General features: G+C 45.2%; 2 protein-coding genes and 1 pseudogene across 6 annotated transcripts; all 3 read right to left on the bottom strand.

Annotated features, from left to right (window-relative positions):
- Positions 1 to 45172: 45172 nt before the first annotated feature.
- LOC122932310 lies at positions 45173 to 61959 on the bottom strand (annotated as a pseudogene).
- Positions 61960 to 104958: 42999 nt separating this feature from the next.
- LOC122931898 (retinol dehydrogenase 7-like) lies at positions 104959 to 254239 on the bottom strand. 5 transcript variants are annotated; one of them, XM_044285964.1, is made up of 5 exons: positions 254139 to 254239; positions 115173 to 115511; positions 111685 to 111943; positions 107928 to 108091; positions 104959 to 105273 (listed from the first exon to the last, which is right to left on the bottom strand). In XM_044285964.1, exons 2-5 carry the CDS (start codon positions 115483 to 115485, stop codon positions 105038 to 105040), a joined length of 972 nt encoding a protein of 323 aa, XP_044141899.1. In that variant the 5' UTR covers positions 115486 to 115511; positions 254139 to 254239; the 3' UTR covers positions 104959 to 105037. The 5 variants fall into 5 exon arrangements, with proteins under 5 accessions (XP_044141899.1, XP_044141900.1, XP_044141897.1 ...); XM_044285965.1 differs by lacking the exon at positions 254139 to 254239 and adding an exon at positions 154817 to 154893; XM_044285962.1 differs by lacking the exon at positions 254139 to 254239 and adding an exon at positions 133730 to 133894.
- On the bottom strand, positions 234807 to 258439 carry LOC122931899 (retinol dehydrogenase 7-like). Its single transcript, XM_044285966.1, has 5 exons — positions 258372 to 258439; positions 254139 to 254472; positions 247668 to 247926; positions 236220 to 236383; positions 234807 to 235193 (listed from the first exon to the last, which is right to left on the bottom strand). Exons 2-5 carry the CDS (start codon positions 254449 to 254451, stop codon positions 234979 to 234981), a joined length of 951 nt encoding a protein of 316 aa, XP_044141901.1. The 5' UTR covers positions 254452 to 254472; positions 258372 to 258439; the 3' UTR covers positions 234807 to 234978.
- Between the last annotated feature and the right edge of the window lie 8629 nt (positions 258440 to 267068).

The raw sequence follows: 267068 nt of genomic DNA, 5'->3' as shown, positions 1-267068 counted from the left end.
CATTTGAAGCCACACATACAGAGTGCCAGTCCACAATTTACAAGTAATTTCAATATCAAGAGTCTTGTAGGCTGAAGCTGAGTTTGGAAGGAGAAGTGGAAGATTTAAAAGTGGAAATTCTTAAATTGAGATCTCTTGTCCAGCGGGAAGCTGAAGCTAGCGCTAATTATGAATCTACTGTGAGGTGTAATACTGAGCTGTGCAAGGAAAATGAAAGTTTATCTGAAAGCTTGACGAAACAACCGTTGGAGAGTAATGTGTCTGGGTTTAGAGGCAATGTATGGGCTGAAAGCATGGATACGTCTGAGGACTGTGGGTCACATGGTGGATCTGAATCAGGGATGGAGATGGACAATGTGTCTGACCCTGGAGTTGGAAGTGTTAACACAAGGCCAGAAGATTCCTCAGATGAGTCTGTGGTAAGTGGACTCAATACAGATAGTAGTGTGGGATCTACTCATGCTAGGATGGTTAATGTTGTGCGCCCATTCAAATCGCCATGTGCAAGTTATTGTGGGGGGAGGCGAGCTGTTCTTTGTTTCGCATGCAGGGAATACGGGCACATTGCACGATTTTGTAACGTTGCTAATGGCAACAGACACAGGTTTGTTAAGTACCCCAGAACCACACCTAGAAGTGAAGTGGTTTATTCAGCAAGGTGGGGTAATGGTCCCAGACATGCTTCTTTGCAAAGGCAGAGAACCCAGGGACAGCCAAGGTCTTGGATCAATGAAGCGGATTTTAAATCACAATATGAACGGTTAAAATGTGAAAGAAACCGGTTTTGGGACCTTGTGATGTTAAATCCTGCTTCTCTGGTCAAATGAAATCAGAAGCTGTTTGGGGCTGGGCAAATTAACATTTCAATTACTAGGTGGGTAGGACTTTCTCCTGTACAGTTTCAGGGGAACCCTCCAGGACATTGATTTGTTAATTCAGTCCTATACAATTGTATGTGTTCCTAAGGTTTTAGTTTTTGTATGCATTTTGGGTTAAGGTAAAATTAACTTTTTACTGAAGCTCAATGTATGTAATCAAGTGTTTTTTTACTTTTTTATTTTTCATTTATTTTTGTCTATTTTGTTTGGGTATTTCTTTGATTAATTTACATTTACATTTTTCTTCTTTTACTAATTCATTTTTATTTTTTAGGTTTTTATTGAAGTTTCTTTCAGTTTTTCCTTATTTACCAACCCATTTTTATTTTTAGGCTATTATTAATTTTTTCCTTTCTCATATATTGGCGCTTTTCTCATTTTCCTTCTTTTTCTCTCTCGCTCCCTCTCTTTTCTCTGTAGATTTGGTTAGGAGTACTGGGGGTCTCATGATATTGTGTGGGAACTACTGTCTGAATTCAAGGGTTGCTGCTGAGCGAGAGGTTTTTGATCAGTCACTGCAAAAAGGGCTTTGTGTGCTGTTCAGCTTGACTATGTAGAATCATATCAGCAAAGGAAAGTGAGTTGATGAGCATTTTTTTAAGGAGACAAGGTGATATATATCACCTGGGCATACCAATAGCTGTGTGAGTAACCCCATTCCCCACAGGAGTACTGTGTGTTCTCTGTGCACCCCTTTTTCCACTCCAGGTCAATTGGAAGCCCTATCCTGTGGTCAGATCACTATTCAGAGCCAAAACCGAGGCTGGTATATCTCATTAGGAGACTCAGAGGGCCGCCGTGTGTCGGCGAGAGCCCTTTTCCTCATACTGATTAATCCTTTTCCTGAGGTCTAACTAGGGTGAACGGAGTCAGTGTGTCGGTGCCAGAAACCCTAGGGCAACTCAGAGGCGAACGAAGGGGATTAACAGCCGTCCGGCGTAGGTCGCGGGACAATTCCTTGCGTAGGTCACGGGAAAATTCCTTGCGTAGGTCGCGGGAAACTGTATGCTCGAGCATGGGTTTAGGGAAAATTAGGGATCAGAAGGGTACCACTTCTGACTACTATAGGACAGCCAAGCAGTACATGAAATCCATCTATGGAGGAGGAGTTGTTAAGCCCCTCAAAGATTGGCACCAAGGGACTGTAGGTTCAGAGTGGACCATCCCCAAAGAAGGGACCTTTGAGGTCTGGATTGGGAAAATGTTTGTCCGTAAATTCCCCAATTAGACTCCAAAGCCATGGTTCCCTCCAGAAAGCAGAACTGTGGCTGCACGAATCCATCGATCTCCAGCAACAGGACATTCAAAAGTCCCAGACAGTGCGAACTAACACTGTCATGTACTCCCATCTCGCTAAGACTGCAGAGTCCAAGAGAAGCGCTTTTCTTTTTCTCTTTCTCTATCTCTCTCTCTCTCATCCCTCCGTCATCTCTCCATCTAACCTTAAGACGATGCACCATGTTTAATCCAGCTTCTCTTCGTCCTGGTTTTAAGGACGACGAGAAGGGGGGAAAGTGGTGCAGAAAACAACGATCTTCAAACTTTCTAACCTCTCATGTATCAATCAGTTTCTAAACCATCACAACTGCCTTTTCTTTGCTGGTATTTGGGTCAGATTTTTGCAAAGAAGGTAAAAATCACGGCCGATCCATGGCCTGAATGTTCCGCTGTAACCCTTATATTCCATCAGGTATACCTCCAGGCAGCCCCACGGGTTATCACCCGATGTCCACAACCGGGTTCGGGAGTTGCTCCCGGACCCAGACTCAATAACGAGTGTTCATTCTAGTCAACCAGGTGATTGGGTCGTGCTAAAGAAACATCCGAGGACGGGACTAGAGCCGAGATATCTTGGGCCATTCCAGGTACTGCTGAAGACGCCAACCTCTCTGAAGTTCGAGGGACGAGACAACTGGATCCACACCGGTCACTGCAAGAAGCTGCTAAACTAAGTCAAAGAATGCAGAGTATCACTTTTGTTTATTTGTTACAAGGAGGCATTTGTTGATAGACGATATTAATATTAGCTCTGGCTCCTGCTCCTCGCTTGTTAATCCTGTATGGGTGTCCGGGCAGCTAGGCGACCCGTAGATGTGGGATCCTCCAGTTGTGAGGAAGGTATATGGTTATGCCAGGCTAGCAGACACCATTGACAAGGGTCAATCCCATACTGACAGGAGCTGGGAAGGGGCGGAGCTATGACTAGTGAGAGTCAGAATCCTTTTTAAAGCTTTGGGAGGTCTTGGGGCTCACTGGTTTTCCATTGGATCCGGGCGAAAGGAAATAGGACATGTGCTTATGTTTTTTTGTTTACATTCCTTCTGTACGTCGGAGTGGGATGTTCCTGATGTCTAATCGACTGATATACCGAAGCCCGAACAGACAAGACGCCCTGAAGACCAAACCATGGACCAGATGCAGAGGATCCCAAACCAGCCGGCGACCAACACGAAACGCCACCTCCTAAGGCTACTTTCACACTAGCGTTCGAGCGGATCCGTTCTGAACGGATCCGCTCATATTAATGCAGACGGTGGCTCCGTTCAGAACGGATCCGTCTGCATTATAACTTAGAAAAATTTCTAAGTGTGAAAGTAGCCTGAGCGGATCCGTTCAGACTTTACATTGAAAGTCAATGGGGACGGATCCGCTTGAAGATTGAGCCATATGGTGTCATCTTCAAGCGGATCCGTCCCCATTGACTTCCATTATAAGTCGAAACGGATCCGCTCGCCTCCGCACGGCCAGGCGGACACCCGAACGCTGCAAGCAGCGTTCAGGTGTCCGCTCACTGAGCGGAGCGGAGGCTGAGCGCTGGCAGGCGGATGCATTCTCAGTGGATCCGCCTCCACTGAGAATGCATTAGGGCCAGACGGCTGCGTTCAGGGCCGCTTGTGAGCCCCTTCTAACGGAGCTCACGAGCGGACACCTGAACACACGTGTGAAAGTAGCCTAAGTCACATCCCGAAAAAAAGAAGCTACGTGTCAAGATTGACGTTCTGTTTTCCATCATCTGTTTTGTTTTATGGATTCAGGACTTTTCGTAGACAAGACAGTTTTTTTTCAAAGAAGAAGATCGAGATTCGTCAAGGGACACTGGGGAGCATATGACAAAGAGGAGGGACTGTCATCATGTCTCTCAGTGTCAGGGTAAACCATTGGACTGGATATCTTCCTGTGTATGTCCTGTAAAGGAACGTGCGTTTGTTGTCTCTAGTGCGCCTGATCAGCCGCTGGAGATAATGACGCTGTACTGTAAATAAACATGCATGAGGATCATAGTAACTTTATCTGGCATTGATCTCTGAGCAAGGCTGGATAAAGTTCGCTCCAGTGGTAATGTTAGATTATTGTATACATGTGTTTGTTAGCTGGCTATGTTATTCTAAATGATGGTGTCTTGTCTTCCTATGTCTTATTATTTACATTTGGCCACTGGGACCATCAGTGTCCCTAGGTTGACACGTGTTAATAATTCTAAAATGTAACATTTATTACTTGACCTTAAAATAACTTAATTAGAACTCTATATTAACACTATAGTTAAAATTGTCAGCATTACTTGCCTGCCTTTTATTTGTTATAACAGTATGGTCTATAGTTATCGAGTACATCCACTAGATGGCTCTATGCACCTGCAGCTACTTGTCTCATTATATCCTTTATTGTTCAGGCGTCTCTCTACTTGTGTACTGCACGCTGTTATTCCCACAGTGTGCTAGCTAATGTGCCACCTTCCTGGACTATGCTCTTATACTCTGTATATCTCTCAGACGTGAATGCAGGCCAGGCTACCGCTGGCTAAAACACTAAATCACTAGCTGTCCCCCAACATGTTTCGCCGAACAGGCGTCTTCAGGGGTTTGGGCAGAGGACAAATGTCTTCCTATGTCATCACTTCCTGTATGTCATCACTTACTGTATCCTTGTCTCGGGCCAGCCCCTTTTACACCTTTTGTTAGTCAATAAAGGAGGGAGACTGGGCAAGGAGGGAAAGCAGTGCTCAGCAAGAATTCAATCAAGATGGTAGCACCTGGGTCTTTCTCTAACTGCGGCTGATGGAGAATGGATTTGCCTTTTTCCTTGCACAAACTTTGATGCGAGCTGATTACAACTATTAATTTTTCTACAACAATCCATTAATCCCCAATTGTATAAATGGGGTGAAATCGCAGTCTGATACTAAAAGTGTTTTTTTTTAAATAATATATATATATATATATATATATATATGTACATCCATTCATCCTTGATTCTGGGGTGAAATTTACTGCCTCATACTACACATCTTTAGGTTGCTCAAGTTCTCCTATATAAATACATCCATCCATCCTTGTTTTGGGGATGAAATTGCGACCTGACACTACTGCTCTTTTACCTGTACAGTTACTGTTACAGTACAGTATGTCCAACAGACAGGTGACGGGCCCGTCTAAGGGAACGGGCAATGGACAAAATGTTTCTGGATCTGGCAAAAGTAGCAGCAGAAGAAGGGGGGAGGTAGCAGCAGTCGCAGCGATAGGCCAGAGCTGCCAGTGTATTCCAGCGGTCGTGTTTTGACCAGCAACCCAGCTGTCCTTGAATGGTTGACTCGGTCTTCAACTTAATCTCAAATAACATTAGACACCCCAGCCAGGAGTTGGTGGGTTCCTCTGACGTCACGCTTAATTGGCATGGCCCATGAATAAACTATGTGCCCCCACCTGTACCGAACCTGCATCTTTCATTTTCTATTCCTTCTGCTCGAGCAGAATTGTATGCCGTTGGCTTGGCTCCACTTTTCAATGAGGATGAGCTTCTAGAGGTTTGTCAGTCCTCAGCTATTGACCATCCAAGATGTGGAGGAAAGATCCTCTGCTTCCTCCAGTAGGCAGGCAAGTAGCAACGATGAGAGTTGCGTGGGAGCTGGTGTTGCGAGCGGTCAGGAACGTGGCCATGAGGCTGGCGAGTGTGACATGAAGACAGTAGCCGAACATGATGTGGCCAATCGCAAGTGGGAGCCGGGTGAAGAGGGAGCTTCATCATCATCAGCAGTGGCTGAGCCAGCAGGGTGAGGTCTGGAGCCAAAACGTCTGCTACGCAGGAGCCTACCTTTCCAGAAAGAACTAGCGGTTCACGGGTTCGCAGAGGCATCTGCAGCAGGCAAGCAGCATGGAGCGGTGGGGGGGGGGGGGGGGAAATGCCATACTTGGGGGTGTGGGAATTTTTCATCAAGCCGCTGGAGGATGTCTGTATAGCCATTTGTAGAATCTGTGGGCAGAAGGTGAAGTGTGGCCAGGGTGCCAACACATGCAGGGTGCCAACACATGCAGCATCACCATGAAGTGGTCTGGGAAAACCATGGCGCTAATGTAGTGGTACAGCCTGACGCAGCAACCGCTGCATCACCCAATGGCCCGCACCGCTTCTCCTGCAGCCAAAGCTCCACCACCTCAGCAGAAGGGAGCTGTGTTTCCTTCCCATCATCTACTGGTCCATTTCACTAGCAATCGATGCGATTACAAAGGACAACAATAGGCGTGCACTCATCCAACAGCACAGAAGATAAACAAGCTCCTGTTTGAGTTACTGGTACTACAGTCCCTTCCCTTCCATGTGCTGGAACTCTGCACCTTTCAGAGAACCAATTGCTTGTGCCAAGCCAAGTCGAAAGCCATCATTACTTCTCCAAAAAGGCTGTACCAGCCCTGCACATATATGTTGAACACAAGGTGGGCAAGTCCTTATGCCTGTCGTTGTCTGCTAAAGTTCACAGCAGCACCGATGTGTGGAACTGTAACTACGGTCAATGACAATATAGGTCCTTTATTGCCCACTGGGTAAATGTGGTTCCCATCCACATCAGCAACTTGGCCAGGTGACAGCACTGCTACCTCAACGTTCAAGCTGTGAGTCCTGCGGAAATGTCCTCTTCTGCCTCCTCATTCTCCTCCTTGTCCTCAGCCTCCACTGCAGGCATAATTTGTAGTGCTACTCCAGCATACTACCTCTGCAGAGCACAGTAGTGTCACGCTGTTGTGCACCTGGTTTGCCTAGGTGAACAGAGTCACACCAGGGAGGAACTGCTTCGCATCCTTTAAGAGGAAATCGTGTCGGTGCTGCGTCAGGGAGGGCTGACCCATGCGCCTTGCATTACACATGTCTTTAATCTGGTTGTAAAGCAGTTCTTGAAGTCTTCCACCCAACTGCAAGACATCCTGAAAATGGCTAGGAAACTGTGCATGCACTTCAGCCACTCTTACACTGCAAAGCACACCCTCCTTGAGCTGCAAAGACAGAATAGTGGTCCCCATCATCGCCTGATATGCGAAGTTTCCACCCGTTGGAACTCCACCTTTCACATGTTGGACCAACTATGTGAGCAGAGGAAGGTTGTAAACAATATTTTGATGATTCAGGTGGACAGGAGCACTCCCTTGTGCAACCTTGATGTTAACCAGTGTCACTTCATGCATGACATCTGCCGTTTGCTTGAGGAGGCCATTTTATTTGTCAGTCACCAGGACTACAGGATGAAGATGAGCATTCCACTCCTTCATGTCCTGGAGCAGATTCTAATAAATCTGTCTCGCCAGTGGATAGGAGACATGGCACCTACATCTCACAGCAACCTGAGCTCTGTGGGGACTGAATTGGAGGAGGAGAAGGAAGAGAAGGACATTCACAACAAGCAATGTATAAAGAAATGGGTGTTTTTTCTGCACAAGTGACAGGAGAGGAGCAGGAGGAGCTAGAGGGTGATGAGGAAGACCAGGGAGATGACCCTGACACAACATGGCAGTATGCAGTGGAGATGGAGGTAGGAAGTATATCCGAGTCCCTTGTGCAAATGGCCAGATGTACAGTACAGACCAAAAGTTTGGACACACCTTCTCATTCAAAGAGTTTTCTTTATTTTCGTGACTATGAAAATTGTAGATTCACACTGAATGCATCAAAACTATTAATTAACACATGTGGAATTATATACATAACTAAAAAGTGTGAAACAACTGAAAATATGTCATATTCTAGGTTTTTCAAAGTAGCCACCTTTTGCTTTGATTACTGCTTTGCACACTCTTGGCATTCTCTTGATGAGCTTCAAGAGGTAGTCACCTGAAATGGTTTTGCCCTGTCAGGTTTGATAAGTGGGATTTCTTGCTTTATAAATGGGGTTGGGACCATCAGTTGCGTTGTGGAGAAGTCAGGTGGATACACAGCTGAAAGTCCTACTGAATAGACTGTTAGAATTTGTATTATGGCAAGAAAAAAGCAGCTAAGTAAAGAAAAACAAGTGGCCATCATTACTTTAAGAAATGAAGGTCAGTAAGTCAGAAAAATTGGGAAAACTAAAGTGTCCCCAAGTGCAGTCACAAAAACCATCAAGCACTACAAAGAAACTGGCTCACATGCAGACCGCCCCAGGAAAGGATGACCAAGAGTCACCTCTGCTTCGGAGGATAAGTTCATCCGAGTCACCAGCCTCAGAAATCACAGGTTAACAGCAGCTCAGATTAGAGACCAGGTCAATGCCACACAGAGTTCTAGCAGCATACACATCTTTAGAACAACTGTTAAGAGGAGACTGTGGGAATCAGGCCTTCATGGTAGAATATCTGCCAGGAAACCACTGCTAAGGACAGGCAACAAGCAGAAGAGACGTGGTTGGGCTAAAGAACACAAGGAAGGGACATTAGACCAGTGGAAATCTGTGCTTTGGTCTGATGAGTCCAAATTTGAGATCTTTGGTTCCAACCACCGTGTCTTTGTGCGACGCAGAAAAGGTGAACAGATGGACTCTACATGCCTGGTTCCCACCGTGAAGCATGGAGGAGGAGGTGTGATGGTGTGGGGGTGCTTTGCTGGTGACACTGTTGGGGATTTATTCAAAATTGAAGGTATACTGAACCAGCATGACTACCACAGCATCTTGCAGCGGCATGCTATTCCATCCGGTTTGCGTTTAGTTGGACCATCATTTATTTTTCAACAGGACAATGACCCCAAACACACCTCCAGGCTGTGTAAGGGCTATTTGACCATGAAGGAGAGTGATGGGGTGCTGCGCCAGATGACCTGGCCTTCACAGTCACCGGACCTGAACCCAATCGAGATGGTTTGGGGTGAGCTAGACCGCAGAATGAAGGCAAAAGGGCCAACAAGTGCTAAGCATCTCTGGGAACTCCTTCAAGACTGTTGGAAGACCATTTCAGATGACTACCTCTTGAAGCTCATCAAGAGAATGACAAGAGTGTGCAAAGCAGTAATCAAAGCAAAAGGTGGCTACTTTGAAGAACCTATAATATATATTCTGTTGTTTCACACTTTTTTGTTATGTATATAATTCCACATGTGTTAATTCATAGTTTTGATGCCTTCAGTGTGAATCTACAATTTTCATAGTCATGAAAATAAAGACAACTCTTTGAATGAGAAGGTCTGTACTGTATGTTCAGTTGCTTGCGTAGTGACAACTGTATTATCACCATTCGGCAGAGGGATGACTACTGGCTCTCCAAAATGGATGTCTTTTTTCCACCCACTGAGAGGGAGGATAAACTGAACTACCATTGAGAAATCCTATGTAGTAAGTTGACCGTTGCCTATGTGCGCCATCGCCCGTCCTCGTGAATGTCTGATCGGGGGGGGGGGGGGGGGTCTCTGTGCTCAAGTTCCACTGCCATGGCTGCTGTGGGGCAGGAGCAGCACCAGCTCCATTAAGAGCAACTTAAGTCTAGAGTCTCTAATGAGCACTTTTCTTCACCTGCCTACTGAAGAAACTACCCACCAGCAGCAGCAAGACATAGAGCAGAACCTGAACCAGTAGGTGGTGGAATACTTGGACCCTGCCACCCTATATCCAAGATTTCCTGGACTACTGGGCAGCCAAACTTGATTTGTGGCCACAACTGGGCGAGTTTGCCATCCCCAGCCAGTAGTATCGCATTAGAGCGGGTGTATAGTGCAGTGGGGGCATAGTTACATAGTTACCCCAAGGAAAACTCACCTTCCACCAAAAATGTGTAGAGGCTGACCTTTGTGAAGATGAATCAGGCGTGGATCAGCAAGGATTTCCACACGCCAGTGACCATTCTGAGTGCCACACCCAAACTTTGGCCATTTCTTCTGGCCATCTGCTTCAGCCACTATTCTGATGCTGCCACCCGCTTGATGGCACACACCTGCTGCCTCTGCTGCAATGTTCTACTACTGCCACCCACCATTTTGTGCTGCTAATGCCATTGCTGTTGCCCCCCACCCTCACAACTCTGAGACTGACCACTATGTTGACTCCTCATGTGGTTGCCATCCTTACCACTCTGTGACTGAATCACTATGTTGACTCCTCATGCATTTGCCACCCTCACCACTCTGTGACTTGGCCATTGTGTTGACTGGAAAAATGATAAACACAATGGATCCTGTCTTTGGAGCATCCATAAGGCCTGTATCACGAGGTCCCTATTTAGCATCAAGATATACTTGTGATTTGGAAGCCAAAAGCAGGAGTGGGTACAAAACAAAGAAGACATGCAAACTTTCCAATCACGTGTCAACTCTGTTTTGGATCCACTCCTGTTTTTTGGGTTTTTTTTGGCTTTAACAATACTAATGGATTACTGACCAAATGCTGACCATGTGAAGGCAGATGCTGAAAAGACAGGATCCGTTTTTTGGGGGCTGTTCGTACAACTGATCAAAAGAAGGGAAAAATAAACAGTGACGTTAACACAAACTTACTGCGGACACCCTCTCCACTGTCAGGGGGACACTACTTGCATCAGTGTGTAATAGAACAGGTGCTGTAGAAATCTATGCGGAATCAGCTGACGGTGTAAAATGAGCTCTTTCACACTATAGTACAATTCTGGCAAGAAAAAAACAAAAGAACATTTTTTGCACAGCTCACCCTAAATTTTCATAGCTCAGACACTCTTGTAATATGAAGAAAAAGGCAGCACAGATGAATCCCCTGGATCTGAGGTAATGAGAGACTTGAAAATTAAAATAAAATGAAAATTTTATTTACAGGAATAAAAAAACTCCATGGTGTCCTCAGTTCTTCTTCCTTCTCCATCATCAAATGTAATACTCATAAGACTGCTATATGCCTTAAATAGCTGTGTCCAAGATTGATCATCTCTACCATATGCATCTCAGGGTACTTCTGTCTGGATGTATGTTGTTGCTATTCTTTGTCCATCGTTTTCAATGAGGACCTTGACATCTGATAGATAGATCTTCGGCCGTTAGCGATGTATCCTTAGATGGCTAATAAGGCCTATGTTAGCATTAAATGTTTTGTTACATACTGAACAGACAAATATGGATGTTTTTGGGTCGAGATGTCAAGACTTGCATGTGAATTGGATTTAAATGAGGGAGAGGTGCGCAGAGTCAGCCTCACTCTCTCTTCCCAGATTACATCTTGCTCCAAAGGCAGGACAGAAGTCGAGACGGTTGGAGATGGGCTGGGCGCAGTGGTTGACCAGGGCATCTTTCGTGTCTTGCCATGCTCTTAGCATACCACATCGCTTGCAGATACTGCCTTCATGATCGTTGGTCCTATTTAGTAGCACTCACTATCACTCCGCTAGACTCTGTCTTCACATGCTCGGGATAGACAAAGCCCTCTGTTACCGAAGGTCAATGACCCAACGGCTACTCTCAACCTGGTATAGCCAGCCTGTCGAAGCTGTTGGCCGGGGTGTGGCCGCTGCGCATGTTACAGCTGCTAGGAGCCACAGGCGAGAGCTGAGTGTCAGGTGGGGACCAAAGCTGTACAAGCTGCCCTGAAAAGAGCACGACATGCCCTCCACCAGAGGTACTATCCCTCCCTAGACACACTGGATGTATATAGATATATACTATACATATACATCAGCATGTACTGTATATACACCATTATACCTAGAATACATGTATACATCAGTGCAGTGTTCCCTGTCAAACCTGTGAGAAAAAAAATGTCTAAAACACAAGGCGCAACAAAATGCATTTAATTTGTAGCAAAATTGAGGCACAAAGTCAACAGTGAATCTGGGCCACAATATAAAGTGCACATTCTTGTCGAAAGCATAGTTAGATTAAAGGCATTGTCCCAGTTATTTCCAAATTTGCCCCATGCCAATAAATGCTATAATATTGATGAGCAGCAGGGGCAATATTCAAATTCGTGATATTTCGCAAATATTTTGTAGAATATTCGTCGAATATTCGCAAATTCGAATATTCGGTATATTCTACATTCTTCTTTTTTTTATTTACTGGAAAATCGGCATGGTAATGATTGCGTAATATTTGCATATTGCACGATCAATACAGGCGTGGGTCCAAAAATAATATATAGCACTATAGAATATTTAAGGGCTCTTTCACACTTCCGGCATAGAGTTCCGTCGTCGGGGCTCTATGCCGGAAGAATCCTGATCAGTTTTATCCTAATGCATTCTGAATGGAGTGAAATCCGTTCAGGATGCATCAGGATGTCTTCAGTTCCGGAACGGAATGTTTTTTGGCCGGAGAAAATACTGCAGCATGCTGCGCTTTTTGCTCCGGCCAAAAATCCTGAAGACTTGCCGCAAGGCCGGATCCGGAATTAATGCCCATTGAAGGCATTGATCCTTAAGCTAAACGTCGTTTTGGCGCAATGCCGGATGCGACGTTTAGCTTTTTCTCAATGGTTACCATGGCTGCCGGGACGCTAAAGTCCTGGCAGCCATGGTAAAATGTAGCAGGGAGCGGGGGAGCAGTATACTTACCATCCATGCGGCTCCCAGGGCGCTCCAGAGTCAAGTCAGGGCGCCCCAAGCGCATGGATCACGTGATCGCATGGCACGTCATCCATGCGCATGGGGCGCCCTGACGTCACTCTGGAGCGCCCCGGGAGCCACGCGGACTGTAAGTATACCGCTCCCCCGCTCCCCGCTTCTACAATGGCAACCAGGACTTTAATAGCGTCCTGGGTGCCATAGTAACACTGAAAGCATTTTGAAGACGGATCCATCTTCAAATGCTTTCAGTACACTTGCGCTTTTCCGGATCCGGCAAGTTGAGTACACGCCAGATCCGGACAACGCAAGTGTGAAAGAGGCCTAAGCAGGGAGGAATCAAGACTTCAGATGGAAAAAAATTCAATATATTTTTATATTACATTTTTTTTCCATCTGAAGTCATGATTCCTCCCTGCTTAAGTTGCTTGTGGGCCAATGACTCATTGGCCCACAAGCAAGAAGCAGGTAGGAATCATGTGTTCAGATGGAAAAAATGATGAATATTCGAAAAACAAATATATAGCGCTATATTCTAAATATTCGCGATATTCGAGATAAAAATAAGCTTTTCGAATATTCGCACGCAACAGTATAAGATTATCATCCTATACTCACTTGTTTCTCGACTACCATTCACAGTACCACAGCTTTGGTCCTCTTCCCATTTTATGCATTAAAGGGTGCAGCAGTGAAATTGTGGTGCATTGATTGGCTGCAGCGGTCACATGCAAATACCTCTAGGTCACTGCTATAACCTTGTGTTCAAACCCTGAGAAAAGACTGGAAAATGGTGTTGGAGAAACAGGTGAGTATTGGACACCAGGATCTGAATAATTAAGTGTCCATGATCAGAGTTATCTCCCATTATTAACACTACTTTGTTTTGGCTCCAGCTCAGCTCCTGAGCCAGCAATATATTAAAACTCTCAATAACCGCATGTACAGCGGATGTAGCTAAGCGATTAAAGTTTGCAATTACAAATGGTCTCCATCTCTCCAATGCCTTAATTCATCCTTCATACTCTTGCCTTTGGACTCCCCAACATAGTCCATCTGCCAATTTACTAATAGTCCTTTTACATGGAATGACAACCATGAATTACTATTTGTGCATTTGTTTGTTCACTTTATTATACTAATTACAGATAAGCGGAGTTAAAAAAAATAATTGATTCAGACGTTTCACAGAATTTTTTCCAAAAATTTGCTTAGTCCAGATTTAATTAGTTACGAAGCGTGTTAAATCAGCTATATAGTGTGCATCACTGTGCATTGCAGAAGCATGTATAACTAGTCCAACAGCTAATATGCGTCAATATGACAGGCAGGTCTCATAGTATATGGATGTGCGCATCGTCGGGCTAATTGAATTGCTTATCTATTAAACAAGGTGGACACCCCAATAACAGTAAAATTACACAGCTTATCAACCCCAATTTGAGAATCAAGGCCTAATATAATTGCTTATCTATTAAACAAGGAGGTAACTGTTTATTTAGACAGCTTTGTGCCCTATACAGGGATTGATGCAAACTGCGCTGTCTCCTATGGATCTCCTCAGCTTCAGATTACAGTCCCTGCAGTCTCCCTATGCTCTCCCTACAGTGTATGAAAACTCTCCCTGCCCAATATTCCATAATTAACCACCCCAGCTCCCCTAGCTTAAACCCCCTTAATGACCAGACCACTTTTTACAATTCTGCACTACACTACTTCACGGTTTATTGCTCGGTCATACAACTTACCACCCAAATGAATTTTACCCCCTTTTCTTCTCACTAATAGAGCTTTCATTTGGTGGTATTTCATTGCTGCTGACATTTTTACTTTTTTGTTATTAATCGAAATGTACTGATTTTTTTGCCAAAAAAATGACATATTTCACTTTCTGTTGTAAAATTTTTCAAATAAAACTACATTTCTATATATTTTTTTCTCTAAATTTATTGTTCTACATGTCTTTGATAAAAAAAAATGCAATTAGTGTATATTTATTGGTTTGCGCAAAAGTTATAGAGTTTACAAACTATGGTACAAAAATGTGAATTTCCGCATTTTGAAGCAGCTCTGACTTTCTGAGCACCTGTCATATTTCCTGAGGTTCTACAATGCCCAGACAGTAGAAACACCCCACAAATGACCCCATTTCGGAAAGTAGACACCCTAAGGTATTCGCTGATGGGCATAGTGAGTTCATAGAACTTTTTATTTTTTGTCACAAGTTAGCGGAAAATTATGATTTTTTTTTCTTACAAAGTCTTATATTCCACTAACTTGTGACAAAAAATAAAAACTTCCATGAACTCACTATGCTCATCACAAAATACCTTGGGGTGTATTCTTTCCAAAATGGGGTCACTTGTGGGGTATTTATACTGCCCTGGCATTTTAGGTGCCCTAATGCGTGAGAAGTGTGTAAAAAATGCCCTGTGGTGCTCTTCAGAATTTGGGCCCGTTTGTGTCATGGAACCATGAACCAGACGTACAACAAGAGATGAGTGGAAATAAGAAGGCTTTATTGAAAATAAAGCTGTAAGGCAAAAGTCCAAACGGATGGCTAAACCGAAGCAGGGTCTTGCGAAACCAGGGATCAGGAACCAGAAGGGTAGTCAGACGAAGCCAGGATCAGGAATCAGCAGGGTAGTCAGACGAAGCCAGGATCAGGAATCAGCAGGGTAGTCAGACGAAGCCAAGATCAGGAACCAGAAGAAGCAGCAGTCTTAGAAGCATGTGAGCACAGGAGGACCAAGCAAGGAACTGAAGCCACAGACCTCCTATATATATGAGCTAGGCATCCAGCTCCTCCCAGTGGGAAGGAGGAGCCGCAGGGTGGGAGGCTACAAGAAACCCAGAAACCAAGATGGCCGCCAGCACATGTCAAACGAAGGAGGACAGCAAGGAGGTAAGACCATGACAGTACCTCCCCCTCAAGGGCCCCTCCTCCGCGGAGTAAGGAACGGTTTCTGAGGGAAGCGTGCGTGGAAGGCTCGGAGCAAGGCAGGAGCATGGACATCTGCGGAGGGAACCCAGGAACGCTCCTCTGGACCATAACCACGCCAATGGACCAAAAACTGCACCCGGCCGCGGACCAGGCGTGAGTCCAGGATATTGCTCACCTCATACTCCTTACGATTGCCCACTTGGACCGGACGAGGCCGAGGAATCGAGGAAGTGAAACGATTACACACCAGTGGCTTCAACAGGGAGACATGAAACACGTTGGAGATCCGCATGCCAGGAGGAAGCGCAAGGGCATAGGCTACCGGGTTTACCCTGCGAAGCACTCGGAAGGGACCAACAAAGCGAGGCGCCAGCTTGGGAGTGGGCACTCGAAGGTTGAGGTTGCGGGTGGACAACCATACGCGGTCTCTGACCTGGTAGGAAGGAGCGGGCGCTCGTCTGCGATCAGCCTGGAGTCTCTGGCGCTGCGCAGAGACCTCAAGGGACCTCTGGATCTGTACCCAAGAAGCACGTAGGACGGAAAGGTGATCCTCCACAGCCGGAATATCCTGGGGAGAGAATACCTCCGGTAACACGGCAGGTTGGAACCCATAATTGGCCATGAAGGGAGACGTCCCAGAGGAAGAGTTCACCGCCGTGTTCCTGGCAAACTCAGCCCAAGGCAGGAGGTCAACCCAATTGTCTTGGTGATCGGAGACATAGCAACGAAGGAATTGCTCCAAGGCCTGATTGGATCGTTCTGCGGCCCCATTGGACTGAGGGTGGTAGGCCGAGGAGAAAGAGAGATGAATCCCCAACTGGGAGCAAAAGGCGCGCCAGAACCTGGACACAAACTGACTCCCCCGATCCGACACAATCTCCTTGGGCAAACCGTGCAACCGGAAGACCTCCCTGGCAAAAATCGAGGCCAACTCTTGTGCAGAGGGTAACTTCTTAAGAGGAACACAGTGGCACATTTTGGAAAACCGATCCACTATCATGAGAATGACCGTATGGCCTCGGGATGCAGGGAGGTCCACAATGAAATCCATCCCCAGGTGTGACCATGGACGCTCCCCGGTGGCTATGGGTTGCAAAAGGCCCAACGGAAGGTGCCGAGGGGACTTACTCTGGGCACAAACGGAGCATGCCGCTACATATGCGGCGATGTCGGAACGTAGAGAAGGCCACCAGAACAGACGTGAAACAGCCCAGGACAGCTGATTCTTTCCAGGATGCCCCGCGGCCTTGGAGTTATGGTAGGTTCGCAACAACCGAGTGCGCAACTCCTCAGGCACAAAACACCTGCCGTTGGGTCTCCCAGAGGGAGCACCAGATTGAGCCGCCAAAATCTGCTCACCCAGGGGAGAGGTCAGGCTGGTTCGAATGGCGGCCAGGATCTGATTCGGAGGTATGACCGAAGTCGGAATCGACTCCTCCCCGGACAGCTCGGAGTACTGCCGTGATAAGGCATCCGCTCTGATGTTCTTGGAACCGGGTAGGTAGGAGACCACGTAATTAAAACGTGACAAGAACAGAGCCCATCTGGCCTGACGTGGTGTCAATCTCTTGGCCTCAGAGAGGTAGGTCAGATTCTTGTGGTCCGTCAGGATGAGAACCGGAACCACCGAGCCCTCGAGCAAGTGCCTCCATTCTTTAAGGGCCTGCACGATGGCCAATAACTCCCTGTCACCAATCTGGTAGTTGCACTCCGCGGAAGACAGTTTCCGGGAGTAAAACCCACAAGGAAGCAGAGGACCCTCTGGTGTTCTACGCTGAGACAGGAGGGCGCCTACTCCCGTCTCAGACGCGTCCACCTCGAGGACAAACGGCAACCCAGGGTTGGGATGCGACAGAATCGGAGCCGACACAAAGGCGGACTTTAGAGCCTCAAAAGCTCGGATGGCCTCGGGCGGCCAGACCTGGGGATTACTGCCCTTCTTGGTCAGATCCGTGAGAGGCTTGGCTAGCCTGGAAAAGTCCCTGATGAACTTCCGATAATAATTGGCGAAGCCCAAAAAGCGCTGCAGGGCACGAAGACCACTGGGCTGGGGCCACTGTAAGACAGCCGAAACCTTCTCAGGATCCATGGAGAACCCCTCAGCGGAAATGATGTAACCTAAGAAGGTTACCTGAGATCGGTGAAATTCGCATTTCTCAAGCTTACCGAACAGCTTGTTCTCTCGTAACCGTTGCAACACTCGTCTGACATCCAGAATGTGGGCCTCCATGGATTCAGAATATACCAAGATGTCATCCAAATAGACCACCACACACTGCTGCAACAGGTCACGGAAAACATCGTTGATGAATTCCTGGAAGACTGCGGGCGCATTGCACAACCCAAAGGGCATAACCAAGGATTCATAATGACCGGTCCTGGTGTTAAACGCGGTCTTCCACTCATTGCCCGCCTTGATCCTTACCAGGTTATATGCCGCCCTCAGGTCGAGTTTGGTAAAGACTGTGGCCCCTTTGAGGCGATCGAACAGCTCGTAAATCAAGGGTATCGGGTAAGCGTTCTTGATCGTGATGCGATTGAGACCCCTGTAATCGATGCAAGGCCTCAACTCACCGCCCTTCTTTTTCACAAAGAAAAATCCAGCCCCTGCCGGGGACGAGGATTTGCGGATGTGTCCGCGTGAAAGCGCCTCCCTCACGTACTCCTCCATGGCCTCATTCTCCGCTACCGACAGTGGATAGACTTTGCCACGAGGAGGAACGGCACCAGATTGTAACTCTATGGCACAATCGTATGGGCGGTGCGGAGGTAGGGCAACCGCACGCACCTTATCGAATACATCCCGGTACTCCTCGTATTCAGGAGGCAACAGAGAGTCCGAGGAAGTACACAGCAACTTGACAGGCCCATGGATGCAACTAGCCCCACATTGCGGTGACCACGAGAGGATCTCGGCCGATTTCCAATCGAAAGTCGGATTATGCTTCTGGAGCCAGGGGTACCCCAAGACCACCGAGTAGTGTGGAGACGAAATAACCTGGAGACAGACCGACTCTCTGTGAACGGCACCAATGGCCATCCCCACTGGAAGGGTCTCATGAGTCACGTGTGGCGGCAGAAGGGGTCTGCCGTCTATCGCCTCAAGAGCCAGTGGGGAACCTCGAGGCTGCAGAGGAATGGAATTGGCGGCAGCGAACACACTATCAATGAACAAACCACCAGCACCAGAGTCCACCAACACCTGGGTCGTCACCGAGCCCCCGACCCAGGAGAGGACAACAGTAATCAGTGGTTTGTCAACACGGGAAACCGGGGACGAGGAGACTCCACCCAAGATCTGCCCCCGACAGGATCTCAGGTGCGAGCGTTTCCCGGACGGTTCGGGCATGCCAACCGAAAATGCCCACCGAGACCACAGTACATGCATCGGCCCTCGCGTCTCCGGAGTACCCTCTCCCCCTCGGACAGGCGAGCAAACCCCAGCTGCATGGGTTCACCCCCAGACAAGTCATCCCCAGGAGGCGTGGGAGGAGAGGGAGGCACGGGTGGGACAGCAAACGTAGGCGCCAATCTGTTAGAAGGCCTCCGCAGGCTCTCCTTAAAGGAAGGTCTCTCCCTGAGTCTGGTGTCAATCAAAATCAGGAAAGAAATAAGAGACTCGAGCTCCACTGGTAGGTCCTTAGCTGCAACCTCATTCCTTCAAGGCATCCGAGAGACCATGAGAGAAAGCAGCGACCAGAGCCTCATTATTCCAGCCCACCTCTGCTGCCAGGGTACGAAACTCAATGGCGTATTCAGCTACGGATCGTGAACCCTGTCTGATGGACATAAGGAGCTTCGCAGCAGAGGCAGCACGAGCCGGCACATCGAATACCTTCCGAAGAGAAGCAACAAAACCAGAAAACTCGGCAACCACCGGATTGTTGTTCTCCCATAAAGGGCTGGCCCAGGCCAAGGCCTTGTCCGAGAGCAGCGAGATCAAGAAGCCCACCTTTGATCTCTCAGTAGGAAAGGCATGTGGCAGCAACTCGAAATAAATGCCCACCTGGTTAAGGAAACCTCGGCACTGAGTTGGCTCTCCCCCAAAGCGCTGTGGAAGGGGGGCAGAACCGGTCATACCCCGAAACACCGCAGGCGCAGCAACAGGTGTCGGGGTAGACTCTGGCGCAACAACCGGAGCGGCAGTAGGAGCGGGCCCAGGAGCGACAACCGACCCATCGGCAACGGAAGCTAAATGAGCCGTGCGTTCAAGCAGGGTTTGCAACGCCACAGCGAACCGACCCAACAGGTGATCCTGCTGATCAAGTCTGGCAACCAGCGTAGGTAGCGAGGATGGCCCTGTACCATCAGAATTCATGGCTTGGTCCTAATGTCATGGAACCATGAACCAGACGTACAACAAGAGATGAGTGGAAATAAGAAGGCTTTATTGAAAATAAAGCTGTAAGGCAAAAGTCCAAACGGATGGCTAAACCGAAGCAGGGTCTTGCGAAACCAGGGATCAGGAACCAGAAGGGTAGTCAGACGAAGCCAGGATCAGGAATCAGCAGGGTAGTCAGACGAAGCCAGGATCAGGAATCAGCAGGGTAGTCAGACGAAGCCAGGATCAGGAACCAGAAGAAGCAGCAGTCTTAGAAGCATGTGAGCACAGGAGGACCAAGCAAGGAACTGAAGCCACAGACCTCCTATATATATGAGCTAGGCATCCAGCTCCTCCCAGTGGGAAGGAGGAGCCGCAGGGTGGGAGGCTACAAGAAACCCAGAAACCAAGATGGCCGCCAGCACATGTCAAACGAAGGAGGACAGCAAGGAGGTAAGACCATGACAGTTTGGCCACCTAGGCTGCAAAAAAGTGTCACACATGTGGTATCGCCGTACTCAGAAGACGTAGGGCAATGTGTTTTGTGGTGTATTTTTACATATACCCATGCTGGGTGAGAGAAATATCTCTCTAGAAGTCAACTTCTCCCATTTTTTTATACAAAGTTGTCATTTTAGAGAGAGATTTCTTTCACCAAGCATGGGTATATGTAAAAAGACACCCCAAAACACATTGCCCAACTTCTCCTGAGTACGGCAATACCACATGTGTGACACTTTTTTGCAGCCTAGGTGCGCAAAGGGGCCCAAATTCCATTTAGGAGGGCATTTTTAGACATTTGGATTCCAGACTTCTTCTCACGCTTTAGGGCCCCTAAAATGCCAGGGCAGTATAAATACCCCACATGTGACCCCATTTTAGAAAGAAGACACCCCAAGGTATTCGATGAGGGGCATGGCGAGTTCATAGAAGATTTTTTTTTTTTGGCACAAGTTAGCGGAAATAGATTTTTTTTGTTTTTTTCTCACAAAGTCTCCCTTTCCGCTAACTTGGGGCAAAAAGTTAAATATTTCATGGACTCAATATGCCCCTCAGCGAATACCTTGGGGTGTCTTCTTTCCAAAATGACCAGCATTAGGAGTTTCTGCTATTCTCCTTATATTGAGCATACGGGTAATGAGATTTATTTATTTTTTCGTTCAGCCTCTGGGCTGAAAGAAAAAATGAACGGCACAGATTTCTTCATTCGCATCGATCAATGTGGATAAAAAAATCTCTGCCAAAAAAAAAGAATGGAGGGGAAAGGCATCTGCCAGGACATAGGAGCTCCGCCCAACATCCAAACCCACTCAGCTCGTATGCCCCGGCAAACTCGATTTCTCCATTCACATCAATCGATGTGGATGAATAAATCATTGCCGGGATTTTTATTTTTTATTTTTTATATACAAAGTGTTTGCCAAAGCATATGAACACCACCCCTCAGCTTATAAGCCTCGGCAAACATATCTTTTTTACTGCAGAGGAGAAATCTCGTCTTGCAGCGCCGCATACACTGACTTTTGTGTAATCTGAGAGCAGCGGAATGCTTCGGTCAGAATGCACATCAGTGCTGCAGCTGGTCAATCGATTAGTCCACCTAGAAGGTAAAAAAAAACAAAAAAACAGGCCGCAACGCAATAAATTTATTAACATTAAACTTTATATAACATTTGAACAGAACATTAACTTTTATAAACTTTATTGAACTTTTGGAACAGAACATTAACTTTTTTCCTTACCGGTGATTTTTTATTTATTTTTTGCTTTTTTTACCTTTATAGGACAAACATCTCCTTCCCTATTGGACAATATGCAAAGCGCAAATCGCCCAGAGATGTGGTGAAGTACATTATGCACTTTGTCCCAGGTGAAAGGAGAGGTTTGCAGCAGCTGTGAGTGAATGGGCCCTAAGAGCCCTGTGTGCCTGTCCTGTGTGACGCAATCTCTATGCTAATAGTGTACCTGTGTGTGGTACTTCCGGAAACACTCTCCTAAGCATAGGGCAGGATGGTCAGGACAGTCAGGACAGAAATAGTGGGTGTTACGCCTTATTCCACTTCTGCTACAGACACAACATTTTTTTCGGGGTGGCGGTTGGTTTGAGGTACCAGCAATGACATTGGGGAAATGTCGCTCGTGTAGACGGCTCACTACACTGGTGGTTGGGGGCCACAGAACCTCCTGGATACAGGAGGTTCTCGTTGATCTCTTCCTGAAATTTGAGGAAGGATCTTGTTCTCCCAGCCTTACTGTAGAGAACAAAACTATTATACAGAGCCAATTGAATTAGGTATACAGACACCTTCTTATACCAGCGTCTGGTTCTGCGGGAAAGTAAATAAGGAGCCAACATCTGGTCACTGAAGTCCACCCCTCCCATGAGCGAATTATAGTCGTGGACCGAGAGGGGCTTTTCAATGACACTGGTTGCTCGTTCAATTTGTATTGTCGTGTCTGCGTGAATGGAGGAGAGCATGTAAACGTCACGCTTGTCTCTCCATTTCACCACAAGCAGTTCTTCGTTACACAAGGCAGCCCTCTCCCCCCTTGCAAGACGGGTGGTAACGAGCCGTTGGGGGACGCCTCGGTGACTAGAATCCGCAGTGCCACAGCAGCCAATCTGTTCTAAAAACAAATGCCTGAAGAGGGGCACACTTGTGTAAAAATTGTCCACATAAAGATGGTACCCCTTGCCAAATAAGGGTGACACCAAGTCCCAGACTGTCTTCCCACTGCTTTCCAGGTAGTCAGGGCAACCGACCGGCTCCAGGGTCTGATCTTTACCCTCATAGACTCGAAATTTGTGCGTATAGCCTGTGGCCCTTTCACAGAGCTTATACAATTTGACCCCATACCGGGCGCGCTTGCTTGGGATGTATTGTTTGAAGCCAAGGCGCCCGGTAAAATGTATAAGGGACTCGTCTACGCAGATGTTTTGCTCAGGGGTATACAAATCTGCAAATTTGGTGTTAAAAGCTTTTAGAAACAATGTCCATAGCGCTTGTCACGTCTTTCCTTATGCTCAGCTCACAGTGAAATGGCGGAGACCGCACGGGATGAGGCTTTTAAATGGCTGGGACATCACATGGGCTGGCTAGCTGCTGATTGGCTGTCTGCACGGCATTATGGATTATCTTGTGTTCCTGGACTTCTTACTTTCACTTTGTAACACCTGTAGCTGCGATTTTAGGGAAAAAAAAATATTTGTTTCTACGAAGCACGAGGAAATTCAGATTAGGCTACATGCACACGAACGTATTTTGTTTCCGTGTCCGTTACGTTTTTTTTTGCGGATAGGATGCGGACCCATTCATTTCACACCGTGTGCTGTCCACATCGGTATGTCCATTCCGTAGCCCCGCAAAAAAAAATAGAACATGTCCCGTCCTATTCTTTTCGGTTTTAGGCATTGTTACAATGGATCCACCCCAAAAAAATGGATGGCATAAGCATGTCATCCATTTTAATTTTTTTGCGGATCTGCAATTTGCAGACCGCAAAACACATATGGTCATGTGCATGTAACCTTAGTTGCAAATACAATTTTTCCTAAACTTCAGAACGATTTGCACTTCAGACGCTTAAGGCCTCATGCACATGGCCGTTTTTTTTAAGGTCCGCAAAAACGGGGTCCGTAGGTCCATGATCCGTGACCGTTTTTTCGTCCGTGGGTCTTCCTTGATTTTTGGAGGATTCACTGACATGAAAAAAAAAAGTCGTTTTGGTGTCCACCTGGCCATGCGGAGCCAAACGAATTCGTCCTGAATTACAATGCAAATCAATGGGGACGGATGCGTTTGGTTGACACAATATGGTGCAATTGCAAACGGATCCGTCCCCCATTGACTTTCAATGTAAAGTCAGGTGTCCCTTTTATACTATCGGATCTGAGTTTTCTCCAATCCGATGGTATATTTTAACTTGAAGCGTCCCCATCACCATGGAAACGCCTCTATGTTAGAATATACCATAGGATTTGAGTTAGATCGTGAAACTCAGATCCGACAGTATATTCTAACATAGAGGCGTTTCCATGGTGATGGGGACGCTTCAGGTTAGAATATACTAAAAGAACTGTGTACATGACTGCCCCTGCTGCCTGGCAGGTGCTGCCAGGCAGCAGGGGGCAGACCCCCGCCTCCCCCCCCCTGTATTTAACTCATTGGTGGCCAGTGTGGCCGGCCCCCCTCTCTCCCCTGCAGTTAACACATTGGTGGCCAGTGCGGCTGGCCTCCCCTCCCTCCCCTGTAGTTAACACATTGGAGGCCAGTGCGGCCGGCCCCCCCTCTCTCCCCTGTAGTACTGTAGATTCATTGGTGGCCAGTGGGCCCCCCCTCACTCCCCCTCCTAATAAAAATCTCTCCCCCTATCATTGGTGGCAGCGGAGAGTACCGATCGGAGTCCCAGTTTAATTGCTGGGGCTCCGATCGGTAACCATGGCAACCAGGATGCTACTGCAGTCCTGGTTGCCATGGTTACTTAGCAATTTTTAGAAGCATTATACTTACCTGCGAGCTGTGATGTCTGTGACCGGCCGGGCGCTCCTCCTACTGGTAAGTGAGAGGTCTGTGCTGCGCATTGCTTATAGCACAGGCCTGTCACTTACCAGTAGGAGGAGCGCCCGGCCGGTCACAGACATCGCAGCTCGCAGGTAAGTATAATGCTTCTAAAAATTGCTAAGTAACCATGGCAACCAGGACTGCAGTAGCGTCCTGGTTGCCATAGTTACCGATCGGAGCCTGAGCGATTAAACTGGGACTCTGATCGGTACTCTCCGCTGCCACCAATGATAGGGGGGGAGATTTTAATTAGGAGGGGGAGGGAGGGGGGGCCGGCCGCACTGACCACCAATGTGTTAAATACAAGGGAGGGGGGCCCACTGGCCACCAATTAATTTAAAACTGGGGAGGAAGGGGGGGGTGCCCCCTCCTGCCTGGCAGCACATGATCTCTTACAGGGGGCTATGATACGCACAATTAACTATTAATTGTGCGGATCACAGCCCCCTGTAAGAGATCGGGTGCTGCCAGGCAGCAGGGGGCATTCATGTACACAGTTCAACGTATATTCTAACTAGAAGCGTCCCCATCACTATGGGAACACCTCTGTGTTAGAATATACTGTCGGATCTGAGTTTTCACTAAGTGAAAACTCAGCTCTGAAAAAGCTTTTATGCAGACGGATCTGCGGTTCCATCTGTGTGAAAGTAGCCTACGGCCACGAACCACGGACGTGGATGCCAATCTTGTGTGCATCCGTGTTTTTTTCACTGACCCATTGACTTGAATGGGTCCGTGAACCGTTGTCCGTCCAAAAAATAGGACAGGTCCTATTTTTATGACGGACAGGAAACACGGATCACGGATGCGGCTGCAAAACTGTGCATTTTCCGATTTTTCCACGAACCCATTGAAAGTCAATGGGTCCGTGAAAAAAAAACTGAAAACGGCACAACGGCCGCGGATGCACACAATGGTTGTGTGCATGAGGCCTTACACTAATAGCAATGACTAAACATTCTGCAAATAACCCAACAAACAAGCAAACAGGGGGTGCTGGTGGCATGTGAGGTAAACAGGGGAGGTGCTGAGAAATAAAATCTTCATAGGACTGGTGATTGCATTAACAATTGTTTTTCCCCATACTAATGACAATTGACAAATGCTGTTGAAGGATTCTCCAGTTCTTTAAATGAAGACATCTACCATAAATAGAGTTGAGCGGACACCTGGATGTTCGGGTTAACGAGTTAGGCCGAATGTAAAAAAAATAGTTCGGGTTCGGGACCCGAACTTGAACCCGAACCCCATTGAAGTCAATGGGGACCCGAACTTTTCGGCACTAAAATGGCTCTAAAATAGTCCTGGAAAGGGCTAAAGGGCTGCAAAAGGCATCAAAATGTGCTTAAGAGCATGGCAACTGTTCTGCAAACAAATGTGGATAGGGAAATAACTTAAAATGAAATAAAATAACTAAAAATTACAAATTATTAACCTGCAACTCAGAGAAGGAGGTGGATATGGAGTCAAAGGTTGAGGAGGCGGTGAATGTGGTGTTGTAGGTGGAGGCAGCAATGGAGAAGGAGGAGGTAGCCAACAATATATATATATATATATATTTTATTTTTTTTTTTATTGGGGTCTATAGCCCCCAAAATATTGGGACAAATAAAAAAAAATAATAAAACAAATAATCATTGCACTTGACTTGATTACAAGAATGTATGTTTGATGGTGGTATAAATGTCTATTCTGCACAAGGTACAGACAAGTCTCGTGGGATCCAAGCCTGGTTCATTTTAATGAACGTGAGCTTGTCCACGTTGGCTGTGGACAGGCGGCTGCGTCTGTCTGTAATGACGCCTCCTGCCGTGCTAAATACACGTCTGTAGTTGCGCATCCTCCAATCACGCTCCAGTGAGGGAATTAAGGACAGCACATTGTCTTTGTAACGGGGATCCAGCAGGGTGGCCACCCAGTAGTCAGCACACGTTAAAATGTGGGCAACTCTGCAGTCGTTGCGCAGGCACTGCAGCATGTAGTTGCTCATGTGTACCAGGCTGCCCAGAGGTAAGGACAAGCTGTCCTCTGTGGGAGGCGTATAGTCTGAGTCCTCCGTATCCCCCCAGCCACGCACCAGTGATGGGCCCGAGCTGCGATGGATGCCACCCCGCTGTAAACATGCTTCATCCCCATCCTCCTTCTCCTCCTTGTCCTCCAGTAGTGGGCCCTGGCTGGCCAAATTTGTACCTGGCTTCTGCTGTTGCAAAAATCCTCTTTCTGAGCCACTTCTAAAAGACTGGCCTGAAAGAGGACCCCTCTTCCTCCTCCTCCTCGTCCTGGGCCACATCCTCTTCCATCATCGCCCTAAGTGTTTTCTCAAGGAGACAACGGCGTCATCGCTACTGGCCATGTTGGTGGAGTACTCGAAACAGCGCAACAGGGCACACAGGTTTCGCATGGAGGCCCAGTCATTGGTGGTGAAGTGGTGTTGTTCCGCAGTGCGACTGACCCGTGCGTGCTGCAGCTGAAACACCACTATGGCCTGCTGCTGCTCGCACAGTCTCCACCTGGTGGGCACGTCACATATGAGGCGGTGAACGGGAAGGCCAAAAGTTACGCTGTAGAGCAGACAGCCGAGCGGCGGCAGGATGAGAACGCCGGAAGCGCACTCAGATGGCTCGTGGTTAGGTGGACCTTGCCACAGATGGTGTTGCTCAGTACACACTACAACCAGTGACCCTGCTGCTTCCATACCGCCATAACCAACTTCACCCACACCTACTGTGTCCTTCTCCCATACCATGTAGATTGTAAGCCTTCACTGGCAGGGCCCTCTCTCCTTCTGTACCACTTTGTAACTAGTCTTGTCTATGATTAGTGCAATTGTCTGTATTATGTATGTATTCCTCTTCTCATATGTACAGCGCTATGGAATGAATGGCGCTTTAATAATAAATAATAACAATTTTATCCGATACATGGTTGTGCAGGGAGGGCACGGCTCTCCTGGATAAGTAGTGGCGGCTGGGAACGACGTACTGTGGGACAGCAAGCGACATGAGCTGTTTGAAGCTGTCTGTCTCCACCAGCCTGAATTACAGCATTTCAAAGGCCAGCAGTTTAGAAATGCTGGCATTCAGGGCCAGGGATCGAGGGTGGCAAGGTGGGAATTTACGCTTTCTTTCAAAGGTTTGTGAGATGGAGAGCTGAACGCTTCCGTGTGACATGGTGGAGATGCTTGGTGACGGAGATGGTGTTGTTCCTGGCACATCCTCTGTTTGCTGGGCGGCAGGTGCCAACGTTCCTCCAGAGGCGGAGGAAGAGGCCGAGGCAGCAGAAGAGGGAGCAGGAGGGGCCTGAGCCCTTTCTTGGTTTTGAAGGTGCTTACTCCACTGCAGCCCGTGTCTCGCATGTAGATGCCTGGTCATGCAGGTTGTGCTAAGGTTCAGAATGTTAATGCCTCGCTTCAGGCTCTGATGGCACAGAGTGCAAACCACTCGGGTCTTGTCGTCAGCATATTGTGTGAAGAAGTGCCATGCCAGGGAACTCCTTGAAGCTGCCTTTGGTGTGCTCGGTCCCTGGTGACGGTGGCCAGTAGCAGGTGAACTGTTTTGGCGACGGCTGTTCTGCTTTTGCCCACTGCTCCCTCTTTTGGCTCGCTCTCACCACTGCCTCTTCCTCCGAACTCTGAAAGTCAGTAGCACGACCTTCATTCCATGTGGGGTCTAGGACCTCATCGTCCCCTGCATCGTCTTCCATCCTGACCTCCTTTTCGGTCTGCACACTGCAAAAAGACGCAGCAGTTGGCACCTGTGTTTCGTCATTATCAGAGACTTGCTGAGGTGGTATTCCCATGTCCTCATCAGGAAACATAAGTGGTTGTGAGTCAGTGCAGTCTATGTCTTTCACCCCTGGGGAAGGGCTAGGTGGATGCCCTTGGGAAACCCTGCCAGCGGAGTCTTCAAACCACATAAGAGACTGCTGCATGACTTGAGGCTCAGACAGGTTCCCCGATATGCATGGGGGTTAAGTGACAGACTGATGGGCATGGGTTTCAGGCGCCACCTGTGTGCTTTCTGCAGAAGACTGGGTGGGAGATAATGTGAACGTGCTGGATCCACTGTCGGCCACCCAATTGACTAGCGCCTGTACTTGCTCAGGCCTTACCATCCTTAGAAGGCATTAGGCTCGACCAAATATTGCTGTAGATTCAGGCAGCTACTGGGACCTGAAGTAGTAGGTTCAGTAGGACGTGTAGCTGTGGGAGAACGGCCACGTCCTCTCCCTGCACCAGAGGCTCCACCAACACCATGACCGCGTCCCTTATTAGATGTTTGCCTCATAGTTAGAGTTCACAAAGCAAAGTAAAAAGTGATTAAGTCTGTAAAAAATAATTAACCGCCAGAAAAACCCTGATGTAGGGTATTGCACTCAATTTTTTTTTGTTTAACTCTATATGACAGCGGTATTTGTGGCCTAAATTTCACAGTCGCTTATGCATGTCTAATCCCAGATGTACACTATATCAGAGTTTTTTTTAACCCCAGTAAGCAAAAGCCATATTCCAATAGTAGGCATGGCTGTGATGGCCTTTTGGGGCAAGTAGTATGACGCTTGTTGATTGGCTGCTTTGCAGCCTTTCAAAAAGCGCTATGAAAATCGCCGAACACCGAACCCGAACTTTTACGTAAATGTTTGGGTCCCGAAAACCCTAAAGTTCGGTACGAACCTGAACTTTACAGTTCGGGTTCGCTCAACTCTAATCATAAATCAATCTCTAATGACTATCTAATATGCATGTAGGCAATTCCAAGGCCCCACCCCATGTCTTTTGATAGAGGAAGCAAAGTTTGCCAAGTTGTATGATGGAGGCCCCTGGGCAATTGTTCATTGTATCCTCCATACAATTTTACCTTGCTTGCAAAACAAGACACACTAATGAATACAACCATACTGTATACTAAGCATGCCAGACCTTGTTATTCCTTTCTGCTTTCTCAGAAACGTGGGAGGTAGGTTTGATACACAGGTCCCTGCTCCTGAGAACAGTGCATTAATATAGACTCACAACAGGGGGGGGCACAGTACAAAGTTGCACCCAGTCCCAATTTTAACCTATAGCACCCATTGAGATACATAAAAATCATATGTGTACATGAAGGTTCTTTAACCACTTAAGGACCACAGGTTTATACCCCCCTAGTGACCAGGTCCTTTTTTACAAATCAGCACTTCACAACTTTAACGGTTTATCGTTTGGTCATGCAACTTGGCACCCAAATGAATTTTACCTCCTTTTCTTCTCACAAATACAGCTTTCCTTTGGTGGTATTTGATTGCTGCTTAGATTTTTATTTTTTCCGATATTAATCAAAATAGGCCGCAATTTTCTCAAAAAAAGTGTATTTTTAACTTTCTCTGGTTAAATTGTTCAAATATAATTACATTTCTATACAAGTTTGTGTCAGAATTTATTGTGCTACATGTCTTTGATAAAAAAATATCCAATAAGTGTATATTTATTGGTTTGCGCAAAAGTTATAGCGTTTACAAACTATGGTACAAAAATGTGAATTTCCGCATTTTAAAGCAGCTCTGACTTTCTGAGCACCTGTCATGTTTCTTGAGGTGCTAGAATGCCAGGATAGTATAAATGCCCCCCAAATGACCCCATTTTAGAAAGAAGACACCCAAAGTATTCTGTGAGGGGCATGGCGAGTTCATAGAAGATTTTTATTTTTTTTTGGCACAAGTTAGCAGAATTATTTATTTTTTTGTCACAAAGTCTCACATTCCGCTAACTTGGGACAAAAAGTTAAATCTTTCATGGACCCAATATGCCCCTCAGCGAATACCTTGGGGTGTCTTCTTTCCAAAATGGGGTCATTTGTGGGGTGTTTGTACTGCCCTGGCATTTGAGGGTCTCCGCAATCATTACATGTATGGCCAGTATTAGGAGTTTCTGCCATTCTCCTTATATTGAGCATATGTAGTGTCCCACTAGGTAGGGGTAGGCACTACACAAGGGTCAATGGGGTCAGGTGTTACTTCTGCTCACAAGGAACAGTGATGTTATATTCTTATATGCCTTTAATGTATTTTTACATGTGTTGTTTCCCCTGTTATATGCTCAGCAGGCCTATTTGGGTGTAGTTAGACATCATAGACACTAGAGGGAGATAGGGAACCCCTAGTATAAACGTCCAGGCCCAGACAGGGAGGGGTTATGTCATAGTCATGAGTCTGTGGAGACAGAAGTGAGAAGGCACAAGCCAGAGATATGCTGAGAGCCTCCTCCTGACATGCAGCTAGATAGTCCAGGCTTCTAGTTGCCACCAGGAGGGTAGTGAAGGAGTACAGCCTGCCTGGAGACCATTAATCCAACAACCACAGAAGAAGTAACCCCAGTAGTAGGGATGAACCTCCTGGGAGAAACCTGCAGCTTCCCTCACAACAGGGACAATGCAACCAGCTCAGATAAGTAAGCTGATGGGCAGAGGTACTGCAAAATAGAAGCAAGGGTCAATACGGGAGGAAGAATTAGTAGATGAACTTCTGAACTGCGCGCTCCTGTGAGCGCGCGTTCACAGGAAATCTCGGGTCTCACGAGATGACGCCTATTGGCGTAATCGAGACCTGAGAACACCACCTCCCTGACGGCGTTAGTGTGACGGGAGGTGGTTAAGACAGTGGTCCCCACTGGGCCCTGGATGATTGTTTGCCAGGCCGCAGCAATACAGACAAGGAGAAATGCAGGAGCTAGCAATCTCCATACCAAAATGACAATCCCTCAGGCAGCTGCTCCCAGCCAATCCCAGTGCTTTTTTCATGTACACCTGTGATGTGAGAGCAGCTATAACAAGCCCGCTGATTGGCCATAAATGGATTGGGGTGCGGGGCTTAGTGCAGTCAAAAGTGTAGTGTTTTCAGGTTAGTTTGGCCTACTGTATATTACTCAGGCTGGGCCTACCTGCAGTAGATGACCCTGTGTGCTGTGTGGGCCCTAGCTGCTGTCGTGCGGTTGTCGCTTTTACTGCCTGAGGTAGGTGATGCTTTGTGTTTGCATCATACAATAAGTTAGTTAAAGATTAAAGAAGCAACCTATGGCCTTAAGTGCACTACAAAGCCCAGCAAGCCCTCAGCTATTTTTGCCATGCAGACACTGAATACATATTGTATGGGGAGGGGGGGGGATTGTTGACCCATGCAGTATAATGTCACCATTTGGCCCACCCCATGCAGTATAATGTCACCTTGTCCCCAGCCACCTCGTACAGTATAATGTCTTTGTGGTCCCATGCAGTATAATGTCACCATGTGGCCCCGTATAGTATAATGTCACCTTTGCCCCAGCTGCCTCATACATAGTGTTATATATTTTAATAGGGGGTGTGGGAGTTAGCTTTACAAATGGTAGGCAGTCGGCAGAATTGGATGCAACATAAGGGCTTTATTGGAGAAACAACAGCAAAAATTGTTCCAATTTGGCTTGGCTTCAGCCCATCAAAGTTCAGTCCCATAAAGCACTTATCTTCAGCCCTCATGTGTCATATAACAGTTCATTTTTAAACAGGCAGAAATACAGGAGTCACCTTTGTGATAGTCTTGCCTCTTTCCTGCTCTTGAACACTGTGGAGAGGAATGCTCCCAAGTCCTCTGCAGACCAACACCAACCACACAGCTTCCAGCTGGGTGAGGGGGTAACACACGAGATGGAGTATGGGAGTGACCTTCCCACCCAAACTCTTCAGTCACTCCTAAATCCCGGACCCAAATTCCAGCTACCACAAACTCAGCGATCTAACATCACTGGTTGCCATTTACCTCCGGGATTTACATCACTGAGAGCAGCAGCCTCAGTGACACATACTTGCCATCAATAACCTCACCCCTTGGATGCTTACTGGGGGTACTATCTCTCCTTAGGGAGAGAGCGCCTTAATCTTGTTAAGATCTCATTTGCATCCCTTTCCTCCCATATATTTTAATATGCAGCTTGTGTTTTGTTATATGCATAAATCAGTCAGTGCCCAACAGATCCCTCCCCCCCTCCCTGGGAAAATTGTTTTGCATGAAACCGGTCCTTGGTGCAAAAAAAAAAAAAAAAAAAGGTTGGGGACCACTGCTTTAAGAGATCCTGTGTAACACATGCTTAATGCACACAGGGAGAGAAGGAGTGTTATTGAAAGGGCACTAGCAAGTTATCCTCTATCCACAGGATACAGGATAATAATTAGATTGGTTGGTTCGTACTGCTGGGACCCCCCACTGATCACGAGACCGGATACCCAAGTGGTTCCCCAAAATGCACAAAGCAGCAGGTCAAGCGTGCATACTGCTGTTCCATGCATCTGTATGGGAGTTCAACAGATAGCTAATTACAGAGAGAAATAGGAGATACAGTTAATTGCTGCTACTGGAATACCCCTTTAATAAAGGACACAACACAATGTTTGAGAATGAAAACTGATAGAGTCAGGGGTAGATTGGGGGGTATTGCTGGCCCTGACTTCCATCAATTTGGACTCGACTACAAAACGGGGCCACTTTTAGTATTTTTTCCAGGGCCACTTAAATTTCCAGTTCGCCCCTGGAAGCAGTGACGTATATATAGGGGTCGCAGGGGTCGCAGTTGCGACCGGGCCCGGCACCCCAGGGGGCCCGGCCGCCTGCGGACCCCTGGCCCCGCCCCCTGCTGCAGCTGCGGACACTCTGGCAGTGGCAATGACCGTCCGATTCATGACACATGAATCATGATGACAGTCTCCGGCTCCTCCCTCCGGCTCCTCCCTCCTGCCTCCTCCCTCCTCCTCCGGCGCCGGGCCCGTGAACTCCCGCGAGACCTGGCTGTGTGAACTCCTGTGCAGTGCAGGTCTCGCGGGAACATGCGCCTGAAGTGAACTCAGACGGGAGACGGAAGTGATTCAGAGAGGACCGGACGTCAGATAGAAGAGGACCGCCGAGGCGCCGACCGGAAGAACAGAAGAACTGAAGACAAGTTCCCCTGCCCTGCCAGCCGGTAACTCGACGGTAAGTACATAAAAGCTGGGGGGTGGGGAGCGGACCGGACCGGACCCTGGGCTCAGCTGGCAGTGCTGGCACTACTCGTCGTCCGTCGTCTGTCGTCTCTCACTCTGGCAGTGGCAGGAAAAGCCCGCACAGGGCACACTAGGCCCCCAGGCACCCCTGACCCCCCCCCCCCTGGGCCTGGCAGATGACCAGGGGGGAATGGTTGCGGGCCCAAAGGCAGGAAAAGCCCGCAGGGCCGCAGCAGCAGGGGACACTAGGCCCGCAGCCCCCCCCCCCCTGGCAGATGACCACCAGGGTGTGGGCAATGGCAATCTCTGGCAACAAAAGCCCGCAGCAGCGGGGCACACTAGGCACCCAGGCACCCCCCTGGACCTGGCAAATGACCGGGGGGGGGGAATGGTTGCGGGCCCAATGGCAGGAAAAGCCTGCAGGGCCGCAGCAACAGGGCACACTAGGCCGCCAGGCATCCCCCCTGGCAGATGACCGGGGGGGGGGGGTGTAGCGGCAATTTCTGGCAGGAAAAGCCCGCAGCAACAGGGCACACTAGGCCCCCAGGCATCCCCCCTGGCAGATGACGGGGGGGGGGGAGGGTATACAGTCACTGGCACTCATCTCTGGCAGGAAAAGCCCGCAACAGGGCACACTGAGTCTGACTGTAAACCCTCCCCCTGTCATCTGCCTGGGGGCCTCAGTGTGCCCTGTTGCGGGCTTTTCCTGCCAGAAACGAGTGCCAGTGACTGTAGTCTGTAAACCCCCCCCCCCCCCCCGGTTATCTGCCAGGGGGGATGCCTGGGAGGCTGGGGGCCTCAGTGTGCCCTGTTGCTGCGGGCTTTTCCTGCCAGAGACGAGTGCCAGTGACTGTAAACCCTTGCTTTCAAAGACCCCCTCAGATGATCAGATCAGCCCAGGCCCTAATCTGGCAATCCCATCAATAAATTCAGGCTGCCCCAGGGCCCCACTGCTGCAGGTCATTGTTCTCAGCAGCAGGCCAGGGCCCCCTACTCAAGTAGTCAGACTCTGTAAAGCAGCTGGCCTGCTGCTGAGAACAATGACCTGCAGCAGTGGGGTCCTGGGGCATGTTGGGTGAATGGTAGGGGGGGTGGGTGTGGCGGCGGGTTGGGGGGGCCCATTGATCAATTTCGCACCGGGGCCCCATGGAATGTGTGTACACCACTGCCTGGAAGAGTACATTTGCACTCAATATTCCTTTAACTGTAATAAGTGTTGGTAACAGGGCCGTTTCTATAGGCGGGCAAGGGGTGTGACCGCAAGGGGTGTCTGTGTCAATCAAGAAGAGGGGGGCGCCGTCGCTAAGGGAAAGCTAAGCCTAAACTAAGCTAAAAGTGCCAGTGCGCTCTGCCTCCGCTATGGCGGATCACGCTAATCTCTCTGGCAGCGGCAACTGCCCTGCTAAGGGGAAGTGCCTGGCAGCAGCATATCATAACGCCCAGTGCGCTGTGCGAGGTGACGTCACAGGCTGTGACTCACAGCGCTGCTGCATTTATCTGTTTACTTCAGGCGGGAGCAGAAGAGACTTAAAGCAGAAGAGTGTGGCAGCCGGCGCACTGGGTTTATTCACCCATAAGTGACGCAATGTTTTGGCTCCAACATGAAGCCTTTCTCAAGGCTTGAGAAAGGCTTTATGTTGGAGCTGAAACGTTGCGTCACTTATGGGCGAATAAACATATCCTTTTTTTATCACCATTTTGGAGTACTACATTTTGGGAAAGCCTTCCCTTTGGAGCCAGCACCCATGCCCAATACTAGTTGGTGCTGCCTTATATACAGATGTGGCCAAAAGTTTTGAGAATTACATAAATATTGAAAATAGGAAAAGTTGTTGCTTAAGTTTTTATAATAGCAAATTTGTATATACTCCAGAATGTTATGAAGAGTGATCAGATGAATTGCATAGTCCTTATTTGCCATGAAAATTAACTTAACCCCCAAAAAAACTTTCCACTGCATTTCATTGCTGTCATTAAAGGACCTGCTGAGATCATTTCAGTAATCGTCTTGTTAACTCAGGTGAGAATGTTGACGAGCACAAGGCTGGAGATCATTATGTCAGGCTGATTGGGTAAAATGGCAGACTTGACCTGTCAAAAGGAGGGTGATGCTTGAAATCATTGTTCTTCCATTGTTAACCATGGTGACCTGCAAAGAAACTCGTGCAGCCATCATTGCGTTGCATAAAAATGTCTTCACAGGCAAGGATATTGTGGCTACTAAGATTGCACCTCAATCAACAATTTATAGGATCATCAAGAACTTCAAGGAAAGAGGTTCAATTCTTGTTAAGAAGGCTTCAGGGCGTCCAAGAAAGTCCAGCAAGCGCCAGGATCGTCTCCTAAAGAGGATTCAGCTGCGGGATCGGAGTTCCACCAGTGCAGAGCTTGCTCAGGAATGGCAGCAGGCAGGTGTGAGTGCATCTGCACGCACAGTGAGGCGAAGACTTTTGGAAGATGGCCTGGTGTCAGGAAGGGCAGCAAAGAAGCCACTTCTCTCCAAAAAAAAACATCAGGGACAGATTGATCTTCTGCAGAAAATATGGTGAATCGACTGCTGAGGACTGTGGCAAAGTCGTATTCTCCGATGAAGCCTCTTTCCGATTGTTTGGGGCATCAGGAAAAAGGCTTGTCTGGAGAAGAAAAGGTGAGCGCTACCATCAGTCCTGTGTCATGCCAACAGTAAAGCATCCTGAGACCATTCATGTGTGGGGTTGCTGCTTCTCATCCAAGTGAGTGGGCTCACTCACAATTTTGCCCAAAAACACAGCCATGAATAAAGAATGGTACCAAAACACCCTCCAACAGCAACTTCTTCCAACAATCCAACAACAGTTTGGTGAAGAACAATGCATTTACCAGCACGATGGAGCACCGTGCCATAAGGCAAAAGTGATAACTAAGTGGCTCGGGGACCAAAAAGTTGAGAACTTGTGGTCAATCCTCAAGAGGCGGGTGGACAAACAAAAACCCACTAATTCTGACAAGCTCTAAGAAGTGATTATGAAAGAATGGGTTGCTATCAGTCAGGAATTGGCCCAGAAGTTGATTGAGAGCATGCCCAGTCGAATTGCAGAGGTCCTGAAAAAGAAGGGCCAACACTGCAAATACTAATGAAGTGCGTGTAATTATATTTCACTACATCACAGAAACAACTGAAACAAAGATCTAAAAGCAGTTTAGCAGCAAACTTTGTGAAAACTACTATTTGTGTCATTCTCAAAACTTTTGGCCACAACTGTATACACACACACTTTTCTAATGCTCAAGGGAACCTTCCAACTTTGTATGCATATTACAATGGCTGCCGTGTGTGTATATATATATATATATATATATATATATATAAAGAAGAATGTGGGCAGCACCACTGTCTATGTAGTATACTCGGAGTGCCAGCGGCTGAGTAGCTGAGTAGGCGATCCACCTCCAAAGATACAGAATGAAAGAATTCCGCAGCACATCCACGTAGTAAAAAAATGAAAAAACTTTATTCACCAAGCACGCGACATTTCAATCCTCTCAATGGGATTTTCCTCAAGCAGTTTTTTCATTTTTTTACTACGTGGATGTGCTGTGGAATTCTTTCATTCTATCTATATATATAATCAGCTATGCAGCAAGCATACTCATATTATATACAGACGTGGACAAAATTGTTGGTACCCTTTGGTCAATGAAAGAAAAAGTCACAATGGTCACAGAAATAACTTTAATCTGACAAAAGTAATAATAAATTAAAATTCTATAAATGTTAACCAATGAAAGTCAGACATTGTTTTTCAACCATGCTTCAACAGAATTATGTAAAAAAATAAACTCATGAAACAGGCATGGACAAAAATGATGGTACCCCTAACTTAATATTTTGTTGCGCAACCTTTTGAGGCAATCACTGCAATCAAACGCTTCCTGTAACTGTCAATGAGACATCTGCACCTCTCAGCAGGTATTTTGGCCCACTCCTCATGAGCAAACTGCTCCAGTTGTGTCCGGTTTGAAGGGTGCCTTTTCCAGACTGCATGTTTCAGCTCCTTCCAAAGATGCTCAATAGGATTGAGGTCAGGGCTCATAGAAGGCCACTTTAGAATAGTCCAATTTTTTCCTCTTAGCCATTCTTGGGTGTTTTTAGCGGTGTGTTTTGGGTCATTGTCCTGTTGCAAGACCCATGACCTGCGACTGAGACCAAGCTTTCTGACACTGGCTAGTACATTTCTCTCTAGAATTCCTTGATAGTCTTGAGATTTCATTGTACCCTGCACAGATTCAAGACACCCTGTGCCAGACGCAGCAAAGCAGCCCCAGAACATAACAGAGCCTCCTCCATGTTTCACAGTAGGGACAGTGTTCTTTTCTTGATATGCTTCATTTTTTCGTCTGTGAACATACAGCTGATGTGCCTTGGCAAAAACTTTGATTTTTGTCTCATCTGTCCACAGGACATTCTCCCAGAAGCTTTGTGGCTTGTCAACATGTAGTTTGGCATATTCCAGTCTTGCTTTTTTATGATTCGTTTTCAACAATGGTGTCCTCCTTGGTCGTCTCCCATGTAGTCCACTTTGGCTCAAACAACGACGGATGGTGCGATCTGACACTGATGTTCCTTGAGCATGAAGTTCACCTTGAATCTCTTTAGAAGTCTTTCTAGGCTCTTTTGTTACCATTCGGATTATCCGTCTCTTAGATTTGTCATCAATTTTCCTCCTGCGGCCACGTCCAGGGAGGTTGGCTACAGTCCCATGGATCTTAAACTTATGAATAATATGTGCAACTGTACTCACAGGAACATCTAGTTGCTTGGAGATGGTCTTATAGCCTTTACCTTTAACATGCTTGTCTATAATTTTCTTTCTGATCTCTTGAGACAGCTCTTTCCTTTGCTTCCTCTGGTCCATGTCGAGTGTGGTACACACCATATCACCAAACAACACAGTGATTACCTGGAGCCATATATATAGGCCCAATGGCTGATTACAAGGTTGTAGACACCTGTGATGCTAATTAGTGGACACACCTTGAATTAACATGTCCCTTTGGTCACATTATGTTCTGTGTTTTCTAGGGGTACCATCATTTTTGTCCATGCCTGTTTCATGAGTTTATTTTTTTACATAATTCTGTTGAAGCATGGTTGAAAAACAATGTCTGACTTTCATTGGTTAACATTTATAGAATTTTAATTTATTATTACTTTTGTCAGATTAAAGTTATTTCTGTGACCATTGTGACTTTTTCTTTCATTGACCAAAGGGTACCAACAATTTTGTCCACGTCTGTATGTATATTTATGCTGCATATAATATATACTGTATGTATATTACAGTGTAATGTAAATAACATCAGCCCCTCCATCATACAGTCCCAGAAGCAAAGTGTACATGAATTAGATTTATCTAATCTCATACACATTGCTTGTACTGTATTTGGGCTCCTGCATGAGGCTGTTGACCAGTCATTACATTTATTTGAACCGCAATTTGTGTGCGGTTTCCACTGAACCATCCACACCCCAAAGAAATAGAACATGTTCTATTTTTTTGTGGTGCGGAAGCATGATGAGAAACCACACGGAAGCACTCCATAGTGCTTCTGTGGGGTTCGGTGCCTCCGTTCTGCAGCACACCTTTCATTCGTGATGCAGTGCACAAACAGCTGGGGCCCGTATACTGTGGAAGTATACAATTATTACCACCGTATATAGTGGTAATAATGAGGTAGACAGTGGTAAGGTGCAACTCACAACTTTTACTGGTGTTGACTTTGGTTACAGCAGTACAAAATACAGTCTCTTGTTGGTATTAAGAGTTAATCTGCAAGTCCACTGTTCCTAGGCTTTCTTAGGCTTGATTTAGAGAGTACCTTATTCCTGTTGATGTGCTCAGTCCTATACCTTGTCCTTTCCCTCCAAGCTGAATATTGGGACAGGTAGCTACTCTGTTTCCCAGAATTATGTTGTGGCTGCCAGAAGCTATAAGTCCTCCACCATGCGCAAAGGTGTCTGTGGCCCTAAATAATGTCTGTTAACACCGATGAATCTTTCTGATGCTTGTTTCTATTCCAAGGAGGCAAACTCTCTCCTACTGGTCAGGGATGCAAGTGTATAGTCCAACCACAGAAGGAAAACACTCTTCTGCGCCTAACACCTTGGTACTACCGCATAGCGAAGTTGGCTCCACTCACTAATCTGTGGTGTGGAGTCTTCACTCTGCATTCTCTCCTACTAATCTCATCTGATCTACTCTGATCTGCTCTAATCTGTCTCACTAGGCCTGAACTAGGTATATATAGAACTTAAGTTTTATCCCCATCTAGTGGTGGGATGTATAAATTACACCTAATCTGCCTCGTAACAGGGATTTTGCAGATAAATTAGTACAAAGCCACACAATACAGCATAATACAATTTTTAGTGTAAAAAGTGCTTTTAAGCAGTGCCCACACACATGTAGTGCGACGCTGTAAACGCGCAAAAAATGCATTTTTAGGCTTCCCATTCATTTCAATGGTAGACTGGTAGACGCAGCATGGATTCCACACCAGGATAAGGCATGTTGCTTCTTTTTTCCACACAGGCTCAGACTGGCCCACAGGGGAGCAGGTGAATCCTCCTGTGGGCTCCTGAGTAAGATGGGCCCCTTGTCTTCCACCCCTGTACAAGTGGCACATAACACAGTACTGCACTACATATAGATAGGCAGTGTACAGCACCTCAACCAGTTCATATAAAAACTGGATAGAATGTTTAAAGGGAACCTGTCATTAACTTTATGCTGACCTCACTGAGGGCAGCATAAATTAGTGACAGAAATGCTGATGTCAGCGGTGTGTCACTCATGAGCTGAAAGTAAGTGGTTGCTGAGAACCAACATCATAATCATTGCAGCACAGGCCCTGAAAAGAGTCAAATCTACTTGAGAAGAGTCATGGTTATTCAAAATCTCTTGCTCTCCTCGCCCATCTGCTGATAATTGTCAGTTCTTTCCTAGAGAGAAAGGAAGAAAACTAGGTCGAAGCCTGTCAGTCATCAGCAGGTGGGCAGGAGAGCAGGAAATTCATGAATAACCATGAATCTTCTCAGGTGGCCATGACTCTTTTCCAAGCCCAGTCTGTAATGATTGTGATGTTACATTTAACTTATAAATGACAGACCGCTGAAATCAGCTCGCCTGTCTATACTTTATGCTGCCATTAGTATGGGCAGCATAAAGTTGATGACAGGTTCACTTTAAGAAACTACCCAGTTTTTTATTCTAGACACATTGATATGGCTGAGATGGCTTACAGGTACAGAGGCAGGACATCCAGTATCCAAATTTCCCAGAGACCTGCCTTCTCAAAGTTGCTGTAGGGCCCCCATAATCAATTATCTTGTAGGGTCTTGTTGCTGTGTGAGCAGGTAATATTTGGATGTATCCATATGGTGGGCGCCCAAAATACATTTTACTGGTGGGCCCTACACATCTCAGTCCGACACTGTTTCCACACTTATTTGTTCCATGTAGAAAATAAAACCAAGTGCTGCTTTCCATTGAAATGCATATAAAGTTATTTAGAAGTGTTTTTGGAGCTGATTTTGAGGCAGAAATGCTCCAAAATCAGTGCCAAAACACTCTTGGCCCTTAGACATAGCATCAATAAGTTGTACAAGGCAGATATGTGTGGAGACAGGGCAGATCACACACACTGTGGGTTAGGAAGGAAAGCACACATAAAGCAGTGTGCAGGGTGAAGGCAGCAGCATTCTGGACACACAGACACAGCATGTATTATAGGGAGAGACACATTCACATAAGTGAAAAATGATAAAACTAGCAGTAGGGTGACTTAAACATATTTATTTTATTGAATGTAACCACTAAATTAATCTTTTCCATGTCAAAGGTATCCGCGGCCTTTCAAGATTTTTTTTTCCCATGGTAAACTTTTATGACAATCATAAACTTCATAATGGTGACATCAGTGGGGTGAGAGAAACAGGAACTCCTCTAATGTTCAGAATAAACGCATCTTAAGGGCTCATGCACACAACTATTTTTGTTTTGCAGTCTGTTTTTCACTGATCCGTTGTTCTGTATCTGAGTTTTTTTCTCTCTAAATTTAACCTCTTGGGGACATAGGGCGTACAGGTACGCCCTGATGTCCCGGTACTTAAGGACACAGGGCGTACCTGTGTGTATTTTCTATCACTTCCACGCTGTGGGCGGTGATCGGAACTGGGTGCCTGCTGAAACCAATCAGCAGGCACCCTGGGACAATGCCGAGGGGGGTCCTGTGACCGCCCCCCCTGTATCGGCAATCGCTATGGATTAACCCCTTTTATGCCACTGACCACGGCATAGAAGGGGTTTGTTTTTGAGTGAGCCCATCGAGTCTCCGCGCTGCTGTGGCGGGGACTCGATGTCTCAGAAGGCAGCCCGATGCCTCTTAAGGGAGCCGAGGAGATCAAGCCTCAGGCTGGGTCTCCTAGGCAACCTGTTAGTGTATTACTCTGGGTAATACACTAACAGGCAATGCATTACAATACAGATGTATTGTAATGCATTGCAGAGGAGATCATACCCCCAAAAGTGAACATCAGAAATAAAGTAAAGAAAAAAAAGTGTTTTTAATACAATTTATAAAGTAATAAAATTAATAAAGTAAAAAAAGAAAAAAGCCCCTTTCCTCTTATTTTATAATAAAAAACAGAAAAAAAACCACACATATTAGGTCTCACCGTGTCCGTAATGACCGGATCTATAAATATATCACATGATCCACCCTGTCCGATAAATACCATAAAAATAAATAAAATAAAAACGGTGTAAAAAAAGCCATTTTTGTCACCTTACATCACAAAAAGTGCAACACCAAGTGATCAAAAAGGCATATGCCCCCCAAAATAGTACCAATCTAACCTTCACCTCATCCTGCAAAAAATGAGCCCCTACCTAAGGCAATCGCTCAAAAAAAAAACTAAAAACTATGGCTCAGAATATGGAGACACTAAAACATAATTTTTTTTGTTTAAAAAATGCTGGTATTGTGTAAAACTTAAGTAAATAAAAAAAGTATACATATTAGGTATCGCCACCTCCGTAAGAACCTGCTCTATAAAAATATCACATGACCTAACCCCTCAGGTGAATACCGTAAAAAAATAACGGTGTAAAAAAAGCTATTTTTTGTCACCTTACATCACAAAAAGTGTAATAGCAAGCGATCAAAAAGTCATACGCACCCCAAAATAGTGCCAATTTAACCGTCATCTCATCCCGCAAAAATCATACTCTACCTAAGATAATCGCCCAAAAACTAAAAAACTATGGCTCTCAGACTATGGAGACACTAAAACATGATTTATTTTGTGTTAAAAATGAAATCATTGTGTAAATCTTACATAAATAAAAAAAAGTAGACATATTAGGTATCGCCGCGTCCATAATAACCTGTTCTATAAAAATATCACATGACCTAACCCCTCAGGTGAATACCGTTAAAAAAATTAAATACAAACGGCGTAAAAAAAGCCATTTTTTGTCACCTTACATCACAAAAAGTGTAATAGCAAGCGATCAAAAAGTCATACGCACCCCAAAATAGTACCAATCAAACCGTCATCTCATCCTCAAAAAAAGAGCCCAAAAGACAGTCATCCAAAAAATAAATAAAACTACGGCTTTAAAAATACCACATAATCTAACCTGTCAGATGAAAGTTGTAAATAACGTAAAATAAAAACGGGGCCAAAACAGCTATTTCTTGTTACCTTGCTTCACAAAAAGTGTAATATAGAGCAACCAAAAATCATATGATCCCCTCAAATAGTACTAACAAAACTGCCACCTTATCCCGTAGTTTACAAAATGGGGTACATTTTTTAGAGTTTCTACTCTAGGGGTGTGTCAGGGGGGCTTCAAATGGGACATTGTGTGAAAAAGCCAGTCCAGCAAAATCTGCCTTTCAAAAACCGTATGGTATTCCTTTCCCGGGGCCATAAATATTGAGTTTTGTTTGGCTGTTAACCCTTGATTTGTAACTGGAAAAAATGGATTCAAATGGAAAATCTGCCCAAAAAGTGAAATTTTGAAATTTTAGCTCTATTTTCCATTAATTCTTGTGGAACACCTAAAAGGTTAATAAGGTTTATAAAATTAGTTTTGAATACCTTGAAGGTGTAGTTTGTACAATGGGGTCATTTTTGGGTGGTTTCCATTATGTAAGCCTCACAAAGTGACTTCAGACCTGAACTGGTCCTGAAAAAGTTGGTTTTAGAAATTTTCTGAAAAATTTCAAGATTTGCTTCTAAACTTCTAAGCCTTGTAACGTCCCCAAAAAATAAAATGGCATTCACAAAATGATCCAAACATGAAGTAGACATATGGGGAATGTAAAGTAATAACTCTTTTTGGAGGTATTACTATCTATTATAAAAGTAGAGAAATTGACATTTGGAAATTTGATAATTTTTCAATTTTTTTTTTTAATATTGAATTTTTTTGACTCAATTTTATCACTGTCATGAAGTACAATATGTGACGAGAAAAGAATCTCAGAATGGCCTGGATAAGTAAAAGCGTTTTAAAGTTATCACCACATAAAGTGACACATGTCAGATTTGCAAAAAATGGCCTGGTCCTTAAGGTGAAAAATGGCCCGGTTAAGTCCTCTTCTGTTCCGTTATTGCACAAAACATATTCGTATGGTTTCCATATTTGATCAGTTTTTTGCGGATTATATACAGAAACTGTAACTTTTTAATCACCAAACACATGAGCAATATGTGCTGGGCATAGCATTTCTACAGTATGGATCCGCAAAATACTGATGAAATACGGATGACATACGGATGTGTTCCGTGTGCATTCCGTTTTTTGTGCTACAATAACTGTACTTCCCCTTTGAGAGCAGGGATGTGGTGTGTTAATCAACACTTTTTACTACTAATGTCCTTTTGGGACTAATTACACCACTTTCACTGCACCTACCTACTTAACTAAGACTTAGCTTTTATTTCATATTATTAAATAATTATGGTGTAAATAACTAATGTTAAAATTCTCAGTGATCACTGGCCATTTATCTATCCCTTTAGATTACCCTGTCAGGACCGTCATCTGACTGGGTTTGACACACACTTTCACTACCAGGTTGCGCGCTTGCCTGTATTAGTTGTTTATTGAGTGCAATTCATTTTATTTCTCTATAATGGCCTAATGAACATCTGCCATAAAATTCAGAGCCTCACGCTGCCCCCCGACATGTTTCGCCGTATCACGGCGTCTTCAGGGGTTAGGGCAGTTCCGTTTTTTGTGGACCCATTGACTTGGATAGGGTCTCGGACCGTGATTTGCACCAATAATAGGCATGCACTTGTGGAACGGCCATGCGGACAAACGAAAACAGAATGCACACGGAGTAACTTCTGTATTTTCTACAGAGCCATTGAACGGAATGGAAGCGGAAAGAAAATACGTTTGTGTGCATGAGCCCTAAGGCCTCTTGCACACGACCGTATGGCTTTTTCAATATTTTGCAGTCCGCAATAAAACGGATCCACAAAAAATACATATGACGTCTGTGTGCATTCCGTTTTTTTGAGGAACAGAACAGCTGGCCCCTGATAGAACAATACTATCCTTGTCCGTTATGGAGCTGAAATACGGAAACGGAAGGTATACGGAGTACTTTCCTTTTTTTTTGCGGATCCATTGAAATGAATGGTTCCGTATACGCTCCGTATACGGAACGCAAAAAACTGAACGTAAACGTGTGCAAGAGGCCTAAGGCTGATTTTACACCTCCTCCAATGTGACCTTTATCTCATGCTTGATTGAGTCATCATAAAAGTTTAGAAAAATGATGGGAAGGTGATTATATAAGGCCATGTGCTGGTTTGGGAAACAATCGACAGATAACATAATCAGATAAGACAGTAGGTAGGTAAGACAGAGGTATGTAATAAAGCTTGCTGTCCAGGCCAGGGGAATATCTTGTCCAGGGATGTACAGCAGTTAAGGCATGCTCCATACAGTCTGTGACATTGGTAGAGTTTGTTGCTGGCCGTGCCAGTTAGATGAACTAAGGATTGGGCATCTGTGGGCAAAAGGAGGAGAAAAACACACATTACAGACAGGTGAAATATAGAAACATTGCAGAACTTCAGCACATTTGTAAGGTGGGTAATAGAGATGAGTGGAGTTTTGAAAAATTTGATTCGGCAACTTAGTGGAAGTTAGCCAAGAAATTTGATTTGTTTTAAATTAATTTGTCAGAATCGCTATAAATGAGGTATACCCAGGCCAATCTGCCTTAGGGTATGGCCACACGGAGTGGCCTCTCATTTAATAATGAAGACCACACCGCACAGTCTTTCTCTCACCCTATGCTCAGCTCATAGGACAATGGCAGAGACCGCAAGTGATGAGGGTTTTATAGGGCTGGCTATCTGCAGGTAGGAGGTGGCTATCTGCAGATTGGCTTGCTGCATGGCATTATGGGTGAGCTTGCGTTCCTGGGTTTCTTACTTTCATTTTGTAACACACTTTGCGAAAAACTAATTTGTGACCACAAAGTGTGAGGAAATTCGGATTTGTTGCAAATCGAAGTTTTCCTAAACTTCGGACCGAATTCCGCTTCAAATACTTTGGTTCGCTCAACACTAGTGGGTGATATTACTCTCTAATTCTATACAACTACAACTCTGGACACACATGGTTGATTATAACATTTTACCTATGCATCTAGTATTACATATTTCAAATTTAAGGAAAGTTCTCACATTATATGTGCAGTCCTTAGGCCCCTTTCACACGGGCGAGATATTGGCGCGGGTGCAATGCGTGAGGTGAGCGCATTGCACCCGCACTGAATCCGGACCCATTCATTTCTATGGGGCTGTGCAGATGAGCGGTGATTTTCGTGCATCACTTGTGCGTTGTGTGAGAATCGCAGCATGCTCCTCTTTGTGCGTTTTCCACGCAACGCAGTCCCCATAGAAGTGAATGGGGCTGCGTGAAAATCACAAGCATCCGCAATCAAGTGCGAATGCGGTGCGATTTTCAAGCATGGTTGCTAGGAGACGATCGGGATGGAGACCCGGTCATTATTATTTTCCCTTATAACATGGTTATAAGGGAAAATAATAGCATTCTTAATACAGAATGCTTAGTACAATAGCGCCGGAGGGATTAAAAAAAGAAATGAAAAATAAATTAACTCACCTTAATCCACTTGTTCGTGCAGCTGGCATCTCTTCTGCCTTCATCTTTGCTGTGCGCAGGAAAAGGACCTGTGGTGACATCACTACGCTTATCACATGGTCCATCATATGATCCATCACCATGGTAAAATATCATGTGATGGACCATGTGATGAGCGCAGTGATGTCATCAAAGTTCCTATTCCTCAAAGAAGAAGACAGAAGAGATGCCGGCTGCGTGAACAAGTGGATTAAGGTGACTTAAATAATTTTTATTTTGTTTTAACCCCTGCAGCCCTATTGTGCTATGCATTCTGTATTAAGAATGCTATTATTTTCCCTTATAACCATGTTATAAGGGAAAATAATATAATCTACACAACACCGATCCCAAACCTGAGCGATAAAAACTTAACAACGGTATGCAATCGCAGTCAAAACTGACTGCAATTGGGTACCTACTCGCGCGGGTTGGCCGCATTGCACGGGACGCCTCCGGAGCCAAAACGTGATGCCCGTGTGAAAGAGGCCTTACTGTGAGCAGCATGATATACAGTAGACCAGAAGGAGCAGAGTAGATTGATATATAGCTATGTAAGAAAATATTCAGTATACTATAACTTGTATTTTATTCATTTTGATCCCTGCTCTTTCTATGTATAGGAGTACAGTGGGTGATCTTATCAGTGATTTACAGACACCTCTGTATGAACAGCTGGCACAGCTGGGCATGGATGGGTGTCAGTCACTGAACAGGAAATACAAGTATTACAATTCCCCCCCCCCCACCCCCCAAAAAAAGAAAAGCTAAATAGCATCTAATAGACCACTGCTGACTGTTAAATTATCCGCGCCACATCTCCTGTGTAAAGTGTGCGCATCCCTAAAATATCAGTAACATCGAGTGTATTTTTTCCATAAACGGTGTCCGCTGCGGACAGTTAAATTATCCATGCCACATCTCCTGTGTAAAGTGTGTGCATCCAAAAAATATCTGTGACATCCAGTTTACTTTTTCCGTAGATGGTGTCTGCTGCGGACAGTGACATTAACTGCGCCACATCTCCGGTTTAAAGTGTGCGCATCCAAAAAATATCTGTGACATCCAGTGTACTTTTTCAATAGATGGTGTCCGCTGCGGAATGTGGCATTACCAGTGTCACATTCCAAATACCTGTGACATTCCCTGTAATTTTTTATTAGCCACTGGTGACAGCATTGACATTATCTGCGGGATATCTCCTGTGTGACGTTTCCACATCCCAAATACCTTTTTAATTTTTTTTGGCGCATACACTTCCAAATCCTACGCAACTGTATGTGTGATATGCTTTCAAGCATATATCACATTTAAAATGAAGAAGGCGAGCAGTAAGGGACAGGGAAGTGGCCGTGATGCTGATGGTGCACGCAGAGGCCGTGGACCTGGGCGCATTGAAACTGTGCCTGCTGTCAGAGCACAAGAAAAACATTCACAATACCTAGCTTTATGTTCCAGTTTGCAGGACATCACTATTGAAGTCAGACCAGTGCAACCAGGTGGTCGGTTGAATTGCAGCAGATAATGCTTCCAGTCAGTTAAGCACCCTGTCTTCCACAAAGTCCAGTCTTGATACTCCTTCCTCCCACCATGGAGAGTCTGGCCAAACAAGTGATCCCACACTCGGATATTCCGAGGAGCTATTTTCCTCGCCATTCTTTGATTTAACCCTCTCGCCAAGCATGATTGAAGAGGGACAGATCTTGTTCCCTAAATTCCCAAACTCTTGAGTATCCATAATCACAAGAAGATGATGGTGGGGAATGGCAATTACTGTTTGGATGATGATGAGACACAGTTGCCAATAACTCAACAGCAATTACTGTCTCAAGAGGTTGAGGAAGAGGATGAGACACAGTTGTCAATCACTGAGGTTTTGGTTAGGTCAACAAGTCAGGAGGATAAGCAGAGTGAGGAAGTGGAAGAGGAGGTCGAAGACGATGTAGTCACTGACCCAACCTGGGAAGGTGGAAAGCCGAGCAAAGACAGCAGTACAGAGGGGGAGGGATCTGCAGCACTGCAACAGGCTGGAAGAGGCAGTGGGGTGGCAAAAGGGAGAAGGCGGGCCACACCAAACAGGCCCGCAACTGTTCTGGAGCTTTTTTGAGGAAAGTGCAGACAACAAAAGAATTGTAATTTGCAACCTGTGCCATTCAAAAATGCGGAAGGGGCGTGAACACTGGCAACCTCACCACCACCAGCATGATCCGCCACATGGCTTTAAAGCACAGTAATAGGTGGGACGAACGCCTGGGTCCACAATCTGTGTCTGCGGGTCACACCACTGCCTCCTCTTCCCCGGTGTTACATGCTGGCCAATTCCCTGTCAAAGACGCAGGCCTGGATGCCTCTCGCCCTGTACCTGGACCTTTGCAAGCACCATCAGCGACCACATCCACTTCCGTGCCCCAGCACAGCATCCAAATGTCCTTACCCCAGGCATTTGAACGCAAGCACAAATACCCAGCCACCCACCCACAGGCCATAGCACTAAATGTGCAGCTTTCCAAATGACTGGCCCTGGAAATGTTGCCATTTAGGCTTGTGGACACTGAAGCCTTCCTCAGCCGCCACTATTTTTGAAGGTGTGCCGTGCCAGCCTTACACCAACATGTGTCCCGTAACATCACCCGTGCCCTGACCAAGGCAGTTACTGTGAAGGTCCACTTAACCACGGACACATGGATAATTGCATTTGGCCAGGGACGCTACATTTCCCTGACGGCACACTGGGTGAATGTTGTGGAGGCCAGGAGTGAGTCGTATCCTGGGATGGCACAGGTGCTACCGACGCCAAGGATTGGGGGCCCTACGTCGATCAGGGTTTCCGCCAGCACATACGTTGGTGGCTCCAACCCCCACTTCTCCTCCTCCACCTCCTCCTCCACTTCCACCTCTGAATTATCCGCGTGCAGCACCAGTCAGTCATCAGTTGGTAGCTGGAAGCAGTGTAGCACTGCAGTGGGGAAGCGGCAACAGGCCGTGCTGAAGCTGATAGGCTTAGGGGACAAACAGCACACCGCCGCAGAGCTGTGGCAGGGGATAAGAGACCAGACTGAGCTGTGGCTCTCGCCACTCAACCTACAACCAGGCATGGTTGTGTCTGATAATGGCCCTAACTTGGTGGCGGCTTTGGAGCTTGGCAAGCTCAGACACATCCCATGCCTAGCCCACGTGTTCAACCTTGTGGTTCAGCGGTTTCTCAAAACCTACCCCAATTTGCCTGAGCTACTGGTGAAGGTACGCCGCGTGTGTGCACATCTCCGCAAGTCATCGACAGCTTCAGCCGGTCTTTCAACGCTGCAGCAGCGCTTGAATATGCCAGTTCACTGTCTGTTGTGAGACGTGAGCACGTGCTGGAATTCAACGTTCCACATGTTGGCCAGGCTTTGTGAGCAGCAGAGGGCAGTAGTGGAATACCAGCTGCAACATGGTCATCACCTTTCCAGTCAGCTTCCGCTATTCACAAGCGAGGAGTGGGCATGGACGTCTGACCTCTGTGAGCTTTTAAGAAACTTTGAGTAATCAACACAGATGGTGAGCAGCGATAACGCTATTATCAGCGCAATCATCCCACTTCTGTGTCTACTCAAATGCTCGCTGCTCACAATTAAGGATGACGCTTTGCATGGGGAAGAGGTGGAAATGGGGGAAGACATTACACAGGGTGATAGCCAGACCACCCTCAGTTTGTCTTCTCAGCACGAATTGAATGATGAAGAGGAGGAGGAGGAGAAGCAGGAGACGCAAGGGGTGGCACCCATGGAAGTTTAATTCCATCTGTTCAGCGTGGGTGGCCAGAAGAGGAGGAAAAGGATGAGGAGATTGAGAGTGATCCTCCTGATAATGACAGCAAAGTCTTGCATGTTGGTATTCTGGCACACATGGCTGACTTCATGTTAGGCTGCCTTTCCAGTGACCCTCGCATTAAACGCATTTTAGACAACACGGATTACTGTTTTTTCACCCTTCTCAACCATCTTCTCATCTCTCATTCCTCTGGTGGAGAGGACGAGCAAAACGGTGCAATACCAGAAGATCCTTGTTAAAAAGTTGTTCCCAAAATTTCCATCTGACAAAGTTGGCGGCAGAGTCCATAGTTCCTTGGCCAACCGAGGAGGGGAGACAAGGGGAACACATAGCAGTTCCAACAGAGGCAGGGCAACACTTTCCAAAGCCTGGAACAGTTTCATGAAACCCCGCCCAGGGGCGGACTGACCATTCGGGCACTCGGGCATGGACCGAGGGCCCGCGGCCACTAGGGGGCTGGCTCACTCCTGCAGCCAGAGGTCGCAATAACTTACTAAGGATGGGGGGGTGTTGGGCGGTCCGCCCCAGATACCGTCTCACGGGGGTGCCAGAAGCAATCAACGCTTTCATCAATACAGATGGAAGCGCTCGTTGCTGGAGCGCAGAGAGCTGTGTCCTGTCACTCACCACTTAGCTCCCCGCGCTCCTCACCTCCGTCAGGCCAGCGGTGCACAGAATGGTGAAGCAGGAAGACTTCTCCCCACTCCACCATTCAGCCTGCAGGCACGGATCACGCTGCTGGCCTATGTGGGCAGAGCCTGCAGCCCGGGAGTCTGCATAAGCTCCTCCCTCACAGTGCTGCAGAGCGATCTGTGCCTGCAGGGAAGAGAGGACTGTGAGCTTCAGTAACGGGACAAGGTAAGTATTTATGTGTTTTTTTTGTGGGCATTTCTACTCTGGAGGGGGCACAATGGACATTGCTAATGTGAAGGTGGCACAATGGGCATTTCTACTCTGCAGGTGGACAATGGGCATTGTTAATGTGAAGGGGGCACAATGGGCATTTCTACTCTGGAGGGGCACAATGGGCATTTCTTCTCTGGAGGAGGCACAATGGCATTGCTAATGTGAAGGGGGCACAATGGGCATTTCTACTATGGAGGGGGCACAATGGGCATTTCTACTCTGGAGGGGGCAAGGAGGGCATTGCTAATGTGAAGGGAACACAATGGGAATTTCTACTATGGAGAGGGCACAGTGCACAGAGGGCATTACTACTCTGAAGGGTGCACAGAGGGCATTACTACTATAAGGGGGCACAGAGGGCATTATTACTGTGAAGGGGCATAATGGGCATTACTAGCACAGAGGGCATTACTACTATTAAGGGGGCACATTGGGGATTACTACTATGGAGGGGACACAGTGCACAGAGGGCATTACTACTCTGAAGGGTGCACAGAAGGCATTATTACTATGAAGGGTGCACAATGGGCATTTTTACTGTGAAGGGGAAACAATGGGCATTATTACTGTACAGGGAACACAATGGGCATTATTACGGTGAAGGGGAACTATCGCATTACTACTATTAAGGGGCATTATTACTGTGAAGGAGGCACAATGGGGATTATTACTGTGAGGGGGGCACAAAGAGGGCATTACAACTGTGAAGGGGTACAGATAGGGCATTACTACTGTAAAAGGGCCACAGGGAGGGCATAACTACTGTGAGAGGGGCACAATGAGGGCACAACTACTTAAAGGGGGCACAATGTGGGCATAACGACTGCTAGTGGGCACACATCTGTACAAAACTACTGTGAGGGTTGTACAATGAGGGCAATACTACTGTGAGGGGGTACGATTGGGGGGGGGGGAGGCCAGAGAAAGGACCCGCCCTGGATGCCAAACAACCTAGGCACGCCACTGCTTTTACTAAATAATATATTTTACTCCCTGGAAAAAGTCCCCCACATTCATCAGCTGTTGCTTGTGCCTGAAATAACCAATAGCAAAGCTCCTTATAGCAAGAGCTATGTTATTAGTTGAGTATTGGCGATACAGGTCGGGTCAGGTAGGGGAAGCTGGCGAGAGCTGGAAGGAGGAGGTGCGGTATTAAGGAGAGCGGGGCGCGCTGCCCAAGGACCCTGGGGAGCCGCGGACTCATGTGACTGGACTGGTCTGGAAGAAAAGCTGACCCTGGACCTGTGACTCCCCCCCCCCCCCCCCGGCCGTGTTGTTGTGGCAGTGAGAAGCCCGGCCTGTCAGTCTTCAAGTAAGTGATTCCCCCCTCCCCCAATCATGGTTCCGTCCAGTCTTACAGTTCTCTGCTCCCCCCTCCTCCTGTCACCTACTAGTAACCCTGCTCCCACCATCTCCTAACACCCCCATTAGTGACTCTGATGCTCCCTCCTCCTGTCACCCCACTAGTGACCCTGCTCCCCCTCCTCCTGTCACTCCACTAGTGACCCTGCTCCCCCCCTCCTCCTGCCCCCCCTTATTGACTCTGCTTCCCCCTCCTCCTGTCACTTCACTAGTGACCCTACTCCCCCTCCTCCTGTCACCTCACTAGGGACCCTGCTCCCCCCTCCTCCTGTCACCCCACTAATGACCCTGCTTCCCCCCTCCTCCTGTCACCTCACTAGTAACCCTGCTCCCCCCTCCTCCTGTCACCCCACTAGTGACCCTATTCCCCCTCTTCCTGTCACCCCACTAGTGACCCTGCTCACCTCCACTAGTCACCCTGTGAGTTCCTGTACGGAGAGGTGAGGCCTAGCTGTGTGTCTGCCCCTGTGTGTGTGTCCCTGTGTGTGTGTGTCTGTCTTTGTGTGTGTGTCTGTCTTTGTGTGTGTGTCTGTCTTTGTGTGTGTGTCTGTCTTTGTGTGTGTGTCTGTCCCTGTGTGTGTGTCTGTCCCTGTGTGTATGTGTATATGTCCCTGTGTGTGTCCCTGTGTGCGTGTCTGTCCCTGGGCCTGTGACCCCCCTCCCCCCCCCCCCTGGCCGTGTTGTTGTGGCAGTGATAAGCCCGGCCTGTCAGTCTTCAAGTAAGTGATTTCCCCCTCCACCAATCATGGTTCCGTCCAGTCTCACAGTTCTCTGCTCCCCCCTCCTCCTGTCACCCCACTAGTGACCCTGCTCCCACCTCCTCCTATCACCCCATTAGTGACTCTGCTCACCCTTCCTCCTGTTACCCCACTAGTGACCCTGCTCCCCCTTCTCCTGTCTCCCCACTAGTGACCCTGCTCCTCCCTCCTCCTGTCCCCCCCTAGTGACCCTGCTCCCCCCCTATTGACTTCCATTATACTCGGGTGCTCGGTAGAGCACCCGAGCATCCGAGCACTATGGTGCTCGATCAACACTAATCTGCATCCCTCAGCCCAGGAATTGCAGAGCTGATTGTGAGAATTTTTGCATGTTTGTAGTCTCTGACGCCTACCACACTTTCTTCATTTTTGAGAGTTTTGTACACCTGTGATCATCTTGGAAAGTTTTCAAAATGTTTAAAAGGAGATGAGGCACTTCTACTCCATATTGGGAAGAGACCATACTTTGACTTGCCATTGTTGTATAAACTATAACTCCCATTCTGTAGTCTAGTGCAGAAGGATTAGTTTATTTTCTACAATTGGCCTGGCTACTGACTCTAGTACCATATGCTGGCGACAGCACCTTCATCTCCTGCCTTGTACCTAAACCACACACTACTCCATCTTGTGTAGGATGCCTTTGTGGTACATGTGGTCCACTGCCGACATCCTCCATTGTATGCATTTTTTGCTGGGGATTGCCACGAGCAATGGATCACATGTAGAGGAATTGCTCCCCCGGTTATAAACACGTTAAAGTGTTTGGGGATTTTGAGCATTTCCACCAGACAGGAATCCCCAAATCAGGGTGTGCACCGAGGAAAGAAATTGTGTGCTGCCTAATCACTGCCATTGTATTGGTGTGAGGATGGCCACTGTGAATGATTATTGCAGCCAGAGCCACTACCATTCCCATCCTCCGTTCCCACTCCTTTTGGGCCCGTGGCACAGGTGCCTATATAATGCTGTCAGCAGGTTAGCATTGTCAAAACTGCTAACAGACTCCCTTAAAGGCTATGTACATCTTTGGGGCAATTTATATTATTATTACATTCGACTCATTTTGAACTAAAACACATTTTTTCAATAGGTCTGTATTAAAAATATGGAACCCTTTTTCCTGCACATGCTCTAGTAGCAGGATCTGAATTTTCTTTCTGCTCTGTCAGCCAGCTTACCTGATGGGCCCCTTATCTCTGATCTCTGACCTTATTAACACTCATTAAAGCTCAAATCTTATCATAGTGATAAGAATGTGGTTTATTAGATGACTGGCACAAATGTACAATTCTCACAGCTAGAAAAACAGTTAACCCTTTGTGACAGAACGTCTCAATATTTTTAATAAAGAGCAATTGAAAAAATGATTTGTAGCTCAAAATTAGTAAAATGCAGTCATTAAAAAAAATTCTGCTGAAGGTGTATATATAGCCTTTAAAGGGAATCTGTCACTAGTTTGTGTCACCGTGCAGTTCACCGTGTGTGTCCGTGTAGGCTGGCTGCAGTCTCCCTGGCATACTGGCTGCAGGTTGTCTTCCTTTGTATGCTGGTTGCTAGAGGCTGGGTGTTGGCTGCGGTGTCTGGTGTGTATCCTGCCCGTGTTGTGTGTACCCCTTTGACTGTTTCTGTATCTTTGTTTAACTGGTTGCCACGGGCAACGTCCAGTGCTTCTGTCAGGGTGGTTCCTGTGGATCTGCTTCTGTTTGGTTCTGTTGGGGTTAATTCCACTGTTCTATGCCTGTGATTCTGTGGCTGGGTGGGGCTTCTCAGGGGCCTCGTTAGGCAGCCTTATCTTCCTGTGTTCTGGGGTCAGTCTTGGTCAGTCAGTCTTGTTCTGTTTCTAGGTTTAGCTCCTTGCCGCTGACCCAAGGGGTCTTACGATCTTCCCGTTTGTATGGTTCCGCCTGATTCTACATTGTTGTATTCTGTTTCTTTTACCTGTCTTGTATGTTATAGCCTAGCAGTGCTCAACTGCATCTGTACCTGTTATCTTGTCCTGTCCTTGATTCTATGTCTGTTCCATGTTCGCCTAGCAGTGCGTAACTGCGTCATTGTCTGGCAGTACTTAACTGATTCTGTTTGTGTCAATGATTTATGTCCTGTCTGTGATCACCTAGCAGTGCGTAACTGTGTCCGAACGCCTAGTAGTGCATAACTGCGTCCGTTATGTATTCTGTCCTAGTCCTGTCTGGCAGTGTTTCACTGCTTCCATGTTACCTTCGGAAGAGGGTTCCTGTGTTCCCCAGAGGGGGAATGCCCACTCAATCTGTATCTGATTCTGTTTCTGCTGTCTCTGCTTGTACTTGTGGTACCATTGCTGGTATCTTCTATTATGTCAGACCAGCTGCCACTGATTTGGTCTTACTCTTGGAGTAGCCCCTGGCAACTACCGTGGCTCAAGTCTATCCTCACCACCAGAGGCGCTAGTGAAAACCAGGTTTTACTTAGTTATGACCCTCCAGTGAGTAGCCAGTCAGTGGCATTAGTGGGTTCACACCCGCTGGTCCATTACAGTTTTCTGCTGCCCTCACTTTTAAATCCTAACAGCTCCTGCACATGGCAAATGAGTCCCCATATTCTTGACCTCATGGGTGTCTCCGCCCACCTGCCTCTGATTGACAGGTGTTTTTCCAACTGAATCAGCAGCAGGTGGATGTGGAAAGCTAAGAGCTCATGAACTTTCAGAACTCATTAGCATGTGCTCAAGCTGTTCAATACAAGATTTTAGCAGAATGGCTAGGTCAATTAAAGAAATTGGCCTAGCAAAACTGGTGACAGATTCCCTTTAAAGAATTGTAAAATGGAAAGTGGAAAATGTATTCCTAATATTTACTTACATTGCTGGTAGTATTCTTCACCAAAGTAGCCTTTGACTTGGGAAGAGAGATTTGCCCACAGACGCTCTAGATTCTTCAAGTGAGGTTCTGCCATGCATATTTGTGTCTGGAAAGCACCTGGTTCAATCATTGACACCTTCACTCCAAAATCACGAAGCTCCCTTCTGCAAAAGAAAAAAATACAAAGCATGCTAGAACAATCTGAAATTATATCCTGAAGCTCACAAACAACAGCTTCTGAAGTATATAAAAAGGTTATTGTCAGGCTTTTTGGTAATCCTAGAATAAAGCTACTAATCAAATCTTTAAGGGGGTTGTCTGGGTTCAGAGCTGTACCCGGATATATCCCTTTTTTCACCCCGGCAGCCCTTCTGATATGAGCATCATAGCATTTCAGAGCAGGGCAAAGGTTTTTTTCGGGAGGTCCGATGACATACTGGGCTCTCCATAGGTAAGCTAGGCAGAGGCTGTAAAACCGGTAGGGTAGCACTAAAGCCTGCCCATCAGGGCAACACTGCTAGGTGGAAGCCTCTGCCCCACACAATGTCAGATTATAATGGCCGATTTTGGGCAGCCGTTCATGGACGGAAGACTACTACAAGAAACAGAATATAGGCCACCACAGCAGGCCACATTTATGGCTGGTTCTAGGGGCTGCAAAAATCTCTTGCTTTTATGCAGTGAATGCCATGATGGGAAAAAATTTACCTGATTTGCCATTTTTGGTCACCTTGCCCTTCCCCCAATTTTTTTTTATAAATAGTCATGTGTACCTCTAAATTGTGCCAATAAAAACTACAGCTCAAAAATGAATACTGAGAGACATTTGGGTCTTTCTAACTAATACTGAGAACCTGTTAATTTTCCATAACTACCATAAGGTTCAAAAACGAGCATGTTTTGGAGGGAAAAAGGTCTGAATTGTTTACCACCAATAAAAGACAGATCCGCTATGTTGTTATGTCTGAAAAACAGTTTTTGTCAGGAAAAAGTATCATTGTAGCTCTAATGTAAATCTATGAGAGATAGAAAGTGTAACATTGTATTTGTTTGGTTGGAGCTTCTCCACTCCATCCCTCAAACTAGAAATTGTATATGAAGAGAGCAGTCTGAGAAAACTGCTGAGTAGAGCCACTAGAGTTCTGCAGTTAGAGATCAGTGCTTAGAAGAGACTCTACGAGACTGCATGAGTAAACAGAAGAAGATGCTAAAATGGGTAGTCTGCCGCCGACCATGGATCACTAGCCTTTGGCCAGGGTACCAGCCTTCTGAGGGAGAAAACGGACAGCTAGCTCAGGCCTTTCCTCAGCATCAAACTCTTCTTCTGCCAGGGAGGAAGCTGCGGAAGCCATCCATATGAATTCCTCTATTAAATAAGCACATTGGTTTACTGCAGACCCTGACCCTCTGGACTTATTTAGTTAAACTCGCCGTTGTCTGGGGGACCCAGCATAGCATTGGGGCCACACAAAACCCGGCCACTGCACTGGCATCATAGGGGGCATGAACTCTCTCAGGGGTATGTCTGTTCTACCGCAGCAGGTGGCAGTTGAAGTATGGAACTGAGTAAGTGCTTCCATCTCAGTGAGTCGGACAGAGAATTTAGAAAAAGAGCAAACAGCAGGTGGCGCTATACATATTTCAGTGAATAACTCAGTGTTATACTATATTTTTAATTACATGGATGTAATTACATCATCATCATCCCTCATTCTTTTGAACTTTAAAAATTATACAATGTACCACACACATACTACACACTTACCTGAGACTATCCGATAAAGCTTCAACGCCAAACTTCGATGGACAATATGCTCCTCCAATTATCGACAGTCTCCCAGCACAACTAGAAACATTAACAATTCGTCCTCTTGCCTTTATAATGAGAGGCAACAAGTTCACTGTCACATCAAAGGCACCTACTAAATTGATATTTAGCACCTTAACAAAATCTGCTTTTGTTTGCCATGCATTGGGAGCTAGTGCAAATCCAAAACCAGCATTGTTCACAAGACCCCATAAACCTGGAAAATAAAAAGGCTATGGTAAGCGGCTACTTGATAAAATGTACATTCTGATATTTTTGTTAGTCGGATCCTGCAGTAATACTACATACAGTAAATTAAAGGACTATACTGATCAGCTGCTCGGTGCTTGTGCACAGCTTCCACCCCAATTTACCTGAATAGGATAAACTGCTGTAATTACCCTGCACCACCACCACAGTGTACACATTGTGCAGGTAATCATTGAAGAGGAACGCCCTGCTTGTACAACCTCCATGGCCTCTGCAAACAGCTGATTACGTTGGGTACTGAGAGTCAGACCCCCAAGGATCTAAAACGGAAGACTTATCCGTATAAGCAAGAACCAGGGGACAAATGGAAGGGAGTATGCTGGCAGGATCAGGCTACACAGGGTTTGTTCTGTTGTCTGTTGCCTTGGAGAAACATAAGTTTCCATAGGAGCTGAAGAAATAAAATGACAGCAAGCTTTTAACCCATATGGGTTGCTCCCAGCACTATACGTGTACAGCGCTGGGAGGGTCTTTAAATATGGCGCCCACTCATGCATGCAGCGGGCGCCATAGTCATTGGGTCTCTGTTGTTTCAAACAGCTGAGACCCACGGCTAATGCCTGCGACCGGGAATAATGCCTATTGCAGGCATTTAAGCCTTTAGATGCTGAGGTCAAGTGCAACCATGGCATCTAAATGGTAAAAAAAACAGAAGTGTGCGCTTCGAGGTTAAGACCGGCTCCCTCATGCAGTGATTGGGGAAGCCGCTCATTAATTGTAATACTCTGAGTCTCTCTGAAAAGACCCAGCGTATTAGAGCTGCAGTAACTATGTTGGACAGCGGGTGACAGGCCAACAAAGGATAACAGCAATTGGAGCATATACGGTAGTTCTATGGAAATACAATATATGCCATAAAAACAGCAAATTAGTGGATATTGCAGCCTCCCAGAGGGGCTACAAAAATGTTGAAAAATATAAAAATTTTAATCACCTCCCTTTCCCTAGAATAAAGATAAATACATAAACAATAAAAAAATATAAACATCATGGTTATCTTCGTATCCGAAAACACCCATACTATTAAAATATAAAAATATTTATCCCATACGGCGAATGGTGTAACAGATTTTTTTTTAAGATGGCTGATTTGGCATTTTTTGATTGTTTCTCTTACACCAATAAGCATTATAAAATGTGATCAAAAAGTCACACACACACACTCCAAAATAGTATAAATAAAAACTACAGATTATCCCACAAAAAATTAGCTCAGGAGACACAACTATAAAAAAGTGATGGGGGTAAGAATATGACAATGTAAAACATTTTTTTTACAGTATTAAAACACAAAAAGAGAATGAAGGGCACAGGTCAGTTTTTCTGCATAGAGAATGCCGTAGGGACAAAACCCATAAAACTGTGGCGGAATAGTATTTTTTCCTCAATTCCACCTCATTTGGATATTTTTCCCCGCATCCCACTACATTGTGTGCCATATTAAATGGTGGCATTAGAAAGTACAACTTGTCCTGCAAAAAAACAAGTCCTCATATGGCTATTTGAATGGGAAAAAACAAGTTATGGCTCTGGGAAGACAGGGAAGAAAAATGAACATGCAAAAACTAAAAAGCCTCTGGTATCCAAAGGGTTAATTGAGAACTATTGCAAAGTTGCTTTGTTTTTCATTTTAGATACACTAACATAATTCAGAAACTAGTAGTAATGCTGCAGGGATAGTTTTCAAACAGTGCGATTAAAGGTGAAAGCTGACCATATTTTTTTTACTGCCCTCAAGAACCTAATTGAAAAGTAAGGTGTCTTTTATATGTTACACTGTAGATGCAAAGGGATTCCTTCTAAGTAAATTGGCCAGTTTACATCAATTATGCTTCTTTTGGTATGCTTCATAAGATGTGCGTATTTATCTCTAGTTGCCATTATTTAAAGGGTTATTCCATCTGCATGTATATGGCATATTCATAGGCATATGGTAGGCAAGTGAAGTGAGCCTGGTATGCAAGTGGAGAGAATGGGCATAGTGGTGCAGAAGGGAGTTGTAGTAGTCACAGTGGTTGTCCTCCGCAGCGCTTCTTGAGACCATGCGGTGGAAATGATGGAGTAAGGGTCCATTCACACGTCCGTTGTTTCTTTCCTGATCTGTTCCGTGTTTTGCGGAACAGATCTGGACCAGATCTGTACCCATTCATTTTCAATGGGTCCTGAAAAAAAAATCAGACATTGTGCTGTCCGATTTTTTTCAGGACCCATTGAAAATGAATGGGTCCAGATCTGTTCCGCAAAAAACTGAACAGATCAGGAAAGAAACAACGGACGTGTGAATGGACCCTAAGCTGTAGAGCGGTACAATGACAAGACCGGGTTTTGGTGCAACAAACCAACAGTACTTTACTGGGGCCAGTCAATAGGTGATCAACACAAGCACTATTCACATGAAATGCTGTCTTTACAGTTGACTAAAGGTTGTACATGGAGACTAGTTTATCTCTTGCAATCAGACTGTTCAATCTCTCCCTTTTCCAGCCTGAAAGGATGTACTTTCTCTATCATCAGACTTTTGATATATACATATATAACATATAGACATATGATATCCACAGTATCCCCAAGTGAATATAGTCACTTTCGCTTTCCTATCCTTTGGTTATGGTGGGCAGCTTGTAGCTTATAGTGTTCCCACCACATGCAGAGGAGGATATAACCAGATTAGCCACAGATACCTTCTTTGCCAAAGTGTCTGCAATCCCTTTGTGATGGTTAAACCTTCGGTAGATCTTTTCCCTTCTAAGACCTCACACATGAACTAACTGCTTGTAGTCTGTAGGGGAGCTGAATCTCCCTACAGAATCTGCTCCTTGCCTCTCCGAGGTGTTCACTCCCGACACTTCCTCCTAGAGAGGAAGGGTGAAGCCAGCCCTGCCTAGTCACTTGGGACCTCCCACTCCCTACACAACCTTATGGGATAGTAGTTTTCATATAATACAAAAAAATACTGTGATATTAACACTTTCAGTGCCTGGCAGTGGATTTCAGGACACTGCACAGGTCTCTCTCTATTCTATTCAAATGGCAGAGTAAGCATGTCAGCACCTGGTGAATGTTTGGAGTATACTGTGGACATGCCATAAATGTCCAGATGGGAATAACCCTTTAAGGAACATGTTGGACCAACAGAATGTATTGTTCATAGCATTGTAGCTATTTATACTGTATATAGTAAGGTTTTGTGTTTTTTTTTTTTGTCTTACCTTCATCTCCAACAATATCAGTTGCCCACTTGGCAGCTGAGCTGACACTCTGACTGTCTGTAACATCTAGAATTACTGTTTGTAGTCGACTTGATGCCTCTTTCTTCAGGTTCTCAGCCCCGTTCTCTGTTAGACATGACGCCAGCACTTTCATCCCACGTTTGTCCAGTTGCTTGGCCAGCACATTTCCAAATCCAGTGTCACATCCAGTAATGAAGACATATTTATCTGTGAGATTTTCTAGGATCTGACTCTGTCTGTACCATCTGTACAGGAGAATTAGACCAACCAACACTAATAGGGGGAGCCACATCATACAATACGGTGCTGTAGCTCTGTGTTACCTAGGAAAATAATGCAATAGCTGCTATGAATTTTGATATCTAATGACCACATTCAGTGCTCTGCATCAGAAGAAAGCTGATTTGCATTGATAGGCATGTCTTTCTGAACCATTGGACACGCATGTCATGTCTGTGTCCTCATAGTTGGGGGGGGGGGCACACAAAACAGCATCACAGGCCACAGGTTGTGCATCCTTGCTTTAGCTATCCATATACCTATAGATTTGCACATACAAATATAATTTTTATTATTTGGGTCTCCAGTGGTTTGAACCCTTGATGGAAAACAGAAAGATTATAAATAGAGATGAGCGAATCGAAGTTGACAAAGTGGAATTCGATCAGAATTCGAGGAAAAATTTGATTTGCACTGAATCCGATTTTCCTCACGCTTCGTGGTAACAAATCGCATTTTTTCCTAAAATGGCTGCTGCATGTGTTAGGACATGGAGCAAAGAACTCTGGGAACGAGGGATCACCTACAATACCATGCATGTAGCCAATCAGCAGCCAGTCCCTGTGATGTCCCAGCCCTATAAATAGCCTCAGCCATTTTGGATTCAGCCATTTTCCAGTGTACTTAGTGCAGGGAGAGACGTCAGCAGGCGCTAGGGAAAGTGGTAGAAAAAACTTTTTTGGGCTGTATAGAAGTTCAGGGAAAGAGGATTAGAAGTGAAGGGAAAGAATAGGGAGGAATTATTCCACACTATAAAAGGACAACAGGGTCTAATAGGGGAGTGTACAGCCTGGGTAATAGGAGCAATCCTATTACACCTTGCTGCACTGACTGGGGATCCAAATTGCCATTATACTGCTGCTTTTAGGTTTACAATAGATGATACCTCTGTAATTCCAGCAAACCTTGCTTGTTATTGGGGTGCAAGTGCTGTGTGATACAGCCATTAACAGGGTGTATTTCTAGGCAATATTTGTACAGTACATCTTATTAGCCATTGTGCTGTGAATTTATATGTTCTAAAGCCTTTCTTGTGGTGTATTAGTGGAGGAAAAGGGCTTATTTGCCATTGTGCGGTTAAGTGACAAAATTACAGCCTTTTTTGTGGTGTATTAGTGGAAAAAAGTCTAATTAACCATTCAGCGTTGCAGTTATATGTTCTAAAGCATTTTTTTTGGTGTATTAGTGGGAAAAAAATGGCTTATTTGCCGTTCAGCGGTGCAGTTATATGTTCTAAAGCCTTTTTTGAGGTGTATTAGTGAAAAATAAAGGCTTGTTAGCCGTTGTGTGGTGAAGTGACAAAATGACTGCCTTTTTTGGGGTGTATTAGTGCAAAAAAACATTTTCAATAGCTGTTCAGTGGTGCAGTTATATGTTCTAAAGCCTGTTTTGGGGTGTATTAGTTGAACAAAAGGTTTCTTAGCCGTTGTGTGGTGAAGTGACAAAATTACAGCCTTTTTTGGGGTGTATAAATGCGGTGCAGTTATATGTTCTAAAGCCTTTTTTGAGGTGTATTAGTGTGGAAAAAAGGGCAAATTTGCCGTTGTGCGGTGAAGTGACAAAATTACAGCCTTTTTTGGGGTGTATTAGTGCAAAAAAAGGCTTATTTGCTGTTCAGCAGTGCAGTTACCATATTTTTCGCCCTATAAGACGCACCGGCCCATAAGACGCACCTAGGTTTTTGAGGAGGAAAATAAGAAGGTGTGCTTTTGGTGGGTTTTAAACTAATGGTGGTCTGTACATGACACTACTATGGGGGATCTGTGGATGGCACTGTTATGAGGGAGATCTGTGGGTGGCACTGTTATGGGGGGATCTGTGGATGGCACTGTTATGGGGGGATCTGTGGATGGCACTGTTATGGGGGGATCTGTGGATGGCACTGTTATGGGGGGATCTGAGGGGGGCACTGTTATGGGGGGATCTGAGGGGGCACTGTTATGGGGGTGATCTGAGGGGGCACTGTTAAGGAGGTGATCTGTGGATGGCACTGTTATGGGGTGATCTGTGGATAGCACTGTTATGGGGGGGGGTGATCTGTGGAGGAGGACATTGGAGCACAAGCAATGTGTAGCGAAATGGGTGGGTTTTTCTACACAGGTGACAGGCCGGAGGAGCAAGAGGGAAAAGAGGAAGAAGAGGCAGATGACCCAGGCACACCGTGGCAGTATGCAGTGGAGATGGAGGAAGGGAGTCCCTTCAAGTCACTTGCACAAATGGCCTGCTGCATGTTCGCTTGCTTGGGTAGTGATGGCCGAATTGTCACCATTCGGTAGAGGGATGACTTCTGGCTCTCCACCTTGTTGGACCCTCGCTACTGGTCCAAAATGGGGGGCCTTTTTTTACAACCACCGAGAGGGAGGACAAACTAAACTACTGTAGAGACATCCTATCTAGTCAGTTGGCCGCTGCCTATCTGTTCCATTGTCTATCCTCTTGCAGGTCTGACCGGGGGGCCCTCTACATTCCCGTTCCACTGCCATGGCTGCTGTGGCGGGGTGGGAGCAGTACCAGCTCCATCAGCAGCAGCTTGAGTCTAGATTCAATGATGAGCAGCTTTCTTAACCCCGACTAGTGAAGAAACTACTCAGCAGCAGCAGCTAGACCTGGAGCAGAACCTGAACCAGCAAGTGGTTGCATACTTGGACAGCACCCTGCCACTCCACATTAAAGATCCGCTGGACTACTGGGCAGCCAAACTGGATTTGTGGCCACTACTGGCCAAGTTTACCATGGAAATGCTGTCCTGCCCGGCCAGTAGTGTGGCATCAGAGCGGGTGTTTAGTGTGGCAGGGGCCATAGTTACCCCAAGGAGAACTCGCCTGTCCATCCAAAATGTGAAGCGACTGACCTTTGTCAAGATGAATCAGGTGTGGATCAGCCAGGATTTCCACCCACAATCATCCATTCTGCTTCACCGAAATCTTGACAAAAGAGACCGGTTTCTTCTGGCTAACTGTCTCAGCTACTATTCTGATGCTGCCACCCGCCTGATGCCACACATTTGATGCCAAGTGCTCCATCTTGCACACACCATCGTCAGCGAGTACTGTTATTGCCACCCATCTCCCCACTCTGTCAGCCGGTCACTCTGTGGTCTCCTGATGCTGCTGCCACTTCACCACTCAGGTCTCCTCATTCTGCTGCACCTCCACACTTTGTCATTGTGTCACTCTGTGGTGTCCTCATGCAGCTGCTGCCACTTCCACACTCTGTCATTGAGCCACTCTGTGATCTCCTTATGCTGCTGCTGTCACCTCCACACTGTCATTGTGCTACTCTGTGGCCACCTCATACTGCTGCCACCTCCACACTATATCACCTTGCCACTCTGTGGTCTCCTCAGGCTGCTACCAACTCACAACTCTGTCTCTTGGACACTTTGTGGTCTCATCATGCTGCTGCCACCTCCACACTATGTTACCTTGCTAGTCTGTGGCCTCCTTATGCATCTGCTGCCACCTCCACACTGTCTTTGTGCCACTCTGTGGTCTCCTCATGCTGATTCCACTTTACCACTCTGTGGTCTCCTCATGCTGCTGCAACATCACTACTATGTGGTCTCCTCATGCTGCTGCTACCTCAACACTATGTCACTGGGCCACTCTGTGGTCGTCTCATGCTGCTGACACCTCACCTTTATGTCACTAGGCCACTCTATGGTCTGCTCATGCGGCTGCTACCTCAACCTTAAGTCACTGGGCCACTCTGTGTTCTCCTCATGCTGCTGCCACCTCACCACTATGTCATTGGGCCACTCTGTTGACTTCTCATGCTGTTCCCACCCTCCCCACTCTGTGACTGGGCCACTAGTGTTCCTGTTTGGCCTTGTTGACATCATTTTTTTGACCCTTCTTATGAGCTGTCAGAAGGGAGGAAAAATGAGACGCAAAATGGATACTGTCTATGTAGCAGCTGAATGCCTGTATGGTCACATCAGAATTGCCTTATGATTTGGTATCCAAAAAGCAGGAGTGGGTACAAAACACAGAAGACATACAAATATTCCATTTACGTGTCATCTCTGTTTTGGATCCACTCCTGTTTTTGATTTGGCTTCAGTAATACTGATGGATTACCGACCAAATGCTGACCGAGTGAAGGCGGATGCTCAACAGATAGGATCTGGTTTTTAGGGGTTATTGTTCTGACGGATCAGAGGAAGGGCAAAATAATTAGTGATGTCAATGCAAACTTACTGCTGACACCCTCTCCACTCTGTTGGGGGGCTCTACTTGTATAAGCATTTAATAGAACAGGTTCTGTAGACATATATATGGCATCAGCTGATGACTAGTGTTGAGCGCGAATATTCAAATATCGATTTTTTTTTCCAAATATCGGCACTTCGCTAATTCGCGAATATTTCGAATATTCTTTTTTTTTTTTTTTATTGTTATATTTTTTTCTTTCCCACTTCCCTAAAGTAGTTCTTACCTGTCCTTTGGATTCGATTATTTCAAGTTATAATAATCGAATTGCGATTTCAACTCGGACCTGGTTTACTATGGTTGACTTGGTAGAATTAGCGAATATGACGAATATATTCGTTATATTCCACAAAACGAAGATAACAAAGTATTCTGCATCTTCGTTTTAGCTACCTATTCGTCAACTTCGCTAATTCTAGCAATCATATAGGAAAGTTGACTATAGAGACAGCTAAGTTTAATTCGCTATGCGATTATATTACTTAGCTTTTTTTTTTATAAATAGAATAATTATAATACCTGATAATTATTATAATTATTCTATTTATAAAAAAAAGCTAAATAATATAATCGCATAGCGAATTAAACTTAGCTGTCTCTATAGTCAACTTTCCTATATGATTGCTAGAATTAGCGAAGTTGATGAATAGGTAGCTAAAACGAAGATGCAGAATACTTTGTTATCTTCGTTTTGTGGAATATGACGAATACATTCGTTATCTTCGTTTTGTGGAATATGACGAATACTTTGTTATCTTCGTTTTGTGGAATATGCCGAATATATTCGTCATATTCGCAAATTCTACCAAGCCAACCATAGTAAACCAGGTCCAAGTTGAAATTGCAATTCGATTATTATAACTTGAGTTAATTAAATTTCGATTTCAGCTTAGCACTGCTATATTCCATATTAGGCTGGAATTAACAAATATGGAATATAGCAGTGCTAAGTTGAAATCAAAAGTCTATTTTTTTAACTGAAATTAATCGCATTGCTATTTCAATAGGAGAGTAGCCTTTAAGTAAAAATCGCAATACGCGATTACCGTATTTTTCGCCGTATAAAACGCACCGGCGTATAAGACGCACCTAGGTTTTTGGGGAGGAAAATAAGAAAAAAATATATTTTTAACCAAAAGGTGTGCTGTGTGTTTGGAACTAATGGTGGTCTGTGGATGGCACTATTACTGGGGATCTGTGGATGACGGACACTGTTATGGGGTGATCTGTGGATGACGGACACTGTTATGGGGGGATCTGTGGATGACGGACACTGTTATGGGGGGATCTGTGGATGACGGACACTGTTATGGGGGGATCTGTGGATGACGGACACTGTTATGGGGGGATCTGTGGATGACGGACACTGTTATTGGGGGAACTGTGGATGACGGACACTTATGGGGGGATCTGTGGCTTGCACTGTTACAGGGGGATCTGTGGCTGGCACTGTTACAGGGGGGGGATCTGTGGATGGCACTGTTATACATGTGTCATCCACAGACCCTCCCAGCCCATAACTGTGCCATCCACAGATCCCCCGCTGCTCCAGTATACTAATATAATATGTCTTATTCAATTAATAGTTATTAAATATGCCTCTTTATTCCTAATAGTACCTTAAATCCTAAGCGTTTCAGTACAATGCCGGCAGGCCGGGCGGCCGGCGCGGCGCATCACTCACTGACGTCACTTGCCTGCGCCGCCTGCTTCATTCATAAAGTAGGCGGCGCAGGCACGTGACATCAGGGAGTTACGCTGCCGCCCGCCCGGCCTGCATACTACTGAAGCGCTAAGGATTTAAGGTACTATTAGGCATAAAGGGGCATATTTAATAACCATTAATTGAATATGACGTATTATATTAGTATAGCGGTGGGGCGGGGCTATAGCCGGCCCCAGCTCCTCCTCCCAGTCCCTCCCCGAGTCCCTGCTCGCTTTACATCACAGCTTGCGATGTAAAACTGACAGCATTCGCCGTATAAGACGCAGGGGCATTTCCCCCCCATTTGGGGGGGAGAAAAAGTGCGTCTTATACGGCGAAAAATACGGTATTTAAATCGCATATTAATCGCGATAACTAGAATAATGACGAATATTCGATTTCGACGAATATAAAACGAATATTCTACCGAATATTCGCGAATTTCGTCGAAATCGAATATGGCACCTGCTGCTCATCACTACTGATGACAGTGTAAAAGCAGTTCGCTTCTTCTTGACGCTAACATTGACCTGTAAAGCTGAGTTCACACTTGAGTTATTTGGTCCGTTTTTGCCCTGTAACTGCCCAAATAAGTGAAGTGTGCAGTGATTCTAAGAGCGACGCCTGTCATCTGCGTATCATACAGACACACAGTATTGTTTCACTACCACAGCAGACTCTCTATGCGTGTTACTGCTAGGCACAGTGTTCTACACCACTATACAGGTGAAACTCGAAAACTTAGAATATCGTGCAAAAGTTCATTTATTTCAGTAATGCAACTTAAAAGGAGTTGCATTAATGCAACTTAAAATTAGAATATGGTGAAAAGGTTCAATATTCTAGGCTCAAAGTGTCACATTCTAGTCAGCTAAGTAATCCATACCCCCTGAGCAAAGGGTACCTGAGATTGTGACTTTGGGGTTTTTATAAATTCTAAGCCGTAATCATCCAAATTATAACAAATAAAGGCTTGAAATATCTCACTTTGCATAAAATGAGTCTATCTCATATATTAGTTTCACCTTTTAAGTTGCATTACTGAAATAAATTAACTTTGCACAATATTCAAATTTTTTCGAGTTTCACCTGTTCAGACTCTCGGCAGCTAGGAAAAAAATGTTTTTAATGCGATTTGACACATATTAATTTGTATCGAATCTAACCGGCCGAATAGAATTTTTGAGAAATTAGCTCATCTCGAATTATAAAGATGGTGTCATTTATATATCATTGTGGTAAGTCCCCTAGAGACTGCCCTTTTTCAGCACAGGTTTCACCAAAGTGTCAAATTTTTGGCAGTTCCACAACATACATTACACTGAATGTGTTAAATGGGGATTTAGCTGCTGTTTTAGCCACTGGTTTCAGTCTGTGAATTGAAAGGGGTGAAATACTCAAGATTAACACACAACAATGAGCATGCTGCAAACCTGAAATCTTCAGGTTCAGGATGCTCATATTCCAGCGCACTCACTGTTCTATCGCTGGGAACATATTCGGACAGCATGTAGTATGCTGTCCTGTACTATGCTGCTAGGAGACTGTAACCTATGCTGCTTGGAGACTGTAGGAACCCAGTGGCGTAGATGGAAATTACTGTCCCACAGCACGATTTGGAATGGGGTAGTGTTGATCGAGCACCAAAGTGCTCGTGTGCTCTACCAAGCACAATGGAAGTCAATGGGAGAACCCCAGGCACCCCCTGCTAGGAAGAGAAGAGAGTGTCTGGTTCACAAAAAAAAGTTAGAAATTGATGGAAAATTTGCGATCTACACTACTCATGAACGGCGCCAACTATTGGTTTCATAGTCTTATGACAAGAGTAATCGTCTTGTCATAAAACTTTGAAACCAATAGATGGCGCTGTTCATCTTGTAGGGGCGCTAGTAAGTGGGGCACACTGCTCAACAGAGTCCAGACACCATGTAGCCCTCATCCTATAAAAGCCTATGCTAACAATGAGGTGTATATCGGATTGCTGCTATTATTTACACATCCTCTAGCACTTTATCGGTGTTATATAAGCTTGCTAGGCTGTATCTGAGGACTATTGCCCTGCTTGTAATGGCTATGAATCCAATAGATGGCGCTGTTCATGAGTAGTGTAGATTGCGAATATTCTAATCACATATTTTTATTAATCGCGTATTTTCTATTTAAAAGGCTACACTAATAATCTTGTCATAAGACTATGAAACCAATAGATGGCGCTGTTCATGTGGTTGTCTATTGTATGTCGTAGATAATAGGAGTCCAAGATGCATCCAGCCATCCTCTTAATGCTGTTTCCAAACCATTTTGATGGGTTTCCATCAATTTCTAACCTTTTTTTGTGAACCAGAAATCCTCTTCTCTTCAGAGCAGGGGGTGCCTGGTTTGATGCTTGGGTCTCCCATTGACTTTCATTGTATTAAATTGTACTCAACCACCCGCAGTATTCGGCCGAGCACTCGGATGTGCCAAGCATAGCGATGTTCGAGCCGAACAGCAGTTTGGCTGAGCATGCTCGCTCAACACTAGATCAGAGCCCTTCCCCCCAGCAACTTTTTCACAACCGCCACTCTGGTGGTGTAACGGCCTTTGCTGTGTGCGCCGTGACACTTTTGCCATGCTTGCTGTTGTCAGTGGCAACGTGTTGCTGTTGAGGCATGTGGTGGCAGTGTCTTGGCTTTGGCTGTGTGCGCCGTGACATGGTTGTCACGCATGCTGTTGCCGGCGACAACGTGTGCGTGTTGGCTGGTGTGTGCACTTACCCTTTAAGTTGTAGCCTTCCCCTGTCTGGTGCTGTAAGGGTTAACTCCCTGACTGGGTGTGATCACTTGGGCTTTATTTCCTGTGGCTTCATGGCTGGAGTCAGTTGTACTCCAGCAGTTGTTGGTGCTGGAACTCTGCTCCAGTCTAGGGTATGCTATCTGCCCAGTCGTTGAGGGCCACCTTGTAGGACACTTGATGTCATCTGCAATGTAATTCTTTTTTCTCCCTTGTATCCTCTATGTACCCAACCTCACTTGTTGTATGTTTGGTATGGGTTTATGTTCAGGATTTGTTGTACGTCTTGTTTGTTGTTACATGTCTGGGCTGTTGTTGGTGTTTGTCCCTGCATGTGTGCAAGACGTTTTCCCTGTGTGTGTTGTACCTCTGTACAGCCTGGGGCTGCCATGCTCCTTGTGGCATGGGGTCCAGGCAGTATCGGGAGTGCTGGATACCTGTGTGTGTGTTGTCTGTACGGTGTCCTATTTGGTGTGTGGGCACCTGTACTTATGCATGGGTTCCAGTCATGGTGGCTGCGGCAGGTAAGTGTGTTTCTGGTGTTCTTACCTGCTGACTCTGTTGCTGCATATGGTATTTTCCTTTCACTGCTGCTAGGCCATTTGAAACTCCTGTTCATCCGTGTCTGGGAAGAACAGTTTGTATCTCCCCTGCTCCTATGTAAGGGATTATCAGGGCGACTCAGGGTCATAGGTATCCTGGTATGGGCCGTCCTACCATCCAGGTCCCCTCATGTGGTGAGGAGTTAGGGTGAGGATTAGGGATGCTTTAGGAGGTGACCTGCTCCCTGATACCGGCGTCCTGGCCTAGCAGCTACCCTTTATCTCTTTACATTGTACAGTGAGGGGTTTTCCCCCACTCCCCATCGTGACAGGTGGCTAGTTAGACGATGCACAGCATCTGCTCCATCTGTTTACTATTGCGTCACTGTATACGTCATTGTACAATACTGTTGAAGGGGCCCTAACAATAAAATTTCTTAGTCCTCCTCCTGTATGGGTCCCTTCTGAGTTTGGGTCCCAAAGCAGTCGCTTCCCCTGCTTTAACTATAGCTACGCCCCTGAAGAGACTATATAGAAAGATGTTACTGCAATATGGGAGGCTAAAACAAACAAAAAAACTTAATTTTTATTTTATTTTACTATAAAAGAAGGGGAGAAATTTAGCAATAAAACTCTACTTACTGAACATCAATCAATTGTGCTTAAGCAATGTAGCCATTTACTGTAAATATATCAGCCTTAGGCTCAAACTGTTGTTTGCAAAACATCTATCAGTTGTGCTCAAACAGTGTATACATTTTTTATGTATCAGCCCTAGGCTCACTAATTACTGCTGGCTACGCACCTCTCAATTGTACCAATTATGCTCAAATAATGTGAATACATCAATCAATTTGAATACATCAGCCCTAGGCTTTAGTTGCTGTTTGCAAAACACCTATCAGTTGTGCTCAAACAGTGTAACAGTTTGTAGTATATCGACCCTAGGCTCACTAATTGCTGCTAACTAAGCACATCTCAATTGTGCCAAAACAGTGTATACATTTGTGGTATCTCGGCCCTAGGCTCAACGCATTTCTATGCGGTGTGTCATCAGGTGCGGCCGTACAAGTGCCGGTAGCGTTGCCTCTGAGAGTGGGTCCGCGCTAGCTGCTAGAAATGTAATTTTGTGTAAGATCTCTTAGTTCTGCAGATGCTATCCTGTCCTATGCTGCTAGTAGACTGTAACACTGTCTGAGATTTGAGGTGTGGTTAGGGCTCCTGATTAGAGTTGAGCGGACACCTGGATCTTCGGGTTCGGCAGGTTCGGCCGAACTTAAAAGAAAAATTCGGGTTCGGGACCCGAACTTGACCTGGACTTGACCCCAAACCCGAACCCCATTGAAGTCACTGGGGACCCGAACTTTTGGGCACTAAAATGGCTCTAAAATAGTCCTGGAAAGGGCTAGAGGGCTGCAAAAGGCATCAAAATGTGCTTAAGAACATGGCAACTGTTCTGCAAACAAATATGGATAAGGAAATGACTTAAAATAACATAAAATACAGAAAACTTAAAAATAACAATCTGGATCTAGGAGTAGAAGGTTGAGGAGGTTGTGGATGTGGCGGTGTAGGTTGATGTGGCGGTGAAGGAGGAATCGGTAGCCAACACTGATTTGTGTTATTTTTTATTTTTAAATTGGGGTATCCCCCAAAATATTGGGAAATATAACAAAATAAAACTAAGAATAAGTGCACTTGAGTACAAGAATGGATGGTTGAGACTGGTATAAATGTATATTCTGCACAAGGTACGGACAAGTCCTGTGGGATCCATGCCTGGTTCATTTTAATAAACGTAAGCTTGTCCACATTGGCTGCGGCCTGTGATGATGCTCTCTGCGTACTAAACACACGTTCACACTATACACTGGCTGCAGGGCAGGTCAGCACCTCCAAGGCTGACAAAGCTTTTCCACATTTTGGCCATGCTAACCCTGCCTTCTCAGGTGCTGGCGGTGCCCCAGCTGTGTTGGCGACCTCTTCCTCCTCCTCTGCCTTCGCCTTGTGCTTCCACTGTGCCCCCGCTGTCAGGTGGAAATGCTATCATCAGCGTGCGCTTGTAGTCGCGCATCTTCCGATCAGTAACAGATGTTTTCACTAAATTTAGTTCCCTGTCAGCAATGCAGAGCAGGGGTTCATTCACGGCAAAAGAGGGTTTATGTCACCCAGCAATAGAACAGAGGATTTGGAGAGATTTAGGCCCCTGTCAGCAATGCAGAGCAGGAGTTCATTCACGGCAAAAGGGGGTTCATGTCACCCAGCAATACAACAGAGGATTTTGAGAGATTTAGGCCCCTGTCACCCAGGCACAGCAGGGGTTCATTCACGGCAAAAGGGGGTTCATGTCACCCAGCAATACAACAGAGGATTTTGAGAGATTTATGCCCCTGTCACCCAGGCACAGCAGGGGTTTGTATACGCCAAAAATGGTAAAATGTCACCCGACAATTGAAAATAAGAATTATTTCAATTTAGGGCACTAAATGGCTCTAAAATAGTCGTTGGAAAGGCTAGAGGGATGTAAAAGTCAGTAAAATGTGCTTAAGAGCATGGTAACTGCTCTGCAAACAAATGTCGATAGGGAAATAACTTTAAATGAAATAAAATAAAAAATTACAAATTATTAACCTGCAACTCGGAGAAGGAGGTGGATATGGAGTCGGAGGTTGAGGAGGCGGTGAATGTGGTGTTGTAGGCAGCAATGGAGGAGGAACAGGTAGCCAACAATGTTTATTTTAATTTTTTTTGGGGTAGGTACAGTAGCCCCCAAAATATTGGGACAAATAAAAAAAAAGAAAACAAAGAATCATTGCACTTGACTTGAGTACAAGAATGTATGTTTGATGGTGGTATAAATGTCTATTCTGCACAAGGTACAGACAAGTCTTGTGGGATCCAAGCCTGGTTCATTTTAATGAACGTGAGCTTGTCCACGTTGGCTGTGGACAGGCGGCTGCGTCTGTCTGTAATGACGCCTCCTGCCGTGCTAAATACACGTTCAGAGAGTACACTGGCTGCAGGGCAGGCCAGCACCTCCAAGGAATACAGGGCAAGCTCTGGCCATGTGGACAATTTGGAGACCCAGAAGTTGGATAGGGCAGAACCATCAGTCAGTACGTGTAGTTGTGTGCACAGGTACTGTTCCACCATGTTGTTCAAATGCTGCCTCCTGCTAACACGCTCCATATCAGCAGTTGTGGCCGGTTGTTGAGGCGAGGTGACAAAGCTTTTCCACATGTCGGCCATGCTAACCCTGCCTTCTGAGGTGCTGGTGCTGACACAGCTGCGTTTGCGACCTCTTCCTCCTCCCCTGCCTTCAACTTGTGCTTCCACTTGTCCCCCAGTGCCAGTCGGGAATGCTCTCAGGAGCGCGTCTACCAGCGTGCGCCTGTAGTGGCACATCTTCTGATCACGCTTCAGTGAGGGAATTAAGGATGGCACATTGTCTTTGTAACGGGGATCCAGCAGGGTGGCAACCCAGTAGTCCGCACACGTTAAAATGTGGGCAACTCTGCAGTTGTTGCGCAGGCACTGCAGCATGTAGTCGCTCATGTGTGCCAGGCTGCCCAGAGGTAAGGACAAGCTGTCCTCTGTGGGAGGCGTATCGTCTGCATCCTCCGTATCCCCCCAGCCACGCACCAGTGATGGTCCCGAGCTGCGTTGGATGCCACCCCTCTCTGAACATGCTTCATCCCTATCCTCCTCCTCCTCGTCCTCCAGTAGTGGGCCCTGGCTGTCCAAATTTGTACCTGGCCTCTGCTGTTGCAAAAATCCTCTTTCTGAGCCACTTCTAAAAGACTGGCCTGAAAGTGTTAGAGATGATGCCTCTTCCTCTTCCATCATTGCCCTAAGTGTTTTCTCAAGGAGACATAGAAGTAGTATTGTAACGCTGATAACAGCATCATCGCCACTGCCCATGTTGGTGAAGTACTCAAAACAGCACAACAGGGCAAACAGGTCTCGCATGGAGGCCCAGTCATTGGTGGTGAAGTGGTTCTGTTCTGCAGTGCGACTGACCCGTGCGTGCTGCAGCTGAAACTCCACTATGGCCTGCTGCTGCTCGCACAGTCTATCCAGCATGTGCAAGGTGGAGTTCCACCTGGTGGGCACGTCGCATATGAGGCGGTGGGCAGGAAGGCCGAAGTTACGCTGCAGCGCTGACAGGCGAGCAGCAGCAGGGTGAGAACCCCGAAAGCACACACAGAAAGCCCGCACTTTATACAGCAGCTCTGACATGTCGGGGTAGTTGTGAATGAATTTCTGCACCACCAAATTCACCACATGCGCCAGGCAAGGGATGTGCGTCAAACCGGCTAGTCCCAGAGCAGCAACGAGATTTCGCCCATTATTGCACACCACCAGGCCAGGCTTGAGGCCCACTGGCAGCAACCACTCGTCGGTCTGTTGTTCTATACCCCGCCACAACTCCTGCGCAGTGTGGGGCCTGTCCCCCAAACACATCAGTTTCAGAACGGCCTGCTGACGTTTACCCCTGGCTGTGCTGAAGTTGGTGGTGAAGGTCTGTCGCTGACCGGATGAGGAGGTGGAAGAAGAGGAGGAGGAAGCCGAGTAGGAAGAGGAGGCAACAGGAGTCAAAGAATGATGCCCTGTGATCCTTGGCGGTGGAAGGACGTGCGCCAAACAGCTCTCCGCCTGGGGACCAGTCGCCGCTACATTTACCCAGTGTGCAGTTAGGGAGATATAGCGTCCCTGGCCGTGCTTACTGGTCCTTGATCTGTGGTTAGGTGGACCTTGCCACAGATGGCGTTGCACAGTGCACACTTGCTTTTATCCGATACTTGGTTGTGCAGGGAGGGCACGGCTCTTCTGGAGAAGTAGTGGCGGCTGGGAACTAGGTACTGTGGGACAGCAAGCGACATGAGCTGTATGAAGCTGTCTGTCTCCATCAGCCTGAATGACAGCATTTCAAAGGCCAGCAGTTTAGAAATGCTGGCATTCAGGGCCAGGGAACGAGGGTGGCTAGGAGGGAATTTACGCTTTCTCTCAAAGGTTTGTGAGATGGAGAGCTGAACGCTTCCGTGTGACATGGTGGAAATGCTTGGTGACGGAGGTGGTGTTGTTGGTGGCACATCCTCTGTTTGCTGGGCGGCAGGTGCCAACATTTCTCCAGAGGCAGAGGAAGAGGCCGAGGCAGCCGCAGAAGAGGGAGCAGGAGGGGCCTGAGCCCTTTCTTGGTTTTGAAGGTGCTTACTCCACTGCAGCCCGTGTCTCGCATGTAGATGCCTGGTCATGCAGGTTGTGCTAAGGTTCAGAACGTTAAGGCCCCACTTCAGGCTCCGATGGCACAGCGTGCAAAACACTTGGGTCTTGTCGTCAGCACATTGTGTGAAGAAGTGCCATGCCAGGGAACTCCTTGAAGCTGCCTTTGGTGTGCTCGGTCCCTGGTGACGGTGGCCAGTAGCAAGCAAATTGTTTTGGCGACGGCTGCTCTGCTTTTGCACCCTACTCCCGCTTTTGCTACGCTGTTGGCTCACTCTCACCACTTCCTCTTCCTCCAAACTCTGAAAGTCAGTGGCACGACCTTCATTCCATGTTGGGTCTAGGACCTCATCGTCCCCTGCATCGTCTTCCACCCAGTCTTCCTCCCTGACCTCCTTTTCGGTCTGCACACTGCAGAAAGACGCAGCAGTTGGCACCTGTGTTTCGTCATCATCAGAGACGTGCTGAGGTGGCATTCCCATGTCCTCATCAGGAAACATAAGTGGTTGTGCGTCAGTGCATTCTATGTCTTCTACCCCTGGGGAAGGGCTAGGATGCCCTTGGGAAACCCTGCCAGCAGAGTCTTCAAACAGCATAAGAGACTGCTGCATGACTTGAGGCTCAGACAGGTTCCCCGATAGGCACGGGGGTGATGTGACAGACAGATGGGCATGGGTTTCAGGCGCCACCTGTGCGCTTTCTGCAGAAGACTGGGTGGGAGATAATGTGAACGTGCTGGATCCACCCAATTGACTAGCGCCTGTACTTGCTCAGGCCTTACCATCCTTAGAATGGCATTAGGCCCAACCAAATATCGCTGTAGATTCTGGCGGCTACTGGAATCTGAGGTAGTAGGTTCAGTAGAACGTGTAGCTGTGGCAGAATGGCCACGTCCTCTCCCTGCACCAGAGGCTCCACCAACACCACCACCGCGACCATGACCACATCCCTTATTAGATGTTTGCCTCATAGTTACCGTTCACAAAGCAAAGTAAAAAGTGGTTAAGTATGTTAAAAATAATTTACCGCCAATAAAAACCCTGATGTATTTTTTTACTCTATATGACAGCGGTATTTGTGGCCTAAATTTAACACTCACTTATGCACGTCTTATCCCAGATGTGCAGTATATCAGAGGGTTTTGTCACCCCAGTAACCAAAAAGCCGTATTTATGGCCTAAATGTGACAGTCACTTATGCATGTCTAATCCTAGATGTGCAGTATATCAGAGGCTTTTTTCCCCCCAGTAACCAAAAAGCCGTATTTATGGCCTAAATGTGACAGTCACTTATGCAAGTGTAATCCCAGATGTGCAATATATTAGAGGCTTTTTTCACCCCAGTAACCAAAAAGCCATATTTATGGCCTAAATGTGACAGTCACTTATGCTTGTCTAATCACAGATGTGCAGTATATTAGTTATTTTTTTCACCCTAACAAAAAAGCTGTATTTCTGTCCTAAATGTGATAGTGACTTATGCACGTGTAATCACAGATGTGCAGTATATTAGAGGTTTTTTTTCACCCTAACCAAAAAGCTGTACTTCTGTCCTAAATGTGACAGTCACTTATGCTTGTAATAGAAAGACCAGCACTCCGGAATTTCTTTGCTGAAAGAAAATTACTTTATTCGTCACCCATTTGTGACGCGCGTTTCGGCACAAGTATGTGCCTTTGTCAAATAACAGGTGATGGTAGCTCCAACACCTGTTATTTGACAAAGGCACATACTTGTGACGAAACGCGCGTCACAAATAGGTGACGAATAAAGAAATTTCCTTTCAGCAAAGAAATTACGGAGTGCTGGTCTTTCTATTACAAGTATATGGGGATTCGACCTGCTGACCGCGCACCTGGACCTTAAAGGAAGCACAGTGCTGTCCATTTGTTCTTAATCAGTCACTTATGCTTGTCTAATCCCAGATGTGCAGTGTATTAGAGAGTTTTTTCACCCTAACTTAAAAGCTGTATTTCTGTCCTAAATGTGACAGTCACTTATGCACGTGTAATCCCAGATGTGCAGTATATGAGAGGCTTTTTTCACCCCAGAGATGCCAAAGCCGTATTTATGGCCTAAATGTGACAGTCACTTATGCAGCTGTAATCCCAGATGTGCAGTATATGATAGGCTTTTTCCACCCCAGTATGCCAAAGCCGTATTTATGGCCTAAATGTGACAGTGATTTATGCTTGTCTAATCCCAGATGTGCAGTATATTAGAGGGTTTTTTCACCCTAACCAAAAAGCTGTATTTCTGTCTTAAATGTGACAGTCACTTATGCACGTGTAATCCCAGATGTGCAGTATATCAGAGGGTTTTTTCACCCCAGTATGCCAAAGCTGTATTTATGGCCTAACTGTGATAGTGATTTATGCACGTGTAATCACAGATGTGCAGTATATTAGAGCGTTTTTTCACCCTAACCAAAAGGCTGTACTTCTGTCCTAAATGTGACAGTCACTTATGCACGTGTAATCCTAGATGTGCAGTATATCAGAGGGTTTTTTCACCGCAGTATGCCAAAGCTGTATTTATGGCCTAAATGTGACAGTCACTTATGCACGTGTAATCCCAGATATGCAGTATATGAGAGGCTTTTTCCACCCCAGTATGCCAAAGATGTATTTATGGCCTAAATGTGACAGTCACTTATGCATGTGTAATCCCAGATGTGCAGTATATTAGAGGGTTTTTTCACCCTAACCAAAAAGCTGTATTTCTGTCCTAAATCACTTATGCACGTGTAATTTCAGATGTGCAGTATATGAGAGGCTTTTTTGACCCCAGTATGCCAAAGCTGTATTTCTGGACTTGCAGATAGTCTATGCTGGTGCACTATCGTTGCATAAAATGGCTGCCGGTCAGGTATTGATATTGATGACATGAAAAAAAAAAGTTCATTTTCAGCAGTAGTTGGCTCAGGGCAGGCTTAAAAAAAATTGTGCACTGCACCCACAAAACACTTTTTCTGTAGATCGCTGAGTACATAAACCAGTTCTTGATAAGATTGCTCCCTGATCTCTCCCTCACAGCAGCTGCAGCCTCTCCCTACACTAATCAGAGCAGAGTGACGTGTGGCACTAAGTGACTCCAGCTTAAATAGAGGCTGGGTCACATGCTGCAGTTGGCCAATCACAGCCATGCCAATAGTAGACATGGCTGTGATGGCCTTTTGGGGAAAGTAGTACAAAGCTTCTTTATTGGCTGCTTTGCAGCCTTTCAAAAAGCGCCATAAAAATCGCCGAACACCGACCCAAACCTTTTATGTAAATGTTCGGGTTCGGGTGCCGAAAATCTAAAGTTCGGTAGTGCGGTCCGCAAAACATGGCCCTTCGCCTTGTGAACCCATGTCCTATCTTTTGCCATATCTTGTGGATCGTGGCTCATTTCAAGTCAATGGGTCTGCATCTACAATGTGGAGTTCATGCGGCCAGTGCCCATGTTTTGAGGGCCGCTATTTGCAGTCTGCAACACAAGCACGGTGATCATATGAATGTGTGGGCCCTTAGGCTGATGTCAAAGGTGGGATTTGGTTGTTGGAGTTTTTACAGCATTTGTAATTAATAAATAACAGCTCCAGATTTTTCATGGAAGTCTATGGGAAATACTATATTAAACGCAGGACAAACTGTGATTATTTTTTGGGGGTATTTTTTTCACCCTTGAGGTACATTTTTGGCATTCATGGCATTTTTTTCAAAACACACCATGTTTTAAAGTATGATGTTTTCTTCAGACATTTTTCCATAGGGTTCTCTATAGGGAAAAAAAAATCTTAAATAAAATGTCATAATCCTCTATAAAAGGCCTTAGAAAAAGCATGTGCAGCGAGCCTCTGTGGGACCTTGTGTAGAGGATGGGAGTAGTAGTGGCCCTGATGTAATATTGTAGTTTTATGGTGTCCTACCTCAACCCATCGCTCCATGGGGTCCATTGCAGTAAAAGTTATAATACTGAAGAATGAGGCCAGAGTTGAACATAACAAAGTCCTTTTTACTAAATGCAACGTAGAACTTGAAAATACATGCAGTAGCAGCAGGCATTAATACTATTGTTCTTTGGCACAGGCTGAGGAGGTATGGTGGTAGATGGGATTATATGTTGCTGGCCTAATGGTTTTCTGGTGATGAGAGTGTCTTTACCTGTAATCCCTCACCTTACAGCAGTGTCTGTAGATGCGCTGCCACAGTTCACTCTGCTGTCTGAGATCCCAAGGCTTCACTTAAGTCCTTTCTTTCCATCTTAACAGAGGGTTCTCTATGAGCTACTTCCTCACCCTATGGCAAGAGAAGGATACTTTGGCTCCTCCACTTTCTCAGAGGAACTATACGATTGTTTGATCTCTATAAGCTGCTTTCCCACTCCTCCACTATTTGAACAGGACCTCTTCCGCCCCCTCTCTGCATAATTCTGACTATAGATTACTGAACTACACTAGACTTTTTCCTCCTGGCAGGGTGGTTAAACCCTGTTACAGCCAGCCATTGCCAACCAATACCTCCACCGGCTGGATAAGATTACATAGTGCATGTGACATACATAACAGTACATAGAATTGCATATAAAACATATAATAAGGCAGCAATTAAAGAACACACACTAGAAATATCCCCAGGTCTGGGGTACTACACATGACATTTCATGACATTGTTCAGAAGCCATATAAAAGCCACAAAAAAGTGTGTTTGGAGGAAGGCTTAGACATGATGACTTTGACTATAACAAGCCTCGGGTGGCCAAAAGCTTCCAACATAACCCTGTAAAGGGGTTGTTCAGTTTCATGATATTGATGACCTATCCTCAGGATAGATCATCAATATCAGATCAGTGAGGGCCCAACTGCCAAAGTCCACATCACTCAGCTGTCTGAAGAGGCTGTAGCACTTTTGTAAGTGCTGCGTCCTCTTCAACATTTCCCTGAATGCTTGATACTTCACTTTTTTTCTTCATCTCCCCTGCATCAAGTCTACAGTTCACCTACCTCAAGCTCTTCTTCATCAGACTTCCCACTCTGCTGGATAAGCATCACCTACTTGTTGGGCTCAAGACCTGTTTTTCTAGAAGAGCATCTTAGAGGATCCGCCTCACTATGTGAAAACCATGCTTTCTGTATATATCTAGGGCAGCAAGTAACCAATAAAAATAGGTGGGGAAAAAGGAAGCAGCTGCAGAGTGAGAAAGCCACAGAGAAATAAACAGAGAGATATTGGGGGTCATTTGTCAAAGACTATATTTTTACACCTGTCTTTGATAGACCCTGCACTGCTGGAGTATACGCATAATTTATGGTGAGATATGTGCTTGGAGTGAAATTCTACTCCACATCCTTTTGACAACTTTTATGCCTGGAAATAGCGTAAATGTTTGTGAATGTGCTGAGGCCAATTGGTTGGCCCTAGTCCAGCCCCACCACTCCTCAGTGGTGAGGATAGCTCAAAAATTGGGTTTTGTAACTTTTTTTACACCAAAAACTGGTGTAGAAATCTTAGCATGTAACCCCACTGTGTGCACTAACCTGATGTGTTTCTGCTCTAGCAATTTTTCTGTCCCACACTAAGGCCGCTATCACACATGGTCAGTGTTTGTCAGTCATTTTGTACTTAAAGGTGTTGTCTCATCTTAGACAATGGGGGACATATCACCCTCATTGTCAGATAGATTCGGGTGCAACCACTGGGACCTGCATCTATATCTCGAACTGAGCCCTGAAAGTGGTGGAGAGCGTACTGCGCATGTGCAGCCACTTTGCGTTGATTTCTGTGGAGCTGCCGAAGATAGTCGAGCGTTGTGTTTTGGATCCACTCCTGCCTTTGGCTTACAAATCATGATGAGATCTTGATGCTCTAAAGGAGGGATGTCAAACTCGTGGCCCTTCAGCTGTTGCAAAACTACAACTCCCATCATGCCTGGGCATACTACAGCTATCAGGGAATGATGGGAGTTGTAGTTTTGCAACATCTGGAGGGCCATGAGTTTGACATCCATGCTCTAAAGGAAGGATCCATTGTGTTTTTAATTTTTCGGTTCTTCTGACAGATCAGAAGAAATGTAAAATAAACAGTGATGTCAACAAGGCCAAACAGGGACACTAGTGTTCCCAGAACGGACTGGTGAAGGTGGCAACAGCATTAGGGGTCAACATAGTGCCCAGTCAGAGAGTAGGGGGGAAGGGACAACAGCAGTGGCAGCAACAGCACAAGATGGTGGCAGTAGGAGAATATGGCAGCAGAGGCAGCAGGTGTGTGGCATCAGGCGGGTGGCAGCATCAGAATAATGGCTGAAGCATGTGGCTAGAAGTAACGGGCCATATTTCACAATGTTCTGGTGTGGCAGTACACTGCAGTCAGAACATTACTGCCAGAATGATGTAATCTGTTGTCAGGCACCGGTGTGGAAATCCTGGCTGATCCACGACTGATTCATCTTTATAAAGGTTAATCTCTAGACATTTTGTGTTAAAAGGCAAATTCTCTTTGGGGTAACTATGCCCCCCCCCCCCCCCCCCCGCACTAAACACCCACTCTAATGTCACACTACTGACCGTGCAGGAAAGCTTGTCCAGAGCAAACTCGGCCAGTTGTGGCCACAATTCAAGTTTGGCTGCCCAGTAGTCCAAGGGATTTTGGATCTAGGGTGATAGGTTGCACTCCAAGTATGCTACCACCTGCTAGTTTAGGTTCTGCTCCATGTCCTGCTGTTGCTGCTGGCTGGTTTATTCAGCAGGTGGGTGAAAAAACGTGCTCATCAGAGACTCAAGTTGCTTTTGATGGAGGAAGTGCTGCTCCTGCCCCCTACCCCTCCACCATCAGTCATGACAGTGTAGTGTGAGCGCAGAGTGTCCCTCCAGTCAGACCTTCATGAAGATGGGCGATGGCACACATAGGCAGCAACCAACCAACTACATAGGATAGTAGTTCATCATGACTCTGAGAAGGTGGAGAAAAGGCCCCCATTTTGGCTCAGCAGCGAGTGTCTAACATCGTGGAGAGCAAGTAGTCATCCTTCTGCCGAATGGTGATAATGCGGCTGTCACTACACAAGCAACTCAGCTTGTATCTAGTCATTTGCGCAAGGGAATCGGAGGGACTTCCTGCCTCCATCTCCACTGCATACTGCCAAGGTCTGTCGGGGTCATCTGCCTGGTCTTCCTCATCGCCCTCCAACTCCTCATGCTCCTCCTGTTCTTCTCCTTTTGCTTGGGCAGATAAACCACCTATTTCTGTATACAATTCCTGGGCGTTAAAATCCTCATCCCCCTCCTCCTCCAGTTCAGCCCTCACGGGGCTCAGGTGGCTGTGAGATGTAGGAGCCACATCTCCTGTACCCTGGCCAGCCAGATTTATCAGCATCTGCTCCAGGACATGAAGGAGTGGAATTACATCAGGTGTGAGCAAACGGCAGGTGTCACCCATGAGCTGCCACTGGCTATCGTTGAAGTTGCACAGGGGAATACTCCTGTCTGCCTGCACTATCAAGAAATTGTTCATGGCCTTCCTCTGCTCATATAGTCAGTGGAAACCTCACATATGAGGTGATGTTGGGGAACACCATTCTGCCTTTGCGGCTCAAGAAGTGTGTGTTTTGTATGGTAAGAGGGGCTGAAGTGCATGCACAGTTTATTAGTCATTTTTAAAAAGATGTAAACTTTAAATAATGGGAATAGCTCACTCCTGTGTGATAGGGACCAGGTGCTCTAGTCCTTAAACTGTATCACCCATACAGGAGAAAATATTGGAAACAAAGAAATGTTGTGTACTGGCACTCTGTATGTGTGGATAAAATCAATGATTTGTACAATATAAAGTGATCACATTAGTTTAATTATTACTAAAACAGTAAAATTCCTATAAAAACACAATAATAGTACAACAAATTGTATATAACAAATCGCACAAGCTACTGTTATCAGAATGGATGGGGGTCTAAGGTATAAATCAACGCAGACGAATCATGTGTTGTCTATTCCCAATTGTGGAATTTTCTATGGGAATGAGGGGTCCTATTTAGTCTCAGGTTACTGGTAATTGTCCAGGCTCAATGTCCATGTAGCAGTGTAAGGCTTCCTGCACAAGACAGTATTTTTTAACGTCCCGCAAAACGTGGTTCCGTTGTACCGTGATCCGTGCCCGTTTTTTCTTCCGTGGGTCTTCCGTGATTTTTGGAGGATCCACGGACATGAAAAATGAAAAAAAAAAATCTAAGTCAAGTTTGCCATTGAAATAATAGGAAAAAACGGACACGGATCACGGACACGGATCACGGACACAGATCACGGACGCGGATGACAATCTTGTGTGCATCCGTGATTTTTCACGGACCCATTGACTTGAATGGGTCAGTGAACCGTTGGTCGTGAAAAAAATAGGACAGGTCTTATTTTTTTCACGGCCAGGAAACACGGATCACGGATGCGGCTGCCAAACGTTGCATTTTCCGATTTTTCCACGGACCCATTGAAAGTCAATGGGACCGCAAAAAAACACGTTAAACGGGACAATGGCCACGTGTGCACACAATGGTCGTGTGCAGGAGGCCTTAAAGTGCTGATTTGCACTATATGGAGCTCTATGCAGGCTCAAGAGTCCTGTTTGGTTTCGAATTACTGGTGAATGTCTAGACTCAATTTCAGTACAACAGTATAGAGTTCTTGTTTGCACTGTGTAGAACCCTGTGTGGGTCTTACCTCGAGGCAATAAAATTGTGACTGTGTTTGCCCAGGCTGGCCAGGTGCAGAACGGCGTCACACCTCTATGCTCTGCATGGGTTTTATACTAGAGCACCACTCTGAACTGTGCCTACAGTGCAGGCTGAGGACAAGGCGAAGGATGAGGAGGCAGAGGAGGATATTGGTGCCAGAAACACATCATGAGAATGCGGGGGACAGGAACCACATTTATCCAGTGGGCCATAAAGAACATATATTTTCCTTAACCATAGTTAAAGCTCCATGAACTGTACCAGACACTGACAGGCTCAAGGACTGGAAATTAAATATATGTAGAGTAGCACACAGTACCTTCAATTATGGAGTATTAGGAATGCATCAGCCAGTCCAATTACCCTGATCCATAGGGATTATAACGCCAATAACCACAAAAAATACGACGGCAGCATCTCCATGAAAACGTACACACGGTCCGGTTACAACAAGTTTTCGGCTACAGCTTGATAAAGGCTACTATGTAGCCGAAACATTGCTGTAACCAGACCGTGTGCAGTGTGCACTGTCTCATGCACCTTGTCTAAATAAAGCCTTATTGGATTGGAGATGCTGCCGTCGTATTTTTTGTGGTTGAGGCTCAAGGACTGGTCCACCTTCTGCTGTGCGTACATATGCAGGGCTGGTACAGCTTTTTTAGAGAAGCAGTGTTGGCTTGGGACACTCCACCTTGGGTGGGAACAAGTCATCAGTTCTCTAAAATGTGCAGAGTCAACCATCTGGAAAGAGAAGTTGTCACGGCTGAGGATGGGGGAAAATCCTCAGCCGTGCGATGCCAGATGATGTTATGGCTGCTCGGCCAGGACAACAGGATAGGGAGCAGGTCACCTCCTACAGCGTCCCTAACCTGACCCTAACTCCTATCTGCATGGGCCGACCTTAAAGGTAAGAGGACCCATGCGCAGGAACCTAGGAGCCCTGACTTACCCTCCGTCCGGTCCCTAGCTAGGAGTCAGGGTAAGACAACCTACTCCTCCTAGGCACGGAGGAGCAGGAGTCTCAATGGCCAAGCTGCTGGGAAAAGGGGAACACATACAGCCTTACGGGTATGGCAGGTGAACTAGTAGTTCCACCAACCTGCCACAGCCTTGCTGATTGGATCCCTGTGCAAACAGGAATCCAGAACCGTAAGCTGCACAAAATCACAAGGAAGGTCCCAACAGAACATCACATACAACATCACACACAAGAAGACATAAACATAATGACAATAATGGTTATGACCACAGGGGTGGCTCTCACTGGCAGGTAGAAAACAGAGGAGGCTGCTCCAGCAAAGCATGGCTGAAGCAACCTCCAGACCTGAGAAAACAGTGAGGCTTTATAGGCCAAGAAGCCACACCCCACAGTCGGACACACCCAGTGACACACACACACAACCACAGTGAAGGGAAGGGTCACAGTGCACACGTAACATAAAACACAGTGCACACCAGACATACATATACACACACACCTAACAGAAAGGTTGCTAGGTGTAACCGCATGAAGATGCTGCAAGCTGCCTAGCACCAGCTCAGGCTGCTATCTGCGACAAACTCCAAACACTTGTTGTCCGCGGCAACCACAAGTGAGGCAACACACAAGCAGCCCTCACCTGTGGTTGAACAACCAAAAACAAACCACAGGCAACCACATGCGGTTAAGGAGTCACGGTCATGGCAATGGCCGTGACAGAAGTACAGCAACTTGGTCAGGAGCATGTTCAGCTTCGGTGCCATTGGATGAGTGCACACATCCTGTTGTTTCTTTGCAATCACCATGGTAATCGATTGCTGACGAAACGCGTGATGAGGAGTAGTAGTAGGAGGAACATCAGGATCAGTAGACAATGAGAAGGAAACACAGCTCCCTTCTGCTGAGGAGGTGCAGCCTTGACTGTTGGAGAAAGGGGTGCGGGCTGCTGGGAGATGCATCACACTGTACCACTATATTAGCGCCACAGTTTTTCCAGGCCACTTTATGGTGACGCTCCATGTGTTGGCGCAGGGCCGTGGTTACCCTGGCCGCACTTCACCTTCTGCCCACAGATCTTACATACGGCCACGCTAGTTGTTTCCGGACAGGTAGGCTCATGAGTAGCAGACGTCTACCTTGGGCACGTTTGGTTCCAGATCTCACACTGCTGCCACCCTGCTGGCTCATGGCCATGCTTGCACCCTGATAGCTCAGCGGCATGCTGCCATCCTGCTCCTGTTTCATGGGCAAGCTGCCACCCACACCCCCTGATGATGATGATTAGGCCCTCTCTTTACACGGCTACCACATGCAATCGGCCACATCATCTTCCACTACTGTCTGGTCATCACTTATATCACCCTCACTAGTATCATGGCCATGTCTTTGACCGCTGGCTTCTTCTGCTCCCACGTCATTTTCATTGTCGCTACTTGCACGCCTAGAGGAGGAAGCAACAGAGCGCTCCTCCAAATCTGGGCTGGCCAGTAGCTGCTGACTGTCCTTAATAATATCTTCCTCGCTGAAAAGTGGAGCAGAGCCGGCGGCATACATTACTTGCCTGGCAGAAGGAGCAGCAAAGTAAAAAGGCAGGTTCAGGATAGATGATGGCACAGAGATTGTTCCTGGGTAGTGTTGAGCGAACCCAAACCGAAAGTTCGGGTCCACACAGAACTTTATGACTTTGGGTACCCGAACTTTGCCGGAAAAGTTTGGGTTTGAGTTCGCAGTTCGGGCATTTTATAAAGCTTGTTGAAAGGCTGCAGGGCAGCCAATCAACAAGCTTTTAAGCTGTAGGCACATAGAAGCCATCACAACCATGCCTACTAATGGCATGGCTGTGATTGGCCGATGCATCGTATGACCCAGTCTCTATAAAAGCTGGATCACGTGTAGCACCGCCCATCAGCTCTGAGTATTGCAGGGACAGGAAGCAGGCAGCTGAAGTGAGGGAGAATGTTAGGAATCTGGCTGTTTTGTGGGTGACCTACAGTATAATGATTTTTTGTGGGTGCAATACACCAGCTTTGCACCCCTGAACGTCTATTCAGAGATCACAGCTGCACGCTAATCGTGCAGCTGCAGATCGGGTTGCCTGCTGTCAGGTCTTTCAGAGACCTCGATCAGCCCTGCACTGAGGCTGTACAGCGCTGTATAGTGCTGTACAGCCTCTCTGGGGGGTGTATTTCCCCTTTAACTGGGGCTACTATGTCAGCCCCAGTTACAGGAGAAATCAATAGTGAAAAAAAATATAAAAATTTAAGTTAAATTTCCCCCAGAGGTCTTGTATGACCTTATGGGGGACGAAAAGTGTAAAATAAAAAAAATAAAAATAAAGTGTTAAGAAAAAAAAGAAAAAAACAAAAAACTTTCACATGTAAAAAAGAAAAATCCCCAAGTAAGGAATAAAATAAAAATGCAAAATAGAAAAAATTAAATAAAATAGACATATTTGGTATTGCCGCGTCCGTGACTGTCGGCACAATAAATATATCACATGATCTACCCAGTTTGATTAACACCATGATTTTTGTCACCTTACATCACAAAAAGTGCAACACCAAGTGATCAAAAAGGTGTATGTCCAACAAAATGGTACCAATACAAAATGTCACCTCATTCCGCAAAAAATGAGCCCCTACATAAGAAAATCATTCAAACAAAAAAAACGGGAGCTCTCAGAACATGGACACATTAAAACATCATTTTTTTTTCTTAAAAAATGCTACTATTGTGTAAAACTTAAATAAATAAGAAAAAGTATACATATTAGTAGAGTTGAGCGAACACCTGGATGTTCGGGTTTGAGAAGTTCGGCCGAACTTCCCGGAAATGTTCGGGTTCGGGATCCGAACCCGACCCGAACTTCGTCCCGAACCCGAACCCCATTGAAGTCAATGGGGACCCAAACTTTTCGGCACTAAAAAGGCTGTAAAACAGCCCAGGAAAGGGCTAGAGGGCTGCAAAAGGCAGCAACATGTAGGTAAATCCCCTGCAAACAAATGTGGATAGGAAAATGAATAAAAATTAAAATTAAAATTAACCAATATCAATTGGAGAGAGGTCCCATAGCAGAGAATCATGCTTCATGTCACCCACCACTGTAACAGTCCATTGTCATATATTTAGACCCAGGCAGAGGAGAGAGGTCCCGTAACAGAGAATCTGGCTTCATGTCAGCAGAGAATCAGTCTTCATGTCATAGCAGAGAATCAGGCTTCACGTCACCCAACACTGGAACAGTCCATTGTAAGATATTTAGGCCCAGGCACCCAGGCAGAGGAGAGAGGTCCCATAACAGAGATTCAGGCTTCATGTCAGCATGGAATCAGTCTTCATGTCATAGCAGAGAATCATGCTTCACGTCACCCACCACTGTAACAGTCCATTGTCAGATATTTAGGCCCCGGCACCCAGTGGTACATCCTCTGTTTGCTGGGCGGCAGGTGCCAACGTTCCTCCAGAGGCGGAGGAAGAGGCCAAGGCGGCAGCAGCAGAAGAGGCTGAGGCGGAAGCAGCAGAAGAGGTAGCAGGGGGAGCCTGAGTGACTTCCTTGTTTTTAAGGTGTTTACTCCACTGCAGTTCATGCTTTGCATGCAGGTGCCTGGTCATGCAGGTTGTGCTAAGGTTCAGAACGTTAATGCCTCGCTTCAGGCTCTGATGGCACAGCGTGCAAACCACTCGGGTCTTGTCGTCAGCACATTGTTTGAAGAAGTGCCATGCCAGGGAACTCCTTGAAGCTGCCTTTGGGGTGCTCGGTCCCAGATGGCGGCGGTCAGTAGCAGGCGGAGTCTCTTGGCGGCGGGTGTTCTGCTTTTGCCCACTGCTCCCTCTTTTGCTACGCTGTTGGCTCGGTCTCACCACTGCCTCTTCCTCCGAACTGTGAAAGTCAGTGGCACGACCTTCATTCCATGTGGGGTCTAGGACCTCATCGTCCCCTGCATCATCTTTCACCCAGTCTTGATCCCTGACCTCCTGTTCAGTCTGCACACTGCAGAAAGACGCAGAAGTTGGCACCTGTGTTTCGTCATCATCAGAGACGTGCTGAGGTGGTATTCCCATGTCCTCATCATCAGGAAACATAAGTGGTTGTGCGTCAGTGCATTCTATGTCTTCCACCGCTGGGGAAGGGCTAGGTGGATGCCCTTGGGAAACCCTGCCAGCGGAGTCTTCAAACAGCATAAGAGACTGCTGCATAACTTGAGGCTCAGACAGCTTCCCTGGTATGCATGGGGGTGATGTGACAGACTGATGGGCTTGGTTTTCAGGCGCCATCTGTGCGCTTTCTGCAGAAGACTGGGTGGGAGATAATGTGAACGTGCTGGATCCACTGTCGGCCACCCAATTGACTAATGCCTGTACCTGCTCAGGCCTTACCATCCTTAGAACGGCATTAGGCCCCACCAAATATCGCTGTAAATTATGGCGGCTACTGGGACCTGAGGTAGTTGGTACACTAGGACGTGTGGCTGTGGCAGAACGGCCACATCCTCTCCCAGCACCAGAGGGTCCACTAACACCACCACGACCATGTCCGCGTCCCTTACTAGATGTTTTCCTCATTGTTACCGTTCACCACAATAAGAAAAATATTATTTGGCCCAATGTATTGAATTCAAATTCAGGCCTTTTTTTACAGACACCTAACACTATCTGGCTATCTATTTAGGTACCGTATTACACTAATAAAGGCACAGCAGTAACGACAGATTTAGCTGAATATAAATTTGAGGCCTATTATTTAGGCGCTGGGTGACAGGTATACGTTTACGGACAGAATTAGACTTGGAAAAAAGAAAGAAAGGAGTGAGCACTCACACCATCTGGACCATAGGATACAGGGATATATTTATTAAATAGGACCTGTTGTGTCCAATAAATGCAACATTCACATATACACTCAAATACAATAAAACTCAGATACAATAAAACTAATAGTTGGTACCAACAAATAAAATTGATAAGGGGTACAATCCTTATAACATTAGTGTTCAAAATTGGCACCCTGAAACGCCTGGAAACTTGCAGTGGATAAACCACTAGTGGTATTAGTGAATAGACCACTAATGGTATTGATAGTACCGCAGACCGCAATTAAAGTCAATGTGTCCCGAAAGAAAATACCTTTAACTCCAAATAGTATTTAGTCTACTCGTGCATATAAATGTATATTCTGGCAAGAAGAAAGTCTCTCCAAAATTTGTTTGGTATAGCCGCCCAAGGCAGTGGATTTTGGGCTACTTTGTGCTGGATTAGCAATTTCCTACCTGGTTCCAAATGTTACCTCCCGCTCAGGCGTCCTTCCACGAGGAGGGAGTGATGCCGGCTGCTACGGCGTCTCACGTCTCAAAGCTAGGGTGGCTGACGTCACTGTATCGCAGGATCGCGGGATCAGGCAGGCAGGAATAGTACCTTGTACGTGTCACCCGTGATTGGATCCTAGGGCGGTATTTGTAATAACAGATTTCCTTATCGCATGGCCATGCAATACTTTTAATCAGAGTCCAGTGGATTAGGTAGGCGCTTTCCTTTCTGTCACCAGACGCGTTTCGGGGCGTCTACACCCCTTCCTCAGTGGTTAAAGCGCAGATCCTCCCTTGGAATTGCACAGTAGCGTGTGTGTGAAGTTATTGAGAATGACCCTATCAGCACCTTGAATCTAATATACCCTTTTAGGGATAGATGTATAGTAGGCCTGATACAGCAGAAACCACTAATTTAGAGAATTGCTAAGTTGGGAATTGTATTTCAACCCAGAACAAAAACTGCGCTTTGACAGACAAAATAACTTGACCAGCCTCAGCAATAATCACAGATTTAGATGAATATAAATTTGAGGCCTATTATTTAGGCGCTGGGTGACAGGTATACGTTTACAGACAGAATTAGACTTGGAATTGCACAGTAGCGTGTGTGTGTGAAGTTATTGAGAATGACCCTATCAGCACCTTGAATCTAATATACCCTTTTAATGAATAGATTTAAAGTAGGCCTGATTCATCAGAAACCACTAATTTAGAGAATTGCTAAATTGGGAATTGTATTTCAACCCTCAACAAAAATATATCCTTTGCAAGACAGCAGACAGTATTACAATTGGCTGGCCACAGCTGAAACACCAGATTTAGGGTACTGCTATTTTGGCAATTGTATTTCACCCCTCAATAAAATAGCAAGCACAGCCAAGCCCCTGATGTAGGATATAGCCAAAAAATAACCACACTATTGATGGTTAAATGCACTTGGTGACAGCTTGCCCCTGATGTAGGATATAGCCAAAAAATAACCATACTATTGATGGTTAAAAGCACTTGGTGACAGCTTGCCCCTGATGTAGGCTATAGCCAAAAAATAACCACACTATTGATGGTTAAATGCACTTGGTGACAGCTTGCCCCTGATGTTGGATATAGCCAAAAAAACAACACACTATTGATGGTTAAATGTACTTGGTGGCAGCTTGTGCTGGCGCACCACAAGACACAAAATGGCCGCCGATCACCCCAGAAAAAAGTGACTGAAAAACGCTCTGGGCAGCCTAAAAACTGTGAGCAATTGAATAGCAGCAGTTCAATGATCCACAGCTGTAGATCGATCACTGACTTAAGTGTTTTGGAGGAGTTAATCACTGCCTAATCTCGCCCTAACAGTCGCAGCTGCAACCTCTCCCTACACTGTTCAGAGCAGAGTGACGTGCGGTGCTACGTGACTCCAGCTTAAATAGAGGCTGAGTCACATGCTGCACTGGCCAATCACAGCCATGCCAATAGTAGGCATGGCTGTGATGGCCTCTTGGGGCAAGTAGTATGACGCTTGTTGATTGGCTGCTTTGCAGCCTTTCAAAAAGCGCCAAGAAAGCGACGAACACCGAACCTGAACCCGGACTTTTACGAAAATGTTCGGGTCCATGTCACAGACACCCCAAAATTCGGTACGAACCCGAACTATACAGTTCGGGTTCGCTCATCCCTAGTCCCAGGCCCCGAATGTCCTGCCTGCCAGACAGATCCAACTGTATTGCCATCCTCAGGACTGCAATACAATTGAATCTAATGCCCTGCAAGATCTGAAGGACCTGTGATGACATCACAGTCCATGTAATCATTTCTGAATGCAGTAGCTGAAAAGGACTTGCCATGATGTCACCATCATGTGACCAGTGCAGGAGAGGATGGCTCAGCAGTGAAGACAAGTCTAGGGAAAAAGCTGTGGTGAGGTCTGCTACATGAGGAGAGGTAAGTGAAGGGGTAGATTACTCAGCGTGAGAAGCAGAGCAATGTTGGGAGTTGTAGTTATTTAGCTGGGACTGTATGTTAGGGCTTAAGGGAGGGAAATAATTTACATAGGACAGTGGGGTGGAGTGATGTTATTTACATGGGAATGCATGTTGGAGGTGGCTGGAGCAGGGTGATGTTATTTACATGGAAGTATATGTTAAAGTAGACTGTGGGAGGGAGGGATATTTTACATGGGACTGAATGTTAAAGGGTAATGTTATTTAAATGGGACTGCATGTTGGAGGTGGCTGGGGAGGGGGTGATTTTATTTACATGGGACTGTATCTAGAAGGTGTCTGGGGGAGGGAGTGATGTTATTTACATGGGACTGAATATTGAGGGGGTGATGTTCTTTACATGGGATGGTATGTTGAAGGCGGCTGTGGAGTGGGTGATGTTATTTACGTGGAACTGTATATTGGAGGGGCTGAGGAATTATAATTTTTGAGGACAGTAAATGGAGGAATATAACTACAGGGGGCATTATAAATAATGGGGGTGCTTCAGGACGAGCATTATAACAGTAGGGGGCAATATAAATACTGGTGGCACTTCAGGGTGAGCATTATAACAGTATTAGGCAATATAAATACTGGGGGCACTGTGGGGCATTATAACAGTAGGGGGTGATATGAATACTGGGGCACTTCAGGGTGAGCATTATAACAGTAGAGGGCATTATAAATACTGGGGGCAATGTGGGGGCATTTTAAATCCATCGGACATTAGGCAATCTTATTATTACTGGGGGCTCATTAGGAGGGACTTATAGATCTGCATTATTTCTACTAAGAGCACTATGGGGGGCCTTATTACTACTGAGGGGTCTGTAGAGAGCTTTATTACCACTGGGGGAACAATAGGGGGCCTTATTTCTACTGGGGGCCCTATAAGGGCATTATTAATACTGGAAGGCTCTTCTACTAATGGGGGCATTCTTGTGGAGCACTATCACTGTTCGGGCGCTGTAGGGGGCAGTATTACTAATGAGGGCATTCTAGAAGGGAATTACTATTGGTGGGACTATGAGGAGTACTGTTACTATGGGTGACATGGGGTTACATAAAAGTGAGGAAGCCAAGATGTCTGTGTGTCACACTCTGCAGACACGAGGTGCGGCTGAGAGAAGTTATCCGAATGAAGAAGATGATGACAGAGAAGATCTACATCAGAGGAGACGTCACCTGGGAGGTACTGGATGTGACAGGTATGTGCTGTTGTATAGCTGTATAGCAAATACAGTAAAATGTCTTCAGTGCTAGTATTTGGGGCGGTCGGTCGACTTAGAGAATTGGACCATATGCATTGGGGCATGGGCTCCGGATCTTTTGAGACTCCAGCAACGCCCCTAAATATAGGGTTATGATCGATGTATAGTGGGGCACAGAAAGTCAGGGATTGAACACAGCAGGAGGGGCTGGCATGTTAGACTGTTATAATGGGCAGGAATTCTCTGACTGCCCCTGCATGCAGGACTACTCTGTGCCTCCGTTCAGTTATATCGAGGGCTTTGCAAGGCTCATTAGGGGAGAGTTATCAGAAGTGGTGTAAAGTAGAACTGGTTTAGTTGCCCATAGCAACCAATCAGATTCCAGCTCAGCTCTGAAAAAATGAAAGATGGTATCTGATGGTTGCTATGGGAAACTATGCCAGTTTTCAGTGTGGCTGTTGCCTACCTAGTGCTGCTGCATGTGAGATCCAGTCCTGTAGAAGTATCCCCAAAGGAACTGCAGTATGTCCAGGCCTGGTGCTTTGAGCAGGAGAATATCTTGTCAGCCCGGACAGGAACACTGGAGATGGAGGTCTTCTCTTCAGGCAAACTGTGGTGAGCTCCGCACAGAGTGTTCTGCTGCCACAAGGCATGGCTCAATTAAACAGTGAGCTGAATATAGCGGGTAATGAATGGCCTACTATGTGAGCTGCTCACTGGAATTCTGCCCGGTCAGGCAAATTGCCAGTCCAGGCCTATGCTGTATAATGTCCTCTAGGATGCTGCTGCCTCTATTAAAGGGGTTGTCTCACTTCAGTAAGTGGCATTTATCATGTAGAGAAAGTTAAGACAAGCCACTTACTGATATATTCTTATTATCCATATTGCTTCCTTTTCTGGCTGGATTCATTTTTCCATCACATTATACACTGCTTGTTTCCATGGTTACAGACCACCCTGCAATCCATCAGTGGTGGTCATGCTTGCACACTATAGGAAAAAGTGCTGGCCTCTCTGGTGGCCGGGCCTATGGGAGCACACATAGGCTAGTAATTTTTCCTATATTGTGCAAGAACGGCCACCACTAATGGATTGCAGGGTGGTCTGTAACCATGGAAACGAGTAGTGTATAATGTGATGGAAAAATGAATCCAGCCAGAAAAGGAGGCAATATGGATAATAAGAATATATTAGTAAGTAGCTTGTATTAACTTTCTCTACATGAAAAAATGTCACTTTCTGCTACTATTGATGGTATACTACAGAGCCATAGGGGAGCAGCATCTCCTCTTTTCCATTTGTGCTTTATATGGGAGACATACACTCACCTAAAGAATTATTAGGAACACCATACTAATACGGTGTTGGACCCCCTTTTGCCTTCAGAATGGCCTTAATTCTACGTGGCATTGATTTAACAAGGTGCTGATAGCATTCTTTAGAAATGTTGGCCCATATTGATAGGATAGCATCTTGCAGTTGATGGAGATTTGAGGGATGCACATCCAGGGCACGAAGCACCCGTTCCACCACATCCCAAAGATGCTCTATTGGGTTGAGATCTGGTGACTGTGGGGGCCATTTTAGGGCTCTTTCACACCTGCGTTATGGTCTTCCGGCATAGAGTTCCGTCGTCGGGGCTCTATGCCGGAAGAATCCTGATCAGGATTATCCTAATGCATTCTGAATGGAGTGAAATCCGTTCAGGATGCATCAGGATGTCTTCAGTTCCGGAACGGAAAGTTTTTTGGCCGGAGAAAATAGCGCAGCATGCTGCGCTTTTTGCTCCGGCCAAAAAAACTGAAGACTTGCCGCAAGGCCGGATCCGGAATGAATGCCCATTGAAAGGCATTGATCCGGATCCGGCCTTAAGCTAAACGTCGTTTCGGCGCATTGCCTGATACTACGTTTAGCTTTTTTAGAGTGGTTACCATGGCTGCTGGGACGCTAAAGTCCCGGCAGCCATGGTAAAGTGTAGCGGGGAGCGGGGGAGCAGCATACTTACCATCCGTGCGGCTCCCGGGGCGCTCCAGAGTGACGTCAGGGCGCCCCAGGCGCATGGATGACGTGATCGCATGGCACGTCATCCATGCACATGGGGCGCTCTGACGTCACTCTGGAGCGCCCCGGGAGCCGCACGGATGGTAAGTATACCGCTCCCCAGCTCCCCGCTCCTACTATGGCAACCAGGACTTTGATAGCGTCCTGGGTGCCATAGTAACACTGAAAGCATTTTGAAGACGGATCCGTCTTCAAATGCTTTCAGTACACTTGCGTTTTTCTGGATCCGGCGTGTAATTCCGGCAAGTGGAGTACACGCCGGATCCGGACAACGCAAGTGTGAAAGAGGCCTTAGTACAGTGAACTCATTGTCATGTTCAAGAAACCAATTTGAAATGATTCGAGCTTTGTGACATGGTGCATTATCCTCCTGGAAGTAGCCATCAGAGGATGGGTACACGGTGGTCATGAAGGGATGGACATGGTCAGAAACAATGCTCAGGTAGCCCGTGGCATTTAAACGATGGCCAATTGGCACTAAGGGGCCTAAAGTGTGCCCAGAAAACATCCCCCACACCATTACACCACCAGCCTGCACAGTGGTAACAAGGCATGATGGATACATGTTCTCATTCTGTTTACACCAAATTCGGACTCTACCATTTGAATGTCTCAACAGAAATTGAGACTCATCAGACCAGGCAACATTTTTCCAGTCTTCAACAGTCCAATTTTGGTGAGCTCGTGCAAATTGTAGCCTCTTTTTCCTATTTGTAGTGTAGATGAGTGGTACCCGATGGGGTCTTCTGCTGTTGTAGCCCATCCGCCTCAAGGTTGTGCGTGTTGTGGCTTCACAAATGCTTTGCTGCATACCTCGGTTGTAACGAGTGGTCATTTCAGTCGTTGCTCTTCTATCAGCTTGAATCAGTCGGCCCATTCTCCTCTGACCTCTAGCATCAACAAGGCATTTTCGCCCACAGGACTGCCGCATACTGGATATTTTTCCCTTTTCACACCATTCTTTGTAAACCCTAGAAATGGTTGTGCGTGAAAATCCCAGTAACTGATCAGATTGTGAAATACTCAGACCGGCCCGTCTGGCACCAACAACCATGCCACGCTCAAAATTGCTTAAATCGCCTTTCTTTCCCATTCTGACATTCAGTTTGGAGTTCAGGAGATTGTCTTGACCAGGACCACAACCCTACATGCATTGAAGCAACTGCCATGTGATTGGTTGACTAGATAATCGCATTAATGAGAAATAGAACAGGTGTTCCTAATAATTCTTTAGGTGAGTGTATAGTAGTAGTCTCCACCTTCTAAAGTGATTATTGACAAAGTCTATAGAGGTGAAAAAATGGTGACTAATACAGAATACAAGTAATAAGATTTATTGTTATTCCTCATTTACACAGATGACAGATTTTTCTGAAAAGTCACCTGAAACGACAGGTTCAATATAAGTCCTCATTCACACCTCCGTGTCCATGATGACATTAATGACAAGATGGTCAGTAGTTCATCCACAAAAATGTCTGTGAAGGATCCATGTTTGGTCCGAGTGTCCGCTTTTTGCCCTCCGTGTGTGATCCATATTCCACAGACAGTGCCGAGCAACAATCTGTGAAACGGGGAAAAAACACAGTTGTCCATGTTTTTCAAGGACCCATAGACTATAATAGGCGTGAAGAATCCGTGAACACAGACGAAAATAGGGCATGCTTCTGTAAAGTAACCCCGGCGCCACGGACCATGGAAATTCACAGTCATGAATAAATACATTAAACTCAATGGGGAATGCAGACGGCAGACGAGGAGAGGGGGTTAATAGTTTTGGTGAGTTCCTGTTAACTATTAAGTCATCTGCTGACCATTGAACCAAACAGCAGTGGCACATGTGGTCTCCTCATTAAGGCCTCTTGCACACGAACGGGCCGCAATGCATGAACACCGTCCGTGGGGCAGCCGCAGCGGATCGCAAAAAGATAGGACATGTCCTATCTTTTTGCCGAACGGAAGTACGGGGCGAAACCCCACGGAAGCACTCCGCAGTGCACCCATGTATTGCGGATCCGTAAATGCGGTCCGCAATACGGCAACATGGCGCACACGAGTTTTTGTGCAGATTTGCTGTGGAAAAGCACAGAAAACCACACGGAAATATGTGCAGATTTTCTGTTAGTAAACCATGGGTGCAGGTACTCTTATTGTACTTATCCAAGTAAATGCGTATCCTGCCATTGCTCTGCTCTGTTCGCCATTCTTGTTCTGGTAGAGTATTAATTTTTGAAAGTTTTTTTTCACTCTCCCTTTTCATGGAATTATATAAACACAGACACAGCTCTGCAGTACGAATATTATATATTGCGGTGTTGGTGGTAATTCACACCATGCAGCAATTTTGCCTCAAAGAGTCCCTGAGCATAGCAGCAACAACCTGTTTTCACGCCAAACAGGTAGCAAGCCTTCATCCAGACACAGGGCTCCCAGATCCCAACAAAGAGACCTCGCTTCTGAGCCCAGCTGCCTATTTAAGGACAGCCAGGTGCTGCCAAAACCCAGACCGGCACTTAAAATCCGGTCCGGTATTTGACCTCACCTGGCTGTAAATCAGCCCAGCAGCAGATGCTGGGAGGAAAATACCTGTTTTCCCAGACCAAACCTCTCACTGTATCTCATACCCCCCCCCCCCTCTTTGTTTAACCCTGATGGGGTGAACACACGCCAGACAGCGTACTCGAGACAGGGCATCCGCATTTCCCTGTAACCGGCCTGCCCTGTGTTCCACTGTAAATTTTAAGTTCTGTAGGGAAAGGAACCATCTGGTGACCTGGGCATTTCTGTCCTTGGCCTGGCTCATCCACTTGATAGGGGAGTGGTCAGTCACCAGGTGGAATTTTCTCCCCAATAAATAATAGCGGAGAGATTCTAGTGCCCACTTGATAGCCAGGCACTCTCTCTCTCCACTATACTATACCGGGTCTAAGGTGGGGTGAGCTAAACGGCTGAGGAAGACAACGGGATGCTCCTCCCCGTGGACTTCCTGACACAGTACTGCACCGAGGCCTACTTCGGAGGCATTGGTCTGTACTATAAACTCCCTTTTGAAGTCGGGCATTAACAAAACCGGGACCCGCACAGGGCCGACTTCAAAGCAGAGAAAGCCTCTTCCGCCCATTCATCCCAGCGAACCATTGTTGACTTGTGTCCCTTCAAGAGTCTTGTCAAGGGTGTGGCTAGAGTAGCAAAGTGGGGAACAAACCTCATGTAATAGCCCACCATTCCCAGGAATTACTTTATTTGCCTAGTAGTGACAGGTCTGGGCCAAATCTGTATCACCTCTATTTTGTTCACTTGGGGTTTAATGACTCCGCGCCCAATGACATACCCCAAGTACTTAGTCTCTTTTAACCCTATCGCACATTTTTTGGGATTAGCAGTTAGTCCAGTTTTCCGAAGGTAGTCCACTACAGCCTGCACTTTGGGTAGGTGACTTTCCCAGTTGGTACTGTGGAAGACAATATCGTCCAGGTAATACGAAGCGTACCGACGATGTGCACGAAGCACAATGTCCATTAGTCGCTGAAAAGTTTAGGGGACGCCATGCAGACCAAAGGGTAAGACCAGTGGCGTACATACCAGGGTCGCAGGGGTCGCAGTTGCGACTGGGCCCGGCACTCCAGGGGGCCCGGCCGCCTGTGGACCCCCCCAGGCCGCTGGCAGGGCTCCCGCTGTACTCACATGTAATGGAGCGCTCTGGTGGGGCCCGGCATGAAGTACAGTGGCAATTTCGGGCCCCATCAGAGCGCTCCATGCCACCATTACATGTATAATATGGAGGGTGGGGGGGCCGGAGGGTCAAGTAAGGGAGGGGGGGGGGGGGCACGCACTCACACACACACGGCCGGCAGTTCCGTTTCTATAGTGAAGCAGGGAAACCTCTCTGCTCCCTGCTTCACTGATCTTCAGAGCTCAGGAGCTCCCCCTGCTGGCCCCAGATCGCGCTGCTGCCTGTCACTGTGGGAGGAGACCTAAAAACCCGGCAAGCTGCCTACTCTCATCAGGGAAGAAGGTAAGTATGTAAGAATTTTTTTTTCTAATGCTGCAGACTGGGGGCAGGGGGGCAAAGGGGCAGAGGGGCAGAGGGGGGGGGGGGGGTTGATGGGAACAACTAGAGTGAGGGGGCACAAAAGTTGGCATCTCTACTGAGGGGCACCTAATCTGCCATAACTAATTTGAGGGGGCACCTAATGTGGCATAACTACTGTGAGGGGGCACATATAAAGGCATAACTATGAGGGGGCACATATGAAGGCATAACTACTGTGACGGGGCATGTAAGGCTACTTTCACACTAGCGTTCGATCGGATCCGTTCTGAACGGATCCGATCATATTAATGCAGACGGAGGCTCCGTTCAGTACGGATCCGTCTGCATTAATAACTTAGAAAAAATTCTAAGTGTGAAAGCAGCCTGAGCGGATCCGTTCAGACTTTCAATGTAAAGTCAATGGGGGACGGATCCGCTTGAAGATTGAGCCATATGGGCTCATCTTCAAGCGGATCCGTTCCCATTGACTTACATTGTAAGTCTGAACGGATCCGCTCGCCTCCGCACGGCCAGGCGGACAGCTGAACGCTGCAAGCAGCGTTCAGCTGTCCGCCTGTCCGTGCGGGGCGAGCGGAGCGGAGGCTGAACGCCGCCAGACTGATGCAGTCTGAGCGGATCCGCTCCATTCAGACTGCATCAGGGCTGGACGGAGGCGTTCGGGTCCGCTCGTGAGCTCCTTCAAACGGAGCTCACGAGCGGACCGACGAACGCTAGTGTGAAAGGAGCCTAATCTGGCATAACCAATGTGAGGGGCACATATGTGAGCATATCTAATGTGAGGGGCACATAATCTGGCATAACCACTCTGAGGGGACACATATCTGGGCAAATTTACTTTGAGGGGGCACATAACCGGGCATAAATACTGTGAAGGGGCACATAATCTGGCATTATTACTGTGAGAGGACACGTAATCTGGCATAACCACTCTGAGGGGGCACATATGTGGGCATATTTACTTTGAGGGGGCACATAACTGGGCATAAATACTGTGAGGGGCACATAATCTGGCATTACTACTGTAAGGGGCATATAATCTGGCGTTACTAGGTGAGGGGCACATAGTCTGGCATTAATACTGTGAGGGGGCACATAATCTGGCATTACTACTGTAAGGGGACACATATTTGGCATAACTACTATGAGGGGGCACATATCTGGGCATAATTACTGTGACGGGAACAAAGGTGGGCATAACTACTGTGAGGGGCCACAAGGTGGGCATTAGTACCGTGTGGTTGCACTTAGGGGAAATGTCCTAGATTACCCTGCTACACATTGGCATGGCTCAGTCTTACAGGCCAGCTGGTGATTTCACAGGGGCAGTCACCATCCCTTCCTTATGTGATTATTATTTTTTTCTCACCACAGGGACCTTGTTCTGGATCCAGCGGACATCACGCCGATACCAGCGACACCCTGGATGAGGTAGGACCAGATTTTATTAGGACTAGGTGAGTGTAGCCATGCATTGGGCTTAGGGCTCTTTAACACAAGCGGATCCCGTGCGAGGAATCCGCTGCGTAAATGAGAGCCAAGCCCCGTTCCGGACAGCAGAGACACAGAGCATTAACATGACTGATAATGCTCCGTGCCTCTCTGTGATCTCTTTACTACAAAATCACAGAGACATAAAGTTGTCACCGTGATTTTGTAGTAAAAAGATCACAGTCAATCATGTCACTGCTAAAAAAAATCTGCCGGTTCTTTGAAAAAATGTTTGCACTGTGGCCCATAACACTATAGTTACACCACTGGTAGGGGAGGTAGTGGGGGGGGGGGGGGCTAGGAGGCAGGTTGGGGGGGGCGACGGGGAGGGGGCCCCATAGATCAGTTTCGCACCGGGGCCCCATGGATTGTGTGTACGCCACTGGGTAAGACCTTACATTCATACAGCCCCTCAGGCGTGATGAAGGCAGTTTTCTCTTTGGCAGCCTCCGTTAAGGGCACCTGCCAGTACCCTTTCGTGAGGTCCAAAACATAAAAATACTGGGTTTGTCCTAACCTCTCAATGAGCTCATCCACCCGGGGCATGGGATACGCATCGAACTTGGAAACCTTGTTAAGTTTTCGAAAGTCGTTACAAAACCGCAACGTCCCGTCTGGCTTGGGTATCAATACTATTGGACTGGTCCACTCACTTTTTTGACTCCTCAATGATGTCTAGCTGCAACATTAGCTGCACCTCCTCCGATTTGGCTTGTCGCCGGGTACCCGGTATGGTTTTAATCAGACTTTTGCCTGAGGCTCAGTGACAATGTCATGCTGGATTATGAATGTGCGTCCAGGGAGGTCCGAGAACACATCCGTGTTCCGACTAACGAACTCCCTGGCCTCTTGAGTCTGTTTAGAGGCGAGGCTGTCAGCAATTTTTACTGTGGCAGCCGCCTCACTTGCATCAGGCAGAGGGGCCGGTACCTCTTCTCCTAGAAAACCCAGCCGCGGGCTGTTTTCTGTACAGATTTCCCTATCTTTCCACGGTTTGAGTACATTCACATGGTAAACCTGCTCCTGCTTTCACTGCCCTGGCTGGTGTACCTTGTAGTTTATATCTCCAATTTTCTCAAGTACCTCGTAGGGACCCTGCCTCCTAGCCAGGAATTTACTGTCCACAGTCGGCACCAGAACCAAAACCCGATCACACGGGTTAAAGATCCTGACCCAAGCCTGCCGATTATAGACCCGACTCTGGGCTCGCTAAGCTGCCTCCATATGCTCCCTAACAAGAGGCAATACTGTCTCTATCTGATCTTGAATCTGGGTAACGTACTAAATTACACTTTTATGTGGAGTGGGTTGTTGTTCCCACGCCTCTTTGGCCGCGTCTAAGAGACCGCAAGGGTGTCTGCATATAACAGTTCGAAGGGCTAGAACCCAGTAGAGGCCTGGGGTACATCTCGCACTGCGAACATGAGATAGGGTAGAAGGAGGTCCCAGTCCTTCCCATCTTTAGACACTACCTTTTTCAACATATTTTTTAATGTTTGGTTAAATCGTTCTACCAGACCGTCCGTTTGCGGATGGTAAACGGACATCCGTAGTTGTTTTATGTGCAGCAACTTACAGAGTTCCCTCATCAGCTTGGACATAAAAGGGGTCCCTTGGTCAGTCAGAACCTCTTTAGGTAGTCCCACAGTTTAGAATTTTAATTTAAATAAAACAATTTGTGTCTTTCATTTTTAATATAAAATGCAGACTAAAATGATACTCCAGCCACATTTGTGCTTAGGTGTAACGAATGAGCTGTTACGGAGAAGCAAATATCCATAAAGTAAGGAAAGTCTGTTCCCTCCACCTATTTCACTGCTGTCCCAGATCCATGTGGCACTATGCATAAGCCCATTTTCCCGGGTTTGTTCTTTAAAACTAATAGAAGACAATGGTCACTGCACTTAGGAGCCCCCTTCTGTATTTAAGGCAAAGACTCTAACTGTCGAGCCATAGAGCTTAATGCTAATAATAAGTGGAGTTTCCTTGACTAAAAACCTCAGTAGTATTTTTCCCATGTATAATGTATTCCCATGTTCAATGTACTGGTATCTATAGGTACATCTCTCCCTAGGGCCATACATTTTTTATTTATTCTTTCACATAGTCATATGAGGGCTTGGTTTTTACATAGTGCTAGGTATCTACTTTCAGAAAATAGAGAGGTAGCAAGTCAACGTTATTTTGCCTGGAGTCAAGATAACTCTGTTTGCATGTTAAACTAATGCTAGATAGGGGTAAATGCTAGATTGGTAGGGTCTGACTATTTAAAAATTCCTCCTCATATTAAAGACAATCATACATTTTTCAAAAATGTCACTGGGGAGAGACCAGTGAGATTTGTGTATATGCCCCAGTGCACATCATGGTGTAATCAGAAATTGAAATTGGTTTTAAGCAGAAACCAAGAGGCAGGCCCGCAAGTGACCGCAACTTACCGAACAGATTCTGTGCAATAGCTTCAGTTCTCTCTGTTACTCTGTAATACTCGAGGCCAGTGATCGGCTCCAGCTCTCATGTGCTGTCCACGTGACATCACTACTGCTGTTCGGTCAACAGAACCTGGCTGGGACAACCAGAGTGACGGCACATGATCTACCAAGCAAGTAATGGTTTAATTTTTATTTCAGGAATGTACCTTGTGTTGTCTGGTTTCTCTCTTTCTGCTGAGAGAGGGGCAGAGAGAGCTACTGTATTCACAGTTTGGGCACAGAGCTGATCACGTGACAGTTGAACACACTGAAAATACTAGTAACAATTAAAAAAAAATTAAGAATGCTATTTTTACATGGGAAAAATACAGGCAGTCAAAAACATTACAGTCAAAAAGTTTAATAATGATATTTCAATCTATTTTAATATTCTAGCCAAACATGAAGGACTGTATTAATCAAGTCATGTACTAGTATTTGAAGAGCAAAAACATGATGGCTTTGACACAGGATGAGCCAGTAGACAATCTGACATGAAAGTTGGAAGATAAGATACTGGGAGGTAGAAGAGTTTGGTTATCCATCCTGCAGAATACCGTGTCCAAGGATATACAGCAGTCAGGGCGTGTTCCATGCAGTCAGTCACCTGCGTTATGTGAGGGTTGCACCTAGATAGTTTATATTCGATGAACCTGCAATCTTGAATGGAAAAACCATATATCAAAATATATAGATTTATAGAGAAGGCTAAGTTCACATACAACAGACACTAGGTTCACACATGCATCTGAGGGAGCCTGACATCTCCAAAATGCCATCCCCCTCTCCCATCCCTTCCAACTGCCCATAGTACATTAAAGCCCAAATTATTTAGCCTCTAATGCTGTATTTTGTCAGGTGATGGCCAAATTTGCTAACAAAAAATCAACTTTACTCTACTGAAGTCAATGGGGCAGTGGCCTTTACACTTTGAGCCAAACTTGCTGCCTCCGTCACTCTTGTTGGACAGCTTTTTTTTGTCTTCAGGTGCAATGTGCCTGATATCTCGTGCTTGCATCATCTCTCTTGTTTTCGGCACATGCACAGTGTGCCCAACGGTATTGTACTGAGCTCCGGAGGCTCATTGTCCAGGTGCAGACTCCCAGGGGCAAAAGTGCAAGGTCTCAGGTGCATCACTCCTGAAAAAAAAAGAATATACAGTAGCTGTCCATCAAGAGTTAAGGAGGCAGGGAGGGGATGCAGCAAGCATGAAGGCCGCTGCCCCTTGACTTCAAGCTGCCTCATTTACATAATTCAAAACAGGTTGATGTTTTTACTACCTTGGCCATCAGATGACAGAACAAAATAAAGTATTGGAGACAAGACATACCGTATGCTTTTTAGTGCTTTCTACAGCTTAAGCATGGTACTAGAGAGCAGCTGTTTACGAAAACTCAATAGTCCATGGGGGAAAAAATATTCAAAGCAGTATCTCCCAGAGAAAGTAAACCATCTTGCTAGCATCACCTTCTGGAAGTGGCTTCCTGTAAGTCAAAGTCTGACAAGCCTTGGTACAAGGAAAAATAGCCAATTCGAATATCCATCGGTAGACAGCTGTTTTGGGGTGCTTGCCCTTCATCAGCACAGAGTAGGATTCTGGCTGTCTGAGTGTGATGCCTTAAATGAAGCTTAGGCAGGGTACAGAGCTGGTCCCTTTAAGGACAATGGCAAAACAGTGATGTTTTTCATATTGAGATTTTAATACAAACCGGATTCCAAAAAAGTTGGGACACTAAATAAATTGTGAATAAAAACTGAATGCAATGATGTGGAGATGGCAAATGTCAATATCTTATTTGTAATAGAACATAGATGACAGATCAAATGTTTAATCCGAGTAAATGTATCATTTTAAAGGAAAAATATGTTGATTCAAATTTTCACGGTGTCAACAAATCCCAAAAAGTTGGGACCAGTAGCAATAAGAGGCTGGAAAAAGTAAATTTGAGCATAACGAAGAGCTGGAAGACCAATTAACACTAATTAGGTCAATTGGCAACATGATTGGGTATAAAAAGAGCTTCTCAGAGTGGCAGTGTCTCTCAGAAGCCAAGATGGGTAGAGGATCACCAATTCCCACAATGTTGCGCAGAAAGATAGTGGAGGAATATCAGAAAGGTGTTACCCAGCGAAAAATTGCAAAGACTTTGCCTCTATCATCATCAACTGTGCATAACATCATCCAAAGATTCAGAGAATCTGGAACCATCTCTGTGCGTAAGGGTCAAGGCCATAAAACCATACTGGATGCCCGTGATCTCCGGGCCCTTAAACGACACTGCACCACAAACAGGAATGCTACTGTAAAGGAAATCACAGAATGGGCTCAGGAATACTTCCAGAAACCATTGTCAGTGAACACAATCCACCGTGCCATCCACCGTTGCCAGCTGAAACTCTACAGTGCAAAGAAGAAGCCATTTCTAAGCAAGATCCACAAGCTCAGGCGTTTTCACTGGGCCAGGGATCATTTAAAATGGAGTGTGGCAAAATGGAAGACTGTTCTGTGGTCAGACGAGTCACGATTCGAAGTTCTTTTTGGAAATCTGGGACGCCATGTCATCCGGACCAAAGAGGACAAGGACAACCCAAGTTGTTATCAACGCTCAGTTCAGAAGCCTGCATCTCTGATGGTATGGGGTTGCATGAGTGCGTTTGGCATGGGCATCTTGCATGTCTGGAAAGGCACCATCAATGCAGAAAAATATATTCAGGTTCTAGAACAACATATGCTCCCATCCAGACGTCATCTCTTTCAGGGAAGACCCTGCATTTTTCAACAAGATAATGCCAGACCACATTCTGCATCAGTCACAACATCATGGCTGCGTAGGAGAAGGATCCGGGTACTGAAATGGCCAGTCTGCAGTCCAGATCTTTCACCTATAGAGAACATTTGGCGCATCATAAAAAGGAAAGTGCAACAAAGAAGGCCCAAGACGATTGAACAGTTAGAGGCCTGTATTAGACAAGAATGGGAGAGCATTCCTATTTCTAAACTTGAGAAACTGGTCTCCTCGGTCCCCAGACATCTGTTGAGTGTTGTAAGAAGAAGGGGAGATGCCACACAGTGGTGAAAATGGCCTTGTCCCAACTTTTTGGGGATTTGTTGACACCATGAAATTCTGATTCAACATATTTTTCCCTTAAAATGGTACATTTTCTCAGTTTAAACTTTTGTTCCGTGATTTATGTTCTATTCTGAATAAAATATTAGAAGTTGGCACCTCCACATCATTGCATTCAGTTTTTATTCACGATTTGTATAGTGTCCCAACTTTTTGGGAATCCAGTTTGTAAATCATACTACTCACAAACTCCAAAATAATGTTGTCCATAGGTTTTCTTCGCCCACTGAGGAGCCTGGGACCAGACAGAATGTAGGCTTTGTATTGTAGTCTCCACATGTGTAGCTGGTGTTTTATATGAACTAGGTTCAATGACAGAAACGTTAACCCCAAAGGGGCGAAGTTCACGCCTGAAGAAAAGAGACATGGCAGTAGGTAACATATGCAGTAAATAAATTATAGAAAATGTACTAATATATATATTACACACATATATTCACACTGTGACCTGCAGGGGAAGATTCGGGAGGGGAATGGTAATTGTGGCATTTATGATAGGAGTGATGGTGTTTCACAGTGGCTGCCCTGAACCCAGCACTCCTTGGAGCTATGCAGTGAACGGAGGGCACGCTCTTTCCTCCCACGAGGCACACCCGGGACCATTGTGGCTCATGACTGCTGTTGGGAGGGGTGCCTTGATATTGGATGGGTGCAAAGCAAGAGGGCAGATGTAGGTAGGGGCTGGCGAATGGTGGTGAAGTGAATGACTAGGCCCTTTTGATTGTGATAAACAGAATCTCATTTTACTGAATAGATGATGGGAGTTGTAGAACATACAGAAGCAATAGGCAGAGTTCTAAATTATATTACAGTGTAAACTCTTCCCAATAGTTGTGTATAGACAGGATCACTTACAATCTTCCCAAATAACCACAGGTGTGTAATTCTGTACTCATTAACTCTTTCTGCTATTTCCAGGCTGCAAGGTGCAGATCTTAGATCTGGATGGCCAGTTGTCTTAAAGTGTGGTGGGTGCCGAAGTAATATACCCTTTCCACAGCAGTAAAGTGTTATTGCCGTAAACTTGTGAACACCTTACTCTCTTTCCAGGCATAGCCTTTGAAGTAGTTCTCAACCATCAGAAAAATGCCTGATATCTTTCTCTCAGGGGTAGTCTTCCAGTTAATTTGTTCTCTGGCAGTTTTCAGCCTCGGGCCTCATTCACATTTCAGTATCAGTTTGACATCCGAGGTTTGATCTGTGAAGAATCCGTGTTTGGTTCTTGTTTCCATGTTTTGCCCTCCATGTGTCAACCATATTCCACAGACAGTGCTCAGCTGAAAATAAATTTCCAGAGCATCTCCTATCAATGATCCATGAAACACTAACAGAACACAGATGCCATCCGTGTTGTGTTAATGGTTACTCGTAGACTTCAATGAGCATGTTTGGTCTGCATCACGGACCAATGTAGTGTATGTCTCCACTATTTTTCTACTTATGTGTGAACAAATACATTAAAAGCAATGGCTATATTTAGTGCCTATGGAAAATGTAGATAGCACACGTCCATGAAAAACTAAATGTAAACAAGCCCTCAGGGATGAAGGTTCTCTGGGCCAAGCTTCTCTCCAGGCCTGCTTCTCAGGAGTTACAAACTAGAGGACCAAAAGGCACCGTATGTGATGTTTATAACATTGTTAGTTTCATTTCAGAATGTCTAATTACACGTGCCCTAATGACTAATACATAACTTTTATTTTTAGATTGATTTTAAAACTAACTAAACACATAAAGTGAGACTAAAAATCTCAGCAGTTGGCAGATTTTTGCCCCATATTTCAACCAGTATCTGAAAGGTTAATTCAGCTGCTATTTGTTGCTCACTGGTAGCTTATTAAATGAGAAACAATGCAGCCAGTTAGTTGTGCACCTTCACTGGCTACATGCTATCTTGTTTCCTACTCTTTCCCTATATGATTAAATCATGATATGGGATGTCTGTACCTAACTACTGTGCTTAAAGGGAACCTGTCACCGGGATTTTGGGTATAGAGCTGAGGCCATGGGTTGCTAGATGGCCGCTAGCACATCCGCAATACCCAGTCCCCATAGTTCTGTGTGCTTTTATTGTGCAAAAAAAACCTACTATTTGATACATATGCAAATTAACCTGAAATGTGTCCTGTCCCTGACTCATCTCACATACAGGACTCATCTCAGGTTAATTTGCATATGTATCAAATCTTTTTTTTTTTTTACACAATAAAAGCACACAGAGCTATGGGGACTGGATATTGCGGATGTGCAACCCATGGCCTCAGCTCTATACACAAAATCCCTATGACAGGTTCCCTTTAAAACACACACACACACGTTTGCTGCCTCCCATGGGCAATGGGCTTTGTAAACACAGTAAGGCTACATGCACACGACAGTGAAAAAGAATGTACGTTAAAAACGGATCAACTGTCCATTTTTAACGGACAATTTTTTCACTGATGCTTTTCTGAGAAACGGACGTTTAAAATGGACCCATTCAATTGTATGGGGTGTAGGAGAGTCCCTGGGATAATAATGGGCAGACGATACGTGCCACCAGAGGTCCTGGCCTCGGTGGAGTAAGAACCGGATCATTGCGGTTCTTACTGGGAACAGGTAAAGAGCAGGGTGGGTGCCTGTTCCCCACGGCCAAGCCCAGGTTTTTGGTGGAGCTGGGCCTTTGAAGAACCCAGCCTGCTGAAGATAGGTGGTGGGGTGTGTCTTGCTGTGCTTGTGATGAAGAGACTGGGCACAGCATAAACTGAAGGATAGCTCTGGGACCTGTGGTGCTTCTAGCCGAAGGGGATCTGGCCTGAGGGAGACAAAGGCAGGTAGCCTAGAAGACTGCAGGACCGGTGTGGTCTGTCCAGAAACAAGGTGACTGAAACCTGCTGTTTATTTTCTATGAAAGGACTTTTGTTCTATGCACTATGTGGATATGCACCTGTGGTCTGCACATTGCCTGTTATGCCTTTGGTATGAATAAAGTCACGGTGTATCACAAAGACTGTCTGTGATTGCCTCAATACTGCCGCCTCTACCGTAGCCTACCACGAGCACATCCCCACAAGGGGTAGTCATCAGTGAAAAACGGACAAGATAGAACATGTTCTATTTTTTTACATCCGTTTTTCACTGACCATCAAAAAAACTGCCATGTGAATAACCCCATAGACTTACATTGGTCTTAAAACAGACGTGTGATGGCCGTTGTCTTGTGCATGTAGCCTAAGGCACCATTTACTGACGTGTCACTATTTTTAGAATACTTCTGGAAATATGAAACAGTATCTGTGTGTAGTTGGGGAAATGTATCCACAAACTTTGGCATACACCTGTAAGGTATCTTCTCAAGATTGTAGCTCTTTCGAGCAGGGCCCTTATTCATCTTGTTTTAATTGTTGACTTGTTTGTTGCTATGTAATGTGCCATTTTGTTTGTACATGAACCCTCTGATTATAAAGCGCTGCAGAATATGTTGGCTGTATGTAAATAAAGATTATAATTATTAAGTCATACATCAGAATACCCTTTAAGTGACCATGTACTCTGAAAACACTTTTCATATTTCATAGTTAGATATCAATGTTTTGATTGGTGGGGTCTGAGTATTGAGATCCTCACCAATCTCTAGAATAAGGAGAGAGAAATGCTTACATAGCGCTCTCTCACTTCACTGCAGGGGACTTATTAAATTGAAAGCCTTAGGTGCGTCTCAATTCTGTCGAAAGACGATGCTATGTGAGCTCTTCTTTCCCAAGCCTAATGGTGAAATGAGGGACTACATCAATATGCCTCCTGACAGCTATGACAGCCTTATAAACACAGTTTACGTAAAGATAAATTTTCTGCCTGAAGCAGTCTTATGCAATTAGTCTGACATAGTGCCAAAAACAAGATTTCCTCAAGAGACATATAATATAATAAAAAAAGGAATTTAAAATGCTGTCCAAACTTGTACCTCATAGAGTCGGAGAAGGCTTCTACTCCAAATCTGGAAATGGGATATCCTCCTCCCACAAATGCCAATCTGCCCATCACACTGGACACATTAATGATTCGTCCTCTGGCTCTCATGATAAGAGGAAGTAGATTTAGTGTCACATCAATCATGCCAAGTAAATTGACGTTGAGCACCTTGACAAAATCATCTTTATTCAGCCACCCATTGGGGGCTGTAGGTATAGAAATGCCAGCATTATTCACAAGACCCCATAATCCTATTAACAGAGAATGATGAAAAAGGTTAAATATATAGTTACCAACTTTAATACTTCACTACTGTAGCTAATCTTCTGTTCATTTTTCTTGTACGGTGTTAAAATATAAGTAGCATTGTATATGTTTAGGGTGACCATACATCCTCTTTTCCCCCAACATCTCTTTTCCCAGCAAGGATCTTTTGAATGTCTGGGATTCGCAAGGGGGGGTGAAGGGGGTGGCGTACTTAGAACTTTATTTGAATGTCTATGTGTGTTTTTTTCACTGTCAGTTTGTAAAGGGGGAGCGGTGAGTGCAGTGCTGCAAGGGTTATTATTACTCATCGCTCCCTGGTCTTCTGCTCTGGGTGCCATGCTGTTCTTTGTTCTGACAGCATTCAGCACGAGGATGTAGTGCGCACTATGACCTCTCGCTGAGCAATGTTAGGTCAGTACAGAGCTGCAAAATGAGTGCACTAGTTTTATTTCTTTGTTTGTCTTATGTCTTATTTATGAGATGAAGGGAGGATGGTGTCATTACTGTGAGGTCTGATTTAAGGTCTGATTGATAGAGGGGGTAGTGTTGTAGGGAGCCATTACTTTGGAGTCTGATCTGAGGTCTAATTGATGGAGGGGGTGTTATACTCGGGCTATCACTTTGGGGTCTGATCTGAGGTCTGCTTGATGGATGGGGGTGTTGAATAGGGCCAATGACCTCAGGGTCTGATTTAAAGGATGGAGGGGTGGAGTTTATAGGGGATATGGATTTGGGTCTGATCTAAGGGATGGAGGGGTGGGGTTTATAGGGAGTCATATGCTGACACAGGATGCCTAAGATGAAGTGGAGCGAAACCCAGGTCGGGCATTGTGTTTTATATTTTATGTGAGAAGCAAGATGACAATCTTGTGCGTAAATAAAAAGCTTTGGCGAAAAACTGTCCAGCAGGTCCATGCTATGTTAATGTTTTCTATGAAGATGTGAGAGACGTGACTACCTGTTGCCCATGGGTTGAGAAATATCGAAGGCAGCACATGTGGAGAAGGGGGGAGAGACACGGACGGACTGACAAATTTCAATCTGATGTTATATGTGTTGAACCATACAGTTTGTCTGGGGATCCAAGAGCATTTTTTGTTGTCTGAATTTTGGGATAATCTGAGGTCTGTATTAATTTTGGGGTCTCGTCTGGGGTTTGATGCCTAAGGTCTGCATTGGGTCCCATCATTATCTAGTTCTGTAGCTGTGTTTTTTAACACTTTTATTTTGGCAGTAACATATTTTTGGGGCAGCAGCAGGCACAGTATTGGCAGAAGGTAATGTCACAGTCCCTCAGGTGACTAATGTCAGGAGATCAAGGAAACTGGCTGAGCGTGGAGGAATCTAGGAGCATCCATGATTTCCTAACATCAGTCACCTGAGGGACCGTGGCAGTAGGCGGTAGATAATGATCAGTGTGGGGGAAAACCTCCACACTGAACATAGGAGGGAAGGGGAACAGTAACTGGGCCTGGAAACTAGGGAAGGAACAGGACACCTCCTCAACAACCCTGATCCGGGCCCTAACTACCTATCAATATGAATAGACCTTAAAGGTAGGAATATTCATATGCAGTATACCTAGGCCCTTTATTCCCTATAATACCCTGGAATAAGGTTAGGACCAGAGACAACCCATTCCTCCCCAGATGGACAAAAGTCTCTGTCTCAGGCCCACATATAAACAACAGGGAATATAACAAACACAAACAAACGCAACACTTAACTTATGTAGAGATGTACAAGCAGGAACACTAGAGACGACCTCACACCAGCTCAGCCAAACCCAAATGAAAGCTATCTACCACATAGTCAGAAGGATGGGGTCAGACTATAAAGTGTAGAAGTGATAATGACTGAGCAACAGCTGAGAAAAGGGAAGTGGTCATTAACCCTATCAACTGAATCAAGATAAATCAAGGAGGCTGCTAGATTCCTCCATGCTCAGCCAGTCTCCTTAATCTCCTGACATCAGTCACCTGAGAGACTGTGACAGGTAAAGGATGGAAGTGTTAAAATGGCAGCTGTATAGGAGGTTCTTTGCTATAGAGGGTGGGGATGGATTGTAGAAGCAATAAGTCAGAGGTAATCTCCTGGGCCCTAATGTAAAATATGTGTCAGGCCCCATCTACGATGTGGCATTTATTATTTCTGGTATTTTCTTATATAGGAGAGGAGGTTTTACATCAATGGCGAAAGACCTCTGCGCATGATGGTCTGAATCAAATGGAGAAGAAAAGGAAAGTGAACAATTGAAATCTGTGGAGACGCCACCTGTAAGTCACGTTTTTAGAAAGTAGAGTAACTTTAAATTGATTCCGGGGGAGAGACTCTATCCTCTTTTTTGAAAACCAAAATATGGTCACCCTATATATGTTGCCCATACTACCATCTACAAAATGTACAGTATTCTACACAGTATAAATTGTTTTGGTGAGATGTTCCTGCACTGAAAACCATTTAATTTACATTCATTGTACAGCATTTTCTCCTACACATGCTTGTATACTATATTCCATTTATGAAAGAGCCGTCCCCAGGAATCTTCTCCATGATCCTGGTGCATTTTTAAACTATGCTTTCGCTGAAATGTTGCAGCTTAGCTGTCTGTAATGAGGGAACTGTCAGGGTTTTGACCATTCTAAACTGTTGACAGCAATAGGTAGGGGCTGAGGGGAACAGGAAAAATGCACTTTTTGTACAGTGAGAATATGATTTTTTTTTCTGCCAAATTCTGCTTTCCCAATGGTGTCACTATGAGGTGCTCTCTGCCTTCTACATTGGGCTGCCTCACAGCCCAGCCCCTCTGCTCTGATTGACAGCTATAGCATAAAACCAGGAGATTACTACAATCAGGGAAGACATCATCTGTGAGTCACTGGATGTACTGTTATAAATGTATTATATGGTCTTTCTGGGCATCATGGTATGGAGTTATTATTTGGTATAAAAACGCCTAAATACTGTGAGTGCTGGGACCTGGTGCTACTCTGCACAGAGCCTTATACAAGCACCCCTTTGCTTTAAAGGGCCCTATAGTATAAGCAGAGGTGAGCCATATTGGGATGGAAGCTCTCTTACACAACTCAAACTGAATCAATCCTGATGCTTGCATTTGGGTCACATGAGATATAAATTGTTTCCATTGGTTTACTGTCAAATCCACTGTACAGCAGTCAATATGATTATATTAACAGTTTGTATTATTTTTACCTTCTTCTTTGACATGCTGTTCAATCCAGTCAGCAGCAGATCTCACACCCTGACTATCAGTGACATCAAGGACCATGGTTTGCACTCTACTTGATGTCTCCTTTTTTAGGTTCTCAGCTCCTGTATCTGTCAAACAAGCGGCCAGAACCTTCATTCCACGTTTATCCAATTGCTTTGCCAGCAGATTTCCAAATCCAGTGTCACATCCAGTGATGAAGACATATTTATCTGAGAGGTTCTCCAGTATCTGACTCTGCCTGTGCCATCTGTATAAAAGAATAATTCCCACTAAGACCAGCAGGAGGAGCCACATGATTGATAGAGTATGGAGCTATAAAGCTGTGTAACACAAAAAGATGCCATTAATATGTGTCATAACAGAGAAACATTATAGTAACATTGTAAAACTGAAAAAAGACATCCATCCAGTTCAGCCTGTTGATCCAGAGGAAGGAGAAACTCCCATCAGATAGAAGTCAATTTTACTCATCTTAGGAGACAAATCCTTTCCCTGTCTAAACCTGGCAATCAGAATAACACCCTGGATCAATGACCCTACTCCAGAATTTTTGTAACTATAATTTGTAATACTATTACACTTCAGAAATATAGCCAGAACCCTCTCAAACTATTTTAGTGAGTTCACCATTACACTGGCTGAGAGTTCTATAGTCTCACTGCTCTTACAGTAAAGAATCCTCTTCTATGTCCATACTAGAAAAACTTCTTTCCTCTATATGTAGAGGATGTCCTCTCATTACAGTCCTGGGAATAAATACATAATGGAAAAGATCTCTGTACTGACCGCTGATATATTTATACATCAATATTAGATCACCCCTCTTTTTCTACACTAATTAACCATAATTTTGATCATCCATCTAAGTTGAACCTGCAGTCTGACTAGTGATTTGTAAAGTTATAGAACTATGTCCTTGTCATGGTCATCTATACCCTTTTTGGTGCAGCCCATGATTAGTAGCCTTGGCTGCATCTGCCCGACACTGGTTGCTACAGATAAACTGTCAGCTAAAATTCCTGTCAGCTAAAAGCTCTTTTTTATGCCGTTTTTAACCAGTATTTTCCCATTCAGTAAAAAGCAACAGCAAAAACTAATGGTGCAATCCATGAGATCATCTACACAAGCAGACTGGCCATGGATCCTGCAGAAGGGTTGCCAACTAGAATTTTTCTTTTTCCTGGGCAACTTAACCCAAAATCATGGACAGCCATTTTTACAAATACATTGGAAAACCATAATGAAAGATAAAGATTATAATGAACACATGTCTATAGCTCAATATACTGATAAGAACTCATTACTGCGAGCTATAAACTGATAATTACCACCAAAGTAATCTAGTCAAGTGTCAGCAGCCTCAAAAAAGTCACAAACACATCATTCTTTTTTTTTTATGAACAGAGGAAAAAAGTTGTTTATTTTTATGGACTAAGAAAATGAATCAGCCAGCACGCACGCCGCACGGGATAGAAGCAATCTCCACTTGAAGTGTAGAAGAAATCCCAGCAGTCGTGTCTTGACAATACGTTATGATGTTTTATTGCATCAAATCAATGTGTCCTACAACCAGGACGCGTTTCGCCAAGCATGCCTTTATCAACAGGTAAGTATATACTCAAGAAATGCAGGTATATATAGGAATAATACAAGGTACCCCCTATCATGATGTCACACGCCCAAAAGGGTGGGAACTAACAAAAACATCACTAAATACAAAAAGACTAAGCAATATATGCAGAACGACAAAGAGAACAAGAGCATTGCAAAGTATAGTACAGCCATCAGCCCCACTGGATCTTCAAGATCCAAGAGGGACTTGATAAAAAAAAATTGAAAATACTAAAATTAAAAATAAAAAAATAAATAAAAATGTAAAATTAATAAAAATATATTGCCTTTTCCTATAAAAAATGAAAAAATAAAACTACACATATTAGGTATCACCGCGTCCGTAACGACAGTCTCTATAAATATATCACATGATAGACCCCGTGTAAAAAAAGCCATTTTGCCACCTTACATCACAAAAAGTGCAACAGAAAGCGATCAAATAGGCTTATGACCCCCAAAATTGTACCAATCAAAACAATAAAAAAGCTATGGCTCTCAGACTATGGAGACACTAAAACATAGCATTTCTGAAACAAAAAAAATGATTATTGTGTAAAACTTAAATAAATAAGAAAAAGTATACATATTAGGTATTGCCACGTCCGTAACGATCTGCTCTATAAAACTGTCACATGACCTAACCCCTCAGATAAACTCTGTAAAAATAAATAAATAAAAACTGTTCCAAAACAGCCAATTTTTGGTCACCTTGCCCCATAAAGTGTAATAATGAATGATCAAAAAATCCTATGTACCCAAAAATGGTACCAATAAAAACCGCCATTCTTTCTGCAAAAAACGAGCCCCTGTACAAGACGATCAGCAGAAAAATAAAAAAAACATATGGCATTCAGAAAATGGACACACAAAAACATAATTTCTTTTTCAAGATTGCTTTAAAATGTAAAACTGAAACAAACAAACAAAGAAAGTAGACATATTTGAAATCATTGTGTCCATAACAACCTGCTCTATAAAAATAGCACATGGTCTACCCTGTCAGATGAATCTTGTAAAAAAAAAAAAAAACTGTGCCAAAACAGCCATTTTTCAGTTACCTTGCCTCACAAAAAAACTTAATATAGAGCAATTAAAAATCATATGTACCCCAAAATAGTACCAATAAAACGGACACCTTTTTCCCTAGTTTCCAAAATAGGGTCACTTTTTGGGAGTTTCTACTGTATGGGTGCATCAGGGGGGCTTTAAATGGGACATGGCATCTAAAACCAGTTTAGCAAAATCTGCCTTCAAAAAACCATACGGCGTTCCTTTCCTTCTGCGCCCTGCCGTGCGCCCTTATATCAGTTTACGACCATATGTGGGGTGTTTCTGTAAACCGCAGAATCAGGGTAATAAATGTTGAGTTTTGTTTGGCTGTTAAGCCTCAATGTGTTAAAGAAAAAATGTAATAAAATGGAAAATCTGCCAAAAAAGTGAAATTTTGAAATTTCTTCTCCATTTCCTTTAATTCTTGTGGAAAATGACACCTAAAGGGTTAACAACGTTTGTAAAATCAGTTTTGAGTAACTTGGGGGGTGTAGTTTCTACAGTGGGGTCATTTATGGGGGTATCCACTATGTTAGGCCCACAAAATGACTTCAGACCTGAACTGGTCCTTAAAAAGTGGGTTTTGGAAATTTTCTTAAAAATTGTAAGAATTGCTTCTAAACTTCTAAGCCTTGTAACATCCTAAAAAAATAAAATGACATTTCCAAAATGATGCCAACATAAAGTAGACATATGGGGAATGTTAAGTAATAAATATTTTATTAGGTATGACTTTATGTTTTAGAAGCAGAGAAATAGAAATTTAGAAAATTTTGAATTTTTTTAAATTTATGATAAATTTGGGATTTTTTCATAAATAAAGGTGAAATATATTGACTCAAATTTATGACTATCATGAAGTACAATATGTCACGAGAAAACAATCTCAGAATGGCTTGGATAAATAAAATTGTTCCAAAGCAATTACCATATAAAGTGACGCATGTCAGATTTGTAAATTTTGACCTGGACATTGGGGCATCAATGACCCTTAGTCATGAAAGGGTTAAGGACCAGGCCATTTTTTGCAAATCTGACATGTCACTTTATGTAGTAATAACTTTAAAATGCTTTTACTTATCCAGGCCTTTCTGAGATTGTTTTCTCATCACATATTGTACTTCATGATAGTGGTAAAATTTATAAAATTTACCAAATATTTGGAAAAAGTTACAAATTTCCAAATTTCAATTTCTCTACTTTTATAATAGATAGTAATAACTCCAAAAATAATTATTACTTTACAATCCCCATATGTCTACTTCATGTTTGGATCATTTTGTGAATGCCATTTAATTTTTTGGGGACGTTAGAAAGCTTAGAAGTTTAGAAGAAAATCTTGAAATTTTTCTGAAAATTTCCATAACCCACTTTTTAAGGACCAGTTCAGGTCTGAAATCACTTTGTGAGGCTTACATAATAGAAGCCACCCAACCAAAAATGACCCCATTTTAGAAACTACACATCTCAAGGTATTCACAACTGATTTTACAAACTTTGTTAACCCTTTAGGTCAGTTGTAGGCAACCTTTGGTACTCCAACTCCCAGCATGCATACTTACTCTGCTCTTCTCCGAATTCCCAAAGAAATGAATGGAGCATGATGGTAATTGTAGTTTCACAGCAGCTGGAGTGCCGAAGGTTGCTGATCACTGCTTTAGGTGATCCAAAAGAATTAATGGAAAATGGAGATGAAATTTCAGAATTTCACTTTTTTGGCAGATTTTCCATTTTAATCCATTTTTTCCAGTAACAAAGCAAGGGTTAACAGCCAAAAACAACTTAATACTTATTACCCTGATTCTGTAGTTTACAGAAACACCACATATGTGGTCATAAACTGCTGTACGGGCACACGGCAGGGCGCAGAAGGAAAAGAACGCCATATAGTTTTTGGAAGGCAGATTTTACTGGAATAATTTTAAGCTGCCGTGTCACATTTGAAGACCCCCTAAAGCACCCCTAGAGTAGAAACTCCCAAAAAAATAAACATTTTGGAAACTATGAGATAAGGTGGCAGTTTTGTTGATACTATTTTAGGGTACATATGATTTTTGGTTGCACTATATTACACTTTTTGTGAGGCAAGGTAACAAAAAATAAATGTTTTGCCACAGATTATGTGGTATTTTTATAGAGCAGGTTGTTATGGACGCGACAATACCAAATATGATTTTTTTAGTGTCTCCATATTCTGAAAACCATAGTTTTTTTATTTTTTTAAATGTGCACCTTGCTTATGTAGGGGCTCATTTTTTTTCAGTATGAAATGATGGTTTGATTGGTACTATTTAGGGTGCATATGACTTTTTGATCGCTTGGTATTACACTTTTTGTGATGTAAGGTGACACACTTTAAATAAAAAAATGTTTACAGTGTCCACCTGATGGGCTAGGTCATGTGATATTTTTATACAGCAGGTTCTTATGGATGCGGCAATACCTAATATGTATACTTTTTATTTATTTATTTAAGTTTTACACAATAACAGCATTTTTTTAACAAAAAATATTTTTTTTTTGAGCCACTGTCTTAGGTAGGGTATAATTTTTTGTGGGATGAGATGACGGTTTTAAATTGCACTATTTTGGGATATATATGACTTTTTGATCGCTTACTATTACACTTTTTGTGATGTAAAGTAACACAAAAATTGCTTTTGACACCATTTTTTTTTTACAGTGTTCACCTGAGCGGTTAGGTCATGTGGTATTTTTATAGAGCAGGTTGTTACGGACACGATGATACCTTATATATCAACTTTTTTTTTTTTTTACATTTAACACAATAAAAGCATTTTTTTATAAAAAAATATTGTTTTAGTGTCTCCATAGTCTGAGAGCTATATTTTATTTTATTTTTTAGGCGATTGTCATAGTAGGGGCTTATTTTTTGCAGGATAAGGTGACGGTTAGATTGGTACTATTGTGGGGGCATACGCCTTCTTGATCGCTTGGTGTTGAACTTTTAGTGATGTACGGTCACAACAAAATGTTTTTTTAGCACAGTTTTTATTTTATTGTTTTGACTGTGTTCACCTGAGGTGTTAGGTCATGTAATATTTTTATAGAGCTGGTAGATACGGATGTGGCGATACCTAATATGTCTACTTTTCTTTTTTCCCTATTTATTTATTTTATTAAATTTAAAATAAAAAAAAACTTTTTTTTTGCAACTTTCTTTTTTTGCAACTTTTTTTTTCACTTTATTATTTCTCCCATTCTGGGACTTCAACATTACAGGGTCTGATCCCTGTTTCAATGCAGCACAATACATCTGTATTGTGCTGTATTGAACTGTTAGTGTCTTACACTGTAAGACGCTAACAGTTGCCTAGTAGACCCAGCCTGGGGTTTGGGCCTCTTAGGCCTCCGTAGATGCTGGGCCCCAAGCCTTTAAATGGCTTGGGGCTGCCATGGCAACCATCGTGTCCCCGCCACAGCAGCGCAGCATGGATGAGGTGAGGGAGTGCAAACCTCCCATATGTTGCAGTCAGCGCTGACCGCGGCATATGAGGGGTTAATCCACCAGCATCGGCGTTATCACCGATGCTGGTGGATGCAGCAAGGATCCGGCTGTCTATAACAGCCGGATCTCTGCCGCTAATCCGTTCTGATTTACATTGAAAGTCAATGGAGGACGGATCCATTTTCAATTGCACCATATTGTGTCAGTGAAAACTGATCCGTCCACATTGACTTACATTGTAAGTAAGGACGGATCCGTTTGGCTCTGCATCGTCAGGTAGACACCAAAACGCTGCAAGCTGAGTTTTGGTGTACGCCTCCAGAGCAGAATGGAGGCGGAACAGAGCCAAACTGATGCATTCTGAACGGATCCTTATCTATTCAGAATGCATTGGGGCCGAACTGATCCGTTTTGGGCCGCTTGTGAGAGCCCTGAAACGGATCTCACAAGCAGACCCAGAAATGCCAGTGTGAAAGTAGCCTTAATTGGTAAGTGTTTATATTAAATGTGACAATAACCCACCTCATCCTTAAGAATACACCCATGAACTGCCATACATGTATGCATTCCTATGCATACATGTATGCATATGAATAATAGCACAGTCCCTAGACAGTGTTCATATTAAATGTGACTATAAACCCCCTCATCCACAGGAATACATCCATGTACTTCATTATGTGGGTGTATTCTTAAAGGTAACAGTACGTCATCAGCAGATCCCCCATAACAGTGTGTCAGCAGCAGATCCCCCCATAACAGTGTGTCAGCAGAAGATCCCCCCATAACAGTGTGTCAGCAGCAGATCCCCCCATAACAGTGTGTGAGCAGCAGATCCCCCTATAACAGTGTGTCACCAGCAGATCCCCCTATAACAGTGTGTCATCAGTAGATTTCCCATAAAAGTGAGTCAGCAGCAGATACACGTAAAACAGTGTGTCAGCAGTAGATCTCCCATAACAGTGTGTCAACAGTAGATCTCCCATAACAGTGTGTCAGCAGCAGATCCCCCATAACAGTGTGTCAGCAGCAAATCCCCCCGTAACAATGTGTCAGCAGCAGATCCCCCTATAACAGGGTGTCATCAGTAGATCTCCCATAACAGTGTGTCAGCAGCAGATCCCCCTATAACAGTGTGTCAGCAGTAGAGCTCCCAATAACAGTGTGTCAGTGTCACGGTAGGTAAGGAAAGGAAACAGAACACGGCAAGGCAAACAAAACAACTAACTATGCCCCAATAGCTAGGGAAAAAAAGGGGTCACCTCCTACCAATCCCTAAAACACTTTCCCTAAGCTGCTAAGCCCATGCGCATATCTGGATGGTAGATATGCACATGCCCACGTACTTAGGACTATAACACACTGAACCAAACCCTCAGCTGTAGGTAAGAGGGAAAGAGACACCCAGCTCCTTCTACAACCAAAGGACCTAGCGTCACCCTAGAGGCCTAGACAAAACAGACATAAAAGGGAAAAGGATTTATCTAGAAATGTGTTGGAGCAGAAGATCCACCAAACTTCCAGAGCTCACACAAGACAGAACTATAACCCGCAAAGGCTTTAGGGAGAGAGAGGAATAAATAGCCTCACCAATAACCAAAATAACAATCACTTGGGAGAAGGTGGGATTCTGCTCAAACCCACAACAAAACAAACTATCAGATAGAGTCACGTGCAGCAATTCTGACAGATCTCCTCAGAACACCCACAGGGCAGGGCATGACAGTACCCCCCCCCCCCCCTCTACGAGTAACCTCCGGACACCCAGGACTAACTTTATTCGGGTGTGCCCTGTCAAAGGCCTTCACAAGGCGGCTATGCTTTCCTCGGGGCCGTATCCCCTTCAATGCATAAGGTACTGAAGGGAACCCCGAAGAACATGTTAGTTGAGAATTCTAGAGATATGAAACTCCAGATTACCATCAAGCAAAACAGGAGGCAAAGGAGATGGTTCCGCAGGTTCCACATAATTCTTCAACAGGACCTGTGAAACACATTATCAATCTTCCTGGCCTGTGGAAGTTCCAGACGAAACGCCACTGGATTGACAATGGCCTAGATTTTGTTAGGGACAATAAATCTTGGACCCATATTCTAAGAGGCTACCTTCAGCTTAATGTTTTTAGTGGACAACCACACCAAATCACCCACACACAGGTCCGGACCAGTCATACGTTTCTTGTCAGCCATCCGTTTATATCTTTCGCCCATTTTTTTCAAATTAGCTTGAATCTTCCGCCAGATAGATGACAAAGAGGAAGAGAATCTCCACTTCCGGTACCCCAGAAGATTCGGTCCCAGAAAAAGTACCGAACTGAGGGTGAAAACCATATGCGCCAAAAAATTGTTATTGAAGGCAAACTCAGCTAAAGACAAGAATGAGGACCACTTATCCTGATTCTCAGCGACAAAACACCTCAAATAGGTCTCCAGGTTTTGGTTAGTGCGCTCAGTTTCACCATTCAACCGAGGATGAAAAGCCAAAGAGAAAGACTACTGAATACCCAGACGAGAACAAAACGCCCACCAAATGATGAAAAATTCTATTGATAAAGCGCTGAAAGACTGCTGGAGCATTAGTTAAACCAAAAGGCATGACAAAGTTCTCGAAGTGCCCCTCTGGGGTATTGAAGGCCATTTTCCATTCATCTCCTTCCCTGATTCTGATCAAATTATAAGCTCCTCTTAAATCCAACTTAGAAAACACCTTGGCACCAACAATCTGATCAAATAGATCCGGAATCAAGGGAAGGGGATAAGGATCACGGACAGTAATGAGATTCAGTTCCCGGAAATCTAGGCACGGTCCTTCTTCTTTACGAAAAAGAAGCCCACGGCCATAGGAGACTTAGATGTCTAATATGTCCCTTTGCCAAACTCTCGGCAATATACTCCCGCATAGCTATTCTTTTGGGTTGAGAAAGATTATATAACCGAGATTTTGGCAATTTTGCTCTGGGGATAAGATTGACCGGACAATCATACTCTCGGTGTCACGACCTTTGGTCATGGTCGTGACTTCTTGTGACCGCATGCAGTTGCCTGCGGTCTAGGTGTGGTTGCCGCTGGCAACATTGGATATGTGGCAGCAGCGCTGCCTGAGCGGTGTTAGGCAGCTTGCTGCGGTAGGCATGCGGTTGCACCTGGCAACCTCTCCTTTAGGTGTGCCTTTTATTGGTGGGCACAGTGTGTTTGTTGTGTGTGGACACTGTTCCTTTTAGTTGCTGTCTTCCCTTCCCTTCTGTGGTGTTGGAAGGGTTAATTCCCTTCCCAGTGTGTCTGTGAGTCACTGGGTGTGTCTGACCGGTGGGTGGGGCCACCTGGCCTATAAAGCCTCAGTCCCTGGCTGGGTTCAGTAGGTTGCTCTCAGCCATGCTGGCGGGAGCAGCCTCCTGTCTCCTCCATCTGCCTGGTGGGGACCATCCTTCTGGTCATAAACCTCTGTCGGGAATTTCTATGTTTCACGGTGTTATTTAGGTGTGTGTGGGGTTTTATGTTAGTGCAGCTTGTGGTCCTGGGTTCCTGTGGGATGTCTGGTGTGTGCTGTGTTCGTTGGTGTCTGAACCGCAGCACCTGCACATGGGATCCAGGGTTTGTTGTCTGTGGCAGGTGAGTGATGTGTTGGTCCCATTTGCCTGTCACTGCCATAAGTCTGTTATTGTATTCCCCTGTGTTGCTTGGCCGTTGAGACTCCTGCTCCCCCGTTCCTAGGAGGAGCAGGTCGTCTCACTCTGTCCCCTAGTACAGGGCCGACTTGAGGGCTCGTAGGGACTTTAAGGTTCCGGCGTATGAGTCCTCCTACCACCAAGGTCGGCTCATACAGATAGGAGACAGGGTCAGCGTTAGGGACGCAATAGGAGGTGACCTGCTCCCTAACTCTGTGGTCCCGGCCAAGGGGTAACCCTACCATCTCCTGGCACCGCACGGCTGGGGGTTTCCCCCACGCCAGCCGTGACACTCGGTGAGGGGGCAACTCCTGAACCCCACCCTCCGAGAATACATCCTAAAAATCAGAAAGAAACTGAGGCAACACCTTAGTGGACACCCCCGAAATAGAGGCACTAAGACAGTTGTTCATACAAAATTCATTCCAATTAATGATTTGTCTTGTTTGCCAGTCAATGGTAGGGTTATGTTTTATCAACCATGGTAAACCAAGAACCATCGGAGCAGGCAAACCTTTCATAACAAAACAAGAAATGAACTCAACATGAGAATCACCCACCCTCAAATGAATATCCTGAACAATATGAGTTAGACATCTTTGCGAGAGGGGGGGGGGGCGGAATCTATAGCAAACACTGGTATATCTTTGCTTAATGCGCTAGTTTTAAAACCATGACTCTAAAGAAATAAAAAAACAATAAAGATTAACCCCTGCGCCACTGTCAACAAATACCTTTAACTCAAAATCTCCAGAGTCTAGCGTCACCATGGCAGGCAGGTGGAATCGGGTACTGCAGGTAGGATACGAATATGCCTGCTCTGACTCCCCATTCTCACTACCAAGAGTAAGGGAGCTTTTTTTTTCTTTGAAGGAATCCCTTATTTTTTTTCATTACCACTTCGAAGTTTAATAAAGGGGCACACATTAACAAAATTACCTTCTTTACCACAGAAGTAACACTGTCTATTCAGCTTCCTAAAATTCCTATTACCAGAGCAAGAAGTAACCTGACCCAATTGCATAGGCTCCTCTCCAGTCCCTGATTCAAGTGTCATAGTACCCCGAGGGACAGGAGAGACTGATTCCCCACCAGACAGCACCCCCTGCCCGAGGGGAACCTTGCACCTCTCCCTAAGACGTCTATCAATCCGTACGGCCAAAGACATGGTCCTTGTAACGGATCTCCTGGCACCTCGACCGGGTACCTCCGTTGATTAGATGATCCTAGTGCTTTCCGAGGACTCCAAGCACTCCACTTGACACCGTACGCACTGCAGACCCCACGAACCGCCGAAGCTTGGTTGAGGTCTCACCGCCTCCTACCCACCCTGGACCTACGACAAGGCTCCAGGCTCCAGTGGGTGAACCTCTCCTAAAACCAGAGAGCAGGAACAGCTCTTACAAGAGCTAGTAGTAAAGACAGGGGAGTATAGCAAATCTTCAGCGTATAGCAATCCCCCAGTGTTGATCAGTTACCCAAACACCAGCCTCAACATGATGAAGGATAAAACAAGCACTATTTATTGAGGGCTACCCGCCCGTATTTATGCAGGTCCCCATCTGGTGGACACGCCCCTAGGGGACCAGATGGACGACTGTGAAAGACTGGACAGATATGCAGCAATTCAGGATACACATACACAATACATCCCCACAATGCATCATGGTTTCCTCCTCTCTGCCCTGGAGACACCCGAGGAGTAATTAAATTATCTCTCAGGACAAAGGGAAATCGCGAATACACATGTGGGGACAACAGGACAGAAATCACCATTTAAACAGACAATGTCACAACCCTTACAGTAAACACAGACATTTAACATTTCCCCAGATAGCTCAAGTCTGAGTGCATATTATTAGGTGAATGGCACTCAGACTACACAAATACACTAAAATTAGCTATCTGGGTACCCTCACATAGCATAAAATACTATTCCAAAGACAGATTTAAGCTGTGCGGCCGGTCTGTCTTCTCCTTTAAAGTTAGTATGGGCCATAATCCTGAGGCAAGAGGCTAGTAGCCAGGCCCTTCCAAAACCCAGTGGCGAGGTTGGTTTCGCCACATCCGTCTCCAAAGAATAAGGATTTTCATGAAATGCAAGGGCATCTTTTAATCTCTCAGATAGCCCCTGACAGAACTGACTCCGGAGTGCAGGATCATTCCACTCCGAGTCAAACACCCATCTTCTAAATTCAGCACAATATGACTCAGCAGTACGTTCTCCCGGCACAAGCTGTGCAACTTAGATTCAGCCATAGAGACCCGCTCTGGGTCATCATAAATCAGGCCCAGGGCTCCGAGAAATTCATCCACCGACCAGAGGGACTCTGAACCGGTCGGCAGAGAAAAAGCCGAAGACTGAGCATCACCTTTTAGCAGAGAAATAATAATCCCTACTCTTTGATTTTCGTCTCCAGATGAAATCGGACGCAGACAAAAATACAATATGCAGGACTTCCTGAACCGAACAAAGTTATCACTTACCCCAGAAAACCTATCAGGGAGAGCAACCTTAGGTTCCAGGCAGACCTGGTTTACCCCGGCGGCGCCAGATGACAAAGTACTCTGACACCGTGCAACCGAATAGCAGAGGTCAGCTACCTCTAAAGACAATCCCTGCATGCGATCGACCAAAGCATCAATAGTTTCCATTTTGCAAACAGCAAGGGAAAAATGATGGTATGGCAGGTTATAATGTCATGGTAGTTAAGATAAGGGAGTGAAGCAGAACACAGCAAGGCAAACAAAACCACTAACTACCCCCCAATAGCTAGGGAACAAAGGGGTCACCTAATAGCAATCCCTAAAACACTTTCCCTAAGGTGCTAAGCCCATGTGCATATCTGGATGGTAGATATGCACATGCCCATGTACCTAGTACTATAACACGTCGAACCAAACCCTCAGCTGTAGGGAAGAGGGAAAGAGACACCAGCTCCTTCTACAACCGAAGGAGCTAGTGTCACCCTAGAGGCCTAGACAAAACAGACACAAATGGAAAACGGACTTATCGAGAGATGTGTTGGAGCAGAAGATCCACCAAACTTCCAGAGCTCACACAAGACAGAACTATAACCCGCAAAGGCTTTAGGGAGAGAGAGGAATAAATAGCCTCACCAATTACCAAAAGAACAATCACCTGGGAGGAGGTGGGATTCTGCTCAAACCCACAACAAAACAAACTATCAGATCGAGTCAAGTGCAGCAATTCTGACAGATCTCCTTAGAACACCCACAGGGCAGGGCGTGACAGTCAGCAGTAGATCTCCCATAACAGTGTGCCAGCAGAAGATCCTCCCCTAAAAACTAGGTAGATCTTATCAGGTGCATCCCATAAAGCAAAAAAATCATTATGTGTGAATATTCTATGTATTTTTCTATAAAAAGGTTGGTGGATTGTTTTTGGGATATCATTTTTTGAAGTCACTCCATATGTCCTGACTCTTTAACTTTGAACAAATAGCCTGGCTTAACATTTTCAGTCAGATCATTCACTCCAACCAGAGGGAGCCCCCCTGTAGTGACTCAATGAGAGTATCACACATGACGACAATATAATACATTGCCCTTCTTTGGACATCTTTATATTATCCAGATTCTACACCTAATATTATAATAAGAATGACTTTGCAGATAACATCTCCCCTCATAGCAGCAGTAAACTGACAATGGATTTCCTATGTATATATAAGGTCTTTTTATTTGTGTTGACTGCTACAGAACAACAATATTTTGTATTTAATTTTCACGGGAATAGTACTGCCAAAATTAAAAATAAAACATCTAGAATATTTTTTTTTAACTGCTTTCTATTAATATTGAGTTTAAATAATTCTGACGGAAGTGTCCCTCTATTGCATTGGTTGTAACCATGTTTGTCTTCAGCTATCAAGCCTGCTGGGAATTTGCTTTTCCAACAACTGGGGAGTCACATGTTAGAGATGCATGTAAAAATGTGAAAAATTAAAATTAAAGGGGCTGCCCCCATCTGGACATTTATGGTATATCCGATATGCCGTACATGTCTGGTGCAGGTTCTGCCTTAGAAACCCACTTTTATTAAAACAATGTGGCATGAGCAGCTCGCTTCATCTACAGCTATGGGATTCTGAAAATAGGTGAATGTTTTCCATTCTCGACAGCACGAAACAATACCTCATTTTTTAGATAGAAGTGGGTCTAAGAGATATGAATCATACCTATGAGATATTTAGAGCATATCTTGTAGATATGCCGTAAATGTTCAGTTCTGACAACCCATTTAATAATCTTACCATTGTGGCAATTTATAGATTTATTGGCTGCTGCTACAAAATTAAAGGCTATAGACCACTTTTGGAGCATTTTGTTGATTACTACATTTCACTTGTCTTGGGATAAAATAATTTTTCCAATTGGTCTGTATTAAAAATGTCAACACTTTATCTTTTACAGCATCTGCATCTCACTGCTTCTCCTTCTCAGAGAAAATGTCAGAGAGCTGCTCTGATGGCTCAATCTGTATCCGTTATCTTTACTCTCCTAACAGCTCATCATAATCACAATTGTTTTTATTAAACTAATTGATAAGAATATGACTTAAAAGAGTGTTTATGCCCCAAATGTGTCTGTGTCCTTTAAATGGGTTGGCCATGTTAATAAAAAATCTTGGACAAGCCCCTGCTTGACATAAAATTAAAAAGAGATTTTCAATTAACTATTAACATCTCATGAACCACTGATTATAATGTTACATGGTTTTAACACAATAGGAGAAAGCAGACTGTTTTGTGGATGTGTGAAAATAATATATTGCATGAAATCCTTAAAAAAAATTATGCAACTCTATTGCTCTCCAAGAAGACAGATGCATTCAAGAGCAGAGAAAAAGAACTATTGTTTCCAGATGATCCACTTGAGGATGAAAATCTAATGAATCCACTTCATTGTTATAAGTGTCAAAGTAGCAAGACTTCAAAAAAACAAACATTTCCTGTACATGCACATTTTGCTCCAGAGAAGCAGGGTGAAGTCCAACAGGCCATGTGACAAGCTTATTAGAGTAAATGAAATCAATAAGGGTAGTTTCACTCTAGCGTTAGACATCTCCGGGAGGGAGCAGCCTGCTACAAATGTCTGAACCCAGCATTGCCAGAAGCTACCGGCCACCCACCAGCTCCATTCACTATAACGGGGACTAGCGATGATCTGGCGGCAACCTGGCAAACATGCCAAGAAACGGTCGGACGATTCTAGGCATATTTGTTGGGTTGCGGCCAGATCTCTGCCGATCCCCGTTATAGTGAATGGGGATAGACAACGTTGCAGTAGCTTCTGGCAATTCTGGAATGCAGAGAGAATCCGACATCCTGCTGGATCGAAGATCATTAGTGTGAAACTGTCTGAAAGAGCAAAAAAACACAGCTTTAATTCTTGTTCTGATGTTGAAATATAAAAGCTACGGAAAATTATTGTCAGGGCTCAACCCAGATATAATCAACAAAGTCTAATAGGAAGGTCTTGAGGAAGCGCGCAATATGCCAAACGGGCGTTACCGTCTTCTTTGCATTCATCCCGCCTGTGCGGTGCTGATATTTTTTTAAATAAAGAAGTTGAATTTTATGGTAAGTGCCACACTTTGTCTTTTTCTTTTCTTTGGATATTGGATATCTATTCAGTGTAGAGCACCACCTAATTTCTGATGTCAATGCTGGCAGCCTCTATTCTAATGATTGGGGCCCACTGTGGTATCAGAGCCTGGGTCCGACAGAGGATCCTCAGGTGCTCTGGTGAGTCAGCCCTACGCTGTGAGTGTGCCTTCACACAGTGCAGATCAAGCACAATTTTTTCAGTATGGATTTTACGCAGAAAAAACACAGTGTAAGGCTACATTCAGCGTCCGTGTGAATGTAAGGGCCCACCAGAGCGTATAGCTTGGGGGACACATGGGGGCAATGACCCCATATTTGATGGCAAATTTATTAGGCAATCAGTGTTCTCTACCCCCCTTTTTTCCCCCCTTTTCTTTCCCTTCCCGCTTTATTTTTCAGGTAAAATCTTACCTCAGGATGCTGAATCTGGTTGGAGCTGGTTCTGTTTAAGTTGAAGATTCTGGATGGCAACTGGAGCGGATCGGCTGATTGGTTGCTGCCCTGTTGCTGGGAGAGATTTCCAGCTATTTGATTTGTTCCTGGCTGCAAGGCGGGAAACTTGTCCCCTTTATATTTTCAGGTTCGCCGCTACCTCAGGGCAGTCGTCGCGGATCTGGACAGCGCCCGCCCCCCCCCTTACTTTAATCTTGTGCTATCTGTCGCTGTGCTTTATTAGAGGGGCTGTATCGCTCAGCTGATGCTGAGTGGATCTTGGTCTATATGGATGGTTTGAAAGTGGTATTTATTGTTATGGTTTATGGTTTTAATTATTAATTAATTTATTAAATTATTTATTGGTTTTAATTTTGGTTACCCTTAATAAAGCACTTCGGCCATTTCTATTCCACTAAGAAATTGTTGTCATGGTTTTTATTTATCTAAATCACATATGGTTGAAGGGGAGTGGTGTCATTTGCCTCCATGTAAGCTACTACAGAAAAGTGTATGTGATCAGACAAATCTCATGTACATTTTGCTTTTTTTCTTAGGTGTGGAAATTGACCTGCTGTTGAAATTTTAAAATCTGCAGCATGTCAATTGTTTGATTGTGTGATTCCTCATCTTCTGTAGTGTGGGTTTCCCTATAGATATCAATTGGGTTGTTTACATAAACAGAAAATCCACATGAAATTTGACCCAAAAAATGGAATAAATAAGTACAAAACACGCACCAAAACTGTGATGAATAGTGCAGATTTATGTGTGTTTTTTGTGCGGTTTAGGTGAAGATTCTTGCATATTTTCTGCACACAAATCTGCACTATGTGCAGGCACCCTACAGGATTTTTCAGACTTTTGAACAGCTAACCTATTCGACCTTCTGGACCCCCACAATCAGCAAATGAAAGGAGTCATGGCACTCCAATGATCCTGACTGTTTATCCAGAGAAAGTCCATAACTGATACTGCAGTTCAGCCCATTGAGGTGAACAGAGCTCAATTGCAGGACCAGACACAGGCCAGACATGATTATACATATGACTGGGGGGTGGATGTAGGATTGGAGTTTCTTATGCCAGTTTTAATAACAAACCCTGCTGGCATATGATGCAGAATTATTAAGAGGTAATCATCTGGAGTTTACCTTGTTCCGGTGCACATATTGGTAAATGTGTTGATTTAGAGGGGACCCTTCCAAACACTCCCTCTCCACCATTTTTTGCAAAAGTGGTGGGGGAAGCAGAAAAGTGTAAAAAGTTGCAAATTTTTGCACAAAATAGCACTTACTCCAAAATTTGCGACTTCTGTATGCCATGAAATTAGCAAATAAGAAGATACATTCCCTTTGTATCTGGATAAACCTGCATGAGCATCACTGCCTATGTATGCAATATAATGAATTAACAAATTTACTATAGTAAGTAGGAAATTGTTTATATTTAACAAGTGGAAATAATATATCAAATGCAAAAGCTGACAATCATATTACCAGTTCACTAAAATAACAAAATCATGATATACCAACCATTAATCCTAAACCATAACGCCAATATCTAAGACATCAAAAGAGAGCTTTAGGGTTTGTTCACACAGGACATTTTTTCACACTTTTTGTAGTGCTTCTTTATTTAGTGTCTCTGAGACTTTCTTTCAATTTTTGTATTTGTTAAAACAGTATTTTACACTTTCACGCATAATTGGATATACCCCCAATAACACACAAAATAATATTTCAGTTTTTGTCCTTTTTTCCATTCACAACCCAAAAATTAACCATAAAGACCAACCCAATCCAAATCATCTGTCACTTCTTAAAATTATCTGTTATTACTCATATAGTTTCATCCTGGATTTCTATGTCCAGCTAGATAATTGATAATGGTTGATTTAATAATAGAAAGCCCAGTAATTAATGGTAAGATTCTAGATCAAAGGAATAACCCAAGTTCTACATCTACTATGATCAGGATAGGTCATCAATATCAAATCCGTGGAGGTCCAACACCCGACACAGAGCATTCTGCTGTGTTATTTCTGGGTATGGCTGTTACTGGGAACAGCTGCTTGGTGGGATGTGAGGTGTCAGAAGCTGGGGATAGGTCATTAGTATCTAGAATCTGAAAAACCCTTTTAAGTTTGGATGTATGGGACTATTTGGGCATATTCATACCAGTGAGACCTCAGGTTATACTATTGGGTAAAAGATATTAGGTGGACTGCAGCAAGAAATATAAATTTGTTCCAAAAGAGCATCCTGTCTAGAACGTTCATAGACGCCTGAAGCTGTAAGAATACTGCCAGCTTGAGTGCATCTGTGCGAGATGTGGAGACACAAGGGGACAATGTTGCCACTGCCCTGAAACGTCAAACACGGAGCAAGAGGCAGGATTTAGGCGAATGAAGAGGATGCAAGAGCCAGTCTCCTGGACTTGAAAGTGCTCATTAGCATATGACAGGAGCAGGGAGTAAAGTTGATTTTCTCTGCAAACATGAAACACAAAACCAGAACAATGACACCAACGGGGACAACATGCTTGAAATGATAAAGTAATGCACATAGTTAAATGTGAAATATTATGATAACAGGTGAAAGCCTTTTCTAGCTCTTTTTGTCTTCAATCCCATCATACATTCCCTGAATATCGATTAAAATAATAAAATTTTACCTGTAAATAGCAAGCAGCCGCACTGAGAGCTCCGACATCTGCCCAAGGACTAACACTTGGAATAAATGCATCAGGCCTCCCGTTTCTAAACTGGGATGTATTGTACTTGTTATTGAGTCAGTCTGGGCTTGGAGCTTCCAGATGTGTCTTGGATGTCAAGGATGAATAGGATTGTAATTCTGATCCCAGAGTGGTTGGCAAAGGTGAATAACTGCTTATAAGCAGACAATGATCTTTTGTGTAAGCAGGAAATGCCTTTGAATTGGAAACATGGAAACATTGGGCCAGCATGCCAACTTAATTACCAACTAGGGCAGAATCACAAAGAAGAGTTAGATTCCAGTCAATATGGTAGATTGTAAATTACATCCCTATTCCACCACGGAAGTGAAACAACCCATCCTCCTGTTATGTGTCCTACCAACGCTATGTTTATTATCTCAATGCTCGCATTTAGGCATTGTGTGATTTTGTAAGATGTTTTATATTTTCCAGGTTTGGAATATAAATAAATAAATAAAAAATCAGTCCATCTTTATTCTCTAAAACTTGAGGTGCTCCTAAAACCAGTAAAAGTCTAAGAAAGCAATATATTACCCTCTCACTGTATGCTTTTAAATCGCCGGTCTTAATAAATATGCCCCATAGATTTCCAAAATGTCCAATAGAGATGAGCGAAATTTTGAAATATTCGATTCGTTATTAATTAATTTGTCATGAATCACTATAAATCAGATATACTCGTACGTCACAGTGGCTGAAGGAATGTATGGAGCAGGCAGCTGCAGTGAGCCCGTATGATACAGCAGACACCTGACTGCAAGGACGGGGAATGGCAATCCCACTGAACCACATCATTTAACCCCTCAGATGCTGTGATCAACACTGATCGCAGCATCTGTGAGATAAGGCTGCGATCAGCTAAAGAAGGAAGACCCAAGCGAAACCATTATACGAGATCACACGCTGCAGCAAGGTAAGAACGCTTTTTTTCTTACAAATCTCCTCAAAATTTTTGCCTGAGTGCTTCCTCAGTGTCGCATTGGGTAGGATTTAGGCCCCTTTCACACGGGCGAGTTTTCCACACGGGTGCAATGCGTGAAGTGAACGCATTGCACCCGCACTGAATCCGGACCCATTCATTTATATGGGGCTGTGCACATGAGCGGTGATTATAACATGGTTATAAGGGAAAATAATAGCATTCTGAATACAGAATGCTAAGTAAAATTGGGCTGGAGGGGTTAAAAAAAATATATAATAATTTAACTCACCTTAATCCACTTGTTCGCGCAGCCGGCCTCTCTTCTGTCTTCATCTGTGAGGAAAAGGACATTTGATCATGTCACTGCGATCTTCATGTGGTCCGTCACATGATCCATCACCATGGTGATGGATCATGTGATGGACCATGTGATGAGCATAGTGACTTCAATTGGGTACCTACTCACGCGGGTTTGCCGCAACGCATCCGGACCTTATCTGGACACGCTCATGTGAAAGAGACCTTACTGTTAAGGGTTCAATTATAGCTGATCTAGTCGCATATCCTGTGATGTAAGATTGGAACCTAGCCAGACTCTGACAAGAGTCCTAAAGATTTGTTAGTGGGGCGGCAGGTCCTCACGAATGTGAGGTTAACACTAGAGATAAGCAAATCTTTCAAAAATTCGATTCACCGGTTCGCCGAATTTTTGGGGAAAAATTTGGTTCGATCCGAATATATTTGTGGCAAATTACATTAAAAAGCAGCTATTTCCTGGCTGCTGAGAGCCTTTATAGTGGTGTAGAACACTGTGCCTTGTAGTAACGCTCATAGGGAGTCTGCTTTGGTAGTGAAATAATACTGTGTATCAGTAAGACATGCAGATGACAGGCGTCACTCTTAGAATCACTGTACACTTCACTTATTAGGACAGTCACGGGGACAAAACTGACCAAATAACTCAAGTATGAACTCAGCCTTACAGGTCGATGTTAGTGCCAAGAAGAAGCGCACTGCTTTTACACCGTCGACATCTGATTCAACATAGATGTCTACAGAACTTGTTCTATTAAACGGTCATACAAGTAGAGCGCCCTGACAGAGTGGAGAGGGTGTCAGCAGTAAATTTGTGTTGACGTCACTGATTAATTTGCCCTTTCTCTGATATTTCAGGACAATAACCCACAAAAAAGGATCCTGTCTGTGGAGCATCTGCCTTCACTCGGTCAGCATTTGCTCAATAATCCATCAGTATTGCTAATGTGAGTGGATCTAAAACAGAGATGACACATGAACGGAATATTTTCATGTCTTCTGTGTTTTTCACCCACTCCTGCTTTTTGCCTACAAATCATAAGCCCATTCTGATGGGACCATACAGGCCTTACAGCTGCTACACAGACAGGATCCGTTTTGCGTCTCATTTTACTTTCATTCTGACAGATCAGAAGAAAGGTCAAATAAATGATGATGTCAGCCAGGCCGAAAGGCAAAATAGTGGACCAGTCATGAAGTGAATAGTGGCAATGAGGAGAGAAAGGCGCTCATAGGGTGAATATGTCAAATAAACACTATATCAACAATAGTGGGAAATGGTTTGCTCAAGCAAATAATGTGAGGATAGGCGCTAAAACAAAATAATAATGTCTTTATTAAATGTATGATTAAAAAAGAGGATATCACCCGTCAGTGTGGTGATCAACACTGACTATAACTAAGTGTGTGAGAAAATAATGATATCTGCCAAACAGCGCCACCATCTGGGATACCAGAACAGTCTCACAACTCACTAACACATAAAGGGCTCAATGCACCACAGGGTTCAAGATGTATGACCCAGGGTGAAGACTATATCTAGGGGATGTATGGTATGGGGGATACACCAAACACCACTCCAAACAGCGAGAGCCGGCGCGCAGACTCTCACTGCACTGATAATTGCAGGTGCAGGACTATGGCAGAGCAAACACCATCACTCCAAGTGAATTTACGGAGCAAGGATTGCCCTGACATACCCCTTAATGGTAACAGCTCAACGCGTTTCCATGCATTGAGGATGCATTTCATCAGGAGCTATGTGCACCAAACTTAGAATAAAGCCCAAAGCCTCAGTTATGTTTTCTTGACCGAGGTAGTGGACGGACAGACAGCAATAGAAATACCTGCCTAGCGCCGTATTCCTCTAGTGTGAGGTACGGAGCTGTAACAAACAGTTGCTATCCTGCCTGAGCTAGCAACCTCTAGGTTGAGGTGCTGCGTGCTAGTATGCATGTGAATCGGCACTGTGATGGCCACAAAGCGGCCCACAGAACGCCGAACTTTACAGGGTGAAACCCCGCCCTGCTAGACACGCCCCCGTCACACAGCCAATCCGGCCAGGAGGCACGGTACGAGGCGAACCAATGGCTGACAGAGGGAGGAACTCAGTGGGTCTCAGGGGAAGTGCAAAAAGCGCCGCATTAATAGAACAGGGAATTAACAAGGCGGCTTTAAATACAGTTACCGCAGCATGGACACCTTACTATAGGTATACAGTGGAGGAGGATCACCACAGAGAGATGTATGTGAACGAGCAGACGCATAAGCTCATATATACACAGGGACCCATATGAATCTATTTCTTACAATACATTGCACAATGTCACAAAAACCAGCCTTGTCATTATATAAAGGGGACAAATTAGATTGCATCATTGAGACCGGATCGTTTAATGGTGTTCAGAGAAAAAATCCATCTCGCCTCTTTTTGTAACAACATGCGATCACAGTCACCACCCCTAGGTGATAACTTCACAGAGTCGATCACTTGAAACTTGACCGATGATGTATCCCCTCTGTGATGGTCAAGAACATGGCGTGCAATTGGCGTATCTTTGAGATTCGTGATGTCCAGGATGTGCTCCCCAATCCGTCTTCTTAGCTCTCTGATGGTTTTGCCCATGTATTTGATGTTGCATACACATGTCATTAAGTACACAACACCAACCGACTTGCAATTATGGAAAGACTTAATGAAGAACGTTTTGTCCGCAGTACTGTTGGTAAAGCTTTTGGATTTTTTAATGAACCCACAAAATTTACAGGATCCACAAGGAAATGTGCCTGCAAGTGGGTTTCGTAGCCATGATTGCGGACGGGGGCTAGTGTATAGTACTGCGGACAAAACGTTCTTCATTAAGTCTTTCCATAATTGCAAGTCGGTTGGTGTTGTGTACTTAATGACATGTGTATGCAACATCAAATACATGGGCAAAACCATCAGAGAGCTAAGAAGACGGATTGGGGAGCACATCCTGGACATCACGAATCTCAAAGATACGCCAATTGCACGCCATGTTCTTGACCATCGCAGAGGGGATACATCATCGGTCAAGTTTCAAGTGATCGACTCTGTGAAGTTATCACCTAGGGGTGGTGACTGTGATCGCATGTTGTTACAAAAAGAGGCGAGATGGATTTTTTCTCTGAACACCATTAAACCATCCGGCCTCAATGATGCGATCTCATTTGTCCCCTTTATATAATGACAAGGCTGGTTTTTGTGACATTGTGCAATGTATTGTAAGAAATAGATTCATATGGGTCCCTGTGTATATATGAGCTTATGCGTCTGCTCGTTCACATACATCTCTCTGTGGTGATCCTCCTCCACTGTATACCTATAGTAAGGTGTCCATGCTGCGGTAACTGTATTTAAAGCCGCCTTGTTAATTCCCTGTTCTATTAATGCGGCGCTTTTTGCGCTTCCCCTGAGACCCACTGAGTTCCTCCCTCTGTCAGCCATTGGTTCGCCTCGTACCGTGCCTCCTGGCCGGATTGGCTGTGTGACGGAGGCGTGTCTAGCAGGGCGGGGTTTCACCCTGTAAAGTTCGGCGTTCTGTGGGCCGCTTTGCGGCCATCACAGTGCCGATTCACATGCATACTAGCACGCAGCACCTCAACCTAGAGGTTGCTAGCTCAGGCAGGATAGCAACTGTTTGTTACAGCTCCGTACCTCACACTAGAGGAATACGGCGCTAGGCAGGTATTTCTATTGCTGTCTGTCTGTCCACTACCTCGGTCAAGAAAACATAACTGAGGCTTTGGGCTTTATTCTAAGTTTGGTGCACATAGCTCCTGACGAAATGCATCCTCAATGCATGGAAACGCGTTGAGCTGTTACCATTAAGGGGTATGTCAGGGCAATCCTTGCTCCGTAAATTCACTTGGAGTGATGGTGTTTGCTCTGCCATAGTCCTGCACCTGCAATTATCAGTGCAGTGAGAGTCTGCGCGCCGGCTCTCGCTGTTTGGAGTGGTGTTTGGTGTATCCCCCATACCATACATCCCCTAGATATAGTCTTCACCCTGGGTCATACATCTTGAACCCTGTGGTGCATTGAGCCCTTTATGTGTTAGTGAGTTGTGAGACTGTTCTGGTATCCCAGATGGTGGCGCTGTTTGGCAGATATCATTATTTTCTCACACACTTAGTTATAGTCAGTGTTGATCACCACACTGACGGGTGATATCCTCTTTTTTTAATCATACATTTAATAAAGACATTATTATTTTGTTTTAGCGCCTATCCTCACATTATTTGCTTGATTGTATATATAGGCGTATATTTAATATACCACTCTAGTTTATTTTCTATTTAGGAAATGGTTTGCTCACCTATTTTGGTTGCACGAATAGCGGCCGTGCCAGCCATCCTGCTGACCTGCTTCCAGGTACCAACCTTTATTCCTCTTCTCTTTTCCACAGACCCGATCTATCATTAATAACTATGTACCCCAGCTCAATAACTCATTAGTATCAGCGGCTTATATCTACAGCTACAATTTCATTGGTTACTGCATCTTGGAATTACAATCTCTCAGTATATTTCCATCTCTCCTCTCCCTAAGTAAAACTTCTTCAAACACAGTAAGATATTGGTCTGATTTCTTGTGTATATGTCAATGTAAGCTTTGGGCCATTTTATCTGGTTTTATTTTTTATCATTATTACTTTTATTTATCATATAATCATTTCATAGGTATATAGCCATCTGATGACAATTATTATGAGTCTCTGTACCTTTGGAGCGTATATTTATGTTAATATTTATTTATATACGCAGTTGCAAGAAAAAGTATGTGAACCCTTTCGAATAATATGGATTTCTGCACAAATTGGTTATAAAATGTGATCTGATCTTTATCTAAGTCACAACAATAGACAATCACAGTCTGCTTAAACTATTAACACACAAATAATTAAATGTTACCATGTTTTTATTGAACACACCATGTAAACATTCACAGTGCAGGTGGAAAAAGTATGTGAACCCCTAGACTAATGACATCTCCAAGAGTTAATTGGAGTAAGGTGTCAGCCAACTGGAGTCCAATCAATGAGATGAGATTGGAGGTGTTGGTTACAGCTGCCCTGCCCTATAAAAAACACACACCAGTTTTGGGTTTGCTTTTCACAAGAAGCATTGCCTGATGTGAATGATGCCTCGCACAAAAGAGCTCTCAGAAAACCTATGGTTAAGAATTATTGACTTGCATAAAGCTGGAAAGGGTTATAAAAGTATCGCCTTGCTGTTCATCAGTCCATGGTAATACAAATTGTCTATAAATGGAGAAAGTTCAGCACTGCTGCTACTCTAACTAGGAGTGGCCATCCTGTAAAGATGACTGCAAGAGCACAGCGCAGACTGCTCAATGAGGTGAAGAAGAATCCTAGAGTGTCAGCTAAAGACTTACAAAAGTCTCTGGCATATGCTAACATCCCTGTTAGCGAATCTGCGATATGTAAAACACTAAACAAGAATAGATTTCATGGAAGGATACCACAGAGGAAGCCACTGCTGCCCCAAAAAAACATTGCTGCATGTTTACAGTTTGCACAAGAGCACCTGGATGTTCCACAGCAGTACTAGCAAAAAATTCTGTGGACAGATGAAACCAAAGTTGAGTTGTTTGGAAGAAACACACAACACTATGTGTGGAGAAAAAGAGGCACAGCACACCAACATCAAAACCTCATCCCAACTGTGAAGTATGGTGGTGGGGGGTTCATGGATTGGGGCTACTTTGCTGCATCAGGGCCTGGATGGATTGCTATCATCAAAGGAAAAATGAATTCCCAAGTTTATCAAGACATTTTGCAGGAGATTTTAAGGCCATCTGTCCATCAGCTGAAGCTCAACAGAAGATGGGTGTTGCAACAGGACAACGGCCTAAAGCACAGAAGTAAATCAACAACAGAATGGCTTAAACAGAAGAAAATACGCCTTTTGGAGTGGCCCAGTCATAGTCCTGACCTCAACCCGATTGAGATGCTGTGGCATGACCCCAAGAAAGGGATTCACACCAGACATCCCAAGAATATTGCTGAACTGAAACAGTTCTGTAAAGAGGAGTGGCCAAGAATTACTCCTGACAGTTTTACACGTCTGATCTGCAACTACAGGAAACAGTTGGTTGAAGTTATTGCTGCCAAAGGAGGTTCAACCAGTTATTAAATCCAAGGGTTCACATACTTTTTCCACCTGCACTGTGAATGTTAACATGGTGTGTTCAATAAAAATATGGTAACATTTAATTCTTTGTGTGTCATTAGTTTAAGCAGACTGTGATTGTCTATTGTTGTGACTTAGATAAAGATCAGATCACATTTTATGACCAATTTGTGCAGAAATCCATATCATTCCAGAGGGTTCACATATCTTTTATGTATGTATAAAATGCCCTTTTATGACAATTTATGATATATCTGTTTAGTTTTATCAAAATTATTATGTTTCCATACTCTATACTTTTTTTTATATATTTTTATACATATTTTTATATATATTTCTCTATATTATATTTACTTCCTTTCAGACTTGATAAGGGGGTCAGCGGTACCCCGAAACGCATTGTCGTTGAATATATTATTCATTTTTTAACAGCTGGTTGTGAAAGTGCTCCCCCTGTTGTCCACATGCTCGACTTCTATGGTCCGGCCTTATTTTCCATTTCCATTTCTACAGTCATGAAGTGGGGAGGGTGGGAACAGCATGAGAAGTCCACAAAGTAGGCCTATGACATATTAATGAGGAGGAAGCAGCATGAGGAGACCACAGAGTGACCTAATGACAGAGTGTGGAGGTGGTGGCAGCAGAATCAGGAGGAGGCCACAAAGTGGCACAATGACAGAGTCTGAAGGTGGTGACAGCAACAGCATCAGGAAGACACCACAGAGTGGCAAGGTGACATAGTGTGGCGATGGCATCATCAGTAGGATACCACAGAGTGGCAAGGTGACATAGTATGAAGATAGCAGCAGCATCAGGAGACCACAGAGTTGCAAGGTGACATAGTGTGGAGATGGTAGTGGCAGCAGCAGCTTTAGGATACCACAGAGTGGCAGGTTGACATAGTGTGGAGATAGCAGCAGCAGCAGTATAAGACAGAGTGGCAAGGTTACATCGTGTGGAGATGGCAGCAGCACCAGGATACCACAGAGTGGCAAGGTGACAAAGTGTGGAGATGGCAGTAGCAGCAGCAGCTTTAGGATACCACAGAGTGGCAGGGTGACATAATATGGAGATATGGAGATAGCAGCAGCATCAGGATACCACAGAGTGGCAAGGTGACATAGTGTACAGATGGCAGTAGCAGCAGCAGAATCAGGAGACCACAGAGTGCAAGGTGACATAGTGTGGAAATGGCAGCAGCAGCATCATGATACCACAGAGTGGCAAGTTGACATAGTCTAGAGATGGCAGCAGAAGTATTACACAGTGTGGCAAGGTGAGATAGTGTGGAGATAGCAGTAGCAGCAGCATCAGGATACCACAGAGTTGCAAGGTGACATAGTGTGGAGATGGCAGCAGCAGGAGGATACCACAGAGTGGCAAGGTGACATAGTGTGGAGATGGCAGCAGCATCAGGATACCACAGAGTGGCAAGGTGGCATAGTGTGGAGATGGTAGTAGCAACAGCAGCATCAGGAGACCACAGAGTGGCAAGGTGGCATAGTGTGGAGATGGCAGTAGCAGCAGCAGCATTAGGATACCACAGAGTGTCAGGGTGACATAATGTGGAGATAGCAGCAGCAGCATCAGGATACCACAGAGTGGCAATGTGACAAAGTATGGAGATGGCAGTAGCAGAAGAAGAATCAGGAGACCACAGAGTGGCAAGGTGACATAGTGTGGAAATGGCAGCAGCATCACAATACCACAGAGTGGCAAGGTGACATAGTCTGGAGATGGCAGCTGCAGCAGAAGTATACCACAGCATGGCAAGGTGACATAGTGTGGAGATATAAGTAGCAGCAGCATCAGGATACCACAGAGTTGCAAGGTGACATAGTGTCGAGATGGCAGCAGCAGCAGGAGGATACCACAAAGTGGCAAGGTGACATAGTCTGGAGATGGCAGCAGCATCAGGATAACACAGAGTGGTAAGGTGACATAGTGTGGACATGGCAGTAGCAGCAGCATTAGGGCACCACAGAGTGGCAGGGTGACATAATGTTGAGATAGCAGCATCAGGATACCACAGAGTGGCAAGGTGACATAGTGTGGAGATGGCAGTAGCAGCAGCAGAATCAGGAGACCACAGAGTGGCAAGGTGACATAATGTGGAAATGGCAGCAGCATCACGAAACCACAGAGTGGCAAGGTGACATAGTCTGGAGATGGCAGCAGCAACAGAAGTATACCACAGCGTGGCAAGGTGCCATAGTGTGGAGATAGTAGTAGCAGCAGCATCAGGATACCACAGAGTGGCAAGGTGACATAGTGTGGAGATGGCAGCAGCAGCATCAGGATACCACAGATTGGCAAGGTGACATAGTGTGGAGATGGCAGCAGGAGAATACCACAGAGTGGCAAGGTGACATAGTGTGGAGACAGCAGTAGCAGCAGCAGCATCAGGATACCCCAGAGTGGCAAGGTGACATAGTGTGGAGATGGCAATTTCAGCAGCAGCATCGGGAAACCACAGAATGGCAAGGTGACATAGTGTGGAGATGGCAGCAGCAGCAGGAGGATACCACAGAGTGGCAAGTTGAGATAGTGTGGAGATGGCAGCAGCGGAAGGAGGACAGAGTGGCAAGGTGACATAGTGTGAAAATGGCAGTAGCAGCAGCATCAGGATACCCCAGAGTGGCAAGGTGACATAATGTGGAGATGGCAGCAGCAGCAGGAGGATACCACAGAGTGTCAAGTTGAGATAGTGTGGAGATGGCAGCAGCGGAAGGAGGACAGAGTGGCAAAGTGACATGGTGTGGAGATGGCAGCAGCAGCAGGAGGATACCACAGAGTGGCAAGGTGACATAGTGTGCAGATGGCAGTAGCAGCAGCAGCATCAGGATACCACAGAGTGGCAAGGTGACATAGTGTGGAGATGGCAGTAGCAGCAGCAGCATCAGGATACCACAGAGTGCCAAAGTGACATAGTGTACTAGTGTAGAGATGGCAGCAGCAGCTGCTTCAGTGGACCACAAAGTGACCCGGTGACAGAGTGGGGCAGTGGCTGACCATACCAGTACCCGCTGACGAAGGTGGGTGAAAGAAGGAGCATTTGGCATCAGATGTGTGGCATTAGTCGGGTTGCAGCATCAGAGTAGTAGCTGAGGCAGGTAGTCAGAAGAAACCGGTCTCTTTTATCAAAGTGTTGGTGTGGCACCATGGATGATCTAATCTGATGAATCAGAAATTGGTGTTTGGAAACCTGGCTGATACACGCCTGATTCATCTTGACAAAGGTCAGTCTCTGCACATTTTGGGTGGACAGGCGAGTTCTCCTTGGGGTAACTATGGCCCCCGCCGTACTAAACACCCGCTCTGATGCCACGCTACTGGCCGGGCAGGACAGCATTTCCAGGGCAAACTCTGAAAGTTGCGGCCACAAATCCAGTTTGGCTACCCAGTAGTCCAGCGGATCTTCAATGTGGGTTGGCTGTCCAAGTATGCCACCACCTTCTGGTTCAGGTCTTGCTCCGGGTCTATCTTCTGCTGCTGCTGGTGAGTAGTTTTTTCACTATGCGGGTGAAGAAAGCTACTCATCAGCGACTGTAGACTCAGGCTGCTGCTGATGGAGCTGGTACTGCTCCTGCCACCCCACCCCTCCTCAGCAGCCATGCCAGTGGAACGTGAGCGCAGAGGGCCCCCCCCCCCCCCCCGTCACACCTGCGAGAGGTAGGACTATGGCACAGATAGGCAGCAGCTAACTGACTATATAGGATGTCTCTGTAGTAGTTCAGTTTGTCCTCCCTGTCAGTGGGTGTAAAAAAGGCCCCCATTCTGGACCGGTAGCAAGGGTCCAACAAGGTGGAGAGCCAGAAGTCATCCCTCTGCCGAATGGAGACAATTCGGCTGTCATTACGCAAGCAAGGGAGCATGCATCGGGCCATTTGTGCAAGTGACTCGGAGGGACTCCCTGCCTCCATCTCCACTGCATACTGCCATGGTGTCTGGGTCCTCTGTCTTGTCTTCCTCATCGCCTTGTAGCTCCTCTGGCTGCTACTGCTCATCCTCTCCTGTCACCTGAGTAGAAAAACCACCCATTTTGCTACACATTGCCTGTGCTCCAATGTCCTCCTCCCCCTCTTTCAGTTCAGCCCCCCACAGGGCTCATGTGCCCATGAGATCTAGGCACCACGTCTCCAGTCCCCTGACCAGCCATTTGTACCACCATCTGTTCTAGGACATGAAGCAGTGGAATGTCGTAATTCATCCCGTAGTCCTGGCGACTGACAAATAACGTGGCGTCCTCAAAGGGCCTGAGCAAACGGCAGGTGTCACGCATGAGCTGCCACTGGCTGACATCGAAGTTACACAGGGGAGTACTCCTATCCACTTGCATAATCAAGAAATCGTTAATGGTTTTTCTCTGCTTGTATAGTCGGTCCAACATATGGAGGGTGGAATTTCAATTGTTGGAAACGTCGCATATTAGCCTATGTTGGGGTATGCCGTTCCGCCGCTGCAGCTCAAGGAGGGTGGGTATGTGGTGTACGAGTTGCTGAAGTGCATGCAAAGTTTCCTGCCCATTTTTAGGATGTCCTGCAGATGGGTGGAAGACTTCAGGAACCGCTTGACAACCAGATTGAACACGTGTGCCATGCAGGGCGCATGGCTCAGCCTTCCTTGACGCAGCGCTAACACAATGTTCTTCCCGTTGTCGGTCACCATGGTTCCGATTTTGAGTTGTCGGGGAGAAAGCCGGGATTTGATTTATTGACGAAGGAAACGGAGCAGTTCCTCCCCTGGGTGACTCTGTTCGCCCAGGGAAACGAGGTGCAGAAGAGCGTGACACCGCCGTGCCCTGCACATGTGGTATGCTGGAGGGGCACTGTGACTTGTCCCTGCAGTGGAGGCTGAGGACATGGTGGAGGATGAGGAGGCACAGGTGGACATTGTCGCAGGAGCAACAGTGTGATAACGTGGAGGCGGAAGCGGAGTGACCTGGCCAAGTTGCTGGTTTGGCTCTGCAGGAACCACATTCACCCAGTGGGCCATAAAGGACATGTACTGTCGATGACCATAGTTATAGCTCCACACGTCGGCGCTGCCGTGCACTTTGGCAGACACCAGCAGGCTCAAGGACTGGCCCACCTTCTGTTCTACATATTTGTGCAGGACTGGTACTGCCTTTTTCACAAAGAAATGACGGCTTGGGACTCTCCACCTCGGCACAAGCCATCAGTCCTCTGAAAGGTGCAGAGTCCACCACTTGGAAATGGAGGGACTGCAGCAACAGCAACTTGGACAGGATCATGTTCAGCTTCTGTGCTGTTGGATGCCTACATGCAAACTGCTGTCTCTTGGCAATCGCTTCGGGGATCGATTGCTGACGGAATGACTGACAAGGAGGAGGAGGAGCATCTGGACTAGCAAAAAATAGGAATGACAGACAGCTCCCTTCGACTGAGGTGGTAGAGCCTTGCCTGCCTGAAACTGGGTGCGTGCCAATGGGTGATGCAGCAGTTGCTGCAGCAGGCTGGACCATCACATCGGAGCCACGGTTCTCCCAGGCCACTTTATGGGTGACGCTGCATATGTTGACGCAGGGCTGTGGTGCTGACATTGGCACCCTGGCCACGTTTCACCTTCTGCCCACATATTCTACATATGGTCATGTTATCCTCCTTCGGTGGCTTAACAAAAAACTGCCATACCGCTGAGTACTAGGTGATTCCCCCCCAACAGTCCGCACTGACTGACCGCTACCACTGCTGCCTCCGTGAACCCCTGCAGGTGGTCTACCCCAGGCACGTTTGGCTCCCGACCTGCAACTGCATGTGCTCACTACTCAGAAGACTAGGCTTTAGTCCCAAACAATCACTTTCTTGAAGATATTTATATCAAGAAACCAATATCTACTTTACTTCAGAGAGAGAAACGAAAGAACAAAAAATGCCAAAATCTGCAAGGCCGTGTGCTACATGTACAGCGCTGGTATCCTGCGGGTAAAAAAAATGTTTTGGCCCTTATTTATCATACCTTTACTCTGGAATTCTGACATAAAAAAGTTGCAACATAGGGCTTTTGCAACTTTTTTACACTCGCTTGTGCAAAATTTAAGCAATTGTGCAAAAATGTGCAACTTTTTACACTAACTTGCGCAAAATGTTGCGACTTTTTGCATTTTTGCACCACTCACTCCAGTTTTGTAATATGGGTGGGAATGTGGGTGTGGTTAGCTATGTTAATGAGTTTCACTCCAGATTTATCATGGCAAAAGTCGCAAATAGTCGCAGTCTCACTCCAGGAGGAGGGTGGAGTAGGAAAAAAGGAGTAACTTCTCTAAATAGAAGTGTTAGGCTCCTTGCAATCGAGTGTGACTGGATTAGGTCCGGATGCGTTGCGGATGCGTTCAGTGAAAAATGCGCAATTTTGCAAGCAAGTGCATTCAGTTTAGTATTCGATTGCGTTCAGTTGTTCAGTTTTTATTGAGCGGGTACAATGCGATTTAATGCGTTTTGCACGCGTGTGATAAAAAACTGAAGGTATACAAACAACATCTCTTAGCAACCATCCGTACTTGCTTGCGGCTGCTATGCGATTTTCACACAACCCCATTCACTTCTATAGGACTAGCATTGTGTGAAAAACACCGAATATAGAACATTTTCACGCAGCACGCAAGTGATTCGTGAAAAACAACATTCATGTACACAGACCCATTGAAATGAATGGGTCCGGATTCAGTGTGGGCGCAATGCGTTCGCATAACGCATTGCACCCAAGCGTAATACTGGCTTGTGTCAAAGGGGCCTTAGGTTTAAGGACAATACAAATTTATCAAACAACCTCTAACATTTGATAAATGTGGCATAAAGAACTCCAACACAGACTCAGGCAAAACTCATTTCAAATATTCTCCCCATGATAAATTCCCCCCTTTGTCTTTACAATACCTTTCTCTATCCAACAACTAAAATTATCTTCCGTAAGCCCTGGATCAAACATGATTCCCCAAAAATCCCATTACCATGGATCCTACTGTTTAAATTAATTCCTCTTATTTATTTCCTCTGTCACAGGAAGGGGGTGGGGAAAGGTGCAAAACTGACTCCACCCACACCTCTGTCCCTGTCTACTTGCATTTACCCATCTAGGTAACGGAGCGCAACTGGGCAGCGATCCCTAACCTGAGTAAGTGCGGGAGAGACAAACAAGACAGACAAAGAAAAGTCAAACAAGCAAGGTCAGAACCAAGAGGTCAATGTGGTACCAGGGGGCTAGCAAAAGCAAAGTCGGAGCACAAACCGAAGGTCAATACCAGGAGAAGCAATAAGACAAGGGAGCAGGCGAGTCAAAGTCTGAACAGGAGTCAAATACCAGGAGATGCAATTGGACAAAGGAGCAAGCGAGGAATGAGGTAAAAAAACGAGCTGAGATACAAATGCAGTGTCCAGGTATGTGGTACGCTGTCACCACTTATGCAGTGGGTCAGGATAGGGGTGGATAATAGTTTGTATTTTGTTCATTACGCCAATTGCAACGTGCGCAGAGTACTACCCCAGGGCCCTTCCAAGGTGTTATAATTCACGCCCCAGGTTAGGAATGCCAGAGTGGTGTGATGGTTTATAATGTCTCTGTATGGTGGTGATAATGGTGTCAACGGTGTCTCCTACCTGGGTACGGCTGGACTCCTGGCTCACTTGCAATAAATTGAGTGTAGTGATAGTAGGAGTAATAGAGGAATTTTGCAGCAGAAATTGATGTCCACACCTTTGGTGAAGTTCAAACTTGTCATTACTGAAGATAACTTTCATCCAAGCATTGTACAGCTTTAGTCTTAGGTCCAAGCAGGCTTTCAGCAATGGTTGGCAGGAATGAATCTTCTGCACTATAAATCTGGAGCTTGCAGGAAAGGACATCTGCTTAGTAGCTCTGAAACTGTGGCAGGAATTTGGCTTCTGCACTTCTCTATATCTTCTGCTTTGTGGGGACTGACTAGCTGAGTAGGAATATGGCTTTTCCTAGGTCTCTGGACTTTACTCACAGATCGGCTCACAGGGAATGCTTTCGTCCTAGAACTCTGGAGGTTGTCTGCTTTCTTGTCATCCAGCTGAGGCTGCAGGGCTCAGGCTGGGGTTGTGATCAATGTCTCAGCCGAAACAAGATCCTGGCTTTCTTCCCTATATTGGAGAGCTCCTAACACACACCCTACCCCTAGCTGGGGGTGGGCTACACTCCTTTCTAACTTCCTCCTCCACCCATTCTGTAGGATGTGGGAACAGTCCACACCTCCACAGAGGGGGAGCTAATCTGAAATGAACCATTCCAGCTTAGAAATACTAAACTGTAGCTAAGTCTTTACCAACCCATTGCTGCCACCTGCTGGTGAACCTGGAAAATTACAAAAATAATTTACATTTAACATGGTTTATGCATATTTGTGAGTGATATAATGTAAAATCATATCAGGTGACAAGGTAAAGGCTCTTAAAAGATAGAAGCGGGGTAGAGGCGTGTAGTAACACAACTCTAGGGTGTTACACAAACACCAGAACAGCAATGCCACAGATGAAGATACATAAGGTATAGACCTTAATCATAGGCAATCTGTGGCCAGCAGGCTGCCTGTTAAATAGAGGTGGAAAGGAGTCATGTGACGTGGCCAGCGTCACACGACTCGTCCCGCTGCATACAGCTGAGTGCCGAGTGCCCATCTCGGCGCTCAGACTCCTTACAGTAACCATGGGAGCAGAGGACGCCGGCCACGTTAAGGAGGCATGCGCGGCCGGGTCCTCCCCGCCCCCTGTTACTCTGGAGACTAGGACGTAGCGCATGTCCTAGCTCCAAACTTACCGCAGGGCGCCTGCGGTGCAGAGAGAAAGAAGTGCGAAGTCGGCGCCCTGTGACATCCTCCCATAGTTTTAAATAAAATTCCACCACAGAGGCCCTTCCAGCCAAGGAGGCAGCCTAGATTCCCACGCGTAAATAGATGCTATAGGAGTGCCCAGGGGGGTCCCAGATGAGTTCAAAGCTATAAGTCAAGTGGCCGCAGGGTTTGAATCTTTAATCCCTATAGTTACTATAAACAAAAATGTGTATTGGATCAACTACATCTATTACAATCAGCAGAGATTTGTGAATTACACCAGAGATGCATTAAATGGTAAAGTGGAGCAGCTGGGGCCCACTAGTGTTATGGCATTCAAAAATAGAATGGCCCTGGACATGCTACTGGCAGAAAAATGTGGTGTGTGCAAAATGATTGGTGAAACCTGCTGTACTGTAATTTCTGATAACTTAGGACCAAATGGACAGGTCATGAATGACCTGAAGGGACTTACTTCTCTTTCAGAAGAGTTAAAGAGAAATTCTGGAGCGGATAGTTCATGGGAAAATTGGTTCGAAAACTGGATTGAAAATTGGAAACGGACCTGGTTACAAATTGGAATGGTTATAATCATGGTATTATTGATCCTTTGGTATTATTGATCCTTGCAGTAATCGTTTGTTGTGTCATCCGCCGCATTAGGAGGCTTCTGCTCAAAGCCGTAGCTGAGGCTACCCCAGAGATGATCATGAGAGAAATACATGAGGATGGGAGACAAAGTCCACTTAGTTCTGTTGCCCCGCCCCGCTTACGATGCCACCTGGAGATCATCGACAATAGGGACTGACATCTGACTTTTCCATGCTAAGTTCAGTGTTATGGGATGCTATACACGAGGCTAGGTTGTCATGGAAGCTGGGTAAGAGGATTTGGAGCATGGGGACAGATGTGCTAGGCTTTCATTAGGGAAAAAATGAGGTCCAAGGGGGGATTGATAGACATATGGACTACATTCTTTGATTTAGCTAAGAAAGCTCCCACATACTCTAGCTATTAGACAACACCTTATCTTCTCCAGAGCACAAAGGTTCCATCCTACGGAAGAGAAAACGCCTCCTTGCTACGTCATATATGCTTTTTTGTTGTTAGTGAAAACTCCATTACAAGATGGCGCTTACAGCTAGATATTTACATAGTTCACATACCCCAGTTAGTAAAACAATGCACAATGGGCAGATGACAAGTGTTATCTCTTTTCATATTTTCATATTTTAGCCGATGTGATGATGCCACATGCCTCAGGGGGAATGCCCCTCTGATGACTTTATAAACTTCTGTACTTCCTGTAATAAATGAGAATTTGCTTTGACCCCAGTGTGTGTGTCACAGTTATCTTCTTCCGTGCACGTAAAACCCTCGGGTTACTATTAATTTGGAGCAGTAGAGCAAACGTGATCGACCCTGATTAGGGGCATCTTCCACACTGTCAATGATGAAACATAGAGGATAGCGCCCCTTAGTTTTACTATACTTTTCTTGATATGTAACCTGAGAAGCCAGGTAGCTGGCAAATTGATGTAATGTTACACCTGCTGACTCTTGCTCTTTAGTACTTTTATACATGTTATGGTGGGTTCATATCCGTGTTCTGGATTCCGTTATGGCTTTCCGTTAGAAAATGGCTAAAACGGAAAATAAAGGAATCCAGAAGACAGAAGGACGGATCCGTTATGCTGCCCATAGACTTGTATTATGGCGGAATGCAAAACGGAAGCCTTTTAAAGGCATTCCGTTTTGCTTTCCATCTTATTAGACGTCTATGGGGAAGTATAACGGATCCTTCTGGTTTTCGTTATGCAGAACGGAGAAAAAAGTCCTGTCGACAGGACTTTGTTTTCCGTCTTGCATAACAGCCTCTAAAGGCTTCCTTTTTGACTTCCATCTTATGGATTCCGTTATTTTCCGTTATAACCATTTTAAAACGGAAAGCCATAATGGAATCCAGAACGCATTCTTAATTAAGAAAGAAAAAAAAGTAATGCTGAGACAGCGGGCGTGCTGCCTAGGAGTGATCATGGTGCCACACACTAAGGGCTCCTGCACACGAAAGTATTTTCTTTCCGCGTCTGTTTTTTTTCCAGATAGTTTGAGGAACCATTCTTTTCAATGTGTACGCAAAAAAAATGGAAGTTTCTCTGTGTGCATTCCGTTTCCCTATGTCCATATTTCCGTTCCGCAAAAAAAAAAAAAAATAGAACATGTCCTACTATTGTCCGCATTATGGATAAGGATAGTACTATTCTATTAGGGGCCAGCTGTTCCGTTCTGCAAAATACGGAACGCACACAGACGTCATCTGTATATTTTGCAGATCTGTTTTTTGCGAACCGCAAAATACATACGGTCATGTGCATGAGCCCTAAGAGAGAGATATCATGTTTGGGTAGGTTAGTAGATGAAGGAAACACAATAAGTTCAGTTTTTGAAAGATATTAGATAAATATTATATTACAGATAAATATTAGATACATTTTAGAAAATGCACTGCTCAAATCAATAACACTTTCATGTAACACTTTATTTCTAATATTGCATCTTCTGTTCTGATTTGATCTGTTCTTCAGATCTTCTAATTTTTCTTTAAGACCATCCAACCTTTCCTCGTTAACTCTTGATTTATTTTTAATTACATAAAATGTTGCCCCTACTTTTACTTAGTTGTTTAGACATCTCTGCTACTGTCAAATTTAACTCCTTCTTAAACACTTTAGGATATTCAGGAGCAACTCATTAGCTGGTATATTAACATTCTGTGTGCCCACAAGATCTGTTTCAGAACATTTACTTTCTTCCATAGGGTTAGCAGAGGCCATATTCCCCACCATATTTTCACCCCTAGAATTCTGCATATTTAGGCTGCTGTTTTCCTTTTACCCCTAGGCACTGAAGTTCCTATAGTTACAGACCGAAATAAAACTTTTCCCTATGCTAACTACAGTACCTATATACAGTATATAAAGTAGCAACAATAGCAACATATTCTCACTGTACAGTCCTAGTGCTTTCAAAACCTTCGATACTACCTTCTGTAAAGGGGTATTCCCTACTTGAACATTGTGGATATATAGCTAGGATATGGCCCCAATGTCCAACAGGTTCAGTTCCCACCTCTGGGACCAGTACCTATACTTAGAACAGAGCCCACAAAGTGCATGCACAGCCGTCCTCCATTAATTTCTGTGGGAGTGGCGAAAATAGCTAAGCGGCTCGCTTGGCTATTTTTAGAAGTCCCATTTAAATTAATGGGAAGCACATCACAAAAGCACGGGCACTGCTCCATTTACTTTTATGGGGCTTCTGGAAATAGCGGAGCCAGTGCTCGGTTGTTTTTAGGCCCCTTTCTAAGCATAAGTGCGGGTCCCAAAAGTGGGAACCACACCCAGTGGCGTATTAAGGAGGGGGAGAGCGGTCCACCCCAGGTGCTGGCTCTCAGCGGGAGGCCAGAAGCAATGAGCTCTTCCATCAATACAAATGGAAGCACTCTTTGCTGGAGCACTGGGAGCTGATGTCCTGTCACTCACCGCTCAGCTCCCAGCGCCCCTGCCCTCCTTCAGGCCGGTGGCGCACAGAATGGTGAAGCAGGGAGACTTCTCCCAGCTACACCATTCAGCCTGCAGACACAGCTCAAGCTGCCAGCCTGTGTGAGTGGAGCCAGTGACCCGGAAATCTGCATAAGCTCCGCCCACACTGTGTTGCAGAGCGATCTGTGCCTGCAGGGAAGTGAGGTATGTGAGCTTCAGGAACGGGACAAGGTCAGTAGTTACTGTGTTTTTTTTTTTTTTTATTACAGAGGGGGCACAGATGGCTTTATTAATATGGAGGGGGCACAGAGGGCTTCATTACTATGGAGGGGGCACAGAGGGCATTACTAATGTTAAGGGGCACAATGGGCATTTTTACTATGGAGCGGGCACAGAGCCAGAAGGCATTACTACAATGAAGAGGGCACAGAGGGCATTATTCCTGTGAAGGGGCACAATGGGAATTTTTACTATGGAGGGGCACAGAGGGCATTACTAACACAGTGGGCATTACTACTATTAAAGGGGCACAATGGGCATTATTACTGTGAAGAGGGCACAATGGGGATTATTACTATGAAGGGGACACAGTGGGGATTATTACTATCAAGGGGGCACAATGGGGATTGTTACTGTGAAGGGGGCACGATGCAGATTATTACTGTGAAGGAGGCACAGAGAGGGCATTACAACTGTGAAAGGGGCACAGAGAGGGCATAACTACTGTGAGGGGGCACACATCTGTACAAACTACTGTAAAGGTTGTTCTATTAGGGCAATACTACTGTGAGGGGGTACAATTTTTTTAAAGTATTGGGGGGGGAGCTGACAGAGAAAGGACCCACCCCGGGTGCAAAACACCCTAAGCACGCCACTGCCCACACCTTTCAGACATTGGGGGGAATATTGTAGCGATATGCCCCCAATGTCCAAAATGAGAATACACCTTTAAGTTTACAATTGATCAGTCTACCTGTATGGATCACATGGAAGATAAACTACATATTAAATAGTATAATTGACAGTTGCTTTATTGCTTTTTTTCCATGTTCTATACATTTTCTGCAAGTTCTATATAGTACATGATAATTACAGGAAAAACAGGAAAAAAACAGCTAACAAAAGAAAAGGGCCATTCTACTCTTTATAGGATACATATAACCATACTTTTATTTTCTATATACTGGTTGCACACTCATTCAGAATCCGAATATGCTGCAAAATCCTAAAATAAAGAATTTTATATAAGCAGAGCATACCTCTGGGAAACTTGGTACTCTTCCGAAGTTCTCCTTAGTGTGTACGTTCAGTATGTTGTACAGAGATGGTCTTACCCACATAGTCAAGCCTTTGCTATGAATCCCTGCATATAGAGGTTAAAGAGGTAATGGAAAATCACATACATTGAATAGTAAAGCAATGAAAGGAAACATGTTTTAGAGGGGAAATGCTAAAACAGGAGGTCATGTTTTAAAATGTTAACTATACACAAGGGAAACACAAGGAAGTACTTCTTCCCGAAAAGGGTGTAGTGTTCACGGAATACTTTAAAAGCAGAGGTGGTAAATGAGAATACTGAGGGAGTTCAAAAGTTCTTATGTTCAGAACAATGATTGGATAAAACCAATGGTTTATATAGCATATGGTTATTCAATGGTCTTAATTAGAGTTGAGCGAACACCTGGATGTTCGGGTTCGAGAAGTTCGGCCGAACATCCCGGAAATGTTCGGGTTCGGGATCCGAACCCGATCCGAACTTCGTCCCGAACCCGAACCCCATTGAAGTCAATGGGGACCCGAACTTTTCGGCACTAAAAAGGCTGTAAAACAGCCCAGGAAAGAGCTAGAGGGCTGCAAAAGGCAGCAACATGTAGGTAAATCCCCTGCAAACAAATGTGGATAGGGAAATGAATTAAAATAAAAATTAAATAAATAAAAATTAACCAAAATCAATTGGAGAGAGGTTCCATAGCAGAGAATCTGGCTTCCCGTCACCCACCACTGGAACAGTCCATTCTCAGATATTTAGGCCCCGGCACCCAGGCAGAGGAGAGAGGTCCCGTAACAGAGAATCTGTCTTCATGTCAGCAGAGAATTAGTCTGCATGTCATAGCAGAGAATGAGGCTTCACGTCAGCCACCACTGCAACAGTCCATTGGCATATATTTAGGCCCAGCACACACACAGGCAGAGGAGAGAGGTCCCGTAACAGAGAATCTGGCTTCATGTCAGCAGAGAATCAGTCTGCATGTCATAGCAGAGAATGAGGCTTCACGTCACCCACCACTGCAACAGTCCATTGGCATATATTTAGGCCTAGCACACAGGCAGAGCAGAGAGGTCCCGTAACAGACAATCTGGCTTCATGTCAGCAGAGAATCAGTCTGCATGTCATAGCAGAGAATGAGGCTTCACGTCACCCACCACTGCAACAGTCCATTGGCATATATTTAGGCCCAGCACCCAGGCAGAGGAGGGAGGTCCCGTAACAGAGAATCTGTCTTCATGTCAGCAGAGAATTAGTCTGCATGTCATAGCAGAGAATGAGGCTTCACGTCAGCCACCACTGCAACAGTCCATTGGCATATATTTAGGCCCAGCACACACACAGGCAGAGGAGAGAGGTCCCGTAACAGAGAATCTGGCTTCATGTCAGCAGAGAATCAGTCTGCATGTCATAGCAGAGAATGAGGCTTCACGTCACCCACCACTGCAACAGTCCATTGGCATATATTTAGGCCTAGCACACAGGCAGAGCAGAGAGGTCCCGTAACAGACAATCTGGCTTCATGTCAGCAGAGAATCAGTCTGCATGTCATAGCAGAGAATGAGGCTTCACGTCACCCACCACTGCAACAGTCCATTGGCATATATTTAGGCCTAGCACACAGGCAGAGCAGAGAGGTCCCGTAACAGACAATCTGGCTTCATGACAGCAGAGAATTAGTCTGCATGTCATAGCAGAGAATGAGGCTTCACGTCAGCCACCACTGCAACAGTCCATTGGCATATATTTAGGCCCAGCACACACACAGGCAGAGGAGAGAGGTCCCGTAACAGAGAATCTGGCTTCATGTCAGCAGAGAATCAGTCTGCATGTCATAGCAGAGAATGAGGCTTCACGTCAGCCACCACTGCAACAGTCCATTGGCATATATTTAGGCCCAGCACACACACAGGCAGAGGAGAGAGGTCCCGTAACAGAGAATCTGGCTTCATGTCAGCAGAGAATCAGTCTGCATGTCATAGCAGAGAATGAGGCTTCACGTCAGCCACCACTGCAACAGTCCATTGGCATATATTTAGGCCCAGCACCCAGGCAGAGGAGGGAGGTCCCGTAACAGAGAATCTGTCTTCATGTCAGCAGAGAATTAGTCTGCATGTCATAGCAGAGAATGAGGCTTCACGTCAGCCACCACTGCAACAGTCCATTGGCATATATTTAGGCCCAGCACACACACAGGCAGAGGAGAGAGGTCCCGTAACAGAGAATCTGGCTTCATGTCAGCAGAGAATCAGTCTGCATGTCATAGCAGAGAATGAGGCTTCACGTCACCCACCACTGCAACAGTCCATTGGCATATATTTAGGCCTAGCACACAGGCAGAGCAGAGAGGTCCCGTAACAGACAATCTGGCTTCATGTCAGCAGAGAATCAGTCTGCATGTCATAGCAGAGAATGAGGCTTCACGTCACCCACCACTGCAACAGTCCATTGGCATATATTTAGGCCTAGCACACAGGCAGAGCAGAGAGGTCCCGTAACAGACAATCTGGCTTCATGACAGCAGAGAATCAGTCTGCATGTCATAGAAGAGAATGAGGCTTCACGTCACCCACCACTGCAACAGTCCATTGGCATATATTTAGGCCTAGCACACAGGCAGAGCAGAGAGGTCCCGTAACAGACAATCTGGCTTCATGTCAGCAGAGAATCAGTCTGCATGTCATAGCAGAGAATGAGGCTTCACGTCACCCACCACTGCAACAGTCCATTGGCATATATTTAGGCCTAGCACACAGGCAGAGCAGAGAGGTCCCGTAACAGACGATCTGGCTTCATGTCAGCAGAGAATCAGTCTGCATGTCATAGCAGAGAATCAGGCTTCACGTCAGCCACCACTGCAACAGTCCATGGTCATAAATTTAGGCCCAGCACCCAGGCAGAGGAGAGAGGTCCCGTAACAGACAATCTGGCTTCATGTCAGCAGAGAATTAGTCTGCATGTCATAGCAGAGAATCAGGCTTCATGTCAGCCACCACTGCAACAGTCCATTGGCATATATTTAGGCCTAGCACACAGGCAGAGGAGAGGTTCATTCAACTTTGGGTAGCATCGCAATATAATGGTAAAATGAAAATAAAAATAGGATTGAATGAGGAAGTGCCCTGGAGTCCAATAATATATGGTTATGGGGAGGTAGTTAATGTCTAATCTGGACAAGGGACGGACAGGTCCTGTGGGATCCATGCCTGGTTCATTTTTATGAACGTCAGCTTGTCCACATTGGCTGTAGACAGGCGGCTGCGTTTGTCTGTAATGACGCCCCCTGCCGTGCTGAATACACGTTCAGACAAAACGCTGGCTGCCGGGCAGGCCAGCACCTCCAAGGCATAAAAGGCTAGCTCTGGCCACGTGGACAATTTAGAGACCCAGAAGTTGAATGGGGCCGAACCATCAGTCAGTACGTGGAGGGGTGTGCACACGTACTGTTCCACCATGTTAGTGAAATGTTGCCTCCTGCTAACACGTTGCGTATCAGGTGGTGGTGCAGTTAGCTGTGGCGTGTTGACAAAAGTTTTCCACATCTCTGCCATGCTAACCCTGCCCTCAGAGGAGCTGGCCGTGACACAGCTGCCTTGGCGACCTCTTGCTCCTCCTCTGCCTTGGCCTTGGGCTTCCACTTGTTCCCCTGTGACATTTGGGAATGCTCTCAGTAGCGCGTCTACCAACGTGCGCTTGTACTCGCGCATCTTCCTATCACGCTCCAGTGCAGGAAGTAAGGTGGGCACATTGTCTTTGTAGCGTGGATCCAGCAGGGTGGCAACCCAGTAGTCCGCACAGGTTAAAATGTGGGCAACTCTGCTGTCGTTGCGCAGGCACTGCAGCATGTAGTCGCTCATGTGTGCCAGGCTGCCCAGGGGTAAGGACAAGCTGTCCTCTGTGGGAGGCGTATCGTCATCGTCCTGCCTTTCCCCCCAGCCACGCACCAGTGATGGACCCGAGCTGCGTTGGGTGCCACCCCGCTGTGACCATGCTTCATCCTCATCCTCCTCCACCTCCTCCTCATCCTCGTCCTCCTCGTCCTCCAGTAGTGGGCCCTGGCTGGCCACATTTGTACCTGGCCTCTGCTGTTGCAAAAAACCTCCCTCTGAGTCACTTCGAAGAGACTGGCCTGAAAGTGCTAAAAATGACCCCTCTTCCTCATCCTCCTCCTCCTCCTGGGCCACCTCCTGTTCCATCATCGCCCTAAGTGTTTTCTCAAGGAGACATAGAAGTGGTATTGTAACGCTGATAACGGTGTCATCGCCACTGGCCATGTTGGTGGAGTACTCGAAACAGCGCAACAGGGCACACAGGTCTCGCATGGAGGCCCAGTCATTGGTGGTGAAGTGGTGCTGTTCTGTAGTGCGACTGACCCGTGCGTGCTGCAGCTGAAACTCCACTATGGCCTGCTGCTGCTCGCACAGTCTGTCCAGCATGTGCAAGGTGGAGTTCCACCTGGTGGGCACGTCGCATATGAGGCGGTGAGCGGGAAGGCCGAAGTTACGCTGTAGCGCAGACAGGCGAGCAGCGGCAGGATGTGAACGCCGGAAGCGCGAACAGACGGCCCGCACTTTATGCAGCAGCTCTGACATGTCGGGGTAGTTGTGAATGAACTTCTGCACCACCAAATTCAGCACATGCGCCAAGCAAGGGATGTGCGTCAAATTGGCTAGTCCCAGAGCTGCAACGAGATTTCGCCCATTATCACACACCACCAGGCCGGGCTTGAGGCTCACCGGCAGCAACCACTCGTCGGTCTGTTGTTCAATACCCCGCCACAACTCCTGTGCGGTGTGGGGCCTGTCCCCCAAACATATGAGTTTCAGAATGGCCTGCTGACGTTTACCCCGGGCTGTGCTGAAGTTGGTGGTGAAGGTGTGTGGCTGACTGGATGAGCAGGTGGAAGAAGAGGAGGAGGAAGCCGAGAAGGAGGAGGTGGCAACAGGAGGCAAAGAATGTTGCCCTGCGATCCTTGGCGGCGGCAGGACGTGCGCCAAACAGCTCTCCGCCTGGGGCCCAGCTGCCACTACATTTACCCAGTGTGCAGTTAGGGAGATATAGCGTCCCTGGCCGTGCTTACTGGTCCACGTATCTGTGGTTAGGTGGACCTTGCTACAGATGGCGTTGCGCAGTGCACACTTGATTTTATCGGATACTTGGTTGTGCAGGGAAGGCACGGCTCTCTTGGAGAAGTAGTGCCGGCTGGGAACAACATACTGTGGGACAGCAAGCGACATGAGCTGTTTGAAGCTGTCTGTGTCCACCAGCCTAAATGACAGCATTTCATAGGCCAGTAGTTTAGAAATGCTGGCATTCAGGGCCAGGGATCGAGGGTGGCTAGGTGGGAATTTACGCTTTCTATCAAATGTTTGTGAGATGGAGAGCTGAACGCTGGCGTGTGACATGGTTGAGACGCTTGGTGACGGAGGTGGTGGTGGTGGTGTTGGTGGTACATCCCCTGTTTGCTGGGCGGCAGGTGCCAACGTTCCTCCAGAGGCGGAGGAAGAGGCCGAGGCGGCAGCAGCAGAATAGGCCGAGGCGGCAGCAGCAGAAGAGGTAGCAGGGGGAGCCTGAGTGACTTCCTTGGTTTTAAGGTGTTTACTCCACTGCAGTTCATGCTTTGCATGCAGGTGCCTGGTCATGCAGGTTGTGCTCAGGTTCAGAACGTTAATGCCTCGCTTCAGGCTCTGATGGCACAGCGTGCAAACCACTCGGGTCTTGTCGTCAGCACATTGTTTGAAGAAGTGCCATGCCAGGGAACTCCTTGAAGCTGCCTTTGGGGTGCTCGGTCCCAGATGGCGGCGGTCAGTAGCAGGCGGAGTCTCTTGGCGGCGGGTGTTCTGCTTTTGCCCACTGCTCCCTCTTTTGCTACGCTGTTGGCTCGGTCTCACTACTGCCTCTTCCTCCGAACTGTGAAAGTCAGTGGCACGACCTTCATTCCATGTGGGGTCTAGGACCTCATCGTCCCCTGCATCGTCTTCCACCCAGTCTTGATCCCTGACCTCCTGTTCAGTCTGCACACTGCAGAAAGACGCAGCAGTTGGCACCTGTGTTTCGTCATCATCAGAGACATGCTGAGGTGGTATTCCCATGTCCTCATCATCAGGAAACATAAGTGGTTGTGCGTCAGTGCATTCTATGTCTTTCACCGCTGGGGAAGGGCTAGGTGGATGCCCTTGGGAAACCCTGCCAGCGGAGTCTTCAAACAGCATAAGAGACTGCTGCATAACTTGAGGCTGAGACAGTTTCCCTGGTATGCATGGGGGTGATGTGACAGACTGATGGGGTTGGTTTTCAGGCGCCATCTGTGCGCTTTCTGCAGAAGACTGGGTGGGAGATAATGTGAACGTGCTGGATCCACTGTCGGCCACCCAATTGACTAATGCCTGTACCTGCTCAGGCCTTACCATCCTTAGAACGGCATTGGGCCCCACCATATATCGCTGTAAATTCTGGCGGCTACTGGGACCTGAGGTAGTTGGTACACTAGGACGTGTGGATGTGGCAGAACGGCCACGTCCTCTCCCAGCACCAGAGGGTCCACTAACACCACCACGACCATGTCCACGTCCGCGTCCCTTACTAGATGTTTTTCTCATTGTTATGGTTCACCACAACAACAAATATATTATTTGGCCCAATGTATTGTATTCAAATTCAGCGGTATATAAATTTGAGGCCTAGTATTTAGGCGCTGGGTGACCGGTATGGATTTAGTGACAGAATTAGACTTGGAAATGCACAGAAGCGTGTGTGTGAAGTTATTCTGAATGACCCTATGTGCACCTTCAATATTATATACCCTTTTAGGGATAGATTTCAAATAGCTCTGATATAGCAGAAACCACTAAATTATGAAATTGCTAAATTGGGAATTGTACTTCAACCCAGAACAAAAAATGTGCTTTGACGGACACTAAATATCTTGCCCAGCAACAACAGTACAGCGGTGGGTAACGAGAGATTTAGAGGGATTTAAATTTGAGGCCTAGTATTTAGGCGCTGGGTCACCGGTATGGATTTAGTGACAGAATTAGACTTGGAAATACACAGTAGCGGGTGTGTGTGAAGTTATTCTGAATGACCCTATGTGCACCTTCAATATTATATACCCTTTTTGGGATAGATTTCAAATAGCTCTGATATAGCAGGAACCACTAAATTATGAAATTGCTAAATTGGGAATTGTACTTCAACCCAGAACAAAAAATGTGCTTTGACGGGCACTAAATAACTTTCCCAGCTACAACAGGACAACGGTAACGAGAGATTTAGAGGGATTTAAATTTGAGGCCTAGTATTTAGGCGCTGGGTGACAGGTATGGGTTTAGTGACAGAATTAGACTTGGAAATACACAGTAGCGGGTGTGTGTGAAGTTATTCTGAATGACCCTATGTGCACCTTCAATATTATATACCCTTTTAGGGATAGATTTCAAATAGCTCTGATATAGCAGAAACCACTAAATTATGAAATTGCTAAATTGGGAATTGTACTTCAACCCAGAACAAAAAATGTGCTTTGACGGACACTAAATATCTTGCCCAGCAACAACAGTACAGCGGTGGGTAACGAGAGATTTAGAGGGAATTAAATTTGAGGCCTAGTATTTAGGCGCTGGGTCACCGGTATGGATTTAGTGACAGAATTAGACTTGGAAATACACAGTAGCGGGTGTGTGTGAAGTTACTCTGAATGACCCTATGTGCACCTTCAATATTATATACCCTTTTTGGGATAGATTTCAAATAGCTCTGATATAGCAGGAACCACTAAATTATGAAATTGCTAAATTGGGAATTGTACTTCAACCCAGAACAAAAAATGTGCTTTGACGGGCACTAAATAACTTTCCCAGCTACAACAGGACAACGGTAACGAGAGATTTAGAGGGATTTAAATTTGAGGCCTAGTATTTAGGCGCTGGGTGACAGGTATGGGTTTAGTGACAGAATTAGACTTGGAAATACACAGTAGCGGGTGTGTGTGAAGTTATTCTGAATGACCCTATGTGCACCTTCAATATTATATACCCTTTTTGGGATAGATTTCAAATAGCTCTGATATAGCAGAAACCACTAAATTATGAAATTGCTAAATTGGGAATTGTACTTCAACCCAGAACAAAAAATGTGCTTTGACGGACACTAAATATCTTGCCCAGCAACAACAGTACAGCGGTGGGTAACGAGAGATTTAGAGGGAATTAAATTTGAGGCCTAGTATTTAGGCGCTGGGTCACCGGTATGGATTTAGTGACAGAATTAGACTTGGAAATACACAGTAGCGGGTGTGTGTGAAGTTACTCTGAATGACCCTATGTGCACCTTCAATATTATATACCCTTTTTGGGATAGATTTCAAAGAGCTCTGATATAGCAGGAACCACTAAATTATGAAATTGCTAAATTGAGAATTGTATTTCAACCCAGAACAAGAAATGTGCTTGAACGGACACTAAATAACTCGCCCAGCTACAGCACTAGGGACAGATTTAGCTGGATATAAATTTGAGGCCTAGTATTTAGGCGCTGGGTGACAGGTATGGGTTTAGTGACAGAATTAGACTTGGAAATACACAGTAGCGGGTGTGTGTGAAGTTATTCTGAATGACCCTATGTGCACCTTCAATATTATATACCCTTTTAGGGATAGATTTCAAATAGCTCTGATATAGCAGAAACCACTAAATTATGAAATTGCTAAATTGGGAATTGTACTTCAACCCAGAACAAAAAATGTGCTTTGACGGACACTAAATATCTTGCCCAGCAACAACAGTACAGCGGTGGGTAACGAGAGATTTAGAGGGAATTAAATTTGAGGCCTAGTATTTAGGCGCTGGGTCACCGGTATGGATTTAGTGACAGAATTAGACTTGGAAATACACAGTAGCGGGTGTGTGTGAAGTTATTCTGAATGACCCTATGTGCACCTTCAATATTATATACCCTTTTTGGGATAGATTTCAAATAGCTCTGATATAGCAGGAACCACTAAATTATGAAATTGCTAAATTGGGAATTGTACTTCAACCCAGAACAAAAAATGTGCTTTGACGGGCACTAAATAACTTTCCCAGCTACAACAGGACAACGGTAACGAGAGATTTAGAGGGATTTAAATTTGAGGCCTAGTATTTAGGCGCTGGGTGACAGGTATGGGTTTAGTGACAGAATTAGACTTGGAAATACACAGTAGCGGGTGTGTGTGAAGTTATTCTGAATGACCCTATGTGCACCTTCAATATTATATACCCTTTTTGGGATAGATTTCAAATAGCTCTGATATAGCAGAAACCACTAAATTATGAAATTGCTAAATTGGGAATTGTACTTCAACCCAGAACAAAAAATGTGCTTTGACGGACACTAAATATCTTGCCCAGCAACAACAGTACAGCGGTGGGTAACGAGAGATTTAGAGGGAATTAAATTTGAGGCCTAGTATTTAGGCGCTGGGTCACCGGTATGGATTTAGTGACAGAATTAGACTTGGAAATACACAGTAGCGGGTGTGTGTGAAGTTACTCTGAATGACCCTATGTGCACCTTCAATATTATATACCCTTTTTGGGATAGATTTCAAAGAGCTCTGATATAGCAGGAACCACTAAATTATGAAATTGCTAAATTGGGAATTGTATTTCAACCCAGAACAAGAAATGTGCTTGAACGGACACTAAATAACTCGCCCAGCTACAGCACTAGGGACAGATTTAGCTGGATATAAATTTGAGGCCTAGTATTTAGGCGCTGGGTGACCGGTATGGATTTAGTGACAGAATTAGACTGGGATATGGCCAAAAAATGAACAGACTATTGCTGGTTAAATGCACTTGGTGTGACAGCTTCACCCTGATGTAGGCTTTAGCCAAAAAACAACCACACCATTGAGGGTTAAATGCACTTGGTGACAGGCGCAGCTTGCCCCTGATTTTGTATATGGCCAAAAAATGAACAGACTATTGCTGGTTAAATGCACTTGGTGTGACAGCTTCACCCTGATGTAGGCTTTAGCCAAAAAACAACCACACCATTGAGGGTTAAATGCACTTGGTGACAGGCGCAGCTTGCCCCTGATTTTGTATATGGCCAAAAAATGAACAGACTATTGCTGGTTAAATGCACTTGGTGTGACAGCTTCACCCTGATGTAGGCTTTAGCCAAAAAACAACCACACCATTGAGGGTTAAATGCACTTGGTGACAGGCGCAGCTTGCCCCTGATTTTGTATATGGCCAAAAAATGAACAGACTATTGCTGGTTAAATGCACTTGGTGTGACAGCTTCACCCTGATGTAGGCTTTAGCCAAAAAACAACCACACCATTGAGGGTTAAATGCACTTGGTCGCAGCTTGTGCTGGCGCACCACAAGACACAAAATGGCCGCCGATCACCCCAGAAAAATGAGACTGACAAACGGTCTGTGCAGCCTAAAAACAGTGAGCAATTGAGGATCAGCAGCTCAATGATCCACAGCTGCAGATCGATCAGTTAATCAAGTCCTTTGGAGGAGTTAATCTGCCTAATCTCGCCCTACTGTCGCAGCCGCAACCTCTCCCTACGCTAATCAGAGCAGAGTGACGGGCGGCGCTATGTGACTCCAGCTTAAATAGAGGCTGGGTCACATGGTGCTCTGGCCAATCACAGCCATGCCAATAGTAGGCATGGCTGTGATGGCCTCTTGGGGCAAGTAGTATGACGCTTGTTGATTGGCTGCTTTGCAGCCTTTCAAAAAGCGCCAAGAAAGCGTCACAAAAGCGCGAAGAAAGCGACGAACACCGAACCCGAACCCGGACTTTTACGAAAATGTCCGGGTTCGGGTCCGTGTCACGGACACCCCAAAATTCGGTACGAACCCGAACTATACAGTTCGAGTTCGCTCATCCCTAGTCTTAATCTGTTAGATTTTTTTCTGATTTAGTATCTTTCTTAAAGCCTATAAAGTCCAGAACATTTGTGTTAAGCGAATCAAAGCATCCAAAGTGGAATTCAATCTGAAGTTTAGGAAAAATTCCATAAGAATTCCATTCCATTTCCTAAAATGGTGGCTACAGGTATTACAAAGTGAAAGTAAGAAGCCCAGGAACGCAAGATCACCCATAATACCGTGCAGCCAGCCAATCCGCAGATAGCCATCTCCTATGATGTCATAGCCCTATAAAAGCCTCGCCCCTCGCGGTCTCCACCATTTCAGCATTGAGCTTAGGGAGAGATGTGACAAGCACAAATGTGCTTGCAACTGTGTTGCTGCAAACAGTTTAAAAAAAGAACATTGGAGTGGGAGAATGCATGGACAGTGAAGGGAGAGTTTTTGAGACTGTAGGTAGAGCATAGGGAGACTGCAGGCTGAGTGTAATCACCCTGTGCATCTTGCACCATTCATACTTAATCTGTTCTGTTATACGTAGACTTACTGTGCGTCAAAATCTGTCTCAACAGGAGCCACGTGAGGGTGACATTAGTGAGGAACAAACCAATGTAGATGACAATGTAGTCAATCACATGTGGGAGCCGGGTGAAGAGGAACCATCATCATCATCAGGGTGCGAGGGTAGCAGTGTGCTCATGAGACAGCAGGGTGGAAGCATGTCCATGAGACAGCAGGGTGGCAGCATGCCCATGAGACAGCAGGATGGAAACATGCCCATAAGACAGCAGGGTGGAAGCAGTGGGAGATCTGGAGCCAAACACGGGAGGGGTACACTGTCTGCTACTCGGGAGGCTACAGTACTTGTGAGGAATCTACCAGCAGTGCACAGGTTCATAAAAGCAGAGGCAGGCAAGCATCACACAGTGGTGGAGGGAAAATTCTTCCATGGGAGAATTTTTCAGCAAGTTGACGTTAACGTGGCGGTATGCAGGATATGTGGGCACAAGGTGAGGCGTAGCCAGGGTGCTAATGTTGGCACGACAGCCCTGCGTCAACAAATGTTGTATCACTATAAAGTGGGTTGGGAAAACCGTGCCACTCATTTATAGTGTTGATCACAAATTTTTTATCGAGAATATTGGCACTTCGAGAATATCTAGAATATAGTGCTATATATTCGTATTCGCATTTTTCCAAATTTTTTCTATAAACGGTCCCTGCAGTGAATTGTCACATCTGTGCTGCAATAGCGTGTGTGTGTGTGTCAGGCCCAGATATTGGGAAAAATATTTGCGAAAACAATTATATTTTTTCCATAATTTTCCTATAAACGGTCCCTGAAGTGAATTGTCACATCTGTGCTGCAATAGCGTGTGTGTGTGTGTGTCAGGCCCAGATATTGGGAAAAATATTTGCGAAAACAATTACATTTTTTCCATTATTTATCCAAATTTTTCCTATAAACGGTCCCTTATAACATATAACATTTAATATGAAGAAGGCGAACATTAAGGGACGGGGAAGCGGCCGTGATTCTGATGGTGCAAACAGAGGCCATTGAAACTGTGCCTGCTGCCAGAACACAAGAAAAACAATCATCCGAGATACCTAGCTTCATGTCCCAGTTTGCAGGGGGGCGCAGGAGACCACTCTTGAAGTCAGCCCAGTGCGAGCAGGTGGTCGGTTGGATTGCAGCAGATAGTGCTTCCAGTCGGTTAAGCACCACCCTGTCTTCCATGAAGTCCAGTCTCAGTAGCCAGGAGTCTGGTCCACACAATCCTCACCCTGATCCTCCTTCCTCCCACCATTTACAGTCTGGCCAAACAAGTGATCCCACACTCGGATATTCCGAGGACCTCTTTGCATCGCCATTAATTGACTTGGCCCTCTCGCCAAGCATGCTTAAAGAGGGACCTAAGATCTTGTGCCTCGATTCCCAACCTCTTGAGCATCGGGAGTCACAAGAACATGACGCTGGGGAACGGCAATTAGTAGTATGGCAGTATGGCGCTTTTTTGAGAAAAGTGAGGACGACAAAAGAATAGTATTTTGCAACCTGAGCCGTACCAAAATGAGCCGGATGTAAACACTAGCAACCTTACCACCACCAGCATGAGCCGCCACATGTCATCAAAGCACCCTAATAGGTGGGCTGAATGCCTGGGTCCACAATCTGTGTCTGCGGGTCACACCACTGCCTCCTCTTTCCCTGTGTTACGTGCTGGCCAATCACCTGTCCAAGACGCAGGCCCGGATGCCTCCCGCCCTGTACCTGGACCTTTGCAAGCACCGTCAGCGACCACATCCACTTCCCTGTCCCAGTGCAGCTTCCAAATGTCATTACCCCAGGCATTTGAACGCAAGCGCAAATACCCAGCCATCCACCCACAGGCCATAGCACTAAATGCGCAGCTTTCCAAATTACTGGCCCTGGAAATGTTGCCATTTAGGCTTGTGGATAGAGTTGAGCGGACACCTGGATGTTCGGGTTCTACGGGTTCGGCTGAACTTCACTAAAAAGTTTGAGTTCCGGAGCCGAACTTGACCCCGAACCCCATTGAAGTCAATGGGGACCCGAACTTTTGAGCACTAAAATGGCTGTAAAAATGTCATGGGAAGGGCTAGAGGGCTGCAAATGGCATCAACATGTGGTTAAGAGCATGGCAAATGCTCTGCAAACAAATGTGGATAGGGAAATGACTTTAAATAACATAAAATACGTAAAAATAAAAAATAATAATCTTGATCTAGGAGGACGAAGTCCATATGGAGTAGGAGGTTGAGGAGGCGGTGGATGTGGCGATGTAGGTGGAAGCGGTGGTGGAGGAGGAGGAGGTAACCTACACTGCTTTTTGGTTTTAAATTTTTATTTTATTTTTTAAATTAGGGTACACCCCAAAACATTGGGAAATATAACCTGTGATAACCCCCTTCAGTCATGCTAAACACACATTCAGACAGTACACTGGCTGCAGGGCAGTTCAGCACCTCCAAGGCGTAAAGGGCAAGCTCAGGCCATGTGCCCAATTTGGAGACCCAGAAGTTGAAGGGGCAGACCCATCATTCAGTACGTGTAGGCGTGTGCACACATACTGCTCCACCATGTCGCACGTCCCTTTGATGTCCACGATCCAATTGGATATCTTCTCTATCAACTTCCGATGTTCTTTTATGCGCCTACCATGGTGATCACGGGTGGCGGGTAGGGTTGAGCGAACTCGAACTGTAAAGTTCGGGTTCATACCAAACTTTAGGTTTTTTGGACCCTGGACCCGAACCCGAACATTTCTGTAAAATTTTGCGTTCTGTGTTCTGCGATTTCTTAGCGCTTTTTGAAAGGCTGCAGAGCGGCCAATCAACAAGCGTTTAACTGTGTGACCTTAGAAGCCATCACAGCCATGCCTACTAATGGCATGGCTGTGATTGGCCAGTGCAGCATGTGACCCAGCCTCTAAATAAGCTTGAGTCACGTAGTGCTGCACGTCACTCTGCTGTGCTTAGTGCAGGGAGAGGATGCTGCTGCTGTGAGGGAGAGAATAGGACAGAATCTTTAATCAGAACTCCAATTGAACTCAGCGATCTACATAGATTTAGTTTTGTGGGTGCAGTGCACAATCTTTTTACCCTGCCCTGAGCCCAGTGACATAGAATAATAACTCATCCGTCTGTTAGTTAGGTGGGTGACGGCGGACATTTTATGCAAGCTCAGTGCAGCAACACTGCATATGTGCTTTTGTGACATTCAAATCCAAGCTTGAAATACTGCAATAATAATCTGGTTTTAAAAAACACCCTTTTTTGGCAATATCCTACATCTGGTGCCTTTGCAGGATTAGTCAGTGTGCAATTTAAGCTAGAAACTTAATTTTGCAGCCATTGTTGCATCTGTGATTGTTAAAAACAAGTTTGAAATAATTTTCTGGCTTTGAAAAAACACCCATTTCTGGCAATAACCTTCATTTTGGGCCTCTGCCGCATTAGTCATTGTGCAATTTAAGCTAGAAATACAGCTATAATTTTCAGTGTTTTAAAAAACACCCTTTTTGGGCAAAATACACAATTTTACAGCCCTTGCTGCATCTGCACCTGTGAAATTCAAGCGTTATATACTGCTGTCATATTTTGGGCAAAAAAATTAATTTTGCAGCCTTTGCTGCATATGTCATTGTGAGATACACCCTTTAGGTACTGTGGTTCTATTCTGCTTTTAGCAAAACACCCATTTTGGGCAAAAAACTTAATTTTGCAGCCTTTGCTGCATATGTCATTGTGAGATACACCCTTTTAGATACTGTGGTTCTATTCTGCTATTAGCAAAACACCCATTTTGGGCAAAAATCTTTAATTGCAGCCTAATCTTTATCTGTATGTGTGAGATACACATTTTATATACTGTGGTTCTATTTTGCTATTTATAAAAACACCTTTTTGGGCAAAATACACAATTTTACAGCCCTTGCTGCATCTGCACTTGTGAAATTCAAGGGTTATATACTTCTGTCATATTCTGTTATTAAAAAGCACCCATTTTGGGCAAAAAAACTAAATTTTGCAGCCTTTGCTGCATATGTCATTGTGAGATACACCCTTTAGATACTGTGGTTCTATTCTGCTATTGGCAAAACTCACATTTTGGGCAAAAATCTTTAATTTTGGCTTAGTCTGGATCTGTATGTGTGAGATACACCCTTTACATACTGTGGTTTTATTCTGTTATTAATAAAACACCCATTTAGGGCAAGATCCTAAATGAGAGAAATATGAGGAGAGTGTCAAATAAGGGACGTGGCCCAGGTCGTGGTGCTGATGGTAGAGCTCCTGTTGCAGAGAGAGGACGTGGTCGATCTGTGCCAGCTACACGCACAAGTGAAACCTCTTCCTCAGGTGCAAGTAGGCGACAGAATCTGCAGAGGTATTTAGTCGGGCCTAATGCGGCTCTACGTATGGTGAAGCCAGAACAAGTACAGGCGATAGTAGAGTGGGTTGCTGACAGTGCCTCCAGTTCCTTCACATTGTCTCCCACCCAGTCTCCTGCTGAAAGATCAGAGTTGGCACCTGCAGCCGATGTCCATCAGTCTTTCACCTCACCGCAAATCAGCCAAGCAGTCCGAGCCCCAATTCATGCAGCAGTCTCTTCTGCTTTTTGATGACTATGTTAGCAGGGTTTCCCAGGGCCATCCACCTATCCCTGCCCCAGAAGTGGAAGATATTGAGTGCACCGATGCCCAACCACTTATGTTTCAAGATGAGCACATCTTGGATGATGACGAAACACAGGTGCCAACTGCTGGGGCTTTTGAAAGTGTGCAGACTGACAAGGAGGGCAGGGGCGAAGACTGGGTGGAAGATGATGTGGAGGACGATAAGGTCCTCGACCCCACATGGAATCAAGGTCATGCGAGTGACCTGTGTAGTTCAAATGAAGAGACGGTGGTCGCACAGAGCCACCAGCACAGCAGACGAGGGAGCAGGGTGCAAAAGCGGAGCGGCCGTCCCCTAGACAGTACGCCTGCTACTGCCTACCGCAGCAAGGGACTGAGCACACCAAAGCCAGCTCCAAGGAGTTCCCTGGTGTGGCAGTTCTTCAGACAATGTGCTGACGACAAGACACGAGTGGTTTGCTTGCTGTGCAATCAGAGCCTGAAGCGAGGCATAAACATTTTCAAACTGAGCACAACCTGCATGACCAAGCATTTAACTGCAAAGCACGAGCTGCAGTGGAGTAGACACCTCAAAAACCAAGAAAGGTCTCTGGCTCCTCCTGCTTCCTCTTGTACTGCAGTCTCGGCCGCCTCATCCACCTCTGGAGTGACAGTGCCACTTGCCACCCCACAAACAGAGGATCTGCCAGCAACACCACCATTTGGGTTAACAAGCATCTCCACAATGTCCCACGGAAGCGTTCAGCTCTCCATCTCCCAAACACTGGAGCGGAAGAGGAAGTACCCTCCCCCCAACCCACCCGTGATCCCTGGCCCTGAATGCCAGCATTTCAAAATTACTGGCATTTGAAATGCTGTCATTCTGTCTGGTGGAGACGGAGAGTTTTAAAGGCCTTATGGCGGTGGCTGTCCCACAGTACGTCGTGCCCAGCCGCCATTACTTTTCCAGGCGACCCATCCCTTCCCTGCAAGACCAAGTGGGGGAGAAAATCAGGTGTGCACTGCGCAACGCCATCTGTGGCAAGGTGCACCTGAATACGGATACGTGGACCAGTAAGCACGGTCAGGGCTGTTATATCTCCATAACAGCACACTGGGTAAATGCAGTGGCGGCTGGGCCTGAGGCAGATAGCAGTTTGCCGCATGTCCTTCCACCACCGAGTATTGCAGGACGCTTCAATTTGCCTCCTGTTGCTTCCTCCTCCTACTCCTCTTCCTTTTCCTCTACCGCCTCCTCATCCGGTCAGCGTAACACCTTCACCAGCAACTTCAGCACAGCCAGGGGTAAACGACAACAGGCAGTTTTAAAACTTATCTGCTTGGGGGACAAACAGCAGGAGCTGTGAACGTGCCTTGAACAACAACGTCATCATCCAAGATGTGCTCATCTTGAAACATAAGTGGTTGGGCATCGGTGCACTCAATATCTTCCACTTCTGGGGCAGGGATAGGTGGGTGGCTGGTGCAGAGATTCCTTAAAAATTACCTTGATATGTCAGAGCTGCTGCATAAAGTGCGGGCCATCTGTGCGCGCTTTCAGCATTCTCACCTTCTCACCCTGCTGCTGCTCGCCTGTAAGCACTGCAGCGTAACTTCGGCCTTCCCGCCCACAAGGTGGAACTCCACCTTGCACAAGCTGGCCAGACTGTGCGAGCAGCAGCAAGTGATAGTGGAGTTCCAGCTACAGCACGCACGGGTGAGTCACTCTGCGGAACAGCACCACTCCACCAACAATGACTGGGCCTCACCTGTGTTCCTTGATGCGCTGTTTCGAGTACTCCACCAACATGGCCAGTGCCGATAATGCCGTTCTCAGCATTACTATCCCACTTCTATGCCTCCTTGAAAAAACGCTGCTGGCAATGATGGCAGGGGATGTGGCACAGGAGGAGGAGGTGGAAGAGGGATCATTTTGTAGGGTTTCTGGCCAGTCATTCACAAGTGGCTCCGGGGGTGGGTTCCTGAACCCACAAACGCTAGGTACACAATTGTCCAGCCAGGGCACAGTTCTGGAGGATGACGAGGTGGAGGATGAGGAGGAGGATATGGAGGAGGAGGAACCATGTTTACAGCAGGGTGGCACCCATACCAGCTCATGGCCATCAGTGGTGCATGGCTGGGGGGGATACAGAGGACACAGATGATACACCTCCCACAGAGGACAGATTTTCGTTGCCTCTGGGCAGCCTGGCACACATGAGCGATTACATGCTGCAGTGTCTCCGTAACGACCGCCGAGTTGCCCACATTATAACTTGTGGTGATTACTGGGTGGCCACGCTGCTGGATCCCCATTTCAAGGACAACGTACCGTCCTAATTCCCTCACTGGAGCGTGATCTTAAGATGTGCGAGCACAAGAGCACGCTGGAAGACGTGCTGCTGGTGGTATTCCCACCTGACAGTGGGGGCATAGTGGAAGCACAAGGCGAAGGCAGAGTAGGAGGAAGAGGTCGCCAATGCAGCTGGGGCACCGCCAGCACCTCAGAAGGCAGGGTTAGCATGGCCGAAATCTGGAAAAGCTTTGTCAGCACACCACAACAACCAGCACCACCAGCTAATATGGAACGTCTTAGTAGGAGGCAGCATTTCAATAACATGGTGGAGCAGTATGTGTGCACACGCCTACACGTACTGAGTGACGGGTCTGCCCCCTTCAACTTCTGGGTCTCCAAATTAGCACATGGCCTGAGCTTGCCCTTTACGCCTTGGAGGTGCTGACCTGCCCTGCAGCCAGTGTATTATTTGAATGTGTGTTTAGCACGGCAGGGGGTGTTATCACAGAAAAGCGCAGCCACCTGTTCACACCCAATGTGGACAAGCTCACGTTCATTAAAATGAACCAGGCATGGATCCCACAGAACTTGTCCGTACCTTGTGCAGAATAGACATGTATACCGGCCTTACCCAGCCATTGTTATACTACAGCGTTATTTCTCCTTGTTGTGTTTTTTATATTTCCCACTCTTTTGGGGTGTACCCTAATAAATAAAATAAATATTAAAACAAAAAAACTGTGTTTGCTACCTCGTCCTCCTCCACCGCCGCTTCCACCTACACCGCTACGTCCACCGCCTACTCAAACTCCTAATCCATATGGACCTCCACCTCATAAATCAAGTTTTTATTTATTTATTTGTACGTATTTTATTTTATGTAATTTCGCTTTGGGTGAAATTCACCAATTTTTGGGTGTGATATACCACTGCTATACCTAGAAGACAGGTTAAAAAAATTCACTAATTTGTCTGTTACATTTTCGGGTGAAATTCACCAATTTTTGGGTGTGATATACCACTGCTATACCTAGTAGACAGGTTATATTGCACCCAATTGCACCCAAAAACTGCTGAATTTCACCCGAAAATGTAACAGAAAAATTGGTGATTTTTTTTTAACCTGTCTATTAGGTATAGCAGTGGTATATCACACCCAAAATTTGATAAATTTCACCCAAAAATGTAACAGACAAATTAGTGATTTTTTTTTACCTGTCTACTAGGTATAGCAGTGGTATATCACACCCAAAAATTTGTGAATTTGACCCGAAAATGTAAGACAAATTAGTGAATTTTTTTAACCTGTCTACTAGGTATAGCAGTGGTATATCACACCCAAAAGTTGGTGAATTTCAACCGAAAATGTTAAAGACAAATTAGTGAATTTTTTTAACCTGTCTACTAGGTAGAACAGTGGTATATCATACCCAAACATTGGTGAATTTCACCCAAAAATTTAACAGACAAATTAGTGAAATGACATAAAATAAAATACCTACAAATTTAAAAAATTCAACTTAATTTATGAGGTGGAGGTCCATATGGAGTAGGAGTTTGAGGAGGCGGTGGATGTAGCGGTGTAGGTGGAAGCAGCGGTGGAGGAGGACGAGGTAGCCAACACAGATTTTGGATTTTAATTTTATTTAATTTTTTTATTAGGGTACACTCAAAAAGAGTGTGAAATATCCAAAATACAAGAATGAGCAAATGCGCTACAGTATAACAATGGCTGGTTAAGGCCGGTATACATGTCTATTCTGCACAAGGTACGGACAATCCTGTGGGATCCATGCCTGGTTCATTTTAATGAACGTGAGCTTGTCCACATTGGCTGTGGACAGGCGGCTGCGCTTGTCTGTGATGACGCCCCCTGCCGTGCTAAACACACATTCAGATAATACACTGGCTGCAGGGCAGGTCAGCACCTCCAAGGCGTAAAGGGCAAGCTTAGGCCATGTGCCCAATTTGGAGACACAGAATTTGAAGGGGGCAGACCCGTCATTCAGTACGTATAAGGCGTGTGCACACATACTGCTCCACCATGTTGGTGAAATGCTGCCTCCTGCTAAGACGTTCCATATCAGCAGTTCTGGCGTTCTGACAAAGCTTTTCCACATTTCGGCCATGCTAACCCTGCCTTCTGAGGTGCTGGCAGTGCCCCAGCTGCATTGGCGACCTCTTCCTCCTCCTCTGCCTTCGCCTTGTGCTTCCACTATGCCCCCGCTGTCAGGTGGGAATGCCACCAGCAGCGCGTCTACCAGCTTACTGCGCTGTTAGCAACGGCAGCATATTTTCATCCCCAATTTTCTGCCAAGACTTACGATCTTTAAGTAGGCAATTTAGTTTTCGGCCCAAAATTGGTGTTTTTTTAATAACAGAATAGAACAGCAGTATCTAACGCATGTATCTCACATTGACAGATGCAGCAAAGGCTGCAAATTAAGATTTTGGCCCAAAATAGGTGTTTTTTTTAATAACATAATAGAACACCAGTATCTAACGTGTGTATCTCACAATGACAAATGCAGCAAGGTCTGCAATATTAAGTACTTTGCCCAAAATTAGTGTTTTTTTAAACCCAGAATATTATTGCTGTATTTCGACATTGTATATCACACTGACAGATGCAGACAAGGCCGCAAATTTAGTTTTTTGCCCAAAATGGGTGTTTTTTTTAAATAATAGAATATGACAGCAGTATATAACGCTTGAATTTCACACTGACAGATGCAACAAGGGCTGTAAAATTGAAAATTATAGCTGTATTTCTAGCTTAAATTGCACACTGACTACTGCGGCAGAGGCTCCAGATGGAGGGTATTGCCAAAAATGGGGGATTTTTTTAAACCCAGAATATAATTGCAGTAGTTCAAGCTTCTATTTGACTGTTACAAATGCACAGATGCAGTGCTGTTGCACATAGCTTGCATAAAATGGCTGCCGCCGCCGCCGCCCACTTAACTAACAGACGGATAAAAGTTATATTTCTGGGTCACCGGGCTCAGGGCAGGGTAAAAAGATTGTGCACTGCACACACAAAACAAAATCTAGGCAGATTGCTGAGTTAACAAGCACTTCAGATTAAAGATTATTTCCTATTCTCTCCCTCACAGCAGCATCATCCTCTCCCTTACACTAAGCACAGCAGAGTGATGTGCAGCGCTACGTGACTCCAGCTTATATAGAGCCTAGGTCACATGCTGCACTGGCCAATCACAGCCATGCCATTAGTAGGCATGAGTGTGATGGCTTCTAAGTGCACAGAGTTAAACGCTTGTTGATTGGCTGCTCTGCAGCCTTTCAAAAAGCATCATAAAATAGCCAAACACTGAACCCGAACCCAAAATTTTACTGAAATATTCGGGTCCGAGATCCAAAAATCCTACAGTTCAGTACGAACCCGAACTTTACAGTTCGCTTAAAGCCTACTGAGGAGAGATTCTATATTATCTCTAATCTAATATTATCTCTAATCCAATTAGCAACTTCTGAGGATACATTAGTACCTAAATATTAAAAGGATATTTGTAACTGTGTTGCCGACATTAAGATATTGGAAGGAATAGGGTCCAGTGGAAAAAGGATTTATTCCAATTTATAGTAATTCCAGGCCTAGTACCAAATTCTTGTATAATAGACATCAATGGATCTACAGACTTTCCCAGTTCCCTAATATCAATTAACATATTGTCCCCATATAGGGAAACATGTTCTTCATTTGTCCCTGTGGGGAACTCCATAATTTGTGTAGATGATCTAATTAAGCATGCAAGCAGCTCAACAGCAATGGCAAAAAGGAGAGGAGAGAGGGCAACCCTGCCGGCTACCTCTCTCCAACACAAACCTATCAGAGGTGCCACAATTTGCCCTAACCCTGGCCATGTGATAGTAATACAGTAATGGGACCCACAAAATAAATTCACTGCCAATGCCCATTGCCTTCAACACCGCCCAGAGATACTCCCATTCGACGCTGTTGAAGGCCTTAGCTGCATCTAGCGATAAAATTGCCTTACTTCCAGCCGCTTCAGAACACCTTTGAATATTAAGAAATAGACACCTAAGAGTTACTACTGTGGACTTGTCTGGTCCTTATGAATAAAGGTTGAAATCACTTATTTTTTTTCTACTCTCTAACACTTTGGCTAAGATCTTAACATCTGATATCAATAAGGAGATAGGTCTATACCAGTCAGTAGAAGTCGGGTCTTTTCCAGGCTTTGGCAGTACATTTATAATCTCCTCTCTCATGGAGTCTGGTAAAACACCTCTATTAAGGCCTCAACATAGACTGTTAATAATTTTGGTAACAAAATGTCCTTATATTTTTTTTAAACTTCACAGGTAGGCCATCTATCCTTGGAGCTTTTCATTTGGGGATGATTTAAGTGCATTTTCGAGTCCTTCCAGTTGCAATGGTTGATCTAAATTGTTATAATGTTCCACCAAATGCGATGGTGAAGGTATCTGTGTTACATGGTCTATAATATTACATGGTCTACTGTCAGTTTTGAACTATATAAATTCCTATAGTAGGAGTGGAATACTGCAAGTATGTCACTATCCACAGTAAACAGTGTTCCTTCATTGTTTTTTATAGTTAGAATTCTCTTTGAACCATTCTGCTCTCTAGCTATTCTGGTTAAAAGCAGACAACAGCTTTCTTGAACTTCAAAATATTTTTGCTTAAGAAATAAATCTTTATTCTCTGCTATACATACTAATTGTGCTTTTAAGGATGTCTGTGCAGATATCCAGGTAGCTTCATTCTCCAGGTTTGGTGACATAAAATATCTCATCTCCGCTTCCTTTACTAAATGTTGTGAAGATTTTAGAGATTCCCTGGATTTTGTTTTACAGCGACTTATCTTCTGAGTGTACAATCCCCTAGCAAATGCTTTACATGCATCTCACACAATTCCCATTGGTGCAGACCACTCAATAATACCAAAAAAAAAAAAAAATCCTCAATATCCCGAGCTATACCTTTTCCACTACCACCTGCAACCAAAAAGGATTGAGTTTCCACAATTCCACCACAGGGGATCTCCTATTTCCCGTATGGTAGATAATATGTATCTGGGACTGATCGGGCATACTCCTGGGGAGGTACTCAATATCTAAAATATAAGGCAGTAGATCTGGGTACCCTATTGCTAGATTTATCCTAGAGAGGGGTAGGTGAGAGGATGAAAAACAGGAACATTGACGTGCTTCAAGGTTTAGCAGCCTCCAAAGATCACATAAACCTACTTCCCTTATTAATTTAGAGAATAATGTCTTCCGGGCTGGGCATATTGTATCAACAGCTTAACATGTATCAAGTTGCAATGATAAATAAGTATTAAAGTCCCCTACCCATAGAATCGGACATAGAGAAAACTTCTCAATAAATGCCCTCACCCTTTTCAAAACTTCATTATTATACAGAGGCGGAATATATAAGGCTACAAAAAACAAATATTTTGATAAAAAGAGCAATGTAAACATACACACCGCCCCTCAGGGTCTATCAATGAATAATAACAATGAAATGGAATAGATCTATGAAAAATAACATTGACCCTGCGAGAATATGTTAAAAAAGTAGAATGAAAAGCATGTCCTACCCATGGTTTCCATAGAAGATGGGTGGTGGCATTTACCGAGTGCATATAATACCCTGCTGGAAGCTTCGGAGGGTGTGAAACACCCCAGCACGTTTAGTAGCTTCACCTAAACCTCTGACATTCCACGCAATAATGTGCATCCTATTATTCATAATCTAAAGAATAGGAATACAAACATAAACAGTATATACGGATTTCCTTCCTACATAACCAGATCTCCAGTTCAACTGTCTCTCCACTATGTCCCAGAACCCCTCAAAAACTGAGTGCAAATATTTATTCAAAATAATTCCTATAAAAATAAAGAAAAAAACTGCAAGCACATTTTTGTTTAAACCAATTGATATATAACATACAGTATATCAACATTAAGCGGATTGGGCACTTCGTTTGCCCCCCTAAGACCTCTCCTCCTTTCAATATCTGACAGGCAGCGTACTCATTAATAATATTGGAGGAGGAAAAAAAAAAGGAGGAATCATGCCATATTCTACATTCAGTACTTGTCCAACAATCTGATTATTCTCCTTATAGGAATCATACATCATGAAGAGAGTGCCACAGGATCATCTAGTGGCTGTAGGTAGCCAAAAAGAACACTCATTAATCTCCACCCATTGAACCACATCCATAGGTGTCTCAAAAAATAAAACTTCTCCTCTGACTATCACTCACAATTTGGAGTAGAGCATAGAGTAAGGGACTTGTATATCTCGTAAACGTTGCTTCCTGATCTGGTCACCGAAATTCAATGTTTTCAGGACTTAGCTTCTAGTAACCTTCACTCTGGTAAATTTTTATGCCTCCAAACTTTCGCCTTAAGGTTTTGGAAGAATCTCATTGCTCTGTACTGACAGGTCATTCGGTTATTTCAGAGATGAAATATCTGGTCTCCCAGGCCTAATGGTTGCCTACTTTGTTATGTGATGTGGGTGGCTTTGTCTCTGCATGTGATGTGTGTGCTAGGGCCAAGCAACCCAGGAGATGTCCTGCGGGTTTACTTTGTCCTTTGCCCATTCCACAGCGACCTTGGACCCACATCTTTATGGACTTTATTGCGGACCTTACTCCCTCCTGGTGTAGGTCGGTCGTCTGGGTAGTCATAGATAGAGTCTCAAATATGTGTCATCTAGTCTCATAAAAAAAAAATCCTAACGTGAAAGAATTGGCTACTTTATTTTTGGACAACATCCTTAGATCTCCATTATCTCGGATAGGTGTCCAGTTTGTCATGAGATTCTGGAGAGCATTTAACAACAATCTCAGGATTAAACTCTCCTTGTCATCTGCATTAGATCCCAAGACTAACGGACCAAAACGAAAAGGGTCAACCAGGTCTTGGAGCAGTTTTTAAGATGCTTTGTTTCTCACAGCCAAAATGAGTGGAAAAGGTTCTTGCCCCTAGATAACTTCACTATTAACAACCATGTCAGCTTCTCTAGTGGCAGCTCACCTTTTTACCGTAATTATGATTTTAATCCACATTTTTCATCTGTCTTTGGATCCAGCTCTGTGAATCCTGCAGTGGATTCTATCATTAATGATCTGTGCACAGTTTGGGCCTAGGCTGAACGCATCCCATGTAAACATGCTAATAGGAAGTGGTCTGTAGGTCTTAACTTTGTGTTGGGTGACTTTACACAAAAAATTGCATCTTAGAGTACCATCTGGCAAAATTGTGCCTAAGTTTATTGGACTATATAAAATCATGTCTGTGATTAACTTGATAACTTTTCGTCTTCAGTTGCCTTCCTCGTTCAGGATACATGATGTCTTCCATAAGTCATTGCTTAAAAATACCTGCCTCCTGTAATTTTTCCACTTAACCCTCCTGATCCAATTCTGGGTGACCTTGAGTAGAAGGTGGAGAGAATTCTTGACTCCCAGAATATTCAGGGTTCAGTGCTGTACTTAATCCATTGAAAGGGGTATGGTCCTGAAGAGAGAACATGGGTGACGGCTGTTCATGCTCCTCGTCCAATTAGAAAGTTCCATTTAAAATTTCCATTTAAGCCTGCTCCCCATATTGAGGGTCCAGTGGACCCTCTTATGGTGTGTGTGTGTGGGGGGGTAATGTCTCTAACTTACCTGTCTGGGCTTCAGTGGCGAGATCTCCAGCTTTGGCGCGACTGTGCCTGGAGAGACACAGTGCTAAGCCATGTCCCCTGGTCATTAGTGTACAGTGTCATTAGCAACAGGATGCAATGCTCTTTCTCCCCACAATGGGTGTGATGAAGGAGACTATTACTGGGCTGATTGCTCAGCTAATCTGTTCCTGTGTGTAGTGTTCTGACTAATGGAGTGCCGAGTCATGACCTATCAGGTTCTGATCCTGGGACTTGGTGCTCTATTTTAACTCCATCATGGCCTTGTGCCAATGATAGTCTGTGACTCCCTAGCTGTGCTCCTGATTCCACCTCTGTCTGTGCATTTGGATTGCTCATATTATTGACCTTGGCTTGCTTGCCTCTCAGCCTTGTGTTTTTGGTACTGTGTCTCCCGTCTGGTTCTGATCTCGGCTATTTGACTACTATCATTACATGAATGACAGATAAAACAGGATCCATAGTAACATAGTAACATAGTACATAAGGCCGAAAAAAGACATTTGTCCATCCAGTTCGGCCTGTCATCCTGAAAGTTGATCCAAGCTAATTTCCCCACTTTAGGGGGATACAAAATTCCTTCCCGACTCTAATCAGGCAATCAGAATAACTCCCTGGATCAACGACCCCTCTCTAGTAGCTATAGCCTGTAATATTATTACGCTCCAGAAATACACCCAGGCCCCACTTAAATTCCTTTATTGTACTCACCATCACCACCTCCTCAGGCAGAGAGTTCCATAGTCTCACTGCTCTTACCGTAAAAAATCCTTTTCTATGTTTGTGTACAAACCTTCTTTCCTCCAGACGCAGAGGATGTCCCCTTGTCACAGTCGTAGTCCTGGGGATAAATAGATGATGGGAGAGATCTCTGTACTGACCCCTGATATGTTTATACATATTAATTAGATCTCCTCTCAGTCGTCTTTTTTCTAAAGTGAATAACCCTAATTTTGATAATCTTTCAGGTTACTGTAGTTGCCCCATTCCAGTTATTACTTTAGTTGCCCTCCTCTGGACCTTCTCCAGCTCTGCTATGTCTGCCTTGTTTACAGGAGCCTAGAACTGTACACAGTACTCCATGTGTGGTCTGACTAGCAATTTGTAAAGTGGTAGGACTATGTTCTTATCACTGGCATCTATGCCCCTTCGGATGCAACCCATTATCTTATTGGCCTTGGCAGCAGCTGCCTGACACTGGCTTTTGCAGCTTAGTTTGCTTTTTATAAAAAATTCCTAGATCCTTTTCCGTGTCAGTGTTACCGAGTGTTTTACCATTTAGTATGTACGGGTGACTTGCATTTTTCCTTCCCATGTGCATAACTTTACATTTGTCAGTGTTAAACCTCATCTGCCACTTATCTGCCCAAGCCTCCAGTCTATCCAGATCCCTCTGTAGTAGTATACTGTCCTCATCAGTGTTAATTACTTTACACAGTTTAGTGTCATCTGCGAAAATTTATACTTTACTATGCAAGCCTTCTACAAGACTATTAATAAATATATTGAAGAGAATAGTGCCCAATACTGGCCCCTGTGGTACCCAACTAGTGACAATGATGATCATTCACATCAGGTGATTGTCAAAGCTTATCTATTCCTTCCTTGTACTAATGACCTCTGCATAGGTCACAGGACATGCCTAGAAAACTGTCCTATAGAAGTCAATGAGTTCCCCTCCTGACCATTGTGTCTATCAACCATAGGGCTGCCATTAAGCAATTTTCTTAAAGTTTTCTAAATGCTGTTAAGAACAGTTCAGGCAAGATGGCCACCCCAATAAACATTTTCAGGAAAAATAATTAAAAAAATCTGCAATCAGAAAATAAAAATTGATTAGAAAAAAGGGATGTATGTTACTGTCTGGTTTTAACTAGCAGAGAACATTTTGGTGACACATTTCCTTTAAGACATCAAATGTCCTTTTTTACCCGAGTGAAAAATATTAGCTATAGTACATCTAACAACAGTTTGTACACGAATTCCCCTCAGACGTCTGCACATGAGTTAGGCAATGTTGGAAACAATGGCCCTATGGTTACAATACATTGCTCAGTCAAATCTCTGGCTGGCAACTTTATTATATTAGCAATGTCTGCAATTAGTACTGCAACATGGAGGTCAAAAGACACGACTGGCCAAGCCAATTCTGAGATGTGTAGGGTGTCTTAACTTATTAACCCTTCACAACATCAGGGTCTTGAAAGATTTAAAGAGGTTTCCCATGCTTACTGACTCCTCTCCTGCCCAAGTAGATTATCCAATCTTGTCTTTCTTCCTCTCTTGCTGTGGCAGAAGTAAAGAATCCAATGGAGATCTGTTAGTCTCCAGATTCTTTAAGCTGAAGTCCTGAGGAGATGAGGACATAGCATCTGCTCCCTACGCCTTTCAAGCTCTCCCTACAACTGCCTAGAACTCTGTAGAGCTAGGGTTTGAGCCAGTCCAGACCATAAGCTGAGCCAAGATAATTAACCCTGGCTGTGTCTATCAAATGTAGACATGAGTATACACAAGTTAACATTACAGAGAATAAGCTAACATCACATTTCAATACTTAGCAATAAATAATATCAATAAAGGAATGTGTTGTCCACCTGGCTAAGTCTCTTGCATTGCAGATGCTGCTGTGCCAGTTAGTAGAGTCTGCTGCCTTTAGATAACTTGATAGTGTGTGCTCAGCCTAGCTGGAAGATACCTAGCCAGCATTATTTCTCCCCCCCAAAAAAAACATCCCTGGCTTGTACTCTGAGTTGGGAGAATATGTGGGCAGCTCTTTTACCAGGAAACACTGTGTATACAGCTTACTGTAGCTTTCAGTGAGCAGATACCTACCGCCAGTGTGTCTGAAAGGGAAGCCCCTCTCCGCTCCCCCTTCCCGCAGAGTCACTCACCTCCTACCATCTCCACTTCCGCAAGCAGCAGAAGCTGCAGCAGCCAGTCCAGTTTCATCAACATGATGGAACAATTTTTTCATGTGGCCAGTTTGAGGCCAATCAGCAAGCAGGAGACCTACTGCCTCAACACTCAAATTCAGTCCTACCTACACTCTGGCCTTTCACCGACACGTACCATATTCCCTGACCCCAAAGACTTCTGGACAGGCAGACTAGAACAGTAGCCCAAACTGACCCAGTAAGCTCTCTCAGTTATTTCTTGCCCGGGAATATGGTGACGCCCAATTGGACAAAGTTGCCCTCAGCCAGTGTCCAAAAGATCACTTTTGTCAAAATGAAAGAGGATGAGGATTTCCCCACTCCTCCAGTTGAAGCAGAATAGATTTTCCCTTGCTGGCAATTTTTGGAAGCTTTATAATAGGAAAAAGCATAATACATGTGACGGTGCAGTATGTTTTTAAAAGGAACCTATCATGTGGATATTTGATTAGAATCTAACTAATTATATACAATCATTAACTACTAAAAAGTACCTTAGATGTATTCACCAGTGACAGATGGTTACCTCATAATATACACACAAAGATGCCGCATGCCGCATGCTAATGAGCTGATTGGAGTCCAGCGTGATGTCATTGAGTCCAGCGTATATTTAATTCAGAGCTATAACCACTCCTCTGCCCACCTGCTGCTGATTCATATGGAAAATAACTGTCATTCAGCAGGCAGGTAGCGGGGAGAGTCAGGAGCTCATGAATATTCAGGTCTCATCATTATCAGCTGGAGCTTTTCAATACAAGATGTTGGCAGATTGACTGGGTCAATTAAAGAAAGTGACCCAGCATTTTGCTAAGAGAATCAGTCACTTATTTATGTTGCCCTTAGTTAGGACGCCATAAAACTGGTGACAGGTTCCCTTTAAACATGCTGTTTGTTAAGGCCATTAACCGTGCATGAATCCATATCTATATGTCAGTGTCACTCTAATATTTGTTATTGCTGTCATTGCATTCAATAGTTTAGGCTAGTTTCACACTAGCGGCAAGGAACTCCGGCAGGCTTTTCTGGCAGGTGAACAGCCTGTCTGATCCATCCTGCCGCTGGTGCATGCATGCCCCCGGACTACCGCTCCGACCCCATTGACTATAATGGGGGTGGGGCAGAGTCCCAGCGGAAGCACGGCAGCGCATGCCGAGAGGCAGCCAGAAAAAAAGTACAACAGTGGTTCTCTGCAGGTAGCGGCCAAGTGTACCGGGACCATCCTGGAGGTGCGCCCAGTGAGCCCTCGGCCAAGTTTATCCCCACCACCAGGGGCTCTGCCATCTGGGTTTGGCCTCCTGCCTTGCCGGTGCACTTGGTTCAGTGAAAGTGGTACCACTATTGCCTAACCTGCTTTTTCTTACTGTCATGTTTATTTATTACATGTCTAATAAAGTATTCTGTTGGTCCATAGTCTATATCTGCCTGTGTCATGCTTGCATGATGTTCCGGAGGTCTGTCCGGTCCTCCGGAACGTGACAGCTAGTAGGCAGCCAATGGTTTTTTTATGTAGTTTTTAAAGCCAAGACCAGGATTGAATAAAAAAAAATAGAAGTCTTAGCTGTCCTTTACACTTTCTCTTTATAGCTTTGTTACAGGAAAATATGGTTCTCAGCCAGAGCCTCAGTCCAAGACCACACAAATATGATATAGCATATACTGATATTATTCAGTGAGATTCACTTGAGTGATATCAGTATGGCCAGAAGCCATTTGGGCATTGTGTCTCTTGTTAGCATATCAAAGGCAGGAGGGTGACATTGTAAAAGCAGTTGGACAACATTCTCTTGGCCAACAGATTGGGAAGATATTTGGGTGGTCATAGGGTGGAGTCAATGGTGGGGTCTAGGACACAGGAACATATACACTGTAGGTGATATGAAACTGTGGATGCTTTTTCTCTCTTCCTGGACCCCCCTGGACCAACATCACTTAAGGAGCAAGCTAAGTTATATGTAAGCTTATGTGTGTATGTGTATAAGTATAATATCCCAGTAGACTTTATATTTGTGCATATAGATATTTGTAGTCTGCAATTGTATTACCAGTAGATTATATATGCTATTTATGCATGAGTCTCTATATGTACATGTACTACTGGAGTGGTCAGGTACTGGATGTGAGTTGGGTAGAAGTATAGATCCAGTAGACAGTATATTTGTGGACTCTGGATATATTGTATATATGTACATACACATTATTAGCCACATTGCTTAGCATCCAGGAAGGGAAGGAACGGAGGCAGCTGTGTGTGGTGGTGTCCTCTATGTAATGTGTTCTATCTGTATCTTCTTGTAATTTCCATTGCTTTGTCATCTTTATGTTATCGGTAAAGTATGTTTCTATATAAGTATCTGCGAGGGTTGCATGCTACTCCTGGGGTGTATGAAGGACTAGAAGGGGTGTAATAACACTCAGAATAAGCTTGTTATATAGGAAACAAAGACAACAGTCTAGGAACAGAATAAAAGGGACGGAATACGGAGATAGAGATAAATCTCCAATTTCCATGAAGCAAAACATTTTTCAACTTTTATGATCCAAAACATGATTTTAGCTTCCAGAATTGCATCCAAAAACCTGAAAGTGTGGCAGTGTAACGCCCCAGAGTGGCATTACCACTTCTGCACCTCGTTACTATCTTCTATGGTGACGAAGCTGAGGTGAAACGCGCGTCGGGGTCCTTTGCCTGTCCTGTACCTGTTGTCTTTGCCCTCCACCATGTCTCAGGGTATGCTGTGATTTTCCATCTGATACCTATGGTTGAGTTTTTTGCTTACAGTTCTCTAGAAAGTCTGGTTTATGGGGTCTCATTTATGTATTTATTTTGAGTATCCCATATGGGCATTATTTTTTGTCCATGTCCTTATTTGTGATATATTAGGATCCAGAGCTTGAGCCTCATCCTGCACCTACGCACTCAGGTGATGATCACAGGTAGTATTACTTTCTAGGGTTTATATATTATATAACCCCTTCCTTTCTGTGAATCACCATATTGCGTATTTTATACATGCCCTACATGTGTTCCATCTTGTGGTGGGTTATAGAGACACCGGCCGGGGGACTGCGGCATCCGGAGTTTTTCTGCTGACTCTTTAAATTTCTTTTTTGTTATCCTTAATATTTTAATTATCATGAATTGTCTATTATTATGAAATAAAATATATATTTTTAATATATTGGGCATCCATTTGTTGTTTGTTGAACGACACTTTAGGTTTATATAGTTGGTTTTCTTGCTTGCCCTCGACTATGATCTTATAAATGAGGCCTCTTTCTTGTTTGGTTCTATCTTCTATGGTTAACCTAATGTCATTCTGTGTATTTATTTCCAGGTCCTGTACAATGTGCATTCATAATCTTGTTATGTAAATGTTTAAGAGTAATGTGCGGAAGAGCATTAATGGCAGAGCTACAGGTACATAGCTCTGCCAGCTATCCTGTCAGCACAGCAGTCAGATAACAACAGATGTAGTAGAGAGGAGTTTGCCTGCCACAGTTAATACTAACGCCTGATAAAACCTATAAATCATTTTTGGAGAACGTTTATGGAAAGTAAAGCTGGTATTGAACTTCATTGATGATTTTCCTGGGGCCATGAAGGAAGCTTCATACAAATGGAGGTGAAGGTGCGCCATTGAACTCATGATACGTGATCCACAGCTGGCATCAAGAAATCCCCTGGTGACATGAGAAATTTGTAAATATGATGTCTCCAGTTCTGCATAATAATGGGCACCCATGGATCTCTAGATGTTAAGTGAAATCATTCTTGTAACACAGGCTATGCACCACAAGATGTCAGGTTTTCCTTCCTTCAAGGGTTATGACTTGTTAAACATGGCTCACTACGTAATAAGTGAAAGTCCTGCTCCCATGTCACTCAGAGGGAATCTATTGTTCGAAATTACCCCATTTCAGATTTTGTTTGTGAAAAACAATATATTTTTTGCAGGCGTTTGTGGTTGTTACAACTTCTACTCCACATAAAAATCAATAGTTCTTGCAGTTTTCACATTGCCCACTAGGTGTCAGCATTACTTCATTTACCCATGTATTAGAGCAGTGCTTAGATAGTGCTTCTCTCTGCTTACTTTCACACTTATATTACCACACTTAAAGGGGGTTGTCATACTTCAGCAAACGGCATTTATTATGTAGACAAATTCAAGGCACTTACTACTGTACTGCCTTAATTCATTTTTCAATCGCATTATACACTACTCGCTTTGAGGAGTTACGACCACTCTGTAATCCAGCAGCTGTAGGCGTGCTTGCACACTATAGGACAAAGCACTGGCCTCTCTGGTAGCTAGGAACGTGAGAATGTGCATGTGCAGTAGCTCCCCAAAATATATATTAGTAAATCAAACTTACTGTTGGTTTTTAGCCATTAAAAACCCTTTAGCATTTAATATATATGAAATTAAAAAGAAAATTTATATAAAATCAAAAAGCAGACCTTTTGCTGTTGCTTCCTTTTCTTGTCCTTTTTAACCTCTTCAGGACACAGGGAGTACAGGTACGCCCTTATGTCCTGGTACTTAAGGACACAGGGTGTACCTGTACACCCTGTGTATTTTCAATCACCGCCGCGCGGCGGGCGGTGATTGGGACCCAGTGCCTGCTCAAATCATTGAGCAGGCACCTGGGGCAAATGCGCCGGGGGGTCCTGTGACACCCCCCCCCCCCCCATGTATGCGATCGCAGAAAACCGCAGGTCAGTTCAGACCTGCGGTTTTCTGCGTTCTCGGGTTATTCGGGTCTCTAAGGACCCGATAACCTGGAACAGGATGGTGATGGTGGTGTGATTTTACCCCACTAATCACCATCCTGCGATCCTGAGTGGCGATGGTGACATCACCTCTCAGGATCGCCTCTGATTGGTTGGTGGGGCAGATTCAAATGTTGCAAGCGCTCCTCTCCTCCTCCTTTTGTGTTCCAGGGCCGGAGGAGAGAGGAGCTGCCTTCACGTCGTCGTCGATCTGTGCCCCAGCAACCCCCATCCTAACAGCAGGTACTTAGGGAAAGTATAGGGAAAGTATAGGGAAAGTTTGGGCTAGGCAGGGAAAATAAAGGGAAAGTTAGTTTGAAAAACGTTTCTTGCATCACCCTAAGTTAGGGTGTCTGGGGTCCACAGTGCTGCCGCTTGCCCCCCCCCCAACTTTTTTGGGGTGCAGGATTTTTTTAAACATTTTTTTGTGTACGCTGACTGTGGCCGGCCATTGTTAGCGCATCGCACACCCCACCGCTGATCAACTTCGGACGGTTGATCAGCGGTTTTGCATATTTTTTTTTCAATTTTTTTCCCTTTTTTTATAGTTTTTTTTAGTTTTTTTTTTTTGTTAGTTTTAGGGTGAGTGCCCCCACACACATGCACACCAAATAAAGATTTACACACATGCACATACACACGCAGACACACACTCCCCTATGGCCCGCCGGACGTTCTCGGCCAAGGAGGCATACGCACAGCTTGCCTCCGACTCCGAGAGTCCCAGTGAGGACGAGGATGACCCCACTTTCCTGTTGTCATCCGCGTTCTCCTCATTATCTAGCGATGATGATGAGCCCCCAAGGCGGCGGAGACGCTGCCAAGCGGAGCAAGGGGACCGCCATGCTAGGGACACTGTGGCCCAGCCTAGTACGAGCAGCTCTGGGGCTCGTACTAGTTTTCCGGACCACCAATTAAAGCCACTGGAGCACCCTGCCGGTGAACCTGTCTGGTGTAGCCCAGAACGATACGAGCCCGTGATTTCTGATTTTGTAGGCCAATCAGGAATCCAGATTTCCACAGTGGGCTACACTGAATATTACTTTTTTAGTAATTTTTTCAGTAACCCACTGGTAAATCTGATGGTGGAGCAGACAAACCTGTATGCTGTATGCTCAACACCCGGGCTCCTTTTTGGCCAGGCCCAGTGGCTGGACGCTGGTCAGTGCAGCCGAAATGAGGACATTTTGGGGCCTCGTGCTGCATGTGGGCCTGGTCAAGAAACCTAGTGTCAGGCATTAGTGGAGTGGGGACGTCATCTACCAGGCCCCACTTTACAGTACGGCCATGACACGCTCCCGGTTTGAGGCCATCTGGAAATGTCTGCATTATTCAGATAATGCAGCATGTCCCTCCCAAGGTGATCCTGCCTATGACCGTCTGTATAAGATACGGCCGGTCATCGATCATTTTGGGGACAAATTTGTACAGGCCTATGTACCTGGAAAGGAGATCGCGGTTGATGAGTCTCTCATTGCGTTCAAGGGGAGACTCATTTTCCGCCAGTATGTGCCCTCCAAGCGGGCGAGGTATGGCGTGAAGTTATACAAACTTTGTGAGAGTACCTCAGGGTACACTTACAAGTTTCGTGTATACAAGGGGCGAGATTCCCGTATTCAACCCCCAGAATGTCCCCCCACTCTGGGTGTTAGTGTGAAACTTGTGTGGGACCTTATGTACGCACTGCTAGATAAGGGTTACCACCTTTACGTGGATAACTTTTATACTAGTATCCCCTTGTTCCAGTCCCTTGCCGCCAGATCCACGTCCGCTTGTGGGACTGTGCGGAAAAATCAACGCGGCCTCCCTGCCCAACCCCTCCAGGTACCTATCCCCAGGGGTGCGACCCGTGCCCTTACCAGTGAAAACCTGTTGCTGGTCAGATATAAGGACAAGAGGGATGTCCTTGTACTGTCCACAATTCATGGTAACAGCATCACCCCTGTCCCTGTGCGAGGTCCTCAAGCCTGATTGTATCGTCGACTACAATCGGTATATGGGAGGAGTTGATCTCTCTGATCAAGTCCTCCAAGCCATATAACGCCATGCGCAAAACCAGGGCATGGTACAAAAAAGTTGCGGTCTACTTGGTGCACGTTGCCTTGTACAATTATTTTGTACTATCCCAAAGTGCTGGCAACACAGGGACATTCCTCCAATTCTATGAGGCAGTCCTCAAGGCCCTGATCTTTTCGGACCGGGAAAGAGCAGGCCAGAGTACCTCGGGAACTGGAGGTGCCCGGATCGTCCCTGGCCAACACTTTCTAGGTGTAGTCCCCCATACTGGAAAGAAAGGACGAACCCCAAAAAAGTGCAGAGTGTGTCGCAGGATATACAGAAGGACACCACTACTCAGTGCGACACGTGCCCCGATCATCCGGGCCTCTGCATTGACGGTTGCTTAAAGGGGTTATCCCACTAAGCGTTTTCATACTTACCTGCTGCCACCGCGCGTTCACTTCCTGGATTCTGGCTGGGGGCGGGCTTCATCTTTATTGAAGTCTTCTCCCGGCCGTGCCGCGCGCTGGACTGAATGCGCACGCCGCCGCGCATGCGCAATGGTGACTTATTCCTACAGAGCCGGCGTGCGTGTTCGCAGCTCTGTACTATTCTGGTTGGGAAGAAGTCACTGTCGCGCATGCGCGGCAGCGTGCGCGTTCAGAACAGCGAGCGGACCGGCCGGGAGAAAAGGAGTCGTCTTCTGGGCAAGCGCGACCTTCCGGCTTTTGGAGAAGAACAGTGGTCGTAACCAGGGGAGACCGAGCCACAACAATCAGGTAAGTGGGTATGAATTTTATCCTAATCCGGTGGGGATTTGTTAATAAAGTATATTTACAAAAATGATCACTGTCAAATCATTAACAGATTTAACAGTGATCATTATGATGGGATAACCCCTTTAAGGGAGTATCACACTTCCATGGAGTACTAAATTTATATCCCAATTTAGCCACTGACATCGAAAAAAAAAAAATGGTTCTCAGACTTGAGACACCCCAAAAAACTAAAATAATAAAAAAAAAGTTTACAAATTAGGTATCGCTGCGTCGGTAATAATCTCCTCTATAAAAATACCCCATGACCTAACCCCCAAGATTTACACGGTCAAAAAAAAAAACGGTGCAAAAAAAGAACTTTTTTTGTCACCTTACACAACAAAAGTTTTAAATAAAATAGTCCTATAGCCCCCAAAATAGTGCCAATAAAACCGTCCTCTCATCCCGGAAAAAATGAGCCCCTACATAAGATAATCGGCTAAAAAAACAAAACAAAAAAGACTCTAGAGATACAAAAATATTTTTGGGTATCAAAAAGGATAATAGTCTAAAACCTAAATAATTGTAAAAAAAAAAGACTTATTAGGTATCGCCACGTCCGTAAGAATCTCCTCTATAAAAATACCCCATGACCTAACCCCCCTGAGTAACACGGTAAAAAAATTAAAAATAAACAGCTATTTTGGGCACTTTTCCATTTCAATCAGTTTTTTCCAGTAACAAAGCAAGAGTTAACAACCAAACAAAACTTAATATTTATTACTCTGATATTTCAGTTTACTGAAACGCCACATGTGTGGTCGTAAACTGCTGTATTAGTAAAAGGGAGGCCGCAAAAGGAAAGGACCGACGTGGTTTCTGGAAGGCTGATTTTTATAGCCTTTTTTTATTGACACCATGTCCCTTTTGAAGCCCCCCTGATGCTACCCTAGAGTAAAAACTCCACAAAAGTGACCCATCTAAGAAACTACACCCCTAAAGGTATTCAAAACTGATTTTACAAACTTTATTAACCCTTGAGGTGTTCCTCAACAGTTAATGGCAAATGGAGATGAAATTTCAGAATATAAATTTTTTGTAACCTTGCCTCACAAAAATGTAATATAGAGCAACCAAAAATCATATGTACCCTAAAAATAATCCCAACAAAACTGCCACCTTATCCCGTAGTTTCCAAAATGGGGTCACTTTTAGGGAGTTTCTACTCCAGGGGTGCATCAGGGGGGGTTGAAACAGGACACAGTTTAAATAAACCGCTCCATAAAAATTAGCCCTCCAAAAACCAAACGGCGCACCTTTTACTCTACGCCCCGCTGTGTGGCCGTACAGTAGTGTACGGCCACATATGGGATGTTTCTGTAAACGGCAGAGTCAGGGCTATAAAGATACAGTCTTGTTTGGCTGTTAACCCCTTGCTTTGTTAGTGGAATGAATGGGTTAAAATAGAAAATTAGGCAAAAAATAAAAAATTTCTAATTTCATCCCCATTTGCCAATAACTCTTGTGTAACACCTGAAGGGATAACGACGTTTGTAAAATCAGTTTTGAATACCTTGAGGGGTGTAGTTTCTTAGATGGGGTCACTTTTAGGGCGTTTCTACTCCAGGGGTGCATCAGGGGGGTTGAAACAGGACATGGTGTAAATAAACCGGTCCATAAAAATAAGCCCTCAAAAAACCAGCGGCGCACCTTTCACTCTACGCCCCGCTGTGTGGCCGTACAGTAGTTTACGGCCGCATATGGGGTGTTGGGGTGTTTCTGTAAACGGCAGAGTCAGGGCAATAAAGATACAGTCTTGTTTGGCTGTTAACCCCTTGCTTTGTTAGTGGAATGAATGGGTTAAAATAGAAAATTAGGCAAAAAAAAGAAATTTTCTAATTTCATCCCCATTTGCCAATAACTCTTGTGCAACACCTGAAGGGTTAACGACGTTTGTAAAATCAGTTTTTAATACCTTGAGGGGTGTAGTTTCTAGAATGGTGTCATTTTTGGGTGGTTTCTATTATATAAGCCTCACAAAGTGACTTCAGACCTGAACTGGTCCCTAAAAATTGGGTTTTTGAAAATTTCTGGAAAATTTCAAGATTTGCTTCCAAACTTCTAAGCCTTGTAACATCCCCAAAATATAAAATATCATTCCCAAAATGATGCAAACATGAAGTAGACATATGGGGAATGTAAAGTAATAACTATGTTTGGAGGTATTACTATGTATTATTGTAGTGGAGAAATTGAAACTTGGAAATTAGCCATTTAAAAAAAAAAAAATGGTAAATTTGGTATTTTTTTATAAATAAAAATGATTTTTTTTTTAACTTCATTTTACCAGTGTCATGAAGTACAATATGTGACGAAAAAACCATCTTAGAATGACCTGGATAAGTCAAAGCGTTTTAAAGTTATCACCACTTAAAATGACACTGGTCAGATTTGCAAAAAATTGCCTGGTCCTTAACGTGAAATAAGGCTGTGTCCTTAAGGAGTTAAGAAAAAAAAAATTGTGCCAAAACTTGTTTAAAAAACATTCATGATGAAATGTGTTATTTAAATCTAGAGCATACAATGTTTGATGTTCTTTTCTGTTTTATAGGTATAGTATAAGATTAATATTAGAAATGAGTGAATTGAAGCTGACGAAGTGGAATTTGTTCCGAATTTCAGGAAAATTTTGATTCGCACTGAAAGCGAATTTAATCGAACTTCGTGGTAACGAATAACATTTTTTTCTAAAATGGCTGCTGCACGTGTGAGGATGAAAGGAACTCTGGGAAGGCGGGATCACCCAGAATGCCATGCATACAGCCAATCAGCAGCCAGCCCTGTGATGTCACAGCCCTATAAATAGCGGCAGTCATGTTAGCTTCTGCCATTTACCAGTGTACTTAGTGCATGGAGAGACGTCTGCAGGCGCTAGGGACAGCGATAGGAAAGACTTGATTGTGGTGAAAAAATTATTTATAAGTGCAGGGAAAGGATAGGGAGAAATCGTTCCACAACATTTGTGTAGAACAGGGTTCAGTAGGGGAGGCTGACTGGGTAAACAATCCTATTACACCTTGGTGCACTGACTGGCAATAAATATAGTCTTGTTTGGCTGTTAACCCTTGCTTTGTTAGTGGAAAAAATGGTTTAAAATGGAAAATTAGGGAAAAAAATGAAATTTTCAAATTTCATCCCCATTTGCCAATAACTCTTGTGCAACACCTGAAGGGTTAACAGCGTTTGTAAAATCAGTTTTTAATACACTGAAGATCCAAATTGCCATAATACAGCTCTGTTAATCCAGCAAACCGTTCTTGTTATTGGGGTGCAAGTGCTGTTTGGTATAGCCATTAAAGACTTGATTGTGGTGAAAAAACGATTTATAAGTGCAGGGAAAGGATAGGGAGGAATCATTCCACAGCATTTATGTAGAACAGGGTTCAGTAGGGGAGGTTACTGACTGGGTAATAGGAACAATCCTGTTACCCCTTGCTGCACAGACTAGGGATCCAAATTGCCATTATAAAGCTCTGTCATTCCAGCAAACCGTTCTTGTTATTGCAAGTGCTGTTTGGTACAGCCATTAACAGGGTTTATTACAAGGAGATATTTCTACAGTACATCTTATTTGCCCTTGTGCGGTGCAGTTATATGTTAAGCCTTTTTTCCTGTGTATCAGTGGCGAAATAAAAATATATTCACCGTCCAGCATTGCACTTATCTGTTGAAAAGCCTTTTGTGTTGTGTAAAAGTAGAAAACAATTAGGTTCTAATTGCCGTTCAGCTGTGCAATGATATACTCTATAGCCCTGTTTGCCATGTATTAGTGGCAAAATAAAAATATATTCGCCGTCCAGCATTGCACTTATCTGTTGAAAAGCCTGTTGTGTAAAAGTAAGAAAAGAATAGGGCCTAATTGAGGTTCAGCTGTCGGGTGACATATTCTACAGCCCTGTTTGCCATGTATTAGTGGCGAAACAAAAATATATTTGCCGTTCTGCGTTGCACTTATTTGCTGAAAAGCCTTTTGTGTTGTGTAAAAGTCGAAAAAAAATGAGGGCCTAATTGCTGTTCTGCGGTAGAGTTGAGCGAACACCTGGATGTTCGGGTTCGAGAAGTTCGGCCGAACATCCCGGAAATGTTCGGGTTCGGGATCCGAACCCGATCCGAACTTCGTCCCGAACCCGAACCCCATTGAAGTCAATGGGGACCCGAACTTTTCGGCACTAAAAAGGCTGTAAAACAGCCCAGGAAAGAGCTAGAGGGCTGCAAAAGGCAGCAACATGTAGGTAAATCCCCTGCAAACAAATGTGGATAGGGAAATGAATTAAAATAAAAATTAAATAAATAAAAATTAACCAAAATCAATTGGAGAGAGGTTCCATAGCAGAGAATCTGGCTTCCCGTCACCCACCACTGGAACAGTCCATTCTCAGATATTTAGGCCCCGGCACCCAGGCAGAGGAGAGAGGTCCCGTAACAGAGAATCTGTCTTCATGTCAGCAGAGAATTAGTCTGCATGTCATAGCAGAGAATGAGGCTTCACGTCAGCCACCACTGCAACAGTCCATTGGCATATATTTAGGCCCAGCACCCAGGCAGAGGAGGGAGGTCCCGTAACAGAGAATCTGTCTTCATGTCAGCAGAGAATTAGTCTGCATGTCATAGCAGAGAATGAGGCTTCACGTCAGCCACCACTGCAACAGTCCATTGGCATATATTTAGGCCCAGCACACACACAGGCAGAGGAGAGAGGTCCCGTAACAGAGAATCTGGCTTCATGTCAGCAGAGAATCAGTCTGCATGTCATAGCAGAGAATGAGGCTTCACGTCAGCCACCACTGCAACAGTCCATTGGCATATATTTAGGCCCAGCACACACACAGGCAGAGGAGAGAGGTCCCGTAACAGAGAATCTGGCTTCATGTCAGCAGAGAATCAGTCTGCATGTCATAGCAGAGAATGAGGCTTCACGTCAGCCACCACTGCAACAGTCCATTGGCATATATTTAGGCCCAGCACCCAGGCAGAGGAGGGAGGTCCCGTAACAGAGAATCTGTCTTCATGTCAGCAGAGAATTAGTCTGCATGTCATAGCAGAGAATGAGGCTTCACGTCAGCCACCACTGCAACAGTCCATTGGCATATATTTAGGCCCAGCACACACACAGGCAGAGGAGAGAGGTCCCGTAACAGAGAATCTGGCTTCATGTCAGCAGAGAATCAGTCTGCATGTCATAGCAGAGAATGAGGCTTCACGTCAGCCACCACTGCAACAGTCCATTGGCATATATTTAGGCCCAGCACACACACAGGCAGAGGAGAGAGGTCCCGTAACAGAGAATCTGGCTTCATGTCAGCAGAGAATCAGTCTGCATGTCATAGCAGAGAATGAGGCTTCACGTCAGCCACCACTGCAACAGTCCATTGGCATATATTTAGGCCCAGCACCCAGGCAGAGGAGGGAGGTCCCGTAACAGAGAATCTGTCTTCATGTCAGCAGAGAATTAGTCTGCATGTCATAGCAGAGAATGAGGCTTCACGTCAGCCACCACTGCAACAGTCCATTGGCATATATTTAGGCCCAGCACCCAGGCAGAGGAGGGAGGTCCCGTAACAGAGAATCTGTCTTCATGTCAGCAGAGAATTAGTCTGCATGTCATAGCAGAGAATGAGGCTTCACGTCAGCCACCACTGGAACAGTCCATTCTCAGATATTTAGGCCCCGGCACCCAGGCAGAGGAGAGAGGTCCCGTAACAGAGAATCTGTCTTCATGTCAGCAGAGAATTAGTCTGCATGTCATAGCAGAGAATGAGGCTTCACGTCAGCCACCACTGCAACAGTCCATTGGCATATATTTAGGCCCAGCACCCAGGCAGAGGAGAGAGGTCCCGTAACAGACAATCTGGCTTCATGTCAGCAGAGAATCAGTCTGCATGTCATAGCAGAGAATCAGGCTTCACGTCACCCACCACTGCAACAGTCCATTGTCATAAATTTAGGCCCAGCACTAGTGTTGAGCGGCATGTCCCATATTCGAATTCGCGAAATTTTGTGAATATTCGAAAGAATATTCGTAAAATATTCGCGATTATTCAAATTCGTTATTATTTCGCATATGCGATAATTCGAATTATCGCATAATACATATGCTATGCAAAATTCACATGTGCGCTAATGAAATCGCCTTACGAAGATTCGCAACTCAATTCAATCACTAATGTATGAATGCAATGCCCTTTGCCTCTGTTCTGGGACAAGTGTAGATATTCGCATGTGCGCTAATAAAATCGCCTTACGAAGATTCGCACCTCAATCACTTTCTAGGGAATGTGAGACTTTTGGGAATCAATCGAGATACAGTGGGGGGTGATGACAGTAGTTGACAGAGTACAGATCAATGTAATCTGTAAGGTGGAAAGTAAAATAAAAAATACGAATATTCGTAAATCGAATTTTACGAAGTTCTACGTATTCGCGAATATGGTGCTATACTATATGAATGCACAGGCCTTTGCCTCTCTGTTCTGGGGACAAGTGTAGATATTTGCATTTGCGTTAATAAAATCGCCTTACGAAGATTCGCAGCTCAATTCAATCACTAATGTATGAATGCAAAGCCCTTTGCCTCTGTTCTGGGACAAGTGTAGATATTCGCATGTGCGCTAATAAAATCGCCTTACGAAGATTCGCAACTCAATTCACTAATGTATGAATGCAAAGCCCTTTGCCTCTGTTCTGGGACGTGCCGATATTCGCATGTGCGCTAATAAAATCGCCTTACGAAGATTCGCGCCTCAATCACTTTCTAGGCAATGTGAGTAAGATCTGAGCTGTTGGACCTTTGGGAAACAATCAATTATATGTGTACTGTAATTTTGTGGGGGGGGGGGGGGGGGAAACAAAAAACGAATATTCGTTTTTACGAATATATAGCACTATATTCGAAATATTCGCGAAATCGCGAAGTTGCGATATTCGCGAAAAAAATTTGCTTTTCGAATATTCGCGCTCAACACTACCCAGCACCCAGGCAGAGGAGAGAGGTCCCGTAACAGAGAATCTGGCTTCATGTCAGCAGAGAATCAGTCTTCATATCATAGCAGAGAATCAGGCTTCACGTCACCCACCACTGTAAGAGTCAATTTTCATAAATTTAGGCCCAGAACCCAGGCAGAGGAGAAAGGTCCCGTAACAGACAATCTGGCTTCATGTCAGCAGAGAATCAGTCTTCATATCATAGCAGAGAATCAGGCTTCACGTCACCCACCACTGCAACAGTCAATTGTCATAAATTTAGGCCCAGCACCCAGGCAGAGGAGAGAGCTCCCGTAACAGAGGATCTGGCTTCATGTCAGCAGAGAATCAGTCTGCATGTCATAGCAGAGAATGAGGCTTCACGTCACCCACCACTGCAACAGTCCATTGGCATATATTTAGGCCTAGCACACAGGCAGAGCAGAGAGGTCCCGTAACAGACAATCTGGCTTCATGTCAGCAGAGAATCAGTCTGCATGTCATAGCAGAGAATGAGGCTTCACGTCACCCACCACTGCAACAGTCCATTGGCATATATTTAGGCCTAGCACACAGGCAGAGCAGAGAGGTCCCGTAACAGACAATCTGGCTTCATGTCAGCAGAGAATCAGTCTGCATGTCATAGCAGAGAATGAGGCTTCACGTCACCCACCACTGCAACAGTCCATTGGCATATATTTAGGCCTAGCACACAGGCAGAGCAGAGAGGTCCCGTAACAGACAATCTGGCTTCATGTCAGCAGAGAATCAGTCTGCATGTCATAGCAGAGAATGAGGCTTCACGTCACCCACCACTGCAACAGTCCATTGGCATATATTTAGGCCTAGCACACAGGCAGAGCAGAGAGGTCCCGTAACAGAGGATCTGGCTTCATGTCAGCAGAGAATCAGTCTGCATGTCATAGCAGAGAATGAGGCTTCACGTCACCCACCACTGCAACAGTCCATTGGCATATATTTAGGCCTAGCACACAGGCAGAGCAGAGAGGTCCCGTAACAGACAATCTGGCTTCATGTCAGCAGAGAATCAGTCTGCATGTCATAGCAGAGAATGAGGCTTCACGTCACCCACCACTGCAACAGTCCATTGGCATATATTTAGGCCTAGCACACAGGCAGAGCAGAGAGGTCCCGTAACAGACAATCTGGCTTCATGACAGCAGAGAATCAGTCTGCATGTCATAGCAGAGAATGAGGCTTCACGTCAGCCACCACTGCAACAGTCCATTGGCATATATTTAGGCCTAGCACACAGGCAGAGCAGAGAGGTCCCGTAACAGACAATCTGGCTTCATGACAGCAGAGAATCAGTCTGCATGTCATAGCAGAGAATCAGGCTTCACGTCAGCCACCACTGCAACAGTCCATTGTCATAAATTTAGGCCCAGCACCCAGGCAGAGGAGAGAGGTCCCGTAACAGAGAATCTGGCTTCATGTCAGCAGAGAATCAGTCTTCATATCATAGCAGAGAATCAGGCTTCACGTCACCCACCACTGTAAGAGTCAATTTTCATAAATTTAGGCCCAGCACCCAGGCAGAGGAGAGAAGGTCCCGTAACAGACAATCTGGCTTCATGTCAGCAGAGAATCAGTCTTCATATCATAGCAGAGAATCAGGCTTCACGTCACCCACCACTGCAACAGTCAATTGTCATAAATTTAGGCCCAGAACCCAGGCAGAGGAGAAAGGTCCCGTAACAGACAATCTGGCTTCATGTCAGCAGAGAATCAGTCTTCATATCATAGCAGAGAATCAGGCTTCACGTCACCCACCACTGCAACAGTCCATTGTCATAAATTTAGGCCCAGCACCCAGGCAGAGGAGAGAGCTCCCGTAACAGAGGATCTGGCTTCATGTCAGCAGAGAATCAGTCTGCATGTCATAGCAGAGAATGAGGCTTCACGTCACCCACCACTGCAACAGTCCATTGGCATATATTTAGGCCTAGCACACAGGCAGAGCAGAGAGGTCCCGTAACAGACAATCTGGCTTCATGTCAGCAGAGAATCAGTCTGCATGTCATAGCAGAGAATGAGGCTTCACGTCACCCACCACTGCAACAGTCCATTGGCATATATTTAGGCCTAGCACACAGGCAGAGCAGAGAGGTCCCGTAACAGACAATCTGGCTTCATGTCAGCAGAGAATCAGTCTGCATGTCATAGCAGAGAATGAGGCTTCACGTCACCCACCACTGCAACAGTCCATTGGCATATATTTAGGCCTAGCACACAGGCAGAGCAGAGAGGTCCCGTAACAGACAATCTGGCTTCATGTCAGCAGAGAATCAGTCTGCATGTCATAGCAGAGAATGAGGCTTCACGTCACCCACCACTGCAACAGTCCATTGGCATATATTTAGGCCTAGCACACAGGCAGAGCAGAGAGGTCCCGTAACAGAGGATCTGGCTTCATGTCAGCAGAGAATCAGTCTGCATGTCATAGCAGAGAATGAGGCTTCACGTCACCCACCACTGCAACAGTCCATTGGCATATATTTAGGCCTAGCACACAGGCAGAGCAGAGAGGTCCCGTAACAGACAATCTGGCTTCATGTCAGCAGAGAATCAGTCTGCATGTCATAGCAGAGAATGAGGCTTCACGTCACCCACCACTGCAACAGTCCATTGGCATATATTTAGGCCTAGCACACAGGCAGAGCAGAGAGGTCCCGTAACAGACAATCTGGCTTCATGACAGCAGAGAATCAGTCTGCATGTCATAGCAGAGAATGAGGCTTCACGTCAGCCACCACTGCAACAGTCCATTGGCATATATTTAGGCCTAGCACACAGGCAGAGCAGAGAGGTCCCGTAACAGACAATCTGGCTTCATGACAGCAGAGAATCAGTCTGCATGTCATAGCAGAGAATCAGGCTTCACGTCAGCCACCACTGCAACAGTCCATTGTCATAAATTTAGGCCCAGCACCCAGGCAGAGGAGAGAGGTCCCGTAACAGAGAATCTGGCTTCATGTCAGCAGAGAATCAGTCTTCATATCATAGCAGAGAATCAGGCTTCACGTCACCCACCACTGTAAGAGTCAATTTTCATAAATTTAGGCCCAGCACCCAGGCAGAGGAGAGAGGTCCCGTAACAGACAATCTGGCTTCATGTCAGCAGAGAATCAGTCTTCATATCATAGCAGAGAATCAGGCTTCACGTCACCCACCACTGCAACAGTCAATTTTCATAAATTTAGGCCCAGAACCCAGGCAGAGGAGAAAGGTCCCGTAACAGACAATCTGGCTTCATGTCAGCAGAGAATCAGTCTTCATATCATAGCAGAGAATCAGGCTTCACGTCACCCACCACTGCAACAGTCAATTGTCATAAATTTAGGCCCAGCACCCAGGCAGAGGAGAGAGCTCCCGTAACAGAGGATCTGGCTTCATGTCAGCAGAGAATCAGTCTGCATGTCATAGCAGAGAATGAGGCTTCACGTCACCCACCACTGCAACAGTCCATTGGCATATATTTAGGCCTAGCACACAGGCAGAGGAGAGGTTCATTCAACTTTGGGTAGCCTCGCAATATAATGGTAAAATGAAAATAAAAATAGGATTGAATGAGGAAGTGCCCTGGAGTCCAATAATATATGGTTATGGGGAGGTAGTTAATGTCTAATCTGGACAAGGGACGGACAGGTCCTGTGGGATCCATGCCTGGTTCATTTTTATGAACGTCAGCTTGTCCACATTGGCTGTAGACAGGCGGCTGCGTTTGTCTGTAATGACGCCCCCTGCCGTGCTGAATACACGTTCAGACAAAACGCTGGCTGCCGGGCAGGCCAGCACCTCCAAGGCATAAAAGGCTAGCTCTGGCCACGTGGACAATTTAGAGACCCAGAAGTTGAATGGGGCCGAACCATCAGTCAGTACGTGGAGGGGTGTGCACACGTACTGTTCCACCATGTTAGTGAAATGTTGCCTCCTGCTAACACGTTGCGTATCAGGTGGTGGTGCAGTTAGCTGTGGCGTGTTGACAAAAGTTTTCCACATCTCTGCCATGCTAACCCTGCCCTCAGAGGAGCTGGCCGTGACACAGCTGCCTTGGCGACCTCTTGCTCCTCCTCTGCCTTGGCCTTGGGCTTCCACTTGTTCCCCTGTGACATTTGGGAATGCTCTCAGTAGCGTGTCTACCAACGTGCGCTTGTACTCGCGCATCTTCCTATCACGCTCCAGTGCAGGAAGTAAGGTGGGCACATTGTCTTTGTAGCGTGGATCCAGCAGGGTGGCAACCCAGTAGTCCGCACAGGTTAAAATGTGGGCAACTCTGCTGTCGTTGCGCAGGCACTGCAGCATGTAGTCGCTCATGTGTGCCAGGCTGCCCAGGGATAAGGACAAGCTGTCCTCTGTGGGAGGCGTATCGTCATCGTCCTGCCTTTCCCCCCAGCCACGCACCAGTGATGGACCCGAGCTGCGTTGGGTGCCACCCCGCTGTGACCATGCTTCATCCTCATCCTCCTCCACCTCCTCCTCATCCTCGTCCTCCTCGTCCTCCAGTAGTGGGCCCTGGCTGGCCACATTTGTACCTGGCCTCTGCTGTTGCCAAAAACCTCCCTCTGAGTCACTTCGAAGAGACTGGCCTGAAAGTGCTAAAAATGACCCCTCTTCCTCCTCCTCCTCCTCCTCCTCCTGGGCCACCTCCTCTTCCATCATCGCCCTAAGTGTTTTCTCAAGGAGACATAGAAGTGGTATTGTAACGCTGATAACGGTGTCATCGCCACTGGCCATGTTGGTGGAGTACTCGAAACAGCGCAACAGGGCACACAGGTCTCGCATGGAGGCCCAGTCATTGGTGGTGAAGTGGTGCTGTTCTGTAGTGCGACTGACCCGTGCGTGCTGCAGCTGAAACTCCACTATGGCCTGCTGCTGCTCGCACAGTCTGTCCAGCATGTGCAAGGTGGAGTTCCACCTGGTGGGCACGTCGCATATGAGGCGGTGAGCGGGAAGGCCGAAGTTACGCTGTAGCGCAGACAGGCGAGCAGCAGCAGGATGTGAACGCCGGAAGCGCGAACAGACGGCCCGCACTTTATGCAGCAGCTCTGACATGTCGGGGTAGTTGTGAATGAACTTCTGCACCACCAAATTCAGCACATGCGCCAAGCAAGGGATGTGCGTCAAATTGGCTAGTCCCAGAGCTGCAACGAGATTTCGCCCATTATCACACACCACCAGGCCGGGCTTGAGGCTCACCGGCAGCAACCACTCGTCGGTCTGTTGTTCTATACCCCGCCACAACTCCTGTGCGGTGTGGGGCCTGTCCCCCAAACATATGAGTTTCAGAATGGCCTGCTGACGTTTACCCCGGGCTGTGCTGAAGTTGGTGGTGAAGGTGTGTGGCTGACTGGATGAGCAGGTGGAAGAAGAGGAGGAGGAAGCCGAGAAGGAGGAGGTGGCAACAGGAGGCAAAGAATGTTGCCCTGCGATCCTTGGCGGCGGAAGGACGTGCGCCAAACAGCTCTCCGCCTGGGGCCCAGCTGCCACTACATTTACCCAGTGTGCAGTTAGGGAGATATAGCGTCCCTGGCCGTGCTTACTGGTCCACGTATCTGTGGTTAGGTGGACCTTGCTACAGATGGCGTTGCGCAGTGCACACTTGATTTTATCGGATACTTGGTTGTGCAGGGAAGGCACGGCTCTCTTGGAGAAGTAGTGCCGGCTGGGAACAACATACTGTGGGACAGCAAGCGACATGAGCTGTTTGAAGCTGTCTGTGTCCACCAGCCTAAATGACAGCATTTCATAGGCCAGTAGTTTAGAAATGCTGGCATTCAGGGCCAGGGATCGAGGGTGGCTAGGTGGGAATTTACGCTTTCTATCAAATGTTTGTGAGATGGAGAGCTGAACGCTGGCGTGTGACATGGTTGAGACGCTTGGTGACGGAGGTGGTGGTGGTGGTGTTGGTGGTACATCCCCTGTTTGCTGGGCGGCAGGTGCCAACGTTCCTCCAGAGGCGGAGGAAGAGGCCGAGGCGGCAGCAGCAGAATAGGCCGAGGCGGCAGCAGCAGAAGAGGTAGCAGGGGGAGCCTGAGTGACTTCCTTGGTTTTAAGGTGTTTACTCCACTGCAGTTCATGCTTTGCATGCAGGTGCCTGGTCATGCAGGTTGTGCTCAGGTTCAGAACGTTAATGCCTCGCTTCAGGCTCTGATGGCACAGCGTGCAAACCACTCGGGTCTTGTCGTCAGCACATTGTTTGAAGAAGTGCCATGCCAGGGAACTCCTTGAAGCTGCCTTTGGGGTGCTCGGTCCCAGATGGCGGCGGTCAGTAGCAGGCGGAGTCTCTTGGCGGCGGGTGTTCTGCTTTTGCCCACTGCTCCCTCTTTTGCTACGCTGTTGGCTCGGTCTCACCACTGCCTCTTCCTCCGAACTGTGAAAGTCAGTGGCACGACCTTCATTCCATGTGGGGTCTAGGACCTCATCGTCCCCTGCATCGTCTTCCACCCAGTCTTGATCCCTGACCTCCTGTTCAGTCTGCACACTGCAGAAAGACGCAGCAGTTGGCACCTGTGTTTCGTCATCATCAGAGACATGCTGAGGTGGTATTCCCATGTCCTCATCATCAGGAAACATAAGTGGTTGTGCGTCAGTGCATTCTATGTCTTTCACCGCTGGGGAAGGGCTAGGTGGATGCCCTTGGGAAACCCTGCCAGCGGAGTCTTCAAACAGCATAAGAGACTGCTGCATAACTTGAGGCTGAGACAGTTTCCCTGGTATGCATGGGGGTGATGTGACAGACTGATGGGGTTGGTTTTCAGGCGCCATCTGTGCGCTTTCTGCAGAAGACTGGGTGGGAGATAATGTGAACGTGCTGGATCCACTGTCGGCCACCCAATTGACTAATGCCTGTACCTGCTCAGGCCTTACCATCCTTAGAACGGCATTGGGCCCCACCATATATCGCTGTAAATTCTGGCGGCTACTGGGACCTGAGGTAGTTGGTACACTAGGACGTGTGGATGTGGCAGAACGGCCACGTCCTCTCCCAGCACCAGAGGGTCCACTAACACCACCACGACCATGTCCACGTCCGCGTCCCTTACTAGATGTTTTTCTCATTGTTATGGTTCACCACAACAACAAATATATTATTTGGCCCAATGTATTGTATTCAAATTCAGCGGGATATAAATTTGAGGCCTAGTATTTAGGCGCTGGGTGACCGGTATGGATTTAGTGACAGAATTAGACTTGGAAATGCACAGAAGCGTGTGTGTGAAGTTATTCTGAATGACCCTATGTGCACCTTCAATATTATATACCCTTTTAGGGATAGATTTCAAATAGCTCTGATATAGCAGAAACCACTAAATTATGAAATTGCTAAATTGGGAATTGTACTTCAACCCAGAACAAAAAATGTGCTTTGACGGACACTAAATATCTTGCCCAGCAACAACAGTACAGTGGTGGGTAACGAGAGATTTAGAGGGATTTAAATTTGAGGCCTAGTATTTAGGCGCTGGGTCACCGGTATGGATTTAGTGACAGAATTAGACTTGGAAATGCACAGAAGCGTGTGTGTGAAGTTATTCTGAATGACCCTATGTGCACCTTCAATATTATATACCCTTTTAGGGATAGATTTCAAATAGCTCTGATATAGCAGAAACCACTAAATTATGAAATTGCTAAATTGGGAATTGTACTTCAACCCAGAACAAAAAATGTGCTTTGACGGACACTAAATATCTTGCCCAGCAACAACAGTACAGTGGTGGGTAACGAGAGATTTAGAGGGATTTAAATTTGAGGCCTAGTATTTAGGCGCTGGGTCACCGGTATGGATTTAGTGACAGAATTAGACTTGGAAATGCACAGAAGCGTGTGTGTGAAGTTATTCTGAATGACCCTATGTGCACCTTCAATATTATATACCCTTTTAGGGATAGATTTCAAATAGCTCTGATATAGCAGAAACCACTAAATTATGAAATTGCTAAATTGGGAATTGTACTTCAACCCAGAACAAAAAATGTGCTTTGACGGACACTAAATATCTTGCCCAGCAACAACAGTACAGCGGTGGGTAACGAGAGATTTAGAGGGATTTAAATTTGAGGCCTAGTATTTAGGCGCTGGGTCACCGGTATGGATTTAGTGACAGAATTAGACTTGGAAATGCACAGAAGCGTGTGTGTGAAGTTATTCTGAATGACCCTATGTGCACCTTCAATATTATATACCCTTTTAGGGATAGATTTCAAATAGCTCTGATATAGCAGAAACCACTAAATTATGAAATTGCTAAATTGGGAATTGTACTTCAACCCAGAACAAAAATGTGCTTTGACGGACACTAAATATCTTGCCCAGCAACAACAGTACAGCGGTGGGTAACGAGAGATTTAGAGGGATTTAAATTTGAGGCCTAGTATTTAGGCGCTGGGTCACCGGTATGGATTTAGTGACAGAATTAGACTTGGAAATGCACAGAAGCGTGTGTGTGAAGTTATTCTGAATGACCCTATGTGCACCTTCAATATTATATACCCTTTTAGGGATAGATTTCAAATAGCTCTGATATAGCAGAAACCACTAAATTATGAAATTGCTAAATTGGGAATTGTACTTCAACCCAGAACAAAAAATGTGCTTTGACGGACACTAAATATCTTGCCCAGCAACAACAGTACAGTGGTGGGTAACGAGAGATTTAGAGGGATTTAAATTTGAGGCCTAGTATTTAGGCGCTGGGTCACCGGTATGGATTTAGTGACAGAATTAGACTTGGAAATGCACAGAAGCGTGTGTGTGAAGTTATTCTGAATGACCCTATGTGCACCTTCAATATTATATACCCTTTTAGGGATAGATTTCAAATAGCTCTGATATAGCAGAAACCACTAAATTATGAAATTGCTAAATTGGGAATTGTACTTCAACCCAGAACAAAAAATGTGCTTTGACGGACACTAAATATCTTGCCCAGCAACAACAGTACAGTGGTGGGTAACGAGAGATTTAGAGGGATTTAAATTTGAGGCCTAGTATTTAGGCGCTGGGTCACCGGTATGGATTTAGTGACAGAATTAGACTTGGAAATGCACAGAAGCGTGTGTGTGAAGTTATTCTGAATGACCCTATGTGCACCTTCAATATTATATACCCTTTTAGGGATAGATTTCAAATAGCTCTGATATAGCAGAAACCACTAAATTATGAAATTGCTAAATTGGGAATTGTACTTCAACCCAGAACAAAAAATGTGCTTTGACGGACACTAAATATCTTGCCCAGCAACAACAGTACACCGGTGGGTAACGAGAGATTTAGAGGGAATTAAATTTGAGGCCTAGTATTTAGGCGCTGGGTCACCGGTATGGATTTAGTGACAGAATTAGACTTGGAAATACACAGTAGCGGGTGTGTGTGAAGTTATTCTGAATGACCCTATGTGCACCTTCAATATTATATACCCTTTTAGGGATAGATTTCAAATAGCTCTGATATAGCAGAAACCACTAAATTATGAAATTGCTAAATTGGGAATTGTACTTCAACCCAGAACAAAAAATGTGCTTTGACGGACACTAAATATCTTGCCCAGCAACAACAGTACAGCGGTGGGTAACGAGAGATTTAGAGGGAATTAAATTTGAGGCCTAGTATTTAGGCGCTGGGTCACCGGTATGGATTTAGTGACAGAATTAGACTTGGAAATACACAGTAGCGGGTGTGTGTGAAGTTACTCTGAATGACCCTATGTGCACCTTCAATATTATATACCCTTTTTGGGATAGATTTCAAAGAGCTCTGATATAGCAGGAACCACTAAATTATGAAATTGCTAAATTGAGAATTGTATTTCAACCCAGAACAAGAAATGTGCTTGAACGGACACTAAATAACTCGCCCAGCTACAGCACTAGGGACAGATTTAGCTGGATATAAATTTGAGGCCTAGTATTTAGGCGCTGGGTGACCGGTATGGATTTAGTGACAGAATTAGACTGGGATATGGCCAAAAAATGAACAGACTATTGCTGGTTAAATGCACTTGGTGTGACAGCTTCACCCTGATGTAGGCTTTAGCCAAAAAACAACCACACCATTGAGGGTTAAATGCACTTGGTGACAGGCGCAGCTTGCCCCTGATTTTGTATATGGCCAAAAAATGAACAGACTATTGCTGGTTAAATGCACTTGGTGTGACAGCTTCACCCTGATGTAGGCTTTAGCCAAATAACAACCACACCATTGAGGGTTAAATGCACTTGGTGACAGGCGCAGCTTGCCCCTGATTTTGTATATGGCCAAAAAATGAACAGACTATTGCTGGTTAAATGCACTTGGTGTGACAGCTTCACCCTGATGTAGGCTTTAGCCAAAAAACAACCACACCATTGAGGGTTAAATGCACTTGGTGACAGGCGCAGCTTGCCCCTGATTTTGTATATGGCCAAAAAATGAACAGACTATTGCTGGTTAAATGCACTTGGTGTGACAGCTTCACCCTGATGTAGGCTTTAGCCAAAAAACAACCACACCATTGAGGGTTAAATGCACTTGGTCGCAGCTTGTGCTGGCGCACCACAAGACACAAAATGGCCGCCGATCACCCCAGAAAAATGAGACTGACAAACGGTCTGTGCAGCCTAAAAACAGTGAGCAATTGAGGATCAGCAGCTCAATGATCCACAGCTGCAGATCGATCAGTTAATCAAGTCCTTTGGAGGAGTTAATCTGCCTAATCTCGCCCTACTGTCGCAGCCGCAACCTCTCCCTACGCTAATCAGAGCAGAGTGACGGGCGGCGCTATGTGACTCCAGCTTAAATAGAGGCTGGGTCACATGGTGCTCTGGCCAATCACAGCCATGCCAATAGTAGGCATGGCTGTGATGGCCTCTTGGGGCAAGTAGTATGACGCTTGTTGATTGGCTGCTTTGCAGCCTTTCAAAAAGCGCCAAGAAAGCGTCACAAAAGCGCCAAGAAAGCGACGAACACCGAACCCGAACCCGGACTTTTACGAAAATGTCCGGGTTCGGGTCCGTGTCACGGACACCCCAAAATTCGGTACGAACCCGAACTATACAGTTCGAGTTCGCTCATCCCTATTCTGCGGTGCAGTGATATATTCTAAAGCCCTGTTTGCCGTGCATTAGTGACGAAATAAATATATATTCGCCGTCCAGCGTTGCACTTATCTGCTGAAAAGCCTTTTGTGTTGTGTAAAAGCAGAAAATAATTAGGGTCTAATTGGCATTCTGCGGTGCAGTGATATATTCTGCAGCCCTGTTTGCCATGTATTAGTGGCAAAATAAAAATATATTTGCCGTCCGGCATTGCACTTATCTGTTAAAAAGTCTTTTGTGTTGTGTAAAAGTAGAAAACTATTAGGGCCTAATTGCTGTTCAGCTGTGCAGTGATATATTCTACAGCCCTATTTGTCGTGTTTTAGAGGCAAAATAAATATATATTCGCCATTCAGCATTGCACTTATCTGTTAAAAAGCCTTTTGTGTTGTGTAAAAGTAGAAAACAATTAGAGCCTAATTTCTGTTCAGCGGTGCAGTGATATATTCTACAGCCCTGTTTGTCGTGTATTAGTGGCGAAATAAATATGTATATGCCATCCAGCATTGCACTTATCTGTTGAAAAGCCTGTTGTGTTGTGTAAAAGTAAAAAAAAAAAATATTAAGGCCTAATTGTCGTTCAGTGGTGCAGTGATATACTCTAAAGCCCTGTTTGCTGTGTATTAGTGGCGAAATAAAAATATTTTTGATCCAACATTTGGTTATTTGATATAACAGTATGTCAGACAGAGAAGTGCCAGGCCCTGTACAGTGGAGTGGAAGGGGCCTAAATGTTTCTGGCGCAAGCAGAGGTCGCAGCAGTGTATGGGGTGTGGCAGCAGGGGTCACAGCGAGAGGCCTGAGCTCCCGGTGTTATCTAGCGATCGTGTCTTGACCAGCAACCCTGCGGTTCTTGAATGGTTGACTCGGTCATCCACTTCATCCCAAGTGACATCAGACACCCTCAGCCAAGAGTCGGTGGGTTCCTCTGACACGACACTTAGTTGGCATGGCCCGGGAGCAGGCCCTGTGCCCCCACCTGTCCTGAACCTTCCTGTGTCATTTTCAGTTTTATATGCAGTCAGCTCGGCTCCACTTTTTTAGTGAGGAAGAGCTACTAGAGGGTAGTCACCAGCTACTGCCCAGCCAAGATATGGAAGAGGCATCCATCGCTTCCTCCACTAGGCGGGCAAGTAGTGATAAGGAGAGTGGCATGGGAGCTGGTGTTGCGAGCAGTCAGGCTCCTGACCCAGAGATGGTTGAGACGGACATCAGTGACATGCAGACACTACTCGATGATGATAATGTAGTTGATTGCACTTGGGAGCCAGGTGACAAAGGGGCTTAATCAACATCGGGAGAAGAAGATGGCAGCTTGCCCGTGAGCCAGCGGCGGAGCCAAAAAGTCGCTAACAAGGGTGGTATTCAGCAGGGTGGCAGCAGTGGGAAGTCAGTAGACAAATGTGCCTGGGGTGGACCACCCGCTTTGCGAGAGCCTACCTGCCCGGGGAGTAGTCATGCAGGGGTTCAAGGAGGCAGCAGTGGTAGCAGTAAGTCAGTGCATAGTGTCGGGGGTAAAATCACCTACTCGGCGTGTGGCAGTTTTTTTTTTAAGCCACCAGAGGAGGTGAACGTGGCCATATGTAGAATTTATGGGCAGAAGGTGAAGCGTGGCCAGGGTGCCATCAACATATGCAGCATCACCATAAAGTGGTCTGGGATAGCCGTGGCTCTGATGTGGTGGTCCAGCCTGCCGGAGCAACCGCTGACTCACCGAGTGGCACGCACCCGGTTTCAGGCAGTCAAGGCTCCACCACCTCAGCCAAAGGGAGCTGTCTGTCCTTCCCATCATCTGCTGGTCCTGATGCTCCTGCTCCTCCTCCTACTTCGTCAGTCATTCCGTCAGCAATTGATCACCGAAGCGATTTCCAAGAGACAACATGCGTATGCGTGCACTCATCAAACGACGCAGAAGCTAAACGTGCTCCTGTCCAAGTTGCTGGTGCTGCAGTCCCTCCCTTTCTAAGTGGTGGACTCTGCACCTTTCAGAGAACTGATGGCTTGTGCCGAGCCAAAATGGAGAGTCCCAAGCCGTCATTTCTTTGCCAAAAAGGCAGTACCAGCCCTGCACACACATGTAAAACAGAAGGTGGGTCAGTCCTTGAGCCTGTCGGTGTCTGCCAAAGTGTACGGTAGCGCCGTGTGAGGCTATAACTATGGTCAGGGACAATACATGTCCTTTATGGCCCACTGGGTGAATTTGGTTCCTGCACAGCCACACCAGTAACTTGGCCAGGTGACGCTGCGGACGCTGTCCGCAACTGCCTCCTCATCCTCCACCATGTCCTCAGCCTCCACTGCAGGGACAATTCACAGTGCCCCTCCAGCATACCACATGTGCAGGGCACGGCGGTGTCACGGTGGGAGAAACTGCTCCTTGTCCTTCAGCAAGAAATCGAATACTGGCTTTCTCTGTGACAACTGAAATCGGAACCATGGTAACCGACAACGGGAAGAACATTGTGGCAGCGCTGCGTCAAGGAGGGATGAGTAATGCGCCCTGCATGGCACATGTGTTCAATCTAGTTGTCAAGCAGTTCCTGAAGTCTTCCACCCATCTGCAAGACATCCTAAAAATGGGCAGGACATTTTCCTTCCCCTTTGCTCCATAAGTTGGACCGACTGTACTAACAGAGAAAGGGCATAAACGATTTCCTGATGATCGAAGAGGACAGGAGTACTCCCCTGTGTAACTTCAATGTCAGCCAGTGGCAGCTCATGCTCAGGCACTTTGAGGAGGCCATGTTATTTGTCAGTTGCCAGGACTACGAGATGAACAACGTCATTCCACTGATTCATGTCCTGGAACAGATGCTGGTAAATCTGACTGGTTAGGGGACTGGAGACTAGTGTTGGGTGTGAATATTCGAATCACGAATATAAATCGCGAATATCGGCACTTCGAGAATTTGCTAATATTTAGAATATAGTGATATATATTCGTAATTTCAAATATTCTAGATTTTTTTTCATCAGTAACCTCCCTTCTTGCTTGTGGGCCAATGAGAAGGCTGCAATGTCTTTGTCTGAGCTTAGCAACATCCCTAGCAACCAATAGGAAAGTTGCCTACCCCTTACTATATAAGAACCTCCCCAGCAGCCATTTTCTACAGTTTTTTAAAGTTCTGAGAGAGACAGCAGTGTCATTGCTGTTCTCTGTGCTTTCCACACTACATTAGATAGATAGTTAGCTTATATATATATATATATATATATATATATTACAGATAGTTAGTGGGAGATAGTCAGTGTAGGTTATATCCTGATATAGTGTAGCTGTTGCAGTGCAGTGTGTTAGCTAGTGTGATAGGTTCTGCTGTACATACATACATGCAGACCTGCTAAAATGTGAAGTTTCACATATGGCACCAAAATATTTGCATCATTAGTGCCGATTAGCGCAATCGCAAATATATTGGAGCACTCTAACTGCATATAAAGCCATTTTTTATGTTCTACCATGCTAACCATTTTCTCCAGTCTCAGGAAACTTCTACCAGCTTGGGAAATGAAGCAAAAGTGACCCACGCCTGTATTTCACACGCATTACGCCAATATTACATTGCCCATTATTCGCAATCAAGAAAATAATCTCAAATTTGCGAACATGTGATGAATATTCACCCAAATATTCGTGAAATATCACAAATTCGAATAAAGCCCCTGCCGCTCATCATTATTTGAGACGTGGCGTCTAGATCTCATGGCCATATGAGCCCTGTGGGGGCTGAACTGTAGGAGGAGGAGATTGGAGCACCAGCAATGTGTAGCAAAATGGGTGGTTTTTCTACACAGGTGACAGGAGAGGAGGAGCAGTAGCAGGCAGTGGAGCTACAGGACAATGAGGAAGAGGAGGCAGAGGACCTAGACACACTATGGCAGCATGCAGAGGAGATGCAGGCAGGGTGTCCCACTTGCGCAAAGGGCCCGCTGCATGCTCACTTGCTTGGGTAGTGACAGACGAATAGTCACTATTTGGCAGAGGGATGACTTCTGGCTCTACACCTTGTTGGACTCTCGCTACCGGTCCGCTGAGAGGGAGGACAAACTAAACTACTATAGAGACATCCTATGTAGTCAATTGGCCGCTGCCTATCTGCGCCATCGTCCATCCTCTCGCAGGTCTGACCGGGGGGTCCCTCTGCCCTCACGTTCCACTGCCATGGCTGCAGGGGAGGGGTGGGGTGGCAGGAGAAGTATCAGCTCCATCAGCAGCAGCCTGAGTCTAGAGTCGCTGATGAGCAGCTTTCTTCACCCGCATAGTGAAGAAACTACTCACCAGCAGCTAGACATGGAAGAGAACCTGAACCAGCAGGTGGTGGCATACTTGGAGTGCACCCTGCCAGCCGTCATTGAAGATCTTCTGGACTGGCCAGTAGTGTGGCATCAGAGAGGGTGTTTAGTGCGGCGGGGGCCATGGTTACCCCAAGAAGAACTCGCCTGTACACCCAAAATGTGGAGAGACTGACCTTTGTCAAGATGAATCAGGCGTGGATCAGCCAGGATTTCCACCCACCAATTCCTGATGCATCAGACTAGATCATCCATGGTGCCACACCAACATATTGACAAAAGAGACTGGTTTCTTCTGGCTACCTACTTCAGCTACTATTCTGATGTTGCCACCCGCCTAATTCCACACATCTGATGCCAAGTGCTCCTTCTTTCACCCACCTTCTTCAACGGGTACTGGTATTGCCACCTGCGGTATGCCAGACCAAACAGGGGAATTGTACATGAGGTCACTGTGCAAGCAATAGGTGGGCCGAGGTAAATACAGTTCTGGTTACTCCCGGTCAGTGGCGTAACTAACGGGAAAGCAGGGGAAGTGGCTGCTTCAGGGCCCGGGCTGACAAGGGACCCGGCAGCGTGCCCTGTCTATCCCTGCAGAGCTAGACAACATATGGGGGTCCCTCAGCTCTGCACCCCCCTCCCAGTATACCAGACATAGGGGCTACGTGGCTGTGCCCTGCCGCTCAGTGTAGATGCTAGATCCTTCTAAGCTACAGGACCTTTGATTATGTCATGACCATGTGACCAGTCATGTGGGTGGGAGGAGCCAGGCTGTTTGCTGGTAGCGCCTTTATGATCCTTATCCGCTCCTGACTTTGGCTTGAACATATGGGGTTAGCACCCTAGGACTTAGAATTCCAGGTACTTAGGTGTTAATGCCGGGATGTGTATGGCCTCATTCACACATTGCAGACTTAGTCAAATCTGCAAACAAGATGTACAGCGTGTAGCATAGCTATGTGTGTCTGCCTACGCAGTGCAGCTGTGTGGGGGACGCATGTAGCAGAGCTGAGGGTGCTTCATGTGTATAATGCAGCAAAGATAGGTGTATAGTGTGAATCCAGCACAGTAGTGTGTGTGGTGTATGTAGTAGAGCTGTATGAGATAGAGGAATGTATAATGTGCACAGTGGAGCTGTGTATGTAAAATGTGCAACACAGTGATATACAATGTGCCACCCAGAGCTGTGTATAAAAAAAATGTGCAACACAGTGATATACAATGTGCCACCCAGAGCTGTGTGTGTATGCTGTGTGTGTAGTAGTGCTGTGTATGTAAAATGTGCAACACAGTGATATACAATGTGCCACCCAGAGCTGTGCGTGTGTGTATGTAGCAGGGTTGTGTATGTAAAATGTGCAAAAACCCTGATGCTCTCAAAAAGAGCAAGCAATATAAAACATTGTACCCTTAACCTTTTACCTTTTATCCCTGAAAGACCGGGCCAATTTTCATTTTTACATTAGCCATAACGATTTTATTTTTCCATTCACATAGTCATATGAGGGCTTATTTTGTGTGGGACAAGATGCATTTTTTAAATGCCACCACTTAATTTACCTTGTCTTGTATCAGAAAGCAGGAAAAAAAAAAATTGTGGGTTAAAAAAAAAAAGAAAAAAAACCACACACACAATTCCGCTAAGGTTTTGGAGGTTTTGACATCACAGCGTTCACTAAAAATGACATCTTTATTCTGCGGCTCAATACGATACTAAACCTGTATAGTTTTTATTTGGTTTAATTACTTAAAAAAATAACTTTTCTATATTTCGGTCTATGTGAGGGCTTGTTTTTGTGTAACAATCAGTAGTTTTCTTTGGGGGGGGCCCATACAAAAATTTGCTGTGGGGCCCAGTCACTTCTAGCTACGCCTCTGCTCACAGTTATGTCGTCCCTGGGCAGGCTTGCATAAGTGAAGAGCAGAACAGCACAATAATTCTCTGGGGCATACAGGCCAGATGGTGGTTCGAGGTGCCCTGATGGTCTGTATTAATGTTGTGCCTATGGCAAGGTCCCTTGTTGTCGTGACGCCAGTACCTTTTGTGGTGGTACAACCATTTACTGTAGTGTTAATTGAGGAACTGAAGACTGAGGCGAGGATAGTGTAATTCAACTTATAACTTTTACTGAACGTTGCTCCTAGTAACAATTCCATCCAATTTATAAAACTGTTTTTGGTACATCCCAGTGTAAAAATACAGTCTCATGCATACAGGGGTAGGGTAATGTAAGTCCTCAGAAGAAACAGGCTACTGCTTCAGACTAGGCTTAGAAGAAATAAAAAGTCTTTGGCTGGTAAAAACTCTCGCCTGATCCTAACCTGACTTGAAGGTGGTTTGCAGAGTCCTTGAACTTCTATTTTCCTGTGTTTTCTGACAGATGGCCTCTCTGTCCTCAGGGTTTAAACTGGAGATGTGGATGCCAGAAGCTGTGTCCTACACCTGCTTGCAAAGGTGCCTGGGAAGCCCTTAAAGGGAACCTGTCATGTGGATATTTGATTATAATCTAACTAATTATATACAATCATTAACTACTAAAAAGTACCTTAGATGTATTCACCTATTGGTGTGACAGATGGTTACCTCATAATATACACACAAAGATGCCGCATGCTAATGAGCTTATTGGAGTCCAGCGTGATGTCATGGAGTCCAGCGTATATTTAATTCAGAGCTATAGCCACTCCCCTGCCCACCTGCTGCTGATTCATATGGAAAATAACTGTCATTCAGCAGCAGGTGGGCGGGGGGGAGTCAGGAGCTCATGAATATTCAGGACTCATCATTATCAGCTGGTGTTTTTCAATACAAGACGTTGGCAGATTGACTGGGTCAATTAAAGAAAGTGACCCAGCATTTTGCTAAGAGAATCAGTCACTTATTTATGTTGCCCTTAGTTAAGACACCATAAAACTGGTGACAGGTTCCCTTTAAGTATGGGCGTGTGCTATCCTTTGACTTTAAGACAATATAAAAATCCCCTTGAATACTTGCTTTAGTAGCTGGACACTGGTCACCACGGAAGAGTGAGCTCTAGAAGTGGACTTCTCACCCCTGGGTGGAATCTTGCGGCTTTAACTCTGGGCTGTGAAGCCAACAGAGAGAGGCAGGAGGCCTCCCTCCAGCAAGCAGCTACTTCATGGCTGCTCTCTGTCTAGAAACTAACTCTCCTCTGCCTAACTTGGGCCTGAGCTAAGCTATTTATACACAGTGACACTGCCCCATCTTGTGGAGAAACTAGTGTAGTGCACCCTAACTAGGTCTGTGTAAAGGATTTTACATGTAGAATCACATTGTGACATGGGAGAATAGGACATGAGATGAATTACAGCATACAGGCATAATACAAGTCATTAAAACACAATAAAAACAAGTTTGCGGTGTCCACAATCACGTAGTGGGACACTGCACCACCCATCTCTACACTATGTCACCTTGCCACTCTGTGGCCTCTGGATGCTGCTGCCACCTCCACACTATGTCACCTTGCCACTCTGTAGCTTCCTGATGCTGCAGCCATCTCCACACTCTGTTATTGTGCCACGCTGTAGCCTCCTGATGCTGCTGCCACCTCCACACTCTGTCAATGGACTACTCTGTGGTGTCCTCATGCTGCTTTTACCTCACCATTATGTCATAGGGCCACTCTGTGGACTTCTCATGCTTTTCCCACCCTCCCCACTTCATGATCGGACCACTATTTGTCTTTTTTTGGCTTGGCTGACATCATCATTTACAGACGTGGACAAAATTGTTGGTACCCTTTGGTCAATGAAAGAAAAAGTCACAATGGTCACAGAAATAACTTTAATCTGACAAAAGTAATAATAAATTAAAATTCTATAAATGTTAACCAATGAAAGTCAGACATTGTTTTTCAACCATGCTTCAACAGAATTATGTAAAAAAATAAACTCATGAAACAGGCATGGACAAAAATGATGGTACCCCTAGAAAACACAGAACATAATGTGACCAAAGGGACATGTTAATTCAAGGTGTGTCCACTAATTAGCATCACAGGTGTCTACAACCTTGTAATCAGCCATTGGGCCTATATATATGGCTCCAGGTAATCACTGTGTTGTTTGGTGATATGGTGTGTACCACACTCGACATGGACCAGAGGAAGCAAAGGAAAGAGCTGTCTCAAGAGATCAGAAAGAAAATTATAGACAAGCATGTTAAAGGTAAAGGCTATAAGACCATCTCCAAGCAACTAGATGTTCCTGTGAGTACAGTTGCACATATTATTCATAAGTTTAAGATCCATGGGACTGTAGCCAACCTCCCTGGACGTGGCCGCAGGAGGAAAATTGATGACAAATCTAAGAGACGGATAATCCGAATGGTAACAAAAGAGCCTAGAAAGACTTCTAAAGAGATTCAAGGTGAACTTCATGCTCAAGGAACATCAGTGTCAGATCGCACCATCCGTCGTTGTTTGAGCCAAAGTGGACTACATGGGAGACGACCAAGGAGGACACCATTGTTGAAAACGAATCATAAAAAAGCAAGACTGGAATATGCCAAACTACATGTTGACAAGCCACAAAGCTTCTGGGAGAATGTCCTGTGGACAGATGAGACAAAAATCGAAGTTTTTGCCAAGGCACATCAGCTGTATGTTCACAGACGAAAAAATGAAGCATATCAAGAAAAGAACACTGTCCCTACTGTGAAACATGGAGGAGGCTCTGTTATGTTCTGGGGCTGCTTTGCTGCGTCTGGCACAGGGTGTCTTGAATCTGTGCAGGGTACAATGAAATCTCAAGACTATCAAGGAATTCTAGAGAGAAATGTACTAGCCAGTGTCAGAAAGCTTGGTCTCAGTCGCAGGTCATGGGTCTTGCAACAGGACAATGACCCAAAACACACCGCTAAAAACACCCAAGAATGGCTAAGAGGAAAAAATTGGACTATTCTAAAGTGGCCTTCTATGAGCCCTGACCTCAATCCTATTGAGCATCTTTGGAAGGAGCTGAAACATGCAGTCTGGAAAAGGCACCCTTCAAACCGGACACAACTGGAGCAGTTTGCTCATGAGGAGTGGGCCAAAATACCTGCTGAGAGGTGCAGATGTCTCATTGACAGTTACAGGAAGCGTTTGATTGCAGTGATTGCCTCAAAAGGTTGCGCAACAAAATATTAAGTTAGGGGTACCATCATTTTTGTCCATGCCTGTTTCATGAGTTTATTTTTTTACATAATTCTGTTGAAGCATGGTTGAAAAACAATGTCTGACTTTCATTGGTTAACATTTATAGAATTTTAATTTATTATTACTTTTGTCAGATTAAAGTTATTTCTGTGACCATTGTGACTTTTTCTTTCATTGACCAAAGGGTACCAACAATTTTGTCCACGTCTGTATTTGACCCTTCTTCTGATCTGTCAGAAGGAAGAAAAATGAGACGCACAACGGATCCTGTCTGTGTAGCAGCTGTAAGGCCTGTACGGTCCTATCAGAATGGGCTTGTGATTTGGTAGCCAAAATCAGGAGTTGATACAAAACACCAAAGACATGCAAATATTCCGTTCATGTGTCATCTTATTTTATTTTTTTGGAGCAATCAATTTTTTTGGGGCATTACCAATACTGATGGATTACTGACCAAATGTTGACCGAGTGAAGACGGATTTGCCACAGACAGGATCCGTTTTTTGGGAGTTATTGTTCTGACGGATCAGAGGATGGGCAAAATAATCAGTGATGTCAACATAAACTTACTGCTGACACCCTCTCTACTCTGTCGGGCGTGCTCTACTTGTATATGCGTTTAATAGAACAGGTTCTGTAGACATCTATGTGGAATCAACTGGTGACGGTGTAAAAGCAGCGCACTTCTTCTTGGCACTAACATCGACCTGTAAGGCTGAGTTGAGTTATTTGGTCAGTTTTGGCCCCGTGACTGCCCTAATAAGTGAAGTGTGCAGTGATTCTAAGAGCGATGCCTGTCATCTGCATGTCATTCTACACCACTAGAAAAGGCTCTCTGCAGCCAGGAAATAGCCATTTTTTTAATGTAATTTGCCGCAAATTTATTTGGATCAAACCAAATTTTTCCCCAAAAATTTGGCGACCCGGCGAATCTAATTTTTACAAAATTCGCTCATCTCTAATTATTATACTGCACTACAGGAAGTAGAAACAGCTGTAGATGTAAAGAGGATTTCATTACATTTTGGGCAACTCTACATTTAAGTGTTCTTGTACACAGTTCAAAATATTTTAATCTCAGAATGATAGAAAGACACAGAGAAATGTAATGTTAGCGAGCTTTACAGTCACCGTCTGGACTACCGCCAGTGAACCGCAAAACTGTCTCTAGCCTTGTAAAACCGCTCTGGGTAGTATGAGACTAAGGTCTCAGGCACACGACTGTGTCGATTTTGCTCATGGCCACTGATAACGGCCACGTGCATCCCACATTTACCCCTTCCGCACGTCCTGTCCTATGTTAAAAAATGCCTATTCTTATCCAATAAATGGACATGAATAGGACATGTTCTATTTTTTTGCGAGGTTGCAGAATGGACATACGGATGTAGAAAGCACACGGTGTGCTGTTCGTATCTTTTGTGGCCACATTGAAATGAAAGCGTCGGCATCTGATCTGCAAAAAATGAAGATCGGATACAGACCAAAAATGGTCTTGTGCATGAGGCCTAAGGAAATCCCTAGGTTCTTCACCAGGGCACGATGCAAGGCAGGATGGACTTGGCTTCTAGGGAGCCAAGATATGTCTGCTGATCTGATAACAGAATATTGGTGTAGGCACAGAAGTAGCAGACCTTCCAGAATGACCATGAAGGAAAAAGAGAAGTATGTATGGTTAAAAATCAGGAGACAGGCCATAGTTGATTACTAGAGTTGAGCGGACACCTGGATGTTCGGGTTCGAGAAGTTCGGCCGAACTTTCCGAAAATGTTCCGAACTTCGTCCCGAACCCCATTGAAGTCAATGGGGACCCAAACTTTTCGGCACTAAAAAGGCTGTAAAACAGCCCAGGAAAGGGCTAGAGGGCTGCAAAAGGCAGCAACATGTAGGTAAATCACTTGCAAACAAATGTGGATAGGGAAATGAATTAAAATAAAAATTAAATAAATAAAAATTAAGCAAAATCAATTGGAGAGAGGTCCCATAGCAGAGAATCTGGCTTCACGTCACCCACCACTGGAACAGTCCATTCTCAGATATTTAGGCCCCGGCACCCAGGCAGAGGAGAGAGGTCCCGTAACAGAGAATCTGGCTTCATGTCAGCAGAGAATCAGTCTTCATGTCATAGCAGAGAATCAGGCTTCACGTCACCCACCACTGCAACAGTCCATTTTCATAAATTTAGGCCCAGCACCCAGGCAGAGGAGAGAGGTCCTGTAACAGACAATCTGGCTTCATGTCAGCAGAGAATCAGTCTTCATATCATAGCAGAGAATCAGGCTTCACGTCAGCCACCAATGCAACAGTCCATTGTCAGATATTTAGGCCCAGCACCCAGGCAGAGGAGAGAGGTCCCGTAACAGACAATCTGGCTTCATGTCAGCAGAGAATCAGTCTTCATGTCATAGCAGAGAATCAGGCTTCACGTCACCCACCACTGTAACAGTCCATTTTCATAAATTTAGGCCCAGCACCCAGGCAGAGGAGAGAGGTCCCGTAACAGACAATCTGGCTTCATGTCAGCAGAGAATCAGTCTTCATGTCATAGCAGAGAATCAGGCTTCACGTCACCCACCACTGTAACAGTCCATTTTCATAAATTTAGGCCCAGCCCCCAGGCAGAGGAGAGAGGTCCCGTAACAGACAATCTGGCTTCATGTCAGCAGAGAATCAGTCTTAATGTCATAGCAGAGATTCAGGCTTCACGTCACCCACCACTGCAACAGTCCATTTTCATAAATTTAGGCCCAGCACCCAGGCAGAGGAGAGAGGTCCTGTAACAGACAATCTGGCTTCATGTCAGCAGAGAATCAGTCTTCATATCATAGCAGAGAATCAGGCTTCACGTCACCCACCACTGCAACAGTCCATTTTCATAAATTTAGGCCCAGCACCCAGGCAGAGGAGAGAGGTCCCGTAACAGAGGATCTGGTTTCATGTCAGCAGAGAATTAGTCTGCATGTCATAGCAGAAAATGAGGCTTCACGTCAGCCACCACTGCAACAGTCCATTGTCAGATATTTAGGCCCAGCACCCAGGCAGAGGAGAGAGGTCCCGTAACAGAGGATCTGGCTTCATGTCAGCAGAGAATTAGTCTGCATGTCATAGCAGAGAATCAGGCTTCACGTCACCCAACATTGGAACAGTCCATTGGCATATATTTAGGCCCCGGCACCCAGACAGAGGAGAGGTTCATTCAAATTTGGGTAGCCTCGCAATATAATGGTAAAATGAAAATAAAAATAGGATTGAATGAGGAAGTGCCCTGGAGTACAATAATATATGGTTAAGGGGAGGTAGTTAATGTCTAATCTGGACAAGGGACGGACAGGTCCTGTGGGATCCATGCCTGGTTCATTTTTATGAACGTCAGCTTGTCCACATTGGCTGTAGACAGGCGGCTGCGTTTGTCTGTAATGACGCCCCCTGCCGTGCTGAATACACGTTCAGACAAAACGCTGGCCGCCGGGCAGGCCAGCACCTCCAAGGCATAAAAGGCTAGCTCTGGCCACGTGGACAATTTAGAGACCCAGAAGTTGAATGGGGCCGAACCATCAGTCAGTACGTGGAGGGGTGTGCACACGTACTGTTCCACCATGTTAGTGAAATGTTGCCTCCTGCTAACACGTTGCGTATCAGGTGGTGGTGCAGTTAGCTGTGGCGTGTTGACAAAACTTTTCCACATCTCTGCCATGCTAACCCTGCTCTCAGAGGAGCTGGCCGTGACACAGCTGCCTTGGCAACCTCTTGCTCCTCCTCTGCCTTGGCCTTGGGCTTCCACTTGCTCCCCTGTGACATTTGGGAATGCTCTAAGTAGCGCGTCTACCAACGTGCGCTTGTACTCGCGCATCTTCCTATCACGCTCCAGTGCAGGAAGTAAGGTGGGCACATTGTCTTTGTAGCGTGGATCCAGCAGGGTGGCAACCCAGTAGTCCGCACACGTTAAAATGTGGGCAACTCTGCTGTCGTTGCGCAGGCACTGCAGCATGTAGTCGCTCATGTGTGCCAGGCTGCCCAGGGGTAAGGACAAGCTGTCCTCTGTGGGAGGCGTATCGTCATCGTCCTGCCTTTCCCCCCAGCCACGCACCAGTGATGGGCCCGAGCTGCGTTGGGTGCCACCCCGCTGTGACCATGCTTCATCCTCATCCTCCTCCACCTCATCCTCGTCCTCCTCGTCCTCTAGTAGTGGGCCCTGGCTGGCCACATTTGTACCTGGCCTCTGCTGTTGCAAAAAACCTCCCTCTGAGTCACTTCGAAGAGACTGGCCTGAAAGTGCTAAAAATGACCCCTCTTCCTCCTCCTCCTCCTCCTCCTGGGCCACCTCCTCTTCCATCATCGCCCTAAGTGTTTTCTCAAGGAGACATAGAAGTGGTATTGTAACGCTGATAACGGCGTCATCGCCACTGGCCATGTTGGTGGAGTACTCGAAACAGCGCAACAGGGCACACAGGTCTCGCATGGAGGCCCAGTCATTGGTGGTGAAGTGGTGCTGTTCTGTAGTGCGACTGACCCGTGCGTGCTGCAGCTGAAACTCCACTATAGCCTGCTGCTGTTCGCACAGTCTGTCCAGCATGTGCAAGGTGGAGTTCCACCTGGTGGGCATGTCGCATATGAGGCGGTGAGCGGGAAGGCCGAAGTTACGCTGTAGCGCAGACAGGCGAGCAGCGGCAGGATGTGAACGCCGGAAGCGCGAACAGACGGCCCGCACTTTATGCAGCAGCTCTGACATGTCGGGGTAGTTGTGAATGAACTTCTGCACCACCAAATTCAGCACATGCGCCAGGCAAGGGATGTGCGTCAAACCGGCTAGTCCCAGAGCTGCAACGAGATTTCGCCCATTATCGCACACCACCAGGCCGGGCTTGAGGCTCACCGGCAGCAACCACTCGTCAGTCTGTTGTTCTATACCCCGCCACAACTCCTGTGCGGTGTGGGGCCTGTCCCCCAAACATATGAGTTTCAGAATGGCCTGCTGACGTTTACCCCGGGCTGTGCTGAAGTTGGTGGTGAAGGTGTGTGGCTGACTGGATGAGCAGGTGGAAGAAGAGGAGGAGGAAGCCGAGAAGGAGGAGGTGGCAACAGGAGGCAAAGAATGTTGCTCTGCGATCCTTGGCGGCGGAAGGACGTGCGCCAAACAGCTCTCCGCCTGGGGCCCAGCTGCCACTACATTTACCCAGTGTGCAGTTAGGGAGATATAGCGTCCCTGGCCGTGCTTACTGGTCCACGTATCTGTGGTTAGGTGGACCTTGCTACAGATGGCGTTGCGCAGTGCACACTTGATTTTATCGGATACTTGGTTGTGCAGGAAAGGCACGGCTCTCTTGAAGAAGTAGTGGCGGCTGGGAACAACATACTGTGGGACAGCAAGCGACATGAGCTGTTTGAAGCTGTCTGTGTCCACCAGCCTAAATGACAGCATTTCATAGGCCAGTAGTTTAGAAATGCTGGCATTCAGGGCCAGGGATCGAGGGTGGCTAGGTGGGAATTTACGCTTTCTCTCAAATGTTTGTGAGATGGAGAGCTGAACGCTGCCGTGTGACATGGTTGAGACGCTTGGTGACGGAGGTGGTGGTGGTGTTGGTGGTACATCCCCTGATTGCTGGGCGGCAGGTACCAACGTTCCTCCAGAGGCGGAGGAAGAGGCCGAGGCGGCAGCAGCAGAAGAGGCCGAGGCGGCAGCAGCAGAAGAGGTAGCAGGGGGAGCCTGAGCGACTTCCTTTTTTTTAAGGTGTTTACTCCACTGCAGTTTATGCTTTGCATGCAGGTGCCTGGTCATGCAGGTTGTGCTAAGGTTTAGAACGTTAATGCCTCGCTTCAGGCTCTGATGGCACAGCGTGCAAACCACTCGGGTCTTGTCGTCAGCACATTGTTTGAAGAAGTGCCATGCCAGGGAACTCCTTGAAGCTGCCTTTGGAGTGCTCGGTCCAAGATGGCGGCGGTCAGTAGCAGGCGGAGTCTCTTGGCGGCGGGTGTTCTGCTTTTGCCCACTGCTCCCTCTTTTGCTACGCTGTTGGCTCGGTCTCACCACTGCCTCTTCCTCCGAACTGTGAAAGTCAGTGGCACAACCTTCATTCCATGTGGGGTCTAGGACCTTATCGTCCCCTGCATCGTCTTCCACCCAGTCTTGATCCCTGACCTCCTGTTCAGTCTGCACACTGCAGAAAGACGCAGTAGTTGGCACCTGTGTTTCGTCATCATCAGAGACTTGCTGAGGTGGTATTCCCATGTCCTCATCATCAGGAAACATAAGTGGTTGTGCGTCAGTGCAGTCTATGTCTTCCACCGCTGGGGAAGGGCTAGGTGGATGCCCTTGGGAAACCCTGCCAGCAGAGTCTTCAAACAGCATAAGAGACTGCTGCATAACTTGAGGCTCAGACAGTTTCCCTGATATGCATGGGGGTGATGTGACAGACTGATGGGGTTGGTTTTCAGGCGCCATCTGTGCGCTTTCTGCAGAAGACTGGGTGGGAGATAATGTGAACGTGCTGGATCCACTGTCGGCCACCCAATTGACTAATGCCTGTACCTGCTCAGGCCTTACCATCCTTAGAACGGCATTGGGCCCCACCATATATCGCTGTAAATTATGGCGGCTACTGGGACCTGAGGTAGTTGGTACACTAGGACGTGTGGATGTGGCAGAACGGCCACGTCCTCTCCCAGCACCAGAGGGTCCACTAACACCACCACGACCATGTCCACGTCCGCGTCCCTTACTAGATGTTTTCCTCATTGTTATCGTTCACCACAACAACAAAAATATTATTTGGCCCAATGTATTGTATTCAAATTCAGCTGAATATAAATTTGAGACCTAGTATTTAGGCGCTGGGTGACAGGTATAGATTTACTGACGGAATTAGACTTGGAAATGCACATTATCGTGTGTGTGAAGTTATTCTGAATGACCCTATGTGCACCTTGAATATTATATACCCTTTTAGGGATGTATTTAAAGTAGGCCTGATACAGCAGAAACCACTAGATTAGGAAATTGCTAAATTGGGAATTGTATTTCAACCCAGAACAAAAAATGTGCTTTGACGGACACTAAATAACTTGCCCAGCCAGAACAGTACACCAGTAACGACAGATTTAGCGGGATATAAATTTGAGGCCTAGTATTTAGGCGCTGGGTGACAGGTATAGATTTACTGACAGAATTAGACTTGGAAATGCACAGTAGCGTGTGTGTGAAGTTATTCTGAATGACTCTATGTGCACCTTGAATATTATATACCCTTTTAGGGATAGATTTCAAATAGCTCTGATACAGCAGAAACCACTAAATTAGAAAATTCCTAAATTGGGAATTGTATTTCAACCCAGAACAAAAAATGTGCTTTGACGGACACTAAATAACTTGCCCAGCCATAACAGTACAGCGGTAATGACAGATTTAGCGGGATATAAATTTGAGGCCTAGTATTTAGGCGCTGGGTGACAGGTATAGATTTACTGACAGAATTAGACTGGGATATGGCCAAAAAATAACCACACTATTGCTGGTTAAATGCACTTGGTGTGACAGCTTGACCAACCACACTACTGAGGGTTAAATGCACTTGGTGACAGGCGCAGCTTGCCCCTGATGTAGTATATGGCCAAAAAATGAACAGACTATTGCTGGTTAAATGCACTTGGTGTGACAGCTTGACCAACCACACTACTGAGGGTTAAATGCACTTGGTGACAGGCGCAGCTTGCCCCTGATGTAGTATATGGCCAAAAAATGAACAGACTATTGCTGGTTAAATGCACTTGGTGTGACAGCTTGACCAACCACACTACTGAGGGTTAAATGCACTTGGTGACGGGCGCAGCTTGCCCCTGATGTAGTATATGGCCAAAAAATGAACAGACTATTGCTGGTTAAATGCACTTGGTGTGACAGCTTCACACTGATGTAGGCTTTAGCCAAAAAACAACCACACCATTGAGGGTTAAATGCACTTGGTGACAGGCGCAGCTTGCCCATGATGTAGTATATGGCCAAAAAATAAACAGACTATTGCTGGTTAAATGTACTTGGTGTGACAGCTTCACCCTGATGTAGGCTTTAGCCAAAAAACAACCACACCATTGAGGGTTAAATGCACTTGGTGACAGGCGCAGCTTGCCCCTGATGTAGTATATGGCCAAAAAATAAACAGACTATTGCTGGTTAAATGCACTTGGTGTGACAGCTTCACCCTGATGTAGGCTTTAGCCAAAAAACAACCACACCATTGAGGGTTAAATGCACTTGGTCGCAGCTTGTGCTGGCGCACCACAAGACACAAAATGGCCGCCGATCACCCCAGAAAAAAGTGACTGACAAACGGTCTGGGCAGCCTAAAAACAGTGAGCAATTGAGTATCAGCAGCTCAATGACCCACAGCTGCAGATCGAACAATAATCAAGTCCTTTGGAGGAGTTAATCTGCCTAATCTCGCCCTACTGTCGCAGCCGCAACCTCTCCCTACGCTAATCAGAGCAGAGTGACGGGCGGCGCTATGTGACTCCAGCTTAAATAGAGGCTGGGTCACATGGTGCTCTGGCCAATCACAGCCATGCCAATAGTAGGCATGGCTGTGATGGCCTCTTGGGGCAAGTAGTATGACGCTTGTTGATTGGCTGCTTTGCAGCCTTTCAAAAAGCGCCAAGAAGGCGTCAAAAAAGCGCCAAGAAAGCGACGAACCCCGAACCCGGACTTTTACGAAAATGTCCGGGTTCGGGTCCGTGTCACGGACACCCCAAAATTCGGTACGAACCCGAACTATACAGTTCGAGTTCGCTCATCCCTATTGATTACCAGAGAAGTAGATATAAGTAAAAACAGCACCCACAAGGATAGTCTGAAAAAAGACAGGCCAGAAGTCTAATAGCCAGACAAGTCAGTAGTAGTCACACAGTTTAGAGCCCTGGAAATCAAACACAATCACGGGCAATTTTTATAGGAATATGTTGTCTTTAATCTCCCACCTCAGAAATCTGATTGGCTCAATTTCCAGTCACATTGACAGCTCCAGCATCTAGGGCTTGTCTGGTCGACATGACAACTCCCCCAGTACAACCCTTAATAGTAATGTAAGGTGAACTCCTGACACTGAATATATGAATATACCTTTTTGAACCATATCTACTTCTCTAACTGGTTGACAGTATTTCCAACTTACCGTCTCTATTACTGGCTACACTAGCTCTAGGTACTATCTATCCCATCATCTATTTATCCCCAGGACTGTGATGAGGGGACATCCTCTGCGGAGGAAAGAAGGTTTGTACACAAACATAGAAGAGGATTCTTTACGCTAAGAGCAGTGAGACTATGGAACTCTCTGCCTGAGGAGGTGGTGATGGTGAGTACAATAAAGGAATTCAAGAGGGGCCTGGATGTATTTCTGGAGCGTAATAATATTACAGGCTATAGCTTCTAGAGAGGGGTCGTTGATCCAGAGAGTTATTCTGATTCCCTGATTGGAGTCGGGAAGGAATTTTTTATTACCCTAAAGTGGGGAAAATTGGCTTCTACCTCACAGTTTTTTTTTGCCTTCCTCTGGATCAACTTGCAGGATGACAGGCCGAACTGGATGGACAAATGTTTTTTTTGGCCTTATGTACTATGTTACTTAGGCTACTTTCACATATGAGTTTTGGTTTTAGGTTTTGATGTCCGGCAGAGGATCTGAAAACCTGACCAAAACTGTTCAGTTTCGTTAGCATGTGGTTGTGTGAAATTGAAACTGAATAAACCGGATCCGTCACTAAATATTTTAAAACTCAATGGGTAATGGATCCGTTTTTTAGGATCCTGTTTTTATTGATGGATCTGGTTCATTCCTTTTCGATGACCGGATACAAGACCACAGCTTGCAGGGGTTTTGTGCCTGGTCACAAAACAGAATGCTGACAACATGGAAGGCATCCTGATGCATCCTGAACTGATCTGTTCCCATTCAGAATGCATGGGGACAAAACGGACTGGTTTTGAGATCCACTGCCATATCTCACAACAGGAATGCCAAAATGCATATGTCAAAGTAGCCTTAGTCTGTCTGTAAAGAATAAACCAGTCTTCATAGTCCAAGTTGGTGAACAACATAAGGTCTATACACATACAATGCATTCAGAAAGTCTTCAAATCATTTCAAATGTTTTGGCGTGCTACAATTTATTTTTCCTTTTTAATAAATGAAAAAACATTTCTAAAATTCTATTTTCACTTTCTTATTATGGGGTATTGAGTGCAGATTGGTGGGGGAAATTTGGATTTTTGTTTTATTTTTATTTTTTAGTTTAGCATAAGGATGCAACATAACAAAATGTGAAAAAAGTGAAAGGGTCTGAAGATTTTCTAAATTCATGGTACATTAACAGTTCCCATTGTTGGTAACATAAAAGATGAGGTCATTGCTGCTTACTACTGAGCTCAGAAAAATCAGAGACTTAAATGAATAAATAAGTTATACAATATCTTTTTCCACATAACTATATATCAATCCACTCATCTCCTCCCGCTCTATAAAATACTGCCTCTAGATTGCACCCAGTTCTGGGTCTTGTCCCTTTAGACCTAGTATAGAATACAATGATAACCCACCGAATGTGGTCTAGGTCTGTAGCAGAGACCCCGGAAGGATAGATGTTTAGTCTGGATTTTAAAAAATCAATAATGTCACCTAGATTATTGAACAGTAATGAATAGTGCATATGCCGCTTCTTTCGGTTTATATACTTGGACATACTTTTACTTAGCAAAGTGTCTCTTTCCAAGCATAAAAAGCCTAGCTTTTTGTCATGCAAGTAAGGGAATTTCCAGCTAAAATACATTAGAATAAGGATGCTTGTTTCATAGTTTCAGAATCACAAAGCCAGATTTACTAAGAAGTTAAACTGTTCACATGTTTTTGGTGTACTCTTTCCTAATCACAGGTTATGATTAAGGGTGGGTACGCTGGAAATGCATCAGCAGTTAGCTTATCTTCTAATGTATTTTTTTTTTTTGTGAGACTACGAGATACAATAAAAAGTAGAAATTGTATTTCGCAACTGCTAGGACTTCCTTTACTTGGTTCATGTCAGTTTGACAGGAGCCTCCATCCACAACACAAACATTTATCAGGTGAGATAACCTATTCCATATACATTTATTATTTTAATATCAGTCCTGATATTCTCAGCCAGAGTTAGGAATTGTATGTCAGATACCTTTACTGTCAAGTAAATAGAACTTAAGTGTGACACCAGTCAATAGTGGATAGTGAACACACAGTGACATAAAAAATAAATAAAGTGAATGTGTGCAATTATAAGCTGGACATTCGACCAGAATTATAAAAATCCCTAATCTTTTCTGGGCCGAAGCCCAGCAAAAAGAGGCGTGTGAAAGGAAAGTGCTTGAAAATGTGCCGTCACTCAGTGCTCCCAGCCCTAGTGAGTTCAGGCACCCCAGGGTCACCACTCTTGAGGCACATCTGCACCTTAGGCTTTTATCACAACCCGGTCCCTGGCTTAGATCCAGCAGAGCCCTTGGTTACCTAGCATAGGGAACTAATGGCCCAAGCCGTACACCCTAGGGCTTCTGTGTGGTTCTCCGTTCTCCTTGACATCTCAGAGGTTCGGCACTATGGGCTCCCCCCTCTGGACGGATAAGACTAGATACTACACTTGATCTTAGCCAAAAGGCTAAGAAGCCTTCCAATCAGAGCCCCCACAGTGAAATAGAAAGGCTCTGATCGATTACCATGGCAGCCTGGAAGCTTTTGAAGTTTTACAATGCAGCCATGGTAACCTCCCTACTCAGCTGTGCATGAGGCACAGCTCAGCAAGGAGTGCATGAAAATCCTATTCACCCTAATAGATCTCTATTAGGATAAATAGGATAAGGGATCAAAAGATCGCAGGTTCTAGCCCCCTAAAGATGTTAAAAGTTGTCACTGTTAAAGTAAAAAAATAAAATTAAATCAAAAGTTTAAATCACCTCTCTTTCCCTATTTTACACCTAAAAATATATAAGCAAAAAAACATATTAGGTATCACCTAGTCCGAAAATGAACTATTAATATAATAAAATGTTTCCTGTTCGCTGAATGGTGTAATGGAAAAAAATATTAAAAACACACGATTAGCCATTTGTTTGTCACATTTTCCCACTCAAAACTAAGATTTAGTCTTACCGGTAAATGGTTTTCCAGGAGTCCAACATGATAGCACCACTGAAGGATGTCGGATGTCCTTGTTGATCGCTGTAGGAACAGGAAAAGATTAAAAGGCCCCTCCCCACCCCCAATCTCAGTGTTTTCCAAATTACTACACCAGATAGATGCAACGCCTTTATTTGAATTTTCAGTGTTTGACTTTACATTGATTTGAATGCATATGGATTTAGAAAAGAAGAGGGGGGTAATACCAGGTACTGTCATGTCGGACTCCTAGAAAACCCTTTACCTGTAAGACTAAATCTTAGTTTCCAGGACGTCCCTCCATGACAGCACCACTGGAGAACTACCAAATTAGACAGCACTGGGGGGGCACTGCCTGGAGGGCCTTCCATCCAAATTCCAGGTCTTGATTGGCTAGCACATCTAACCTATAATGTTTAGAGAATGTGTGAAATCTTGACCACATAGCCGCTTTGGTCTACAGAGGCCTCAGCTTTCTCTGCCCGTGAAGCGGCCATGGCTCTGGTCAAATGGGCTCTCACAGTCAAAGTGCAGGATATGTCTCGAAGTCTGTAGGATTCATTGATCGTCTCTTTTATCCATCTAGCCAATTTCAACGCCTTGTTGCCTTTGTTTCTTCCACCGAACTGAACAAAAAGATTAGAATATTTCCTCTAGGATTCCGTTCTCTGAAGATATCTCAGGATTATTCTTCTGACGTCTAGACAATGGAAAAGTTCCTCTTAAACCTGTTTAGAGGAGGCGCAAAAAGGGGGAAGAATTATTTCCTGCTCCCTATGAAATTGTAAGACCACTTTTGGTAAGAAAGGCGGATCCAGCCTAAGGCGGACCTTTGGCCTATTTTTTGTTGTTTTGTTGCTATATGTATCAATTTATCTTTATTATCTTTAAAGAGAAAAATAAAATTAAAAAGAGACCAAAATTTGTATTTGTAGTATAATAATATTTGTAACTATATATGGTGATAGATAATCATTGTCAAATATGTCCCCTGATGAGCCTGACACCAACCGGGCGAAACGCGTAGGGACGGTTTTGGACATTTGACTCTTTCTTTTTGTTCACACTTGGTAATTGTATCTATATTAACAGTTTTTGTGTTTTGTGGTGTAGAATAGCTGATACATCCTCTCTAGGGTCCCCTAATATATCAGACATCCATCTCCTGAGAGGGACAATAAGGGACACCAGGAGGTACGGGAGACGGGATCGCCCCTATCGGGGCGGCTATTCCGTATTTAGGCAGGGCTGCTACACCAGGGCCAGATTTAGGGATACTGCCCCCCATAGGTTCATTTTAACATCAATTTAACTGAACCACTATATTACAAGATTTATCTGCCCCTAGTTTTTGATTTTCATTTTCTCTTTTTCTTTTATTATTGAAATAATATATTTTGAAGGGTGTAAAAACTGTTTTATATAAAAATATTAAAAGTTATATTTTAGAATGATGGGAATACTGTGAACCTCTGTCTTAGGGTAGGTCTAATCCTAGCCACTGCTTTTACAAATCTCTTTATCCATTTATGCTCTGCCAGAGGGAATATCCAGAAAACAGGATAATGTGTATATTGAATCCCATCTGAAGAAAGTCCAGAATATGGCCTATTGAAGGGGAAGCATTTTCTGGATGATTAAGGGACAGCCACGACCTAAACTTCTTCCATATCTTGTTGTATATGGCCGAAGTTACTGGATTACGACTGTACTGTAAGGTCGATATTACCTTGTCTGAGAGACCTTGCTTTTTTAATGTTTGCCTCTCAGGAGCCAGACTGTCAAATTCAGACCTTATAGAAGGAGATCCTGTCTCCTTTGGTAGGGACATTGGCTCCCCAATAGACATGTCCTTAAGAATTGGGAACCAACAACTTTTGGGCCATGCCAGAGTTATCAAAATTAGAGTTGTTGAACTCGATCTTAACTTCTTCAGTACCAACGGGATTAGTGGGAAGGGGGAAACGTATACCCCAGGTCCATATGCCATTCCTTGGAAAGTGTATCCACTCCCACCGTATTGTCTCTGGGATTAAGAGAGTAGAAATAATCAGTCTGAGCATTCTCCTTTGATGTGAATCAGTCTACTTGTGCATTGCCCCACCTGAGACAAATCAGCTGGAATACTTCTCTGTTGAGCATCCACTCTCCCGGGTTGAATTTGTGGCGACTTAGAAAGTCCGCTGTTGTATTGTACATCCCTTTTAGATGAATGGATGCTAAAGATAGTACATTCTGTTCTGCCTATGTAAAAATCTGGTCCGCTAGACCTTGAGGGAGAGGACTTCTTGTTCCTCCCTGACATTTGAGATAGCAGACTGAGGTTATGTTGTCTGAGAGGATCTTCAGGTGTTGGTCCCTCAATAAATGCCCTGCTGCTTTTAAAGGTTTCAGAACTGCTTTTAGTTCCCTGAAGTTCGACGATCTTAGACCCTCCTGGATGGACCATCTTCCCTGAAAAAAGGAGCCCTGTACATGGGCACTGCAACCTTTTTGACTGGCGTCTGCAGTGATCACAGAAGCCGGGGCCATATTTCAGGGGATACCCTCCCACTAGGTTAGGGAGTCCCTTACTTTTCCTGGAAGTGTCATCTTGGAGTTCAAGGAGTGGTGGTCTCTGTCCCATCTTGATAGAACTATTTCCTGTAGAGTCCTTGAATGGAACTGTGCCCGTGGAACAAATGGAATGCAAGATGTCATTACACTGAGTATCTGTATGGATTCTCTTAAGGTACATCTTTCCCTTCTGCTGAAGGAGGCTATCCTTTCTATTATATTTTCTTGTTTAAATAGAGGAAGATCATGTGCCAGTAACAAGTGCCCCCAGAGATGCCCCCCAATCATGTGCCAGTAACAAGTGCCCCCATAGTTCCCTCCCCAATCATGTGCCAGTAAGTAGTACCAAAATAAAAAAATAAACACTTACCTGCGATGCAGGCCTCTTCCGGCCTGTGTCCCAAGCTGTAAAGCTCAGGCGGTGCAATGCCATAATCGCGCTGCCTGCACCGGCCTCTGATAGGCCTATCAGAGGAACGGGGAAGGAGACGCCTCTCCCTCCCCTGCCCCGCCGCAGAACATCTATCTGTATCGCTGTCCTGAGGATGACTTAGAGATGACTATGGATGACTATGACTATGGAGATGACTAAGGAGATGAGCGCTTCCACAATGGAAGTGCTCATCTCCCTGCGCCCTGCCGCCGCCCCCACTTGTTACCAGGGCCGCGCCGCCTGGGGCCATCGCCTCACTTTGCCTAATTGGCAGTGCGGCCCTGCTAGAGCCCCCTGGAATTTTGTGCCTGGGGCAATGCCCCCCCCCCCGGCCCTCCCCCCACGCTACGCTACTGGCCAGCGGGGCTCAAGAGACAGCATTCCCGGCCCATTTTAGAAAAAAATATATATTTGTTAACCCAAAGTGCATAGAAATTCAGATTTGTGCTGAATCTAATTTTTCCTTAACTTTGGATCGAATTCCACTTTATATGCCTTGAATTATTCAACACTAACCAATTCCACCTTTCATTTTTCAGAAAATTTGGAAAATCTGATTGGTTGCTAGTTTTGATAAGTCTTCCCTAATATTAGATGTTGTTTCTGCAATTGTGGGTGTGTTACAATAATGTTATAGACATTGAGAGGGATTTATTAACCCTTGTGGCTGTCCTACAGACCCCTTACAGTTTGTAGCCCTGCCCAGTTTGTGGACCCCAGACTACTACTGGCAAAATCAATCAGAGAAGAGCAGGGGATTTCTATTTAGTATTTTTTTTTATTACAGTAAGATCTTCAGGATGTAGCATGAGCATACATGGCACTCTGCTTTTACTTCTAAATTTCCATGTAGGTAACAAACAGCGTGCCACATCATCAACTTTACCATAAAACACAAAAGCACAAAAATGCAACCTATATCTATTACAATCAATGAGCTGGAGTCGGGGCAGACCAAGTAAGGAGACAGTCAGCCAGCACAGTTGGGATATAAGAAATTGGAATAAAGAAAAGTTTGGCATCCCATCCTGCAGAATAGCGTGTTTTAGGGTACACGGCAGTGAGTGCATGCTCCATGCAGTCTGTGACAGGTGTTAGGTCTGTGTTACAAAGGGAGAGAAATGTTTTCTCCATGTCACACACATCTGTAACAAAAAAGACAAAATAGACAAATCAACTGCACTGTTCGTTCTTTAGTGTCCATGTATTTTTATTATGGCACAAAGATTTCAAAGGGGGAAGAGGTCCCCCGCTTAACACTCCCTCTATAAGGCAGAGAAAAGAACCCCTGCAAATCAATGGGACAATTGTTGCACACATCTAACGGACGTTAAAAACGTTAATACGCTAGCACAATATGGCCTTTTGGGTTTAAAAATATATAAATCGCTCACCTCATCCACTTGCCTTTGCAGAGGCAGTCCACTCCTTTCTTGGTTTTTGAAAAGACATGGCGAAGGACCTGCACTGAGTGTGATGACGTCATTGCGTGCTCCAACCATAATCACACGGTGACATCATCAACATGATCATGCTGGGAGCGCACGGTTACGTCATCACACTCAGCACAGGTCCTTCGGCAGAAATGTTTTAATCAAGAGAGGAGTGGACTGCCTCTGCATGAGACAACTCCAGCCGCCATTTTAGGAAAAATTATTTATTACCATGAAGCACAAGGGTTTTCATCTGTCCGATTCTCGGCATATTTGCCTGGTTGCGGCCAGAACTCTGCCAGTCCCCCATTATAACTCTAGTGTGAAACTAGCCTTAGGCTGCCCCATAGATAGTTAAAGTAAACCCATAATAGGATCATCTGCAGCAGCTAGCCTTCTTTTAGGTGGTTTCCAGGTAGAAACATCATACTGTACATTCTTTCTAAATTCAACAAGATTGCAAATGAAAACTGAAAAGTAAGTTGAAAGATCAATCATGTTCATGAGGATATTTCACAAAGAAGCTAGATTTACCAAAACCAATATTGGATACGAGTAGAAATTCATTTTAACTATATCTCTAACTACCTGTCAGACTACATCAATTAGTGAATGACAAACAATCTAGTAATATGCCATCACTTTCTTTTCTGGGAGAACTCCTTTAATGTTTTCTGTCGAGGACATTCATTGTATAAGCTGCTCAAGTGTAATTTTCTAAGGAATATTGACACTTACAGTCTTTGAAATATTTTTCTCCATAGCTATAACGGATTTCTGGGTGGACGTTCCTCCATATTGTCCTTAGAGTATCCTTCATTGACTGCATATTATTCAGTCCCGTCTTAAAGTACCCTGGTTCTATAATAGAGACTTGTACGCCAAAGGGTTTCATTTCACGTCTATAAGAATAAATTACAAGTTAAATGAAATCACCTTTATAAACTTACTGTCTACAGGCTTGATATCAAGTAACAGATGTATTAATAACATATACATATGTATATTGGTAAAAGCTCCATTTCTGATATAGAGCTCCGAATCCATTGCATCGTCACAGAGTTGAGTTATGAAATACTGTCTGCCTCTACTAGGTGGATACCACAAAAATACTTAGTCTCTATCTACCTCTCCCCAACAGTTAAGACTACTTTCACACTTGCGCTTGATCGGATCCGTTCTGAACGGATCCGATCATATTAATGCAGACGGAGGCTCCGTTCAGTACGGATCCGTCTGCATTAATAACTTAGAAAAATTTCGCAAGTGCGCAAGTAGCCTGAGCGGATCCGTTCAGACTTTCAATGTAAAGTCAATGGGGGACGGATCCGCTTGAAGATTGAGCCATATGGGCTCATCTTCAAGCGGATCCGTTCCCATTGACTTACATTGTAAGTCTGAACGGATCCGCTCGCCTCCGCACGGCCAGGCGGACAGCTGAACGCTGCAAGCATCGTTCAGCTGTCCGCCTGTCCGTGCGGAGGCGAGCGGAGCGGAGGCTGAACACCGCCAGACTGATGCAGTCTGAGCGGATCCACATCCATTCAGACTGCATCAGGGCTGGACGGAGGCGTTTGGGTCCGCTCGTGAGCTCCTTCAAACGGAGCTCACGAACGGACCCATGAACGCTAGTGTGAAAGTAGCCTAAGAGAGATAGGTTACATACATAAATACATACAACCACCCCTTCTACTCTCGCTGAATAGAAACAATAAGGCCCTGATTTATCAAGACTTCTTAATAAAGCCTGCACTGCCTGAGGAGACACGTAATTCTGCTGTGCCTCATCATAAACTACATGACTTCTCTGGCAGTCCATGTGCCAGAATGAAATTTATAGCAGTTAGGAACTGCCTTAGATCTCAATCATTATTTACGCCAGTTTCTGGTGTAATTCATGACGTATATCCTGGAGCCAATGGCACCGCCCAAATCCCTCCCTCAACAAGCTCCCTTTTCGTAAACTTGTCAAAAGCAGTGTAAAATGCCAGTTGCGACTAAAATGTTGCAAAACCAAAAATTGCAACAAAATTATGAATTTTGCCAATTCTCTCCACAAGAGCATGAAGATCTTGCATTCTCCACCCTAGAAAATAGTTTGTTTATGGTATCTGAAGGATATAATCGGTGCAGAAAATATATTAGAAATGCAATTTAATAATAAAGATCTGAAGATCCAAACCTCTGAACAAGTGCCAGTGCATGTGTTTACACAAGGAAAGGTATTGGCGATGAAAAAAGTGATTGTCAGGAACAAGGCCCCTCTCTGGCCATATGATGTTGGTGCTACTTTACGGGGTAGATGACACTCCACAGCTCAATCCCACACTGGCCCCTCACTAAGTCTTCAGACCGAGCTTGACAAGTAGAAACAGTCTACAGATCAAAAAAACACTAATAGTAACACCACTCCTTAATAATAGGGGAGCAATCCCCAAAACCATATACCCAACATACTTAGTGCACTCTTGCAGTAAATGGGTAACATAAGTCCAAACCTATACCCTATGGAGATGTTTAGGTTCTGTAGGGCAAAGAAGCAAATCTATTAATGTTTTAGGCTTTAATGTAGGAAGAAATAATAGACATACATAAAATGTGCGCAAACAGTTATAAAAATAGAAAGGAGAAAAAAAAGAGAACAGGCCAAGACTTAGAGGTTTCGTGAGGTAAAGACTTTTGTCTACTCCCAGGGACATGGATACAAGATTACACTCTAAAGTCAAACTATGCCATGAACACATGCCAGGCTCAACTTGAAGCCTGGGTGAAGGGCAAATGTGGGATTGAGCTGTAGAGTGGTGGCCAGAGGGGGCCTTGTCAATGACAGATTGGTGGAACTAATGGTATGTTAATTAGGGTACAAAGGAATATTTAAATTTTTGGGGAGTTTAGAGGCTATGGACACCTTCAGGGAATTTTTTTTTTATTATTGCATTGTACTAATTTTAAGCTAAAATTTTTTTTTTTCAATTGGTCTTTATTAAAAATGTTGAGCCCCTTTCACTGTGCTGCCTTGCTTTCACTGTGTTCCATCAGCCAGCTCAGCTGATGGATCCTTTTTGCTTATCTCTGACATTATAAACAGAATATTGCTAAAATAAGTGTTTTTGAGCTATTATTAAAAGTAAAAGTACAATTCTCACAGCTAGGTAAAAGTTAACCCTTTATGACAATGCTGCTGAATATTTTTAACCACCTCACATCTGCCCATAGGATATAAATGTCCTATGGGTTGATGTTTATCCTTGAATGGACGTTCTGGAATGTCCATTCAGAGATCACAGCTGCATGTTAATCGTGCAGCTGCAGAGCGGGTTGCCCGCTATTAGTGACAGCAAGGTAACCCAGAGGGAAGGCAGGGACAGTTCCCAGGTGTCCCTGCCTTCTAGATTGCTGCATACACAGCACTCACTGAGTACTGTGTATACAGAGCAGGAAGCGCTATGCGCTTCCTGTCCCGACCCAGTGGTTATGTGATCGGCGGGGCCGGGTGAGTGCAGGAGCTGTTGGGTCTTTCACAGACCTCAATAAGCCCTGCACTCAGGCTGTACAGCGTAGTATAATGCTGTATAGCCTCTCTAGGGGGTGTATTTCCCCTGTAACTGGGGCTACTATGTAAGCCCTAGTTACAAGAGAAATCAATGGTGGAAAAAAAAAGTGAAGTTAAAGGTCCCCACAGGTCTTGTATGACCTTATGGGGGACACAAAGTGTAAAAAAAAAAAAGAATTGTTTTATAAAAAAAAAAAAAGGGTTTCACATGTCAAAAAATAAAAAAAAATCCCCAATTAATTAATAAAAAAAATAGTAAAAATAGTAAAAAAATATATAAAATCAAAAGGTGTTCATCCCACATAATGGTACCAATAAAACAGTCACCTCATTCCGCAAAAAATTAGAAAATTGCTAAAAAAAAAAAAAAACAATAGCTCTCAGAACATGGAGACATTAAAACATAATTTTTTTTTCAAAAATGCTATTATTGTGTTAAAGTGAAATATTAGGTATCGCCGCATCCGTAAAAAACAGCTTTTTAAAAATATTACATGACCCAACCCCTCAGGTAAACGGCGTAAAAAAATAATAGAAACAGTGCCACAAAAAAGTCATTTTTTGTCACCTTACATCACAAAAAGTGGAATAGCAAGCGATCAAAATGTCATATGCACCCCAAAATAGTGCCATTCAAACCGTCATCTCATCCTACAAAAAATTAGACCCTAGCTAAGACAATCACCCAAAAAATAAAAAAAAACTATGGCTCTCAGACTATGGAGACACTAAAACATTATTTTTCTGGTTTAAAAAATGATATTATTGTGTAAAACTTACACAAATAACAAAAAAAAGTATACATATTACAAGAGATACGTGGAAATAAGAAGGCTTTATTGCAAATCAAGTTGTAAGCAAAAGTCCAAACGGATGGCTAAACCGGAGCAGGGTCTTGCGAAGCCAGAGGTCAGGAACCAGAAGGGTAGTCAGACGAAGCCAGGATCAGGAACCAGAAGGGTAGTCAGACGAAGCCAGGATCAGGAACCAGAAGGGTAGTCAGACGAGGCCAGGATCAGGAACCAGAAGCAGCAGCAGTCTTAGAAGCATGTGCACACAGGAGGACCAAGCAAGGAACTGAAGCCACAGACCTCCTATATATATGAGCTAGGCATCCAGCTCCTCCCAGTGGGAAGGAGAAGCCGCAGGGTGGGAGGCTACAAGAAACCCAGAAACCAAGATGGCCGCCAGCACATGTCAAACGAAGGAGAACAGCAAGAAGGTAAGACCATGACAGTACCTCCCCCTCAAGGGCCCCTCCTTCGCGGAGTAAGGAACGGTTTCTGAGGGAAGCGTGCGTGGAAGGCTCGGAGCAAGGCAGGAGCATGGACATCTGCGGAGGGAACCCAGGAACGCTCCTCTGGACCATAACCACGCCAATGGACCAAAAACTGCAACCGACCGCGGACCAGGCGTGAGTCCAGGATATTGCTCACCTCATACTCCTCACGATTGCCCACTTGGACCGGACGAGGCCGAGGAACCGAGGAAGTGAAACGATTACACACCAATGGCTTCAACAGGGAGACATGAAACACGTTGGAGATCCGCATGCCAGGAGGAAGCGCAAGGGCATAGGCTACCGGGTTTACCCTGCGAAGCACTCGGAAGGGACCAACAAAGCGAGGCGCCAGCTTGGGAGTGGGCACTCGAAGGTTGAGGTTGCGGGTGGACAACCATACGCGGTCTCCGACCTGGTAGGAAGGAGCGGGCGCTCGTCTGCGATCAGCCTGGAGTCTCTGGCGCTGCGCAGAGACCTCAAGGGACCTCTGGATCTGTACCCAAGAAGCACGTAGGACGGAAAGGTGATCCTCCACAGCCGGAATATCCTGGGGAGAAAATACCTCCGGTAACACGGCAGGTTGGAACCCATAATTGGCCATGAAGGGAGACGTCCCAGAGGAAGAGTTCACCGCCGTGTACCTGGCAAACTCAGCCCAAGGCAGGAGGTCAACCCAATTGTCTTGGTGATCGGAGACATAGCAACGAAGGAATTGCTCCAAGGCCTGATTGGATCGTTCTGCGGCCCCATTGGACTGAGGGTGGTAGGCCGAGGAGAAAGAGAGATGAATCCCCAACTGGGAGCAAAAGGCGCGCCAGAACCTGGACACAAACTGACTCCCCTGATCCGACACAATCTCCTTGGGCAAACCGTGCAACCGGAAGACCTCCCTGGCGAAAATCGTGGCCAACTCTTGTGCAGAGGGTAACTTCTTGAGAGGAACACAGTGGCACATTTTGGAAAACCGATCCACAATCATGAGAATGACCGTATGGCCTCGGGATGCAGGGAGGTCCACAATGAAATCCATCCCCAGGTGTGACCATGGGCGCTCCCCGGTGGCTATGGGTTGCAAAAGGCCCAACGGAAGGTGCCGAGGGGACTTACTCTGGGCACAAACGGAGCATGCCGCTACATATGCGGCGATGTCGGAACGTAGAGAAGGCCACCAGAACAGACGTGAAACAGCCCAGGACAGCTGATTCTTTCCAGGATGCCCCGCGGCCTTGGAGTTATGGTAGGTTCGCAACAACCGAGTGCGCAACTCCTCAGGCACAAAACATCTGCCGTTGGGTCTCCCAGAGGGAGCACCAGATTGAGCCGCCAAAATCTGCTCACCCAGGGGAGAGGTCAGGCTGGTGCGAATGGCGGCCAGGATCTGATTCGGAGGTATGACCTAAGTCGGAATCGACTCCTCCCCGGACAGCTCGGAGTACTGCCGTGATAAGGCATCCGCTCTGATGTTCTTGGAACCGGGTAGGTAGGAGACCACGTAATTAAAACGTGACAAGAACAGAGCCCATCTGGCCTGACGTGGTGTCAATCTCTTGGCCTCAGAAAGGTAGGTCAGATTCTTGTGGTCCGTCAGGATGAGAACCGGAACCACCGAACCCTCGAGCAAGTGCCTCCATTCTTTAAGGGCCTGCACGATGGCCAATAACTCCCTGTCACCAATCTGATAGTTGCACTCCGCGGAAGACAGTTTCCGGGAGTAAAACCCACAAGGAAGCAGAGGACCCTCTGGTGTTCTACGCTGGGACAGAAGGGCGCCTACTCCCGTCTCAGACGCGTCCACCTCGAGGACAAAGGGCAACCCAGGGTTGGGATGCGACAGAATCGGAGCCGACACAAAGGCGGACTTTAGAGCCTCAAAAGCTCGGATGGCCTCGAGCGGCCAGACCTGGGGATTACTGCCCTTCCTGGTCAGATCCGTGAGAGGCTTGGCTAGCATGGAAAAGTCCCTGATGAACTTCCGATAATAATTGGCGAAGCCCAAAAAGCGCTGCAGGGCACGAAGACCACTGGGCTGGGGCCACTGTAAGACAGCCGAAACCTTCTCAGGATCCATGGAGAACCCCTCAGCGGAAATGATGTAACCTAAGAAGGTTACCTGGGATCGGTGAAATTCGCATTTCTCAAGCTTACCGAACAGCCTGTTCTCTCGTAACCGTTGCAACACTCGTCTGACATCCATAATGTGGGCCTCCATGGATTCAGAATATACCAAGATGTCATCCAAATAGACCACCACACACTGCTGCAACAGGTCACGGAAAACATCGTTGATTAATTCCTGGAAGACTGCGGGCGCATTGCACAACCCAAAGGGCATAACCAAGGATTCATAATGACCGGTCCTGGTGTTAAACGCGGTCTTCCACTCATCGCCCGCCTTGATCCTTACCAGGTTATATGCCGCCCTCAGGTCGAGTTTGGTAAAGACCGTGGCCCGTTTGAGGCGATCGAACAGCTCGGAAATCAAGGGTATCGGGTAAGCGTTCTTGATCGTGATGCGATTGAGACCCCTGTAATCGATGCAAGGCCTCAACTCACCGCCCTTCTTTTTCACAAAGAAAAATCCAGCCCCTGCCGGGGACGAGGATTTGCGGATGTGTCCGCGTGAAAGCGCCTCCCTCACGTACTCCTCCATGGCCTCATTCTCTGCTACCGACAGTGGATAGACCTTGCCACGAGGAGGAACGGCACCAGATTGTAACTCTATGGCACAATCGTATGGGCGGTGCGGAGGTAGGGCAACCGCGCGCACCTTATCGAATACATCCCGGTACTCTTCGTATTCAGGAGGCAACAGAGAGTCCGAGGAAGTACACAGCAACTTGACAGGCCCATGGATGCAACTAGCCCCACACTGCGGTGACCACGAGAGGATCTCGGCCGATCTCCAATCGAAAGTCGGATTTTGCTTCTGGAGCCAGGGGTACCCCAAGACCACCGAGTAGTGTGGAGACAAAATAACCTGGAGACAGACCGACTCTCTGTGAACGGCACCAATGGCTATCCCCACTGGAAGGGTCTCATGAGTCACGTGTGGCGGCAGAAGGGGTCTGCCGTCTATCGCCTCAAGAGCCAGTGGGGAACCTCGAGGCTGCAGAGGAATGGAATTGGCGGCAGCGAACACACTATCAATGAACAAACCACCAGCACCAGAGTCCACCAACGCCTGGGTCGTCACCGAGCCCCCGACCCAGGAGAGGACAACAGTGATCAGTGGTTTGTCAACACGGGAAACCCGGGGACGAGGAGACTCCACCCAAGATCTGCCCCCGACAGGATCTCAGGTGCGAGCGTTTCCCGGATGGTTCGGACATGCCAACCGAAAATGCCCACCGAGACCACAGTACATGCATCGGCCCTCGCGTCTCCGGAGTACCCTCTCCCCCTCGGACAGGCGAGCAAACCCCAGCTGCATGGGTTCACCCCCAGACAAGTCATCCCCAGGAGGCGTGGGAGGAGAGGGAGGCACGGGTGGGACAGCAAACGTAGGCGCCAATCTGTTAGAAGACCTCCGCAGGCTCTCCTTAAAGGAAGGTCTCTCCCTGAGTCTGGTGTCAATCAAAATCAGGAAAGAAATAAGAGACTCGAGCTCCACTGGTAGGTCCTTAGCTGCAACCTCATCCTTCAAGGCATCCGAGAGACCATGAGAGAAAGCAGCGACCAGAGCCTCATTATTCCAGCCCACCTCTGCTGCCAGGGTACGAAACTCAATGGCGTATTCAGCTACGGATCGTGAACCCTGTCTGATTGACATAAGGAGCTTCGCAGCAGAGGCAGCACGAGCCGGCACATCGAATACCTTCCGAAGAGAAGCAACAAAACCGGAAAACTCGGCAACCACCGGATTGTTGTTCTCCCATAAAGGGCTGGCCCAGGCCAAGGCCTTGTCCGAGAGCAGCGAGATCAAGAAGCCCACCTTTGATCTCTCAGTAGGAAAGGCATGTGGCAGCAACTCGAAATAAATGCCCACCTGGTTAAGGAAACCTTGGCACTGAGTTGGCTCTCCCCCAAAGCGCTGTGGAAGGGGGTCAGAACCGGTCATACCCCGAGACACCGCAGGCGCAGCAACAGGTGTCGGGGTAGACTCTGGCGCAACAACCGGAGCGGCAGTAGGAGCGGGCCCAGGAGCAACAACCGACCCATCGGCAACGGAAGCGAAATGAGCCGTGCGTTCAAGCAGGGTTTGCAACGCCACAGCGAACCGACCCAACAGGTGATCCTGCTGATCAAGTCTGGCAACCAGCGTAGGTAGCGAGGATGGCCCTGTACCGTCAGAATTCATGGCTTGGTCCTAATGTCAAGGAACCATGAACCAGACGTACAACAAGAGATACGTGGAAATAAGAAGGCTTTATTGCAAATCAAGCTGTAAGCAAAAGTCCAAACGGATGGCTAAACCGGAGCAGGGTCTTGCGAAGCCAGAGGTCAGGAACCAGAAGGGTAGTCAGACGAAGCCAGGATCAGGAACCAGAAGGGTAGTCAGACGAAGCCAGGATCAGGAACCAGAAGGGTAGTCAGACGAGGCCAGGATCAGGAACCAGAAGCAGCAGCAGTCTTAGAAGCATGTGCACACAGGAGGACCAAGCAAGGAACTGAAGCCACAGACCTCCTATATATATGAGCTAGGCATCCAGCTCCTCCCAGTGGGAAGGAGAAGCCGCAGGGTGGGAGGCTACAAGAAACCCAGAAACCAAGATGGCCGCCAGCACATGTCAAACGAAGGAGAACAGCAAGAAGGTAAGACCATGACATTCTGTCACCTTTACATCACAAAAAATGTTAAAGCAAGCGATCAAAATGTCATATGCACCCCAAAATAGTGCCAATAAAAACATTTCATCCGGCAAAAAAAGAGCCCCTACCTAAAAAAACTTGGACTCTGGAGACACTAAAACATGATTTCTTTTTTGTTTCAAAACTTATGCAAAACTTAAATAAAAGAAAGTATACATATTAGGTATTGCCACATCTATAACGACCGACTCTATAAAAATATCACATGACCTAACCCCTCAGATGAACACCGTTAACAAAAATCAAATAAAAATTGTGCTAAAAAAAAACACTTTTTTGTCACCTTAAATCACTAAAAGTGCAACACAAAGCGATCAAAAAGGCGTATGCCCCCCAAAATAGTACCAATCTAACAGTCATCTCCTCCTTCAATAAAAAATGAGCCCCTACCTAAGGCAATCGCCCCCCCAAAAAAAAAACTATGGCTCTCAGAATATGGAGACACAATCATTTTTTTGCTTTAAAAAATGCTGTTATTGTGTAAAACTTAAGTAACTAAAAAAGTATACATATTAGATATTGCCGCGTCCGAAAGAACCTGCTCTATAAAAATATCACATGATCTAACCTCTCAGATAAACCGTAAAAGAAAATTATTCAGCGGTGTCAAAAAAGCTATTTTTTGTCTCCTTACATGGCAAAAAGTGTAATAGCAAGTGATCAAAAAGTCATATCCACCCCAAAATAGTGCCAATTAAACCGTCATCTCATCCCGGAAAAATGATACCCTACCTAAGACAATCGCCCAGAAAAAAAATAAACTATGGCTCTCAGACTGTGGAGACACTAAAATTATTATTTTATGTTTCAAAAATGCTATTATTGTGTTGAAGTAAAATATTAGGTATCGCCGCATCCGTAAAAACCAGCTTTATAAAAATATGACATGACCCAACCCCTCAGGTAAACGCCGTAAAAAAAATAGAAACAGTGCCACAAAAAAGTCATTTTTTGTCACCTTACATCACAAAAAGTGGAATAGCAAGCGATCAAAAATTCATATGCACCCCAAAATAGTGCCATTCAAACCGTCATCTCATCCCACAAAAAATGAGACCCTAGCTAAGACAATCACCCAAAAAATAAAAAAACTATGGCTCTCTGACTATGGAGAAACTAAAATTATTATTTTTTGTTTACAAAATGATATTATTGTGTAAAACTTAAATAAAAAGAAGTATAGCTATTAGTTATTGCCGCATCCGTAAGAACCTGCTGTATAAAAATATCACATTGTAAATAATAAAAAATAAAAACGGTGCTAAAAAAGTTATTTTTTTTATCTTGCCTCACAAAAAGTGTAATATAGAGCAACCAAAAATCATATGTACCCTAAAATAGTACCAAAAAAACTGCCACCTTATACCGTAGTTACAAAATGAGGTCGCTTTTTTGGAGTTTCAACTCTAGGGGTGCATCAGGCGGTCTTCAAATGGGACATGGTGTCAAAAAACCAGTCCAGCAAAATCTGCCTTCCAAAAACCAAATGGCGTTCCTTTCATACTACGACCTTGAGAAACACGTGTTGGGATCCAGGACTGCTTGGTCTGTATTTACCTGTATTGCATGTATTTTCCCTGTGTCATTTTTTTAGTTGAGGCACTTTGCACTTTATATATATTGACTGAGGGCTGTGATTGTTTATTGTACTGCACAGTTAGGGATTTTTTAATTGCAAAACTATATGTAGTATAATGGAATAGACCTGTGGAGATCATCCTGTGTGATGTAATGCTGCTTATATATACGGACTTCTATGTTTTATACAAGTGTATGTCCAATAAAAGATTTTGTATTTCGATAATCTAAGCTGTTCTGAGTTTGGTTTTGGTTTATATCATATTTAATTGCCCTAGCCTGCATTCAAGTATGCCATAATACGGTTCTTGTTACCAATGCAGTGAAACCTTTCCAAAAGACCACCACTTTGAGGAGACGACCCCATGCCAGACCAGCTATTTCTGAGACAAGTTTTCTATTCCCTTATTTGTCCTCTTCTATAAATGGACCACTTATAGGGTTAGTTATCTTAAAGGGGTTTTACTTTTTGAGGGATTTTCAGACAGTCCTCCATGGCTGGACCTTTGGAGGGAATCATACTGACCTGCTCCCCACTGATGGTTTCTGTCTCCTTTGCTCCCCCACTTCAGAGCTCCAGTCCCTGGATATCAACATCCAGCTTAATGGCTGCTGCAGCTAATCACTGGCCACAGCAGTGATGCATCCTCTTTGGTACACGGTGTCAGTGATTGGCTGCAGCGGCTCTCAAACTGGATATTGACATGTGGGGACCTAAGCTCTGCAACGGTGGTGGGGGAGTGAAAGAGGTAGAACCCAAAGGCAAGTAGCAGGTAAGTATGCTTCCTCCACAGGGCCAGCCATGTAGGGTAGTCTGCATGAAAGGTCCCTGAAGATAGAAAACCCTTATAAAGAAGTTTTGCAGATTTCTTTTAGGAAACATTTCCTAGAACATTCTCACATTTTATTACAGTTCTCTATTTCTTCTTGGCTAATATAAATTTAAAGAGTACCGATTGCTTACCTCAGACTGTCTGAAAATGCCTCAACCCCAAATTTAGAAACACAATATCCTCCCCCACAAATAGTCACTCTTCCTACGATACTTGAAACATTAACTATGCGGCCTTTCGATTTGCGGATTAAAGGCAAAAGTCTGAGGGTCACATCGATAGGACCAAGTAGATTTACATTCAAAATTCTTCCAAAGTCATCTCTTGATAGCCACTCATTAGGTGCTCCAGGCATACCAGTTCCAGCATTGTTTACCAAGCCCCAAAGCCCTAAAGGTAAAATAATCAGAAAGAATGTAGACAAATGGCATTCATATACAATATTTAGGGTACATGTATTTGTTATACAGTATTTGCATGCATACACTTTGGAATCACTAGGGATTGGTTCACACTTGCTGTGTATGATTTTTGCACATCTGAGTTAAACTTTTTGAAAAACTGTCTACAAATTGATACTAGATTTGTATCAGTTCCATGAAATTTTTTAACTGACACCTTTTAGCCATAAAGTTGTCTCAACTCAAATAACTCCTTTTATACTGGAGCCGAGCAACTGTATTCAGCTAAGTAATATTACATCGCAGCCATTGAGATGAATTTTTATCTATGTAATATATGGATTACTTTAGTTTGCCACAGCAGCTCTCCTTCCTGGTTCTGGCACATAGAGGGAAGTCTTGGGGACAACACTCTAAGTCAGGGTTTCTCAACTCCGGGACCCACCTACCAGTCATGTTTTCAGGATTTCCTTAGTATTGAGCAGGTGATATAATTAGTGTCCATACATCAGGACTTACCACAGGTATTCATTCTGTGGGATATTCTCAAATCCTGACCGGTAGGTGGGTCCCAAGGAATTGAGAAACCCTGCTCTAAATGAACACACAGTATATCAGTTGTGTGGGGCTCGGCCAAAAACAAACTGGCCAGACACAACTGACATATATGCACCCAGCCTTAGGACCTAATAACATGTCCATATCTGTGATTACATTGGTGACAAGTTGAAGTTAAATACAATGCAACAGCACTCTGCTCACACAAAATGCATGACCATAAAATATATAAACTAATGCTATACTCACTATTAGAGATGAGCGAATCGAAGCTGACGAAGTCGAATTTATTCGGAATTTCAGGAAAAATTAGATTCTGAACGAATGCGAATTTCCTCTCTCTTCGTGGTAACGAATCACAATTTTTCCTAACATGGCGGCTACAATGGCGGCTAAAATAGCGGCTACACGTGTGAGGACATAGGGAAATGAACTCATGGACCCATAATGCCATGCATGCAGCCAATCAGCAGCCAGCCAGCCCGGTGATGTCACAGCCGTATAAATACGGCGGCCATCTTAGATTCTGCCATTCACCATCGTACTTTGTTCAGGGACAGGCGTTTATGCAGGCGCTAGGAAGAGTGAAGGAAAACCTCATTGTGAAAAAAAAAAGCGTTTTATAAGTGCGCGATAAGGATAGGGAGGAATCATTTCACATGATCTAAGTGCAGGGACAGACGTTTCAGGCGCTAGGGAGAGTGATAAAGAAAACATTGTGAAAAGCAAAGCGGTTTATAAGTGCATGATAAGGATAGGGAGGAATCATTTCACAGCATCTTAGTGCAGGGACAGACGTTGCAGGGGCTAGGGAGAGTGATATAGAAAACATCATTGGGAAAAAAATACGATTTACAAGGTCAGGGAAAGATTATTTGGCGATCCAAATAGCCATTATACAGCTCTGTCATTTCAGCAATTTGTTGTAGGGTTGCAAGTGTTATGTTAAAAAGCCTTTAGTGGCTTATATCTGTGGAAAAGAGAAATAAATACTCTGTTCACTTTTTCAGCTATATATGGTGAAAGCGTTTAGTGCCCTATTATAGTACAGTACGAGAAAAATAGACGCTGTTCACATTTGGTGTTATTTGCTCTAAAAACATTTATTGTCAGTTCAGTACAATACAAGAAAAAAGACGCTGTTCACATTTGTTATTTGCGTTAAAAGTGTCTCTTGTTATATTTCCACAGAAAAAGAGAAAAATACATGCTGTTCACATTTGGTGTTATTTGTGTTAAAACTATTTATTGTCATATTTCTAGAGAAAAAGATATAGACATCTATGTGGAATCAGATGATGAGGGTGTAAAAGGAATGTGTTTCTTCTTTACGCTAACATCGACCTGTAAGGCTGAGTTAATACTTGAGTTATTTGGTAGGTTTTGGCCCCGTAACTGCCCTAATAAGTGAAGAGTGCAGTGTGATTCTAATAGTGACACCTGTCATCTGCATGTCATGCTGACCGACAGTATTATTTCACTACCCCAGCATACTCCCTATGCGCGTTACTGATAAGCACAGTGTTCTACACCCATATAAAGGCTCTATGCAGCATGGAAATAGCCGTTTTTTAATGCGATTCATCGCAAATTATTTTGTATCAAAGCTAATTTTTCCGGAAAATTCGGCGAAGCGGCCGAATCGAATTTTTTAGAAATTCACTTATCTCTACTCACTATATAAATAAAAGTCAGATTCTATGCAAATATCTTTGATCAAAATTATTTGTGCCCATCCGCCACAGCAAGGCAATCTCTGTTAGACAGGAACCTATGCTAAATGCTACTTTTACTGGTGTCATATGGCCTCCATGAATTTAGGGCAAGCAGATTCCACATGCAGCATATACTGGACCCACTCTGAATGCTACTTTTCCAGGTGTCAGCAGGCCTTCAATGAATACAGGGAGAGAGGCACTAGTTCAATACTGCACTAATTAAAATCAGCCTGTGGGACATCAGTGACAAGATGGTCAGTGGTTCCTCCATGAAGATGTGTGTGAAGGGTTCATGTTTGGTCCATGTGTCATCCGTATTTCATGGACACCGCTCAGATGAAAATTAATTTCCAAAGAATCTCTTATCAGTGGTCCATAAAAAAAAAATCACACAACACTAATGCCATCCGTTTTGTCTTAGTGCTTTTCATGGACCTATAAACTTCAATGGACATGTTTGGTCCTCATCACAGACCAAAATAGTGCATGTCTCACTGAAGTGTGAATAAACACTAACTCATCAGTTCTGTAGTTCTTCCAGGTGACACTGGATAGTAGTGCATTTTTACTTTAGACCTTTTATAGGATAAAGCTTATAAAAAAGTATACTATAGTGTTAAAATCTACCAATTGTTCCAACCAATCCTTCAAAGACAATATTTACGTTTTTGCACAACTTCATTTTTCTCAGCAATGTGGGCATATATGAACATAGGACCAACACAGATTCCTTCAGCTGCACATTCGACTGGTCAGCCAGTTTCACAGGTACAAATCTGCTGATAGATGTACTGTACTTTAAAAAAAAATTGTTACTACATGACCATTGTCACAGGTTTGTGTACTTGCGGTGGGGTCAGCAATGACACTCTTAAACTTGAGGGATCAAAACTCCAAATGGTGCTTTATTTTTTTCATCCAAAGCACAATACAGGGTATCCAAGATAAAGGGTTTGTCCGCTTTTGCAATATCGATGACTTATCCTCAGGTTAGTCAGAAAAGTGTATAGGAGAAGCACACAAAGGTCTCAGCGACCACAACAGAATGCACCATGACACAACCGCAGATCCTCAGCAGTCAACAGATGAACTGTGTCTGGCAGGGAATCTATATCCAACACTATTGCTGTATTTTTGGATAAGCTTCTTCGTGTCCATGCGATCAGGGATACTGGGCATTTTCTTGTGAAGCTACAGGAGATCAATTTACCAATTCAGTTCCTTCTTGTCAGTTTCGATGTAGTATCGTTATATACATCTATTGAACACGAATATGGCTTAATTGTCGTTGATGTAGCGCTCACCGGCACAGGACTCTCTCCTGATGCCCGCCAGTTTGTTCTCCAGCTATTGGTGGTGGTCTTGAAGAGGAATTACTTTCTCTTTGGGGACACCTTCTACCAGCAGAAGCGTGGTGTGGCGATGGGGTCGAACGTGGCCTCTACTTATGCCAACATTTTCATGGCGGAGGTGGAGGACAGACTGGTATACCATTCTGCATTCAAAGGGGGAATCCTGTGCTGGTAGCGCTATATCGATGGCATTTTCATGATATGGTGTGGAACCATGGAAGAACTAGAAGAGTTTCATCAACATCTAAATATGGGGGTTCCAGGCCTGCAGTTTACTGTAACTGCCTCTGAAGATGAATTACAATTCCTAGACATGAGGGTATATGTTGAGGATGGTATCATCAAGACAGATTTATATAAAAAACCGACGGACAAGAATAATGTACTGAGGTATAACAGTAATCACCCTTGATGTATGTTGGACTCGCTGCCATGGAGCCAACTGCTACGAGAGAGGAGACTAGTATCAGATGATGAAAACCTTCATGACCAAGTGAAGGAGATATGTAATACATTTTCAGAGAGGGGATACCCACGCAAATTGTTACAAAAGACGAGTAATAGGATCTTGGTGGTTGACAGAAAGACCACGCTGCACAATTTTCCAGTTAACAGGGGGACTCAGAGAATCCCTTTTGTGTCCACGTTTGGCAGTCACAGTGGTAACATTGCCAACATCCTAACGAAAGAATGGGACATTTTACACAGGGGCCTTCCTAACGTAAGGGAGTTTAATAATCCTCCACTGATGGCATATAAGAAAAATACCAATCTACGTGATAGACTGGTCAAAACGGACATAGGGAGTACACAGGGTGATAGACTTATTTGACACTGTGTAGATCTAGGGATGTGGTCTACATGATACAATGCCCCTGTAGTTTGATCTATATCAGCGAGACCACTATGGAGATCAGGGAAAGAATAAACAAACATAAAAACACAATTAGGAAAACCCGTTGCCAGGCATTTTGTGGAGTGTGGCCATTCTGTCAACCAGTTGATATTCAGAGTGATAGATTCGGTGGGTGTATTGAGAAGAGGGGGCGATAAAGAACAAATCCGTAGGAAGAAGGAACTTAAATGGATTTTTGGCATAGATAAATCTAGGTGAGCTGGAGGCTATAGAATGTAAATTAATATGATCTGATTCAGTTATACAGCAATCATGATTTTAACTTTGTTTTAAATTGTCACCTTTTCTCTCCCTCCTTTTTATAGATTGTGGGCATGATGCGAAGGTGCGGATCTAGATACCTAGACTCCATTGTTGACTGACTATGTGGTAGGAGTGTATTGTTAGTCAAACATGGGGGAAGAGATGTCATTTATATGTAATATTATTGGGTCCTTTAATTGGGGGTCACTTCACTCCAGCCTTTATATATTTTTGATGCATTCTCCCCTTATGTTATGCTCGCATTTAATCTATGGTATGATATTGTGGGGCGGTGCGGGATACCTTTGTTTGCATGGAGTCGTTCCCAGCAAGCTATATAAGATTTGGGGGAAATGCATATGTAATTCATGATATCGAGATTTTCTCCTGCGAGAGCGTTGGTATCTATGACAACAGGATGTTTTCCTGTGGCATACGTCAGCTGGACAAGGCGGAGTTGAATTATCATGTGATCTCTATGTGACCTCAGTTGATGACGCGATGTTTTGCGTCATCCGTGTTTTGACCAATCATTGAGAACATGGGCAAGCGCAGTAAATGTCAGGAGACGTGATTATGGAGTCCAGGTTGTCAATGTATACACCATGGCAATTATTACCCCTCTCTTCACAACAACACAGGTATTTTGAATAATATATAATAGTATGTAAATGAGGACTTGAGTATGCCTTGTTGTATATTGGTTAGTTTAAATGAGTGGGTGTTGTGTTGTGTAATGGATTGGTTACCGCATAAGTGAGGGAGGGAACATTTGTACAATATTAGGTTGGTTACATGCATTTGTTATTATGCTTGATAAAATCTACAATGAATGTAGCTGAAACGTTGCATTTGGCTGTCTGAGCACATTCATTGAAGTACCATCAATAAAGAGGATACCGGAGATGCTGCCGTCGCCTTTTACTTATCCGTTATCCTCAGGTTAGATCGTCAATATCAGATTGGCAGGGCCCCACTGCCGGCACCTCCGCCGATCGGCTTCGAAGAGACTGCAGCACTCGTACAAGCGCAGCTTTCTCTTCTCTGTTTACCTGCTCACCGTTGACATTGCAGCAGTGAGCAGTGTAATTGCAGCTTCGCCATCCCCATTCACTTCAATGGGACAGCTCCTTCCTATTCACTTGAATGGAAACTACTTTAGTATTGATAGCCCATTCTCAAGATGGACCATCAATATCTGATTGGCAGGGGTCCAACATCCAAAAACCTGCCCATCGGTTGTTTCAGAGTTAGCTCCAGACCTGAAACAACACAGCTCCATCCACTGTGCAGTTAACAGAGCTAGCCACTACCATTGAAGGGCCAGCCACTACCATTTAAAGGGAAATTATTGTAATGTTATATTGATAAAAATCTCTTTATTGTATCTGAATCAACTTGATGGTCATCTCACCTTTTTCATGAAGAACATCAGAGACCCACTTGGCAGCAGACTGGACACTATTACTGTCTGCAATGTCAAGGATTACTGTCTGTAGTCTGCTGGACGTCTCCTTCTTCAGGTTCTCTGCCCCCTGCACAGTCAAACAGGTTGCCATCACCCTCATTCCACGTTTATCCAGCCTCTTTGCCAGCTGGTTTCCAAATCCCGAATCACACCCTGTTATCAGCACATATTCATCTGATAGATTTTCTAGCGTCAGGCTGTTCCTGTACCATCTGTACAGGAGAATGAAGACCAGCAGTGCCAGTAGATGGAGCCACATGATGGAAGCTTGAAGTAATCACTGCAAAATAAAAGGTGACATGTTTGGTCTGGACTCTGAAATAACTATTCAATCAGTTATTTTTCTACAACCCTGCATCCATATTGTCAATATTAACCCTTTCAGGACCGGAGTTTTTGTTTTGTTTTTGCATTTTTGTTTTTTGCTCCCTGCCTTCCCAGAGCCATAACTTCTTTTTTTTTGTTCACATAGCCATATGAGTGCTTGTTTTTGCAGGACAAGTTGTACTTTCCAACACCACCGTTTAATATTGCATATGATGTAGTGGGAGGCAGGGAAAGAAATCCAAATGGGATGAAATTGCCCCCAAAAAAGTGATTCCACCACAGTTTTACGAGTTTTTAATTTACAACGTTTGATTTGTGATAAAACTGACCAGTTACTTTTATTCTACAGGTCTGTATGAATCCGGGGCTACCTTACATGTACAGGTCCTTCTAAAAAAATTGCATATTGTGATAAAGTTCATTATTTTCTGTAATGTACTGATAAACATTAGACTTTCATATATTTTAGATTCATTACACACAACTGAAGTAGTTCAAGCCTTTTATTGTTTTAATATTGATGATTTTGGCATACAGCTCATGAAAACCCAAATTCCTATCTAAAAAAATTAGCATATCATGAAAAGGTTCTCTAAACGAGCTATTAACCTAATCATCTGAATCAACTAATTAACTCTAAACACCTGCAAAAGATTCCTGAGGCTTTTAAAAACTCCCAGCCTGGTTCATTACTCAAAACCGCAATCATGGGTAAGACTGCCGACCTGACTGCTGTCCAGAAGGCCATCATTGACACCCTCAAGCAAGAGGGTAAGACACAGAGAGAAATTTCTGAACGAATAGGCTGTTCCCAGAGTGCTGTATCAAGGCACCTCAGTGGGAAGTCTGTGGGAAGGAAAAAGTGTGGCAGAAAACGCTGCACAACGAGAAGAGGTGACCGGACCCTGAGGAAGATTGTGGAGAAGGACCGATTCCAGACCTTGGGGGACCTGCGGAAGCAGTGGACTGAGTCTGGAGTAGAAACATCCAGAGCCACCGTGTACAGGCGTGTGCAGGAAATGGGCTACAGGTGCCGCATTCCCCAGGTCAAGCCACTTTTTAACCAGAAACTGCGGCAGAAGCGCCTGACCTGGGCTACAGAGAACCAGCACTGGACTGTTGCTCAGTGGTCCAAAGTACTTTTTTCGGATGAAAGCAAATTTTACATGTCATTCGGAAATCAAGGTGCCAGAGTCTGGAGGAAGACTGGGGAGAGGGAAATGCCAAAATGCCTGAAGTCCAGTGTCAAGTACCCGCAGTCAGTGATGGTCTGGGGTGCCATGTCAGCTGCTGGTGTTGGTCTACTGTGTTTTATCAAGGGCAGGGTCAATGCAGCTAGCTAGCAGGAGATTTTGGAGCACTTCATGCTTCCATCTGCTGAAAAGCTTTATGGAGATGAAGATTTCATTTTTCAGCACGACCTGGCACCTGCTCACAGTGCCAAAACCACTGGTAAATGGTTTGCTGACCATGGTATTACTGGGCTCAATTGGCCTGCCAACTCTCCTGACCTGAACCCCATAGAGAATCTGTGGGATATTGGGTAGAGAAAGTTGAGAGACGCAAGACCCAACACTCTGGATGAGCTTAAGGCCGCTATCGAAGCATCCTGGGCCTCCATTACACCTCAGCAGTGCCACAGGCTGATTGCCTCCATGCCACGCCGCATTGAAGCAGTCATTTCTGCAAAAGGATTCCCGACCAAGTATTGAGTGCATAACTGAACATAATTATTTGAAGGTTGACTTTTTTTGTATTAAAAACACTTTTCTTTTATTGGTCGGATGAAATATGCAAATTTTTTTAGATAGGAAATTTGGGTTTTCATGAGCTGTATGCCAAAATCATCAATATTAAAACAATAAAAGGCTTGAACTACTTCAGTTGGTGTGTAATGAATCTAAAATATATGAAAGTCTAATGTTTATCAGTACATTACAGAAAATAATGAACTTTATCACAATATGCTAATTTTTTTAGAAGGACCTGTATAGTTTTTCTTGCGTTTTGATAGTGAACTAAAAATTCAAAAGTGGGAAAAAAATCTGTTTTATTTTTTTGTTGCCATATTTTGACCCCTATAACTTTTTTGTAATTATGTGTACAGAGCTGTATGGGGGCTCATTTTTTGAGGGGCAATCTGAACTTTTCATTGACACCAATCTGGGGTGTGTTTGACTTTTTGATCACTTTTCATTAAAAAATTTGTCGAAAATTAAGCGACCAAAATGGCGAATCGGCTATTTGGGCGCTTTTTTCCATTTTTCTGTTTGCCGTATGGGGAATATATTTTTATATTTTTATATTATGGGCATTTTCACACATCGCAATACCCATGACGTGTATTTTTTTATTTTGTTTTGTACTTTTATTTTTATTTTGAGAAATTTGAATTCGCATGTTTTTTTGTTTTTTTATTTTTCAAAACTTTTTTTTAACACTTTTTTTTATAGTTCCCATAGGGAACTATAACAATCAATCATCTGATTGCTATTATTATAGACTCCAATGCACTTGCATTGGAATCTATGATGATTTTACTAGTTTTCTCCGGAGCCCTATTACAGGCAAGGGCTCCATAGGAAATATTACGCAACAGCCTCCTGTCATTCACAAAGACAAGAAATGTTGCATACACACTCCGGCTCCTCCGATCGCCACACGGGGGAGCCGGAGCATAACCAAAATCACGCTCTTTCGGTTTTAAGCTCGCTCAGAAGCCGTGTTCAGGATTCACCACGGCATCTGAGGGGTTAAATGTCCGCGATCGGCATTACTGCCAGTTGCGGGTGTCTGCTATAAGAGGCAGGTGCCCACCCGCGGCTATGGAGCCAGCAGCGCTCAGGAGCTGGGCGTTAAGGGGTTTAAGGGGTATGTCGAAAGTAACAGGTTTTCCCCTGGGATAACTATTAAATAGTGGAGGTCCAACCACTGATCATGAGAATAGGACCTCATACCCAGTAGGGGCATCTAAATGAATGTGGCAGCAAGTCAGGCATGTACCGTACACTGCCTCACCATTCATCTCTACGGAACTGCTAGAAATAGCTGATTGCTTGTACTCAGCTATCTCCATCAGTCAGAACTCCACCAATATAAGGTGATATTCACACAACGGATCTCACAGCAGAATTTTGGGGCGGTCAGACACGCAGAAACTTTGCTAAAAACCCGCCGGCAGCAACATCCTTTTTGCCTCCCATTCATTTCAATGGACGATGGAGAAAAAAACAGCACTGCTGTATTCCAAACTGCTCACTTTATTTGTAGAAAAAAAATTGTCGATTCAGGACTCATGAGTCTCTGCTCACCGTGACACGCCGTCAGCTTTTTATGCATCATGGTTTGAGCCGGTAAGGGGGTATATTGTGTTTTGTATGGCAATTCATTTCAATGGGAGACAGGGCTGAGGATCCTGAAGAGGTGGCTTAAAGGGACATGTCCATAATCCTCAGAGCTACTTCCCATTGAGATAAATGAGAGGCAGAAAGGATGCAACTGCCTGTGGGCTTTCGATGGAATTTCGTTGTGGCGGTCCGTGGCAAAATTCCAATGTAAAATACTGTGAAATGAACAAAAATCTACTGAAGTTGACTAAAAATAAGAGAGGCCATTGTACATAAGTGCTTACAACATTAACTAAATTCCGATCTTAAACATTATCCTATTCTTTTTTCCTATTAAACAATGCAGGAATTTGGGGATAGTGAATGCACCGAGGAGCTCATAATACAGCAATGTCAGCTTTGGGGGCACTTGAGAAGTCTAAAATATAATAAAACATCCTCCAAACCAATGAGATGGATACAATTAATCATCTAGCATACAATACATAAAATGTATCAACCTCACCTTATTATCCAGTGACAATAGTCGCATGTCAAAAAATAATTTGGGATTGCTCTTTCTTCAGGTCTCACCTCCATTCTGCAAATCATTAACCACCATAAATCACATGTTCTTATACGGGCCTGTCACGAATTTTGCAATGTTAGAAGTTTATAATCAACCTGATGATGTTATGGCTTTTGCCAGAATCAAGTGCAAAACTGCGAGCAAAGCAGATGATTTAAAAATGTTACAGAAAAGTCTAATTTTGATAAAGTGCACCCATGGTAAAATGGCGACATGATACAAGCAATGATATTTAATGTCAGGGCGATTTCTGCAGCCTTATCTGAGAAAAGCATATGGTAGAGGGGGAGAAGCTGAGCTCTGTGATAGTTTTATGTTATTTGGAACAGGATTCCTGAGTCTGGCAGGACTCTTAGAAGCGACAGTTTGAGTCCTTCTTCATGCTCACAGAACTGACAGCCTTTGCTGAGTCCTGTCAGGATTTTCTCAGAAATCCTGTTCCAAATGATAGAATCCTATATATCACAGAGCTCAGCTTCTCCCCCTCTATTATATCCTGTTCTCAGATAGGGCCGCAGACATCACTTGGTAGGTTTGCTTGAATCGTTATTGTAATGCTTCATTGCTGGCCACTTGGTTCCTTATTAGCTCTGCTTCATTAGGACACATCTATGGTCAGTGATTACAGTTACCGTAAAAGGGTTTTCAGAGACTTTTATAGTGATGACCACTGGTGTAGCTATAGGGGTCGCATCGGATGCAGTTGTGACTGGGCCCCTAAGCCAGGAGGACCCACAAGGCCCCCCTTGCCAGTGGTGCTGTATTTTTCCCTTTATAAGATGCAGTGCATCTTATGAGGAGAAGTATTAATACTGGGGAGTAACATGATTACTAGTATGTGCACAATGGGGGCATTATTACTATTGGGGACACTGTTAACACTATGCACTCTTGCAGATAATTTTTTCTATTGGTGGGACTTTGGGGAGCACTATTACTATGGGGGCATCTGGAACAGCTTAGCACAATTATTTTTGTAGGACATTACGGTTACACTATTAGTGTTGGACACTATTTGCTGGATGCAGTTATTTTTTAGGGCACTCTGTGGTAATATTAGTTAAAGGGGCACTATCTGTGTGGTACCAGTATTTTCAGGTGGACTGTTTCTGCAGTATAGTATTGGGGAGCACGGCGGGCACAGTATTGGGTGTGGCAGGATGGGATGTTTAGAAGGTGGGAGGATAATGGAAAAGTAGGAAACTAAGATCTGTTTGTTAAAGAAATCATCATGATGGTCTGGTCTGAAAGGAGATGATGAGGAAAGAGAACATCTACAGACGTCACAGAATGTAAGAGGTATAGTATGTGGTGCTGTATTACCCTGTATGTTCAGTAGCGCTGTATGTGATGTATTCCAAGTATGTCTTTAAAGGGGTCATCCGATTTTTACTATTAATGACCTATCCTTAGGATAGGTTATCAATATCAGATTGGCGGGGGTCTGACCACTGGCATCCCACCCCCTTCGATCAGCTGTTTGAAGAGAAGGCAGCGCTCATACAAGCTCTGTCTTCTCTGCTCTGTTTACCTGCTCACCACAGCAATTGCAGCGGAGAGCAGTGTAATTACAAGTATGGCATCTTAATTCTCTTCTATGGGATAACTCTGTAGTATTCATTTGAACAGAGAGAGTCATCCCAAAAAAGTGAATGGGGACACCATACTTTTAATTACACCTGCTCAACACTGCAATTGCTGTGGCGAGCAGGTAAACAGAGCAGAGAAAGCAGCCCTCCTATGAGCGTTGCCTTCTCTTCAAACAGCTGATCGCTGGGGACCCCCGCCGATCTGATATTGATGACCTATCCTGAGTCATCAGTAGTAAAAAGAGGACAACTCCTTTAACAGTAGGACTAGAGGGAAGGGGTTAGGTCGAGAACTTGGCATCGGGGTGGGGGTGTTTACATTTTTACCTCAGACAGCAGAAAGGCTAGGTCCCCCCCTTCCCCTTGACACAAAGCACTGAGGGAAGGGGGGACCCAAGCTGTACCCTTGCACCAGGGCCCATGACCCTTTAGCTACGCCCCTGCTGATGACCTGTCCTCTGTATTGGTCATCAGTATCTAAATGGTAGAGGTCCAACCCCCAGGACCCCCACCCATCAAATGTTTGAGTAGGCACTGGTCCTCGCAGTAGTGCCTGAGCCTTCTCTCTGCTCACCAAGCATGGCACAGTACATTGTTTAGCAGCTGTTATCTCAGTTTATCCCCATTCACTTCAATGGGGTTGAACTGCGCCTAGCCAAAGCTGTGAAAAGGCTGTGATGTTACTGATGCCTTCTCAAACGTCTGGTCAGCGGAGGTCTCAAGTGTCGGACCCCAACTGATCAGATGCGGATAGGTCATCAGTATATACTGTAAAGGCTGTTTCACATGAGCGGATGCCGTGTGTGACATCCGATCCGCTGCGTTAATGAGAGCCAAGCCCCATTCCGGACAGCAGAGGCACGGAGCAGTAACATTATTGATAATGCTCCGTGCCCCTCTGTGATCTCTTTACTACGAAATCACAGTGAGTAAAGTTGTCACTGTAATATTGTAGTAAAAAGATCACAGAGAGACATTATCAATCATGTTACTGCTCCGTGCCTCTGCTGTCCGGAGCGGGTCTTGGCTTTCATTCACGCAGCGAATGTCACGCACGGCATCCGCTCGTGTGAAACAGCCCTAAGTCTTGGAAAACCCAGAGTTTATAGGGGCATTTCCATTTCAGTTTTTTTTTTAAACAGAGTTCTGAATCCCCAACCATAGAGTAACATGAGAAAATTCTGGCTGCTTGAAGCCACAAGTAGAGCGAGTTCACTACATGCAGATTCAAACAATTCTCTTTGTACAGAAAGATGAGATATTCACTCAGAATTTATTTCGGATTTGATTTGTCTGAATTGATTTTACCTGAAAAGAAAGTTCTCCAGGTATTCTATCTTTCTTTTTATGGCTCCAAAAGTTGCCACAATCAAATTACTGAAAAGTATGATTTGGAAAATAATTATCACCAATTTCGGACCTAAATTAAAATGATGTCCAGAGATACAAGCATATTATAAAGGGCATCTGTCAGCAAATTTGTACCTATGAAACTGACTGACTTGACATGTTTGCTTGGCAACTGAAGGCATCTGTGTTGGTCCCATGTTCATATGTGCCCGCATTGCTGATAAAAATGATGTTTTAATATATGCAAACAAGAGGCTCTGATCTCTCTGCAACTGTTGTTCCCTTTCCACTTTGATCGACTGGGCCAGGCAGTGAAAACATCATCACAACTGACCATATCAAGTGCAGAGGGGCAGCAGCTACATAGAGAGCTGAGCCACCATTGGAGCGGTGTCCCTCTTTACAAAAACTATGGGAGTGACTGAGGCAATCATGCAGTGAAGAGGAACAGGGGTCTCAGGACCCCTGCACCATTGATGAGTGAAGACAGAAGACAGTCATTGACACCCTCCAGGGATCACACACTTAAAGGGGTTCTGCACTTTCAATTAACTGATGATCTATCCTCTGGATAGATCATCAGCTTCTGATCGGCGGGGGTCCGACACCCGGGACCCCCGCCGATCAGCTGTTTGAGAAGGCAGCGGCGCTCCAGCACCACTAGAGTGGGCGCGGCTAAACTCCATTCAAGTGAACAGAGCTTAGCCGCGCCCACTCCAGTTGATACAAGTCGTGACGTCAGTGGGCGGGCGGCCCGGCGGTAAACAGTGAGAAGGCAGCGGCGCTGCTGGAGCGCCGCTGCCTTCTCAAACAGCTGATCGGCGGGGGTCCCGGGTGTCGGACCCCGGCCGATCAGAAGCTGATGATCTATCCAGAGGATAGATCATCAGTAAATTGAAAGTGCAGAACCCCTTTAACACCAGTGGCGTGCCTAGGGTGTTTGGCACCCGGGGTGGGTTCTTTCTCTGGCACCCTTCCCCCCCAATACTTGACCACATACCTCTTACATCCAAGGACATCTGCTGTCATGTAGACCTTCCCTTTCCTCTTCTCCTCCATTAGACCGCCATGACAAATTATTTTAGCCGCATCTCGTCTCTACAGAGTTTGTAACACAGACACGTTAGATATAATTGGGGTCATTTATCAAACTGGTGTAAAGTACAACTGGATTTCCAAAAGAGCTGTCAAAAATGAAAGGTGGTATCTGATTGGCTGCTATGGGCAACTAAGCCAGTTCTGCTTTACACCAGTTTGATAAATTGCCCCTAATGTCTCTATAGTGTCTATAGCAGCTATAATGTCCCCTAGAGTGCCCCCAGTAATAACACCCTATATTGTACTCCAGGTAATAATCCCTGTATAGTGTCCCCAAAAATTATAGAATTGCCCCTACAGTGCCTCCCCAATAGCAACACCCCCATATAGTAATTTCCCCCACACTGCCCCCATAGTAATCACCCCATAGTTATTTGCCCCACACAGTAATTTCCCCCACACTGCCCCAATATAGTAATTTGCCCCACACAGTAATTTCCATTACACTGCCCCCATACAGTAGTTTCCCCCACACTGCCCCTATACAGTAATTTCTCCCACACAGCCCCCACACAGTAGTTTCACCACACTGCCCCATACAGTAGTTTCCCCCCACACTGCTCCCCCACAGTAATTTCCCCCACACTGCCCCATATAGTAATTTGCCCCACACAGTAGTTTCCCCCACACTGCCCCATACAGTAATTTCCCCCACACTGACCCCATACAGTAGTTTCTCCCACACTGCTCCCCCACAGTAATTTCCCCCACACTGCCCCATATAGTAATTTCCCCCACACTGCTCCCCCACAGTAATTTCCCCCACACAGTTATTTCCCCCACACAGTGTTTCCCCCACACTGCCCCCACTACAGTGGTTTCCTCCACATTTCCCCCGTACAGTAATTTCCCACACACAGTAATTTCCCCCACACTGCCCCCCCACAGTCATTTCCCCCACACTGCCCCCACACAGTAGTTTCCCCCACATTGCCCCATATAGTAATTTCCCCCACACAGTAATTTCCCCCACACAGTTATTTCCCCCACACAGTTATTTCCCCCACACTGCCCCCACTACAGTAGTTTCCTCCACATTTCCCCCGTATAGTAATTCCCCACACACAGTAATTTCCCCCACACTGCCCCCCCACAGTCATTTCCCCCACACTGCCCCCCCAGTCATTTCCCCCACACTGCCCCCCCAGTCATTTCCCCACACTGCCCCACACAGTAGTTTCCCTTACATTGCCCCATATAGTAATTTGCCCCAACATAGTAATCCCTCCCATAATAATTTGCCCTCACACAGTATCCCACCATAATATTTTTCCCCCACATAATAATTTGCCCCCGATGTACTGTTCGCACATAAAGGAAAAAAATAAAATAAAATAAAAGCTAAATACTCATCTATGTCCAGGCGAGCGATGGCAGACGTGCACACGCACGCCTGCGCCGGGATTTCACTACTGCATAGGCCTCAGGCCTACTAGGCCTGAAGCCTATGGCGGTAATCAGCGGCGGGGCAGGGAACTATGCACTCCTGTGCCCAGCCGCAGTATGTGGGCATCAGCGCTCCAGCAATGAGTGCTTCCATCTGTATTAATGGAAGCGCTCATTGCTTCTGGCACCCCCTTGAGAGCCGACACCCGGGGCAGACCGCACCCCCTGCCCCCCCAGGCAAGCCACTGCTTATCACCTAAGGTTTCTATTGTTGAAAGCAAGAAGAACCACTATGGCTCTAAAATTGCATTTACATGGTGACAACAAGCAGAAAATTGTCAGGAAGGAAGCATTCCTCATTAATTGAAGTGAAGCCTCCGCAGTATGTAGACGAACAATGTCTACAGCTATCACTGGTCCTCATACTGCTGCACTGTTTTTGGGCAGCAGAAAAGATGATTTAGGTGCTAGCATGAACAATTGTTTCACTCAATGAACAAGCATTTTGCTGGTTTATTGGATGATCTGTGGCACCTTTAGACAGGACGATTATCAGGAACGAGTGTTCATAAGAATGTCCGTTCCCAATACTCAGCCCAAAAATCGGGACCTGTAAATCCACCTTAACAAGCACAGCTGCTATACAATGTACGGTGTTGAGCTTGGTAGGTATGTAGAAGGCCACAGCGCTCACAGCAGCACGGATGCCTTCTCAGGCAGCTGATCGGTGGTGGGGGTCCCGGGTGTCAGTGGGGGTCCAAAGGATAGGTCATTATCAAAATAAAAACCCCTTCAAGTGTGTGCCATTAAATATTTACAGTTGCCCATGCACAATAGATGAAAGTCAATTGAACAATTTTGGCAAGATCTGCTGACTATCTAATGAGTATGGGTGATTACTGACCTTCACCCAAGGCAAATCTTGCAGAAAAGAAGTACCAAGCATGCTGGATTCCAGCTAATCCACCTCTTCTCATTGAGAATACATGTACACACGCATATAATTAGGGGAGCCTGGATGATTAGCTGTCAGATAAACACATTATTGTATTAGATATTGGAATAGCAAGGAGTTTGTGAGTTATATATTTGTTTTGCAGAAAAGTTCAGATATTTTACATTATTTCAAAGTGTTGATATTTTTCTTTTGTCATGTCTATCAGTGTAAAAATAGAAGAAATAAATAATGTAGGTGCTGACAGCTAGAGGATATTCCGCAATTAGTGACTAGTAAATACAAATGTATCTGTCTTTAATAATTGCATTTATTTATATAGCACCAACGTATTCCACAACGCTACACAATTGTAAAGATAACACACCAAGTATTCAAAACAAATGAACAAGCAATGAGACAGGTGCATCTCAATAAATTGGAATATCATAGAAAAGTTCATTTATTTTCATTCAATTCAAAAAGTGAAGTTCATATAGTATATAGATTTGTTACAAACAGAGTGATATATTTTAAGTTTCTTTTAATGTTGATGATTATGGTTTACAGCTAGTGATGATTGAGCATGCTCGGCCGAACAGTTTGGGTTGAGCATCTCGATGCTCGGCTCGTGGCGGTTTTCGGCCGAATACCGCATGTGCTGGAGTGCATTGCTCGACTCTCCACCTCGCACGTTTCTTGGCTGCTATGCAGCCAATAAACGTGCAGGTAAGTACTGCCCTCACTGTAATGACGGCGCTACATCTCCTGTGTAAAGTGTTTGCATCCAATAAAATATCTGTTACATACAGTATATCTGTAAAGAATAAATCAAGGCAACTGGACTTACTCTAGATTTCTTGAAAACGTTTCACTCGTTCTTCTAACGAGCTTTCTCAATTCTGAGTGACTGTACAAGAATTCTCTGGGAATAAATATGTAACTGAATCAACATCTGGTAATTTTACCCAGCATGGGGTCAGAGGTCATTATACCCAGCATGGGGTAATTATACCCCATGTTGGGTATAATTACCAGATGTTAATTCAGTTACATATTTATTCCCAGAAAATTCTTGTACAGTCACTCAGAATTGAGAAAGCTCGTTGGAAGAATGAGTGAAACGTTTTCAAGAAATCTACAGTACGTCCAGTTGCTTTGATTTATTCTTTACAGATATATACCATGACCTGGATAAATGAGAACCTTCACAGACATGTTACATACAGTGTACTTTTTTAATAGACAGTGTCCGCTTCTGACAGTGACATAACCAGTGCCACATCTGCAGTGTAACGTGTGGGCTAAAAAAATGTATCTGTGACATCCAGTGTCCTTTTTCTGTAGACGGTGTCCGCTGCGGACAGTGACATTATCTCTGCCACATCACCAATGTAAAGTGTGCGCATCCAAAAAATATCTGTGACATCCAGTGTACTTTTTCCGTAGACTGTGTTCGCTGCGGACAGTGACATTAGCTGCACCACATCTGCAGTGTAAAGTGTGCGCTTCAAAAATGTATCTGTGACATACAGTGTACTTTTTTGCGTAGACGCTGTGGACAGTGACATTACCGGTGGTACCTCTCCTGTATAACGTTTCCTCATCCCAAATACCTGTGACATTCCCTGTAATTTTTCATTAGCCGCTGGTGACAGCATTGACATTACCTGCGGGATATCTCCTGTGTGACATTTCCACTTCCCAAATACCTTTTTAAATTAGTTTGCGCATACACTTCCAAATCCTACGCTACTGTATGTGTGACAGACTTTCAATCATATATCACATTTAATATGAAGAAGGCAAGCAGTAAGGGACGTGGCAGTGGCCATAATGCTGATGGTGCACGCAGAGGCCGTGGCCCTGGGCGCGGTGAAACTGTGCCTGCTGCCAGAGCACAAGAAAAACAATTATCCACGCTTCATGTCCCAGTTTGCAGGGTGGCGCAGGACACCACTCTTGAAGTCAGACCAGTGCGACCAGGTGGTCGGTTGGATTGCAGCCGAAAATGCTTCCAGTCGGTTAAGCACCACCCTGACTTTCACCAAGTCCAGTCTCAGTAGCCAAGAGTCTGCTCAATCCAATCCTCACCCTGATTCTCCTTCCTCCCACCATGGAGAGTCTGGGCAAACAAGTGATCCCACACTCGGATATTCTGAGGAGCTCTTTTTAGCGCCATTCCTTCATTTGGCCCTCTTGCCTAGCACGCTTGCAGAGCGACAGATCGTGTGCCCTGATTCCCAAACTCTTGAGTAGAGATGGTCTTGCGGTTCG

Source organism: Bufo gargarizans, chromosome 3, assembly GCF_014858855.1.
Source record: "Bufo gargarizans isolate SCDJY-AF-19 chromosome 3, ASM1485885v1, whole genome shotgun sequence".
Lineage (NCBI taxonomy): Eukaryota > Metazoa > Chordata > Amphibia > Anura > Bufonidae > Bufo > Bufo gargarizans.
The sequence above is the reverse complement of the archived record's forward strand: the minus strand, read 5'-3'. Positions and strand labels throughout refer to the sequence as shown.

What these genes read in the sequence shown, in the direction of transcription:
- LOC122931899 (XM_044285966.1), bottom strand. Translation starts at nt 254,451, where the DNA reads ATGTGGCTCCATCTACTGGCACTGCTGGTCTTCATTCTCCTGTACAGA. An exon ending in GCATTTTCAGACAGTCTGAG is followed by an intron (nt 236,384 to 247,667) that starts GTAAGCAATCGG and finishes TTATTCTTATAG; the next exon opens with ACGTGAAATGAAACCCTTTG. An exon ending in AGAAAAATATTTCAAAGACT is followed by an intron (nt 235,194 to 236,219) that starts GTAAGTGTCAAT and finishes TTTTTGTTACAG; the next exon opens with ATGTGTGTGACATGGAGAAA.
- LOC122931898 (XM_044285961.1), bottom strand. Translation starts at nt 133,800, where the DNA reads ATGCATTTATTCCAAGTGTTAGTCCTTGGGCAGATGTCGGAGCTCTCA. An exon ending in CGGCTGCTTGCTATTTACAG is followed by an intron (nt 115,439 to 133,729) that starts GTAAAATTTTAT and finishes TCTTTTATACAG; the next exon opens with ATGGCACAGGCAGAGTCAGA. An exon ending in ACAACATTATTTTGGAGTTT is followed by an intron (nt 105,274 to 107,927) that starts GTGAGTAGTATG and finishes TTTCCATTCAAG; the next exon opens with ATTGCAGGTTCATCGAATAT.